The following is a 265,456-nucleotide window of genomic DNA, read 5'->3' as shown; positions in this document are numbered from 1 at the left end:
GGTAGAAGTCGCTTTTTGACCTCTCCTTTTACCAGAATAAACAACAAACAAGGAAGATGTTTGTCTGAAATCTTTAGTAGCCTCTAAATAGAACTTTAGAGCACGGACAACGTCCAAATTGTGTAACAAACGTTCCTTCTTTGAAACTGGATTCGGACACAAAGAAGGTACAACTATCTCCTGGTTAATATTCTTGTTAGAAACAACTTTAGGAAGAAAACCAGGCTTAGTACGCAAAACCACCTTATCTGCATGGAACACCAGATAGGGAGGAGAACACTGCAGAGCAGATAACTCTGAAACTCTTCTAGCAGAAGAAATTGCAACCAAAAACAAAACTTTCCAAGATAGTAACTTAATATCTACGGAATGTAAGGGTTCAAACGGAACCCCTTGAAGAACTGAAAGAACTAGATTTAGACTCCAGGGAGGAGTCAAAGGTCTGTAAACAGGCTTGATCCTAACCAGAGCCTGAACAAATGCTTGAACATCTGGCACAGCTGCCAGTCTTTTGTGTAGTAAGACAGATAAAGCAGAGATCTGTCCCTTTAGAGAACTTGCAGATAAACCTTTCTCCAAACCTTCTTGAAGAAAGGAGAGAATCTTAGGAATTTTTATCTTATTCCATGGGAATCCTTTGGATTCACACCAACAGATATATTTTTTCCATATTTTATGGTAAATTTTTCTAGTTACAGGTTTTCTGGCCTGAACCAGAGTATCTATCACCGAATCTGAAAACCCACGCTTTGATAGAATCAAGCGTTCAATCTCCAAGCCGTCAGTTGGAGGGAGACCAGATTTGGGTGTTCGAATGGACCTTGAACAAGAAGGTCCTGTCTCAAAGGTAGCTTCCATGGTGGAGCCGATGACATATTCACCAGGTCTGCATACCAAGTCCTGCGTGGCCACGCAGGAGCTATCAAGATCACCGAGGCCCTCTCCTGATTGATCCTGGCTACCAGCCTGGGAATGAGAGGAAACGGTGGGAATACGTAAGCTAGGTTGAAAGTCCAAGGTGCTACTAGTGCATCTACTAGAGTCGCCTTGGGATCCCTGGATCTGGACCCGTAGCAAGGAACCTTGAAGTTCTGACGAGACGCCATCAGATCCATGTCTGGAATGCCCCATAATTGAGTTATTTGGGCAAAGATTTCCGGATGGAGTTCCCACTCCCCCGGATGAAATGTCTGACGACTCAGAAAATCCGCTTCCCAATTTTCCACTCCTGGGATGTGGATCGCAGACAAGTGGCAGGAATGATCCTCCGCCCATTGAATTATTTTGGTCACTTCTTTCATCGCCAGGGAACTCTTTGTTCCCCTTGATGATTGATATAAGCAACAGTCGTCATGTTGTCTGATTGGAACCTTATGAATTTGGCCTTTGCTAGTTGAGGCCAAGCTCTGAGAGCATTGAATATCGCTCTCAGTTCCAGAATGTTTATCGGGAGAAGAGACTCTTCCCGAGACCATAGACCCTGAGCTTTCAGGGATTCCCAGACCGCACCCCAGCCCACTAGACTGGCGTCGGTCGTGACAATGACCCACTCTGGCCTGCGGAAGCTCATTCCCTGGGACAAATGGTCCAGGGTCAGCCACCAACGGAGTGAATCTCTGGTCTTTTGATCTACTTGAATCATTGGAGACAAGTCTGTATAATCCCCATTCCACTGTTTGAGCATGCACAGTTGTAATGGTCTTAGATGAATTCGTGCAAAAGGAACTATGTCCATTGTTGCAACCATCAATCCTATTACTTCCATGCACTGCGCTATGGAAGGACGAGGAACAGAATGAAGTACTTGACAAGAGCTTAGAAGTTTTGATTTTCTGACCTCTGTCAGAAAAATCCTCATTTCTAAGGAATCTATTATTGTTCCCAAGAAGGGAACTCTTGTTGAAGGGGACAGAGAACTCTTTTCTTTGTTCACCTTCCATCCGTGAGATGTGAGAAAGGCTAGAACGATGTCCGTATGAGCCTTTGCCTTTGACAGGGACGACGCTTGTATTAGAATGTCGTCCAAGTAAGGTACTACTGCAATGCCCCTTGGTCTTAGAACCGCTAGAAGGGACCCTAGCACCTTTGTGAAAATCCTTGGAGCAGTGGCTAATCCGAATGGAAGAGCCACAAAATGGTAATGTTTGTCCAGAAAAGCGAATCTTAGGAACTGATGATGTTCCTTGTGGATAGGGATATGTAGGTACGCATCCTTTAGATTCACGGTAGTCAAAAATTGACCTTCCTGGATGGTGGGTAGAATCGTTCGAATAGTTTCCATTTTGAACGATGGTACCCTGAGAAATTTGTTTAGGATCTTCAAATCCAGAATTGGTCTGAACGTTCCCTCTTTTTTGGGAACTACGAACAGATTGGAATAAAATCCCATTCCTTGTTCCTTTATTGGAACTGGGTGTATCACTCCCATCTTTAACAGGTCTTCTACACAATGTAAGAATGCCTGTCTCTTTATTTGGTTTGAGGATAAGTGAGACTTGTGGAACCTTGCCCTTGGGGGTAGTTCCTTGAATTCCAGGAGATAACCTTGAGAAACTATTTCTAGCGCCCAAGGATCCTGAACATCTCTTGCCCAAGCCTGAGCAAAGAGAGAGAGTCTGCCCCCCACCAGATCCGGTACCGGATCGGGGGCTACTCCTTCATGCTGTTTTGTTAGCAGTGGCAGGCTTCTTGGCCTGCTTACCCTTGTTCCAGCCTTGCATTGGTTTCCAGGCTGGCTTGGGTTGTGAGACATTACCCTCTTGCTTAGAGGATGCAGAATTAGAGGCTGGTCCATTTCTGCGAAAGGGACGAAAATTAGGCTTATTTTTAGCCTTAAAAGACCTATCCTGTGGAAGGGCGTGGCCCTTTCCCCCAGTGATGTCTGAAATAATCTCTTTCAAATCAGCTCCAAATAAAGTTTTACCTTTGAAAGGAATGTTAAGCAATTTTGTCTTGGATGACACATCCGCTGACCAAGACTTTAGCCAAAGTGCTCTGCACGCCACAATAGCAAACCCTGAATTTTTCGCCGCTAATTTTGCTAATTGCAAAGCGGCATCTAAAATAAAAGAGTTAGCCAATTTAAGTGTGTGAACTCTGTCCATAACCTCCTCATATGGAGTTTCTCTGCTGAGCGACTTTTCTAGTTCCTCGAACCAGAACCACGCTGCCGTAGTGACAGGAACAATGCATGAAATTGGTTGTAGAAGGTAGCCTTGCTGTACAAAAATCTTTTTAAGCAAACCCTCCAATTTTTTATCCATAGGATCTTTGAAAGCACAACTATCTTCGATAGGAATAGTAGTGCGTTTGTTTAGAGTAGAAACTGCCCCCTCGACCTTGGGGACTGTCTGCCATAAGTCCTTTCTGGGGTCGACCATAGGAAATAATTTCTTAAATATAGGGGGAGGAACAAAAGGTATGCCAGGCTTTTCCCACTCTTTATTTACTATGTCCGCCACCCGCTTGGGTATAGGAAAAGCGTCGGGGGGCACCGGAACCTCTAGGAACCTGTCCATCTTGCATAATTTCTCTGGAATGACCAAATTGTCACAATCATCCAGAGTAGATAATACCTCCTTAAGCAGTGCGCGGAGATGTTCTAATTTAAATTTAAATGTCACAACATCAGGTTCAGCTTGATGAGAAATTTTTCCTGAATCTGAAATTTCTCCTTCAGACAAAACCTCCCTCATGGCCCCTTCAGATTGGTGTGAGGGTATGACAGAACAATTATCATCAGCGTCCTCTTTCTCTTCAGTGTTTAAAACAGAGCAATTGCGCTTTCTCTGATAAGTAGGCATTTTGGATAAAAGATTTGCTATGGAGTTATCCATTACAGCCGTTAATTGTTGCATGGTAATAAGTATTGGCGCACTAGATGTACTAGGGGCCTCCTGCATGGGCAAAACTGGTGTAGACACAGTAGGAGATGATGTAGTATCATGTTTACTCCCCTCATTTGAGGAATCATCTTGGGCAATATCATTATTTGTGGCAGTACTGTCCTTACTTTGTTTGGACGCTATGGCACAATTATCACATAAATTTAAATGGGGAGACACATTGGCTTTCATACATATAGAAAATAGCTTATCTGAAGGTACAGACATGTTAAACAGGCTTAAACTTGTCAACAAAGCACAAAAAACGTTTTAAAATAAAACCGTTACTGTCACTTTAAATTTCAAACAGAAAACACTTTATTACTGAATATGTGAAAAAGTATGAAGGAATTGTTCAAAAATTACCAAATTTTCACCACAGTGTCTTAAAGCCTTAAAAGTATTGCACACCAAATTTCAGAGCTTTAACCCTTAAAATAACGGAACCGGAGCCGTTTTTCAATTTAACCCCTATACAGTCCCATATACAGTCTTTGCTAAGACCCAACAAGCCCAGAGGGGAAGACGATACCAAATGACGCCTTCTAAAAGCTTTTTCAGAGATTCTTAGATCCTCACACATGCATCTGCATGCCCTGCTCTCAAAAAACAACTGCGCATTAATGGCGCGAAAATGAGGCTCAGTCTATGACTAGAAAGGCCCCCTGACTGAAAAAGGTGTCCAATACAGTGCCTGCCGTTTTATAAACGTTCCCCAAGATTATAAATGTCAATTGTTAGCCTAAATTTGAATAATATGCACAAATAAAGCAATCGATTTAGCCCATAAAAATGTCTACCAGTTTTTTAGCCCATAATAAGCCCTTTATTCTGTTTGTTTTTGACTAAGAAAATGGCTTACCGGTCCCCATGAGGGGAAATGACAGCCTTCCAGCATTACACAGTCTTGTTAGAAATATGGCTAGTCATACCTTAAGCAGAAAAGTCTGCTAACTGTTTCCCCCAACTGAAGTTACTTCATCTCAACAGTCCTATGTGGAAACGGCAATCGATTTTAGTTACTGTCTGCTAAAATCATCTTCCTCTTAGAAACAGAAATCTTCATCCTTTTCTGTTTCAGAGTAAATAGTACATACCAGCACTATTTTAAAATAACAAACACTTGATAGAAGAATAAAAACTACATTTAAACACCAAAAAACTCTTAACCATCTCCGTAGAGATGTTGCCTGTGCAACGGCAAAGAGAATGACTGGGGTGGGCGGAGCCTAGGAGGGATCATGTGACCAGCTTTGCTGGGACTCTTTGCCATTTCCTGTTGGGGAAGAGAATATCCCACAAGTAAGGATGACGCCGTGGACCGGACACACCAATGTTGGAGAAATTGGATTATTTCTCTACAAGCAAGATTTTTTGGGTCTAGCCGTAGTCCATGTTACTCTCTTCAGTAGGGTAGTGGTGGCTTTAAAGCAGCTAGGAACTTGTGAGGTGGGCCTTGCTGCGTTTTCCTAACATTTTTCTGCCCTAGTATAGTATAATCTGTTCTGTCTTTTTTTTACAGGTCTCTGTAAGGAGGTGCATCCTTTCACACCTTGTAAGCTGTCCTCCTGCCAGATGGCTAGATTGCAGGTAAGTGCCTTAGTCTTCTGTGGCTGGGAGACTGGCACTAAAGGGGTTAAGCTGAAATCTCTCTGCATTCATGTTTGGGACTAGAATCCTGGGTGCAGGATTAATTACAGGCAGTGGGCAGGCATATTTTGTATGTGAGATTGAGACTGGGGTTAATCTCCTTATTATTGGGAATGAAGGAGTTAATCCTATATTGGTGGCTCATGGATTTATTTATTTATTGTATCTGCAGACGTGGTACTTAGTTCACTATCTGATCTGTGAGCAAGGTGTTTTTGGCCTAGTTTGGGTTATCCCTAATAATGGCGATCCTTTTAACCTGCTCTGACGCGGCAGTTAGTCAGGAAGTAGCTTTCTTTTCTCTGCAGCAGTTTCTTCTGGCTTAAAGCGAGTGCTGTACATTTGTGGCACAGCTTCACTTGCCGGTCATGTGACTTCCTTGTCTGCTCCATTGGAGTCTTATTGGAGCGGCTGCGGCATTGAGTAGAGACTGACTAACCTTACACATGATAAATCAAAGGGGCAGGTAGGCACCTCAGTCACAGGCTGAGGTGTAGAGGTGTAGTTAGATAGTGAATCCATACTTTTTCCTTATTTCTGCCCAATTTTATTTTGCATACTTGGGTTAACTTCAGCAAGCAGTGAGGGTGTGGAATGCCTTATTAGCAAAAGTCTATCGCTTTTTTGTGTTTTAAGTGACAGTACTTCTATAAAGTATATTTTATTTTTGACAAAAAATTTAATCATGGAACAGGATTCTGTTCCTATGGACAGGTGTCTGCTTTGTTTGGAGAATCAAATTGTGTTGCCCATGCAATTAATTTTGTTCCTCATGTCTAGATAGGACTTTAAAACATAAAGATAATCTCTGTTTCTGAGCCAACCGTCTCTCAGGATGATGCTGTTCATGCTATGCCACAGCTTTCTCCTCAAACATCCCAGGCCTTAGTGGCATCACATATAGTGCCCTGCGGTTCCTCTCAGTCTCCTGGAGGAGTTTATTTGCCAGCAGACTTTGCTGCTCAGGTATCTTCTGCTGTATTTGCGGCTTTATCTGTCTTTCCTTTGCTAAAGGGAAGACGAAAGTGGAAGATTAGAGATTCAGAAGGTAAGGTTTCTGTTCCAATCTATGCTACTCAGCTTGCCCTCTCTCATAAGTCTGATGAGGTGGATACGTTGGTAGCTTCAGATGGTGAAATCTCAGATTCGGACAGTATAAATCCTTCATCTGATGCTGAAGTAGTAACCTTCAGATTTAAGCTTGAACACCTTTGTGTATTGTTAAAGGAGGTTTTGGCTACTTTGGACAGCTCTGATACTCCTGTCATTGTCAACCCTAAGAAATCTACGCCTAGATTTAGAGTTCTGCGGCCAAAGGGGTGCGTTAGCTATGCATGCTTTTTTCCCCCCGCACCTTTTAAATACCGCTGGTATTTAGAGTTCACAGAAGGGCTGCGTTAGGCTCCAAAAAGGGAGCGTACAGGCATATTTACCGCCACTGCAACTCTAAATACCAGCGGTGCTTACGGACGTGGCCAGCTTAAAAAACGTGCTCGTGCACGATTCCCCCATAGGAAACAATGGGGCCGTTTGAGCTGAAAAAAAACCTAACACCTGCAAAAAAGCAGCGTTCAGCTCCTAACGCAGCCCCATTGTTTCCTATCGGGAAACACTTCCTAAGTCTGCACCTAACACCCTAACATGTACCCCGAGTCTAAACACTCCTAGCCTTACACTTATTAACCCCTAATCTGCCGACCCCGCTATCGCTGACCCCTGCATATTATTTAAACCCCTAATCTGCCGCTCCGTACACCTCCGCAACCTACGTTATCCCTATGTACCCCTAATCTGCTGCCCCTAACACCACCGACCCCAATATTATATTTATTAACCCCTAATCTGCCGCCCCCAACGTCGCCGCCACCTACCTACAATTATTAACCCCTAATCTGCCAACCGGACCTCACCGCTACTATAATAAATGTATTAATCCCTAATCCGCCTCACTCCTCCCTCAAAACCCTATAATAAATAGTATTACCCCTAATCTACCCTCCCTAACATCGCCGACACCTAGCTTCAAGTATTAACCCCTAATCTGCCGACCGGACCTCGCCGCTACTCTAATAAATGTATTAACCCCTAAAGCTAAGTCTAACCCTAACACTAACACCCCCCTAAGTTAAATATAATTTTTATCTAACGAAATAAAATAAATCTTATTAAATAAAATTATTCCTATTTAAAGCTAAATACTTACCTGTAAAATAAACCCTAATATAGCTACAATATAACTAATAATTATATTGTAGCTATTTTAGGATTAATATTTATTTTACAGGCAACTTTGTATTTATTTTAACCAGGTACAATTGCTATTAAAAAGTTAATAACTATTTAATAGCTACCTAGTTAAAATAATTACAAAATTACCTGTAAAATAAATCCTAACCTAAGTTACAATTAAACCTAACACTACACTATCAATAAATACATTTAATAAACTACCTACAATTATCTACAATTAAACCTAACACTACACTATCAATAAATTAATTACATACAAATACCTACAAATAAATACAATTAAATAAACTAACTAAAGTGCAAAAAATAAAAAAAGAACTAAGTTACAAAAAATAAAAAATAATTTACAAACATTATAAAAATATTAAAATGTTAAGCTAATTACACCTACTCTAAGCACCCTAATAAAATAACAAAGCCTCCCAAAATAAAAAAATGCCCTACCCTATTCTAAAATAAAAATTGAAAAGCTCTTTTACCTTACCAGCCCTTAAAAAGGCCTTTTGCGGGGCATGCCCCAAAGAATTCTGCTCTTTTGCCTGTAAAAAAAAAAACATACAATACCCCCCCCCCAACATTACAACCCACCACCCACATACCCCTAATCTAACCCAAACCCCCCTTAAATAAACCTAACACTAAGCTTTCTCGCATTCTATTGGCTGTTCCGATCAGCCAATAGAATGCAAGCTCAATCTGATTGGCTGATTGGATCAGCCAATTGGATTGAACTTGAATCTGATTGGCTGATTCAATCAGCCAATCAGAATTTTCCTACCTTAATTCCGATTGGCTGATAGAATCCTATCAGCCAATCGGAATTCGAGGGACGCCATCTTGGATGACGTCCCTTAAAGGAACCGTCATTCGTCGGGAAGTCGACGGCCAGGATGGATGTTCCGTGTCGGCGGGATGAAGATGGAGCCGGAAGAAAGAAGATTGAAGATGCCGCTTGATAGAAGACTTCAGCCGGATGATGGACCTCTTCAGCCCCCGCTTGGATGAAGACTTCAGCCGGATGATGGACCTCTTCAGCCCCCGCTTGGGCTTGGATGAAGACATCGCCCGGATTGGAGGAAGACTTCGGACCCTCTTCTGGACGGATCGGTGATACCCGGTGTGGTGAAGACAAGGTAGGGAGATCTTCAGGGGCTTAGTGTTAGGTTTATTTAAGGGGGGGTTGGGTTAGATTAGGGGTATGTGGGTGGTGGGTTGTAATGTTGGGAGGGATATTGTATGGGGGTTTTTTTTTACAGACAAAAGAGCAGAATTCTTTGGGGCATGCCCCGCAAAAAGCCCTTTTAAGGGCTGGTAAGGTAAAAGAGCTTTTCAATTTTTATTTTAGAATAGGGTAGGGCATTTTTTTATTTTGGGGGGCTTTGTTATTTTATTAGGGGGCTTAGAGTAGGTGTAATTAGCTTAAAATTGTTGTAATATTTTTATAATGTTTGTAAATTATTTTTTTATTTTTTGTAACAGTTCTTTTTTTATTTTTTGTACTTTAGTTAGTTTATTTAATTGTATTTATTTGTAGGTATTTGTATGTAATTAATTTATTGATAGTGTAGTGTTAGGTTTAATTGTAGATAATTGTAGGTAGTTTATTTAATTAATTTATTGATAGTGTAGTGTTAGGTTTAATTGTAACTTAGGTTAGGATTTATTTTACTGGTAATTGTGTAATTATTTTAACTAGGTAACTATTAAATAGTTATTAACTATTTAATAGCTATTGTACCTGGTTAAAATAAATACAAAGTTGCCTGTAAAATAAATATTAATCCTAAAATAGCTACAATATAATTATTATTTATATTGTAGCTATATTAGGGTTTATTTTACAGGTAAGTATTTAGCTTTAAATAGGAATAATTTATTTAATAAGATTTATTTTATTTTGTTAGATAAAAATTATATTTAACTTAGGGGGTGTTAGTGTTAGGGTTAGACTTAGCTTTAGGGGTTAAAACATTTATTAGAGTAGCGGCGATGTCCGGTCGGAAGATTAGGGGTTAATACTTGAAGTTAGGTGTCAGTGATGTTAGGGAGGGCAGATTAAGGGTTAATACTATTTATTATAGGGTTTTTGAGGTGGGAGTGAGGCGGATTAGGGGTTAATACCTTTATTATAGTATCGGTGAGGTCCGGTCGGCAGATTAGGGGTTAATAATTGTAGGTAGGTGGCGGCGACGTTGGGGGCGGCAGATTAGGGGTTAATAAATATAATATAGGTGTCGGCGGTGTTAGGGGCAGCAGATTAGGTGTACATAGGGATAATGTAGGTTGCGGCGGTGTGCGGTCGGCAGATTAGGGGTTTAAAAAATGTATTAGAGTGGCAGCGATGTGGGGGGACCTCGGTTTAGGGGTGCATAGGTAGTTTATGGGTGTTAGTGTACTTTAGAGCACAGTAGTTAAGAGCTTTATGAACCAGCGTTAGCCCAGAAAGCTCTTAACTCCTGGCTTTTCTCTGCGGCTGGAGTCTTGTCGTTAGATTTCTAACGGTCACTTCAGCCAAGACTCTAAATAACGGCATTAGAAAGATCCCATTGAAAAGATAGGATACGCAAATGGCGTAGGGGGATCTGCGGTATGGAAAAGTCGCGGCTGCAAAGTGAGCGTTAGACCCTTACCTACAAGACTCTAAATACCAGCGGTAGCCCAAAACCAGCGTTAGTAGCCCCTAACGCTGGTTTCGACGGCTAACGCAGAACTCTAAATATAGGCGCTAGTAAACTCAATAAATGCTTTGATGTCCCTTCCTCTGTGGAAGTGTTTCCTGTTCCAGACCATGCAACGGAGATTATTGCAAAGGAATGGGAGAAGCCAGGGATTCCTTTTTCCCCGTCTCCTGTTTTTAAAAAGATGTTTCCTGTTGCTGACTCCATTAAAGATTCATGGTGCACGGTGCTGAAAGTAGAAGGAGCCATTTCTACTCTGGTTAAGAGAACTACTATTCCTATAGAGGATAGCTGCTCTTTCAAGGATCCTATGGCCAAAAAGCTGGAAGCTTATTTGAAGAAGATGTATGTTCATCAAGGTTTTCAATGGCAACCTGCAGTTTGTATTTCCACTGTATCTTATTGGTTCTATGCCTTGTCTGATTCTCTTCAGGTAGAGACTACCCTGGAGGAGATCCAAGACAGAATTAAGGCTCTCAATCTAGCCAATTCTTTTATTTCTGATGCTACCATGCAAGTTATTAAACTGGGAGCAAAGATATCTGGCTTCACTGTGCTAGCCCGCAGGGCGTTGTGGCTAAAATCTTGGTCTGCTGATGTTACTTCCAAGTCCAAGCTTCTGGCGCTTCCTTACAAGGGTAAGACCTTGTTTGGACCTGGTCTTGCAGAAATAATTTCTGATATCACGGGTGGAAAAGGGTCTTTCGTAACTTTAAAGGAAAGTCTTCCTCTTCCAAGCAGGAACTCTCTAAGTCTTCCTGAAAACCCAATCAGTCTTGGAATAAGGGGAAACAATTCAGGAAACTTGCAGCTGAGTCTAAATCAGCATGAAGGGTTTGCCCCGATCCGGGATCGGATCAAGTCGGGGGCAGACTATCTCTGTTTTGTCAAGCTTGGACACGGGATGTCCCAGATCCTTGGGCTGTGGGCATAGTATCTCAGGGTTACAATATAGAATTAAAAACTGTTCCTCCCAGGGGCAGGTTCATCCTCTCAAGATTATCTGCAGACAAGATAAAAAGAGAGGCATTCTTGAAATGTGTTCAGGATCTTTCCTCCCTGGGAGTGATTGTTCCAAAAATGGAAATGGGCCTAGGATTCTATTCAAATCTGTTCGTGGTTCCCAAAAAAAGAGGAAACTTTTCGACCTATTCTAGACTTGAAGTGCCTCAACAAGTTTCTTAGGGTACCGTCCTTCAAAATGTAAACCATTCTTTCCATTCTTCCCTTGGTCCAAGAGGGTCAGTTCATGACGACCATAGACTTGAAGGATGCGTATCTTCATGTTCCCATCCACAAGGATCATCACAAGTTCCTGAGATTCGCCTTTCTAGACAAACACTTTCAGTTTGTGGCTCTTATGTTTGGCCTTGCCATAGCCCCCAGAATTTTTTCAGAGGTTCTGGGGGCTCTCTTGGCAGTGGTCAGGTCTCAGGGAATCGCAGTGGCACCTTACCTGGACGACATATTGGTTGAGGTGCCATCTTTTCAACAAGCAAACTCTCATACAGAGATCTTGTTTTTTCTGCGTTCCCATGGATGGAAAGTGAATCTGGAAAAGAGTTCCCTTGTTCCAGCTACAAGGCTAGTTGTCTTAGGGACCATAATAAATTCCCTATCTTTGAAAAAATTTCTGACAGAGATCAGAAAATCCAAAATTCTTTCATCTTGCACCTCTCTGCAGTCTACTGTTCGGCCACTAGTGGCTCAATGTATGGAGGTAATTGGTCTGATGGTCTCTTCCATGGACATTTTTGCTCGATTCTATTTGAGAGCTTTGCAGATATGCATGCTCAGACAATGGAACGGAGGCCATTCAGATCTGTCGCAGAGGATAGATCTCGATCAGTCGACAAGAGACTCTCTCCCGTGGTGGCTTTCTCAGGAGCATCTGTCTCAGGGCATGTGCTTCTGGAGACCTTCCTGGGTGGTTGTAACCACGGACGCCAGCCTGCTGGGCTGGGGAGCAGTATGGGATTCGTTAACGGCGCAAGGACTATGGACTCAGGAGAAGTCTGCTCTCCCCATAAATATCTTGGAGTTGAGAGCGATTTACAATGCTCTGATGGCTTGGCCTTAGTTGTCCTTAGCCCGGTTTATCAGGTTGCAGTCGGACAATATGACCTCAGTGATTTACATCAAACACCAGGGAGGAACTCGTAGTTCCTTAGCCATGAAGGAGGTGGCTCGGATTGTTCAGTGGGCGGAAACTCACAATTATTGTCTTTCTGCCATCCACATTCCAGGTGTGGACAACTGGGAAGCGGACTTCCTGAGCAGACAGGCATTTCATCCCGGAGAGTGGGCACTCCATCCGGAGGGGTTTTCCAGGTTAACCCTCAGTTGGGGGATGCCGGAGTTGGATCCGATGGCGTCTTGGCAGAACGCCAAGCTTCCAAGGTACGGTTCAAGGTCGAGAGATCCGCAGGCCACCATGATAGATGCTCTGGCGGTTCCTTGGGATTACAGTCTGGCATATCTGTTTCCTCTGTTTGCTTTCCTTCCACGAGTCATTGCTTGTATCAAACAGGGGAGAGCATCAGTAATTCTAATAGCTCCTGCGTGGCCTAGCAGGATCTGGTATGCAGACCTAGTGAAGATGTCATCTATTCCACATTGGAGGCTGCCTCTGAGGAAGGACCTTCTAACTCAGGGTCCATTCCTTCATCCAAATCTCGTTTCTCTGAAGCTGACTGCTTGGAGAGTGAATGCTTAGTTCTGTTTAAGTGTGGTCGGTCGTTGAGACCATGATTCAGGCTCGCAAGCCTGTTACTAGAATGATTTACCATAAGATATGGCGTAAATACCTTTATTGGTGTGAATCTAAGGGCTACCCTTAGAGTATGGTCAGGATTCCTAGGATTTTGTCTTTTCTCCAGGAAGGTCTGGAGAAGGGATTGTCAGTCAGTTCTCTGAAGGGTCAGATTTCTGCATTGTCTATTTTGCTACAAAAGCGTCTGGCAGATGTGCCAGATGTTCAATCTTTTTGTCAGGCCCTGGTCAGAATCAGTCCTGTGTTCAAGTTTGTTGCTCCTCCTTGGAGCCTTAACCTTGTTCTTAAAGTTTTGCAGCAGGCTCCATTTGAGACATTGCATTCCATAGATATTAAGTTGTTACTTGGAAGGTTTTGTTTCTTATAGCTATCTCTTCTGCTCTTCTCTCGGCTTTGCAGTGTGATTTGCCTTATCTTTCATGCTGATAAGGCGGTTCTTCATACTAAGTTGGGTTTTCTTCCTAAAGTGGTTTCAGATAGAAATATTAATCAGGAAATTGTTGTTCCTTCTCTATGTCCTAATCCTTCTTCTCATAAGGAACGTTTGTTGCACATCTTGAAAGTTGTGCATGCTCTAAAATTCTATCTTTAAGCGATGAAGGATTTTCACCAGTCCTCTGCCCTGTTTGTTTGTTTCTTTGGAAAGCGTAAAGGTCAGAAGGCTACTGCTTCTTCTCTTTCCCTCTGGTTGAGAAGTATAATCCGTTTTGCTTATGAGACTGCTGGTCAGCAGCGTCCTGAGAGAATTACAGCTAATTCCATGAGGGCTGTCTCCTCTTCTTGGGCTTTCAAAAATGAAGCTTCTGTGGAATAGATTTGCAAGGCTGTAACTTGGTCTTCCCTGCATACTTTTTACAAATTTGATACTTTTGCCTCGGCCGAGGCTTCTTTTGGGAGCAAGGTTCTTCAAGCGGTGGTGCTTTCTGTTAAGGTCTGTTTGTCTCGCTCTCCCTCCCTAGTCATCTGTGTCCTCTAGCTTGGGTATTGGTTCCCACTAGTAATTGAGGACGTTGTGGACTCCCCATATCTTAGTAAGGAAAAACAGAATTTATGTTTACCTGATAAATTACTTTCTCCAACGGTGTGTCCGGTCCACGGCGTCATCCTTACTTGTGGGATATTCTCTTCCCCAACAGGAAATGGCAAAGAGCCCAGCAAAGCTGGTCACATGATCCCTCCTAGGCTCCGCCTTCCCCAGTCATTCGACCGACGTAAAGGAGGAATATTTGCATAGGAGAAATCATATGATACCGTGGTGACTGTAGTTAAAGAAAATAAATTATCAGACCTGATTAAAAAACCAGGGCGGGCCGTGGACCGGACACACCGTTGGAGAAAGTAATTTATCAGGTAAACATAAATTCTGTTTTCTCCAACATAGGTGTGTCCGGTCCACGGCGTCATCCTTACTTGTGGGAACCAATACCAAAGCTTTAGGACACGGATGAAGGGAGGGAGCAAATCAGGTCACCTAGATGGAAGGCACCACGGCTTGCAAAACCTTTCTCCCAAAAATAGCCTCAGAAGAAGCAAAAGTATCAAATTTGTAAAATTTAGTAAAAGTGTGCAGTGAAGACCAAGTCGCTGCCTTACATATCTGATCAACAGAAGCCTTGTTCTTGAAGGCCCATGTGGAAGCCACAGCCCTAGTGGAATGAGCTGTGATTCTTTCAGGAGGCTGCCGTCCGGCAGTCTCGTAAGCCAATCTGATGATGCTTTTAAGCCAAAAAGAGAGAGAGGTAGAAGTTGCTTTTTGACCTCTCCTTTTACCAGAATAAACAACAAACAAGGAAGATGTTTGTCTAAAATCCTTTGTAGCATCTAAATAGAATTTTAGAGCACGAACTACATCCAAATTGTGCAACAAACGTTCCTTCTTTGAAACTGGATTCGGACACAAAGAAGGCACGACTATCTCCTGGTTAATGTTTTTGTTAGAAACAACTTTCGGAAGAAAACCAGGTTTAGTACGCAAAACCACCTTATCTGCATGGAACACCAGATAAGGAGGAGAACACTGCAGAGCAGATAATTCTGAAACTCTTCTAGCAGAAGAAATTGCAACCAAAAACAAAACTTTCCAAGATAATAACTTAATATCAACGGAATGTAAGGGTTCAAACGGAACCCCCTGAAGAACTGAAAGAACTAAATTGAGACTCCAAGGAGGAGTCAAAGGTTTGTAAACAGGCTTGATTCTAACCAGAGCCTGAACAAAGGCTTGAACATCTGGCACAGCTGCCAGCTTTTTGTGAAGTAACACAGACAAGGCAGAAATCTGTCCCTTCAGAGAACTTGCAGATAATCCTTTCTCCAAACCTTCTTGAAGAAAGGATAGAATCTTAGGAATTTTTATCTTGTCCCAAGGGAATCCTTTAGATTCACACCAACAGATATATTTTTTCCATATTTTGTGGTAGATTTTTCTAGTTACAGGCTTTCTGGCCTGAACAAGAGTATCAATGACAGAATCTGAGAACCCTCGCTTTGATAAGATCAAGCGTTCAATCTCCAAGCAGTCAGTTGGAGTGAGACCAGATTCGGATGTTCGAACGGACCTTGAACAAGAAGGTCTCGTCTCAAAGGTAGCTTCCATGGTGGAGCCGATGACATATTCACCAGGTCTGCATACCAAGTCCTGCGTGGCCACGCAGGAGCTATCAAGATCACCGATGCCCTCTCCTGATTGATCCTGGCTACCAGCCTGGGAATGAGAGGAAACGGCGGGAATACATAAGCTAGTTTGAAGGTCCAAGGTGCTACTAGTGCATCTACTAGAGTCGCCTTGGGATCCCTGGATCTGGACCCGTAGCAAGGAACCTTGAAGTTCTGACGAGAGGCCATCAGATCCATGTCTGGAATGCCCCACAATTGAGTAATTTGGGCAAAGATTTCCGGATGGAGTTCCCACTCCCCCGGATGAAATGTCTGACGACTCAGAAAATCCGCTTCCCAATTTTCCACTCCTGGGATGTGGATTGCAGACAAGTGGCAGGAGTGAGCCTCCGCCCATTGAATGATTTTGGTCACTTCTTCCATAGCCAGGGAACTCCTTGTTCCCCCCTGATGGTTGATGTACGCAACAGTCGTCATGTTGTCTGATTGAAACCGTATGAATTTGGCCTTTGCTAGCTGAGGCCAAGCCTTGAGAGCATTGAATATCGCTCTCAGTTCCAGAATATTTATCGGGAGAAGAGATTCTTCCCGAGACCAAAGACCCTGAGCTTTCAGGGGTCCCCAGACCGCGCCCCAGCCCACCAGACTGGCGTCGGTCGTGACAATGACCCACTCTGGTCTGCGGAAGCTCATCCCCTGTGACAGGTTGTCCAGGGACAGCCACCAACGGAGTGAATCTCTGGTCCTCTGATCTACTTGTATCGTCGGAGACAAGTCTGTATAATCCCCATTCCACTGACTGAGCATGCACAGTTGTAATGGTCTTAGATGAATTCGCGCAAAAGGAACTATGTCCATTGCCGCTACCATCAAACCTATTACTTCCATGCACTGCGCTATGGAAGGAAGAGGAACAGAATGAAGTATTTGACAAGAGTTTAGAAGTTTTGATTTTCTGGCCTCTGTCAGAAAGATCCTCATTTCTAAGGAGTCTATTACTGTTCCCAAGAAGGGAACCCTTGTTGATGGAGATAGAGAACTTTTTTCTACGTTCACTTTCCACCCGTGAGATCTGAGAAAGGCCAGGACAATGTCCGTGTGAGCCTTTGCTTGTGGAAGGGACGACGCTTGAATCAGTATGTCGTCCAAGTAAGGTACTACTGCAATGCCCCTTGGTCTTAGCACCGCTAGAAGGGACCCTAGTACCTTTGTGAAAATTCTTGGAGCAGTGGCTAATCCGAACGGAAGTGCCACAAACTGGTAATTCTTGTCCAGAAATGCGAACCTTAGGAACCGATGATGTTCCTTGTGGATAGGAATATGTAGATACGCATCCTTTAAATCCACCGTGGTCATGAATTGACCTTCCTGGATGGAAGGAAGAATTGTTCGAATGGTTTCCATTTTGAACGATGGAACCTTGAGAAACTTGTTTAGGATCTTGAGATCTAAGATTGGTCTGAATGTTCCCTCTTTTTTGGGAACTACGAACAGATTGGAGTAGAACCCCATCCCTTGTTCTCCTAATGGAACAGGATGAATCACTCCCATTTTTAACAGGTCTTCTACACAATGTAAGAATGCCTGTTTTTTTATGTGGTCTGAAGACAATTGAGACCTGTGGAACCTCCCCCTTGGGGGAAGCCCCTTGAATTCCAGAAGATAACCTTGGGAGACTATTTCTAGCGCCCAAGGATCCAGAACATCTCTTGCCCAAGCCTGAGCGAAGAGAGAGAGTCTGCCCCCCACCAGATCTGGTCCCGGATCGGGGGCCAACATCTCATGCTGTCTTGGTAGCAGTGGCAGGTTTCTTGGCCTGCTTACCTTTGTTCCAGCCTTGCATCGGCCTCCAGGCTGGCTTGGCTTGAGAAGTATTACCCTCTTGCTTAGAGGACGTAGCACTTGGGGCTGGTCCGTTTCTGCGAAAGGGACGAAAATTAGGTTTATTTTTGGCCTTGAAAGACCTATCCTGAGGAAGGGCGTGGCCCTTGCCCCCAGTGATATCAGAAATAATCTCTTTCAAGTCAGGGCCAAACAGCGTTTTCCCCTTGAAAGGAATGTTAAGCAATTTGTTCTTGGAAGACGCATCCGCTGACCAAGATTTTAGCCAAAGCGCTCTGCGCGCCACAATAGCAAACCCAGAATTTTTCGCCGCTAATCTAGCCAATTGCAAAGTGGCGTCTAGGGTGAAAGAGTTAGCCAATTTGAGAGCATGAATTCTGTCCAAAATCTCCTCATAAGAAGAATCTTTATTGAGCGCCTTTTCTAGTTCATCGAACCAGAAACACGCTGCTGTAGTGACAGGAACAATGCATGAAATTGGTTGTAGAAGGTAACCTTGCTGAACAAACATCTTTTTAAGCAAACCCTCTAATTTTTTATCCATAGGATCTTTGAAAGCACAACTATCTTCTATGGGTATAGTGGTGCGTTTGTTTAGAGGAGAAACCGCCCCCTCGACCTTGGGGACTGTCTGCCATAAGTCCTTTCTGGGGTCGACCATAGGAAACAATTTCTTAAATATAGGGGGAGGGACGAAAGGTATGCCGGGCCTTTCCCATTCTTTATTTACAATGTCCGCCACCCGCTTGGGTATAGGAAAAGCTTCGGGGGGCCCCGGGACCTCTAGGAACTTGTCCATTTTACATAATTTCTCTGGAATGACCAAATTCTCACAATCATCCAGAGTAGATAACACCTCCTTAAGCAGGGCGCGGAGATGTTCCAATTTAAATTTAAATGTAATCACATCAGGTTCAGCTTGTTGAGAAATTTTCCCTGAATCTGAAATTTCTCCCTCAGACAAAACCTCCCTGGCCCCCTCAGACTGGTGTAGGGGCACTTCAGAACCAATATCATCAGCGTCCTCATGCTCTTCAGTATTTTCTAAAACAGAGCAGTCGCGCTTTCGCTGATAAGTGGGCATTTTGGCTAAAATGTTTTTGATAGAATTATCCATTACAGCCGTTAATTGTTGCATAGTAAGGAGTATTGGCGCACTAGATGTACTAGGGGCCTCCTGTGTGGGCAAGACTGGTGTAGACGAAGGAGGGGATGATGCAGTACCATGCTTACTCCCCTCACTTGAGGAATCATCTTGGGCATCATTTTCTCTAAATTTTGTGTCACATAAATCACATCTATTTAAATGAGAAGGAACCTTGGCTTCCCCACATACAGAACACAGTCTATCTGGTAGTTCAGACATGTTAAACAGGCATAAACTTGATAACAAAGTACAAAAAACGTTTTAAAATAAAACCGTTACTGTCACTTTAAATTTTAAACTGAACACACTTTATTACTGCAAATGTGAAAAAGTATGAAGGAATTGTTCAAAATTCACCAAAATTTCACCACAGTGTCTTAAAGCCTTAAAAGTATTGCACACCAAATTTGAAAGCTTTAACTCTTAAAATAACGGAACCGGAGCCGTTTTTATATTTAACCCCTTTACAGTCCCTGGTATCTGCTTTGCTGAGACCCAACCAAGCCCAAAGGGGAATACGATACCAAATGACGCCTTCAGAAAGTCTTTTCTATGTATCAGAGCTCCTCACACATGCATCTGCATGTCATGCTTCCCAAAAACAAGTGCGCAATAGAGGCGCGAAAATGAGGCTCTGCCTATGATTAGGGAAAGCCCCTAGAGAATAAGGTGTCCAATACAGTGCCTGCCGGTTATTTTACATAATTCCCAAGAATAAAATAATTCCTCAAAGCTATGAAGTATAAAATATGCTTATATATCAATCGTTTCAGCCCAGAAAATGTCTACAGTCTTAAAAGCCCTTGTGAAGCCCTTTTTTTCTTATGTAATAAAAATGGCTTACCGGATCCCATAGGGAAAATGACAGCTTCCAGCATTACATCGTCTTGTTAGAAATGTGTCATACCTCAAGCAGCAAAAGTCTGCTCACTGTTTCCCCCAACTGAAGTTAATTCCTCTCAACAGTCCTGTGTGGAAACAGCCATCGATTTTAGTAACGGTTGCTAAAATCATTTTCCTCTTACAAACAGAAATCTTCATCTCTTTTCTGTTTCAGAGTAAATAGTACATACCAGCACTATTTTAAAATAACAAACTCTTGATTGAATAATAAAAACTACAGTTAAACACCAAAAAACTCTAAGCCATCTCCGTGGAGATGTTGCCTGTACAACGGCAAAGAGAATGACTGGGGAAGGCGGAGCCTAGGAGGGATCATGTGACCAGCTTTGCTGGGCTCTTTGCCATTTCCTGTTGGGGAAGAGAATATCCCACAAGTAAGGATGACGCCGTGGACCGGACACACCTATGTTGGAGAAACAAAATGTATGCTTTCCTGATAAATTTCTTTCTTTCCGGATATGGAGAGTCCACGACCCCACCCTTAAATTTAAGACAGTTATTTTTTACTAAACCTCAGGCACCTCTACACCTTTGTGTTATTCCTTTTTTCATTTTCCTTCGGTCGAATGACTGGGGATTATGGGTAAGGGAAGTGACACTTAACAGCTTTGCTGTGGTGCTCTTTGCCTCCTCCTGCTGGCCAGGAGTGATATTCCCACTAGTAATTGATGACGTCGTGGATTCTCCAAATCATTTATCAGGTAAGCATAAATTTATTTTTTGCTTAATATTTAAGTAGTTTATTTGTATTTTATGAAGTGTAGGGTTCCTTCCTCACCTACCCCCACAAACAGCTCTTTAATGCTTCCACTGTTTTCCACCTTCTTTGTTACTGTAAGCGATAATTTGTTTTCTTTAGTTTAGGGACCCACCGCTCCCTCTAACCTATATTTTTCTGTGGCATAGGGCCCCATTTCTCCTTTCCAAAATCTTTTTTGCAATAGTGTAGGGAACACTAGCCCTCCCTTCCCCCACTGTGCCTCCAGTCGGCACCAGCAGATGATCTTTACAGACAGTAATACAAACAATGTCACTGTCTGTAATGATCAGGAAATCTGGCTTCATATGGTAAGGGAGCACACAAACAACAAGTCTCGGTTTTCACTTGAGAACCAAGACTGCAAGGGCTTCAAACAGGTCAGACATAGATATACATTATATTGCATCACATGACATAGATATACGTTGGATTGCACAAAGGGGTTAATGAGTATGTCCCTGAACTGCAAAATGTGCATGTTTTGCTGTTCAGGGACATACTAGCTGACTAGATCAGATTCCAAAAAAAATGTATCTAAAGATTAATATGATTAAAGAACCCATTAGCAAAACAATATGTTGCTGCAATATTTGACAACAATTATGTAATATGTTACTTTCTCTTTTGTATTTTCAAACTGTGGAGAACCCACCCTTTTACGTGGGCAGCAGTATACAATTTATTTGTGTTAAAAATTTACCCTTACGTCATATATTTAGACATGCACAAATGTACTGCAGTTACTAGGTAATCATGCGATGTAGCCAGGTGTTAGTACGTGCAGGTGGACTCACCTTGGTGACATGAATCTGCAGCAGACTTGGAGGCACCCTGTGGTAGAGAATACTAGGAAAGGATTTACCTTTTAGGGACAGGGTGTGCTGAAGTCCTGGATCTGTGTATCTTTGCATGCTGGTATCTCAATTTGTTGTGTGTCTGACCTGTGGCAGCTGTAATCATTCATTCAGGTCTAATGTCTGTTTTGTGCTCTGTATCTGTGTCATAAAGAAAAAATTAACATGGTGACTCCAGCCTGCATCATTTTCTGTGAAACAAATATTGTAAATAAGAATTACTAGATCAGGAAGGGTGTTGGATATCTATATATGTAATTGGCATTACTGAAATAAAGAAGGAACTTTTTCTAAAGAATAAATTGCCAAGTTTAGTTTTTTTTTGCATTTTTAAAATACATGAACTAAGATCATATACAATACATCAAAGCTAATCAATGACTGGGAATCTGTACACATTACATTATATACAATTAAGCAGAATACCAAAAGAAGTAAATTTTAGATAACCATATTTAAAGGGACATGGAAACTACTTGATTTGGATTTAAAAGGACATAAGGGATTAAATACCATACACTCCTCTGTGGGAAACTTAACCAGCAACTTTAACTATATACATAATTGAACGTTTAATGTAAACCTTATCATTTCTAATGTAGAAATAAACACACTACAACTTCTTGTGGTTATAAAACCCCAGGTCATGTTTATTGTGGCAACAAAAGAAACCCAACGAAACAGCACAAATAACATGGACCTGTGGGGAGGGAATCAGGTACTATCTAATATGTAGTAACCCATGCTAGAAAGCTGGGCAGTACCAGGGAAGCAGGAGAATAAGCAGAGTGTAGCTCAATAATAAGATGGCTAAGGGAGTTCTCGGCTTCGGATCGCACAGACGGGGAACCCCCCAGACGCGTATATCAGAAGACTTCACCCCTACCTGGAATAGCCGTCACTCTACCTCGATCACACCCTGTACCCCTGACAATGCCCAACTGCCAGCGGTAGGGTGCAAACCCACCACTCCAAACCATTAGGATCAGGGTCAACTAGGTGTAAACCACATTGAACACCTGGGGAGCTGAAACCCAACGTTCTTGGTCTTGTAGAAATAGGCTGGCTAGCCTTCATCATGCCTCGGACACCCCTAACACTAAAGGAATCACCCTAGTAATGGATCCCATTAATGATTGCCGCCTAGAACTTGCAAAAGGGAGGGATAGGGTGGGGAAACTTCAAAAGAACAAGCAGAAAGAGGATTTGGACTTCCTGTACAGGTCTTAAAAAGGTAAGCCAACCCTCTCCTCTCCTAACTGCAACAATTGTTTCACACATACAGAAACACACTCCCAATCCTCCGTCCTGGCCTTAACCCTTATGTGCATTCCAGGCAATTTTCCTTACATTTCCTTAAGAGATTAAATGCCATACACTCCTCTGTGGGAAACTTAAACAGTAACTTTAACTATATACATAATTCAATGTTTAATGTAAACCTTATAATTTCTAATGTAGAAATAAACATACTACAACTTCTTGTGGTTATAAATCCTGCAGGTTATGTTTATTGTTGCAACACAAGAAACCCAACGAAACAGCACATGGATCCCGGGGGGGGGGGGGGCAATCAGGTACTAGCTAATACGTAGTAACCCATGCTAGCAAGCTGGGCAGCACCAGGGAAGCAGGAGAATAAGCAGATTGTAGCTCAATACTAAGATGGCTTAGGGAGTTCATCTAGGCATATGTCATCCACCCCCTGGGGGGCGTCAGTAGCTTTGGGAAGCTCCGACATTGGAAGACTTTCAGAGTCCTCCACTGCCGGCGCACAGATAGCGGCCACATCCCTGGGTATTTCTATGTATGTCTTTAACATGTTCACATGAAAGGTCCGACGGATCCTTTCATCTGAACACTTCGCTACCAGGTATGTAGTGTTGTTCAGCTGTTCCACAACCCGGTAAGGTCCTGCCAAGAGGCCTGTAGCTTGTCTGTTTTGACAGGCTTCAGGACGAGGACCTTCTGTCCCACTATCAGGGTTCGGGTACGGGCATTGCAATCGTACCATCGCTGCTGTTTGTGTTGAGAGGCTTGAAGGTTCTCGCGGACCTGGGCAGCCAGGTCCTGTAGCCAGTCCCTGAGCTGGAGTACGTACCCTACGACAGAGTGCTCTTCCTGAGGCTCCCTCCCAGTGGGCTCGTACCAAATCTAGCGGGCCCCTAACCTTTCGACCACGACCATACAGTAGTTCAAAGGGGGGAAAGCCTGTGGATTCGGGAGGCACCTCTCGATATGCAAAGAGGAGGTGCTGCAGGAATCTTTCCCAGTCCTTGTGAGTGGCCAAGAACGTCCGAAGCAGTTGCTTTAGGGTCCCATTAAACCTCTCACACAGCCCATTCATCTGGGGATGGTGAGGGGCGCTGTGCAGGAGTTTAATCCCACACAACTTCCAGAATTGTTGAGTGATTTCCGCAGTGAACTGTGTTCCCTGATCGGAAACTACTTCCTGAGGGAAGCCTACACTGGTGAATATCCAGAGCATCGCATCTGCTATGGTCTCCGCCTCGATATTGGCCAAGGGGATTGCCTCTGGGTATTGGGTTGCATAGTCTACTACTGTAAGGATGTATTTCTTCCATGAGGTGCTGGGCCAAGCTAATGGCCTCACGATGTCTACTGCCACTCGGCTAAAGGATTCATCAATAATGGGCAGAGGATGGAGGGGGGCTTTCGTATGGTCTTCGGTCTTTCCTACCTTCTGGAAAACCTCACAGGATTTACAGTATTCCTTAATATCGGCTGTAATGCCTGGCCAGAAGAAGGTTTGAGTCAAGCGGTGGTGGGTCCTTTGCTTTCCTAAGTGGCCGGCTAAGGGAATGTCATGCCCTATTTTCAGCAGGTTGGACCGAAACTTCTTCGGTACGACCAGCTGGCGTTTGGGCACCGGTCCTTTTCTCCTCTTGGAGATCCGGTACAGGAGCTCTCCCTCCCAATGGAACCGTTCGGCTCCGGGGCCCTGGGCGTCAGCACCTACTCAGTCTCGGTAAGGGGCCAGGGTCGGGTCACTCAAGGTCTCTTTGGCGAAGTCAGAAGGGTTTGCCCAGGAGGGGGTGTTGGCAAGTTTGGGGTTAGTAGGGATGGGCAGTCAGGGTAAGGTAGGAGTCGGGGCAGTGGGTCTTACCTGGGTCCCCAGAGTTGGTGAGGTGGCTTAGCATCTGGCCTGCTGGCGGGTAGTCACTGGGCAGGTGTCCGGAAAGGTATCCCCCACAAAAGGAGGAGACAAGGTGGCCGAGGTCGTTTCCTCGGCAGGTATGTGTTGCATAACCCCCACTTCTACATTGCAGGAGTCAGTTTTCCAGTCCAAATGGACCCAGGCTGTAGGGACCCTCAGAACAGCACCTCCCGCTACCCCTACAGCAAGGGTCCGCCCAGTGCGACCAGAGAGGGAACAAGGTGAGGCTGAATCAAAGAAATGGTGGTCCCAGTATCCCTCATTCCTTGAGCCGCCTGCCCGTTGACCCATACATCTTGCCGATGTTGTTGTCGGTTGTCTTGGTCCACTCAGCTGACATGGTGCAAGACACCCACTTCTTCTTCTGGCCACTCAGCATAAGGGTCGGAGCTCGCTGTATGGGTACAATGGGCAGCGGCCTGGTAGGTGCGGGCTTGCCGAGTTCCCCACGGAGTTGGGGCGGGGTTCCTTGGCGGATGGGCTGGGAGGTTTCTTTGTCTTGTGGGGCGGTTCCATACAATATGGCCGGGGTGTCCACACCCATAACACGACAATCCAAAAGAAGGAACAGCACCACAATAATAATGCTTATGAAATATTTATTGGGACATCAAACAAACACACCACCCAAAAGAAGGAACAGCACCACAATAATAATGCTTATGAAATATTTATTGGGACATCAAACAAACACACCACTGGTGTGTTTGTTTGATGTCCCAATAAATATTTCATAAGCATTATTATTGTGGTGCTGTTCCTTCTTTTGGATTGTCGTTGGATTCAAGGTTTTGGCAGAACCTGGGAACGTGCACACTGATTATTGCAGTACCTATGCTGTGCCCTTTCTATTTCTACTGCACACCCATAACACCCCCGGGGATTGCTGCCTCCGGCTGGGTAGACAGAGAGCGACCCAGTCGGGTGCTGCCGAAAAGTTGTTGGGGGTCGAGCTGGGGCTGGAGCGGGTTGCTGGCTGGAGGTCTGTGGCCACCTGGCGCCGGGCATCCACATACTGATCTGACAGGGCGGCAGCTTGGTCAGCTGTTCTGGGTCCCTTGTCCTTTACCCAGTCCCTTATCTCCGCTGGAGTGCGGATGTAGAACTGCTCCAGGAGGATGAGTTGAACAGCTTCGTCTAGAGTGGTGATGTTTCACCCAGTAACCCAGGAGTTCAAGGACCGAGCTAAGCGGTGGGCAAACTCGGTATAAGGTTGTTCCTTTTGCCTTTGTAGCCCCCTGAATGTTAGCCGGTGAGCCTCCGGTGTGAGTCCATACCGGGCAAGGATGCGCTCCTTCACCCGGTCATAGTTGTCTTGATCTCCAGAGGGTATAGTGTGGAAAGCCTCCAGGGCTAGGAGCACTGCCTTTGTCTTGTTGCCAGTTGGTGGTTTGGACGTTCCAGGTAGACGGAAGCATCCCACCGCTGCCAACCAATGAGATGGATACCCCGGCTACCCCGACTGGGTAGCTCCGCCAAACAGGTCCTGCTTCCTCCCTGCCGACTGCAGCTATGTAGCTGGCAAGTGACCATGGCCTGTAGCCATCCCTGATGCCCAACAGCACCAGTATTCAGAGTCCCACCCTGTGGCAGACTCCAGCTGCCCTGACTGGGTAGCTCTACTTGAGGGTCCTTCCTCTGCCTGGGACAGGCTGCTATGTAGCCCAGGAAAGTGATTTTAGCTGGAGCCCACCCAAATAACTAGACAGACTAGCATTCAGGTGAAACAAGAACTGATTTTATTGAAAACACACACTCCTTTTATACACACAGCTCATCTTGATAAGACCCTGGACAATCCCACAATTTTTCCACCATTACCGCCCTCCAGATGGACCGGCACCTCCATAGCAGCGACAGTCCCAGGACACGGGTGGCGGTTTTGGGGTGATCCTGGTGGAGCGGCGGCACTTCCAGGGTGTCATTTTAAAGCTCTCCATTGAAGTTATGGGGTTAGGGGTGTCCAAAACCCCCGGTTCCCAAAGGAGCTCCCCTCCGATAATTCCCCCAGCTCTTGTCGTCCCTAGGGGCTGCCAATCCCCAAAAGAGCGGTGCTCTGGGGCAAAGGGCTGCTGGAGCGACCAGGGGTAAAGTTAGCGGGTGTCCTGCTGTCCTGTGGCCGACCGGGAGTTCCAGGAGCCCGGCCAGCCTGAGAGGGGTTAGGCGGGTGTCTGCTCTTCTCAACACAAAACAAGCCAACAAAAAGCAAACAAAAAGCTTTTAGAGATTGTGGTTGCCCAAAACCACTGAGAAACAACAGGGGTGAGGTTGTAGGGTGTAGGGGTTTAACCCTTGCAGCATAGTATCCGTGACAATATTAGACCACCTGAATCTCACACCAGGCATCAAAACCATAAAATGTACGCAGGTCTGACTGGATCACTGCACTCAAATCCCATCCAGGAATTGATTCTAGATAATTTTCCCCCAAATGTTGGATGTGGGGTTTCTCCCAGTGCCTCATGGCTTCCTGCAGTAATCCAGGCAGACCCACCCAGCACAGGCCTCTTCTCCCTATCCACCTAATCACCACCCTAAAGGAAGAAAAGCCCAGCTGCTGTCCTCCTGGGTCTTGTTGACGCCCGGATGGCTGCCCAGTGTACGAACGTAAGCCCAACAATACAAACACGTAGCGGACCTCTGGTATGCCCTGCAAAAGAAATAACTGTTAAAACCACACAAAAACAGTGAAATATCACAACATTAATACCATACTAACTTAGCGGTGGGAAAAAAAGTGTCTCACATATATTTGATATCTTTTCGACTTCCACCTCCCCATTGCTTTTATGCGATCAACAGACCAGCCTAAGGCTGCCATCGTCATCATACCCTAAAGGAATGGGGTGCAATAGTACTTGGATTCAAACCTTCCTTTTCAGCAGCCCATCCCAAGACCCTACGGAATTTAAATCTCGTAAGAGGGGTACCATCCTGGTGAATGAGAAACTTGTGAAAACTCACTGGACGCACGTCCGAGAAGGCCTTCAACAAAGTATAAGGGCAACTAGGTGATCCCTGACGGGTGGGAAGCGACAACCACGCGCCCCTACCTTCCTGGTCAACTTTGGATGGAGGAATAAATAACAAAACACCCCTTTCGGCAAACCTCACATGATCATACGAAACACCCCAACCTTGGCATTTTTTTTATCGTGGCACAAGCTCACCTACGCTAAGGGCTCCATGAAAGGCAATAGCAAAAGCCACAGAAAAAAACTCAGAGGAGCAGACCTCGGGCAGAACTCTGAGTAATGCTACTAACCTATCATCAGTTATTGGTTCACATATATCTGGCCATCGCACCTCCGACCTCCACAGCCCCGTAGTATTTGGCAAACCAAAAATTTCTTGGAAGAGACTGTCAGGGTAAACTTGCTGAAAAACAAAACCGCCATTACTGCCCCTTTTTTAGCCTGCCCCATAGCTCTGCAAGCCATGTCAACAGCTAATCTTGCTCACCTGCGCAGGATGGGAAAGCTTGCACTTCACTAAAGAAAACCCATTCCTCCCAGTACCTTACAAATGACTTCCAGGTGGGAGGTGCCAAGGATGCCTTCAGTAGCGTTATCAGTGACTGCCATCCAGAGCTACCTGCCAAAGAGAAGGAGGACATGGAACACCGTGAGTCGCAGCAGCCCTGAAAGTGTCCCATTAAAAGCAGGAGAGTTCATTGGCTATTACATTATTAACCCCAGGGACATGCCTTGCCGGAAACTCAATGTTCAGCCAAAGAAATCTAAAGACCAGAAGCCTTAAATACCTTATCACTGATGGTGACGATAAAGATAGCCTATTGATGGCGAAAACAACGCTCATGTTGTTTGTCCAGAAGACCACTGATCAGTCCCTCTGCCCATCTCCCCATATATCTAAGGCAACCAATATGGGGAAGAGCTCCAGGAGGCAAAGGTTCCTGATGAGCCCTCTTTTTTTTCATTCATCGGGCCAAGGCTCTGCGCTCCACTTCCCGTTCAGGTATGCCCCGTACCTGAAGGTGCAGGGACCCTCAGTTTTTTCTTCGGCCAGTGGAATCCCACATGTTTTCATCTAGAGCCTTATGGTGTGTAATAGCAGCTCGCATTCCATGGAACTCGGTCTTCCTACTAGTAACAAATTGTCCAGGTAATGAGCCCAATGTAAAAATGTTGTCCAGGTAATGAGCCCAATGTAAAAATGTGCTAAAGGCCTCAAAATAAGCGCAGGAGATCGAACATCCCATCTGGAGACAACAATCAACATAGTCGGATCTGTTGAAAAAACAACCCATGAGGTAAAAGGAAGTTGGGTGAATCAGCAACAGTCGGAAAGTCGATTCCACGTCCAGCTTTGCCAGTAGAGCGCCTCGTCCTGCCCTCCACACCACCATGAGTGCGTCGTCAAAGGATTGGTAATGCACTGTGCTCAGCTCTGCCTGAATGGCATCATTAACTGACTTACCCTTGGGGAAGGAGAGGTATTGTATCATCTGGAATTTCTCTGGATCCTTTAAGGGCACCACCCCCAATGGGGAAATAACCAACCCCGGAATTGGTTTCTCCCTAAAGGGGCCTGTCATGCGACCCAGCAGAACTTCCTTAACCAACTTCTCTTTTAATGCATCAGGGAACTGATACACAGGTTGTAAATTCCTGCCTGTTCTGGAGCTTGTAACCTTACCTTTTACAGGAGTGATAAAACCCCCATGAAGGCCTTCCCGCAGCAAAACCGTCGCCTCCCTGTGTGGGTACAAGGCAAGCCATGGTTTAATTGCGGCCACCTTCAGTGATGTGTCCGCCCTTACCTGGAGCAGTGCCTCTAGGTCCTGTGCTGTCTTTCGGTCTTCATAGCGCAGTCAGCGGCTGGGTGAGGCCCTTCACAGCTGCAGCATGCGTGCCGAAAGGAACAAGACGTTCTCAAGGTGCATTGCCTGTCCTTGAATTTCCAGCACACTCCAGTTGCGCGCCTCAGGAACCTGGGCGATGGACTACCTGTGTGTTACCAACGGGAAGTGCCGGAGTCCCGGGGACCCATTCTGGACTCAACCGGGCCCAGAGCTGCATCTCTAGGGTGGTGGATTCATGGAATGAACTTCCATTTGAGGTGGTAAACACAAAGACTGTAAAGGAATATAAAAATGCCTGGGACATGCATAAGGCTATCCTAAGGAAAAAGTAACATGGGTAGACTTGATGGGCCTTTTTGGTTCTTATCTACCTTTTTTTTTTTTGGTCGGATCTCTTTTGCAGATAGCAAGATGAGAATACCCGAAAGCATTTCCTCCACTCACGGAACGAATCCGGGCGTTGAAATTTCTTGGCCCCTGCACGCTTATTATCCCTCTTGCAAATGCTAGCCGCTGAAGGCCCAGGCCTACTTTCCCCCATATCATGGCCAATGACCCCTTGCCCTGATTTGCTTGCTTTTGTAGCCCCCGCTGATGCCTGAGACCCTTGAGCCCTAACCCCTGGAGTCAAAGTTCCCTGATGCGCTCATCTTCGTGGTCGGGTGTTGAATGGCGGTTCCGGAAGTGACGTCACCGGAAGTGACACTGCTGGAGAACCCCAGACCGGAAGTGACTGCAGAGAAAGCCGACACCACTGGAGGAGCACGTGGACTGACCGACGATGGACCAGTAAAGACCAACTCGGAGCCACGGATAGAATTGCCGCCAACGACTGAAGGACCGCAGCTGCTATAGATTCGCGGGAAAGGACTACTGGAGATCCAGGTAAGGACACTGCGCTCCCACTAACTAGGCCGACGACGGATGCCGATTAGGGAAAGGGGAGCCTGCTGGAAAGATCCTCCGACCACCGTCGCCTGATTATCCCCAGTAGAGGGACCAGAGAAAGCCTTATGGCCCAAAGAACCCACATGCGGGCCCAATCTGCCCTCAACCCCCCATACTTTCTCCGAATTCACGGCGTCCAATAAGGCCTGATTGGATAAATCCCCAGACAGGGGACACCAGACCCAGGGGAAGGGGCAAGGGTTAAGTGAAATTATGGGGTATGACCCACCGCATCAGGAGAAGGTACAATCCATTCTTCTGCTTCACTTTCCTCCACTCTCTTTCTGTAGATTTCTCTGGGGACTCCATTAATCATTTTGGAGGTACACTGACTCAATTGGCACGCTTCATGTGGAAACTTCAAAGGAACAAGCAGAAAGAGGATTTGGACTTCCTGGACAGGTCTTAAAAAGGTAAGCTAAACCCCTCCTCTCCTAATTGCAACAATTGTTTCACACAAACACACTCCCACTCCTCCGTCCGGGCCTTAACCCTTATGTGCATTCCAGGCATTTTGCCTTACATTTCCTGTAAAGTCAAAATTAAACTATCATGATTCATATAGAGCAGTGTTTCTCAACTGCGGTCCTCAAGTACCCCCAACAGGCCAGGTTTTCATTATAGCTGAACCAGTACACAGGTGAAGTAATCAGCTGATCAGTAACCATTATTACTAACCCACTCTCACCCATCAGCTGATTATGTCACCTGTGCACTGGTTCAGCTATAATGAAAACCTGGCCTGTTAGGGGTACTTGAGGACTGAGGTTGAGAAACAATGAGATAGAGTAAACAATTTTAAGCAACTTTCCAGTTTATTTTATTATCAAATTTGCTTTGTTCCCTCTATATCCTTAATTGAAAAAGCATACTTATGCAGGCTCAGGAACAGCAGTGCATTACTGGAGCTAGTTTGTGATTGATGGCTGTACATATGTGCCTCTTATCATTGGCTTACCATATGTATTCAGTAAGCTGCCAGTAGTGAGTTGCTGCTCCTGAGCCTACTCTTCAGCAAAGTATACCAAGAGAACAAAACAAATTTAATGATAAAAGTAAATTGGAAATGTGTTAAAAAAATTAACTGCCCTGTCCAAATCATTAAAGGGACACTAAACCCATTTTTTTTCTTTAATGATTCAGATAGATCATGCAATTTTAAGCAACTTTCTTATTTACTCCTATTAGTAATTTTTCTTTGTTCTCTTGCTATCTTTATTTAAAAAGCAGGAATGCAAAGCTTAAGAACCGGATCATTGTTGGTTGAGAACCTGGGTTATGCTTGCTTATTAGTTTGCTTAATGTAGCCACGAATAAGCTTTGCTATCCAGGGTGCTAAACATAAAATGGGCTGGCTCCTAAGCTTAAAATTCCTGCTTTTTAAATAAAGATAGCAAGAGAACGAAGAAAAATTGATAGTAGGAGTAAATTAGAAAGTTGCTTAAAATTGCATGCTCTATCTGAATTATTAAAGAAAAATTTGGGTTTAGTCTCCCTTTAACCCCTTGAGTGCTAACAGCGGCTCTGAGCCGTCGCAGAGTTTCCCACTCTGGTGCTAAGCCATCGCTAGCACTCTCCCACCTTGAGTGAGATCTGGGGGCTCCCACCCGCTCCTACCCCAGCGATCGGGCCTGCATAGTGACAGGCATCACCAGGGTTTCACGTTATGCACGGTGACGTCACACGCAATGATGTCACAGCGCAACTTTATTTTAAATTCACAATGTTAAGTATATGAGCAGGGGGCATGCTGCTTAGAAGCCTGTAATTGCCTAACCTTTCCAACAGTGTAAGTCTTGGGGATCTGGGGGGAGGGAAAGTTGGAAAAAAAATTATTTAAAAAAAAAAACAACTAAAACAGCTTAGCACCCAGGTGGGAAAGTGCTTAGCACTCTTAAAGTATACCTTTTACTTTAATGTCCCTTTAAATGGATAGAAACCTGTCACGCATATGATAGAGCTACGGTTAAATATGTGAATATATATTTTTTTGCAAATTAAACACTTTGCGATTGCAATTTAGAAATATTTAATTATGTGTAGAAAAAAAACAAGACCTTTCCAATTTATTTTGCCCCATTGTCTTGTAATTTAATTCTGAAAAATTGTGGGCTTAGCCATCCCTGTTAGAACTGCTATATTTCACTCAGTCATTTTTAATGGTCCTTAATTGGCCTCAGCGGAGAAGTAAACCTAGGTTACAACATGGTTAAATCCATTGCCTTATTGACACTAAAACTTCACACTTATGTTTTCAATATTTAAACAACTATATAAGCATTATGGAAAAAGTTTATCAGCATATTATTCTCAGGGTAAACTTTGATAGCTTGAAGTGATTTATATATAACTATATGTAGTAAAAAAATGCAATAGACTTAGCATTACTATATTCTGCACACTCAATTAACCCATTTATTAGTTTACCTTATTGACATCAGCAGAGAAGTAAACCTAGCTTACAACATGGGGTTACCCATTGCTTTACGGAACTAAAACTTCCTACTTATTTCTTCAATATTTGTGCTCTGTATATGCCACTCCCCTTATAGAGAGAGTTGAGTGTGTGCAGAGTCTTCCATTCTAACTAGATCATTTTATTGGTTTTATTTCTCACTATGCTGCTTAGTTCTGTAAAGCTCTCTGATCTAGCAAAATTATCTATGAATTATCTAAGAAGCACAAGGTCCCTCTAAGAATTTAAGTAAGTCACATTTTAGCTTAGGAGTGGTTTATCTTGCTATGCAGGGTTCTGTGTGTAAAGGAGACGCCTACAATACAATATAATGCTTAAAATAACAATATAATCACATGCCAGAAGGTTTTTGATAATCAGGACCTATGTGTTTAACCATCAAACACAATCAAAATTGTACTCAGCTTGTTGACTCAACTGGAAGCTACATACTGTATTTATGTCCAGTTATCTGGAGCAGCAATGGTTTACACATAGGGTCCGATTCTCAAATACTAGCCGGCACGCAGAGAAATCATCAGCTGATTTTACTGAGCATTATATTGTAAAGTAAGTCTCTCCACATACATAATATTAGTGAACTCCCCTTAAAGAGATATGAATATATATATATATACTGTATATATATATATATATATATAATTATATAATTAAGATAGAGCATGTATTTCTAAACACACAATTTCACAATTACTTTTATTATCTAATTTGCCTAGGTAGCTGCAAATATATTCATCTTGTAATTTGCTTACCCGATGTGTTTACCTAGCTCCCAACAGTGCATTGCTGCTTCCTCAACAAAGAATGACCAGAGAATTAAGCAAATTTGATAGAAGAAAATAGGAAAATTGATTAAGAATGCATCCTCTATCTAAATCATGAAAGAAAAATGCTGGAATTCATGTCCTTTTAATGAGACACTCAGTTCCCAAGATAAGACATGTAATAGAATCTCACCAGACCAGAGAGCTTTAAAGAATCTGGTCTATACTGATAAGAGGGAATTCTTTTAAAACAAAATAAAGCATTTAATTTTTTATGGTTTTATGTCACTTTAAGTCCCGCAGTTTGCCCACCCCAGCTATATCTTGGACAGTGATTGCTTAGATCTGCACACAAGCTCCTTTACATCTGGCATCTGACTGGTCACAGCCGAAAATACAGGTAAACATACACTCTATGCAAACCCCTTTAATTGTAGCTAACATGCTAAAATTACAGTTTCAGTTTTTTTTTTAACCATTTATTTTGTAAGCAGATGTAAAGAGTTAAAGGGACATGAAACCCAAAATTTTTCTTTCATGATTTAGAAAGAGCATACAATTTTAAACAACTTTCTCATTTACTTCAATTATCTAATTTGCTTCATTTTCTTTATATTATTTGCTGAAAAGCATATCCAGATATGCTCAGTAGATGCTGATTGGTGGCTACACATAGATGTCTCGTGTGATTGGCTCACCCATGTGCATTGCTATTTCTTAAACAAAGTATATCTAAAGAATGTTACAAATTAGATAATAGAAGTAAATTGGAATGTTATTTAAAATTGTATTCTCTACCTGATTCATGAAAGAAAATTTTGGGGTTTAGTGTCCCTTTAAGGAAAAACTACATTACTTACATTTATAGTCTATATGTGAAAGTGCAGAAGCCCCCACATGGTAGATTCAAGCTCTCATGCAGCTAGAAGTGGTTTTACTTTGCATGGAGCTGTGTGCCGACTAAAACCCACAGGATGTACTAGTGAATCTCTGCTGCAGTTCTAGATAATCAGTTTCTGTGCGGTTTGATTGGTGCACATGTGCAAAAGCAAAGAAATCCTTAAATCCAGACCAGTTGAAGTATCCAGAGGTCTGGAGTGGAAAATCTCTGGGACAGAATATCAAACCAAGCTGCAATTTGAGAACATGTAAGTTTTCTGCATGACTTTAAACAGCACAAGTTTGCACTGAAAAAAAAAAAATAATAATAAATAATTCAGCCATTCATATGAATATTTTTTATGAGCATATTTATTAAAAGTGCAAGTAAATGCTTTAATGTCAATGTTTAAAGTAACAGTGAAGACAAACTTAATTTCTTAATTCAGAGCATAACGTTTTATACACTTTACCAATGTATTTCTTCTATCAATTTTAGCTCTATCACTTACTTTCTATAAGAGCAATCTGAGGTAGGCTGAGGACTGTGCATGTGTCTTCAGCACTTATATATATATATATATATATAAGTGTGTGTGTGTGTACATTATTGCCATATAGTTCACATTCTTATTAACTATGCTTTCTAGGAAAGCAGCCGAGTTGTGACAAAAGTAAATGTATTTATTTTTTAAATGACATACTCTAAATCATGATTAAAAGAGAAATTCTGACTTACAGGTCTGTTTTAAAATAAAGTAGTCAGAGACAAAGATTTATATTCTAAAAATTATTTTAAACGTATTTGCTTTGGGAATCCCTTAGTATATGTCTGTAATTGTTCGAACCCCTTGTTTATTTGTTGTTAAAAAGCAACACACGATACATAATATTAAAAAGAAAAATTGAGCGAAGTATATTTAGGCAAGGTAAAAAAAAAAAAAGCCATCGATCTAAACTGTTTCTGCTTAAAGGAAGATACCATGAGTGACATGATCTACCCTTTTAGGGTTAATTCTATAGCACCCAGTTTGATAGTTATTATACTAAATACAGCTTCTATATCAAAGACTGGTCATTATTTGAATGCTATCCTAGAAGGCAACACAATACCATGCACCTTATGTAGAAAGAATCCCCAGGAATACAGATTCTATGAAATCTCCAGATCAAATACATCAAACAAGGTGATGTTTTCTCAATAGAACCTATTGTATACTACAAAAAAACACCTGCACAATTTAACCTCCCATACAAAAGCAGTACCTCTTGTTCATACAATATATAAGCATCATGCTAATTGTACCTTATTGATTTCACCTGCCTCGTTAGGAGCAGTTTTCTGACAGGTGTGTGCAAACAGTCAGCAATGGACTTACTTAATCTTCATACTTTTTAAGGATATTAGTGCTATAATTGCATGCTAGGCTTTACTACTGTCCCATGTGGCAGTGAAAGAGTGAAATAAATCTCTGTAGTAGAATTGTATTAAGGTATGGTCTAGTAATGCAAATCAGGTTAGGCGCAGGCACAGAATCCTTGGTGTGAGTGTCATGATTCAATCAGGTAAATGTGTCTTTGGACTGTGGTGTTTTATTTCAGACAGAAGTACGTGCATATAGTTTGTAATGATAATATACAAGGTTAAAGACAAATATATTGTAGGGCTGTAAGCGCTAATGCATTTATACTTTTGCTACTTAGAATATGCATTAAGAGAAGTGATATTCATATAGAAACTCACCATCTAAACTAAACCCGGATAATCTTGAGGTTCCCTTTGATTTAAAGGGATATTGTACTGTTAAACTTTCTCCTTTTTTAATGTGTTCCAAGCCAATCACACATTTCTTGCTGGAGTGTATAAAATTGTTTGGCAAATAGCCTATTTACCATTATTATTATTATTATTATTATTATTTATTATTATTATTATTATTATTATTACACCACAACTTTTTTTTTTTTTTCTTTTGTATTCCCACCTATACCGAAAATATGCATACGTTTGTATTGTCTAAAGAAAAACTATGTAAACAATAACTAGCAGGTGTGGAATAGACATACTAAAAAGGTTCATTTTCAATTGCCCTCTCTAAGGATCTACCTTTGTGTACAAAATAGATCAGGAATAGAGAAATTAGGATGTCTGCTTTTTCTGCAAGCTCAGCAAGTTTGTCTATTGCATATTCAAAAATAAACCTAAATGAGTAATTTCCAAACATTTTGTACTCTGCATCATATTTTACATGCCATTGGAAATAGATTAAGGGGAAACCAGTGTTACAGTACAGTGTCCCTTTTAAAGACCTAGCACTGCCTGAGCCTATTCTGATACTCCACAGTTAGAAGCTTATTTTATGTCAGTGATGTCAAAATTTGTTATGAGGACATTAAACACCTCCTTGTTTTTATATAAAAATGTATTTGTTCCATACTCCCTAAAAGGCCAGAAAACTAATTCTGTAACTAGCAAATCAAATAACTGGTTTAGGCATTTTGAAAAACTTTACCCTGAGAATTATTATTATTATTATCATTTATTTGTATAGCGCCGCCAAATTCCGTAGCGCTGAGAATAGTTGGTTTTAAATGCTAAGTAAAAAAAAAAAAAAAAAATTGTGTCCATAAAACAATGAATACCACAGTCTCGTAACCTAGGTTTCCTTCTCTGCTGAGGCCAATGAGGATCAGTTATAAATAGGTTACTAGAGCGTGCAACTAATAACTGTGTGCAATATAACCGTTCTAAAAGGAATTGGAAAGCCCACAATATTTAGCGTTAAATTACAGGACAATGGGATAAAATAAAGTATATTAAGATATTTTTTTTTCTTTTATTTAACTACCCATAATTTTATATATAATAGTGTTTAGTGTATTTTATTTTTAAAGATTGGGAAGGAAGATCAATTAAAGCACTTGAGGGCCACAGGTTAGAAAATCATGATCTATATTAACAATGGTTTTCTGGGATCAGAGAATCCTAACCAGGCAACATTTAAAGCTATTGCTAACTGAGCACCGTTCTATGACTGGGCCACTGGAAAATAACTCTTTGAAGGACCTGTTTTTTCAGAACACAAGTTTATTGCAAATGCTTTCAAAAGAATGTAGAAGGTTCTTATGTTGGGGTCTTCAAATGTGTTTTTTTTATTTTATAAAAAGGATCAATTCCATAAATGTTTAATTGTATTCATATAAAGTAATGCAGCTGAATGTTATGTCCTGACTCATGACACAAGTCATGGGGTTAAACTGCTGATTTCAGAATGTCTGCATACTAAGACGTATAATGTAAAAGGAGCAGTTTTAAAGGGACCTGAAACCCAAAATGTTTCTTCCATGGTTCTGATAGAGCATACCATTTTAAACCACTTTCTAACTTCTATTATCAAATTTTCTTCAATATCTTTTGTTGAAATACATGGAAGTCTGGAGCGCACTATATGGCATCAGTTTTGCAAGACTGTTATCCATTAGAAAGAACACTAGATGGCAGCACTATTTCCTGTCATGTAGTGCTGCAGACAACTACCTAAGTATTCTTAACAAAGAATACCATGGGACCAAAGCAAATTTTAATAAAAGTTTTATTTTTTTATTTTTAAATTCCATGCTCTATCTGGATCACAAAGAAAGAAAGTTTGGATGTCATGTCCCGAAGTACTATATATTACACAGAAACACATCTCTGTATGTTCACATTATCAAATCGGCAATTTAGCCACTATGATACTTGTCTAAAAAAACTTAACAAAATGACCGTGGTAGACCTTGTCTGCTTAAAGGGACAGTCAACACCAGAATTTTTGTTGTTTAAAAAGGTAGATAATCCCTTTATTACCCATTCCCCAATTTTGCATAACCAACACAGTTATAATAATATATTTTTTACCTCTGTGATTACCTTGTATCTAAGCCTCTGCAAACTGCCCCCTTATTTCCGTTCTTTTGACAGACTTGCATTTTTAGCCAATCAATGCTTGCTCCTAGGAGCTTCACGTGCCTGAGCTCAATGTTATCTATATGAGACACATGAACTAATGCAGAGAACACAAGCATGTCTAAACTAGTCCTAATAAACAGCTTCCAGTGTAGAAAATTGCATGTCAAGCAGCTGAATGAATGCCCCTATTATATCGGGAACCTTTTACGTAAAATCTAATACAGAAACCGATGATTTAAACAGAGGTAGTAACACTGGAATGATCAAAGTTTGTCACTTATCCAACATTTTGTAATACACTAAATGTTAAAAATGTATTTGTTTGTAAGCATACTATGTTTTACATTAGTCCTGTCTTCTGCAAGTTCTTGTACGTTACTCAAACATAAGTGCTTACACCAGAAACCCATATACACATTGACCTGTCAGACTACACCACTTAGTTTAAATTATTTCCTGGCAAAAGATTGTGGACAGAGGCAAGGTCGCCACTAGAAATTTTGGGGCCCCTGACCATTGATCAGAACCCTCCCCCCCCCCTTTGACATGTGCAATTTTTGACCAAGTGACTAAAACGTATATGCACTTTATTCTTAAAGGGATACTGAACCCACATTTTTTCTTTCATGATTCAGATAGAGCATGTAATTTTAAGCAACTGTCTAATGTACTCCTATTATCAATTTTTCTTCGTTCACTTGCTATCTTTATTTGAAAAAGTCCAGGACCCTGGACAGCACTTGTTTATTGGTGGATTAATGTATCCACCAATCGGCAAGAACAACCCAGGTTGTTCACCACTAATGGGCTGGAATCTAAACTTACATTCTATCTTTTCAAATAAAGATACCAAGAGAATGAATAACATTTGCTAATAGGAGTAAATTAGGAAGTTGTTTAAAATTGCATGCTCTATCTCAGTGTTTTTCAACCAGTGTGCCGTGGCACACTAGTGTGCCGTGAGAGATCCTCAGGTGTGCCGCGGCAGACTGACAACAGTGCGGGGGTGTCCCTCTTTCAAATTTTGAAATATTGGGAGGTATGTGACGGGCTCATCAGGCATCATTTACAACCATGACATTGACATTCATTCACAGACAATCATTATGATTGTTTGTGAATGAATGTCAATATGTCATATATAGTTTTTAGGAGGCATGACAGCACAGTACAGTGTGTGTATGTGTGTGTGTGTATGTGTGTGTATAGATATCTATCTCCTGTATTAGGCTACGTGTGATTTTTGTAAAATTTTGGGATGGTGGTGTGTCGCAGGATTTTTTAATGTAAAAAAGGTGTGCAAAGGCAAAAAAAAGGTTGCAAATCACTGCTCTATCTGAATCACAAAAGAGAAAATTTGGGTTCAGTGTCCCTTTAAGTCAAACTTGGAAATGTTGTAAAGGTAGTAACACACATATACAGAAACACAGACACACTCATACACTGAAACACACACTCACACATAAGGATTCACATATAGACACTCTAGCAGACACGCAAAGAAACACACAGCACTTGTTTACATAGACCTGACAAGTAATGAGGTAGACTAGTGTTGTCAAAAAAGGAGATTTACAAAATATGGAGTTCTGATTTATCTTTTTATCATGGAAGATGACAACTAAATAACAGCATGCAGTGGCTGAAAGGAAGGCCCTGGACTGCCTAAACAATAATTGAAAGGTTAAATGGTGGATTGGTGACTTCTGGAAAGGTCTCATTAGTCTCAGTCTGTAGAAAGATGTGAATAATCGGTAGTAAGGTCACTACTACTCAGAGACCCGTAGAAAAAAAAAATACATACACACTCATAGAGACACAAACAAAAGCACAAAGACATAAACACAGACACCCACAGAAACACAGGAGGTAACATTTCTGCACATTGCATCCCCTAAATAAAGTGTGTGACATTCATGATAAAAAAAAAATGGAGAAATTAAGAGATCACTTTTTAAAGAATCATATTTGTAAATGTGCAAATTGTACATTAATGATTGAGTAGATGGCTAGATGAAGAAAAGTACTTTTGAAAGGTTGACATATGTTTGTTTTTTCCCCATTTTCCACAATCAAGAGCTCCACTTCAAATATGGTGTACAAATGTTCCCATTTGTTCGCTGTACTTATGGATTTTGAAAATGCTGTACTCTATATGGTCTTGGTGGAACCATACGCTGTGGTACTCAGTCTGATATCATTTAGATCTGGTTAAAAGCAGGATTTAGGCGTGTGTGTGTATTTCAAAATTAATACAGCTGTAGTGTAAACTGAACAGTGTTAACCTGTCTCATTTTCAAACACTAAGCAATCTTAGTTTGAGAGAGTAACATATTTTATGCAGATGTAAAAATCTTCGATAAAATGCCTCCTTACATCTGGTAAGTCCTTACATAAAGGGGCAGTAAACTGGCATGTAATATATGTGTGTGTGTATATAAATATAAATGACGCTAATATCAAAGGTGGCACCTACCATTTTTGTATTGAGGAAACATTTCTGCATGACTTTAAATATAGAATTTCTACAGCATTGTCAAATAATCATAAATACACTGCTGCATATTGCTAAAAAAAAATGTGTTTTTATGGGCCCCTGGCCCCACCATACAACTACTACCACACTGAAGTTACAATCCAAAATTGCACAAAGAAATTAATTTTTTTTTTTACTAAGTATGTTCTACCTCCTCTGCAAATGAAAGTGATCTGCCGTCTGACTTAGGCACACACTGTACAAACTTAAGTGCCAAGTCTGTCTCACACTGTGCATAGTAGTTTAGTGCACACTCAGAAATCCTCTCAAATGCTAATGCTTTACTCCTTGTAATAACATTCCCCACGCTCAATAGCACTCTGCTGTAGTGTGTGTATGTGTTTTATATGTGTTTATATGTGTATGTATGTAGATATATAGATATATAGAGAGAGTGTTATTATGAGTAACTGTACTTTGTAATGTATTTTTTATGTTTCAAAACGGTTAACCAGAGCTCTGAGAATGCAGTAATCATTCTAGCCTTAATAACAATTGTGCTTAAGCAATCATGTTTATTTTCAACTTGTAATACAAGCAGTAAAGCTGACACGTATACACCGGCGATAAGTTACGTACAAGCGAAAGGGTTTACAGCACCACTTGTAATCTGACCCTATCTTGCAAACTTTAAAGAGGTGAAGACATTTACTGGTAAGACTGCAGATTTTGCAATTCATAAATAGATGAACTAATTGCTTTAACACAACAAGAGACATCTATGAATTCAGAACAAAACCGTAAGAAGCATGTTCCTTTCCTAATAAGCTAACGGCTTTGTATGATGATGCAGATTTACTCAAGCCTGTACTGTATAAATATATATCTTAAAGTGCAGCACTGAGATTGTGTGGCCCTAATTTGATGCTCTGGCTGACTGCATGCATGTGAATGTGACATCCAGCAGCAAAGCCAGGAGGTTGGGATGATGAGTAAAGGAGGAGGCTGGTGAATGAGAGCAAGGGTCTGTCGGCTCAATACTGCTCCCTCTGTGTGTGTCATTTTATAGTATAACTAATATCTCAGCGCTCTGATACTAGCCAGTCCCTCCCCAGCCACTGACCTCACGTCCTTGCATCATACGGAAAATAACACCTCATAAATTCATAATACATCTAGGGATGGGCGAATGTTTCTAAAAATGTGAAATTTAAAACGAATTTTGATAGTCGTTCGAATCGAATGTTTATATAGCATTCTATTTTCGGGGTTTTTTTTTTTTTTTAAATTTAAATAAAATTTGTTCGAATAATAGAATGTTTAGCTATGTATTCATTCAATTTCAAAATGTAATATTAGAATGTGAAATTCGAATGTCACATTTGAATTCAAAATAGTATTTCTAGTCTACAACTGTTTAATAAATGTAATATTTGAATGCTACATTCAAATTTGAAATAGTATTTCTAGTCTAATACTGTTTTTTAAATGTAATATTCTAATGCTACGTTCGAAGTCGAATGCAACATTCGAAATAGTATTTCTATTCTACAACTGTTTAATACAGTAAATGTAATATTCGAATGTGACATTCGAAAACTAAATAACAATCAATAATAGAATTTTTAAGAATATTCGTTCTTATCAACATTCTATTATTTAAATCGAATTTTTACAATAACATTCGAATATAAACACATTTGCCCATCCCTAAATACAACATAGGAAATCAGTTATTAAAGTGACATTGTACTGTAAACTTGTCGGTCCTTTAATGTTTTGCCAATAAGTCAGTTTACCTGTTGGCGTGTATAAAATAGTTTGCAAAAGAGCTCCTTTACCTTTATTTTGTCATTTGAAGTAGAGGCATTTGCCTGTCTGCCACCTATGATGACATTATACAGGTTTCAGTAGTCTCTTTAGAAAACCTTCATAAATAAGAAGCAATTATAAATTTTTGCATCTGAAATAGCTAGTTTGGCTCATTTAACCCCCTCCCCCCATAATTAATATTTTAATGTATAACTATTGTCGGTGTACATAGAGAAATAACATAACTAGGTTTTTTGTTTTGTTTTGTTTTTTTTTACAGACTCAGCCCATTTAAAAATGGTATATCCGAGACAGATGAGTGAGAACATCAATGAGCACAATCGGCTATTTCGAATACAAAAAATAAACCTAAATATGCAATTTCCCATACATGTAATACTCTGCTGTTGGTATAACATGCAACTGGGAACACACAAAAAATGTTTTTTGGTTTTTTTTTTGGGGGGGGGGGGGGGGGGGGTTAAGGCTAATTTGTCACCTAAAACTATACTTGCCTCTCTAGGAGAAAGCTGGCTTCTGTTTATTTCATTTATTTTTTTATAGCGCATCAAGGCTCACTGTCTAATCATAGAAAGCCAGATTGTGCAATTGGACTACATGTAGCACACTCTTATGCTAGGTTAAAGGGACACTGAACCCAAATTTTTTCTTTCGTGATTCAGATAGAGCATGCGATTTTAATCAACTTTCTAATATTCTCCAATTATCAATTTTTATTCATTCTCTTGCTATCTTTATTTGAAAAAGAAGGCATCTAAACTTTTTGTTTGGTTCAGACCTCTGGACAGCATTTTTTTTTTGGTGGATGAATTTATCCACCAATCAGCAAGAACAACCCAGGTTGTTCACCAAAAATGGGCCGGCATCTAAACTTAAATTCTTGCATTTCAAATAAAGATACCAAGAGAATGAAGAAAATTTGATAATAGGAGTAAATGAGAAAGTTGCTTAAAATGTCATGCTCTATCTGAATCATGAAAGAAAAAAATTGGGTTCAGTGTCCCTTTAAGCCGCAAACAGCATTTACTTAGCGTGGGAGCACACTACATATAGTTCAATTGCACGATCGGGCTTGCTGTGATTAGACGGTGAGCCGTGATGCGCTATAAAAAAAAATTAAATGTTGCGCAGAAGAGGAAAGCTTTCTTCTAGAGAAAAGGTAAGTATATTTTTAGGTGACAAATTAGCCTTTTTAAAAAATAAAAAAAAAAAATAAAAAAAAACATATCCTCCTTGTTACATAATTCTGTACAGTCTCTCTTGCTGCACATGTTGCCACTGATAATGCTGTACAGGGAATTTTACCACCCCCCCCATCACCAAATCTTTCTATTTGTACTGGTTCCTCTGTGCAGGGCCGCCATCAGGGGTGACTCCAGTCAGGGGCCCAATGAGGCAAGAATATATATATATATATATATATGTGTCTGTGTCTCTGTCTCTCTATCTTAACAACCAAGGATGTACAGGGTACGTCCTACAAAAACTGTCACTTAATGACCTGTACGTCCTCAGGGGTTTCAAGAGGTGGAAGTAATTGCCTCTAGACGCTTTCAAGGTATTGCAGTGACTGGGGGAGGTTGGGGGCTAAGGGGGGATCAAACACTGCAGAGTAATTTTTTTTTTTTTTTTTTTTTTTTTTTAAATCTATCTTTTATTTTAGAACTGGCAGACTTTCTGCCAGTACTTACAATGGAGGTGACAATTGTGGGGAGGAAAGAGTTGTTTGAGGGGGGTCAAGGAGGGATCAGGGGGGTGGGATATGTCAGGTGGGAGGCTGATCTCTACTCTAAAGTTAAAATTAACCCTACAAGCTACCTAAACAACCACTTAACTGCTGGGCATAATACAAGGGTGGTGTGCAGCGGCATTTAGCGGCCTAATTACCAAAAAGCAATGCCAAAGCCATGTCTATTTCTGAACAAAGGGGATCCTAGAGAAACATTTACAACCATTTGTGCCACAATTGCAGAAGCTGTTTGTAAATAATTCCAGTGAGAAACCTAAAGTTTGTGAAAAAGTGAACGTGTTTTTTATTTTTTATTTTATTTAATCGCATTTGGAGGTGAAATGGTGGCATGAAATGTACCAAAATGGGCCTAGATCAATACTTTGGGTTGTCTACTAAAAATATATACACGTCAAGGGATATTCAGGGATTCCTGACGGATATCAGTGTTCCAATGTAACTAGCGCTAATTTTGGGGGGGAAAAAATGGTCTGGAAATATCAAAAGTGCTACTTATATATATTGCCCTATAACTTGCAAAGAACGTGCAAACATTGGGTATTTCTAAACTCAGGACAAAATTTAGAAACTATTTAGCATGGTTGTTTTTTTGGTGGTTGTAGATGTGTAACAGATTTTAGGGGTCAAAGTTAGAAAGGGGTGTGGTTTTTTTTTTTTTTTTTTTTTTTTTTTTGTTCCCCATCACATTTTATAAAAATGTTTATAGTAAATTGTGATATGATGAAAATAATGGTATCTTTAAAAAGTGGCGAGAAAAACGATATATAATATGTGTGGGTACAGTAAATGAGTAAGAGGCAAATTACAGCTAAACAGAAATGTAAAAATAGCCCTGGTCCCAAACGGTAATGGAAAAGTGCTGTGGTCACTAAGGGGTTAAAGTAATTCACTTAAACTGGAGTGCAGTTATGTGAAGTGTTGTACAGGGGCAAGCAACATTTTCTATGGGTCGGAAGCTATGGCAGTCGGGATGGACAGGACATTACACAGGTAAAGCTGCCATGAATGAGACAGGCTAGGTTCTCTGTGGGTAGATTTGGGGCTTCCATATCAAGAGTTCAGTGGAAAGGAGAGGGAGTTGAGTGTTTTTTAGAGAGAACACCTAAGCTATTTGTATTCAATCAGTAACACTGTAATATTATTTTCTCAAGATCGGAAGCCTTTGTCACCTACCTGTAGCTCTCTGGGGCCTGTTCTTTCCCACTGTAGGCCTAGCTGCCTGTATTTATAATTCTGTAACCTGATTGGGGTTGAAAAGACAATATTATATGAAATAATAAAAAGCTCAATGCTGTAATTTTTTAGTATTTTTTTTCAATTAATAAGCTCTCCTTTTTCCTGTATAGCATTTAGGAAGTTGTAGTACTGGCTTGCTGTGGTCACAGACCAAATAAAGATTATTTTAAAAAAAAAAAAGTTACCCAGCATGCTTCGAATTGCTGACATTAGTGTGGCCAGCCAATCAGATGCCAGAAAGAAATGAACTGTCCCATCATAATTTTGAGTGAGGTTAAAACTGCCTGCTCAGTTGTACATGTATGAGGAGTGGTACTAACTGCACTAACTGAAGATTAAATCCTTATGAGGTATTTACAAGCTAGTGGCTGTCAGTTAAACCCTTTTTATTTTTATGTATTAAGAATTGTTATTTAATTTTAATAATGTGTAGCTCTTACTGTTCTGAAAAACAGTAACTTTCTGCAGTTTATTTATAGCATTGATTCTCAAATGTTAAGTTGCACAAGAACTGCTCCACTTCTTAGTTTAAAATAAAATAAAATAGAGAAGCATAACAATATCAATATAGCACTATATGGTCTACAGTAGCAATCATACCTCCACTTGGGTTGCTATCTTTTCTGGGGGGGGAGCAAAAACCAGCCATGCTCATTAGCATACATTTGCATAAATAATTATACAATTAGATACTAAAGTTGCCAGGACTGATTTTTATACCATCATTGCTTTCATAATTAGTTTCTAACACACCTAGAAGAAGTTTGACCATGATAGCATCTATATTTTAATTACTATTTTCAAAAATGTCATCCATGTTGGTAAAATACCGGCTGGGTTGCAACCCTAACTACCACAAGTAATGCAGGCACAAATAATTTATTTTATTGGGTACTATAAACTAGAAGGCACTCTCCTAAAAAGCAAGATTACATAACCAGTATTTCAATGCAGTTGTAGAAGAATAATTATAACCTCCATAAAGTGACTGTTCATTCCTTATTAAACCTATATATAGGTGGGCAGGAGTGCAGTGCTGGGATTGGTGGCTACGCACATATGCCTTTTTGTTATTGGCTCACCAGATGTCCTTCTCTAGCTCTCAGTATTGCATGCCTTACTGTCCTGGAGCTGACTTTAGCTATGTGTTAAACCCATACACCTCACTTTCAGTTCTTTTCTATTAGGTACCCACTCAAAATATATACATTTTTCAAGCAGACCAAGCACTTAGTCTGTAAATATGCCCAAACATGGGTAGAAGGACTACAAGGAATACAAAAAAAAGTTAGCTTTGTGTCCATTTTTCATTTTTTATAGCTTATATGGTAAACGGTGTAGGATTCTCTATTTCCTAAAATTAACATTTAAGATTCTATACTGATGATTATTATTTTACCCCCCCCCCCCCCAATAAAAATTACTAATTGAAAATTAAGAGATTAAGTTCATCACATTGCACCATCGTCCAGTTTATGTAGGAATGAGATCTAACAACATATTAACACTTCAGAGGTGTGGTTAAATCATTGTGACAATGTATGTACAGTCCCACCTTGTACAAAAAAAATTAATGTAGCAAAAATGATTAGGATTATTTTTTTTGCTTTTGTCTCTGGAAAAACAAGGATCTAGGAGCCTTGCACTATTGCTTTGAGGTATGTCATTGCTATGACAGTTACCCCGCAGCTGGATAAATGCAGGATCACTCATTCATTTGGTAGGCAACTATCTCTTATTTATGGCGAAAACCTACTAACAGAAATGAGACCCCACATTTAAAAAGTGAGAATTCTCATTGTTCCAAAATGAGCTCTCATGTTCTCTTTGTGGTTTGTGGGTCTTTAAAAGTCCACCTCCCCACTTAAAATATAAAAATAAATTTTAAAAAGCATTTAGCCAACAATCGGCAAGCACTACCCAGGGTTCTGAACCATAATTGGGCAGTCTCCTAAGATTACATTCCTGCTGCTTTTTGAATAAAGATACCAAGAGAATGAAGAAAAATTTATAGGAGTAAACTTGAAAGTTGCTCTAAATTGCATGCTCTATCTGAATCATGAAAGAATGTGGTCTAGATTAAGCAAGACCAAAGGTGATCTGTTGCGCTGAAAGGTCAGACTCCCCCCCCCCCCATCAAATGAGGGGCGCAAGCCTTTTTGTCTTGTGCAAGGGCTGAGCTATGGGTTTTTGTAATAACCTCCCTCCAATAAGACTACTGATCCTTGCCACTCTATATCCAACTTCATTGCAATCTTTCTGTCTGCAGAGAGTCTTGCTCCTTTTAAATAGATAAACGCAAGAAAATAGAGAGACGCACTTAACTGAGGCAGAACAAAAGCTAGAAAAACTTCCATTCTTGTCCACAAGGCCAGTGCCTCTCAGGGTGCAGTCTCTTAGCACATTATGCCTTTCACAGAGAAAAAATATCCTGTAGCATATTAGTCTGACCCTGCCCAATGACAGTCCAGCGCAGAAATACCAGGCAATTCCTCTCTGAACAAGAGAGAACCACAAACCGCAGACATACGTTTTGGCCTCTCTTGGGCCTCGTCAGTGAGGTGCAGTTGCATCCCTCTAGGGTAGGGTTCTTCAAACTTTTTTCCCCAAGACCCAGTGCCATGATACCACAAACCTTCGCCAACCTAATTTTATGCTTGGTTTGAAAATATTAGTAAGTAATATACAACTTGATAGCTGCAATTTTGGCATAGTGACTAAAATATGTGTGTTCTTTATTCCTGATTGTAGTCAAACTTTAAAAAGTTGTAAAACGTAATAACACGCCCACACTCTCATACACACCCCCCACCCACACACACACACACCACTCAAACTCTCTCATACAACAAAAACACCACACACACTCCACACACACTCATGCAACACACACACAAGCGGCGACCCGGTAATGGGTCCCGACCCGTAGTTTGAAAAACCCTGCTCTACGGCATATGTGCAAGGAGTCAACGTTGGCGCTGGACTGTCATTGGGCAGGGTCAGACTGATATGCTACCGGATATTTTTTCTCTGTGAAAAGGCATAGTGTGCTAAGAGTGCACCCTGAGTTGCAATGGAAATGAACAGGCATGGAAGTTATTCTAGATTTTGTTCTATCTCAGGAGTGCTGCTCTCTTTTCTGATATTGGTCCTTTAAACAGATGTAATCACTTTTATTTTTACCATGCCTATTGTTGAAAATCTCACATTAGACACACAGTAATTCCTCTCTTCTTTTGGGCTGCAGTGATAGGAATAAAATGTGTACCACATAACAAATGGCTAAGATTTGGGCCTTTACTGATAATTTATTTTTGGATAACCTTCTACTTTATCCTTGGCCTGTGTTTTTATAAATATTTTTATGATGTATAATCTGTGATTTATGAAGATCATTTACCAGCTTTTATTTCCCAAAGTACCCTATTTCACTAAACCTTTAAACAATTTCACATACCTAGTTTATCAAATTTTGACTTCAGCTATTTTCTTCAATATTTCAGAAAATGTCCTCCATAAATAGGCTGACCATACTGCCACTTTAAAAAGGGACACATATGAAAAATACATATGTCAGGGCTGTTTTGAACTGCGTAGTTCTGAACTTGTTGCTTAAAGTGAATGTAAAGTTTAACTAATTAAAGCCCGGTATCTAAAAATACTCTTAAACAGGGGTGCTTTCATTCATTAAACTCTACTTTACAATGAAGCTTCTTTTCTTTTTCTTAAACCTGTCAACGACCAAGGACGTGCCTGGCACGTCCTCGGGAAATATGAGTGCTGGAAGTAATTGCTTCCAGCCGCTCTCAGGGTATTGCTGCGATGCCTCGATATTGAGGCATCATGCAATACCCTCCAGTCAGTAACCGATGTAGAGAGGGCCACAGAGGGCATCTGCCAGCGATGCTGCTGATCGTTGGTGGCGTGGGAGCGCAACTCTACTGGAAAAAAAGCGTTAGTGAGGGGGATCCGAGATGGGAAAGGGATCTGAGAGTGGGGGTAGGTTGAGGGCAGCTACACTACAGAAAATGTGTGCTTTGTTAACTTTTTTTTTTTATTATTTAAAAAACAAAAAAACATAATTTGAAGCACAGTGGGTACTGACAGACAGCTGCCAGTACCTAAGATGGCGGCAAATAGGTAGAAGGGTTAGAGAGCTGTTTGGGGGGGATCATGGAGGTTGGGGGTAAGAGGGGTGGATCCTAAACTGCAGCAGTGTGTGTGAATGTATATCATTATTTTTTTTTTATTTTTTATTTTTTTTAATTTATATCTAACATTGTATACAAGTTCATAGAACGTTACATGCAGTTGCACCACGCAGGGTTGTTACCGGTTCAGAGAGCATTACATGTAATTGCCCACGCAGGGCTGAGTAACATACATTGAGTGAAGAGAGGGAAATCGGGCACCTTGTAGTAGGTATAGACCAAGAGGATAAATCCTGTTAGTATATTTTTTTTATGTTACTAAGAGATCAACAACTTTCCCTCAAGAAATATTTATACACACTGTTGGTTTTTTTGTGTTTTTTTTTTTTTTTGTTTTTTTTAACATAACTAAACAACAACAAACAAAAAACAACTAAGAAAGACAAAAAAAAAAGGAAGGGGGGGGGGGGTTCTAGCCCTATTAACTGAGCAGGTGATGTCCGAATTTAAATGTAGGGATTATATACTATGCCTGGTCATTGTAGGAGTTTAACTATATGGTTGAGTATAATCCAGCAGGTGAAGTATTTGGGCATATGTTATGTAAAGACGTCAGAGGAATTGGCATAGTAGTGAGTTTGAAAGTGGCATCACCCACAGAATTGAACACACCTAAGTGCAAAGCATAAACAAATACATGCAGGCTCCAGGAGATACTAATTAGTTAAGTGAACCATACCCATGACTATAACCATGACCAGCGTTGTACTGGGGATATATAATTAAGTTAGCAAATACCTTATAAGTCACTCAGGATGATGCCTGAAATAATGTAGGGAGCCCTTGTTATACCATTGCGTAACGTGGTGATAATCAAAAGCCTAGTTGAACATCTGAACTTATGATAGGTTTGTGTGGGTTAAGCTATAGGTTACTTAGAAGGTTTAAATGGGATAGATTGACTCCCCTAAAAGTATGTTGGTAACCTGTATGCCCCAGGCTACTATGGGAGCAGTTACTATAGTTTTACAAACGGTGCCAACCCCTCAAACAGTTAAGTTATGCGGACATAATCAAAGAAATTGACCAGTGCAGGTATAGTGGTAGGATGGTGGCGTGACTTGAAAGCTATCTCAGCAAGGGCAAAACAAAAACAAAACAGAACAACAAAGACAAACATAACAAATGATCAAACAACCATAACACATAACCAAATAGTAAAACAGAGCATCATTGTCCTCATAACCCTCCCCACCCTTGTTGCTAGTCAGGGAGAAAACTAAATGTTTTGTGGTTGGGTCGTTAGAGTTTCATTAAAGGAGTCTACAGCCGCTCTAGTCTCGTTAACTGAGTGGGTGATGCCATGTCCGAGATGTAGGGTTTATTTACTATGCCTGGTCATTGTATGCAGTTAAATATATGATTGTATACAATCAAACAGGTTAAATATACAGGCATGTGTAATGTAAAGATATCACAAGGGTAAGCACAGTGCTGTAATTAAAAGTGGTACCCAAACAGATTTGAACCCCCATAAATACAAAGCATAAACAAACACATGCAGGCTCCAGGAAGTCTGTGTGCCTCCTGAGGGACAACGGTCAGGTAGCCAGTGCACTTGGTGTATAAAACAGCATGGGAGAGGTGATTCACTCGACGACAACAACTGCAAGCGCTGCGGGGAGACAATAGCTGCGTCTCCTGTATTTGCAGTGAGACCAAGTGATATTTCAGGAAGAGGCCATCACGGGCCAAAACTGGAGTATTGCGGGGTAACAGAAAAGTCGCCATCAATTATAAGTGCCAAGTTCACAGCTTGTGCAGCGGGTAAGTCCTGCAGCGGCTCAGGGATAAATGGTGATTCCATGCTCTGCCTCTCAGTAACCAGTGTTAGATCCTTCACCGGGGCGCTTATTGTACAGGCTCCACATAGCCTCTCCAGTCTCGCAGTAGCTGCAGCAGGCGGATGGTGAGCCTGTTCCATGCGGCATGACAGGGATCCCTCGGGTAAGTCTGAGAAAAGGCTTGCTGAGTCTTCAGATGCAGCAGACCCTTGTAGAGTTGCAGTAGATGAGTGCTGCGGGTCTTGTACCGAGAGGCAAGTTCGCTCATGCACAGGTTCCGGTGCCTGAGGTAGGGCCCCCGCCCATTGCTTGAATCACCCCCAGCAAAGTTGTAAGGTTACAGGATAAACGTTCAAATCTAGGCAGGAAAATATCAAGTAACTGTGCAGTAACATAATTTTCTGCCTCCATCGGAAAAAGAAACCAGTAAAAACTGAAAGGATTATTATGTACAGCGTGGCGCTTAAGAGCTCGCCACTATGCTTAATATGACTTCCGTGGGAGAGAAGGTGGTATGTTCTCTAGCTGCCTTGTTTCTCGGACACGTAGCTGTCGAGAGGTGCAGATGGCAAGGGTTTCAGGCTGTATAAGGATTCTCTTTCTCGAGGTATCACAGAGCTTCAGAGGAATGCAGCCATCTTGGAACGCCACCCACCGGAAATCTTCTTTTTTTTTTTTTTTTTTTAAACTTTCTGCCAGTACTTAAGATGGGGGTGACCATTGGTGGGGGGGGAGGGTAGAGAGCTGTTTGAGAGGGAGCAGGGGGTTGGATGTGTCAGGGTAATCTATACACTAAAGCCAAATGAACCCCTTCACTGCTGGGCATAAGTGTGGTGCGCAACTGCATTTAGCAGCCTTCTAATTACCAAAAAGCAATGCCAAAGCCATATGTCTATTTCTGAACAAAGGGGATCCCAGAGAAGCATTTACAACCATGTGTGCCATGATTGCACAAGCTGTTGGTAAATTTCAGTGAGAAACCTAACGTTTGTGAGAAAGTGACCCCCTTTTTTTTTCTTTTTTTTTTTTTTTTTTTTTTTAAACTTGATCTCAATTGGCGGTGAAATGGTGGCATGGGTTGTCCCCTAAAAAAAACTATATAGTTTTGATAGGTAAATATATAGAAAAAAGGCTCTATTTCTGTTTATTTGAATGATGGCAAAAATGCTAAAAATACTCTGGTCTTTTGGGGAAGGATTAGTCTAAAATTCCAGGTCCTTTAAGGGGGTAAACATTGGGTATTTCTACACTCAGGACAACATTTATTAACTATTTAGCATGGGCGTTTTTGGTGATTGTAGATGTGTAACAGATTTTGGGGGTCAAAGTTAGAAAAAATGTGTGTGTGCTGTGTGGTTTTTTTTTTTTTTTTTTGTTTTTTTTCTTTGATTTTTTTTTATCATATTTTAAAAAATATATTTTTTATAGTACGTTATGATGAAAATAATATAAAAAAAAATAGAATCTTTAGAAAGTCAATTTAATTGTAAGAAAAATGGTATATAATGTGTGGGTACTGTAAATGGGTAAGAGAATAATTACAGCTAAACACAAACAAAAATGTTAAAACAGCCCTGGTCCTTAACGGTAAAAAAATTGTTTGGTTACTAAGGGGTAAAAATACTTGCCTTTCTTTATGGAAAACAGACTGGTGATCCTTCTCCCGCATCTGCTGCTGTAGTTATCACAATGACGACGAATACAGCTTCCTCCCATCGTTGTGTGGTCACATGAGCTGGACGTCTTAGGGTGCCTGACAATTGGAATAAGCTGGACTTGTCATCACTGTGCTAACTACAGCAGGAGATGCGGACAAGGGGATCGCCGGTCTGTTTTACATAAAGGTAAGTATTTTAAAAAAGCTTAATTGTAAAGTTTAATGAATGAAAGTGCCCGTGTTTTTAAGAGTATTTTTAGATACCGGGCACTTATTCATTAAACTTTACAATCACTTTAATTATTGTTCATTTATAAATCTTTCCTGAATCGCATCTGTCTTATCAAAAGTTGATTTTTCTATAAAAGACTAAGCCTCTAACTTCTCACTTAGGACTGAGTTATAACACGTTGTGGGCTAACCACGATCGGTTGCCCATATTCTGGGATGAAACTTGGGGAATGACGGAGAGACACACAGGAGAACTGGAGCTGGGGGAAGGGGACCAAACTGAAACAAGTGATATAGATGAACTCGTAAGCCTGTTTAATTTTTTTTCACAAATATTGAAAATCTCTAAAGCTCTGCTATCTTTGCATTTAGCAATATATGGACTGTCCTGTATCTGCAGAACTTATCTGCAGAACCTCCTACTAATCTCTCTGGTCTCTGTAGGAGTTGAATGCTATCAAGATGCGTGTACGAGAGATGGAGGAAGAGGCAGAGCGTTTAAAGGGGCTATCTGGCAAGGAGAGGACCCTGGTTGTTAGCCCTATGGCTGGTATGACACACATACATACATACATACATACATACCTTTTTCCAAACTGCTTGGGACTGGAAAAGGTTTGGGTTTTAGAATGTTTCAAGAGGGTAATTATATCAATTGTTAAACTTTATATATAGTACCCTCAGAGAAATAGTACAGTACTGTAATCGGGTAATATTTTCTGTTTTAAATAAATATAGACTATATAGTATGGTTGTGTGTTTTTCGATTTAAAAAAAAAAAAAAGTTAGTATTTTAGAATGCAGGATTTGGTGATGAATGGATGTCCTGCACTAAGTATCCAAAAATGTAAACTTTAATAATGGGGGGGGGGACCCATAAATGAAAAAATAAGTCTGCAATTCTCTAGACTCAAATTAAAACCCACTCAGACTGGGCATCCCCAGTCTTATTTAAAAAAAACAAAACAAAAAAAAAAACAGAACTAGCCAATAAGACTTCACAGATAAATATCAAACCTAAAGTGCATGCATGAAACCGCAAAAAGTGTGGGGCACATAAATGTCTTGCGTGAACAGCAAAAATTGCTAGGAATATGATTGTGTCTGCGCCAATTTGTCAAGTTGTTACTGGTACTCAGGCATATGATGAATTAGAAGTCCCATAATGGAGATCAACGTATGACTAGCACAAGCTGGTTTTAATCAGTGTGCTGTATCTATGTGTACACACAGGCAGAGTAAAGTTCTGTAGACACTTATGCCACGGCTCTTAAAGGACTTATCCTGCCGTTCTTTACACTGTTCAGTGAAGCAACACCGTTAGTATGATAAGAGTAGTTGCAAATGACCTTTCGTATGCGGTATGAAATATAGTTCCTCCCGGCAATCAAGGGATGAATCCCGACGGTTCAATAGTGTAGAAGTTATTGCAAACAACGTGTATGTAAAAGTACAAAATCTCTGCACTCAGCTGAGATGTCGTCTAAAGGCAGTCAGGTGTCATATCTGAGACACCTCTTGGGATGAATCCTTAAAGGGATATGAAACCCACATTTTTTTTTCTTTCATGATTCAGATAGAGCATGCAATTGTAAGCAACTTTATTTACTCCTTTTATCAATTTTTCGTCTTCTCTCTTGGTATCTTTATTTGAAAAAGCAGGAATGTAAGCTTAGGAGACAGACAATTTTTGGTTCAGACCCTGGGTAGCACTTGCTGATTGGTGACTATATTTAGCCACCTATCAGCAAGCGCTACCCACGTACAGAACCAAAAACGGACCGGCTCCTAAGCTTACATTCCTGCTTTTTAAAGAAAAAAATGTGGGTTTCATATCCCTTTTAATACCACAATTGAAAGTAGTATTTTGTTAGATGCACAATATATTCCTGAGTTATTAAACTGTATTTGAGTCCAGTGAGTTCTCTTTATGGAAAGTTTTCTGCATCGCCAGGAATAATTTCAAGGTTTGGTGTGATTTTTGGATTTTATTTGTATGTGTGCATGTTTATAATATTGATAAAAATTTACTATACTACATGCTATTTCTATAATGTTCTGTGGAACATTTAATGTAAATTTATGAAATGCTAACAGTAGGATTTTTCTGGGGAAAGAAAGTTAATTGTAAAATATTTTTGGCATGCATGGGGGGGAAAAAAGGGTCAAGTAAAATCTGTTTAAATTTAATGTGAAACAAACCGGAAATGCCTGTTTGTTTACAACTGGTACTTCATTTTCTGTTGCTCACTGGATCCGATAACCACACAGGCATATTTTTAATTTCTCACATTGCACTCTTAATTATTATTGTCCATCCTTTAATTTCCCTTTTATATATCTTATCAATCTTCCGCATAAATTGTTATGTTGGTACATAAAAAAACTGGATAAGCAATATATCAGACTCGGTATATAATGTGTCAAGATTTAGTTCACCACCATTAATATTAATGCTACATTTTCTCTTGGGTCCCCTTCTCTGTGCCATCTCCAGGTCCTCCTCGGCCATTGAGTGTGGAAGAAAAGAAAGAAGCTGACAGACGTTCAGTCTATGTGGGAAATGTAAGTACAGCTTGTCTGGGCTCACTCCACTTCCTAAATCGGGATATCTCTTCAATGAGTCTTCCTGTTTTGTGGGATTTTAATTGATCAACCAGGAAACAGAACATCCAGTTTGTATATCATTAATGATAAGAGATACACTAATGCGGCCTGATGCAGAATAATTGTTTATTCTTTGTTAGTCTAAAATACAACAACTTTTTGACCTACAAATAGTGTTGATGGTGTAGCTGAGATTAAATCATTTAAAATGTGTATAGTATGTTGTACTTGGTCATAGACCACAGTATAATTCTTCATCTGTGCACCCTTTTAATTCCCATGACTTTTCTATTTGTATTATTGTACTCTCAGTGTCCTCTTACAATTGTATTTATTTTATACCTATAGGTAGACTATGGAGGCACCGCCCAAGATCTGGAATCCCACTTTAGTGGCTGTGGATCTATCAATAGAATTACCATCCTATGTGACAAATTCTCTGGGCATCCAAAAGGGTAGGGTTGCTAGTGTCTTTGTAAACTTACTCTGTCAAGCAGCAGCAAAAGACTGTAAATAATGAATGTCTCATGTGAGCTCATTAATAACGGTTGTATATATTATGTTATGTGTGTGCAATGTCCTGTGACTTTCGCTTGGGCTTTTATTCCAGATATGCATACATTGAGTTTGCAGAGAGGAACTCTGTGGAAGCTGCCATTGCCATGGATGAAACAGTCTTTCGTGGTCGAATAATTAAGGCAAGTGCCCTGGGTTATCAGAATCAATAACAATGTTGTAAAAAAGGGATTATGCACATACTTGTTTCATGGATGATCCACGTTTGTATCTTAGGAACATTTAAATGTTTATGGGTAGTAATGTTGTTGGTGTTTGTGTGTGTGCCCCCTCCCTATAATTTACTAGTCAGGGAGGAAAAGTGGAGCTTAGAAAATATACTAGTGTCCTCTTCTTGCCTATAGCAATAAAGACCTATTTTCAAGAGTGGAATAAATAAATTTTGATACCTTCACATATGCTTAGGAGTTAAGGTTGAACCAACTGATATAGTTAAACAATAGTTTCAGGACACCAATAAGGTTTCATAAAGGAGCAATAAGAGAAAGTTCTGTGTTTAACGCCCCACAAAAGGATTAAACCCTTAGATAATGTCCACTGTGGAGCACCAATGCATTGTAAATACACACAGAGAGAAACGCACTCACAGGAACGAACAACCAGCGCAATACCATTGTTGGCATGTTCTATGGCGATTTACCACCTGGGTGCATCTTCTTTTTAGCTCAGTAATGCTTTTCACAAAGTAGAACTTTCCTGTAGTTTATCAGTCTGATCCCGCCTATTACGGGAACAACCAGACATGGACTCCTTGCTCAGAGGAATATGGCTACACCTCACTGACGAGGCCCAATGAAGGCCGAACCGATTGTCTGGGGTTGCTGTGTTCCTTGCTCAGCGAGGAATTGCCTGGTATTTCGGCGCTGGACTGACCATAATAGGCGGGATCAGACTGATATACTACAGGAAAGTTCTACTCTGTGGAAAGCATTACTGGGCTAAAAAGAAGCTGAGCCCAGGTGGTAAATGCCATAGAACAGGCTAACAATGGTATTGAGCTGGTTGTTCTCGTGTGTTTTTTTTTTGTTTGTTTGTTTTTTTTTTTAAATGGGAAGTGATTCATGATTTAGAAAAAACAGGCAACTTTCAAATTTACTTTAATTACATAATTTGCATAATTCTCTTGATATCCTTTGTTGAAAAGCATATTTTAAATAGGCTCAGTAGCTGCTGATTGGTGGCTGCACATAGATGTCTTGTGTGATTGGCTCACCCAGTTTCTTCAACAAAGGATATCTAAAGATTGAAGGAAATTAAATAGATGTAAATTTGAATGTTTAGAATCTTATCTGAATCATGAAAGAAAATGTTTGGGTTTCATGTCCCTTTTAACTGTACTTTAAATGAAAATGTACACCCAATGCTAAACTAGAAAAATAACTGCACGACCATACTCAATATCCCTTTAATAGACAGCTCAATTTTTTTTTTTTTTATTTTTTTTTTTTTTTTAAATCCTGGCATTTTTTTCCCTCTTCAAAAACGTAGCAACTGGTATAAATGCCATAATTTGTGGTTTTACGTTTCCACTTTTAAACTTAATGCATAAATAAAAGGTGTCTGAGTAGGCATAGTTGCCATCATTTTTCTCACTACTATTTATTCTGGAAAGTAGATCCCTAAAATCTAGAGTTGATCTCCCCATAAATTATGTCTCCTTGTTTTTTGTAAATGTCTATTTTTTTTTTTTATACAGCAAAACATTCCTAAAAAGCTGACATTTTTTTTTATCACCTGAACATCTCTCTGTAATAAAGATATTTTTACCTTAAAATGTAGTCAGCTCACTAGATTAAGTGCTCCTTGATTCACAGCTTCACTTTATTTAAATCTCGTGAACTTCCTTTTAAGTGACTGCCAGCAGCAAAGGCCAGATGCATGCTCCCTTGTAAGTCCTGGAACTAGCATCCTGATCAGCTGCTTAACTCTTTAACGCCGTTGGGATGTTCCTTGCCGTCCTAACAGCGCTGGGGTTTAACGCCTTTACAACGGCATGGAACACCCTACCATATATAGCGTCCTCCAGCTTTCCCCTCTGACAAAGGCAATGTTTGGCCTGGGAGGCATGCCTAGCAGCATAGGCAGTCCCCCATGATCCGATCCCACCTTGAAATCACGCAAACGCATAGACTATTGCGTGATTTCATTTTAACTGTGTTTACATTGGAACTTCTATTGTACCACCACAAAGGGTTAAAGTCCCTTTTACAGTTGCATGTTGCTATCGAGGATTATTATTATTTATATAGAATTGTTCATATATTTTCTAGTCAGGTTTTTTTCTGTTATGATGCATTACTTTCAAGTAATTGAATATTTGGGAATTGTACACCTTCCTTTTTTTTTTTTTTTTTTTTTTTTTTTTTTTTTTTATAGCATCAATGGAGTGATTCAAACATTTTTCTTAGTTTAACCCCTTAACGACCGAGGACGTGCAGGGTACATCCTCCAAAAAAATACCCTTAACGACCGAGGACGTACCCTGCACGTCCTCAGTCTCTGGAAGCAATCCTGATCGCTTCCAGACGCTTTCCGGTTATTGTAGTGATCCTGCAATAACATTTTTTTAGCAGTCCAATGCAGAGAGAGCCACTCAGGTGGGAGGCTGATCTCTACATTAAAGCTAAAATTAACCCTACAGACTACCTAATTAACCCCTTCACTGTTAGCCATAATACACGTGTAATGCGCAGCGGCATTAAGCAGCCTTCTAATTTCCAAAAAGCAACGCCATATGTCTGCTATTTCTGAACAAAGGGGATCCCAGAGAAGCATTTACAACCATTTATGCCATAATTGCACAAGCTGTTTGTAAATAATTTCAGTGAGAAACCTAAAGTTTGTGAAAAAGTGAACAATTTTTTTTTTTTTTTATTTGATTGCATTTGGGGTGAAATGGTGGCATGAAATATATACAAAAATGGGACTAGATCAATACTGGGATGTCTTCTAAAAAAAAATATATATCCATGTCAAGGGATATTCAGGGATTCCTGAAAGATATCCGTTATCCAATGTATCTAGCGCTAATTTTGAAAAAAAAGTGGTTTGGAAATAGCAAAGTGCTACTTGTATGTATTGCCCTATAACTTGCAATGAACATGTAAACATTGGGTATTTCTAAACTCGGGACAACATGTGAAAACTATTTAGCATGGGTGTTTTTTGGTGGTTGTAGATGTGTACAGATTTTGGGGGTCAAAGTTAGAAAAAGTGGGGTTTTTTTTTTGTAAATTTAAAAGATATGAAAATAATGGTATCTTTAGAAAGTCCATTTAATGGCGAGAAAAACGGTATATAATGTGTGGGTAGAGTAAATGAGTACGAGGAAAATTACAGCTAAACGCAAACACCGCAAAAATGTAAAAATAGCCTTGGTCCCAAACGGACAGAAAATGGGAAAGTGCTGTGGTCATTAAGGGGTTAAAGAGCCAATGCACCAAATCTGTAATAATAAAAAAAAAAAAAAAAAAAAAAATTTAAAATAGCAAAGGAAAAAGAGAAAAAAAAACAATGTATAAAACTATAACCCTGGTTCTTTTACCGTAGGTTTTACCCAAGAGGACAAACATGCCAGGAATCAGCACCACGGACAGGGGAGGATTTCGTGGCAGATCTAGAGGGCCACGAGGCAATTTTGTAAGGGGCCCAAGAGTTAGAGGAAGAGGAGGGTTCAGGTCAGCACCAGGAATAGTTTTGTCTGTACGTAGTACTGCACTATTATAACTTAGCTAGCTACACTTTTACAGTCAGAAGCAGTGTCACAGTTTTTGATATGCATTCTTTCCTCCTCCCCATCAGTCTGGAATGGATGTCTTACTACTTTGGTCAGATGTACTGAAAAGCCCTGGTTTTGACCCATATTCTGTCTCCTCCAGAGGTCGTGGACGACCGGGAACATGGACTTTCCCATTGTGACAGACATCCAGCAAAACACCGTAGCAAATGTAGAATATGTCCAGCAAGTGAATATGAAGAACTGGGGTAGTCCTGGCATTCGAACACCTGGAATACAGTCAACACCACCTGTGCAAGATGCCATGGCTTTATTTTGCAATGTAATGTATTGGCCTGCCTCAGATGGAACTACTTAAATAATGGTAACCATTAATCCATCAGTAGTTAAGCATAAATCTGCTGCAATTTGTAAATAGTACCAAGTATTAATATCCTATTTAATGCTAACATATGTTGTATTTCTAAATAAAGACTGTTTGGTTGCTTTAGTTTGGCTTGGTGATGGTTTGTTTCCTAGGAATCTACTGGGTTTGTTTTAATCCAAGACAAGCCAGTATAAACATTATATCCATGAAGGAAAGCCAATTTTTTTTTTTTTTTTTTTTTTTACAAATTGAATGTTACCTAAACCATTGTTTTTTTTTTTTACTTCATCAGAACAACCAAGATTTCTCTTGCAAGGTGTATCCAGTCCACGGATTCATCCTTAATTGTGGGATATTCTCATTCCCTGCAGGAAGTGGCAAAAAGAGCACACAGCAAAGCTGTCCATATAGCTCCCCCTCTGGCTCCGCCCCCCAGTCATTCTCTTTGCCGCTCTAACAAGTAGCATCTCCATGGGAGGGTAAAGTGAATGTGGTGTTAGATTTGTAGTTTTTATATCTTCAATCAAAAGTTTGTTATTTTTAAATAGTACCGGTTTGTGCTATTTACTCTCTGGCAGAAATATGATGAAGAATTCTGCTGAGAGGAAAATGATTTTAGCATGTTGTAACTAAAATCCATTGCTGTTCCCACACAGGACTGAGGAGTACCAGAAAACTTCAGTTGGGGGGAACAGTTTGCAGGCTTAACTGCTTTTGATGTATGTTTCAGTCATCTCTTTTCTAGTCAAGACCAGATTCCCCATGTGGGAAGGGTAAGCCATGTTCTGAAACTTAGTATAGAACTAGAGACTTATTTAAGTGGGCTCAATAGACTGGTTATCACTTTAACAAGGCAATCGATTATTTTGTTTCGAAAAATACTCTTTATTGACACTCTTAAGCACTTTTGATGTGTTTATTGGGGTTTTATTCCACATGTCATTATTTTTAGACACCTAAATTGGGTTCTGAAGGCCCCACAGCTCCGTAGTGGGAGGGGCCTAATTTCGTGCCTCAGTTGCACAGTTTATTCTGACAAGATTTCCCTGCATGCTGCTCCACATGGGTCCAGAGACTGCTTGATGATTTCAGGAGGCTTGATTTTGTCAAATTCAATCCTTAAGGGAAGGTAGGGCCACAGCAGGCTGCTGTGGCAAGGTGCTGTAGTTTATTAACCGGTCGTTAGCTTTAGGCGGCTCCGGTTTGGGCATTAAAGGGTTAATCAGGCTGAAACTTGCTGTGCAATCATATCGAAGCATTAGGCACATACTGTAAAAATTTCAAGAGATTTGGTTCTTTTTTCACTGTTTTGTAAAATTGTGTGCGCTTTTATTATCTTAAAGGCACAGTACCATTTATTGCAAATTGTGTTTTTCCAAGCCTGCTTGTGTATAATACCAATCTGTTAAACATGTCTGACACTAAGGAAAAGCCTTGCTCTAGGTGTTCAGAAGCCATGGTGGAACCCCCACTCAAAATGTGTCCCAAGTGCACTAATGTGTCTATACACTTTAAAGATCATATTGTGTCACTTAAAAATATAGCCCTAGATGATTCTTTGACTGAAGGTAATGAGGACAGTCCGCCGTCCTCTCCCCATGTGTCATCACCAGTTACGCCCGCTCAAGCGATACCTAGTACATCTAGTGCATTAGCACCTATTACATTGCAACAACTGGCGGCAGTCATGGATAATTCCCTTGCGGCCTTTCTATCCAAACTGCCAGTTTTCCCTAAAAAGCGCGATAGCTCTGTTTTGAGAACAGATGAGGAGCAGTCGGAAGCTTTGGGAGGTTTATCTGATGTACCCTCACAACACTCTGAAGTAGGGGCGAGGGATGTAATGTCTGAGGGAGAAATTTCTGATTCAGGAAAAGTTTCTCAGCGGGCAGAATCAGATTCACTAGCATTTAAATTGGAACACCTCCGCGTACTGCTTAGGGAGGTCTTATCAACTCTGGATGATTGTGACCCTATGGTGGTCCCAGAGAAATTGTGTAAAATGGACAAATATCTAGAAGTCCCTGTATACACTGATGAGTTTCCGATCCCTAAGAGGGTGGCGGATATTGTTGCTAGGGAGTGGGAAAGACCAGGTATACCTTTTTTGTTCCCCCACCTATCTTTAAGAAAATGTTCCCCATAACTGATCCCAGGCGGGACGCGGGGGCAGTTTCAACACTAGCCAAGCGCACAACAATACCAATTGAAAACAGTTGTGCTTTCAAAGATCCTATGGATAAAAAATTAGAAGGTTAACTAAAGAAAATATTTGTTCAACAAGGTTTCCTTCTCCAACCTATTGCCTGCATTATTCCTGTAACTACTGCAGCGGCTTTCTGGTTTGAGGCACTGGAGGAGTCGCTCCAGACGGAGACCTCATATGACGAAATTATGGATAGAATTAAGGCTCTAAAGCTGGCTAATTCTTTTATCACAGATGCCGCTTTGCAATTAGCTAAGTTAGCGGCGAAAAATTCTGGTTTTGCCATCATGGCGTGCAGAGCGCTTTGGCTTAAATCATGGTCGGCTGACGTGTCGTCTAAAACAAAATTACTGAATATTCCTTTCAAGGGAAAGACCCTTTTCGGGCCCGAGTTGAAAGATTATTTCGGATATCACTGGGCGAAAGGGCCATGCCCTCCCGTAAGATAGGCCTTTTAAGGCTAAAAACAAGGCTAATTTTCATTCCTTTCGCAACTTCAGGAGCGGTCCTGCTTCAGCCTCTGCTACCGCAAAGCAAGAGGGTAACACTTTACAGCCCAAGGCAACCTGGAAGCCTTTGCAGGGCTGGAACAAGGGTAAACAGGCCAAGAAGCCTGCAGCTGCTACTAAGACAGCATGAAGGGGTAGCTCCCGATCCGGGACCGGATCTGGTAGGGGGCAGACTCTCTCTTTGCTCAGGCTTTGGCAAGAGATGTTCCTGATCCCTGGGCATTAGAGATAGTTGCTCAGGGATATCTTCTAGAATTCAAGGACTCTCCTCCAAGGGGAAGGTTCCACATTTCTCGTCTGTCTACAGACCAGACAAAGAAAGAGGCGTTCTTACGCTGTGTAGAAGATCTACTCAAGATGGGAGTGATATACCCAGTTCCAATTACAGAACAAGGACTGGGGTTTTACTCAAACCTGTTTATGGTTCCCAAAAAGGAAGTAACTTTCAGACCAATCCTGGATCTAAAAATTCTAAACAAATTCCTCAGAGTTCCATCTTTCAAGATGGAAACCATTCGGACAATCTTACCGATGATCCAGGAAGGTCAATATGACTACCGTGGATCTAAAGGATGCGTACCTTCATATTCCTATCCACAAAGATCACCATCAGTTCCTAAGGTTCGCTTTTCTGGACAAGCATTACCAGTTCGTGGCCCTTCCCTTCGGGTTGGCCACCGCTCCCAGAATTTTCACAAAGGTGCTAGGGTCCCTTCTAGCGGTACTGAGACCGCGGGGCATTGCAGTAGCACCCTATCTGGACGACATCTTAATACAGGCGTCGTCTTTTCCCAGAGCCAAGGCTCATACGGATGTTGTTCTGGCCTTTCTAAGGTCTCACGGGTGGAAGGTGAACACCGAAAAAAGTTCTGTCCCCGCTCAAGGGTTCCCTTCCTGGGAACATTAATAGACTCGGTAGAAATGAAAATATTTCTGACGGAGGTCAGAAGGTTAAAGCTTCTAAGTACTTGCCGAGTTCTTCATTCCATTCCTCGGCCATCTGTAGCTCAGTGCATGGAGGTAATCGGATTAATGGTAGCAGCAATGGACGTAGTCCCTTTTTGCTTGAATTCATCTCAGGCCTCTGCAATTGTGCATGCTCAAACAGTGGAATGGAGATTATGCAGATTTGTATCCTCAAATCCAACTAGACCAGAAAACCAGAGTTTCTCTTCTCTGGTGGTTGTCTCAGGATCACCTGTCGCAGGGAATGTGCTTCCGCAGACTGGAGTGGATCATTGTAACGACCTACGCCTGTCTGTTAGGCTGGGGCACGGTCTGGGGCTCCCTGAAAGCTCAGGGCCTATGGTCTCGGGAAGTGTCTCTTCTCCCGATAAACATTTTGGAACTGAGAGCGATATTCAACACGCTCCAGGCATGGCCTCAGCTAGCGGCGGCCAAGTTCATCCGATTTCAGTCGGACAACATCACGACTGTAGCACACATAAATCATCAGGGAGGAACAAAGAGTTCCTTAGCGATGAAGGAAGTAACCAAGATAATCAGGTGGGCGGAGGATCACTCTTGCCATCTATCTGCAATTCATATCCCAGGAGTAGACAACTGGGAAGCGGATTTCCTAAGTCGTCAGACTTTTCACCCGGGGAGTGGGAACTCCACCCGGAGGTATTTGCTCAGCTGACTTAGCTATGGGGCATTCCAGAGTTGGGTCTGATGGCGTCCCGTCAGAACACCAAACTTCCTCTTTACGGATCCAGGTCCAGGGACCCCAAGGCGGCATGATAGATGCTCTAGTAGCGCCTTGGTCCTTCAATCTGGCCTATGTCTTTCCACCGTTTCCTCTTCTCCCTCGGCTGGTAGCCAGAATCAAACAGGAGAAGGCCTCGGTAATTCTGATAGCGCCTGCGTGGCCACGCAGGACTTGGTATGCAGACCTAGTGGACATGTCATCTGTACCACCATGGACACTGCCAATGAGGCAGGATCTTCTAATACAGGGTCCATTCAAGCATCCAAATCTAGCTGACTGCTTGGAGATTGAACGCTTAATTCTATCCAAGCGTGGGTTCTCTGAATCAGTCATAGATACTCTGATCCAAGCTACAAAACCTGTCACCAGGAAAATTTACCATAAGATATGGCGGAAATATCTTTGTTGGTGTGAATCCAAGGGTTACTCGTGGAGTAAGATTAGGATTCCAAGGATATTGTCTTTTCTCTTGTTAAGTGTATCCAGTCCACGGATCATCCATTACTTATGGGATATTAACTCCTCCCCAACAGGAAGTGCAAGAGGATTCACCTAGCAGAGCTGCTATATAGATCCTCCCCTAACTGCCATTACCAGTCATTCTCTTGCACCCAACGAATAGATAGGATGTGTGAGAGGACTGTGGTGATTATACGCATCTAAAAATTCAGTCAGAAGTTTGTCTTCCCTGCATGATCCGGTTCATCTCTACAGAACTCAGGGGTCTTCAAAACTTGTTTTGAGGGAGGTAATCACTCACAGCAGAGCTGTGAGATTGTAGTTGACTGTGATAAAAAAACGTTTATTTCTGTATTTTTTTTTTTTTTTTTTTTTCTGCTATCGGGGTTAGTTATCCTTTGCTAATGGGAGCAATCCTTTGCTAAAATTGTGTTGTTTTTTTTACAAAGATTTGATGCTATAACTTTTCAACTGTCATAACTTTTTCTGTGCTTCTTATAGGCACAGTACGTTTTCATATTATAGTAAATTACTTGAAAAGTATTTCCAAGTTGCTAGTTTATTTGCTAGTGTGTTAAACATGTCTGATTCAGAGGAAGATATCTGTGCTATATGTGCTAAAGCCAAAGTGGAGCCCAATAGAAATTTATGTACTAACTGTATTGATGCTACTTTAAATAAAAGTCAATCTGTACAAATTGAACATATTTCACCAAACAACGAGGGGAGAGTTATGCCGACTAACTCGCCTCACGTGTCAGTACCTGCATCTCCCGCTCGGGAGGTGCGTGATATTGTAGCGCCGAGTACATCTGGGCGGCCATTACAAATCACATTACAGGATATGGCTACTGTTATGACTGAAGTTTTGGCTAAATTACCAGAACTAAGAGGTAAGCGTGATCACTCTGGGGTGAGAACAGAGTGCGCTGATAATATTAGGGCCATGTCAGACACTGCGTCACAATTTGCAGAACATGAGGACGGAGAGCTTCATTCTGCGGGTGACGGTTCTGATCCAAACAAACTGGATTCAGATATTTCAAATTTTAAATTTAAGCTGGAAAACCTCCGTGTATTACTAGGGGAGGTGTTAGCGGCTCTGAATGATTGTAACACAGTTGCAATACCAGAGAAAATGTGTAGGTTGGATAAATATTTTGCGGTACCGGCGAGTACTGACGTTTTTCCTATACCTAAGAGACTTACTGAAATTGTTACTAAGGAGTGGGATAGACCCGGTGTGCCGTTCTCACCCCCTCCGATATTTAGAAAGATGTTTCCAATAGACGCCACCACACGGGACTTATGGCAAACGGTCCCTAAGGTGGAGGGAGCAGTTTCTACTTTAGCTAAGCGTACCACTATCCCGGTGGAGGATAGCTGTGCCTTTTCAGATCCAATGGATAAAAAGTTAGAGGGTTACCTTAAGAAAATGTTTGTTCAACAAGGTTTTATATTGCAACCTCTTGCATGCATTGCGCCTGTCACGGCTGCAGCAGCATTTTGGTTTGAGTCTCTGGAAGAGACACTTGAATCAGCTCCATTAGATGAGATTACACACAAGCTTAAAGCCCTTAAGTTAGCTAACTCATTTATTTCAGATGCCGTAGTACATTTAACTAAACTTACGGCTAAGAATTCCGGATTCGCCATTCAGGCACGCAGAGCACTGTGGCTAAAATCCTGGTCAGCTGACGTTACTTCTAAATCTAAATTGCTTAATATACCTTTCAAAGGGCAGACCTTATTCGGGCCCGGGTTGAAAGAAATTATCGCTGACATTACAGGAGGTAAAGGCCATGAAACAAGGGGTGTGTATCAAACTGTTTTGTGAGACAGACTGGCCTACCTCTAGGTTTGCAAAAAATCTCACAAATTTGCAAACTTGGATGCTAGACAGGACAACAGAAAGAGTTAGAGGTGGCGCCTACGGCTAGCTGTCTTAAAATAAATTGGAAAGTGATAATTTATAAGATCAAATAATGTGAATAAACATAATATAAAAAGGAGTTTTGTGGAAATAATTTTACCAAACAAAAGTATTGGAAGAGTGAATAGATAAAATATTTTATTGAAAATAGATATCAATCTAAATGTATTACAACACAATAATGAAAGTATAGTATAATAAAAAATTATTGGATACGTAACTTGGTGGCTGGATTCTATAGTATGGATATATATTTACTAGATGCTGGTTAGATATCCAGTGAATGAAATATACTCCAAAACAAAAATATATAATAATAATATCAATAGACACTTAAAAAGGCTCAAAAAAAGAAAAAAATCAAAATAGTTCAAAAAGAACAAAAACAATAAGAAAATTTTGAAAAAATAAGAAGAAATAGGAAAAAATGTTTGAAAAATGTAAAAAATATTTGAAAAATGTAAAAAATCTATAAAAAATATATGAAAAAAATAAAGAATATATGCAAAAAACAATGTTTCTGTTTAAAATTCACGTTTTAAAATTGCTGCAGCGAAAAAAAGGGTAATAAAAACTAGCACTTGAAGCTTTATGTGCAATCAACTTCTTTGGGTATGATTGTGTTACTAGATGTATATGTAAAGTCTCTAGGTTCCCACGTGGATCTTTTAATCTTCACAACAATCCTAGGAGTTATGTATCATTTCCTGGAAAAGTTTATAATGTTGCTAATCTTGCACTAAAGCCATAAAAACTTGTAATCCGAAAATTTTGAAGCGCTTCAAAAGGAATTGCACCTTAATAAGAATTTACAATATTGTGACAGAAGAAGACTCATATATACCTTACTTTCAATACTAATATTGAAATTGATACATATTATCAAAATTTTCGGATTACAAGTTTTTATGGCTTTAGTGCAAGATTAGTAACATTATAAACTTTTCCAGGAAATGATACATAACTCCTAGGATTGTTGTGAAGATTAAAAGATCCACGTGGGAACCTAGAGACTTTACATATACATCTAGTAACACAATCATACCCAAAGAAGTTGATTGCACATAAAGCTTCAAGTGCTAGTTTTTATTACCCTTTTTTTCGCTGCAGCAATTTTAAAACGTGAATTTTAAACAGAAACATTGTTTTTTGCATATATTCTTTATTTTTTTCATATATTTTTTTATAGATTTTTTACATTTTTCAAATATTTTTTACATTTTTCAAACATTTTTTCCTATTTCTTATTTTTTCAAAATTTTCTTATTGTTTTTGTTCTTTTTGAACTATTTTGATTTTTTTCTTTTTTTGAGCCTTTTTAAGTGTCTATTGATATTATTATTATATATTTTTGTTTTGGAGTATATTTCATTCACTGGATATCTAACCAGCATCTAGTAAATATATATCCATACTATAGAATCCAGCCACCAAGTTACGTATCCAATAATTTTTTATTATACTATACTTTCATTATTGTGTTGTAATACATTTAGATTGATATCTATTTTCAATAAAATATTTTATCTATTCACTCTTCCAATACTTTTGTTTGGTAAAATTATTTCCACAAAACTCCTTTTTATATTATAACGTTTATTCACATTATTTGATCTTATAAATTATCACTTTCCAATTTATTTTAAGACAGCTAGCCGTAGGAGGTAAAGGCCATGCCCTGCCTCAAGACAGAGCCAAACCTAAGGCTAGACAGTCTAATTTTCGTTCCTTTCGTAATTTCAAAGCAGGAGCAGCATCAACTTCCTCTGCACCAAAACAGGAAGGAGCTGTTGCTCGCTACAGACAAGGCTGGAGACCTAACCAGTCCTGGAACAAGGGCAAGCAGGCCAGGAAACCTGCTGCTGCCCCTAAGACAGCATGAATCGAGGGCCCCCGATCCGGGAACTGATCTAGTGGGGGGCAGACTTTCTCTCTTCGCCCAGGCTTGGGCAAGAGATGTCCAGGATCCCTGGGCATTAGAGATCATATCTCAGGGATACCTTCTAGACTTCAAATTCTCTCCCCTAAGAGGGAGATTTCATCTGTCAAGGTTGTCAACAAACCAAATAAAGAAAGAGGCGTTTCTACGCTGCGTACAAGATCTTTTATTAATGGGAGTGATCCATCCGGTTCCGCGGTCGGAACAAGGACAAGGGTTTTACTCAAATCTGTTTGTGGTTCCCAAAAAAGAGGGAACTTTCAGGCCAATCTTGGATTTAAAGATCCTAAATAAATTCCTAAGAGTTCCATCGTTCAAAATGGAAACTATTCGGACAATTTTACCCATGATCCAAAAGGGTCAGTACATGACCACAGTGGATTTAAAGGATGCTTACCTTCACATACCGATTCACAAAGATCATTACCGGTATCTAAGGTTTGCCTTTCTAGACAGGCATTACCAGTTTGTAGCTCTTCCATTCGGATTGGCTACGGCTCCGAGAATCTTCACAAAGGTTCTGGGTGCTCTTCTGGCGGTACTAAGACCGCGAGGAATTGCGGTAGCTCCGTACCTAGACGACATTCTGATACAAGCTTCAAGCTTTCAAACTGCCAAGTCTCATACAGAGTTAGTACTGGCATTTCTAAGGTCGCATGGATGGAAGGTGAACGAAAAGAGTTCTCTCTTTCCACTCACAAGAGTTCCCTTCTTGGGGACTCTTATAGATTCTGTAGAAATGAAGATTTACCTGACAGAAGACAGGTTAACAAAGCTTCAAAATGCATGCCGTGTCCTTCATTCCATTCAACACCCGTCAGTAGCTCAATGCATGGAGGTGATCGGCTTAATGGTAGCAGCAATGGACATAGTACCCTTTGCACGCCTACATCTCAGACCGCTGCAATTGTGCATGCTAAGTCAGTGGAATGGGGATTACTCAGACTTGTCCCCTACTCTGAATCTGGATCAAGAGACCAGAAATTCTCTTCTATGGTGGCTTTCTCGGCCACATCTGTCCAGGGGGATGCCATTCAGCAGGCCGGACTGGACAATTGTAACAACAGACGCCAGCCTACTAGGTTGGGGCGCTGTCTGGAATTCTCTGAAGGCTCAGGGACAATGGAATCAGGAGGAGAGTCTCCTACCAATAAACATTCTGGAATTGAGAGCAGTTCTCAATGCCCTTCTGGCTTGGCCCCAGTTAACAACTCGGGGGTTCATCAGGTTTCAGTCGGACAACATCACGGCTGTAGCTTACATCAACCATCAGGGAGGGACAAGAAGCTCCCTAGCAATGATGGAAGTATCAAAGATAATTCGCTGGGCAGAGTCTCACTCTTGCCACCTGTCAGCAATCCACATCCCGGGAGTGGAGAACTGGGAGGCGGATTTCTTAAGTCGTCAGACTTTTCATCCGGGGGAGTGGGAACTTCATCCGGAGGTCTTTGCCCAAATACTTCGACGTTGGGGCAAACCAGAGATAGATCTCATGGCGTCTCGACAGAACGCCAAGCTTCCTCGTTACGGGTCCAGATCCAGGGATCCGGGAGCGGTTCTGATAGATGCTTTGACAGCACCTTGGACCTTCGGGATGGCTTATGTGTTTCCACCCTTCCCGATGCTTCCTCGATTGATTGCCAGAATCAAACAGGAGAGAGCATCAGTGATTCTAATAGCGCCTGCATGGCCACGCAGGACTTGGTATGCAGATCTAGTGGACATGTCATCCTGTCCACCTTGGTCGCTACCTCTGAAACAGGACCTTCTGATCCAGGGTCCCTTCAAACATCAAAATCTAATTTCTCTGAAGCTGACTGCTTGGAAATTGAACGCTTGATTTTATCAAAACGTGGTTTTTCTGAGTCAGTTATTGATACCTTAATACAGGCTAGGAAGCCTGTTACCAGAAAGATTTACCATAAGATATGGCGTAAATACTTATATTGGTGCGAATCCAAGAGTTACTCATGGAGTAAGGTTAGGATTCCGAGGATATTGTCTTTTCTACAAGAAGGTTTAGAAAAGGGTTTATCCGCTAGTTCCTTAAAGGGACAGATTTCAGCTCTGTCCATTCTTTTACACAAACGTCTGTCAGAAGTTCCGGACGTTCAAGCTTTTTGTCAGGCTTTAGCTAGGATCAAGCCTGTGTTTAAAACTGTTGCTCCACCATGGAGTTTGAACTTAGTTCTTAATGTTTTACAGGGGGTTCCGTTTGAACCCCTTCATTCCATTGATATCAAGTTGTTATCTTGGAAAGTTCTGTTTTTAATGGCGATTTCCTCGGCTCGAAGAGTCTCTGAGTTATCTGCCTTACATTGTGATTCTCCTTATCTGATTTTTCATTCAGACAAGGTAGTTCTGCGTACTAAACCTGGGTTCCTACCTAAGGTGGTCACTAACAGGAATATCAATCAAGAGATTGTGGTTCCATCTTTGTGTCCTAATCCTTCTTCGAAAAAGGAACGTCTGCTACACAATCTAGATGTAGTCCGTGCCCTGAAATTTTATCTACAGGCAACTAAGGATTTTCTACAAACGTCTTCCCTGTTTGTCGTTTATTCTGGTCAGAGGAGAGGTCAAAAAGCTTTGGCTACCTCTCTCTCCTTTTGGCTTCGTAGCATAATACGGTTAGCCTATGAGACTGCTGGACAGCAGCCTCCTGAAAGAATTACAGCACATTCTACTAGAGCTGTGGCTTCCACTTGGACCTTTAAGAATGAGGCTTCTGTTGAACAGATTTGCAAGGCTGCAACTTGGTCTTCTCTTCATACTTTTTCCAAATTTTACACTTTTGCTTCTTCGGAGGCTGTTTTTGGGAGAAAGGTTCTTCAGGCAGTGGTTCCTTCCGTATAAAGAGCCTGCTTGTCCCTCCCGTCATCCGTGTACTTTAGCTTTGGTATTGGTATCCCATAAGTAATGGATGATCCGTGGACTGGATACACTTAACAAGAGAAAACATAATTTATGCTTACCTGATAAATTTATTTCTCTTGTGGTGTATCCAGTCCACGGCCCGCCCTGTCACTTTAAGGCAGGTAATCTTTCCATTAAACTACAGTCACCACTGCACCCTATGGTTTTCCTTTCTCTGCATGTTTTCGGTCGAATGACTGGTAATGGCAGTTAGGGGAGGAGCTATATAGCAGCTCTGCTGGGTGAATCCTCTTGCACTTCCTGTTGGGGAGGAGTTAATATCCCATAAGTAATGGATGATCCGTGGACTGGATACACCACAAGAGAAATAAATTTATCAGGTAAGCATAAATTATGTTTTCTCCAAGAAGGATTGGAGAAAGGTTTATCAGCTAGTTCCTTAAAGGGGCAGATATCCGCTCTGTCTATCCTTTTACACAAGCGTCTGGCAGAAGTGCCAGATGTTCAAGCGTTTGCACAGGCGTTAGTCAGAATCAAGCCTGTCTATAAACCTGTGGCTCCTCCATGGAGTCTAAATTTTGTTCTTTCAGTTCTTCAAGGGGTTCCGTTTGAACCTTTACATTCCATAGATATTACGTTATTATCTTGGAAAGTTTTTGTTTTTGGTAGCTTTATCTTCTGCTCGAAGAGTTTCTGAATTGTCTGCTTTGCAGTGTAATTCACCCTATCTGGTGTTCCATGCAGCTAAGGTAGTTTTGCGTACCAAACCTGGTTTTATTCCTAAAGTTGTTTCTAATAAGAACATTAACCAGGAAATCATTGTTCCTTCTCTGTGTCCTAATCCACTTTCTAAGAAGGAATGGCTTTTACACAATCTTGATGTGGTTCGTGCTTTGAAATTCTATTTACAAGCAACTAAGGATTTCAGACAAACCTCATCTTTGTTTGTTTGTCTACTCTGGTAAGAGGAGAGGTCAAAAAGCGACGGCTACCTCTTTCCTTCTGGTTGAAAAGCATCATCCGATTGGCTTATGAGACTGCTGGGCAGCAGCCTCCTGAACGAATTACAGCTCATTCCACCAGAGCTGTGGCTTCCACTTGGGCCTTCAAGAATGAGGCTTCTGTTGAACAGATTTGTAAGGCAGCGACTTGGTCTTCACTGCATACTTTTGCCAAATTTTACAAATTCGATACTTTTGCTTCTTCGGAGGCTATTTTTGGGAGACAGGTTTTGCAAGCAGTGGTGCCTTCCGTTTAGGTTACCTGTCTTGTTCCCTCCCTTCATCCGTGTCCTAAAGCTTTGGTATTGGTATCCCACAAGTAAGGATGAATCCGTGGACTGGATACACCTTGCAAGAGAAAACAGAATTTATGCTTACCTGATTAATTACTTTCTCTTGCGGTGTATCCAGTCCACGGCCCGCCCTGGCAATTAAGTCAGGTAAAAGTTTTTGTTTAAACTACAGTCACCACTGCACCCTATGGTTTCTCCTTTTTCTCCTAACCGTCGGTCGAATGACTGGGGGCAGAGCCAGAGGGGGAGCTATATGGACGGCTTTGCTGTGTGCTCTCTTTGCCACTTCCTGTAGGGAATGAGAATATCCCACAAGTAAGGATGAATCCGTGGACTGGATACACCGCAAGAGAAAGTAATTTATCAGGTAAGCATAAATTCTGTTTTTAGAATGTTTAAAGGACAGTAATACATTTCTTTCTTAAGACACGGTGAGTCCACGGAATCAGCATTTACTGTTGGGAATATCACTCCTGGCCAGCAGGAGGAGGCAAAGAGCACAGCAGCAAAGCTGTTAAGTATCACTTCCCTTCCCACAACCCCCAGTCGTTCTCTTTGCCTTCAGTGCAAGGAGGAGGTGAAACATAAGAGTCTGGTGGACGTGCTAGATGTGCAATCTCTTTGTCAGGCCCTGGTCAGATTCAGGCCTGTGTTTGTCGGTTGCTCCTCTTTAGAGCCGTAACCTTGTTCTTAAAGTTTTGCAGCAGGCTCCGTTTTGAGTCTTTGCATTCCATGGATATTAAGTTGTTATCCTGGAAGGTTTTGTTACTTATTGCTATCTTTTCTGCTCGGCGAGTTTCAGGAACTCTCAGCACTGCAGTGTGATTAGCCTCATCTTATCTTTTATGTTGATAAGGTGGTTCTTCGTACTAAGTTTTTTTTTTTTTTTTTTTTTCTTCCAAGTTATCGGATGAAAACTTTAATCAGGAGATTGTTATTCCTCCTTTGTCCTAATCCTCCTCCTCATAAGGAACGTTTGTTGCACAACTTAGATGTTGTGCAGGGCCTTAAATCCTTAGTCGCCTGCAAATAGAATTTTCGTCAGCCTTCTGCATTGTTTGCTTTCTGGGAAGAGTAAGGGACAGAAAGCTTCTGCTGGTTCTTTCTCTCTGGTTGAGAGGTATTATTCGTTTGGGGTATAGGACTGCTGGATAGCAGCCTCCGGAGAGTATTACAGCTCATTCCACTAGGGCTGTTTCTTCTTCTTCTTGGTCCTTCAAGAATGAGGCATCTGTGGAACAGATTTGCAAGGCTGAGACTTGGTCTTTTTTGCACTTTTTTTTTTTTTCTTTCTAAATTCTATAAATTTTATATTCTTGCCTCGGCTGAGGTTTCATTTGGGAGAAAAAGCACCACTGCTTGAAGAACCTATGTTAAGGTTACCTGTCTTGTTCCTCCCTAATCATCGGTGTCCTCTAGATGAGTAATTGCTGATTCCGTGGACGTACCGTGTCTTAGAAAAGAAAACAAAATTTATGCTTTTACCTGATAAATTGAATTTATTTCTTGACACGGTGAGTCCATGACATTCTTTTTTTTTTTTTTTTTTTTTTTTTAATAAACCTCTGCATCTTGTGTTATTTCCTTTCTCTCCTTTTCCTTCGGTTGAATGACTGGGGGTTGTGGGAAGGGAAGTGATACTTAGAGGGACATTCCAGTCCACATTTAAATTTGAGCCATTATCAGATGGTATAAGCACCTTAGGCTCTCTGAGCAAGTGCTGTGTTTAAAATGCTGGTGTACAGTGCTTACTTAAATACACTTTTGAAACAGCTATAGCTTTTATTTGAAGCATTTTTGCTAATACATGTATATTACGAAATTGCTTCTGTTCAATGCCAAAATGCAACCATGTGGTTTTGGCTGGAATATCCCTTTAACAGCTTTGCTGTGGTGCTTTTTGCTGCCTCCAGCTGGCCAGGAGTGATATTCCCAACAGTAATTGCTGATTCTGTTGACCGTGTCAAAGAAATACATTTATCGGGTAAGCATACATTTTGTTTTTGTTGTCTTGCTATAGAATAAAGTATCAGCTGAAGTCTAAACATATTAGTTTGAGCCAGCAGACAACAAGGCTTGCACATGGCTGTTAAATTAAGATAACTGCAAAACTATGCACTTTAAGACTAAAGGGACAGTCAACACCATAATCATTTTTGTTTAAAAACATAGGCAATCCCTTTATTACCCATTCCCCAGTTTTGTATGACCAACAGTTATAATATACTTGAGTAAATACCAAGTTAATAAATCCTTTGGTGAAAAATGCAGTTAGGCATGTTAGCTATCTATATATAAAGTATTTTGTAGACACATTTTAACAGCATGCTAAAAGTAAATAAGTGCAGACCCACAATAACATAGTAACAGGAAATAAACCTACCAGGCAAACTTGTTTAAGTAAATATAATCAGTGATTATGACAATGCATGTGTTATTGAAACCTCGTTTTTGTTTGTAGCTATAGTAAAAGATCCTCTTGGGACACTAAAGGCCACACATGGGCCTTATGCCATATATGATATACAATAGAGGAATATTAGTTTATGTAGTGGCCTCTTTTAGACCAAAGAACAGAAAGGTAAAATGTTGTATCAATGCTAAACAGTCTTGCTAAGCTAGGAAGAGAAAATAAGTCAATATTAAACTGTACTGCAAGATTTACTTATGAAGAAAGTAGTTAGGGTGCGGTCTAGACGAGATGGTAATTTGAGTATGATAAACAGCATATATCAAAGAATCGTGCCTCCCTAAAAAAGGCAAGGCATCAGAACAAGCTTCAATAAAACAAATCGCTATATCTATGTGGAAAGTCTCATCTGAACTGGAGCACAGGTGAAATAATCAGATGATTAGTAAACGTGGTTATTTTACCTACTCTCATCCAAGGTAATCCAGAAAACCTGGCATGTTGGGGAGGCCTGAGAACAGGTTTTAAAACCAGTGCCTTAGATTAAGCTGCAAATAGTCTCCTGCACCCCTTTCTAATGCAGCTGGAACGGTAAAGTTATTTTAAAATTAATATGGTTTCTGGCCAGTTTGAAATGGCTGCCAAGCTCCACCCACCAATGACATCACAATCTGGGCTGCATCTATGTACTCTGCTGAATAGCATTGACAGTCTGTTGAATCCAACTAACTAGTGAGCCTTTTGTGATTGAAAGCAATATGCAGCCCAGATCGTGATGTCATCAGTGGGTGGAGTTTGGCAGACATTTTAAACTGTCCAGAAACAATATTCATTTTAAAATAACTTTTATGGTTTCTGCTGCATGATATAGATAGGGGTGCAGGAGGCTATTTGAAGCTTAATCTAAGGTAAGACTTTAAGATGACTAGGATGTAGACTGTCCCTTAACTTTTTAAGTTTTTCTTTATTTTAGTGTATGAGAATCTTTCCATTTTTCTCTTAGGAAATATATAAATATTGTGTGTGTTTTTATTCAGCAGAATTAACCTCTTAAGGACATATGACAGAATTTTTCCGTCATAAAACAATTGAGCAAACAGAAAGCTGTGTCCTTAAAGGGTTAACTAGAACTTAATTTTATGTATATATTATGTGACATAAAATCTACAACAAAAAGTGTGAAAAATGTGTTTGGGGTGTGTGTGTTCTTTCATGTAATTGGCAAGAGTCCATGAGCTAGTGACATATGGGATATACAATCCAACCAGGAGGGGCAAAGTTTCCCAAACCTCAAAATGCTTATAAATACACCCTTCAACACACCCACAATTCAGTTTTACAAACTTTGCCTCCTATGGAGGTGGTGAATTAAGTTTGTGCTTGATTTTCTTCTGCGATATGCGCTTCTCAGCATTTTGAAGCCCTATTCCTCTCAAGTACAGTGTTTGTCAGAGGGATGTGAAGGGAGTATCATCTATTGATTTCTATGGTTTTCCTCATGGGAAATCTTTTCAAAGGTTCTCTGTCGGTCGTAGAGATTCATCTCCTACCTCCCTTTTCAGATCGACAATATACTCTCATATTCCATTACCTCTACTGATAGCCAAACCAGTACTGAAACCGTTATCTGCAATATGTGGATGGGTGTCTTTCGGTAAGTATGTTTTTATTACTTAAGACACTCTCAGCTATGGTTTTGCACTTTATGTATTAATATAATGTTTTAAATTAATGTATTGTACTTATATTTGCCATAAGTCAGGTTTATGTACATTTCCTTTTGCAGACAATCAGTTTCAAAATTGGGAAACCTATTTAGGAAGTTGTTTTTGTTTGTTTTGTTTTTTTTATTTTACCTGGGGTATAGTCTTTTCTTCAAATTGACTGCTTTTTCATAAATTTTTGCGGGCAAAATTAGGCTCGCAAGGTCGCAAAATGCTATTTATTGCGTCATTCTTGGCGCGAGAATTTTCTTTGGCGCAAAGGTACATTCGGTGACGCAAATTTGTCATTTCCGGCGTCTTAGTTAACGCCAGGTTTCCTTGCACAAGTTTGCGTCTGCCGTGACGCAAATTGCGTCATTTCCGGATGTTGTTAGCACCAAAAAATGCCATTTCTTTCTAATGACACGATGAGTCCACGGATCATCTAATTACTAATGGGAATATCACTCCTGCCCAGCAGGAGGCGGCAAAGAGCACCACAGCATAGACTGTTAAATATCACCTCCCTTCCCTCCCACCCCAGTCATTCTCTTTGCCTACGTTAGAGCAAGGAAGTGGTAAAGTCCGGTGTTGGTAAAAGATTCTTCAATCAAGAGTTTATTTTTTAAGTGGTACAAGATTGTGCTGCTCTGTCCTAGGGTGTAGCTGTAGTCCATATCAGTCTCTTCAGTAGAGCAGTGGTGGCTTTAGAGCAATGGGAACTTGTGGGACATAATTCTCACTGCACCTCCCATATAGTTTATGCTGCCCTAACTCCTAAAGCCTGAGTAATATTACTCAGTCTTTATTCTTTTCCACAGGTCCAATGTGAGGGAGAGGACCTCTCAAACCTGGTGAGCTGCCTTGCTGTCGGGCAGATTTATGAGGTAAGTGCTAACCTAATATTCTGGGGAAGTAAGAAGACTCAGAGAAAATTAAGGCACTTTATTAAGAATGGGACACATAAACTCTTCTATAGATAGAGGGGCCTTATGTTGACAACTTCTTATGCTGGCACTGGGGCGGAGAGAAATTGGGCTCAGCTTTCTCGGTTTTCACTGCTCCCGGCGGTTTAATTTTAAAACAAAGATAGTAAGAAGTGAATACAGCGCCAACAAGAGGCCAAGGGATAAATATACTCACAGAGAGATAAAAGAAGATTATTTAATGAACCATGTTAAAAAGCATCAGTAATAAAAGACTATATATAAAAAATGTAAAAAGCACATTTAAACAAAATTACAAATACAGGAATATCTTACAGAAGCGGCTCAAAGGGCCAAAGCTGATAATTACAATAAAAACAGAGGTAATAACAGGTGATCAGTGTGAGTGGTACACCAGAATAAGAGTGTATACTAATAAAACAGAATTAGCCTAATTACAACTATAACAAGTGCATCAAGCAAAAAACTAATAAACAATAATACAAACAATAGTGTTCAAAATTAGTGTTTCAAAAATAGTGTTCCAAAAAATAGAAAAATGCACTGCAGTGCAAAAAAAGGGGGGTAGCAAAATAATTGTATAGATATGATCAAATAGTGAGTGAGTGCAAATGGATATAAAAATGCTAGCTACTTAATCCAGTGAGGTTAAGATATAATTAAATAAAATACACAATAGGCAATAACATAAAAAATAATAAAATACACAATATGCAATAACATAAAAAATAAAATATAATCCAAAAAAGTGTTCAAAAAGTTGATCAACAAATGTTAGTGAAGAACAAAAATAAGTCAATCAAAACTAAAAAATGGGTGATGAAAAGCAAGGTGAAAGTGAGGGAGTTGATTCCTTCCAATGTAAGTTACTTTAACAGATCCAAATTCCTGAGTGTGGTAGCTGAAGTAGCTGATTGGATCCTAGCACCTGTCAGCTGCTCCTATGGTATCCTAAAAAGTGTCCCTGTAAAAAAAGAAATTCACAACATAGTGTATCCAATATGAGAATGAAGTAAAGATTAAAGTAATGCTTACCAATATGTCAACGCGTTTCTGCCCTCAAAAAGGGCCTTTCTCAAGACTAGAATATTGGTAATGGCAGCTAGCCTTATATACAGTTTAGAAGTAGCCTATATGGTAGTTTAATTGATTAATTGTATTGTTTGGGCGCCAAATCCCTCCACTTCCTGTGTAACATCTAAAAGATTCCCCCATAAAGTGTAGCATCACTTCCTGTATAACATCTAAAAGATTCCCCTCCACTTCCTGTGTAACATCTAAAAGATTCCCCTCCACTTCCTGTGTAACATCTAAAAGATTCCCCCATAAAGTGTAGTATCACTTCCTGTGTCTTTTAGATGTTACACAGGAAGTGGAGGGGAATCTTTTAGATGTTATACAGGAAGTGATGCTACACTTTATGGGGGAATCTTTTAGATGTTACACAGGAAGTGGAGGGATTTGGCGCCCAAACAATACAATTAATCAATTAAACTACCATATAGGCTACTTCTAAACTGTATATAAGGCTAGCTTCCATTACCAATATTCTAGTCTTGAGAAAGGCCCTTTTTGAGGGCAGAAACGCGTTGACATATTGGTAAGCATTACTTTAATCTTTACTTCATTCTCATATTGGATACATTATGTTGTGAATTTCTTTTTTTACAGGGACACTTTTTAGGATACCATAGGAGCAGCTGACAGGTGCTAGGATCCAATCAGCTACTTCAGCTACCACACTCAGGAATTTGGATCTGTTAAAGTAACTTACATTGGAAGGAATCAACTCCCTCACTTTCACCTTGCTTTTCATCACCCATTTTTTAGTTTTGATTGACTTATTTTTGTTCTTCACTAACATTTGTTGATCAACTTTTTGAACACTTTTTTGGATTATATTTTATTTTTTATGTTATTACATATTGTGTATTTTATTATTTTTTATGTTATTGCCTATTGTGTATTTTATTTAATTATATCTTAACCTCACTGGATTAAGTAGCTAGCATTTTTATATCCATTTGCACTCACTCACTATTTGATCATATCTATACAATTATTTTGCTACCCCCCTTTTTTTGCACTGCAGTGCATTTTTCTAATTTTTGGAACACTATTTTTGAAACACTAATTTTGAACACTATTGTTTGTATTATTGTTTATTAGTTTTTTGCTTGATGCACTTGTTATAGTTGTACTTAGGCTAATTCTGTTTTATTAGTATACACTCTTATTCTGGTGTACCACTCACACTGATCACCTGTTATTACCTCTGTTTTTATTGTAATTATCAGCTTTGGCCCTTTGAGCCGCTTCTGTAAGATATTCCTGTATTTGTAATTTTATTTAAATGTGCTTTTTTACATTTTTTATATATAGTCTTTTATTACTGATGCTTTTTAACATGGTTCATTAAATAATCTTCTTTTATCTCTCTGTGAGTATATTTATCCCTTGGCCTCTTGTTGGCGCTGTATTCACTTCTTACTACTTGTGCATATTTTTTGGAGGTTGGTTAGGATCTCTTTTTGGATACAGCTTGGGGATTACCTTAGCGCTTGTACACTACCCCTTTTTCACTTTTAAAACAAAGATGCCAACCGGGAGATTTCCTTTTTGACACGCCCACGAGGGTCGGAGCTTTGAGAGGCGGCAATTGGTGTTGCGTGCCACTTTTCCTTTCTTCCTGGGACCGGGGGGAAAGCGATAACAGTCTCAGCTAGATTACGCATGTTTGTCTAAGGACTTGCGTTTCTAGAACCAGAGAGCAGGTCAATACATCTGTTGCCGAGTTCCGAATCTTCTACTAAGGGGATTATCAAAGTTACGGTGTCAGCAGGGCAGGTAGGCACTTCAGCAAATAAGCTGAGGTGTTTTGAATTACTTTTAGCTTCTTTTTTTGCTTAGAAAAATAAAAAGAGTAAAAAAGTTACGGTTTAAAAATTAAAGTGACAGTAACGTTTTTTCTGTTTAAATTTTAATAAAAGATTTAGACCTTTTTACTTGATTTTTTGATCCTTTGTGAGTCAGAATGGACCAAGAGGCCCTGCAAAATGTCAATTGTTCTATGTTTTGATGCCAATGTGGAACCACCAATCCCCTTTCTGTTCATGTATTAAAAGAACTTTTTAATTATATGGATAGACTTTTTTTCTCAGACAACATTTTCTAAGGCGGATGCTATTCAGGAGTCTAATGACAATGTTCAATATATGCCGCAGCTTTCTCCTCAAGCGTCCCAAATTTTACAGCCCACACATGCAGTGCCCTGCGTTTCCTCTCTAACTGCTCCTGGAGTTACGTTGCAAGACATTGTTTCCCTTATGTCTTCTGCAGTCTCTGATGCATTGTCGTGCTTTCCCTGCAACATGGGAAAAGCAAAGAGGAAGAATAAACATTCAGCAAGCGAGGTTACTGACAGTCGTTGCTATTTCGAATCCCCCCTCTCATAAGCCTGAGAAGGATACTTCGACAGCATCTGAGGGTGAAATCTCAGATTCTGACAGTGTAATTCCTCCTGCTGATACTGAAGTTGTATCTTTCAGGTTTAAGCTAGAACACCTCCGTCTGTTACTCAAGGAGGTTTTAGCTACATTGGACGACAGGGACACCATGGTCGTAGTTAATCCTAAAAAGTCCAGTAAGCTAAACAAATATTTTGATGTACCTTCCTCTGTGGAGGTTTTTCCTGTACCAGATAGAGCTACTGAGATAATTGCTAAGGAATGGGATAGACTGGGTATCCCTTTTTCTCCTTCTCCTATATTTAAAAAGATGTTTCCCATAGCGGACTCTATCAAGGAGGCTTGGCAAACAGTACCCAAGGTGGAAGGAGCGATTTCCACTCTGGCCAAGAGAATCACTATGCCCATAGAGGATAGTTGTGCCTTTAAAGAGCCTATGGACAAAAAGTTAGAGGGGTTACTCAAGAAGATGTATGTACACCAGGGTTTACAATGGCAACCTGTTGTGTGCATTGCTATCATCACTAGGGCGGCGGCATATTGGTTTGATGTGTTGTCTGATGCTATTAGGACAGACACTCCCCTTGATGAGATCCAGGATAGGATAAAAGCCCTTAAGTTGGCTAATTCCTTTATTACTGATGCTTCCCTACAGGTTATCAAACTGGGAGCAAAGATTTCAGTTTTTGCTGTACTAGCCCGCAGAGCTTTATGGTTAAAACCTTGGTCTGCGAATGTGTCATCTGTCTAAACTTTTAGCGATTCCTTACAAGGGAAAGACCTTGTTTGGACCAGGTTTGACGGAAATTATCTCTGATATTACGGGAGGAAAGGGTCATTGTCTCCATCAGGATAAGAGAAACAAACAAAAGGGACGTCAGAGTAATTTTCGTTCCTTTCGAAATTTCAAGGGAAATTCTTCCTCTTCCAAGCAAGAACAGTCCAAACCTTCCTGGAGACCTAATCAGTCTTGAAACAAAGGAAAGCAATCTAAAAAGCCTGCTATTGAATCAAAGACAGCATTAAGGGCCTGCCCCCGATCCGGGACCGGATCTTGTAGGGGGCAGGCTTTCCTTCTTCGCTCAGGCTTGGGTTTGAGGTGTTCAGGATCCCTGGGCAGTGGACATAGTGTCCCAGGGATACAAACTAGAGTTCAAGAATTTTCCTCCCAGAGGCAGGTTTCTTCTTTCAAGATTATCTGTAGACCAGACAAAAAGAGAGGCGTTCTTACACTGTGTATGGGACCTCTCCGACCTGGGAGTGATAGTTCCTGTTCCAATGCAGGAACGGGGTCTGGGGTTTTATTCCAATCTGTTTGTTTAGACTCTTGAGATCTAAAATTGGTCTGAAAGTTCCCTCCTTTTTGGGAACTACAAATTCCTCAGAGTACCGTCCTTCAAGATGGAAACTATTCGTTCCATTCTTTCTTTGCCCCAAGAGGGTCACTTTATGACAACAGTGGATTTAAAGGACGTGTACCTGCATGTTCCCATTCACAGGGATTATCACAAGTTTCTAAGGTTTGCATTTGTAGACAAACAATTCCATTTCTCTTCCTTTCGGCCTTGCCACAGCTCCCAGAATTTTCTCAAAGGTTCTGGGATCCCTGTTGGCAGTGCTTCGATTACGGGGCATTGCAGTGGCGCCTTATCTGGACGACATCCTGGTCCAGGTGCCATCCTTTCAACAAACAAGGTCCCACACAGAAATGTTATCTTTCCTGCAATCTCACGGATGGAAGGTAAATTTGGAAAAGATCTCCTTAGTTTTAAATACAAGGGTAACTTTCTTGGGAACCATAATAGATTCCCTATCAATGAAAAATTTTCTGACAGAAGTCACGAAATCAAAGATTTTCGATGCTTGCCTAGCGCTTCAGTCCGCTCCTCGGCCATCAGTGGATCAGTGCATGGAGGTAATCGGGCTGATGGTGGCGGCAATGGACATCATCCAGTTCGCTCATTTCCACCTCAGACCTCTCCAGCTAAACATGCTTAGTCAATGGAACGGAGATTATGCGTATTTGTCTCCACAAATACAGCTGGAGCAGGAGACAAGGGATTCTCTTCTTTGGTGGTTGTCTCAGGATCATCTCTCCAAGGGAACCTGCTTTCGCAGAGCCTCCTGGGTGATTGTGACAACAGGCGCCAGCCTTCTCGGATGGGGAGCAATCTGGGGCTCTCTAAAGGCTCAGGGAACTTGGACTCAGTCAGAGTCTGTTCTGCCCATAAACAATCTGGAGCTGAGAGCAATCTTCAATGCTCTTCTGGCCTGGCCCCAGTTAGCCTTGGCCCGGTTCATCAGGTTCCAGTCGGACAACATAACTTCAGTGGCTTACATCAATCATCAGGGAGGAACATGGAGTTCCTTAGCCATGACAGAGGTAGCCAAGATAATTCGGTGGACGGAGACCCACAATTGCTTTCTGTTGGCGATCCACATCCCAGGGGTGGACAACTGGAAAGCGGACTTCCTGAGCAGACAGACCTTTTACCCGGGGAGTGGGAACTCCATCCGGAAATGTTTTCCAGCCTGATTCTCAAATGGGGTCAGCCGGAATTGGATATCTTGGCAGAATGCCAAGCTTCCGAGGTACGGATCGAGGTCAAGGGACCCTCAGGCAGTACTGATAAACGCCCTGGCGGTACCTTGGAATTTCAGTCTTGCATACCTATTTCCTCTGTTCGCTCTTCCTCGGGTCATTGCTCGAATCAAGCAGAAGAGGGTGTCAGTGATCCTCATTGCACCGGCTTGGCCTTGCAGGATTTGGTATGCAGACCTGGTGGACATGTAATTTCTTCCACCTTGGAGACTTCTGTTGAGGAAGGACCTTCTACTTCAAGGGCCCTTCCTTCATCCAAATCTAGTTTCTCTGAAGCTGACTGCTTGGAGATTGAACGCTTAATCTTATCCAAGCGGGGATTTTCGGAACCGGTCATTGAGACCATGATTCAGGCTCGTAAACCTGTGACTAGAAAGATTTACCACAAGATATGGCATAAATATCTATATTGGTGTGATTCCAAGGGCTACTCTTGGAGTAGATTTAGGATTCCTAGAATTCTGTCCTTTCTCCAAGAAGGTTTGGAGAAGGGATTATCGGCAAGTTCCCTAAAGGGTCAAATATCTGCCTTGTTTATTTTGTTACATAAACATCTGGCGGACGTACCAGACGTGCAATTTTTTTGTCAGGCCTTGGTCAGGATCAGGCATGTGTTCAAACCAAACCAGTTACTCATCCCTAGAGTCTTTATTTAGTTCTTAAAGGTTCTTCAAGAGTCTTTGTTTGAGGCTATGCATTCCTTAGATATTAAGTTGTTATCTTGGAAAGTTTTGTTTCTTGTCGATATTTCTTCTGCTCGTAGAGTGTCAGAGCTCTCGGCATTGCAGCGTGAGTCTCCTTACCTTAATTTTCATTCGGATAAGGTAGTTTTGCGTACAAAATTAGGTTTTCCACCTAAAGTAGTTTCCGACCGGAACATTAATCAGGAGATTGTTGTTCTTTTCTTGTGCCCTAATCCTTCTACTAAGTGGTTCGTGCACTAAAATTCTATTTACAGGCGACTAAGGATTTTCGTCAGTCTTCTGCCTTATTTGTGGTTTTCTCTGGAAAACGTAAGGGTCAGAGAAAGCTACGGCTACTTCCCTTTCTTTGTGGCTGAAGAGTATCATACGTTTTGCCTATGAAACTGCTGGACAGCAACCTCCAGAGTTACGTCTCATTCCATGAGGGCTGTTTCTACCTCATGGGCATTCAAAAATGAAGCTTCGGTAGAACAGATTTGCAAGGCTGCAACTTGGTCCTCTCTTCACACTTTTTTTTCAAAATTCTATACATTTGACACTTTTGGGAGAGAGGTTATTCAAGAAGTGGTGCCTTCCATTTAGGTTCCCTGTCTTGTCCTTCCCTTATCTGTGTAATCTAGCTTGGGTATTGATTCCCATGAGTAATTAGATGATCCGTGGACTCATCGTGTTATTAGAAAGAAAACAAAATTTATGCTTACCGGATAAATTTCTTTCTTTCTTGACACGAAGAGTCCACGGCCCGCCCTGTTCTTTAGACAGGTTGTTGGTATGTTATAAACTTCAGACACCTTTGCACCTTGTTGCTTCCTTTCTCTCCTTTACTTCAGTCGAATGACTGGGGTGGGAGGGAAGGGAGGTGATAATTAAGTTTATGCTGTGGTGCTCTTTGCCGCCTCCTGCTGGGCAGGAGTGATATTTCCATTAGTAATTAGATGATTCGTGGACTCATCGTGTCAAGAAAGAAATACATTTATCAGGTAAGCATAAATTTTGTTTTTGCGTTGCGCGTCATACTTTGCGCCAAATAATTTAATTAATTAAACCCCACTTCCTATATGCCTTTTTTTGTGCTCAGAGGGCTGTTTGCATTCTTTTCCCATTCCTGAAACTGCCATATAAGGAAATGGATAATTTTGTTTTATATGTTGTTTTTTTCTCTTACATTTGCAAGATGTCTCAATCTGATCCTGTGTCAGAAACCACTGTTGGAACCCTGCTGCATGATAACAGTTCTACCAAAGCTAAGTCTATCTGTTGTAAGTTAGCAGAGATTATATCTCCAGCTGTAGTATGTAACAGTTGTCATGATAAGCTTTTACATGCAGAGAATGTATCCATCAGTACTAGTACAATGCCTGTTGTTCCTTCAACATCTAATGTACATGATATCCCTGTGAATATAAAAGATTTTATTGCTGATGCGATTCAGAAGGCTTTGTCTGCTATTCCGCCTTCTAATAAACGTAAAAGGTCTTTGAAATTTCATCAACTTTATGAGAAGTTTTAAAATGACCGACAACATACTGAATTATCCTCCTCTGATGGATCTATCTGGTTCAGAAGATCCTACCTCAGATATTGACACTGACAAATCTACTTATCTCTTTAAGATGGAGTATATTCGTCCCTTGTTAAAAGAGGTGTTGATTACTTTGGATATTGAGGAAACTAGTCCTCTTGATACTAAAACTAGTAAACGTTTAAATTCTGTTTATAAACCTCCTGTAGTTACTCCAGAGGTTTTTCCAGTTCCTGATGCTATTTCTGATATGATTTCAAAGGAATGGAATAGGCCTGGTACGTCTTTTATTCCTTCTTCTAGGTTTAAAAAGTTGTATCCTTTGCCAGCAGTTAGATTGGAGTTTTGGGAAAAAATCCCTAAGGTTGATGGCTCTATTTCTACTCTTGCCAAACGTACTACTATTCCTATGGAAGATAGTACTTCTTTTAAGGACCCTTTAGATAGGAAACTTGAATCTTATCTAAGGAAAGCTTATTTATTTTCTGGCTACATTCTTAGGCCTGGTATATCCATGGCTGATGTTGCAGCTGCATCAACTTTTTGGTTGGAAAGCTTAGCGCAACAGGAAACAGATCCTGATTTGTCTAGCATTGTTTGCTTGCTTCAACATGCTAATCATTTTATCTGTGATACTATTTTTGATATCAATATTTTATTTTAAAGAATTTTTATTGAGATTCACTTTAAGGCATACAGTAAAGAAATGTCAATCCAAACTATACAAATAAGTAATTTCAAGACATCAACTCAGAGAGCAAACTTAAGAAGAAAATCAAAGTTGTAAGACATTTGCGAGATCAAGATATGTAAATTACGCCTATCAGACTATTTATCCTCTAAAGAGCTATAAGGTCACTCTTGGACCTTTTATAAAACATAAAGAGTATATTAAATCAAAGAAGGTAATTGGAACCAGTATAAGACCACTAATGGGTCTCAAGCGGTGAATCTTGATTTTCCTATTTTAAGGGAAGGGGTTATCAAGTAACGTTTATGTATTTCAATCATCAGTGATTTATCACAGTCTAGGTGTATTTAGGTGATCCACTAAATGTAGGCATTTTTAACGAAAATAGCAATATTAGTATAAGAAATCCTTTGTCAATCTATCTATTGACTTTCAAGAGAAACAATGTGTTAGCCCTACTGCAAAGGCTATCCAAACTTGTAAATTGGTAGGATCACCGAGTAAACAAGATGGTTGAAAAATAAATTAGGGAATTGAAGGGTTTCTATAGGATTAAGTTTCCTTTGCTTACGAGGTAAGCTCAATGGTATGAGGACATATAGGGGAAGGAGGGGTACTCTCAGTAGGGATATTGAAGGTGTCAGGTGGAGGGGGAAGGGGGGCGGAGCCGAAAAATAGAATTTTAAAACTGTGTTGGCAAAAAGTAGATAAATTATTCAAAAGATAACTAGGAACTGTGCATGAAGTTGTAACTCCATAATAAACCACTATGTGTAAGGGATGTGGGTTGTATCTCCCCTCAGGGATTGCTGTCCTCACTGGACGAAGCCGGAAAAGGGATATTGGGTATGACCCACTCAGATTCACAAAGTGGGAAAGGGTGAGGGGAGATACCTTTCCTTTCTATTCTATTGTAGTGAAGTCTTTAGTCATACATAACATAGAAAAGGACATTGTATACCAAATATCAGCATGTAGTTGCATATATATGGTCAGGCTTTTAAGAAAGCATAATTTAAAACAATCTGAGACATAACATGAAATTTTATATGAAACCTCAGATAATAACCTTTTTAGCTATATCTTCTATTTGCTACAGATGGGGCCACTCTAGGACCCCTGACAACTAGTAGAATAGTGGTTAGAAGATAGTAAGCATATATATGAAGGGATCAGGGTGAGGCAATTATTTATATGGATAGGTGCAAAGTTTCATTCTTATGAGACTTAACGTAATATGATACTTGAAGTGAGACATTAAAAAGACTATATATCAGAATACCACTATGATCTCAGCAGTATGGTTGAATGCTGTCACTTACAGTTACTGCAAATCAGCCAAGTATTAACATCCATTTCAGTAAAAAATCATATTATTTGGGTATGGGCCCTATACCCAAAAAGCGTGTCGTTTACAGTATATAGAAAGCGACAAATAGAAGGTTTCTATTGTCCTGGTAATGGCTAAAGCGATGTATCCTAAGGGCTGGGTTACTGACAACAAACTGTTTATATTAACAGAACAATAAAGGGCAGTAACTAAAACAGAATAGCCGTAGTATAAATTTTAGGCTTTGCATGAGGCATGTATAGATATATGTAAATGCTCATGTCTCAACATGGTAGCATGTTAGTTTGGTATGTTCACTAAGTTGAAGAGTATAAGTGGTCACTAGGATCTAGTTAAAGGGACATGAAAGCCAATTTTTTTTCTTTTGTGATTTAGAAAGAGCATGTCATTTTAAACAACTTTCTAATTTACTTCTATTATCTAATTTGCTTCATTCTCTTTATCACTTGCTGAAAAGCATATCTAGATATGCTCAGTAGCTGCTGATTGGTTGCGGCACCTAGAGGCCTTGTGTGATTGGCTCACACATGTGCATTACTATTTCTTCAACAAAGGATATCTAAAGAATTGAGCAAATTAGATAATAGAAGTAAATTGGAAAGTTGTTTAAAATTGCATACCCTATCTGAATCATGAAAGTTTAATTTTGACTAGACTGTCCCTTTTAAGATTAAAACCACAATCTAGTTGTTAACTCTGGGTTTTATACCGTCCTAAATTATTAGCATACCCATTGCTTAGTAGGTACTAGTAAGAAAATAAATAAAAATAAACCTAAATCAGATGCCTGTCATTATATTGTTAATTTGTATAGCAGACTTAACACTACTGGGGATAAATTTAAAGTTTAATTTCAAGTTGGGTAGCCTGTTTATATATAACATTGCAAGATACAGTTTTAGATAAACCCTATGAACGCCAAGTAAAAGTAACTGTGTATGTCTAGCTGTAACAGTAAGCAGAGGGAGACTGGTTCCTAATATCATTAACTCTCCTTAACACATATTGAAACCATGGATAAAAAATTAAAATTAAACAGGAGCGCTATAGCTAAAGGTGCGGATGTAGGTGAAATAAATATACAAACTTACGAGTGTCAGAACTACACAATTTACGTGTTCAACTTCAATATTAGATTAAAATAATAAGAAAGTGTCAGGTGCTTAATGATGAAGTGATTTGTGCATACTGTGGTTACAAAAAGTTATTTAAAAAGCAAAATAAGCTAAAGTAAAACAGTGACAAGTCTTGAGAGAGCCCTGCAGAGGGAGAAACGCGTTGATGTTTGTTGCTAACTTTTAAACTTCAAGGAGTATACCACAGCCATTAGTTGCTGTTACAAATTGATGCTGCTTGTCGTTTGTGGAACTTTTAACTTTGCATCTTCCTGGTACTTGTCTATGTACCGACATTACAAGCCTTATTGAAGGTTATAAATGGAACTTTGCCTCTACTCCAACAGCTGCATTTAACACACAACAGCCGTTAACAGTATCCTGCGTGCATTTGGGCACATAAAGAGCGGATACCTTACTACTGTGGAACTAAGAAGCCGATACCTGAAAGCGATCGCAACAGGAACCAATCGGAGTGCTCAATCAGGCCAGCGCCCCTATAAGTGACGTCACTTCTGCTACGGCAGTAATTTTCTTTCTTTCTTCATCGAAAGCTGCAATTGTTTGGGGGGTAAGACTGTATCACCAATCCACTTAATAACCTTAACTGGGACTGTTGTATCCCTTCTCTGAATATAAGGAGATACATTCTGACAGTATTGGTGTATTGGCATATTTAGCTATATACGGAGACGTCCGTTTTTTAATATATTGTGTTTTTACTTTGTTATTTGTGTATGTTGCATTAAATAAGAATTTTCAGACAGAGCCCTGCTAAATAACACTTAACTTGTCACTGTTTTACTTTAGCTTATTTTGCTTTTTAAATAACTTTTTGTAACCACAGTATGCACGAATCACTTTATCATTAAGCACCTGACACTTTGTTATTATTTTAATCTAATATTGAAGTTGAACACGTAAATTGTGTAGTTCTGACACTCATAAGTTTGTATATTTATTTCACCTACATCCGCACCTTTAGCTATAGCGCTCCTGTTTAATTTTAATTTTTTATCCATTCTTATACACCTATATTAGGGGACATTTTAGGTATATCAGGAGTTTGGTGTTACCCTGCACTTTTCAATCTACATTTTTTACATATTGAAACCAACTTGGAAAGTTATCCTATATAGTGCAAAACCAAAAACTACACACAACATATGGGAAGTATTTTAAGGGTGCGAAAGGTATCAGCTCATCTAGGTGGTATAACAGTGCATAAGAATATATTGTCCAGTTTTAAATACCATATACGTCAACTTAGTAGGAAATGTATAACTGCTGCTGGCTATGATATCCCTAAAAAGCTATAAATACAGTTGAAAATGAGTGAGCCACATAAGTAACATATGGCAAAGGCAAAAGACCAAACATTTTTGAGAACCTGACTAAGCCTTATAACTGGAGCTAAACATATCATTGGATGATATCCAAATTGAGACAAACTGTTTTTAGCAGTACTGGCAGGTACAAAAAGGCTTTCACAACTGTTGGATATGTGGTCCAAACAGAGAAAAAATAACATCTTTCAAGTAGTCCATCCCTCCCATAATAAACCTAAAAAGCTACTTCCAGAATATGACCACTGGGACTAATAAAATCTGTGTGTCCGCATCTCTGGGGCATAGTTAGATTTATCGACATCCCTTCAGGGAAACTGATCAGACCATACTGTGGCAATACAAATTAGTTGGAACATAAGCCTCCCACTTTCTCACTAACAGAGTGCAGGTACTGCGCACCCCAAGCACTGACCACCACTAAGCCTATGAATACAATACCCACCACAGCAAATATACCAAGCAACAGTAGGGAGGGACATACTCTCCCCGAAGATGCCACTTCAAAGTCAACCAAACTGAAACATTATTAATTGCAAACATTAAATAGGCTTAAAGCGATACACAAAAATATAATAGGCAAAAAGAATTGACATAAAACACAGTTTGCCAGCTTTCATGAGGGCTGCAGAAGTTCATTATGTCCCAATACCGTGTAGCCTAATCTAACCATATTCGCAGTAGGGCCAGACCAGGTCAATGAAACTTTATCCTATTCCGACTCTCTGGTGATCTCTGAAAGTGGAATAACGATCCCCTAGATAAGTGTTCAGACCATGTATGCACTCATGTAAGTTATAGGGCGTATGTCACACAAATTACTGAAAAAAGCTGCAGAGCCTGCTACCTCCCGACGTTTATACAGATGGTCTAGGAGCTGTAAAAGATTTATACCGCCTGAGAAACTAGCCACTTCTGTAACAAGCACTGTATCTCCTCTTGAAGTGCCTCTGCTTGTGTGCCAGGAGCGTGGTCGCTCTCCATCTCGGTCGCGTACAGTTCCCCTTTCAGGCCAGCAGCACCCGGAGTCACCACAGTGTCATCTTCGGTATCGCAGCTCTTTGCTGACTCACCATGGCCATGAGGAAGTCAAGTGTCTCCATTAAGTATTGTAGGGCTGATTATACAGTCCGGAGATTGGGTAAGTAGGTCTGGGATGTTTTCTTTCATCTGATGCTGGAGACCACCATAGTAGTCATCAAGAGTAGTGAACTGTGGTACATCGCCATCTTGGGAAGTGTGACGCACGTCTATTTTCTCATACCACTTCATGAGTATTGAGCGTAGATCAAGCATATGATCTCTTTGCAAATTTTGTCTTTAGGTGCCTCCAGCAACATTGTCCCGGGATAGAGACCCCACAGATCTCTGTAATGAAGGTATCACCTTCTATATCAGCTACCGCTGTCTCCTGTTCAGTGCAAGTAGCGTCCTGGCTTAAACATGTAAATTATCTTCTCAGCCTGTTTGAAGACTGTAATATGTGGTCTCGATTAGGGATCTGAATTTGAGTTAGCAAATAATTTAAGGATTATCCCCAGAAAAACTCAATATTTAATTTCAAAGCCAGGAGCTCCTGAAATGTGCTGCTAGTTGCTTCGGTAGTTGGCTCCGCCCCCCTTGATATCAATATTTATGTTAAATCTGTCTTTAGCTATTTTAGCTAGAAGAGCTTTGTGGCTCAAATATTGGAATGCTGACATGGTATCTAAGTCTAGATTACTATCTCTTTGTTTCCAAGGTAATAATTTATTTGGTTCCCAGTTGGATTTAATTATTTCAACTGTCACTGGTGGGAAGGGAGTTTTTTTACCTCAGGATAAAAGATCTAAGGGTAAATCTAAAGCTTCTAATAGTTTTTGTTCTTTTCGACAGAATAAGGAACAGAAAGCCAATCCTTCCCCCAAAGAATCTGGTTCCAATTGGAAACCTTCTACAAGTTGGAATAAATCCAAGCCTTTTAAGAAACCAAAGCCAGCCCCCAAGTCCGCATGAAGGTGCGTCCCTCATTCCAGCTCAGCTGATGGGGGGGGGCAGATAAAAAAAATTCCATAACATTTGGGCAGATTCTGTCCAAAATCAATGGATTCAGAGTATTGTCTCTCAAGGGTATCAAATAGGATTCAGAATAAGACCTCCTGTGAAGATTTTTTTCTCTCACATGTTCCAGCAAATCCAGTCAAGGCTCAGGTTTTTCTGAAGTGTTTCAGATCTAGAGTTTTCAGGGGTAATCATACCAGTTCTGTTTTAGGAACAGGGTCTGGGGTTTTATTCAAATCTATTCATTGTCCCAAAGAAGAAAATTAATTCAGCCAACTTTCAAAATGGTCACTATAAGGACTATTCTGCTTTCTGTTCAGCAAGGTCATTATATGTCCACGATAGACTTACAGGATGCATAACTTCATATTCAGATTCATCCAGACCACTATCAGTTTCTGAGATTCTCTTTTCTAGACAAGCATTACTAATTTGTTGCTCTTCCATTTGGCCTAGCGACAGCTCCAAGAATTTTTTCAAAGGTTCTCGGTGCCCTACTCTCTGTAGAGAACAGGGTATTGTGTTGTTTCCTTATTTGGACGATATCTTGGTACTAGCTCAGTCTTTACATTCTGCCGAATCTTTCCCAAATCAACTAGTGTTGTTTCTTCAAAAACATGGTTGGAGGATCAATTTACCAAAAAGTTCCTTGATTCCTCAGACAAGGGTCACCTTTTTAGATTTCCAGATAGATTCAGTGTCCATGACTCTGTCTCTAACAGATAAGAGACAAATAAAATTGGTTTCAGCTTGTCGAAACCTTCAGTCTTAGTCATTCCCTTCAGTGGCTATGTGCATGGAAGTTTTAGGTCTCATGACTGCAGCATCGGACGCGATCCCCTTTTGCTCATTTTCATATGAGATCTTTTCAGCTTTGTATGCTGAATCAATGGTGCAGGGATTTTACAAGGATATCACAATTAATATCCTTAAAACCCAATGTTCGACTCTCTCTGACTTGGTGGTTAGATCACCGTCTTATAGTTCAAGGGGCCTCTTTTGTTTGTCCAACCTGGACTGTAATCACAAAAGATTCAAGTCTTTCAGGTTGGGGAGCTGTCTGGGGATCTCTGACAGCACAAGGGGTTTGGAAATCTCAAGAGACGAGGTTACCAATCAAAATTTTAGAACTCTGTGCTATTTTCAGGGCTCTTCGGGTTTGGCCTCTGTTGAAGAGAGAACTCTTCATTTGTTTTCAGACAGACAATATCACAACTGTGGCATATGTCAATCATCAGGGTGGGACTCACAGTCCCCTAGCTATGAAATAAGTATTTCGGATACTTTCTTGGGTGGAATCCAGCTCTTGTCTAATTTCTGCGCCCAGTTTCTTTCATCTGACATTCCTGAGTTCCAGATCTGTTAACTAGAAAATCGGCTCCTGATCAGAAAAGACCGGTGTCATCAGGCAGGTAGGCACCTCAGCTAAGCTGCTGAGGTGTAGAGGTGATCTGCAATATTGTTTAGGTTTACTGTCATTTCTGCAGATAAAAAAGTTACAGTTTAAAATTTAAAGTGACAGTAAAGTTTTTTAGGATTTAAATTTTGTTTTTTGATTTTTTTTGTTTTATTTGATTTTTGGATCCATTGTCAGTCAGAATGGACCAGGAAACTTTGCAAAATGTTACTTGTTCTTTGTGTTTTGATGCCAATGTGGAACCACCAATCCCTTTCTGTTCCTCATGCATTGAAAGAACTTTAAATTACAGGGATAGACTTTTTTCTGAGCCAACATTCTCCAAGGAGGATACTGGTCAGGAGTCTAAAGACAATGTTCAATATATGCCGCAGCTTTCTCCTCAAGCGTCCCAACTGATCTCGCCCACACATGCAGTGCCCTGCGCTTCCTCTCTAACTCCCCCTGGAGTTACGTTGCAAGACATCGCTTCTCTCGTCCTCTGCGGTTTCTGATGCATTATCTGCCTTTCCCATGTTGCAGGGGAAGCGCAAGAGGAAAAGTAGACATTCAGTAGGTGAGGTTACTGACGCAGTTGTTGCTATTTCGGATGTCCCCTCCCAGAAGCCTGAGGAGGAGAATGCTTTGATAGCATCTGAGGGTGAAATCTCAAACTCTGACAGTTTAATTCCTACTGCTGATACTGAAATTGTAACCTTCAGGTTTAAACTTGAGCACCTCTGTCTGTTACTTAAGGAGGTTTTAGCTACATTAGATAACAGCAACACTATGGTCGTAGTTAATCCGAAGAAATCCAGTAAATGAAACAAATATTTTGAGGTACCTTCCTCGATAGAGGTTTTTCCGGTACCAGACCGAGCTTCTGAGATCATTGCTAAGGAGTGGGAGAGACCGGGTATCCCTTTTTCTCCATCTCCTATATTTAAAAAGATGTTTCCCATAGCCGACTCAGTCCCCAAGGTGGAAGGAGCTGTTTCCATCCTGGCCAAGAGAACTACTATTCCCATAGAGGATAGCTATGCTTTTAACGATCCTATGGACAAAAAATGAGAGGAATTAATCATAAAGATGTATGTACACCAAGGTTTACAATGGTAACCAGCTGTGTGCATTGCTACAGTCACTATTGCGGCGGAATATTGGCTTGATGCGTTGTCTGATGCTATTAGGACAGACACTCCCCTGGACGAGATCCAGGATAGGATAAAGGCTCTTAAGTTGGCTAATTCCTTTAATACGGATGCTTCCCTACAGGTTATCAAACTGGGAGCAAAGATTTCAGGTTTCTCTGTTCTAGCCTGGTGAGCCTTATGGTTAAAACCTTGGTCTGCGGATGTATCATCTAAGTCTAAACTTTTAGCGATTCCTTACAAAGGGAAGACCTTGTTTGGACCGGGCTTGCCGGAGATAATCTCTGATATTACGGGAGGAAAGGGTCATCTTCTCCCTCAAGATAATAGAAACAAGCAAAAGAGACGTCAGAGTAATTTTCGTTCCTTTCGAAATTTCAAGGGAAATTCTTCCGCCTCCAAGCAGGAACAGTCTAAACCTTCCTGGAGACCCAATCAGTCCTGGAATAAGCGAAACAGTCCAAGAAGCCTGCTATTGAGTCAAAGACAGCATGAAGGGCATGCCCCCGATCCAGGAACGAATCTTGTAGGGGGCAGACTTTCCTTCTTCGCTCAGGCTTGGGTTCGAGATGTTCAGGATCCCTGGGCAGTAGAAATAGTGTCCCAGGGATAAAAATTAGAGTTCAAAAGTTTTCCTCCCAGAGGCAGGTTTCTGCTTTCAAGATTATCTGTAGACCAGACAAAAGAGAGGCGTTCTTACATTGTGTACGGGACCTCTCCAATCTGGGAGTGATAGTTCCTGTTCCAATGCAGGAACGGGGTCTGGGATTTTATTCCAATCTGTTCGTGGTTCCCAAAAAAGAGGGGATCTTCAGACCAATTTTAGATCTCAAGAGTCTAAACAAATTCCTCAGAGTACCATCCTTCAAGATGGAAACTATTCGTCCCTATCTCCCTTTGGTCCAAGAGGGTCAATTTATAACAACAGTGGATTTAAAGGACGCGTACCTGCATGTTCCCATTCACAGGGATCATCACAAGTTTCTAAGGTTTGCTTTTCTAGACAAATGCTTCCAATTCGTGGCTCTTCCTTTCGGTCTTGCCACAGCTCCCAGAATTTTCTCAAAGGTTCTGGGATCTCTGTTGGCGGTGCTTCAATTACGGGGCATTGCATTGGTGCCCTATCTGGACGACATCTTGGTCCAGGCGCCATCCTTTCAACAAGTAAAGGTCCCACACGGAAATGTTGTTATCCTTCCTGTGATCTCACGGGTGGAAGGTAAATTTGGAAAAGAGCGCCTTTGTTCTGAATACAAGGGTAACTTTCTTGGGAACCCATAATAGATTCCCTATCAATGAAGATTTTTCTGACAGAAGTCAGGAAATCAAAGATTTTTGATTCTTGCCTAGCGCTTCAGTCCGCTCCTTGGCCATCAGTGGCTCAGTGCATGGAGGTAATTGGGCTGATGGTGGTGGCAATAGACATCATCCCATTTGCTCGTTTCCACCTCAGACCTCTGCAGCTAAACATGCTCTGTCAATGGAACGGAGATTATGCGGATTTGTCTCCACGAATACTACTGGAGCAGGAGACAAGGAATTCACTTCAATGGTGGTTGTCTCAGGATCATCTCTCTCAGGGAACCTACTTTCGCAGACCCTCTTGGGTAATTGTGACAAGACGCCAGCCTTCTAGTATAGGGAGCAGTCTGGGGCTCCCTAAAGGCTCAGGGAGTTTGGACTCAGTCAGTGTTCTTCCTATAAACATTCTGGAGCTGAGAGCGATCTTCAATGCTCTTCTGGCCTGGTCCCAGTTAGCCTCGGCCCGGTTTATCAGGTTCCAGTTGGACAACATAACTTCAGTGGCTTACATCAATCATCAGGGAGGAATGAGGAGTTCCTTAGCACTGACAGAGGTAGCCAAAATAATTTGGTGGGCGGAGACCCACAATTGCTGTCTGTCGGAGATCCACATCCCAGGGGTGGAAAACTGGGAGGCGGACTTCCTAAGCAGACAGACCTTTCACCCGGGGGAGTGGGAACTCCATCTGGAAGTGTTTTCCAGCCTGATTCTCAAATGGGGTCAGCCGGAATTGGATCTCATGGCATCGCGACAGAATGCCAAGCTTCCGAGGTACGGATCGAGGTCAAGGGACCCTCAGGCGGTACTGATAGACTCCCTGGTGGTACCTTGGAATTTCAGTTTTGCATACCTATTTCCTCCCGTTTGCTCTTCTTCCTCGAGTCATTGCTCGAATCAAGCAGGAGAGGGCGTCGATTCTCATTGCACCGGCATGGCCCCGCAGGATTTGGTATGCAGACCTGGTGGAAATGTCAAATGTGTTTAGATTAATTTTATTCAAGCAGGGTTTTTCAGAGTCGGTCATTGAGACTATGATTCAGGCTCGTAAATCTGTGACTAGAAAGATTTACCACAAGATATGGCGTAAATATCTATATTGGTGTGAATCCAAGGGCTTCTCTTGGAGCAGAGTTAGGATTCCTAGAATTCTGTCATTTCTCCAAGAAGGTCTGGAGAAAGGATTATCAGCTAGTTCCCTGAAGGGTCAAATTTCTGCCTTGTCTATTTTGTTACATAAACGTCTGGCAGACGTTCCTGACGTGCAATCATTTTGTCAGGCCTTGGTCAGGATCAGGCCGGTGTTCAAACCAGTTACTCCTCCCTGGAGTCTTAATTTAGTTCTTAAAGGGGCTCCGTTTGAGCCTATGCATTCCTTAGATATTAAATTGTTATCTTGGAAAGTTTTGTTTCTGGTTGCTATTTCATCTGCTCGTAGAGTGTCAGAGCTCTCAGCAGTATGAGTCACCGTACCTTATTTTTAATTCGGATAAGGTAGTTTTACGTACAAAGTTAGGGTTTCTCCCTAAAGTAGTTTCTGACCGGAACATTAATCAGGAGATTGTGGTTCCTTCATTGTGTCCTAATCCTCCTCCTCAGAAAGAAAGGCTTCTGCACAATTTAGATGTGGTACGTGCTCTAAAATTTACCTACAGGCGACAGGATTTTCGTCAGTCTTCTGCCTTGTTTGTGGTTTTCTTGGGAAAACGAAAGGGACAAAAAGCTACGGCTACTTCTTTCTTTTTGGCTGAAGAGTATCATAAGTTTTATCTATGAAACTGCTGGGCAGCATCCTCCAGAGAGAATTACAGCTCATTCCAGGAGGGCTGTGTCTTCCTCATGGGCATTAAAAAAATATAGCTTCTGTGGAACAGATTTGCAAGGCTTCAACTTGGTCCTCTCTTCCCACTTTTTCAAAATTCTACAAATTTGACACTTTTGCCTCGGCTGAGGCCGCTTTTGGGAGAAAGGTTCTTCAAGCAGTGGTGCCTTCTATTTAGGTTCCCTTTCTTGTCCCTCCCTTATCTGTGTACTCTAGCTTGGGTATTGATTCCCAATAGTAATTAGATGATTCGTGGACTCATCGTGTCATTAAAAAGAAAATTTATGCTTACCTGATAAATTTATTTATTTTTTGACACGGCCCGCCCTGTTCTTTAGACAGGTTGTTGGTTTGTTATAAACTTCAGACACCTCTGCACGAATGACTGGGGTGGGAGGGAAGGGAGGTGATATTTAACAGCTTTGCTGTGGTGCACTTTGCTGCCTCCTGCTATTAATTAGATGATCCGTGGACTCATCGTGTCAAAAAAGAAATAAATTTATCAGGTAAGCATACATTTTCTTTTTCAGATTGTTCAGATGTGGGGTCTTCCAGAAATAGATCTGATGGCTTCCCAACTAAACAAGAAACTTCCCAGGTACTCGTCCAGGTCCAGGGATCCTCGGGCAGAGTCGGTGGATGCGTTAGCAGTTCCTTGGTTTTACCAACCTGCTTATATCTTCCCGCCTCTAGTTTTTCTTCCAAGAGTGATCTCCAAGATCATTATATTTGTGTTTCTGGTAGCTCCAGCATGGCCTCACAGTTTCTGGTATGCGGATCTTGTCCGGATGTCCAGTTGCCAACCTTGGCCACTTCCTTTAAGACAAGTGCTTCTGTTTCAAGGACCGTTTTTCCATCAGGATCTCAAATCGTTAAATTTGAAGGTATGGAAATTGAATGCTTAGTGCTTAGTCATAGAGGTTTCTCTGACTCAGTGATTGATACTATGTTGCAGACTCGTAAATCTGTTTCTAGGAAGATTTATTATCGAGTTTGGAAGACTTATATTTCATCATGTTCTTCTCATAAATTCTCCGGGCATTCTTTTAGAATTCCTAGAATTTTACAGTTTCTTCAGAATGGTTTGGATAAAGGTTTGTCTGCAAGTTCCTTGAAGGGACAAATCTCTGCTCTTTCTGTTTTATTTCACAGAAAGATTGCTAAGCTTCCTGATATTCACTGTTTTGTGCGGGCTTTGGTCCGTATCAAGCCTGTCATTAAATCAATCTCTCCTCTTTGGAGTCTTAATTTGGTTTTAAAGGCTTTACAGGCTCCTCCTTTTGAGCGGCTCCTCCTTTTGAGCCTATGCATTCTTTGGATATTAAACTACTTTCTTGGAAAGTGTTGTTCCTTTTGGCTATCTCTTCTGCTAGAAGAGTTTGTGAATTATCTGCTCTTTCTTGTGAGTCTCCTTTTCTGATTTTCCATCAGGATAAGGCAGTTTTGCAGACTTAATTTAAATGTTTACCTAAAGTTGTGAATTCTAACAACATTAATAGGGAAATTGTTGTTCCCTCTTTGTGTCCTAATCCTAAGAATTCTTTAGAGAGATCCTTACATTGATGTTGTAAGAGCTTTGAAATATTATGTTGAAGCTACTAAAGATTTCAGGAAGACTTCTAGTCTATTTGTTGTCTTTTCTGGTTCTAGGAAAGGTCAGAAAGCTTCTGCCATTTCCTTGACATCCTGGTTAAAGCTTTTGATTCATCAGGCTTATTTGGAGTCGGGTTAGGCCCCGCCTCAGAGAATCACAGCTCATTCTACTAGATCAGTTTCCACTTTGTGGGCTTTTAAGAATGAAGCTTCAGTTGATCAGATATGCAAAGCAGCAGCTTGGTCTTCTTTGCACACATTTACTAAATTCTACCGTTTTGATGTATTTGCCTCTTCAGAAGCAGTTTTTGGTAGAAACGTCCTTCAGGCAGCTGTTTGTTTGATTCCTTTGCTTATGTTTTAAGTTTTTTCTTTTCAATTATGAGAAAAACTTTTTTTTTTTTTTTTTTTTTGGATGTGGATTTAATTTTTTCAGCAGAAAATGGCTGTTTTTATTTTTATCCCTCCCTCTCTAGTGACTCTTCTGTAGAGTACCACATCTTGGGTATTACTATCCCATATGTCACTAGCTCATGGACTCTTGCCAATTACATGAAAGAAAACATACTTTATGTAAAAACGTACCTGATAATTTAATTTCTTTCATATTGGCAAGAGTCCATGAGACCCACCCTTTTTATGGTGGTTATGTTTTTTTGTATAAAGCACAATTATATTTCCAGTTCCTTTTTTTTTTTTTAATGCTTTTTACTCCTTTTTCTATCACCCCACTACTTGGCTATTCGTTAAACTGAATTGTGGGTGTGGTGAGGGGTGTATTTATAGGCATTTTGAGGTTTGTGAAACTTTGCCCCTCCTGGTAGGATTGTATATCCCATATGTCACTAGCTCATGGACTCTTGCCAATATGAAAGAAATGAATTTATCAGGTAAGTTCTTACATAAATTATGTTGTTTTTTCTTTCATGTAATTAGCAAGAGTCCATGAGCTAGTGACGTATGGGATATACATTCCTACCAGGAGGGGCAAAGTTTCCCAAACCTCAAAATGCCTATAAATACACCCCTCACCACACCCACAATTCAGTTTTACAAACTTTGCCTCCTATGGAGGTGGTGAAGTAAGTTTGTGCTAGATTCTACGTTGATATGCGCTCCGCAGCAGGTTGGAGCCCGGTTTTCCTCTCAGCGTGCAGTGAATGTCAGAGGGATGTGAGGAGAGTATTGCCTATTTGAATGCAATGATCTCCTTCTACGGGGTCTATTTCATAGGTTCTCTGTTATCGGTCGTAGAGATTCATCTCTTACCTCCCTTTTCAGATCGACGATATACTCTTATATATATACCATTACCTCTACTGATTCTCGTTTCAGTACTGGTTTGGCTTTCTACAAACATGTAGATGAGTGTCCTGGGGTAAGTAAGTCTTATTTTCTGTGACACTCTAAGCTATGGTTGGGCACTTTTTTATAAAGTTCTAAATATATGTATTCAAACATTTATTTGCCTTGACTCAGGATGTTCAACATTCCTTATTTTCAGACAGTCAGTTTCATATTTGGGATTATGCATTTGAATCAATCATTTTTTCTTACCTTAAAAATTTGACTTTTTCCCTGTGGGCTGTTAGGCTCGCGGGGGCTGAAAATGCTTCATTTTATTGCGTCATTCTTGGCGCTGACTTTTTTGGCGCAAAAAAATCTTTTCTGTTTCCGGCGTCATACGTGTCGCCGGAAGTTGCGTCATTTTTTGACGTTCTTTTGCGCCAAAAATGTCGGCGTTCCGGATGTGGCGTCATTTTTGGCGCCAAAAGCATTTAGGCGCCAAATAATGTGGGCGTCTTATTTGGCGCTAAAAAAATATGGGCGTCGCTTTTGTCTCCACATTATTTAAGTCTCATTTTTCATTGCTTCTGGTTGCTAGAAGCTTGTTCCTTGGCATTTTTTCCCATTCCTGAAACTGTCATTTAAGGAATTTGATCAATTTTGCTTTATATGTTGTTTTTTTCTCTTACATATTGCAAGATGTCTCACGTTGCATCCGAGTCAGAAGATACTTCAGGAAAATCGCTGTCTGGTGCTGGAACTACCAAAGCTAAGTGTATCTGCTGTAAACTTTTGGTAGCTGTTCCTCCAGCTGTTGTTTGTACTAATTGTCATGACAAACTTGTTAATGCAGATAATATTTCCTTTAGTAATATACCATTACCTGTTGCAGTTCCATCAACATCTAATGTTCAGAGTGTTCCTGATAACATAAGAGATTTTGTTTCTGAATCCATTAAGAAGGCTATGTCTGTTATTCCTCCTTCTAGTAAACATAAACAATCTTTTAAAACTTCTCTTTATACAGATTAATTTTTAAATGAACATCATCATTCTGATTCTAATGACTCTTCTGGTTCAGAGGATTCTGTCTCAGAGGTTGATGCTGATAAATCTTCATATTTATTTAAAATGGAATTTATTCGTTCTTTGCTTAAAGAAGTACTAATTGCTTTAGAAATTGAGGATTCTGGTCCTCTTGATACTAAATCTAAACATTTAGATAAGGTCTTTAAATCTCCTGTGGTTATTCCAGAAGTTTTTCCTGTTCCTGGTGCTATTTCTGAAGTAATTTCCAGAGAATGGAATAATTTGGGTAATTCATTTACTCCTTCTAAACGTTTTAAGCAATTATATCCTGTGCCATCTGATAGATTAGAATTTTGGGACAAAATCCCTAAAGTTGATGGGGCTATTTCTACCCTTGCTAAACGTACTACTATTCCTACGTCAGATGGTACTTCGTTTAAGGATCCTTTAGATAGGAAAATTGAATCCTTTCTAAGAAAAGCTTATCTGTGTTCAGGTAATCTTCTTAGACCTGCTATATCATTGGCTGATGTTGCTGCAGCTTCAACTTTTTGGTTGGAAACTTTAGCGCAACAAGTAACAGATCATGATTCTCATAATATTATTATTCTTCTGCAACATGCTAATAATTTTATCTGTGATGCCATTTTTGATATTATCAGAGTTGATGTCAGGTTTATGTCTCTAGCTATTTTAGCTAGAAGAGCTTTATGGCTTAAAACTTGGAATGCTGATATGTCTTCTAAATCGACTCTACTTTCCATTTCTTTCCAGGGTAACAAATTATTTGGTTCTCAGTTGGATTCTATTATCTCAACTGTTACTGGTGGGAAAGGAACTTTTTTACCACAGGATAAAAAATCTAAGGGTAAAAACAGGGCTAATAATCGTTTTCGTTCCTTTCGTTTCAACAAAGAACAAAAGCCTGATCCTTCTTCCTCAGGAGCAGTTTCAGTTTGGAAACCATCTCCAGTCTGGAATAAATCCAAGCCTTCTAGAAAAGCAAAGCCAGCTTCTAAGTCCACATGAAGGTGCGGCCCTCATTCCAGCTCAGCTGGTAGGGGGCAGGTTATGTTTTTTCAAAGAAATTTGGATCAATTCTGTTCACAATCTTTGGATTCAGAACATTGTTTCAGAAGGGTACAGAATTGGTTTCAAGATAAGACCTCCTGCAAAGAGATTTTTTCTTTCCCGTGTCCCAGTAAATCCAGTGAAAGCTCAAGCATTTCTGAAATGTGTTTCAGATCTAGAGTTGGTTGGAGTAATTATACCAGTTCCAGTTCTGGAACAGGGGCTGGGGTTTTATTCGAATCTCTTCATTGTACCAAAGAAGGAGAATTCCTTCAGACCAGTTCTGGATCTAAAAATATTGAATCGTTATGTAAGGATACCAACATTCAAAATGGTAACTGTAAGGACTATCTTGCCTTTTGTTCAGCAAGGGCATTATATGTCCACGATAGATTTACAGGATGCATATCTACATATTCCGATTCATCCAGATCACTATCAGTTCCTGAGATTCTATTTCCTGGACAAGCATTACCAGTTTGTGGCTCTGCCGTTTGGCCTAGCTACAGCCCCAAGAATTTTTACAAAGGTTCTCGGTGCCCTTCTGTCTGTAATCAGAGAACAGGGTATTGTGGTATTTCCTTATTTGGACGATATCTTGGTACTTGCTCAGTCTTTACATTTAGCAGAATCTCATACGAATCGACTTGTGTTGTTTCTTCAAGATCATGGTTGGAGGATCAATTCACTAAAAAGTTCATTGATTCCTCAGACAAGGGTAACCTTTCTGGGTTTCCAGATAGATTCAGTGTCCATGACTCTGTCTTTGACAGACAAGAGACGTCTAAAATTGATTTCAGCTTGTCGAAACCTTCAGTCACAATCATTCCCTTCGGTAGCCTTATGCATGGAAATTCTAGGTCTTATGACTGCTGCATCGGACGCGATCCCCTTTGCTCGTTTTCACATGCGACCTCTTCAGCTCTGTATGCTGAATCAATGGTGCAGGGATTACACAAAGATATCTCAATTAATATCTTTAAAACCGATTATACGACACTCTCTGACGTGGTGGACAGATCACCATTGTTTAATTCAGGGGGCTTCTTTTGTTCTTCCGACCTGGACTGTAATTTCAACAGATGCAAGTCTTACAGGTTGGGGAGCTGTGTGGGGATCTCTGACGGCACAAGGAGTTTGGGAATCTCAGGAGGTGAGATTACCGATCAATATTTTGGAACTCCGTGCAATTTTCAGAGCTCTTCAGTCTTGGCCTCTTCTGAAGAGAGAATCGTTCATTTGTTTTCAGACAGACAATGTCACAACTGTGGCATACATCAATCATCAAGGAGGGACTCACAGTCCTCTGGCTATGAAAGAAGTATCTCGAATTCTGGTTTGGGCGGAATCCAGCTCCTGTCTAATCTCTGCGGTTCATATCCCAGGTATAGACAATTGGGAAGCGGATTATCTCAGTCGCCAAACGTTGCATCCGGGCGAATGGTCTCTTCACCCAGAGGTATTTCTTCAGATTGTTCAAATGTGGGAACTTCCAGAAATAGATCTGATGGCATCTCATCTAAACAAGAAACTTCCCAGGTATCTGTCCAGATCCCGGGATCCTCAGGCGGAGGCAGTGGATGCATTATCACTTCCTTGGAAGTATCATCCTGCCTATATCTTTCCGCCTCTAGTTCTTCTTCCAAGAGTAATCTCCAAGATTCTGAAGGAATGCTCGTTTGTTCTGCTGGTAGCTCCGGCATGGCCTCACAGGTTTTGGTATGCGGATCTTGTCCGGATGGCCTCTTGCCAACCGTGGACTCTTCCGTTAAGACCAGACCTTCTGTCGCAAGGTCCTTTTTTCCATCAGGATCTCAAATCCTTAAATTTAAAGGTATGGAGATTGAACGCTTGATTCTTGGTCAAAGAGGTTTCTCTGACTCTGTGATTAATACTATGTTACAGGCTCGTAAATCTGTATCTAGAGAGATATATTATAGAGTCTGGAAGACTTATATTTCTTGGTGTCTTTCTCATCATTTTTCTTGGCATTCTTTTAGAATACCGAGAATTTTACAGTTTCTTCAGGATGGTTTAGATAAAGGTTTGTCTGCAAGTTCCTTGAAAGGACAAATCTCTGCTCTTTCTGTTCTTTTTCACAGAAAGATTGCTAATCTTCCTGATATTCATTGTTTTGTACAAGCTTTGGTTCGTATAAAACCTGTCATTAAGTCAATTTCTCCTCCTTGGAGTTTGAATTTGGTTCTGGGGGCTCTTCAAGCTCCTCCTTTTGAACCCATGCATTCATTGGACATTAAATTACTTTCTTGGAAAGTTTTGTTCCTTTTGGCGATCTCTTCTGCCAGAAGAGTCTCTGAATTATCTGCTCTTTCTTGTGAGTCTCCTTTTCTGATTTTTCATCAGGATAAGGCGGTGTTGCGAACTTCTTTTCAATTTTTACCTAAGGTTGTGAATTCCAACAACATTAGTAGAGAAATTGTGGTTCCTTCATTATGTCCTAATCCTAAGAATTCTAAGGAGAAATCGTTGCATTCTTTGGATGTTGTTAGAGCTTTGAAATATTATGTTGAAGCTACGAAGTCTTTTCGAAAGACTTCTAGTCTATTTGTTATCTTTTCCGGTTCTAGAAAAGGCCAGAAAGCTTCTGCCATTTCTTTGGCATCTTGGTTGAAATCTTTAATTCATCATGCCTATGTTGAGTCGGGTAAAACTCCGCCTCAAAGGATTACAGCTCATTCTACTAGGTCAGTTTCTACTTCCTGGGCGTTTAGGAATGAAGCTTCGGTTGATCAGATTTGCAAAGCAGCAACTTGGTCCTCTTTGCATACTTTTACTAAATTCTACCATTTTGATGTGTTTTCTTCTTCTGAAGCAGTTTTTGGTAGAAAAGTACTTCAGGCAGCGGTTTCAGTTTGAATCTTCTGCTTATGTTTTTCATTAAACTTTATTTTGGGTGTGGATTATTTTCAGCAGGAATTGGCTGTCTTTATTTTATCCCTCCCTCTCTAGTGACTCTTGCGTGGAAAGATCCACATCTTGGGTAGTCATTATCCCATACGTCACTAGCTCACGGACTCTTGCTAATTACATGAAAGAAAACATAATTTATGTAAGAACTTGTCTGATAAATTCATTTCTTTCATATTAGCAAGAGTCCATGAGGCCCACCCTTTTTGTGGTGGTTATGATTTTTTTGTATAAAGCACAATTATTCCAATTCCTTATTTTATGCTTTCGCACTTTTTTCTTATCACCCCACTTCTTGGCTATTCGTTAAACTGAATTGTGGGTGTGGTGAGGGGTGTATTTATAGGCATTTTGAGGTTTGGGAAACTTTGCCCCTCCTGGTAGGAATGTATATCCCATACGTCACTAGCTCATGGACTCTTGCTAATATGAAAGAAATGAATTTATCAGGCAAGTTCTTACATAAATTATGTTTTTTTAGTATTTTACTAAAATAAATTCAGCGAGGAACACTCCTTTTTTTAAAACTGTTATCTAGGAATCTTACCTTTTATATTCCCTTTGAAACTCATTAGCAGATTGAAACTTTTCAAACCTGATATACACACTTGCTTTACAAATATTGTTTTTATTAAAACTAACTTTCATTGATTTGAGAGACTGCACAATACAGGAGGTTGATGACCTTTTTACAAAGTCAATTTCTGAAAATGCTTTTATTAATACCTCTATTTTTTTTTTGTTTCCATCCAGTGATTTATGCTATTATAGGGTGAAGCTATTTGTGTTCAATAAAACTATACTATATTTTACTTTCCTTTCTCTGCAGATCAGGATGAGTAGGCAAACTCAAAGCACACAGAAAATAGGCAGTGAGGGGAGAACTTTCAACAGATAGTGTTGTGAAAACCATGGATTGAGATATAATTTTATTATCCCCCCCCTCCCCCTCAAAATGTTAATTTACCTCCTAAAGAGAAGAATCTGTTTTGAGATGCCCTCTAACTCTACCACAAACCCCTGTGGCCGAATTGCTGTTGGGCAGGTCTTGATTCTTTTTCTTTTCTTTTTTTTTCCCCCTCAGCTGTTTTTTTTTACAGCTGAACACTCAAATAAGGCACATCTAAACTTTTATCTAAGCAACTCAAACAGGATATTCTCAGCCACATTAAAGGGACAGTCTACTCCAGAATTTTACATTGTTTAAAAAGATAGCTAATCCCTTTATTACCCATACTTTTTACCTCTGTGATTATCTTGTATCTAAGCCTCTGCAAACCGCACCCTTATTTCAGTTGTTTTGACACTTGCATTTTAGTCAATCAGTGCACTCTCATAAGTAACTCCACGGGTGTAAGCACAATATTATCTATATGGCATACATGAACTAATACCCTCTAGCTGTAAAAAAACTGTCCAAATTCACTGAGAAAAGAGGTGGTCTTCAGGGGCTTAGAAATTAGCATATAAGCCTACCTAGGTTTAGCTTTAAACTAAAAATACCAAGAGAACGAAGCAAATGTGGTGATTAAAAGTGAATTGGAAAGTTGTTTAAAATTGCATGCCCTATCTGAATCATGAAAGTTTAGTTTTGACTTGACTGTCCCTTTTAAAGTGTGGACCCTATTTTAGCAAGGTTGGTCCTTGTAAGTAAATGCACAGAATAAGAAAAAGTTGTGTTGGACTAGGAGAACTACATGATTGTACTTCACATAATATGAGACACCTCTAAGGATGATCACATGGAGGATTACTTATGTTGTGAAAATAAGTTTTTATGTGCAAAGGTATTGTCAAACACTGCCAAAAATATTTTTAGACAAGTGTGTCTTTCATATTGATGAACCTAGTCCAAAAGAAGCTGGTACCTGGAGCTTGTATTGTGTGGGATAGAGAATATAACATTTATAATTAGTAGTTTAGATTATGTACGTAATATTTTTCTTGAATACATTCCTTGGTGGAAAAATAATAAGATGAGGGCCAAAAATAGACCAGTTTAGCATGGAACAATTACCTTTGCCATTGAAAACATCGTTATTTCTAATGGCCTGACTGTATTTTGGAAAGATTACAAAAGCTAACTTGGATACATGGAGCTGATAAGGTGTCAGGAAGATTTGTGATATTGACCACCCTTTTGATACATCTAAACTTGCAATGGCAACTCACCAGAAAAAAAAAGAACAAGAGCTGTTTGTTGTACACGATACTCCTAATAAGGACTTGATTCCAAGTGAAAAGAATAATCTGGCAAGTCCTACAATTACAAAGAGTGTCCTAATGGACATCCAATCAGTGAGCAAGACTGTTTTTAAAACGTGGGCCATATGATCCTGTTTAAGTTTGTCTAAATTTATAAATAAATATATTTATGTAAACCAAATGGGTAGATTGTCTTTCTGCTCCTAACTGGTTCAACTAATCAGTTCCCTATCCCTTTCAATTGAAAAGAGTATATATATATATATAGTGACTTGCAGGTAAGTAGCTTTGGCACTTCCTGAATGTAGGTCATAGTCACATGAGGTTTGCAGTTCAGATAGGTGATAAACTTTACAAGGATAAGTGGTATGTTTCTCTGAAGAGAAGTTCTGAAATGGGAATGCATACTGGTGAAAACAGAGACTGCGAGACATATGAAGCAGAGTGATGGAGTTGGTTTATATATGGAGATCAGATGAGTGATCTAGGATATGTAGGCAATAGTAACAATTTAGAATTTGATCCTAAAACAAAGTTAAAGCCAGTGTAGGTACTGGCAAAAAGGAGCAGCCAAAGTGGATGAGGTGGATAAGCCTGGCAACAAGCACTCAGAATAGATTGAAGTGAAGAGAGTCTGTTGAATGGTTTTGGAGGGGAGGCAACTTAAAAAAGTTATACATCTTGTAGGGAGATATATGCTCATGTCGTAGCCATGTTTTTGCTGGGTCTTTAGTAGCTAAGCGAGTGAAAATACTGTTATCCCCATTGCAATATTATCTGGGGCTCGGTTGTTGGTATTATATGCAATGTCTGGTTTACCCACAAGCATTGGTATGTTGTCATCTGGGTAAGAAACTGAAGCTAAGTTATCTTTGTGAGTAGTGTTCACAGCGTGTTCTTGGATCTGTTCTTGTGGCAGATTCTCTTTAAAGCCTCTTTCTAGTATGGATTCCATCTTTAGCTCAAACATTTAAATATATTTAGTCTAAACAACGTATCAGATATTTCTTTCCTAAGAGTCCACGGCTTGATTAATTACTGTTGGGAATATCACCCCTGGCCAGCAGGAGGAGGCAATGAGCACCACAGTTAAACTGCCAAGTATCACTCCCCTACCCACAACCCCAAGTCATTCTCTTTGCCTTCGGTGCATGGAGGAGGTGAAGTTTAGGTGTCTGAAGAAAAATTTTGGTTTCATCTACAAACAAAGTTTTGGGGTATAGCCATATTCCACGTCATTCCTTGCAGTCGGGTAGTGGTGGCTTTAAAGCAGTTAGGAACTTGTAAAGAGGTACTTTTTGTGTTTTCCTAACAATTGCTGCCCTAGTTTAGAAAGCCAAAGTTGGCTACTCTGTTCTTTCTTTTTCAAAGGTCTCTATGAGGAACTGTGTCCTCTCATACCTTGTAACTGTCTACATGCCGGAGAACGGAGCAAGTAAGTGCTTTTTCTTCCAGTTGGGGAGACTATGCACTTAAATTAAAAGACACTGCTTTTTTATTTAACTATAGATAATCATGTTGTATGGGTTACACTGGGGCATGAAGCAGGCACTGTAGCATGTGTGAGACTAACATTTAAACTCTTTTAAAAAGAAAGGGTAAAATGTTTTTATTAGGCTTTATTTTCTGACACATATTTACTTGATAAAACAATACAAGTTTAAACTGAAAGTAAGGCTGAATTTTCTATTTCAGCAGCTTATTCATTTCCCCATTGCTTTAAAATAAAACAATGCAACATTTTAAACTGTCAGGTTTGAAAAAATGGTTATTTCTGGTACTTTGTGTACCAGGAAGTAGTGCCTCTCTGTGTCACAGCAGTAATTTGAGCTCGGCAGTTGTGGTCACATGACCGGCTTTACTTCATAACGTTTCTGAGAAAAAGTTGTTTTTCTCCATTCCGGTCCTTATTGGTAGCAGTAACGCACCTCAGTAATTGAGGTGTATGGTTGCCTGAGGGGTATTTTAGAAGTTTATTTTAAAAGTTTATTTGATGTTTATTAAATGTTTTTTCTCAACTTTTCTCACATAATTTTAGCCTGGGATCGATCCTAATTTCGGATAAAATTTAAAGTGTATTTTTTTCCTTGTCTTATTTTAATTGCATATTAAAATCTTTGAAACGTATCTGTACACGTTTATTTACTGTTTCTCTCATGAATTCATGCTTATTATGTTTAGATGCACAAATTGCAGCTCCTATGCAATTTTGTTCGTCATGTGTCAAGAAAACCTTGCAAAATAAAGGTAACATTTTTGAGTCTAATGTCTCTCAGGATGATGCTGTTAAAATAATACCTCCGCTTTCTCCTGCTACGTCCTAAGCCTCAATGGCGTCACATGCAGTGCCCTGCGGTTTCTCTATAACTCCTAGTGGAGTTTATTTAAAAGCAGAAATTGCTGCCCAGGTATCTTCAGGGGTATCTGCAGCATTAGCTGCCATTCCCAGATTACAGGGAAAATGCAAGAGGAAATCTAGAAATTCAGAAAGTAAGGTGCCTGTCCTCAGTTCTGCTTCCCAAGTTGCCCTTTCTCATAAGTCTGATGAGGAAGATACATCAGGACTTTCTGAGGGTGAAATCTCAGATTCAGACAAAATAATTCCTTCTTCTGAGACTGAGGTGGTATCCTTCAGATTTAAGCTTGAACACCTTTGTGTATTGTTAAAGGAGGTTTTAGCAACTTTAGATGACTCCGATACCCCTGTCACTGTCACTCCTAAGAAATCTAGTAAACTTAGTAGTTTCTTTGATGAACCTTCCTGTGCCGGACCGTGCTAGGGAGATTATCTCACAGGAATGGGAGAAACCAAGGGTGTTTTTTTTCCCCGTCTCCCATTTTTAAGAAATGTTTTCCTGTCGAGGACTCCATTAAAGACCCTTGGTATACTGTACCCAAAGTTGAAGGGGCCATTTTCACTCTGGGTAAGAGAACCAAAATTCCTATGGAGGATAGCTGCTCTTTAAAGGATCCGATGGTCAAGAAGCTGGAGGCTTATTTGAAAAAGATTTATGTTCATCAATGTCTCCAATGACAACCTGCGGTGTGTATTGCCACCGTGACTAGTGCAGGCATCTTATTGGCTCAACACCTTGTCTGATTTTCTTCAAGTAGAGAATTCCTTGGATGAAATTCAAGATAGGATTAAAGTTCTTAAGTTGGCCAATTCCTTTATTGCAGATGTAATTTTACAGGTTGTTAAACCAGGAGCTAAATCTTCTAGTTTCGCTGTCCTAGCCCACAGGGCATTTTAATTGAAATCCTGGTCTGCGGACGTTTCCTCTAAAGTCAAGGGCGATTTCTTACAAGGGCAAAACCTTGTTTGGACCCGGTTTGGCAGAAATTATCTCTGATATTACGGGTGGAAAGAGTCTTTTCTACCTCAAGATGGAAGAATAGGTCTAAAGGACGTCAGAATAATTTTCGTTCCTTTCGTAACTTCAGAGGAAAGCCTTCCCTTTCTTCCAAGCAGGAACAATCCAAGTCTTCTTGGAAACCTAATCAGTCTTGGAACAAGGGGAAACAACCCAAAGAAACCCGCAGCTGATTCCAAATCAGCATGAAGGGTTTGCCCCTGATCCGGTATCTGATCAGGTGGAGGGCAGACTTTCTCAGTTCTCTCAAGCCTGGATATGATATGTCCCAGATCCCTGGACTGTGGACATAGTATCCCAGGGTTACAAATTGGAATTCAAGACTTTTCCTCCCAGAGGCAGATTCCATCTCTCAACTCTCAAGATTATCTGCAGACCAGATGAAGAGAGAGGCGTTCTTGAAATGTATACATCTTTCCTACCTGGGAGTGATAGTTCCAATTCCAGTGCAGGAACAGGGTCTCAGGTTCTACTCCAACCTATTTGTGGTTCCCAAAAAAAGAGGGAACTTTCCGTCCCATTCTAGACTTGAAGTTTCTAAACAAGTTTCTCAAAGTTCCATCCCTCAAGATGGAGACTATACGCTCCATTCTTCCTTTAGTACAAGAGGATCAGTTCATGACAACCATAGACCTAAAGGATGCATATCTTCATGTTCCTATTCAAAGGGACCCTCACAGATTCCTGAGATTTGCCTTTCTGGACAAACATTTCCAGTTTGTGGCCCTTCAATTTAGTCTAGTCACAGCTCCCAGAATTTTTTTCTGGGGGCTCTTTTTTGGCAGTGATCCATTCTAGTGGAATTTCTATGGCACCCTACCTGGACGACATATTGGTTCAGGCGCCATCTTTTCAACAAGCAAAATCTCACACAGAGATAGTGTTGTCTTTTCTTCGTTCCAACGGATGGAATGTGAATCTGGAAAAAGCTCCCTTTTCCCCTGCTACAAGAGTAGTGCTCTTAGGGACCATAATAGATTCTCTATTGATGAAGATTTTTCTGACAGAGGTCAGGAAAAACAAAATCATTTCCTCTTGCCTCTCTCTTCAGGCTACTGCTTATCCTTCAGTGGCTCAATGTATGGAGGTAATCGGTCTGATGGTGGTTTCTATTGACATCATTCCTTTTGCTCAAATTCCATTTGAGAGCTCTACAGTTGTGCATGCTCAGACAATGGAATGGCGACCATGCAGATCTATCACAGAGAACAGAGTTAGATCAGTCGTCAAGGGACTCTCTCCTGTGATGGATTTCTCAGGAACATCTGTCTTAGGGCACATGTTTTTGGAGACCTTCCTGGGTGATCGTGACCTCGGACGCCAGCCTGCTAGGGAGCAGTCTGAAACTCATTAAAAGCTCTCAGGGCCTTTGGACTCAGGAATAGTCTGCTCTTCCCATCAACATCTTGGAGTTGAGGGCAATTTACAATGCTCTATTGGCTTGGCCTCAGTTGTCCTCAACCCAGTTTTCTGCTCGAAGAGTCTCGGAACTCTCAGCTCTGCAGTGTGATTCCCCTTATCTTATTTTTCATGCCGAAAAGGCGGTTCTTCGTACTAAGTTAGGTTTCCTTCTTAAGGTTGTTTCTACAAGAACTATCATTTAGGAAATTGTTGTTCCCTCTCTGTGTCCTAATCCTCCTCCTTCCAAAGAACGTTTGTTACAAAATGGATGTTGTAAGTGCTCTTAAATTCTACTTACAGGTGACTAAGGATTTTCGCCTGTCCTCTGCCCTTGTCTCTTTCTCTGGCAAACGTAAAGGTCAGAAAGCTACTGTTACTACTCTTTCTTTTTGGTTACAAATTATAATTTGTTTGGCTTATGAGACTGCTGGACAGCAGCCTCCTGAGAGAATTACGGCTCATTCCACAAGAGCAGTTTCCTCTTCTTGGGCTTTCAAAAATGAAGCTTCTGTGGAACAAATTTGCAAGGCTGCAACTTGGTCTTCTCTACATACTTTTTCCAAATTTTCCATACTTTTGCCTCGGCTGAGGCTTCTTTTGGGAGAAAGGTTCTTCAAGCGGTGGTGTCTTCTCTTTAGGACTGCCTGTCTTGTCCCTCCCTATTTATCCGTGTCCTCTAGCTTGGGTATTGGTTCCCAACAATAATTACTCAAGCCGTGGACTCACCATATCTTAGGAAAGAAAAACAAAATGTATGCTTACCTGATACATTTATTTATTTCCAGATATAGTGAGTCCACAGCCCCACCCATTTTAACACAATTGTTCTTTTAACTATAACCTCAGGCAACTCTACACCTTGTGTTACTCCTTTTTCTCCATTTCCCTTCGGTCGAATGACTGGGGGTTGTGGGTAGGGGAGTGATACATGGCAGTTTAACTGTGGTGCTCTTTGCCTCCTCTTGCTGGCCAGAAATGATATTCCCAACAGTAATTACTCAAGCGGTGGACTCACTATATCTTAGGAAAGAAAAACAAAATTTATGCTTACCTGATAAATTTATTTATTTCCGGATATGGTGAGACCATGGCCCCACCCTTTATTTTAAGACAGTTGTTCTTTTGACTATAACCTCAGGCAACTCTACACCTTGTGGTACTCCTTTTTCTCCATTTCCCTTCGGTCGAATGACTGGGGGTTGTGGGTAGGGGAGTGATACTTGGCAGTTTAACTGTGGTGCTTTTTGCCTCCTCCTGCTGGACAGGAGTGATATTCCCAACAGTAATTACTCAAGCCGTGGACTCACCATATCCGGAAAGAAAGAAATTTTATCAGGTAAGCATACATTTTGTTTTTCCCCCACATGATAGTGTTGTGGTTGTCTGCTCTATATACTGTCAAAACTGTGCTGTAATATAGATGATAAATATGAAGAATAATACTGGTATATTCTGTAATCCAGTTGTGGCTGATGAGGTTCTTGGCCTAGTGATAAGCCGCCTCTTTTGACCTCTTGAGTCTGTTCAGCTGCTCCAAAGTCATAAATAAAGCTAAATATAGATATTTAGGGGCCAACAATATTTTGCGATCCTGCTATAGATATTTATTTAAGTGGATGCTGTAGAAAGGCTGTGTTAATAAGTGGATTAAACTAATATCTTCAGGAGCTCCTGAAAGTGCGACTTCTCAGAGTTGCTGTGTGGACACAACCCCCCCACCTGAGCCTAATCCTGACATTTTTGTTGAACCCATCTCCATCTGACAGAAGCAGAGAAAGAGAAGTCGCTCCCTAAGCCTATGTCTATACTGCGGACAGAAAGGACATATGTTATCCTCTTGCTTTTCCCATCCAGTAAAAGGGAGGGTCTAACCTGTGTTTGAGGAGTCGGGTTAGACTTTGCAATACATTCCTCCAAGACTAAGGTTATGGTACCTGCGCTTATCCATCTTGAGTTGCACTCTGTATACTGTGAGGCTTTTGTGGATTCCAGAGCTGCAGGTATGTTCCAAAACTACACTTTTGCCCAATTTGTGCTGCTAATAAAGTACCACGCAGATTACCTACCAGATTGCTCCAACCACTAAGTACGCCCTGTTTTCCTTGGATCCATCTGACCTTCCTAAATCTGATGGTATGATCGTCATAGTGGATAGTTTTTCTAAAGTTGTCTCACTTCATACCATTTCCAGGGCTACCTACAGTTAAAGCACAGTCTTCTTTCTTCCTTTCCCATATTGTAAGACATCATGGGAAACCTACCAGTATTGTGTCAGACCATGGTTCCCAGTTCATATCTTGATTTTGGAGAGCTTTTTGCAAGAAGATGGGGATCACTGTGTCTCTCTCTACTTCACATCACCCACAGACCGATGGGCAAAAAAACATATGAACCAGACTATTGAGACCTATATTCACCATTATGCCAACTCATATTTTATGATAAATAAATTTTTATTATTTTGTTTTGAAAGCATAGAAACAGAAAAAAGAAAACAAGACATTCTGTGTTAACATGAGACGTAATAACAAAAGGACATGAAAAAAGGAAAAAAAAAAAGAAGAGTACAATGTCTGAGGTCAATATAAACCAATAATTATAAAACTCTTCATCAAAAAGAACAGGCTTACATTAGATTTTATATTGGTGGAATTATTGAAGAGTTAAATATACTTTGTCTCAATTATCCACCTATGAACATTTCAAAGCAACATTTTGCCAAATATGAGTAGACATAGTGAGAGAAAAAAAGAAAAAAGATAATAAAGAAAAAGAGGTAAAGAATAGGAGGGAAAGGACTTTTGTAGTCATGCTATTGTACCTGTAGCTCCTATACCCATCCTCCATCCCATCGGAACTGTCCAACTCATATTTTAATTGATCAGATCTTTTACCTTTAGCAGAATTTGACATCAACTCCTTTGGCACAGTGCCCTTAATACTACACCATTCTATGCAGCTCTTGGCTACCACCGACGTTCTTTTTTCCTTACCGCAATCTTCATCTAGTGTACCAGCAGCAGATCAACACGTGAAAGACTTACTGTTGCATTGGAGGTAGATTTGTCTCCTTTAAAGATAGGCTGCAGGCTGTCAGGATGCGGCGGGGATGATGCTGGTGACTTCCTTGCTGGAACCTGCCTGGGATTGAACCAGGGACTCCAGCTTGCTCCGTCTGCGTCACTAGAGGATGTTTACTTACAGGGGTTTTTAGAATAATTTTATCATCAGTATGTGTGTCTCTGAGCTCCATGGATGCTAGCCATTTAGGGAAGTGCTCTCTGACTACATATTGAGCAACCTATGCATTTACTCCTTTCTTTGGCATTGGAATATTTTTTTTCCTGTTTGTTGCTGGACTTCCTGCTAGGGACATTGCCTATGTTTGGATTCTTGCTGCCTGTCTTTGAACCTTGGACTATCCTGACCTTGTCTCTGCATATGAGTTAGTTCTATTGGTTGGACTTTCCCGGCTGCAGTTTTCCAGCTTCGTACTTTACTATCTGCTGTGCCTATTTGTTGTCATGTCTTCAACACTATCTTTGCTGCTGCTTGCAGCTTGTATTAGGCACCTTGTATTCCATTGCTTGGTCAAGAAACCGGCATTCCCTTTGTATTCTAAATGCTTCTAACATAACATAACATTAGACATGGCATATCGAGTTTTGTTTATGTAAGCCACTATTTTGTAAGTAGCTTTTCAAATATGCTAATCTAATAACTTTATATTTAAGAAAGCACTATAATTATATAGAAGCATTAGCTAAAATGGAGGGGTGTCTCATTAATTCAGATAATGCAAGCCTATAATTTCATTATTTTCAATCTCCATTAGGTCACATATTATATAGTTTTTCTCGCCATTAAATGGACATTCTAAAGATACCATTATTTTCATTAAATCTTATCATTTACTATAAAAAAAATTATGAAACATGATGAAAAAATGGAAAAAAACACTTTGACCCCCAAAATCTGTTACATATCTACAACTACCAAAAAACACACATGCCAAATAGTTTCTAAATTTTGTCCTGAGTTTATAAATACCCAATGTTTACATGTTCTTTGCTTTTTTTTTTGCAAGTTATAGGGCAATAAATACAAGTAGTTCTTTGCTATTTCCAAACCGTTTTTATTTTCAAAATTAGCAAGTTACATTGGAACCCTGATATCTGTCAGGAATCCCTGAATATCCCTTGACATGTATATATTTGTTTTTAGAAGACATCCCAAAGTATTGATTTAGGCCCATTTTGGTATAGTTCATGCCACCATTCCACTGCCAAATATGATCAAATAAAAAAAATTGTTCACTTTTTCACAAACTTTAGGTTTCTCACTGAAATTATTTACAAACAGCTTGTCCAATTATGGCACAAATGGTTGTAAATACTTCTCTGGGATCCCCTTTGTTCAGAAATAGCAGACATATATGGCTTTGGCGTTGTTTTTTGGTAATTAGAAGGCCGCTAAATGCCACTGCGCACCACACTTGTATTATGCCCAGCAGTGACGGGGTTAATTAGCTAGCTAGTAGGGAGCTTGTAGGGTTAATTTTAGCTTTAGTGTAGTAGACAACCCAAAGTATTGATCTAGGCCCATTTTGGTATAGTTCATGCCACCATTTCACTGCCAAATGCCATCAAATAAAAAAAATGTTCACTTTTTCACAAACTTTAGGATTCACACTGAAATTGTTTACAAACAGCTTGTGCAATCATGGTACAAATGGTTGTAAATGCTTCTCTGGGATCCCCTTTGTTCAGAAATCGCAGACATATATGGCTTTAGCATTGTATTTTGGTAATTAGAAGGCCGCTAAATGCCGCTGCGCACCACACTTGTATTATGCCCAGCAGTGACAGGGTTAATTAGGTAGCTTGAAGGGTTAATTTTAGCTTTAGTGTAGACACCCCACCCCCAATCCCTCACAAACAGCTCTCTTTCCTCCCCCACAGAGTGGCCCTCTCTTCATCGGTGTGCCATAAAAGGTATTGCAGTGATGCCTAAATATCGAGGCATCACGGCAATACCTTGAAAGCGGCTGGAAGTGATCAGGAACGCTTCCAGCCGCTTGAAACCCCTGAGGACGTGCCAGGAACGTCCGTGGTAGTTTAGGGTATTTTTTGTAGGACGTTCCTAGCACGTCCTCGTTCGCGAAGGGGTTAAACATAAGGCCAGTCTGCAATTTCACTCAAATGAAATAAAAAAGGTTAAAGGAAAAATGTACAAGTGTAAAGTATGATGCAAATTTTAAAAGGAAAGTCAAAATGAAACATTTAGAATTCACATAGATCATGCATTTTTAACCCCTTGTCCATATGGACGTAGGTACTATGTCACACAATACTTTGCCCAGCATACTTTGTTCATTGTCGTACTTTTGTCCAACACTTTGGCACATGCTGCGATCCCGCTGTCAGCTTAGAAAGTGGAGACTGCAGTTGGGGGCAGAAGGCACCTGCCTTCATGCCCTTACTATATGAAGCCAGATTGCTGATACAGACAGCGTCATTGTCTGTATCGGATCAGGGATGCCATGGGAGGTGTGGGAAGGAGGCGGTGGGCTGTCCATCACTGGAGGGGGAGGGAGGATTCCCTACACTACGGAAATATTTTTGGAAGGGGTGGGACCCTTCATTGAGATCAACTGGAGGGGAAGGTGGGTAGGGGAGGGGGTTTCACTACACTACAGAAAAAAAAACCTCCCCCCCAAACGGCACACTGGCAATAAAAGTAAAAAACAAATATGGAGGTGCTGTGAGGGGTGGGGGAGAGCTATTTCTGAGGGATCAGGGAGGGAATCCCTACACTACAAAAAATACATAAAAAAAATGGGGGAACTTCCGGGCAACTCCAGCTTTTCAATAATACTTTCAAGATATTGTCCGCTAAAAGAATCATCTGCTACACATATGTATAAAGTTGAAACTAATATGTGCCCGGTATTATATTAATCACTGTTGGCATCAGCACTTGGAGCCTTCGCTAAACCACCCAGTAGGGCATCTTTGGCCCTGTTGTTACGCAACACTTAATGTGCCTTAACCCTTTTCTGTTCTTATGCTTGCCTAACACCTACTGCAGAAGCTTATTATGGAGACTGCTACATTTATTCTAGAAGAGCTGTGCTGCCTACTTGATGGCTACCTAACTGCATTTGAGAAGACACTGTCTAGGGAACTTTCTTACAGAGGTGGTCGTACCTCAGAGCAACTTATTCTACCGAAAACCTGCTCCAATAAAGAAAGGGAGTGGTGGCGCTTTGGGGCCTCAGTGCTTGCCACTTAACTCTATTGAACATTTGAAAGATCTAGAGTCTGGTCCCGTGAAACCTGCAGTGTGGTGTGATGGGGCTGCGGCCGGGAACAGGAAAATACCACAGGGAACCTTGTATAACCGATGGCTATAGAAGGTATTATTACTGTGAGCCATTCATCTCACACCTACAGAGACCTCTGCCGGAGTCCTTACTGAGAACATTGAAAGTGTACTGCTGCAGGCCTTAATCCCACTAAGACCCAAATCTGCGCAGCTTGGGTATCATTTTGTTATAATTTAATTACCAGTCCTACTGCAAACTATTATTATGCTCTACACTGTTATGTTACAACAGAACTGGGACCCTGGTGGTTTATTTTTGCTGGACATGGCAGGGAGCAGGAGTAGGGTAATTGTATATCCGTGGCAATCAAGATGAGAGCTATGGCCCCGAGTGTCCCTTGATGATTATTATGCGGTACAATATTGCATGTGTTGTTTATGCTCCCACATGTGTTTGTCTAACTCGGCATGGGCTTGGTGAGACTGTTGAGAAACCTTATGTATGGGGAGCCCAGTCGTCTTGTTTTGCATAGCTGTATAACTCTTTAATATAGGGCTGCTTTTCTAAACTGTCACTATGTATTAGTAAGCCGTTTTTGTGCATTAACAACTGTAAAATTGTTATCCTTTATATATAAATTGTGAGGCTCTGTCTGATTTAACTTGCTAAACTCTGTTGTTTATTTTTATATTTATAAATTTGTATTCAGTTTTGAAGAAACAATAATAACAGCTCATTCAGAAAAACAAAGAATCAAAAGAAAAAAAAGACATACAAGTAACGACCTTCTCAACCCCCAGTCTTCTGGAGTCTCTAAACTGCTGGACACTGCAGTTACAATAATTAAGTTACATAGAACCTATGCATCTTTTGTAAGTGGCCTTAGGCATAATATATGATAATTTGAGAATTAAGAGGTGAGTTAGAAAAAGAATAGTAGCAAAAGCAGTATCATTCCTGGTATTTAGCACCCAGCTAAAAGCATTAGGAAGGCTTGAATGATATAAAAAGAAAAGGGGAGGGGGGGGAGTGTCTGCATGCGAAACGTCTTTCCCGAGAGCTTAACCTCTCAACCAGTTGTCACTACATCTTGTGTAGTAATAGTGTCCCAATATAACAATGTTCTGTATCATGTCTATTCTATTTGTTTTGAGATGAGTATTCTTCTAGCAGAATCAGTTCTTGAGTCCGAGTTTTCCCACTCAGCTACTGTAGGGATTACTATGGATTTCCACCTTCTTGCAATGAGGGATTTTGCTCCATTCAAGCAAATTTGAAAAAGAAGCAGTCTAATTTTACACCCACATTTAGGTCTATCATTGAACAACACAAATGAGGGGGAAAGTTCCATTAATTTAGCTAGTATTCCCTCAACTGATGTCCTAAAGCCTACAAAAAGGGGGCAAGACCACCAAATGTGCAAAAGTGTTCCAGCCTCCCCACACCCCCTCCAGCAAAGGCAGGATGCAGAACTATACATTCATTGTAACCTTACAGGAGTGAGGTACCACCTTGACAAAATTTGTAGTTTCATTTCTAGTATTTGTGTAGATGTAGATTTTTATGTTTGTTCAAAAAATTTGGCCCACTTGTTTGGGTGTAACTCCACTGATAGCTCCTTATGCCAACCCCTAATGTAGTTAGGCAATGATTTATATATTAGGCCATCAATTGTCCTCCTGGCTATGGATAGAGAACTTCTTAGGGCTGTGTGCTGCTTACAACTCTGTTTTATTTTTATGTGCTTGAGGGTTACCCTATACGATTGCACTAGAGTGGGTTAAAAGATCTAAGTACTATATTTTTTTCATTAATATCACTGTTTTATGTTGAAATATTTTTATTTATTGAAGTTTTCCATTACTTAGTTTACAGAATGTGAAAAGCAATAAAACATTGTGTTTCTTGAGAGTACAGTTATACATATTTTGCATACAGTCACATTTAGATGAGTATAGATATATCTCTTGTAGAGGTTCCTCTCCTCCTCACCAGGTACCTTGTCCTTCAGTAGTATAACAGCAAAACTAGTCATGTCTGGGGAAAACTCCAGTTAACGTCCAAAATTTTAGATACATTTTAAATAGAGAGTTACAGGGGAAAAAAAAGAGAAGACAAAGATCAGAATAGGACAGAGTTATTGGTCTTAATCAGCTTTTAACTAATGAGCTAGTTTGTGGTTCACTTGTGGTCAAGAGCTTTGCTCTCCGAATGTGTCATATTATTGTCAGCCTCTGTTCGTAGACTCTTTCTATTTTGCATCCTTTGTTTGTCTAGCCATATTATCCAGTCCTCCCAAACCTGCATAAATTCTGTTTTGGTATTAAGCAAGGTAGAAGAAATATCCGCCATTTGATAGTAGTATTTAACTTTATTTAGAATCAGATTGTAATGTGGAACTATTGTTTTCCAGTATCTTGCAATAGTGGTTTTAACAGCTGTGCAAATAATTCCCACAAATTTCAACCTGGCTGTTGAAAGTGTAATAAGGCTTGTTCCTTACTCAACGTAAATTGCCTATTTAAAATTTCACCCAACAATTTGTTGGTTTGTGACCAAATGTTTTCAGCTTTTGGACAGGTCCACCACATAGGTGTATAGGATCCAGTTTCCTCACAGCCTCTATAGCAATTCTTACATATTATATCCCCAATTTCACTCTACTAGGGTGTAGATACCATCTATATTCTACCATAATATAATTTTCTTTTAAGTTTGCACTAATAGTACATGCCTGTCCTTTCTTCAGAATACAGGACCAATCCGAGAGGTCTCTAGAGAATTGAACCTCTTCTTCCCATTTCTCAATAAAGTGTAGTTTAGTATTTGAACTAAGTACATTTAAATAATTATACAAGATTGTGATAGTTCCTTTAGTTCTAGTTGCTGCAAGGCTAAGTTTTTCAAAGGGAGTATGATCCGAATATTTAGGCGGTATTCCCAATTCCTTAGCTCGAGAGATCAGCAGCAGGTAGTGAATAATATCACTGTTTTAAACAGTTTGTTTGTGTTTGTACTTTAACATATAGCTTAACTACATCAGTTATTTTACACACAATGTGAGAAGAAATAGATAAGCTATCTATATTTACCTTATTATAGAAATATTTTATTTAATCTTTGTTCTTTTATATTTTTTTATTATTGTGTTTGCTTATTTTATGTCACTTACAGCACTTTTAGGTCACTAAGGAGCTACTGTAAAACACCATACTCTCTAGCTTATAGCTTAAAGGAACAGTATATACCAATTTTTATATAATGGCATGTAATAGACACTAATATAAAGAAGAATATTCACAGATACTGATCTAAAACTCAAGTATAAAACTTTTTAAAAACTTACTTAGAAGCTCCCAATTTAGCACTGTTGATGAGGTAGTCTGGGAGACCCAGTAAAAGGGGCTGCAGACACTTCCCAGCATATGAAAAGACAACATAAACAGGAGCCAGGAGTCTGTAAACACACGTATACATCTGTGGGGCTTGGTTAGGAGGCCTGAAAATCAGCACAATGTTCTTAAAAATAAGCAGAACTATACATTGTTACACAAACACTACAAGATGAGTTATATAAATAGATCAGCTACAAAACATTTATGCAAAGAAAAAACTAGTGTACAATGTCCCTTTAAGTTTTGATGATTTAGAGTTGCAATTAGCTTGGCCCTGCTCCCTTGATCCTTATAACAGGTTTTTTAAAGCTTATATTTTACCATTTTTAGTTATCTTCGCTTTTTATAGGTCTGTGATATGATACATATTACATGTTTAATGTAGTGTATTTATGGAATATAATTCTTTTCCTACAGTGTTCTATGTGCTAATCATAGGAGACCTTATCTTTTTGACATAGCTGGGCTTATCTTTGATATTTGTACTTTACAAGATAGCAGAGCTGTTATCTCATTTTGTAGATTGCGCATTGATTACTACAGGTTCATTTATTACCACCATTTACTTCCCCAGCTCTCTTTATGCTCCTATATATTTTGCTTACTTAAGAGACAGATTTCTTTGTTGTTATACGTTTAGCATGAGGTATTATGCTGTAGTTCTCCCATAGTTTATAAGGCAGGTGTCTTTCACTTACATTTTAGGTTACAAACTACTGTTCATACCTTCTTTTCACTTAATCTAAATAGTAGCTCTCCTACCATTCCCCTTTTCTAGAATGTAAGCTTTTTTTTGTTTTAGAGCTAGATGAGCTTTCTCTTATAATTTATAAAAAAAAAAAAAAAAAAAAAAAAAAGAGGTTTTACCACAAATTTGGATCCAAGAGTGGTCCCCTTTATATCATATAGCCTATTTAGATGTTTAGTTTTCCTGCGGTTTGAAGGGTCCAAAGAGTAGATTTATTAATAGTCGAGGAGACATGATTCGCTGTAGCTGCTGAACCCCGCGTCACCCGTAAATTCTCCTTGCACATTGGGGAATCCAATAAACCCCGCCTGCAGTTCATAAACTGCCGTAAGTCTGAGAAATTAGCGATGTCTAGAAATCTGCGGAAATAAACATTTCTGGAGTCGCCAGTGACTTACGGCATTTTAGAAACTGCCAGCGCCTAAGAAAATTAAAAAAAAAAAAAAGCTAAAAATCACCCGTAAAAGTCTAACCCGCCTCCCAAAAATAAACCCGACACGTCCAAACCCCTATATCCGCAATCCCCCCACATCGCAACTAATAATAAAAGTATTTACCCCTAAACCGCCAACCCCGCACAACGCAATATGTCTAATTAAACTATTAATCCCCCATTCACCCACAACGCAATCTACCTAATAAAAGTATTAACCCCTAATCCGCCATTCACCCACATTGCAAAGTAACCTATTAACCCCTAAACCGCCAACCCCCCACATCGCAATAAACCAAAATTAATCTATTAACTCCTAAACTGCAAACCCCCCACAACGCAAAAAACTAATTTAATTACTAAGCCCCCTAACCTAACACTCTCTACATTAACCCCAATTACATTAAATAAAAAAATACAGTTACAATAAAATAAAAAACTAACATTACTTAAAAAAAACAACTAAGATTAAATTAAATTAATATAAAATTACAAAAAATAAAAAGTATAACATTACAGAAAATAAACCAAATTATCAAAAATAAAAAAATAAACCTAATCCCTATGAAAATAAAAAAGCCCCCCCCAAAATAAAAACACCCCATAATCTAAACTACCAATAGCCCTTAAAAGGGCCTTCTGTAGCGCATTGCCCGTCCCTAAGTTAAATAGCTGTATTACTTTTAAAAAATACTAAGTCCCCTCCTAACAGTAAACCCCCCCCACCAAAAAAACCCACAAACTAACACTTAAAAAACATAAACTACCCATTGCCCCTAAAGGGGCATTCAACTATTTTTTCGGCCCATTAAAAGCCCTAATCTTAAAAACAAACAAAAAATACAAAACCTAAGTCTTACCCCCAAATAGGTACTCACCGTTCCTGAAGTCTGGCGAAGGTGGTCTTTCAGGCCCCAAAATTGAATTCCAAAACCTCAAATAGGTACTCACCGTTCCTGAAGTTCGGCGGTGAAGGTCTTATTCCAGGCGGCGGTGAAGTCTTCATGGAATCGGCGACCTCTTCTTTCAGCACGGCGACCTCTTCTATCTTCATCCAGGTCCAAGCCGGCGCAGAGCGTAGGTCACCACGGAACAGGACCGGCGACCGTGGAGCCATCCTGCGTGGAGATCCTCTTCGTACGATCGTCGCCGCACACTGAGGATTGAATGTAAGGTGCCCGTTTAAATATGGGGTACCTTGCATTCCTGTTGGCTGAAAAAATAAAATCAGACAATAGAATGAGAGCTACTGAAATCCTATTGGCTGATTTGAATTAGCCAATAGGATGAGAGCTACTGAAATTTCAGGTTAGGGTAGTTCAGGTTTTTTAGTGTTAGTTTTTCTTTTGGGGGGGGGGGGGGGACTTAGTATTTTTTAAATGTAAAAGAGTTGTTTAACCCCTTGAGTGCTAATGACGGCTCTGAGCAGTCACAGAGTTTCCCACTCAGGTGCTAATGACGGCTCAGAGCCGTCACTAGCACTCTCCCAACTTCAGGGAGATCTCGGGGCTCCCACCCGCTCCTACCTAGGCATATTGAAAGGCATCGCCGGGGCTTCCGTTCTGCGTGGTGACGTCACGCACAATAAACATGATGACGTCACAGCGCAACTTTATTTAACATTAACAATGTTAAATATAGGAGCAGGGGGCATGCTGCTTAGAAACCTGTATCTCAGGCATCTAAGCAGCTACAGATCCCCAAGACCCACCGTTGGAAAGGTAATCACCTAACCTTTTCAAGGCTGTAAGTCTTGGGGATCTGAAATAAATAAATAAAAAAAAAAAAAAAAAAAAACTAAATTTTTTTAAAAAAAAAATATTAAATAAAAAACCCTTTAAGAAAACCTTAGCACCCAGGTGGGAAAGTGCTTAGCACTCAAAGGGTTAAATGACCATGAAACACAAAATTTTTCTTCCATGATTTATATAGAGAATACAATTTTAAACAACTTTCTAATTTACTTCTATTATCTAATCTGTTTCATTCTCTTGGTATCATTTGTTGAAGGAGCAGCAATGCACTACTAGTTTCTAAATATACACATGGGTGAGCCAATCACATTCAATTATATATATATATATATATATATATATATATATATATATATATATATATATATATATATATATATACAGCCATCAATCAACAGCTTGACCCCAGGTTCTCTGCTGCTCATGAACTTGCCTAGATAAAAGATAAACCTTTCAGCAAATGATAACAAGAGAAGGAAGCAAATTAAATAATAGAAGTAAATTGGAAAGCTGTTTAAAATTGTATTCTCTATCTCAATCATGAAAGAAAATTTTTGGGTTTCATGTCCCTTTAACTTAGTGCAATGCCCTACAAAAGGACCCTTTAATGGCTATTGGTAGTTTAGTTTAGATTAGGGGGTGTTTTTATTTTGGGGGGACTTTTTTATTTTCATAGGGATTAGGTTTAATTTTTTTTATTTTTGATAATTTGGTTTATTATTTTCTGTAATGTTAGACTTTATTTTTTGTAATTTTAGATCAATTTAAGCTTTTTTTTTTTAAGTAATGTTAGGTATTTTATTTTAACTTAGTATTTTTTGATTTTAAGTAATTGGAGTTAATTTAGGGGGTGTTAGGTTAGGGGGCTTAGTAATTAAAATTAGTTATTTGCGTTGGCGGTTTAGGAGTTTATAGATTCATTTGGTTTATTGCGATGTGAGGGGTTGGCGGTTTAGGGGTTAATGTTATTTAGGTTTAATGCGTTGTGGGGGAATGGCGGTTTAGGAGTTAATAGGTTAAATAGTTACTTTGCGATGTGGGTAAATGGCGGATTAGGGGTCAATAGTTTTATTAGGTAGTTTGCGATGGGGGGGGATGGCGGATTAGGGGTTAATAGTTTTATTAGTTATTGCGGTGGGCGATGACAGTTGACAGGTAGATAGATACTGCGCATACTGTTAACATATTCAGCGTAAGGCTTGCTGCGCTTGCCTAAGTGTGGTGAGGTAAAAATGGAGTAAGATTTCTCAATTTTCGCCGCGTAAAACCTTACGCTGAATATGTGATACTGATTTGCGACGCGGTTCTATATTAGTTTATGGGAGTAAAATTAGTGGGTGACGGGTGAAATATATGCGGCGCCGTATATGTGATAGCAATACCGGACTAAAAACCGATATCGGCCGCAAAAGCATATGTAATCGCGCCCTTGTATGTTGGTTATATTGAATGCTTTTTCTGGATCATGAAAGACAAATTTGGGGTTTCATGTCCCTTTAGGTGGAAAAGGTGGATGAGATTTTGTCTGGTCATAAACATAAACGAGTTGTAAAAGAAGATTAAATTTTTGCTACCCAAGGCCAGTGTCATATTTTAATTTGTGTTCCTTGATTATTGTAATCCCTAGAGGTTACAACAGTGTCTGAAACACTAACAAGGACATATGACAGTAACATGATTACAGGAAAAATGAAACAAAACATTTAAGCTTGAATAAAAAGAATGAAACAACTTCACACACTTTATTTCATACAGCTTATGTACATTCCCTGACAAGGCTTGCACAAATATAAATATATATATATACACAGGGTAGCACAGACCAGCTTAGCATGCAGACATCATCATCGAGCCAACTGTGCTATCAAATGCCCTGTGGGAAGACAAATTGTGACAATCAATTAGACAGGAAATGGCAATATATATCAGTGCACACAGATTCAGCCATTTGTGTCTGGGATGAAATGACTGGCAGACAATAATTGTGTAATTATAAAAAGTCTGCAAAGTAACTTGCATTTAAAGGGACAGTAAACACCTTGAGACTGTAACAATGTTATTTAGGTATAATAAAACAATTTTGCAATTTACCTACCTTAATTATTGTGCCCCCTTTTCCTGTATGCTAACTCTTGTGTGTGACTTTTCTAATGTTAAAACTGGAAATGCACAATCCGGACTAATCAGGACACATAACATAAATTGTTATGTATTTAAAAAGATGGATAATACTTTATTACATATTCCCCAGTTCTGTATAACCAACAATGTTATATAAATATATGTTTTACCTCTACGATTACCTGTAGCCAAGTCTCTGAAGATGGCCCCCAGTGCTCATTACAATCTTGCATTTTAGCCAATCAGTGCTGGTGCTTAACCATCATCATTCGCCATGGTAAAGACCACAATGCTATAGGGCAAACATGAACTAGCACTGTCTAGCTATTGTGCAAGATTTAAAAAGCACTGAGATAAGGGACGGCCTGCTGGGGTTTAGAAACAGGCAATCTTAGAGATTATAAAGTATATTACTAAAACAATGTTTTTAATGCAAAGCTGGGGAATGGGTAGTAAAGGCCTTATCTATCTTTTTAAACAATACAAAAAATATCAGGAAGACTGTCCCTTTAATTGGCTTCAGCTGAGAGACTACAAAACAATGTCTAACATAATGAGTCAAGTGTACAAGCAAGTCTGGATTGGCACCTCCAAATGATGTAGTTTGGCTTGTGAAAAAACAATTGCTGCAAATAAGCTGTTATTTTGTTTATAAAATGTTTAAATTGGCTGGTTTGTAGTCTATAGCAAGACAAGAGAAAACAATCACACGTTTTTTAGTGTCCCTTTAATGTTAAACAGTTATATTGTGATAGAAGTGAAGTGTCCATTTCCCTGCATGATCTCCGGTTATTAGATGCCCTCTAAATGTGAATTGCAATCTCTATTTGTTTGCATTTCTTAATTAAAACCTCTGAATCTGGCTCCAGGCCAGCCTCCCTGCTGAAATATATCATTAATATACAAATGCTCACTCCCTGCCTGCTTATTGACAGAGGCAGAGCATGGGCAGAGTGCTACAGCTCATCTCTAGCACTTAGCAAATGGGAACTCACATGAGTGAGTGTAGCTCTGTGTTTTGCTGCATCCCTCAGTAGCATAAGCTCTTAAAGTGATTGTAAACGTTAATGAATTAAATCCCAGTATCAAAAAATCTTAAAAACAGGGGCACTTTAATTCATTAAAGTTTACAAAGACGCTTATTTTTAAAAATACTTACTATTACGCTATGATAAACATAACGCCGATCCTCTGCCCGCATCTCCTGCTTTCTTTAGCAGATCGAATACTAATCCGGCTTCCTCTAATCGTTGCGTGTCCCCTTTGGCATACAGCTCATTGGGTACAATTGGAGGAAGTAGCATTCGTCATTCATATGCTAAAAAAAGCAGGAGATGCAGGTGGAAGATTGGCGTTATGTTTACCATAAGGCAAAGGTAAGTATTTTAAAAAATAAGTGTCTTTGTAAACTTTAATGAATTAAAGTGCCCCTGTTTTTAAGAGTATTTTTTTGATCCTGGGCTTTAAAATCATTAAAGTTTACAATCACTTTAATGATGTAAGAGTTGCTTGCCCAAACCAGGTTACAGAAGTAAAATACTGTTAATGATGCATGATTATCACAACAGACATATTATATTTAAAGGGAAAATAAAGTAAATAAACTTGCAGTATGTTATGTTCCTTGATAATGGCCAGTTAGTGCTAGCTGTAAATTAATGTGCACAGATCCAAGCAATCACTGCATAGTATGTAGACAGGTCAGAACTTGACTTTAATCCTCTAAGGACAAGCACAATTTGTAGAATTATTTTATTGCAAAACTAAGCAAAAATCTATAATTTATGTATATTCCAATGTTGTTTAATTTTCACAAATCAAATTTATTGGACATTAAATTTTGAGGTATGTGTCCCTTTATGTAGATTCTTTATAAATTTACTTTTGGGTAATGGAATGCAAAGGATGTTTGATTTGCCACAAACAAAGCAGACACACACACACAGGGGAAAATTGCTTGCATTGCACAAGAGAGCTCTTGTGCAATATTAAATGTTGCCAAGTGATATTACATTGCAAATGGCGATTGCTTGTGGACAGGTTATCTACTTGAGAATTTATTTGCCTGCAATATTGACAATTTTTACCCATAACTTCTTCAGTCCTTCATGCAAATATCAAAATAAAATATTCCATTTTGCATTATAATATAAATAATTACTGGGATTACTTTAAAAAAGTTATTACAATGCACCTTTAAACATTTTCTTCTGCTCTTTAAGATACAATCTATATTTGAAGTCACAATTTTGTGCAGGAAAAATTATGAAAACAGAAATGCAATAACAATTTTGCTTAACTATATTGCACTTGATTAGATAAGATAAGGCTCTGCTTGTTAAAAAAACAAGCACCTTATAGAAATTGCTTGACAATATGATTTTTAATGTAGTGGGTACACAACATGTTCTACAATAACCAAAGGTAAAAATTTAATATAGTTAAGTCCTGCTGTATAGTTGGGTGGAAGGAGAGTCCTGAGCAAAATAAAGTAATCAGGATATGCATAATTGTGTGCTATAGACCAGCATTATAAGCTTCAAATGACACAGGAATTCCATCTGGAATTTTGATCCTGCTCATTTTGTGTTTCAAACGATGGTGATATCACGGGGGGGGGGGGGCATTTGAATCTGCCATAGATAATTTTCAATTTCAACTCAAGCGACTTCCCCATTAATTTTTTATGGCATTACAGTCCAGTAGAAAAGCTGCCGATTTACTAGTTAAGCAGCCTGATTTACAAGAGAGAATCTATCAGAAGCAGGCTTTTTTTTTGCAAGGTCTTCCACAAATGTTCCCGAATCACAATATGCGGACAATACTAAATTAAAATGCTGTCTAAACTACACATTACTCATGATGCTTGTATGCAGTTTTTACCACTTAAAAACAAAGCTTCAATAACAAAATGTTTGAATACACCAGAGGATTTTCTTATTACACTATTCCTTGTCTTGTATTTAACTTGTTGCAAAGGCATTAAATATGTAGATAAAGTGAACTGATTGGAAACGCACTGGTCCACAGCTAAACACAGCCTCTGAGCCAATCAGGGAAGCATATGTGCATAGTCACCAATCACCGGCTGTGCTCAGATCAGGATCAGCAGAATATTGCCACTCCAGAGCTGACAAACTATGTAATGGGCTAGACACAAAGGTATTGACAAGCAATAGTGCAATAAGGAAACACAATCATTAAAGCATGTTCTTATTGCAGCTTAAAAAGGACATGAAACCCAAAAATGTTTCACGATTCAGATAGAGCATGTGATATTAAACATTTTTCCAATCCACTTCTATTATATAATTTGTTTGGTTCGCTTGGTATCCTTTGTTAAAAAACATACCTAGCTAGGCTCAGCAGCTGCCGATTAGTGGCTGCACATTTATGCCTCTTGTGATTGCCATTCAGCTAGCTCCCAGTAGTGTATTGCTGCTTGTTCAATAAAGGGTTCCAAGAGAATGAAGCAAATTGGAAAGTTTTTTTTTAATCTTATTTTCTACCTGAATCATTAAAGAAAATTTTGGGGTTTCATGCCCCTTTAATATCACTTAAAGGGACACTCAATCAAACTAAAACTTTCATGATTCAGATAGCGCATGCAATTTTGAACAACTTTCTAATTTACTTCCATTAACAAAATGTGCAGTCTTTTTATATTTAAACTTTTTAAGTCACCAGCTCCTACTGAGCATGTGCAAGAATAAGTGTGTATGCATTTGTGATTGGCTGATGGCTGTCACATGGTACAGGGGGAGTGGAAAAAGATATAACTTTTAAAATTGTCAGAAAAAAAATCTTCTACTCATTTGAAGTTCAGACTAAGTGCTATTGCATTGTCTTGTTATCTTGCATTTGTTGATTATGCAAATCTACCGTGTTGACTGGTCCTTTAAATCCATATGAGTTTATGGTGTGTGCAATTAACTATTCATACAATTTTCATATTATAACTATTTGTATATGTCCAAGAACTTAATAATATATGAACATTCTGATGTTCATACTTTAGTTGTGTACAAATTTCACTGCTTACATTTAAAACTGAGTTTTGAGCTATAGTTTAAAAAAAAAATTAATAAAAAAAAAACAAAAAAAACCATGGAACAATTGTTTTTAACCCCTTAATGACCGAGGACGTGCAGGGTACGTCCTCAAAAAAAAAAAAAAGGCAGTTAACGCCTGAGGACGTACCCTGCACGTCCTCTGTGTGGAAAGCAGCTGGAAGCGATCCTGCTCGCTTCCAGCTGCTTTCCGGTTATTGCAGTGATGCCTCGATATGGAGGCATCCTGGAATAACCTTACATGGCCATCCGATGCAGAGAGAGCCACTCTATGGCCCTCTCTGCACCGGACATCGATGGCCGGTATCGTTGGTGGGTGGGAGCCGATTTGGGAGGCGGGCGGCCATCGGTGTGCCGTGTGACTTCAAGGGGGGCGGCACCGTCAGGGGCGCGCACGCTTGCACGGAGGGTGGTGGGTGGGAACCGCTACACTATGGAAAATGATTAAAAAGTTAAAAGTGGCTTAAACACACAAAAAAACACACAAAAAGAGATTGTGGAGGGGTGGGGGGTTGGTGAGGGGTGGGGGGAAGCTACACTACAGAAAAGATTAAAAAATGTAAAAGAAAAACATTTTTTCTTCTAAACTGGGTACTGGCAGACAGCTGCCAGTACCCAAGATGGCGCCCATTAAGTTAGAGTGGGAGGGTTATAGAGCTGTTTGGGGGGGGGATCAGTGAGGTTGGGGGCTAAGGGGGGATAGTACACAGCAGCATATGTAAATATGCTTTAAAAAAAAACAAAAAAAACAAATATAGCTTTTATTTTAGTACTGGCAGACTTTCTGCCAGTACTTAAGATGGCGGGGACACTTGTGGGGTGGGGGAGGGAAGAGAGCTGTTTGGGAGGGATCAGGGGGTCTGATGTTTCAGGTGGGAGGCTGAGCTCTACACTAAATCTAATATTAACCCTGCAAGCTCCCTACAAGCTACCTAATTAACCCCTTCATTGCTAGCCATAATACACGTGTGATGCGCAGCGGCATTTAGCGGCCTTCAAAATACCAAAAAGCAACGCCAAAGCCATATATGTCTGCTATTTCTGAACAAAGGGGATCCCAGAGAAGCATTTACAACCATTTGTGCCATAACTGCACAAGCTGTTTGTAAATGATTTCAGTGAGAAACCTAAAATTCTGAAAAATTTAACGTTTTTTTAATTTGATTGTATTTGGCGGTGAAATGGTGGCATGAAATATACCAAAATGGGCCTAGATCAATACTTGGGGTTGTCTACTACACTACAGCTAAAATTACCCCAAAAAGCTCCCTACATGCTCCCTAATTAACCCCTTCACTGCTGGGCATAATACACGTGTGGTGCGCAGTGGCATTTAGTGGCATTCTAATTACCAAAAAGCAACACCAAAGCCATATATGTCTGCTATTTCTGAACAAAGGGGATCCCAGAGAAGAATTTACAACCATTTGTGCCATAATTGCACAAGCTGTTTGTAAATAATTTCAGTGAGAAACCTAAAGTTTGTGAAAAAGTGAACGATTTTTTTTATTTGATCGCTTTTGGCGGTGAAATGGTGGCATGAAATATACCAAAATGGGCCTAGATCAATACTTTGGGTTGTCTACTAAAAAAAAAATATATACATGTCAATGGATATTCAGAGATTCCTAAAAGATATCAGTGTTCTAATGTAACTAGCGCTAATTTTGAAAAAAAAAAATGGTTTGGAAATAGCAAAGTGCTACTTGTATTTATTGCCCTATAACTTGCAAAAAAAGCAAAGAACATGTAAACATTGGGTATTTCTAAACTCAGGACAAAATTTAGAAACTATTTAGCATAGGTGTTTTTTGGTGGTTGTAGATATGTAACAGATTTTGGGGGTCAAAGTTAGAAAAGGTGGGGGTTTTTTCAATTTTTCCTCATATTTTATAAATTTTTTTATAGTAAATTATAAGATATGATGAAAATAATGGTATCCTTAGAAAGTCCATTTAGTGGCGAGAAAAACGGTATATAATATGTGTGGGTACAGTAAATGAGTAAGAGGAAAATTACAGCTAAACACAAACACCGCAAAAATGTAAAAATAGCCTTGGTCCCAAACGGACAGAAAATGGAAAAGTGCTGTGGTCATTAAGGGGTTAAACATATGAACTCATGATTAAACATTGTAAAAGGCAATCAGAACAGCCAGGGTATGTTGAAAAAACCCATCATGACCTGATTCAAAGGGGACGAGATTGTTAAAATAGAAAAGAACAAAATCATAAACTCAAAACCCATCTTCTGAAAGAAGGAAATAATGTTACTAGGGTCAAAGCAAAGTATTAATGGAATTTACCAGGCAACAAACTTGCAAAAAAAATTGGGATAATCTTGAATTTGAAAACACTACAAAAACCGATACAAAGTGCTTTGCATGGCTCTTCTGAAAGACTGGAATTGAGCCCAATAGATTGTTGGAATGTGTATTTATGGAGGGGGATGTATAAGCACTAATTTGTGACTGGACATCACTAAAAATAAAGACGACTTTCATCAGTTTAAAAAAACCTGATGAATAGGTACCTTTATTTTGCAGCAGCTTCATTGATAACCTAAGTGCCTCTGGCCTCCCATGCCATGGCCGATCGGCTAGCCAATCTAGCCGATCAGTATTATGCCGTAGGCTAGCACGGCTATTGGCTAAGAAGTTGAAACGTCACCTCATTGAAAAACGTAGCCGATAAATGAAGGTCACCTTTATTTTTAGTGATGGTAAATCCTAGCGTTTTTTAAACCCTAACATTAACCATCACTTTAAAGTTCACAAAGAGATATCCAGCTGTTCCAGCTTCTTCAAAATTTAACAAAGTTCTTCAGGTATTTGGAGAGAAGGTGAAATGCAATTGTGGCAAATACATTAACACTTTTAACCATAGTAAATGTATGGAATGCATTTGCTTTCTTTGCTAATAATAGTGTGTTAGCAAAATTGTTAGATTTTTTTTTTTTCTTTTATTGATTTCTCACCGTGACTGAATAGGGTCTCCAGGGTTGTAAAAGGGATTGCACATCACATCTGTGTAGGAATTATGAAGTTTACGGAACATCTGATGGAAAAATACAAAAATAAATATTGATGGAAACAGTCACACCCTCTTCAAATTTGCAGAAGTTTAACAAGGTTATGACTGAAGGTAGAAGAAAAAAATCTAATAATAGATCTAAGTTCAAATTTAATTTAGCTGATAAAAAGGCATTGTGTACAGGTAAATAAATACTTAATGCACATAAAAAAAAACTTTTATAAAGGGCAGAAGTAAATCTTTAGAAACTTTGTCTTCCAAGCTCATGTGATTTTCTATTCATGGTTAGGAGTATAAATAGACTTATAAGGAATCTGAATGCTACGATATATCTTTTAAAAGAAGTACAATTATTTTATTAGTATACATTTAAAAAAAAAAACATATCCTTGCAATACTTGAGCCCATTCACTAAAAAATGACCCCATAATCTTCTCTATGTCCCTCCCCACCAACACATCCCTTTCCAGACCACTATAACCTCTTAAGGTAAGACTCTGTGACTCACACTGCGGATCTCGTTATCTCGGAGAGCAGTGTTTGAAGAATCTACCACCATAACAAATTTCACTTTTGAGTTTGTAACGTAGCCATATCTGGGGGTAAGTGAAGGAATAAGAAGCTCACTTAAAGAGATCTTGGCTAAACAAAATTAGTTTATCTTCTACATTCAAACAAGACACATATATATATATATATATATATATATATATATATATATATATATATATATATATATATATATATATATATATATATATATATATATATATATATATATATATATATATATATATATATATATATATATATGGGCTGTGCGATATGGGGGAAAAAAATTTATCGCGATTTTGGACATGAAATATCACGATTGCGATTTTAATCACAATTTTTTTTTTAAAATAACTGTTAAACATACATTTCTCAATATAAAATGAATTAAACTGTAAAGTACAAACAACAAAACTAGCAGTCACAGAGCAGTCAATTTTTAAAATTACAATAATTAGTTAAGGTTTTGTCAATGTTTATTGTGGCAGCAAGACAAAAAAAAAATCACGATTAATCTCACCATGCAATTAAATCGCACAGCCCTAACTGCAACGTTTAACAATGCAGGATTTTTTTTTTCTTAAATCGCACACTCTAGCGATTTGAAAATCGTAAGACAAAAAAAAAAAAAAAAAATCGCAATTATATATATATATATATATCTCTTTTAGTAAGAAAGTACTTGCTGGGTTTATAATGAAACTTAGCTTTATTGTAGAATATCAGTGGTTAAAAAGTTCCCATGACGTTTCGGTGCCCGACTGGCACCTTTATCAAATGGATCAACAGTTCATCAAGCACATGGCATGGCCTGACATCCGGAAGACAAGTTAAAAACCTGAGGAGGCTGCAGCCTTATATACCTTCCACAAAGCTTAATTGACTGTTAGGAGCAATGCTTGTCTGCACGTCCGTGCACACGTCACTTAGGCCCCGCCTCTTCCGGTGTGTAGCGAATTATGATTGGTGCAACCAGCACCGTTCTTCAGTGTAGGCACATGACTAATTAGCATATCTGATGCTATGTGTGACATAGGAGGTCTGGAAAGCGTCTCTGTGTGAGGCTGCAGCGATCCTAAACAATGTTTAAAAATGCACTGTGTGCAAAGGACAAACTAGAAGTGGATCAAAAGGTTACTGATGTGTGTTTCAAAAATGTTAATACAGTTTACGTTTAGAGGGTAGAATAATAGTTGTACAAATCCGGTGTGGACCTGCAGTAGTTGAATTTTATAGCAGAGAGGTCGAATCAAAGCAGGAATGTAGGGTCCATCTGCATACCATTGCAGGTCCACCAATTACAGTGGTCCTCCACTAGAGTTTATAATAGAACTCATGGAACTTTATTTGAAGAAGAATTATTTTAAATTCAAACGAATCACGAGATCAGGGAGGCCATTAAGAAGGGAGGCTCCGATCAGCCAGTGGCACGTCACTTCGCCCAGCAGAAACACAGTGTCTCCAGCCTAGGAACTATGATCATTGATCACGTACCACTGTTGGCTAGGGGAGGGGACCGTGGCAGAGCTTTACTCCAACGTGAGACAAAATGGATTTATACTTTGGATACAGTGGAACCTAAGAGTCTCAATATACAACTCAACTATGGCCCTTTCATAGGATGAACACTGATATCAGATTTTTATAGTCCTACTCTCGTTGTTCACATGTCTGGCTCTAATATGCTGCCCCTCTGGCAATTATACCCTGTTGTGCCCCCCACTTAACCTGATTGTTCTACCTGATCAACCTGCTTTGATTCAACCTATCTGCTATAAAATTCAACTACTGCAGGTCCACACCGGATTTGTACAACTATTATTCTACCCTCTAAACCTAAACTGTATTAACATTTTTGAAACGCACATCAGTAACCTTTTGATCCACATCTAGTTTGTCCTTTGCACACAGTACATTTTTAAACATTGTTTAGGATTGCTGCAGCCTCACACAGAGACGCATTCCAGACCTCCTACGTCACACATAGCATCAGATATGCTAATTAGCCATGTGCTAAGCTTGAGTCCGGACTGTGATGCCTACACTGAAGACGGTGCTGGTTGAACCAATCATAAGTTGCTACACATCGGAAGGGGCGGGGCCTAAGTGACGTGCAGACAAGCATTGCTCCTAACAGTCAATTAAGCTTTGTGGAGGGTATATAAGGCTGCAGCCTCCTCAGGTTTTTAACTTGTCTTCTGGATGTCAGGCCATGCCATCTGCCTGATGAACTGTTGATCCATTTGATAAAGGTGCCAGTCGGGCACCGAAATGTCATGGGAACTTTGTAACCACTGAAATTCTACAGTAAAAGCTAAGTCTTATTATAAACCCAGTGAGTGCTATCTTACTAAAAGACTGTGTTTACTTCTGATTCAGCACCCTGGTGGATATTTCTCAACACTTGAGATTTGGAGTGCAGGCCCTTTTCTACTATACTATACTAATATATATATATATATATATATATATATATATATATATTCAATAGACAAATAAGCTTCTCATAGATTGAAGCTGTACATGCTGTATTTAAACACAAATAAAGATCATTAAGCTTTGTTCGTTAATGTATACAAGCACCACAAATGAAGAAACCCCAATATAGACAGTCCATCGTGCAATTCATTTAAAACACTATTACTCCAGTACTTGCTTACAAACATATCCATATGTGTGCAACAGGTGTTATGCTGTATTAATTTGTATCTCAAACGGCACACTCATGAGATGTTTCACTTTCAGTATAAAGAAATAAGGATACACTTTGTAGTCTTCAGTAGGATATAGCAAACCCAGGTACAGCTCTCTCTGATCCACCAATGCTTTTCCCATAGCTGAAATCTTTTCATCCACTACATCCAGGGAGGTGTGGACTGTGTAATGAAACTTTAGCTGGTTTTCAGCTGGGATACTACGGATGTATAGGGGATAATTCTACAAAGAAGAAAATGAAATAAATATATAGGTAAAACTGTGTTTCTTAATTCCAGCCCCCAACATTTCTAACAGGCCAGAATTTAAGTAGTTTCCTTCTTAGGCTGTTCAGTAGCTAAATTATGATTGTTTCACCTGTGCTTGGATAAGTAAGTGTGAGAAACACTGATTTATGTATCTCTATATCCACACGTTCCAATCCAAAGGGGGAAATTACACATTCATGTAGTAGTTATAGCACAAAAAACGACAAAAAAATGCACTCTCTGGTCTTTCATATGTAAACGACCAGATGAGGTAGCATAGATGCTGTGTTACCGCCATAAGCAGAGTATTTGAGACACCGCTAATGTGAGTAATTTTTTTTTCGGATCGACTATTGAACCATTTGACAAAGTTGCTATAATAGCATTGAAACGTTATGCTCTTTTAATAATGTGCAATAAACGCTACGTTTTACATATGAAAGACCAGAGAGTGCCTTTTTTCTTGTGGGATAATAAATCAGGCCTGCCACTTCTTATTTATTTTTTTAAGCTCACAAGCTAAGAATGTTTTTTTACACTTTTATATGATTGGAAAAAATCCAAAAGAAAAATATTTTTTTGACACATATATAAAAATGAGTCCACGACCAAGGTAGGTTTCTGAGTGGCTCATTTGCTTGTCCTATATTTGGAGTTACGTCAAATTTGTGGAAAAGCGTTTTCTCTCTTTTTATAAAAGTACCTACACTACATAACTGATTTTGCTTATTGGCCCACAAAGTCAAAATAAATATTACCTGACCCTTTACAGAAAAATTATGCTGACCCTTGGTTTAACCAGACTGTCTCTGGCCCTTAGTATTGGTCCTCTATGCAATTGTTGTGCTTTACCAAGGTGACTTGTGCACTTTAATGTAAATGTGAAGTGTAGAGTGCATGTCCCATTAACATAAACAAAGCAGACTAGAGACAGTAGCTTTGAATATCATAGCATGGTTATTCCTTCTAGAATTATGCAATTTTTCCTTAAAGGGACACTAAACCCAAAAAATGTATTTCATGATTCAGAAAGAATACCAATTTAAACAACAATTCAATTTACTTCTATTATTTATTTTGCTTCATTTTATTAGATTTTCTTAGTTGAAGAAAAAGCAATGCACATGGGTGAGCCAATCACATGAGGCTTCTAAGTGCAGCAACCAATCAGCAGCTTCTAAGCCTATCTAGATATGCTTTTCAGCAAAGAATATCAAGAGAATAAAACAAATTAGATAATAGAAGTAAATTAGAAAGTCGTTTAAAATTGCATGCTCTTTCTATATCATGAAAGAAAAAAAAAAATGGGTTTCATGTCCCTTTAAAAATATTTTTGAAGGTCCCCACAAAATATGTTAACTTATTTTATGTCACATCACTCTCAAACTTCAATCTGTTTTGCTTGATCAAAGTTCTTGAAAAATCTTTTTCTCTTTGGATATTAGTTTAGTGGGAGCAAGGTAGTCTCTGTATTGGCATTACTCTGCTCACAAGTTTTAAGTTTTTGAGATCATGAGAGTAAAATACGGCGTTATGGCTTTATTAGTAGTAGTAGATGTTTAGGGGTTATTTTAATCTTTCTAAAACTTGTTAAACCCCCAAAACATACCAATGCCGAATTGTTTTGTAAATTGAATTTTGAGTAACAACACTGCACTTGAATAGCAATTAGGAGTTAGAATTGTTAGGCAATTATTTTTGCATAAGAAAAAATCTATATGCCCAGCGAGTATTAGATGAGGTGTCATTCATAACTGAAAAGCAAAAGAGAAATATATTGCCATTCTTATCTCACATCTTTTAGTTTAACACATTTCCGTTCACCTCACATGGTACGATAATCATGTAAACACACCGCTGAAAGGTAAAACCTTATAGCTTACCTCTTTCGCTATTACAGCCACACACACAGCCATCTTGGTCCTCTTCCTGAAATCCCTACATCTCCTGTCACGTGAATGATGACGCGATGCGTGCCAAGCCTCGTTTTAGGTTCTGTATATTTTTTTATTGGTCAGCTGGTGACAGTTGTTTTGAGGCTTGCGATCTCCCTTGTCATGTGATATTCATTGAATGTCATGGCGGCAGGTTTGGTCTTAGCTGTTCTGTGGTTCCTGAACCCGGTGCTGGGGAGCAATGACACACGGCCCAACATCCTTCTGCTGCTGATGGACGATGTGAGAGAACCTGCGGGGACAAAGCTATATGGCTAGTGCAGTGTTTTACTGTAATGTGCTGCTTATTACACTGATTCATTATGCTGGTGGTGACTTGTCTACAGGGCTTGCACTCTAATACATATGTCATGAGATTAGTGCATTTTGTTGTGCTTTGTGCATATTTTGAGGTTCAGAATTTAGGGATATATATCACTATATTGAAGTACTAATATAATTAATAACATATTATTATAGATTATTTTAAGGTTTAAACATTGTTTATAAGTATTAGTTTGGTAAGCTAAAGATTATGTTACATACATTCTTCTTTTAGCTGTTTGTATCTGTAGAACTACATATCTTATTTGTCATCTATATTATTTGTTACCTACAGTACATATAGATTGACAAACATCTGCATTATTTAATCTGATTCTAGAGATCATGTTACAAGTACCATATTAATCCGTTAGCCTGGTGCAATTTTTATTTAAGGCAGTAATAAAGGGAATCACATTTTTAGTCTCCTGGGATTACTAAATTTACAGTTCAGTTTCATATAGCTGATGCTGTTTTCTTTGTTAGTATGTTAGTATGTTTTATTTTATTGACAATTGAATGGCAGATATGTGGCTAAATGTCATAATTTGATTGCTTTTGGTTAAATTAAAATATAATATTGCTATAGTATAAACTTATTATAATTTCAAAAGCTCATTTTGCAAGTTGTGTGCTTTAGCCAACATATTTTTCTAGCCCTCTTATATTAACACATGCAAGTGTACTTTGGTAAAGCTTGGGGAATGGGTTTACCCAGTAGAAATCAATGTTATGGTAAAAATTATTAAAATTGTATATACATGCCTATATAACTGAGTGTTAAACAGTTGGGAAGGAAGGATTACACAAGCAGTATAAAGATACAGATCTTTAAACAGTAACAGTAATAAGGTATCTGCACTAGATACATTGACTTTCAGTATGGAAAAAAAAGCTTAATAAAACCTTTTACCTTATTCACACCTTGTTACTTTATTAGTTAAAAGAGGTTTAATACCCATGTTGACTAAATAATTGCAACCACATTATAGTAGCTAAGATTTAGGGAAAAATAATTAGCACTGTTAGCCCAGACTCCTAAAACGTTACTCCTTCAGGTTGTCATTTAAACTGATGTAATAATAAATAAAAAGTGCAATTGGTATGGATGCTAATTGGCTGCTAATATTCTAAATCAGGGTTCTTCCAACTTTTTTCCCATGACCCAGTGCCATGATACCACATACCTTCGCGACCCTATTTTTATGCTTGGTCTGAAAATTTCTGAAGTAACCTACAACAAGAGCTGCAATTTTTGGCAAAGTGATTAAAATGTGTGCATACTTTATTCCTGATTGTAGTCAAACTTAAAAGTTTTGTAAAAGGTAATAATACACACCCTACACGCTCTCATATAACACACTGTACACACTCTTATATAGCACTCACACTCTCATAACACACACACACACACTCTCATACAATACACACTCTCTCTCTTACAACAAACACACACACTTATACAACACTCTCTCTGTCTCATACAACACAGACACACACTTATACAACATACACACATACACTCTGCTGCTGGTATAACAAGTCATTGCAAACACATTATGAGGAAACAACTTTTACAGTACAATGTACCTTATAACGCATGTTTTCCATGTCCCTGTATTGTGCCTTTATGAACATAATTTCTCTCTATCTCCTAACAATTAAGACAAAAATACTTTCCATGTATAGAAAAATCCATGGAACCCAGACTTTTTTCTTCTTCTTCTTCTTAAAGGGACAAGGAACCCAATTTTTTTTTTTGTGATTCAGATAGAGCATGCAATTTTAAGCAACTTTCTAATTTACTCCTATTATCAAATTTTCTTAATTCTCTTAGTAACTTTATTTGAAATGCAAGAATGTAAGTTTAGATGCCGGCCCATTTTTGGTGAACAACCTGGGTCGTTCTTGCTGATTGGTGGATAAATTCATCCACCAATAAAAAAAGTGCTGTCCAAAGTTCTGAACCCAAAAAAGCTTAGATGCATTCTTTTTCAAATAAAGATAGCAAGAGAACGAATAAAAATTGATAATAGGAGTCAACTAGAAAGTTGCTTAAAATTGCATGCTCTATCTGAATCACGAAAGAAGAAATTTGGGTTCAGTGTCCCTTTAAGCTTTATTAGTTTTATCTATCAATTATTACTTTTAGTTTGCTAAGCATTCTGCTTGGCACAAACTGCCTTGTATGAATTATATCATTGTGTTCACCTTTTTGTATAGATTTTATTTTTCAGTGAGTTTCAAACTATTTTTTTCTTTACTTTTTCCCACCCTACCCTTCCAAGATGGGATGGGGAGATCTAGGAATATTTGGTGAACCCTCTAAGGAGACTCCTAATTTGGATCAGATGGCAGCAGAAGGGATGATTTTTCCAGATTTCTACACAGCTAACCCTCTGTGCTCCCCATGTGAGTGACTGTTCTAAAAATAAATTATAGTTTCCTACAGAGCCAATGCTCTTAGTAATTCTGAATTTAATTTTAAAGGATATTAAGCACCTCTTACTTTTTGGGAAAAAATAGTATTTGTTCCACACTCCCTAGAGAGGCCAAAAAGCAAAATCTGTAATCTGAAAATCAAATAGCTGGTTTAGGTAAATTGTAGCATTGTGAAACCTAGCTTAGAGGTTTTGCTTTTTGGCTTCTTTGGTGTGCTTGAGACAAAGCACAATTTTTTACACAAAAACAAGAAGCGTTTAAAGGGACATGAAACCCAACATTTTTTCTTTTTCTTATTTTTCATGATTCAAATAGAGCATGTGATTTTAAACAACTTTCCAATTTACTTCTTTTATCCAATTTGCTTCATTTTCTTTGTATTCTTTTTTTGAAGGAGCAGCTATGCACTAACTGGGAGCTAACTGAAGACATCTGGTGAACTAATGAAAAGAGGCATTTTTGTGCAGCCACCAATCAGCAGCTAGCTCCCAGTAATGCATTGCTGCGCTTGAGCCTACCTAGATAAGCTTTTCAACTAAGGATACCTTATGGCTACTATATTTTATTAATGGTGGGGTGTGTGTGTGTATATGTATGTATGTGTGTGTGTGTATGTATGTATGTATGTATGTGTGTGTGTGTGTGTATATATATATATATATATATATATATATATATATATATATATATATATATATATATATATATATATATATATATATATATACTCCTAATTTGCTCAAGTGTTTTAAACTCTCTGTGACAGCAGTGTTTGCATTAATGTATAACATTGCTACAAACGTTGACGCAAACACTGCTTCCATAGTGTGTTAAAGGGACAGTAAAGTCAAAATTAAAAATTCATGACTCAGATAGAACGTGCAATTTTGCAACTTTCCATTTTATTTGTATTATCCAATTTGCTTCATTCTCTCTCTGTATCCTTTATTGAAAAGCATTCCAAGGTTGGCTCAGTAGCAGCATTGCAGTGCTGGGAGCTACATACTGTTTGGTGGGTGCACATATATGCCTGTTGTCATTGGCTGGCCAGTGTGTTTAGCTAGCTCCCAGTAGTGCATTGCTGCTCCTTCAACAAAGGATTCCAAGTATGTAAGTTGGACTGGCACAGCGCCTCACCACGCAGTCACACTCGATCCACTATGACCTGCAGGTGAAAGAACACTGTTGGTAAGTGGTTTCAAATACAATCATATATCGTACCCTCATTAATTGATTATACTGAGCCTGTTTAACTCTTGCCTAACCACCTAAAAAGATTATTAAGGAAACTTTATCGACAAGACTTTAAAAAAACAGTCAGTTCGTTCTTCCAACCTACAGAACTACAAACCTTTCCTTCTCATCCAGAATCACCCCTTAAACACAAACCCTTTCAACCATCTACTGCTATTCAAATACCTCAAGATTTATTGGCATCTTTAGCTTCCAAACAAAATGTATCAGACATAGTACGAGTATGCTTGAGAGAGGAACTTTCTGACTTCAGACATGACATGCAGACCCCAGCATTCCGAATAGAGGCTTTAGAAGATGGAAATACTTCTGAGAGAGGACATTGAACAGATGACCCAACGCTTGCAATACCAAGAAATTATCTCAGATCTTCCAAGACAAATTAGAAGATATTAAAAATAGAAGCCGAAGGAAGAATCTAAGACTTTAAGAGGTGAATTCCTGAGTATTTTTCAACAAAATCCTTCCTTCTTATCTACAATCTTTGTTTGCTAATTTAAAAGGCCACCAGGAATATCCACAAATATTATGGGACAGGGCGCATACATCTCTTCACCCTAAACCTGCTACGTCTGATTCTCCAAGAGACCTCATCATCAAGTTTGTTAACCTTTCAGATAAATAGGAAATAATGAATCTTGCCAGAAAACAGCCAGTTAAATTCAAAGGTAACACAATCCAGTTTTTCCTGCTTTGTATCATGTATGCTAACCTGAAACACGATACAGTTGTCAAACAATAGGCAATATTACTGATCCGTGAGTGTGCACTGCTTCTGTCACAGACTGTGAGAACCTGAGCTCCAAGATGGCAGCCCTCAGCACAAAGGGGCTGAGCCTCAGTATCTGGCACGTTTAAGATATTAAAATAGAACGGATTTGAAAAGAGCTGAAAAATGCAATAACATAGTGTGTAGTTACTATTCTTTTGTAGTTGTGCACAGCAGTTTGATGTCCCTTTAATAAGATATTATGATATGAATATGCAAGCCAACTCACTACCTCCCACTCTTAATGTGGAGTCCCTAGAAGGCTTATCCAATAACATTGGAGGCCATTAAATCTATGTTAACTGCTCATGATTCTCTGACTAAGAGATATGACAGGTCTACTACAGAGTTGAAGAGCAACATAGCCTCCATAGGGGAAATGCACGATGCTTTAGAATGAAAACAGGAGTATCTGATTGTGGACCACACTATCTTATTCACAAACCTGGGCTGAACAAATATCCCTACTGGAAACAAAACTGGCCTGGAGGACAGACCCAGACAGAATGTCAGATTAAGGAGAAAACCTGAGACAGGTTTAACCACAAGACCTCCACAACTATTTAAAAGGACTGTTTATTGAAGCTTTAGGCCAAGTACCAGATACAGAGTGCCTTACAATAGAGCCCACAGTAGACAGTCCAAGAGACATCATAGTGAGAGAAACATCCTTGAGAGCTGTGAAAACAGGGGAGCTGTACATTCCACTAAATGATAATTGTTTTTTGTATATTAATCACCAGCTTTCTAGCTCTGTATATTGGTGGACAGTGCTGGAATCACCCCTAAAAATCCCCTGTTACGTATCCATGTCAGCATCAAGGATTACGAGTCCGGAAAACACAGTTGGAAACCACGTCATAGACGGGCAACGAGCAAAGGTCAGTAATCGGCTAGTAGGTGAAAGAAGTAGTTTGGCGTATCCTGTGCTTGGTGAATAACGAAGCATCAGTGGTTACTGGGACACATCCTGCGCCAATGCCGAGGTAACGAGCCCGTGTGAAGCTCCTGGTTAAACGGTAGAAATAAGCTGTTCTTGCATATTATTGGAATACTGCTGTGGTTAAGCAGTTTGTAACAGAGGGTGAGGGTTGATGATCCCTTGAATTAGACGCACATTACATTAATGTAACTCTGGATATAATTTCTTCTATCTTTGTAATCGTTACTTTAGGCAATGAAGAACTATTGTTCCTGAGGTGACAAAACACAGTTCCTTAAAGTTAAAGGGATAGTAAACACCAAAAATGGTATTGTTTAAAAAGATAGATAATCCCTTTATTTACTATTCCCCAGTTTTGCATAACCAAAACTTTTTACCTCTGTAATTACCTTGTATCTAAGCTTCTGCTGACTGCCTCCTTATCTCAGATCTTTTGACAGACTTGCATTTCAGGCAATTAGTGCTTACTCCTCAATAACTTCACGTTCCTGAGCACAGTGTTATCTATATGAAACACATGAACTAACGCCCTCTAGCAGTGAAAAGCTGTCAACTGTATTCAGATTAGAGGTGGCCTTCAAGGACTTAAAAATTAGCATATGAGCCTACCTAGGTTTAGCTTTCAACTAAGAATTACAAGAACAAAGCAAATTTGATGATGATAAAAGTAAATTTAGAAAATTGTTTAAAATGGCATGCCCTATCTGAATCATGAAAGTTTAATTTGGACTTTACTGAGATACACTTTCTACTGTAATGTGGTGTTCTATATCCTTTTTAAGTTATTTATTACTTTACATTAAACTGTTAATCTGCTGTTTACTGATATTGCTTTGACCAAGTTATACTTGGGTTGGAATTCCTGGATTTTCTATGATTAATACCAATATGTATTGAAGATAAGTATATTTACAAAAAGCTATTCTGTTTAATATTGTAAAGCTTGAGGAGTACTAGATAGAAAAAGATAATAATAGTAAAAATGGGAGGAGTCAAGGAGGAAGGAAAAAATGTGTTCCCCCTATGTTTAGGTAGAAATTATGGTTCTTACTAAAATTGCTTATCTTTTTAGATGCCTTCCAATTAAGATTCCTCTATCTATCCCTCTCAAGTTCCAAGCTCTAATTAATAAGTATTTAGGGGGGTGGTAACAAAACCTAGAATTAGTAGGGGTGGTAACAAAACCTAGAATTGGATCAGGGATTTTACATTCTACCATTGAGACAAGGGCAATTGATCTCCCAAATATTTAATACTATTAGGAAGACACTCTTCTTTCTTATGTGTTTTTACAAGTTATTGACTATATGGCACCGAATACCTTTGAAATTGCATAAAATGTTCCCGACATGATTTGTTGTGGAGGGGATGCAACAACATTTTGGTGATCATATTTATATATATATATATTTAGAGCTGCACTCAGCTGAGACAGAACAAAAGCTAGAATAACTTGAACTTCCATGCCCGTTCATTTTCAGTGCCACTCGGGGTACATACTCTGTTAGCACATTTTGCCTTTTCACAGAAAAAAAATATCCTATAGCATATCAGTCTGGCCCTGCCCAATGACAGTCCAGAACCGAAATACAAGGAAATTCTTCTCTGAACAAGAGAAACTACAAACCCCGGGCGTATGTTTCGGCCTTCTGTGGACCTCATCAGTGAGGTGCAGTTGCATTCATTAATAAATAAATAAATATATATATATATATATATATATATATATATATATATATATATATATATATATATATATATATATATATATATATATATATATATATATATATATATTTTGCCACTAAGCTCACTATGGCTAGATGCTGGAAACAGACGCCCCCCATCTTGGCAGAGTATACTAGACCTCCTCAAGCTTCTAAAGACAATGAAACAATATGTATATAAATCTTGTCTCCAATCAGACTTATATTATTATATTTGGGAACCCTGTGATAATATAGGAGGTGAAAAATATGATGTGTACTAGGTTGCCAAAAGAGTCATGGGAGGAGAGAAAAGCCCTCCCATCCCCTTATTTTATTGTCTCTCTTGTGTTTTGTATATCCTCTCTCTTGTACCCCTATATATATATATATATATATATATATATAACAATAGTAAAGTCCAGCACCAATTTTCCTTTTCTGTTAATGGGTGCAAGCTGCCTCTGTCTCACCCTGACAGATAATAATATAGAAATGGCTGCAGCACTCCAAATTTCTTTTTATAATTTTTATTACAAGCAGTGAAATACAGGCGACGTTTCGGGCCTCTGCCCTTTCTCAAGCCAAGTGATTAATACATAATTCAAACCCACCTTTTATAGGCTGTGCATGTGACAAAAAACAGGTGTAGTGTGTTTCAAAATTTTTTGAATGTTTAAATTTTAAAGGAACGGTATCTGTTGCAACATTTACCATGTTTTCTTCATTTTTTTCAATAACATAGATAGAATTGTGTAACTTTTGTGTTCAGTTCTAGATTGAAAAAATACACTATACAGGGAGTGCAGAATTATTAGGCAAATGAGTATTTTGACCACATCATCCTCTTTATGCATGTTGTCTTACTCCAAGCTGTATAGGCTCGAAAGCCTACTACCAATTAAGCATATTAGGTGATGTGCATCTCTGTAATGAGAAGGGGTGTGGTCTAATGACATCAACACCCTATATCAGGTGTGCATAATTATTAGGCAACTTCCTTTCCTTTGGCAAAATGGGTCAAAAGAAGGACTTGACAGGCTCAGAAAAGTCAAAAATAGTGAGATATCTTGCAGAGGGATGCAGCACTCTTAAAATTGCAAAGCTTCTGAAGCGTGATCATCGAACAATCAAGCGTTTCATTCAAAATAGTCAACAGGGTCACAAGAAGCGTGTGGAAAAACCAAGGCGCAAAATAACTGCCCATGAACTGAGAAAAGTCAAGCGTGCAGCTGCCAAGATGCCACTTGCCACCAGTTTGGCAATATTTCAGAGCTGCAACATCACTGGAGTGCCCAAAAGCACAAGGTGTGCAATACTCAGAGACATGGCCAAGGTAAGAAAGGCTGAAAGACGACCACCACTGAACAAGACACACAAGCTGAAACGTCAAGACTGGGCCAAGAAATATCTCAAGACTGATTTTTCTAAGGTTTTATGGACTGATGAAATGAGAGTGAGTCTTGATGGGCCAGATGGATGGGCCCGTGGCTGGTTTGGTAAAGGGCAGAGAGCTCCAGTCCGACTCAGACGCCAGCAAGGTGGAGGTGGAGTACTGGTTTGGGCTGGTATCATCAAAGATGAGCTTGTGGGGCCTTTTCGGGTTGAGGATGGAGTCAAGCTCAACTCCCAGTCCTACTGCCAGTTTCTGGAAGACACCTTCAAGCAGTGGTACAGGAAGAAGTCTGCATCCTTCAAGAAAAACATGATTTTCATGCAGGACAATGCTCCATCACACGCGTCCAAGTTCACCACAGCGTGGCTGGCAAGAAAGTTGTTACGGTTGCCTCCAGGCTGGCTGGAAGTTGGACCGTAGAAAAGGATGCTCCTAGCGCTCACCAAAGAATCATCAGCACCATAGTCAGCAATCCCTGTAGTGATATTAGCTGAATCCTACAAACATGAGTCAAAGCTTCAAGTTAGAGGGTCAACATAGGTCTGATGTGCTGGAGCACACAGCCTGCTTTTTATTGAGGTTACATGCAAACAGGACACTCTCAGGGGGAGGCATAAAATCCCCCATCACACATTTGATATTAGATAGAGACACTCCCTTTGACAGGCCACAACAGCAGATAACATTACACACAAGAAAACAATGCAGTCCACCTTATCAATACTAGTCTGATTAGACAATGGGAAAGTCACTAAACCTAATTAGAGCTGATCCCAGCAGACTTGTATTTAGAATAGGTTTCTTGAAGCTGAACAAAATTTAACTCTTAATGGCACACAATGAAACTGAACCAAGTGGGAGAAAGCCAGGGACAAGTCATTTCACAGGTCTGGGGACATAGTCTTAAAGGGGCATTGTTCATCAAAGTCACAATATGTCCCCAGATGGTTCTTAAAGGGCCACACACACCCAACAAAAGTCAATATGTCCTCAGGGGCACAATCTTCCAGGGGCCATAGTCATGTGGAAGGAGGCTGGCAAATAGGCTTCTCCAAAATCCAGGGAAGCAGGGCAATTTTTCATTTAAAGGGCCAGTTACAAACAGCAGTTTGTAACATATCTCCCCTTTTGGAGGGAGACTAACCAGGCACCTGACCTTCTGCCGGTCAGTGCCCAAGTTAGTCTCGCAACCCACCCACAAATAATCGCTAGCAGCAAAGTAGCCCCCCCACAATACGTAGTACTGGCCTGTAAGTTCCAGGTTGTAGGATGAAAGTGTAGCATCCTCGGCCTTCCTGGCGCAGCTGGGCAAATAGCTGAAGGTACTTGGGGGGCAGAGGCCAGCGGCACTCTGCCCTGGTGCCAGCACTTCTGCTGGGGGAATTGGGGCATAGTCCTGCCCGGTGGCAAAGGGAACGTGGGGGTCAGTGGGGGTTAACATCTCCACTGTTAACCCTGGGCCCAAGTTAGGAGTTAGCTGGGGAGGGGGAGATTGGCTTACCTCCTCCTCCTGATACTCCGGCGGCCGTTGGGAAGGGAGGTCGATGCTCTCCTCTTCCTGTGGAACATGCTGCGGCTGGGGAGAGAGACCGGTTGTCTCCTCTCCCTGGAAGGCACACTCCGGCTGGGGAGGGAGGTCGATGCTCTCCCCTCCCTGTAGCTGGGTCTGTCGCTGGGGATCTGGGCCGCCTGCCCAGCATCCCTGTAGGGCCGGTAGAGAGACTGCGGTCCCATCTCCACCTGCCTGCTGGGGGTCCTCCCAGGACCAGTCTATGAGGCCTGCTGCCTCTGGTATCTCTGGTTGGGGTTGGGGAAGGAGACCGGTTGTCTCTTCCCTCTGCACAGTATACTGCCACTGGGGAGGGAGGTCGCTGCTCTCCTCTCCCTGTGGAACATGCTGCGGCTGGGGAGAGAGACCAGGTGTCCATACCCTCAAACTCCACAGTTGGCGCTCAAAGGCTCGTGCCGCTTTGTTCTCCGTATCCAATTCCCGGATGATGCGACTGACTACCTCCTGCGCAGGGTCTGGACCATATCGGACTAGCCGCCTCTTTACCTCTGGAACGAAATCCGCGCCCTCATAGCGACGGATCAGGTTGAGGTGCTCTTCACAGGGTTCTGAATAGTGTCTTGTCAGCTCCATGCTGCTGTAGGTAGGGACGCTGCGCAGTGGCTAGCGTTGCCCTCAATTACTCTCCTACGATACCAGTGCTGTTGTGGTGCTGCTCCTTGCGCTAGGACGCCAATCCCACCGCTGCCGCCAAATGTTACGGTTGCCTCCAGGCTGGCTGGAAGTTGGACCGTAGAAAAGGATGCTCCTAGCGCTCACCAAAGAATCATCAGCACCATAGTCAGCAATCCCTGTAGTGATATTAGCTGAATCCTACAAACATGAGTCAAAGCTTCAAGTTAGAGGGTCAACATAGGTCTGATGTGCTGGAGCACACAGCCTGCTTTTTATTGAGGTTACATGCAAACAGGACACTCTCAGGGGGAGGCATAAAATCCCCCATCACACATTTGATATTAGATAGAGACACTCCCTTTGACAGGCCACAACAGCAGATAACATTACACACAAGAAAACAATGCAGTCCACCTTATCAATACTAGTCTGATTAGACAATGGGAAAGTCACTAAACCTAATTAGAGCTGATCCCAGCAGACTTGTATTTAGAATAGGTTTCTTGAAGCTGAACAAAATTTAACTCTTAATGGCACACAATGAAACTGAACCAAGTGGGAGAAAGCCAGGGACAAGTCATTTCACAGGTCTGGGGACATAGTCTTAAAGGGGCATTGTTCATCAAAGTCACAATATGTCCCCAGATGGTTCTTAAAGGGCCACACACACCCAACAAAAGTCAATATGTCCTCAGGGGCACAATCTTCCAGGGGCCATAGTCATGTGGAAGGAGGCTGGCAAATAGGCTTCTCCAAAATCCAGGGAAGCAGGGCAATTTTTCATTTAAAGGGCCAGTTACAAACAGCAGTTTGTAACAAAAGTGTATAAAAGAAGAAAATCTAATGACATGGCCTCCTTGTTCACCTGATCTGAACCCCATTGAGAACCTGCGGTCCATCATCAAATGTGAGATTTACAAGGAGGGAAAACAGTACACCTCTCTGAACAGTGTCTGGGAGGCTGTGGTTGCTGCTGCACGCAATGTTGATGGTGAACAGATCAAAACACTGACAGAATCCATGGATGGCAGGCTTTTGAGTGTCCTTGCAAAGAAAGGTGGCTATATTGGTCACTGATTTGTTTTTGAATGTCAGAAATGTATATTTGTGAATGTTGAGATGTTATATTGGTTTCACTGGTAAAAATAAATAATTGAAATGGGTATATATTTGTTTTTTGTTAAGTTGCCTAATAATTATGCACAGTAATAGTCACCTGCACACACAGATATCCCCCTAAAATAGCTATAACTAAAAACAAACTAAAAACTACTTCCAAAACTATTCAACTTTGATATTAATGAGTTTTTTGGGTTCATTGAGAACATGGTTGTTGTTCAATAATAAAATTAATCCTCAAAAATACAACTTGCCTAATAATTCTGCACTCCCTGTATAAATAAACAATATAAACCATTAATAGTGAATTACGTGTAATTATTTGTTAGTGCATATATTGAATTACTAAAATAATAATTATTTTTGTTGTGACATTAATAAAAAAAAAATTAAACTAACAAATAAATTCTAATCTTGCAAGACATGTTAGTTTCATGATGGATGTTAAGGAGGACAATAATGCAAACAACTATAGCTACCCTTGGATAAATATGGATATAATATCATAATACATTCACAAGAGATCAGAAATAAATTCCATATGAACTACATTACTATTTTGTTCCAATCTTGATTTCATAATCTGATCATATTTTGTTGATTAAATATTCATTTCCTGTAATCCTTATTTCTTATGTAAATCTTGATCTAGATTATAAGGAAAAGAGTATACAATTATTAGTCACAATTTACAAGTTAAAGGAACAAGAACACATTATAATCTTTATTTAGTCTCTTAGGATACATACTTTCTAATCTATTGATCCATATTACTTCTCTCTGTTGTAATTTTCTTATCCTATCCTGACCTCTTCTCTGTATTGGGACTTGTTATATATTTTTTCACCAGTCTGAAGCACAATTCCTATCTATTCAACAAAACAACAAGCTATGGTAATCCAACAAGATGTGTTTACTTTCTCTGATGTGGAGGCTGCCGCTATAGCCACCTTGGTGAGAGGCCCCAGGGATTTTTTGGCTGTTCCTGATATGGAAATAAGTTCCAAACAGTGGGAAAGAGAAAAGAAAAAAGAAGTAAATTAGGAGTTACACTCCTCGACACAGAGTATTATAAATTACGCCGAATCCCAAGGGGACTGAGAGTGTCATTAAGACCGACACTATTTATGGAGGATAAAGAATATTGTTCAACCTTTGAAAAAATCCTAAATAAATGTTCCTTTTGATCTGATGATATTAACGATACAACGCATACAAAAGGAGATGCAGAGGATACAAACATTGGAAACAAGTTTACAAGAGAAATTATCTCTCTCTCTGACTTTACCAATTTGAAAACAGACATTGATACAAAATTGAAGGAATTTTTCGGAAAAGTAATGAAGAGAAAAAACAAAATAAATTCTCCAGAGATACGGACGATTACCTGAACGGTCACGTGTACAGATGGGAGTCTTGCGAGACGAGAGGGTACAGAGGTGGCGTCAGACGCCAAAGCCGTCGAGGAAGAGAACGCTCCACACGATCAGATGCCAGTGATACATCTCGGAGTAATTCAGCAGGGGACAACACCACAGTCCCAATCTTCTTTTTCCCAACAGGTGGCGAGACAAGACGGAGGAGGAGGGGCGGTCAAAAGTACCAGCGGAGTCGCAAGTTGGCCGCCGAGAGGACGTCGGATGAAACGGTAAACGATTTAGTGATAAATATATCACAAGTACCGTTTACTGAAAGGGAGATGAACTTGCTAAACAGAGGTCTGGGCTTTTGCCCAAGTAATACTATTAACCTTTTTGGACTTGGACATTGAATTGTATAGATTCTTTAGAAATTTACGTCTTAAAGCACATTTTTCAAGAGTGTCTGAAAATATTCCTCTTGGTAATGTTACTAATGTTGATTGTTTGAAATTATGTAATTATAACTTGACTGCTAAATCTGACTTTATACCACCAACAAATTATCATCCAGTGGAAACATACATTACACTTGTTAATCGGGACATGGAGAATCTTAAACATGATATTAGAACACATAAAGGTGTATCAATCAAATATAATTTGTCGGTAGAGGATAAGAAATCGTTAAGGGATATTTTAAATGATCCAGATATTATCATCAAACAAGCCGATAAGGGCGGAGCAATCGTAATAATGGATAAAGTTAAATATGTAGAAGAGATCAACAATCAATTAAGGGATATAGAGGTATATGAAAAATTAGAAAACAATCCTTTAAAATCTATACAAAAGGAACTTATGACGATTGTTAAGAAAGCTTTTGAAAACCAAATTATTGATCACAAGTTAAGAGTATTTGATTAAGAAAGAATGCATTACTCCTTTAATATATATACTCCCTAAAATTCACAAAAGCATTGTTAACCCTCCAGGCCGCCCCATAGTCGCCAGCATTGACTCCGTCCTATCTAATGTAGCCACCTTCCTGGATAGAATTTTTAAACCTATAGTATACAAATTAGTGTCATACATAGATGATTCTACTGAATTCTTGAACAAGTTAAACAAGATTACATACCATGCTCATCAACGTCCTATATTAGTTACACTAGATGTAAAAAATCTTTACACTAGTATCCCCCATTTGGGAGGCATAAAATCGGCTAGACAAAATCTCATAGCGGAGAAAATATATACTGACTTACAGATTGATTTTATAATTGAATTGCTTACATTGGTGCTAAATAACAATTACTTTCTATTTGGTGATGTCTATTATAGACAAAAGAAGGGCACCGCTATGGGTGCTAATATGGCGCCACCATACGCAGGCTTATATATGGGAACATATGAACAAGAATATGTATATTCAAATGAATTGTTCAGAAAATTTGCTAGCGTATGGTGGCGCTTTATAGACGATGTCTTCATGATATGGCTGGTGGACACAAATACCCTGAATTTATTTCTTACACAAATTAATGCCAACTCTGCCGACATTGAATTTACTATACAATATGATGAGAAATGTATTAGTTTTCTTGATGTGACAATATATATAGAAAATGATATCTTTAAAACAGACATTTTTGTCAAAAAAACAGATAGAAACACGTTTCTGTCTTATGACAGTTGTCACCCAGAGAATACCATAAAATCTTTACCCAAGTCTCAATACACAAGAGTATTGTCAGTGACGAAAAATCTTGTAAAAATAGGTTACAGGAAATGAGTAAAAGATTTGTACCAAAAAAAGTATTAGAGAATGAATTAAATAAGGTTTACTTAATTACATGAAATGAATTATTAATTAAGAAAACAAAAACTACACAGATGGATAGAATTTCTTTTATTAGTACATATAATAGTAACAGTAAACAAATAACTGGAGTAGTCAAAAAACATTGGCACATCTTAAGAAATAGTTATAAAGATGTAAAAGAGTTCCAAAATTTACACTATCGTATAAAAGACCTAGAAATTTCCAAGATTGTTTAGTTAAAACAGACATAGGAAGCAGTAAAATTAAAATGTTAACTTCAAGTAAGAAAGGTACTTTCCCATGTTATAACTGTTCACACTGCAGTAGTGTCATAAGAGGAGACAGAGTTGTATACCCCTATACAGGAAAACGGTATAATATCAATGGCTTATATACTTGCCAAACAGACTATGTGGTATATTTTATTAAAATGCCCTTGTGGTCTTATTTATATAGGGGAGACCAGCCAAAAAATTAAGGACAGACTTACTCAACATAAATATACCATACGTAAGGGAATTGTAGATATTCCAGTCTCAGCACATTTTAAAGAAAAAAATCATAATGTGAATCAATTAAGATTTCAAGTATTGAAACAAGTCCCAATACAGAGAAGAGGTCAGGATAGGATAAGAAAATTACAACAGAGAGAAGTAATATGGATCAATAGATTAGAAAGTATGTATCCTAAGGGACTAAATAAAGATTATAATTTGTTCTTGTTCCTTTAACTTGTAAATTGTAACTAATAATTGTATACTCTTTTCCTTATAATCAAGATTTACATAAGAAATAAGGATTACAGGAAATGAGTATTTAATCAACAAAATATGATCAGATTATGAAATCAAGATTGGAACAAAATAGTAATGTAGTTCATATGGAATTTATTTCTGATCTCTTGTGAATGTATTATGATATTATATCCATATTTATCCAAGGGTAGCTATAGTTGTTTGCATTATTGTCCTCCTTAACATCCATCATGAAACTAACATGTCTTGCAAGATTAGAATTTATTTGTTAGTTTATTTTTTTTTATTAATGTCACAACAAAAATAATTATTATTTTAGTAATTCAATATATGCACTAACAAATAATTACACGTAATTCACTATTAATGGTTTATATTGTTTATTTATATAGTGTATTTTTTTCAATCTAGAAATGAACACAAAAGTTACACAATTCTATTTATGTTATTGAAAAAAATGAAGAAAACATGGTAAATGTTGCAACAGATACTGTTCCTTTAAAATTTAAACATTCAAAATTTTTTGAAACACACTACACCTGTTTTTTGTCACATGCACAGCCTATAAAAGGTGGGTTTGAATTATGTATTAATCACTTGGCTTGAGAAAGGGCAGAGGCCCGAAACGTCGCCTGTATTTCACTGCTTGTAATAAAATTATAAAAAGAAATTTGGAGTGCTGCAGCTATATATATATATATATATATATATATATCAAAAAGTGAGCAACATGCGTTGACAAACGTAGCAAAGTTCAGGATTATTCAGTGTGCTAAGGGAGGCTGTCACCTTCGCGACATGCAGTGTTGTAGAAAGAAGATATATATATATATATATATATATATATATATATTTTAAATACAGTCCCCAAGAAACAAAACAGCGTATTTCTCCTTAGTTGCAGCACTGGTCTTAACATGCAGGCATCGTAGCGTATCCAAGAAAGACAGTTGCGACAATGGTAAGGCTTTAAATCCAACTGGATACTCAGAACCAGAAAGTGTTAACCGCATACACATTGAAATGGCCCAACTGTTTAGAAATATTCTCCCAGTCCCAACCTGACAGCTACTGTATCAGCAACAGCAATATAGCTCAGAGCCAAGTAAAAAGTACCTTATTTCCGGAGAAAAATATATAAAGTCAGGCCAAACAAACAGTTATGTAGACACGTTGCCATGCATGTATATGTACTCACAGTGCCAAGAATCCACAGTTTGCTAGGAAATGCTGTATTCAGAAAAGCCGGGTACAATCCCTGTAGTTTGATTCCGGGAAACACTGCTCAGCCTCTCACTACTGCACACGCCTCCTCCAACGCAGCGTAGTCATCAGGGTCAGCTGGAGCCCATGTCGGCCAGGACGTGCTTACGGAAGTGGAATCCCAGTATTCCACAGTAAAATGTGTAAAAAAATATTATCCAATGCTCGTCCACGGTAAGAGATAGAGTCACTCAGAATCCAGAGGTAAAAATGATAAAAAATAATCTTTATTGTGAATACTCCAAGGGATAAAACATGTACAAAAACGATCTCAGCTTAGAGACCGGTTTCGGCTCCACATGGCCGTAGTCATAGACACATAACAGGTGTTCAGAGAGAGCACCTGATATACCTGTTAACCACTCCCCAAATGGGAGTGGTATAAAAAAACATGATTAAAAACAAACTGATTACTCAAAGCTGTTGAGAAGAGGGATACAGAATGTATATATATACAAAAACTTACAATGGGTATTAGAAATATAGAACTAAGAACTTTAACAATAATGTAAATATAGCAGATAAGCTAAATAGTCATAAGGTGATAATGCAAAAACACCATTTACACTTTTGTGCATATATGTTTAAATATACATATAAGTTAGATTACATTGAATAGGCAAGAGACCAAACAAGGTGGAAAATGGACCTACTGCAAACACTGGGAAAATAATGATAATTTTACTATTAATATAGGGGAATAAAGTGAAATGTTGATATTGACATGAATATAAGCTAAACCATATCCCTGTATTAACCAATAATTCAGGGACCTGTACCTCAAACCCAGATTACCACAGGTGAGCTGCCAGTTATCTATATTTATGTTCTCATTCTAATAGAGGCATGTAAGACTCCATGAACTCACATTTTAAATAAGTAAAGACATAGAGTAAAGCACTATCTATGCCAATAGTTTATGATGTCAAATTCGGAGTTAAAACCCCCAGGTACCAGGCTACCGAGCCTGTGTATCCAATAAATCTCCTGTCTGGAGAGGATATGGAATTTATCACCACCCCTTGGTGGTGTAGACACTAACTCAATAGCCTGCCACCTGAGGTTTCCAACATCTCCCAAATGAACATCCAAGAAGTGTCTGGACAAAGCTGAAACAGCCCTCTCCTGAGAAACATAGGAAAGGTGTTCCCTGATTCGTTTGCCCACAGGCCTAGTGGTTCTGCCCACATATTGTTTGTTACACTGGGTGCACTCAATTAAATATATGACATATTTACTGCCACATTTAATGCAACCCCTAGTGTCAAAAACTTCTGATGTTCGTGCTGAGGTGAAGGTTTTGGAAACAAACATGTGGTCACATGACTTGCATGTCTTTTTGCCACACTTATATGTTCCTTTGACCTTCAACCATGAACTACCACTATCTTGTTGGGGCAACATACTAGGAGACAGAATGTTTCCCAGGGTCAAATTACGTTTATAAATGAAATTACAGCCATCATCCATAATTTCACGTAGTACTGTGTCTCCACGAAGGATAGGCAAATTTTTCTCTATCACCTTACAGACCTTGTCAAACTGGTTAGAAAAGGCAGTCACTAGAGTGGGTTTAATCTTAGTAGAAAGGTGATTCATCAGTTTATTATCTCTTTGCCGTCCATGGACACTTTTCCTGTCCATCACTGAGACTTCCGAAAAAGTCTTGTTAACCAATCTTTTGGGGTAACCCCTGGCCATCAGCCTGGATTTCAAATCCTCACTCTCCTCAAGAAAATCCTCTCTCCGGGAACAATTTCTTTTTAACCGCATGAACTGGCCTTTAGCAATGCCTTTAAAAACATGCCTGGGATGACTGCTTTTCGCATGCAGCAGCGTGTTACATCCAAATAATTGATACTAGTCTGATCCCACTCAAAGGTGAATCTCAGACCTACACTGTTGGCATTAAACATATCAACTAGTTTGTTTGCTTGATCTTGATTGCCTGACCAGATGACCAGCAGGTCATCAACAAAACTTAGGTATTTGACAATATACTATGTGTTATCTCTATTACCCCCAAAGACATGGAACCGCTCCCACCAACCCATAAACAGGTTAGCGTAGGAGGGGGCAAACTTAGCCCCCATAGCGGTTCCACGCCTCTGGAGGTAATACTTACTCTCAAACATAAAAAAGTTATGCTGGAGTAGAAAGTTAACCGCTCTCAGTACAAAATCCCTATGTTTAAGGGATAGATCAGTCTCCTTTCTCAGGAAATATGATACTGCTTGTAGACCATACTCATGGGGTATGGAGGAGTACAGGGACACCACATCTATGGTGATCCAACTATATCCCTCCTCCCAAGAGACATCCTCTAGCCTAGAGAGCACATGGGTCGTATCCTTTACAAAGCTTGGCAATTTCTGGACCAACGGTTGAAGGAATTGGTCCACCCACTTGGACAACGGCTCCAATAGGGAGCCAATTCCTGCCACTATGGGCCTACCCTGTACATCCACCAGGCTTTTATGGACTTTTGGCAGGTGGTGGAAGATGGGCATTACAGGACTGTCTACCAATAGACAATCATATGTCTGTTCATCAATAATGCCCATCTCCACCCCATCATCCAACAGGTCCCTCAGAATAGCCTTATACTGTGTTGTAGGATCCCTAGATAGTCCCATGTAGGCTTCAGGATCCTCTAGTTGTCTTAATGCCTCTTTAATGTAGATATCTTTGTCTAGCAAAACGACACTACCTCCCTTATCTGACTGGCGAATAACCACATCCTTGTTATTCTGTAATGTAGCTACTGCTTCCCTTTCCAGTCTAGATAAGTTAGATTGATGGTCATGTTTCCTAGATTTATCTAACAAAGTAAGATCTTCAATGACCCTCTTGTGAAAAACTTCCAGGCCTTTGCCCCTAGTATGTAAGGGATAAAAATTGGACCTGGATTTTAGTTTATGTTGTTTCTTGCCTGTTTGTGTGATAGATGGTCCATCCTCCTGTGTACCACCCAAGTCTTCCAGATCTATTAACGCGCAGGCATTACCAAACGATAAGTCAATATTGCTCATCTCCTGGTATTGTGTATTTACTTCTTCAGAGGTACTATTTGCAGATGTGGAGAAAAACTTCCTCAGGGTAAGATCCCTCACCATTTTGTTAACATCCAGTATAGTCTGGAATAAATCAAAGTCCCTAGATGGAACAAAATTCAGACCATACCCAAGACTTTTCTCTCAACATCTGTTATCTGATAGGTGGATAAATTTATTACAGAAAAATCATTCATTGATATCTGTGCCCCCTGGTGCTCCTGTTTTCTCTCACTGGGTACCTCTGAAACTGGGCATCTACTTCCTCTATCCTTCGAGGATGACCCCTCCCTCCCCCTCTGGGTTGTTTCGGGGCCCACTGAAAAACCTGTGTGTTAGGTCCTATGTCACTAGTCATGGACTCCCTAGTAGTACTAGATTGGGAATAGTGGGACCGTCCCCTTCTCTGGCGACCTCTCCCACCCCTCTTAGGGATAGCTCCCATTCCAGCTCCCTTAGGATCCTTTAAAATACTTTTAGGCATAGAATTAAGCTCTGTATTCTCCAAGAGTTCAGATATCTCTCCCTCAGAGCCCGAGCAGCCCTCCTCCTCAAAGCTGGATGCAAATCTGTCCTCATCGGTCTGCTCAGGCTCTGAGTCAGAGAAAGCAACCTGTTTGGATTCGGCCACTTTGCTAGATTTTTTATTTACCTTACTAAGTTTGTTTGATGTTATATCCTGACCTGAATTTTGAGCCATAGATCTTTTGCTAGGTGTTTGTGACCATGCCCTACCTCTCTGTCTTTTACGCCAAATATAAACTGTACCATTGCTGTAATCTTTTTGGTCTCGTATATATTTAGAATGTTTAATTTGGATAATTAATTTCTTAGATTCTTCCATAACATTCCTAAGTATAGCATCATATTCAGGGTAAACATTACACAACTTATACTTGTTCATTTCACCCTGCAAGGTGATTATCCTGTTCTTAACTTCTGCCAATAGTGTGTCCTTTATATTCTATCAATAAAGCTATAAGCTTAAGTGAACAATCCGTTAAAGCCTGATTCCATCGTTCAATGAATCCAGGGTCCTTTACATCGTAGGTAGGAAATTTATTAATCCTTAAACCTCTGGGAATCATTTTCATGTTAATATATTTAGATAAAATCCACTTATCCAATTTAAGCTTTTGTTCTTTTTTCTTCAAATTCTCCAAATCAAAAAAGAAATCTCCAAGTATTGTGTTAGGTGTATCACTTTCAAACACATCTGGTTTAGCTTATATTCATGTCAATATCAACATTTCACTTTATTCCCCTATATTAATAGTAAGATTATCATTATTTTCCCAGTGTTTGCAGTAGGTCCTTTTTCCACCTTGTTTGGTCTCTTGCCTATTCAATGTAATCTAACTTATATGTATATTTAAACATATATGCACAAAAGTGTAAATGGTGTTTTTGCATTATCACCTTATGACTATTTAGCTTATCTGCTATAGTTACATTATTGTTAAAGTTCTTAGTTCTATATTTCTAATACCCATTGTAAGTTTTTGTATATATATACATTCTGTATCCCTCTTCTCAACAGCTTTGAGTAATCAGTTTGTTTTTAATCATGTTTTTTTTTATACCACTCCCATTTGGGGAGTGGTTAACAGGTATATCAGGTGCTCTCTCTGAACACCTGTTATGTGTCTATGACTACGGCCATGTTGAGCCGAAACCGGTCAGACTTCACTAACTGTTCTCTTAGCTGAGATCGTTTTTGTACATGTTTTAACCCTTGGAGTATTCACAATAAAGATTATTTTTTATCATTTTTACCTCTGGATTCTGAGTGACTCTATCTCTTACCGTGGACGAGCATTGGATAATATTTTTATATATATATATATATATCCTCCAAAAAGAGATAAGCACAGTCTTACAATACCACATCAGCCAGGGTGCACTCCAAATAAAACATATATGTTCCTCGTTTGAAAGAAGGCACTCACTGGTCTTTGACAAAACAATTTTTTAATTCATCCAATAAATATCAAAAGCAAGTTCATCCATAACGTTTCGGTGTCATTATGACACCTTTGTCAAATGATCTTCCAATATCAATATCACAGAATCATCATGTCCCCAAAGTAGAAAAAAATCGATTTTTTTCTACTTTGGGGACATGATGATTCTGTGATATTGATATTGGAAGATCATTTGACAAAGGTGTCATAATGACACCGAAACGTTATGGATGAACTTGCTTTTGATATTTATTGGATGAATTAAAAAATTGTTTTGTCAAAGACCAGTGAGGACCTTCTTTCAAACGAGGAATATATATATAAATATATATAAAAAGAAAGAGAGGGTAATAGAATCTCAAGGGCGCATTAAACTGTCTACAATTAAAAATTATAGGGCATCTATTTACGGATCCCTTTAGGGTTGTACCCCCGCTGTTTCTTTTTTATTTACTTTATATCATTGCTGGAGTATATTGGGTTACTCCGGCTCTGATAGATAGATTAGGGCAGCACACCAGTTAACTGTAGTCTTTTGGGTTCTATACTGCGCCAAACTTACAACTCTTTGGTTTTATATATATATATATATATATATATATAACACACAGAGAAAACCCAGCACTCACTTACAAGCTCTCAGCTAAGATTTAAAAGCAAAAATGGAAAGGTTAGTCACCGCATCTGGCCAAATGGGACAAGCTCAGGTACCACGTCAAGGTCCTCTCCAATACCTGAGACCCTAAAACAGCCACACAATGCAAGCTTTCAAATCCAAACAAACTGAAAACAAGGGAAGGGTGTGTACCCGGTCCGGTATGAGAGTGCAGTTCCCTTCCGTGTTTTGTATATTTCTAGGGTGGTTACATATTCCTGTGCACCCTTCCCTTGTTTTCAGTTTGTTTGGATTTGAAAGCTTGCATTGTGTGGCTGTTTTAGGGTCTCAGGTATTGGAGAGGACCTTGACGTGGTACCTGAGCTTGTCCCATTTGGCCAGATGCGGTGACTAACCTTTCCATTTTTGCTTTTAAATCTTAGCTGAGAGCTTGTAAGTGAGTGCTGGGTTTTCTCTGTGTGTTGTATTAATTTGTTTTGTAATTTTCCCTATGGTTCTTGCACCCAGACCTGTCTGGGGTTAACTGCTTGTAGCTCTGGGGACAGCACAGCTTCCTGTGAGTGCCAGTGGCACCCAGGGCTGAGCATGTTGCAGGGTCATGGGATGTGTACCCGGTCCGGTATGAGAGTGCAGTTCCCTTCCGTGTTTTGTATATTTCTAGGGTGGTTACATATTCCTGTGCACCCTTCCCTTGTTTTCAGTTTGTTTGGATTTGAAAGCTTGCATTGTGTGGCTGTTTTAGGGTCTCAGGTATTGGAGAGGACCTTGACGTGGTACCTGAGCTTGTCCCATTTGGCCAGATGCGGTGACTAACCTTTCCATTTTTGCTTTTAAATCTTAGCTGAGAGCTTGTAAGTGAGTGCTGGGTTTTCTCTGTGTGTTGTATTAATTTGTTTTGTAATTTTCCCTATGGTTCTTGCACCCAGACCTGTCTGGTTTTAACTGCTTGTAGCTCTGGGGACAGCACAGCTTCCTGTGAGTGCCAGTGGCACCCAGGGCTGAGCATGTTGCAGGGTCATGGGATGTGTACCCGGTCCGGTATGAGAGTGCAGTTCCCTTCCGTGTTTTTTATATATATATATATATATATATATATATATATATATATATATATATATATATATATATATATATATATATATATATATATATATATATATATATATATATATATATATATATATGAGAGAGAGATGTCAAATTAGCTTGATGTCTTGAATTGATGCAATATTTATTAATATTTAACTATCTATGGTTAATTGAAGACTTATAGATAGACTTATGATAGAGATATGACTTATGCCTCTGATAAAATATGTATGTGTATTATATTTAATGTAATACTGAGATCAAAACCTGTATGTTATTTCTGAGTTTTTAATAAAGCTTTTGAAAATAAAAAAATGTAATATTTTCATCAGAATGTGAAATAGAAACTTTTAAATAAACATGAAATTAAAAATATTTTTTGGTATGTGAGATTTGTAGATTGCGAAGAATCAGAATTATAATACTTGAGCATATTGGTTTTTGTTTCATTAGCATAACAGAATATATGATTGTGGTTCAGACAGATATTTATTTAAAAATGCTTTACTGGATATTGACTGTAACATGTTAAGCAGAATATTGTTTCTGCATTTAAAGGGGCAGTCAAGTCCAAAAAGAAACTTTCATAAGTCAAATAGGGCATATAATTCTAAACAACTTTCCAATTTACTTTTATCACCAATTTTGCATATTCTCTTGGTATTCTTAGTTAAAAGCTAAACCTAGGCGGTTCATATGCTAATTTCTTAGACCTTGAAGGCCGCCTCTGCATTTGACAGTTTTTAACCACTAGAGGGCGTTAGTTCATTTGTTTCATATAGATAACATTGAGCTCATGCACGTAAATTTACCAAGGAGTGAGCACTGATTGGCTAAAATGCAAGTCTGTTAAAAGAACTGAAATAAGGGGGCAGTCTGCAGAGGCTTAGTAACAAGATAATCACAGAGGTAAAACATGTATTATTATAACTATGTTGGTTATGTAAAACTAAGGAATGGGTAAGGGATTATCTATCTTTTAACACAACAGAAATTCTAGTGTTGACTGTCCCTTTTTAAGTTCCCTATTTTTTCTCAAAAAGTACAAGTAATAAAAATGTCTTTACTTCTTTGTTTTGGCTATGGAAGTCCTAGCCACTGAAATGAGGGCAGACAAGAAGATCCAAGGTGTTAAAGGGACAGGAAACCCCAAAAATGTATTTCATGATTTGGATGAAACATGCAATTTTAAGCAACTTTCAAAATTTGCTTCATTCTTTTGTTATCCTTTGCTGAAGGAACTGCATTGCACCACTGACAGCTAGATAAACACATCTAGTTAGCCAATCACAAGAGACAAATGTGTGCAGGCATCAATTAGCAGCAGTTCCCACCTAGTGTAGGATATGTGTGTATTCTTTTTCAATGGTTACAAAGAGAACGAAGCACATTTGAAGATAGAAGTGAATTTAAAAGTGTCTTAAAATGGCATGCTGTATCAGAATCATGCAAGTTTTAATTTTGACTTTACTATCCCTTTTAAGGTATAATAGTTGATGTATACATTTTTATTATATGTGGATGACATCCTCCTCTCCCATGCATCACCACATTAATTGCTAGAAGCTCTTTTTCCAGAGCTAAACACTTATGGCTTTTACTTTAATTTTAAAATTAATGTCACTAAGATGGAAGTTTTGGGGATAGCTTTGTTAGAAAATCTGATTGATCGAACAAATCTATAATCTTAAATTTCTAAAAAGTTTTCTAAAATATTTAGGGATGCACATTTTAGCTGATCCCACATTATTACATTTCTTGAACAATGACGTTTTCTTGAGGTCCTGCCAAAGTGAATTGAACTAATGGCATCAAAAACATTTGTCATGGGTTGGCAGAGTAGCAGCAGTCAAAATGACAATAATACCTTGTTTCCCCTATATCTGACATATATTTAACCGCTATGCAAAACACTCTTAATAATTGTATTTGGATAGGACGCCACCCTAGAATAGCAAAGCATATTCTATATAGACCCAGCGATCAAGGAGGTCTTGGAGTCCCTAATTTATCATTTTATCATTAAGCAATCACCCTGGAAAGAATTATAGATTGCTGTAAGCATGTAGATTGTAAAGAGTGGGTGACACTTGAACACTTATTGTCCCATTGCAAATTATTATGGATGTATTACATGCTCTAATAGGCATATACACGACTGTACCCCACCCATTATATTAGAAACCTTTAAGCCAGGGGTGCCCAATAGGTTGATCACGATCTACCAGTAGATTGTGAAGGCGCTGCTGGTAGATTGTGGCCGATGTGATTAAAATGGTGTGGTCAAGTTACGCAATCTCAACACTGGGGCGTGAGTAGAGTATGGTTGCTAGGGATACCAATTTATCTACTGTATTGTGTGAAGGGCGGGTCATTAAACAGTCTAATGGTCGGACACAAAAAGTGCTACAGGATTGGATCCTGAGGGACATCGATTTCAACCAATCAATGTAGATGATTTTTGAACGACAACACAATTGACCTATCAAAAGCATGGTTAAGTGAGTACTCTCCCAATGGATATGGCAGTATAGTTAGGAGGGTAAGCGTCAATAGATAGAAAAAGTAAAGGTGGAGGCTGCTGTGCTATGCTAAAGGAAGAAATCTGATTGACGTCTGGCAAATGAAGGTGTTGATCCGGTAAGAAATGGTCTGCATGGCGTGCTATTGAAATTTTATTTATGTAAGCCTTATTGGGTCAATGTAAGCCTTATTGGGTCATATCAGGCCAAGCCCACGACACAAAGTAAAGGGGGTCAGTGGCAATAATTTGAATGCAGTGTTTTGTAACATGGTACAAGGAATTGCTCCTGTTAACCCTAATTAAAGTCAGTGCTACTTTTGTCGTCAGGATTAATCTGTTGTATTTTTATGCTTTTGCACATCCATGTGTTGCTAAATCATGCAACCTTAAATGGATATAAAACAAACATTTTATTTTCATGATTCAGAAAGAGCATGCAATTTTAAACAACTTTCTAATTTACTCCTATTATCAATTTTTATTCATTCTCTTGGCATCTTTTTTTGGAAAAGCAGGAATGTAAGCTTAGGAGCCGGACAATTTTTAGTGGGTAGATCTCGTTGAGCTGGTCATTTGAAAAGTATATTCCAACACAAAAAAAAGTGTGGGCACCCCTGCTTTAAGCAATAGGATAAAATAATTCAGCAAGTTCACTATCCTCTTCCACCTTCACGCCATTGTTTAGGAACCAGTGTTTTCCCAGTGAGCTTGGCTATAATTTTCAAGATATATGTATTTTACACAGATTAGCACCATGTTATTTAGTATTGATAAGTTGCAAACTTAAATTGCAATCACAACTTGGCACTATGGGAGACCGCTTCCTTGGAAAATTGGTTAATCTATTTCCAATTTTTCAATTTCTTCCATTTATTTCCTAACAGATCATCTCTAAAGTGACCTTGAACCGCTCTGCTATACTGCTATCCCTCTAAATGAGTGTTATCACAAACCTATAGAATACTGATAGCCCATAGTTCTCAAACACTCCCTAAATAATATACAATAACCTGGTCTAGAGAGTTAAAAGGATAGTAAACCCCAATTTTTTTTTATGATTCAGCTAGAACATACAATTTTAATCAACTTTCCAATGTACTTCTATTATCAAATTTGCTTCATTATCTTGTTATCCATTGTCGAAGGAACAGCATTGCACTACTGGAAGCTAGCTGAACACATCTAGTTAGCCAATCAAAAGAGACAAATGTGTGCAGGCACCAATCGGCAGCAGCTCCCACTGATGTATGATATGTGCATATTCTTATTCAACAAGGGGTACTAAGAGAACGAAGCACATTTGAAAATAGAAGTGAATTTAAAAGTGTCTTAAAATAGCATGCTCTATATGAATCAGGAAAGTTTAATTTTGCCTTTCCTATCCCTTTTTAAGATTGGAATAATATTTTTTCTAATTCAGCTACGTTCTCCTCTTTGGTTGGAATTAAATGTGAAAATATTAATGTGATGGTATCTTACACCACACAGACTAGTACAAATATTTTCCCAGACAGATAATGTATTCTGGAGGGGCTGTAGCAAAATAGGTAATATGACTGGCATTTTGTGGTCATGCCCCATGATAAATAGTTATTGGAAAGAAGTCCTATCTAAAATGGAAAATGGCCTTTCAATAACCCTGCCTCAAGACCCACTCATTTTTCTACTTAATAAATATCTGCACATGCCTTGTAAACTGCCTTACACCTTGCTACAAATCTTGATCAATAGTGCTAAAGCTCTTTTACCAATTTACTTAAAACGGCCTTATATACCTACAATAGCTGAATGACGTGGCCTTTATTAATTTAGAGAGGTGCAATTTTTTCTGACTATTTTTCTGTGGGAAGAATATATGAACTCCAGGTGACAATTTGTTATTAAAGGGACAGCCAAGTTAAAATTAAACTTACATAATTAAGATAGGGCATACAATTTTAAACAACTTCCAATTTACTTTTATCAAATTAGCTTTGCTTTGAAAGCTAAACCTAGGTAGGCTCATATTCTAATATCTAAGCCCTTGAAGGCTGCCACTTATCTCATTGTATATTGACAGTTTTTCAATAGGGAATTCCCCTCTTTTAAAAGAGGAGTATCACCCCCCCTGTAACTGAAACCGAGGGATGTTAGCAACTGCATATTTTGACCTTTTGCAGTCTGCAGGGAATGCTGAGGATGACAATGTTCTATCTTTCACTTTTACTACCCATTAGGTTTATGTGTACAACTACAAACAATACATATTCTAGTGAGATTATTGATTAAAAGCTTTCACCTACATTAGAATCCAGTTTACAATTAGCTAAATTGTGCTATTTTAGAAAAAAAACCTCTATGCTTGTGTTTGTTTTTGGTTTCACTGCCTTTTTAATTTCTGTCACAATCTCTGTGATTCAGTAATTCTGCAGTTTATGTAAACAAATATTGTCTCTTTCACTAGCTACCCACTAGCTTAAAGGGACATGAAACCCAAATTTTTTCTTTCATGATTTAGAAAGAGCATGTCATTTTAAACAACTTTCTAATTTACTTCTATTATCTAATTTGCTTAATTTTCTTGATAACCTTTGCTGAAAAGCATATCTAGATAGGCTCAGTAGCTGCTGATTAGTAGCTGCACATAGGTGCCTCTTGTGATTGGCTCACCCATGTTCATTGCTATTTCTTCAACACAGGATATCTAAAGACTGAAGCAAATTAGATAATAGAAGTAAATTGGAATGTTGTTTAAAATTGTATTTCTTTCATGTAATTAACAAGAGTCCATGAGCTAGTGACGTATGGGATATACATTCCTACCAGGAGGGGCAAAGTTTCCCAAACCTTAAAATGCCTATAAATACACCCCTCACCACACCCACAAATCAGTTTTACAAACTTTGCCTCCAAGGGAGGTGGTGAAGTAAGTTTGTGCTAGATTCTACGTTGATATGCGCTCCGCAGCAAGTTGGAGCCCGGTTTTCCTCTCAGCGTGCAGTGAATGTCAGAGGGATGTGAGGAGAGTATTGCCTATTGAATGCAGTGATCTCCTTCTACGGGGTCTATTTCATAAGGTTCTCTGTTATCGGTCGTAGAGATTCATCTCTTACCTCCCTTTTCAGATCGACGATATACTCTTATATTTACCATTTCCTCTACTGATTCTCGTTTCAGTACTGGTTTGGCTTTCTACAAACATGTAGATGAGTGTCCTGGGGTAAGTAAGTCTTATTTTCTGTGACACTCTAAGCTATGGTTGGGCACTTTATTTATAAAGTTCTAAATATATGTATTCAAACATTTATTTGCCTTGACTCAGAATGTTCAACTTTCCTTATTTCCAGACAGTCAGTTTCATATTTGGGATTATGCTTTAAATTATCATATTTTGTCTTACCTCAAAAATTTGACTTTTTTCCCTGTGGGCTGTTAGGCTCGCGGGGGCTGAAAATGCTTCATTTTATTGCGTCATTTTTGGCGCGGATTTTTTTGGCGCAAAAATTCATTTCCGTTTCCGGCGTCATACGTGTCGCCGGAAGTTGCGTCATTTTTTGACGTTATTTTGCGCCAAAAATGTCGGCGTTCCGGATGTGGCGTCATTTTTGGCGCCAAAAGCATTTAGGCGCCAAATAATGTGGGCGTCTTATTTGGCGCCAAAAAATATGGGCGTCGCTTTTGTCTCCACATTATTTCAGTCTCATTTTCATTTGCTTCTGGTTGCTAGAAGCTTGATGTTTGGCATTTTTTTCCCATTCCTGAAACTGTCTTATAAGGAATTTGATTTATTTTGCTTTATATGTTGTTTTTTCTCTTACATATTGCAAGATGTCTCACGTTGCATCTGAGCCAGAAGATACTACAGGAAAACCACTGCCTGCTGGATCTACCAAAGCTAAGTGTATCTGCTGTAAACTTTTGGTAGCTATTTCTCCAGCTGTTGTTTGTATTAATTGTCATGACAAACTTGTTAAAGCAGATAATATTTCCTTTAGTGATGTACCATTGCCTGTTGCAGTTCCCTCAACATCTAAGGTGCAGAATGTTCCTGATAACATAAGAGATTTTGTTTCTGAATCCATAAAGAAGGCTTTGTCTGTTATTTCTCCTTCTAGTAAACGTAAAAAGTCTTTTAAATCTTCTCTCTCTACAGATGAATTTTTAAATGAACACCATCATTCTGATTCTTTGGACTCTTCTAGTTCAGAGGATTCTGTCTCAGAGATTGATGCTGATAAATCTTCATATTTATTTAAGATGGAATTTATTCGCTCTTTACTTAAAGAAGTACTAATTGCTTTAGAAATAGAGGATTCTAGTCCTCTTGATACTAATTCTATACGTTTGGATAAGGTTTTTAAAGCTCCTGCGGTTATTCCAGAAGTCTTTCCTGTTCCTAATGCTATTTCTGCAGTAATTGCTAAGGAATGGGATAAATTGGGTAATTCATTTACTCCTTCTAAACGTTTTAAGCAATTATATCCTGTTCCGCCTGACAGGTTAGAATTTTGGGACAAAATCCCTAAAGTTGATGGGGCTATTTCTACCCTTGCTAAACGTACTACCATTCCTACGTCAGATGGTACCTCGTTTAAGGATCCTTTAGATAGAAAAATTGAATCTTTTCTAAGAAAAGCTTATCTATGTTCAGGTAATCTTCTTAGACCTGCTATATCATTGGCTGATGTTGCTGCAGCTTCAACTTTTTGGTTGGAAACTCTAGCGCAACAAGTAACAAATCGTGATTCTCATGATATTATTATTCTTCTCCAGCATACTAATAATTTCATCTGTGATGCCATTTTTGATATTATTAGAGTTGATGTTAGATTTATGTCTCTGGCTATCTTAGCCAGAAGAGCTTTATGGCTTAAGACTTGGAATGCTGATATGGCTTCTAAATCAACTCTACTTTCCATTTCTTTCCAGGGAAACAAATTATTTGGTTCTCAGTTGGATTCTATTATTTCAACTGTTACTGGTGGGAAAGGAACTTTTTTACCACAGGATAAAAAATCTAAAGGTAAAAACAGGGCTAACAATCGTTTTCGTTCCTTTCGTTTCAACAAAGAACAAAAGCCTGATCCTTCGTCCTCAGGAGCAGTTTCAGTTTGGAAACCATCTCCAGTCTGGAATAAATCCAAGCCTGCTAGAAAGGCAAAGCCTGCTTCTAAGTTCACATGAAGGTACGGCCCTCATTCCAGTTCAGCTGGTAGGGGGCAGGTTACGTTTTTTCAAAGAAATTTGGATCAAATCTGTTCACAATCTTTGGATTCAGAACATTGTTTCAGAAGGGTACAGAATTGGTTTCAAGATGAGACCTCCTGCAAAGAGATTTTTTCTTTCCCATGTCCCAGTAAATCCAGTGAAAGCTCAAGCATTTCTGAATTGTGTTTCAGATCTAGAGTTGGCTGGAGTAATTATGCCAGTTCCAGTTCCGGAACAGGGGATGGGGTTTTATTCAAATCTCTTCATTGTACCAAAGAAGGAGAATTCCTTCAGACCAGTTCTGGATCTAAAATTATTGAATCGTTATGTAAGGATACCAACGTTCAAGATGGTAACTGTAAGGACTATATTGCCTTTTGTTCAGCAAGGGAATTATATGTCCACAATAGATTTACAGGATGCATATCTGCATATTCCGATTCATCCAGATCATTATCAGTTCCTGAGATTCTCTTTTCTAGACAAGCATTACCAATTTGTGGCTCTACCGTTTGGCCTTGCTACAGCTCCAAGAATTTTCACAAAGATTCTCGGTGCCCTTCTGTCTGTAATCAGAGAACAGGGTATTGTGGTATTTCCTTATTTGGACGATATCTTGGTACTTGCTCCGTCTTTACATTTAGCAGAGTCTCATACGAATCGACTTGTGTTGTTTCTTCAAGATCATGGTTGGAGGATCAATTTACCAAAAAGTTCTTTGATTCCTCAAACAAGGGTAACCTTTCTGGGTTTCCAGATAGATTCAGTGTCCATGACTCTGTCTTTAACAGACAAGAGACGTCTAAAATTGATTACAGCTTGTCGAAACCTTCAGTCACAATCATTCCCTTCGGTAGCCTTATGCATGGAAATTCTAGGTCTTATGACTGCTGCATCGGACGCGATCCCCTTTGCTCGTTTTCACATGCGACCTCTTCAGCTCTGTATGCTGAACCAATGGTGCAGGGATTACACGAAGATATCTCAATTAATATCTTTAAAACCGATTGTTCGACACTCTCTAACGTGGTGGACAAATCACCATCGTTTAATTCAGGGGGCTTCTTTTGTTCTTCCGACCTGGACTGTAATTTCAACAGATGCAAGTCTCACAGGTTGGGGAGCTGTGTGGGGATCTCTGACGGCACAAGGAGTTTGGGAATCTCAGGAGGTGAGATTACCGATCAATATTTTGGAACTCCGTGCAATTTTCAGAGCTCTTCAGTTTTGGCCTCTTCTGAAGAGAGAATCGTTCATTTGTTTTCAGACAGACAATGTCACAACTGTGGCATACATCAATCATCAAGGAGGGACTCACAGTCCTCTGGCTATGAAAGAAGTATCTCGAATTTTGGTTTGGGCGGAATCCAGCTCCTGTCTAATCTCTGCGGTTCATATCCCAGGTGTAGACAATTGGGAAGCGGATTATCTCAGTCGCCAAACGTTGCATCCGGGCGAATGGTCTCTTCACCCAGAGGTATTTCTTCAGATTGTTCAATTGTGGGGGCTCCCAGAGATAGATCTGATGGCCTCTCATCTAAACAAGAAACTTTCCAGGTATCTGTCCAGATCCCGGGATCCTCAGGCGGAGGCAGTGGATGCATTATCACTTCCTTGGAAGTATCATCCTGCCTATATCTTTCCGCCTCTAGTTCTTCTTCCAAGAGTAATCTCCAAGATTCTGAGGGAATGCTCGTTTGTTCTGCTAATAGCTCCGGCATGGCCTCACAGGTTTTGGTATGCGGATCTTGTCCGGATGGCATCTTGCCAGCCATGGACTCTTCCGTTAAGACCAGACCTTCTGTCACAAGGTCCTTTTTTCCATCCGGATCTGAAATCCTTAAATTTAAAGGTATGGAGATTGAACGCTTGATTCTTGGTCATAGAGGTTTCTCTGACTCCGTGATTAATACTATGTTACAGGCTCGTAAATCTGTATCTCGAGAGATATATTATAGAGTCTGGAAGACTTATATTTCATGGTGTCTTTCTCATCATTTTTCTTGGCATTCTTTTAGAATACCGAGAATTTTACAATTTCTTCAGGATGGTTTGGATAAGGGTTTGTCCGCAAGTTCTTTGAAAGGACAAATCTCTGCTCTTTCTGTTCTTTTTCACAGAAAGATTGCTATTCTTCCTGATATTCATTGTTTTGTACAAGCTTTGGTTCGTATAAAACCTGTCATTAAGTCAATTTCTCCTCCTTGGAGTTTGAATTTGGTTCTGGGAGCTCTTCAAGCTCCTCCGTTTGAACCTATGCATTCATTGGACATTAAATTACTTTCTTGGAAAGTTTTGTTCCTTTTGGCCATCTCTTCTGCTAGAAGAGTTTCTGAATTATCTGCTCTTTCGTGTGAGTCTCCTTTTCTGATTTTTCATCAGGATAAGGCGGTGTTGCGAACTTCTTTTGAATTTTTACCTAAAGTTGTGAATTCCAACAACATTAGTAGAGAAATTGTGGTTCCTTCATTATGTCCTAATCCTAAGAATTCTAAGGAGAAATCATTGCATTCTTTGGATGTTGTTAGAGCTTTGAAATATTATGTTGAAGCTACGAAATCTTTCCGTAAGACTTCTAGTCTATTTGTTATCTTTTCCGGTTCTAGGAAAGGCCAGAAAGCTTCTGCCATTTCTTTGGCATCTTGGTTGAAATCTTTAATTCATCTTGCCTATGTTGAGTCGGGTAAATCTCCGCCTCAAAGAATTACAGCTCATTCTACTAGGTCAGTATCTACTTCCTGGGCGTTTAGGAATGAAGCTTCGGTTGACCAGATCTACAAAGCAGCAACTTGGTCTTCTTTGCATACTTTTACTAAATTCTACCATTTTGATGTATTTTCTTCTTCTGAAGCAGTTTTTGGTAGAAAAGTTCTTCAGGCAGCGGTTTCAGTTTGAATCTTCTGCTTATGTTTTTTGTTAAACTTTATTTTGGGTGTGGATTATTTTCAGCAGGAATTGGCTGTCTTTATTTTATCCCTCCCTCTCTAGTGACTCTTGTGTGGAAAGATCCACATCTTGGGTAGTCATTATCCCATACGTCACTAGCTCATGGACTCTTGTTAATTACATGAAAGAAAACATAATTTATGTAAGAACTTACCTGATAAATTCATTTCTTTCATATTAACAAGAGTCCATGAGGCCCACCCTTTTTTGTGGTGGTTATGATTTTTTTGTATAAAGCACAATTATTCCAATTCCTTATTTTATATGCTTCGCACTTTTTCTTATCACCCCACTTCTTGGCTATTCGTTAAACTGATTTGTGGGTGTGGTGAGGGGTGTATTTATAGGCATTTTAAGGTTTGGGAAACTTTGCCCCTCCTGGTAGGAATGTATATCCCATACGTCACTAGCTCATGGACTCTTGTTAATATGAAAGAAATGAATTTATCAGGTAAGTTCTTACATAAATTATGTTTTTCTATCCGAATCATGAAATAAATATTTTGGGTTTAGTATCCCTTTAATAATATAAATCTACTTTCTTTAAACATCCCTCTCCAAATGTCTTAACTCCATAAATTAAGCACCTTAAACTCTTTTATAATAATACATTTCTTACATAATGTTTCTATTTTCAGCAAGAGCAGCTTTGCTAACTGGACGTCTTCCAATACGGAACGGTTTCTACACAACCAATAATCATGCCAGGAATGGTAAGAGATCTTCTCGGATTCAAAAATATAATGTTCCTGCCTCGCTGATATAACCATTCCTGTGAAGCTATCCATCTATCTAGTTTAAATAGCAAATCGTCTTCTGCACGTAACACTGGCTAGTGTGATGTTTATTATGCCGGCTTGTGAAGTTCATATCGTTCCGGCAAACTTTCCAGATCTTTATATGCTTCCCTTTTTTAACACTGTGGGTGGATAAAAATCATGAGGTTCTTTTTTTTTATTTTTTTTTTTATAAATTTTAAATAGAATTTTATAAAATATATTATTATTTTTTTTTAGGAAAAATCTGTTTTAAGATAGATTTCTGTTTAAGATAAATTATAATCCAAAAGTTATTAATCCTGAAATAATTATGTAGCATTAGGCTGTATATACATGTGGTAAATTAATTCTATTAATTCAATCACAATTTCATGCTCTCCCAGAAGGTTCTGTAAGATTATTTTGGTCATTTTTTCTATCTTGAAGATATCACATATTCTTGGTTTTGTAGTTCTCACAATTGTGAATTTGTGTCTGCAGAAATAACTATATATCACTCAGAGCATACATTTTTAAAATAACTTTCCAGTGTATGATCAAATTTGTTAATTCTCTCTCCTTTGTTGAAGGAGCAGCAATGCACTACTGGAAGGTAGTTGAACACATTGGGTGAGCCAATGACAATAGTCATATAGGTGCATACACCAATCAGCAGCTAGATCCCATGATAAGAGAATTAAGCAAATGAGATAAAAGAAGTGCATTGGAAAGTTGTTTAAAGGGGCAGAATACTTGAAAATGTTTGTTTAAAAATATAGATAATCCCTTTTATTACCCATTTCTTAGTTTTTCATAACCAACACTGTTATATTAATATACTTTTTACCTCTATGATTACCTGTATGTATGCCTCTGCAGACTGCCCCCTTATCTCAGTGCTTTTTAAAAACTTGCATTTTAGCCAATTAATGCTGACTTCTGCATAACTCCACAATGTTATCTATTTGGCACACACAAACTAGCACTGTCTGGCTGTGAAAAACTAATACAATGCACTAAGATAAGAGGCGACCTGCAAGGGCTTAGAAACAGGCAGAGGTTTAGAGGTTATACAGTATAATTTAACAATGTTGGTTGTGCAAAAGCTGGAGACTGGGTAATAAAGGTTTTATCTATCTTTTTTAAACAATAAAAAAAAATCTCAAGTAGACTGCCCTTTTAAAACTGCATGTTCTATCTTTAATCAAGAAAGTTACATTTTTACTGTCCCTTTAAATCAAACTGTTCTAGAATTCTATGTATACAGAATCTACCCCTTACTAAGTTTCAAGAGGTTCAATGAATATAAGATTGAAGTGAAATAGATCTGCACAAGGACCTTAGTGTGAGGGGCAAGCAGTAAAAATGAAAGTGAAACATAGAATGGTATTGTTTTGGTTTAAATAAACAATTGAATTGTTATTAAGGTAATGATTATTTTTCTCTATCCAATAAAGTACAGCTGAAAAGTTGATAAAATATGAATGATTAAACTAATAAACCGGCAATAGTTCACCTCCCAATTATATCATAATTATCTATGTTTTTCTAATGGTATAACTAAATCAGTCATTTTCTGATATAACTATAAAATAATTTAAAATGTGATTGTTCTAAAAATGAAACCTTTATGTAGAAAACCCTAATTTAAATCAAGGCTTAATGACTAGTGATTTAAATCGTGATTAAAATCTATTTGATTAGAATCAAATCCACCCTGTGTGAAAATGTTACTTTTGCCTTTTATGAATTTACTGTACATCAGAACATAATACAGACATAATTAAAGTTATTTTGGATTTTTTTTTATTTACATTTTATTTATCTACAAAGAGACACAAGCAGAGATGAGCTATTTTGCAACCTAGGACAACTTCAATACATCATAGTGGCCCCGTTAACTATAATGAAAGTCCAATTTAAAACTACATTTACATATTATTCATTCATTCATTATGGTAGGGCTGGGCTAGCAACATTGCAGGACAGAACTGAGCGGCATTTCTCTAAAATATGTATGTTTTACATTACAAAAGATTGATTTAGAAAACTATCTGCACCACCCTGATACAGATTTTAATTTAGCTAGATGACGAATTAACCCTGACTCTTGAAAGCAAACAGTAGCAGCACATATAACTTAGTACTTTGGTTGTCATATGCAGATAAAATATTAAACCCAAATTTTTTCTTTCTTGATTCAGAAAGAGAATGCAACTTTCTTTCCAATGGCATGGAGAGTACACAAATTCATTCTAATTACTAGTGGGAATTAAACTCCTGGCCACCAGGAGGAGGCTAAGAACACCCCAGCAAAGCTTTAAGTATCCCTCCCACTTCCCATAATCCCCAGTCATTCTTTGCCTTGTACATCTAGGAGGATGTGCGAAGATGGTGTCTGAAGTAAATTAATACTTTTAATGGATATTTTCCCTTCAAGCAAGGATTGGGGCAATGCTGTGTCCATGTAATCCTCTTTAGTAAGAGTAATGGTGGCTTTTAGCTGTTGGAGGTTGGTGAGGTAGTACTTAATTTCCCTCCAAGAAGTTATGCTAATCCCTATATAGAAAACCAGGGTTGGTTACTCTGCTTTTCTTGTATCTTCAGGTCCCTGTCAGCGGTCGGATGAGGCTAACAGACCTGGAGCTCGTGTGACTGCTCCACAGCAGAAGACTCTGGAGGGTAAGTCCTTTTTATATATATTTCTTAGGACAATAAAAAATCATGGAGGAAGGAGATAATCAGGAACCTAGTGGGACCTGCTACCTTCATGAAGGGTCACTATATTTCATGTATATCTACAAGTTGAGATATGTTGCGTCTGAGCAGCTAATTGGTTTACAGCCAGTGTCAGGGATATTATGCCACTTCTTTTGCCTTATGAAGGGTCAATATACAAAGTAAGACCCAAGCTTTATGGGGTGTGGGGACTGTGTAACTAAGGGGCACAATGTTTATTCGGGACAGACCAGATACCTTTACCGCACGCAAATATAACTATGCTGGCATAAGGGTTATTTGCAACTTTGACTCCCGTTGCCCTTCCAGTGCAATCCTCTTAGATTTTTAGGAGGGATGAGTGACTTGCGACACAAACGGGGTATGTAAAGTGGTCTGAGCTAATTCCACATGCTATTTGTTAGTCCCTTATTATAAGATAATGTCTAGTACAGGTTTTTTTATGCGTTTGCCCTGCTGTATGTTTTTAGACATTGAGGGTATTGAGAAGATGAGTTTTCCCGAGATCTATGACGACATCTCTATAAATGTTGGTATCTTCTTGCCTTGTCCTACGCCAAGGCCTCTAATGGGCTTATAATATGTAGCCTGTATGGCAATGGTAGATCATGGGTCTCTGTATGCTTAATTCCTGACCCATGATCTACCATTGCCATACAGGCTACATATTGCTTTGTTTCACAAGAAATTGGATTCTATCTGGATCTACAGCTTCCACATCAGTGACCCGTATCCTGACCTGCAAACCGGAAATGGTAGTAGGACCTAGAGGTACCGCTAAATTAACTTCCAAGGTTGCAAACAAACGCCTCGGTCCCAGTATCTACTTTTGAATATGTCACACATATTTGAAAACATCGAGGGAACTCCGTTTTATTCAAATGTAAAGGTCGACCTGGAGCCACTTATAAAAATTGTGTGTATATTTACTATCTGTATACAAGTGAACCAGTAAAATCTATCCCATACGGACCAACAGTAACAGTGTGAGCTTTCATTGAGTCACATCCGTTATAGGAGTACTTTTCATTGGTATACACTAACCAAACATCTTTAGTGTAGTGACTATTCCCATTTTTAGCTCTTTTATATTTGCTGTATATTAGTGTCAACATTTTTATATTATCAGTTACGTTGTTAGCACTGTATACAATGTTTCTGGTATTGTTATATATTGCTACTTATATTGTATATTAACAATCTGATGCCGGCATCTTGCACATAACTTGTATTTCTTTTTTGTATAAATATATAATTTTATTTTAGACACGGTATCATCCTTTTTATTATACATATTACACATATATATTTTAATCAAGTGATAAGTATTAGACTTATACGTTACACATCTTATAACCGCATCTCATTTTGCACGTTAATCTCTTTGCTTTTTTAGCGCTTTTCCCACATTCCCCTTTGTTTTTTCTAATTTCGTTTTGATGCATATTGCACATTTTCTGTTAATCCAATAAACCTCCTTTCACTACTGAAATATTACTGTGTCCTTCAGTTATTTGATAGATCAAAATGAAATTGCTGATCCAAACACCCAATTATTTATAAATGAAAATCATGGAAATTGTCTGGGGTGCCTAAACTTTTGCATACGACCTGTATATTAAAGTTTTTATCTCCTTGTCAGTTTGGTTCTATCTATATATTTTTTTTTATGTCCAAAAGGACCAAGTTTTTGGACATGTTTTAGCCAGTTTTCTAATGATTTCTGTCTCAAACCCATATCAATGCGGGTTTGTTACTCTATGTAATCCAGTTTACCTCTTATGGAGGGTTGTTTTTATCTGGATTTTTTACCTACCTTAACAGGTTCTCTCCGTTACCTAACTCTAAGTGGGTCCTAGGATTTTGTTCAAGCCAGCTTCCTTATCTTAGCGACCTAGCAAGTGGATGATTTGCAGTTTGATTCCAGCTATAGTTTTTTCTCACTTCGAATGTGTGTGCTCAAGCTGTTTTAAGCCTTTGGTGTCTGCTTATCTGGTTCAACTAGCCTTTTATAGGAGTTGGTACCTTTTTTTTAAAAAAAAATTTTTTTTTTCGTCTTGGGTAATATTTGGTCTCATGGTGGCTTCCATGGACATTATTTATTTGGCTTGTTTCCATCTGAGACTTCTACATCCTCAGACAATGGAATGGAGACCTTTTGGACCTCTTTCTCTCAGTTAGTCCTTGACTCCCTGGAGAGAAATTCTCTGTCTTGGTGGCTCTGTCCGCATAATTCGTCCCAAGGCATTTTTTATATGTCCCTATATCTTTAGGAGCATCTGCCTTTTAATCAGGGAAGGGTTCAGCACCCTGTTCGGGCGCTCGCTTCCTTTCTGATAGATCTCACTGGTGGCTTTTATTTCTATCAGAGAGGAACAAGGAGCTCCTTAGTTTATGAAGGAAGTGTCTCGCATCCTTCGTTGGGCGGAGGCTCACAACTGCCACATTTCTGCTATTCTCATCCCAGGTGTGTGCATATGGGAAGCAAAGGGGAGGGGGTACTTCCTCTGGAAGTATGTTCCGGAGTGAGACTGGATGGCGTCTTGGTTGTTCTTCGAACTTTCTATACAGGTCCTGATCTAGGGACTCGCTTGCTTGAGATTCTTGGGATCGCTCAGTTTTTCTTCCGTTTGACCTTCTTCTCGGAGGATAGCCTGGATCTCTATGGAAGCTGGCTTCAGAGTTTATATTGTTCCAGCTTGATTGATTGCAAAGGATTGCCTCTTGGCCTTTTGGCTAAGATCAAGTGTAGTATCTGTTCTTATCAGTTTAATATCTGATACGTCCCGTATCTGGGGACCATATATTATATTTTTTGGTGTGTGGACCTGATGAGGAGTCCTCTTCTCCATGGAGATTTCTGCAGAGGAAGGATTTTTTCCTTCTGGGTTCTTCTCTTCTTCTAAAGATGGCTTTTTGTTTTTCTAAACTTCAGGCACCTCTATACCCTTGGTGTTTTTCTTCTCTTTTCATATTCCCTCGGCTGAATGATTTGGGATTATGGGAAATGGGATACTTAAAGCTTTGCTGGGGTGTTCTTTGCCGCCTCCTGGGGGCCAGGAGTTGAATTCCCACTAGTAGGATTTGTGGACTCTCCATGCCAGGAAAAAAAAAATTCAGGTACGCATACATTTTGTTTTCTAATTTACTCTTTTTATTAATTTTTCTTCTTTCTGCTGGTATCTATATCAAGTTGGAATATAAGCTTAGGAGGTGGCCCATTTTTTATTCAGCACCCTGGCTGATTGGTGGCTAGATTTAGCCACCAATAAGCAAGCGCTACCCAGGATCTGAACCAAAAATGGGCCGACTTCTAAACATACAATCCTGTTTTTCAAATAAAGATACCAAGAGAAGAAGAATATTGACAATAGGAGTAAATTAGAATGTTGCTTAAAATTGCATACTCTTTCTGAATCATGAAAGTTTTTAATTTTGACTTTAGTGTCCCTTTAATCTTCTTAGCCAGGCAGAGATCATTCATGTTGTAATATCCCAGACTTTGTAATATGCAATTTTCCAGTAAAACATAATTGTTACAGTCTGTCAAAAAGTGTTCAGTATAATTGCCAGGAGTTCTATTGTAACCATAGGCTATTAGAGCAGCCGGCTCACTTGTTGCTTTAGTATGACGGTATGTTGGCATTTTGGGCTATCATTGTGAATGAAAAGAGCTGGCTTAATTTCAAACAAAACTGACACGTGATAACAATACATTTTGTAATTCATGCTGTAAGTTGTCTTTTGGTTAGATGATAACCCAAATAGGATCCAGAGTAAACCTTCCTTCTATAAAATTATTTAAAGTTTAGATTAATAAATCCATAGTTTCAGTCAACTGAATATTATTGTGAATATAATGAAATAGGTGTCTCTGCAATATCATACAATAAGTCACAAATTCTGCATAACTATGAGATGCAAAGAATAGTTTCTCCTGGCAATAACTGATAGCAGCTCAGTCCCCATGAAAACAAATTAGAAGAGAGGTTATCTCAGCAACATAGAGCATCAAAACATATTTATTTTTTTCTCGTATGAGATGTTGAGATTCTGTAAACTTTCTCTGGCTATTACAAGATCATCTCCAAGAAACTCTTCTCTACAAGTAGCAGTAAGAAACGATTGCGACATATGTGAAGTTATCCACTGCCATACACATTTAATAAATTCTCCTTGATTCTCAAAGACCTAAAGGAGGCAGGGTATGACAAGGTAGAAGTGGTTGCGGTTGCATTAGCCAAAAGGACCCTTATCTCATCTTCTTAAATACTATATTTATACTATAATTCATTTATAGTGACATTAATGGACTTTTCCTTTCAGAATCCCCATACTTTTTAATTTATTTGTATAGCACCGTAAAATTCTGTAGTGCTGGATATTGGTGCGTACTTTCTGTTGACAAAAGGATACACATAGAAGCTGGTGTGAGACTTTTAAAACTTGACTGGGTCCGATTGTGTCTGTCATAGCTGGAGCCGATTCATTTGGTAAAGCAGAGAAAACAACCTGCTGTTTATTTAGGTAAATTAAATTGTAAACCAACCTGGGTCTTTGGAAATTGTGTTGTAGTTAACGCCATTATAATTCCCCCACACAGCTTATACACCACAAGTGATAGTGGGTGGAATTCCTGACTCTGAAATCCTTTTGCCTGAGCAGTTGAAGGAAGCTGGATATGCAAATAAGATCATCGGAAAATGGTAAATCGGTGTAAGAATAATACAGTGCCAGTTTCATTCTGTCACAGGAGAATCCTTAACGTTGGGAAGCAAATCTCTAGTTCTCTACTGCAACAGTAAAATCTGAGTTATTACAATGTATGTGTGTTTATGGCCTATTTAAAGGGATACTAAACCCAAATATTTTCTTTCATTATTCATATAGAGCATGTAATTTTAAGCAGCTTTCTAATATAATCCTTTTATCAATGTTTGTTATTTTGTTATCTTTATTTGGGGGAAAAAAAGCAGGAATCCAAGCTTAGGTTCAGAACCCTGGGTAGCGCTTGCTGATTGGTAGCTACATTTAGACATCAATCAGCAAGCGCTACCCAGGTGCTGAACCAAAAATGGGCCTGCTCCTAAGCTTACATTCCTGCTTTTTTAAAATAACGATAGCAAGAGAACTAAGAAACATTGATAATAGGAATAAATTAGACATTTGCTTAAAACAGCATGTTCTATGTGAATCATGAAAAAAACATGTGGGTTAAGTATCCCTTTAAAGCAGCATTAGACTTTCACAGGAAACTCTTAGAACCTTTCAGTTACTCAAGAGAAGCACTGACCATTAATAGACCACACAGGTAGTTTCAAAAAGCAAGACTATATCCCTTGAATGCTAGAGAAGTAGATGCATGGTTACTAGACCATATAAGGCAATATTGATATTAATAGAATATAGCTATACCCTTTACATCTATCATCTTCATGGCAATGGCTATACCGCTCGGCTACTAGGGGGCTCTTAGAAGATGGCTAGAGCTTTTGTTTTCACTATGCCCTTCTTTTACTATGATACAGCATTACTAGGTGTCTTTGCTTCTGGGGAGACATGCAGAATATCACTACAGCTTCCTGCCACTAGGGACATCGGCATTAAATCTAACACCTCTCTGCTGCTGGGGAGAACTGCTAAGGTTTCACTAGTCTTTTTTTTTATGTATAAACCAAAAACCAACAGACTATAAACTCAAGTCCCTACTGCTTTAGGCCACTTCAAAGCTTCTTTTATTCTAGTTAAGGGAATATTGAAGTGAAACACAACATTTCTCTACCTCCTCTGCAATAGTAGGGAGAAGAGCTAAGCAGGCATTTTTACTATTATAAAAAGATCAATAATATACCCTGTTCTGTTAGGAAGAGCTCTCTTGCAGTGGTGAACTTGTCTAAGAAGTTAAAGGGATATGAACCCCAAAATTTTTACTTCAAGATCCAGATAGAACATACAGTTTTAAACAACTTTCCAATTTACGTCTATTATCTAATTTTCTTTGTCTTCTTAGTATCCTTTGTTGAAAAACATATCACGATAGGTTCAGGAGCTGGGAGGAAGTTGCTGGTTGGTGTCTTCACATATATACCTGTTATCATTGGCTTACAGATGGTTTCATCTAGCTCCGAGTAGTACATTGCTGCTCCTTCAATAAAGTATAAAAACAAAATGAAGAAACCTCATAATATAATTAAACTAGATAGTTGTTTAAAGTTGTATGCTCTATCTGACTCATGAAAATACATTTTTGGGTTTCATGTCCCTTTAAGAAGTCTTGTCGTTGGTTTAAGGTCTCTTGTATAATTTTCAAAAGGCAAATTTTAGCTTGATAACTGTTGATCTAGTGATGCAGAGTTCTGGGTGTGAAGGAGAGAAACCTACACTACCATGTAATGCTCAAAATAAGCCCCTAAATACTTTGTGTTATTTCTCTCCATCCCGGCAAGTTTTGATCATCAGGTCCTTAGAGAGCTATTAGGAGCACAAGTCTAATTCTGTACTTAAGAACCCTCTCTCTGCTTTTAAATAGACCAGTTGTAAAGCATTGCATCTCATGCCCCAAACCCTTCAGACTCTATCTATACACTACAAATGATAGTATTATCAGACTCGTAACACATAAGCAGAGCTTTGCAAGACTTCTGCTTTGCTAACTGCTACTCTACTCTGTGGGATATGAATTCATTATAAAGCACAATATTCATAGATAACGTGGCCTTTGCTACTATGTGTAGAACTTCTTTTCTTCTACTAGATACGAGTCCACGGATTCATCCTTACTTGTGGGATATTATCCTCCTGCTAACAGGAAGTGGCAAAGAGCACCACAGCAGAGCTGTATATATAGCTCCTCCCTTCTCTCCACCCCCAGTCATTCTCTTTGCCTATACTAGTAATAGGAAGAGGTCAAGTGAAAGAGGTGTTAAAATTATAGTTTTTATTTTCTTCAAGCAAGACTTTTTTATTTTTAAATGGTACCGGTGAGTGCAATTTTTCCTCAGGCAGCAGATGGAAGAAGATTTCTGCCTGGAGGTTGATGATCTTAGCAGTTGTCACTAAGATCCAGAGGAGTTCCCACAGAATGGCTGAGGAGTACTTGAGAAGCTTCAGTGTGGGAAACGTTTTTCATGCTACAAGCATTGAGGTATGTTCAGTCATTTATTTCTGGAGAGACTGTGGTATTTCAGAACAGGCTGACATAGTTCCAATGAGGGAAGGGGTAAGCAGTAATCCTACATATATGAAGGGATATTACTGGAACCTGTATATTATTGTGTATGGGCTAAAATGCAGCAAAGGAATGGCAGCATGGTTGACACTGGCAACATAACGTTTTTATGATGAAACGTTTTTTATGTTCAATGGTACTGGACGGTTTCACATGGCTTATATGTTTATTTGGGGATACAAAAAACCCACATGGCTAGTTCCTATACCGCTTTACAGTGGTTTTGTTAGGCAGAGAGACATCGCATATGATGGGCGGGCCTAATTTTCGCTCCTCAGATGCGCAGTTGATTTTCATATGAAGGCAGCAAACTTCAACTCTGGTGGGCCCAAACTGAAGACATAGCCTAACGAAGTTATAGTGAGATTTCTCAGACCCCTGAGGGCAGGTAGGCGCCACAGCAGAGCTGTGGCGAGGTGCAGGAGGTTGCTAATCTATTTTTTTATAACGTTTTTGGGTAACATTTTTCTCATAGAGGGTTAATTTGTCCCTTACTTGTGGTGCAATCTTAGTTTACAAGATAAGACACATATATGCTAAAATTGTGAGAGTTATAACATTTTAAAGCAGATTTGGAAAAATTGTGCGCTTTTTTACTACTTAAAGGCGCAGTACCGTTTTTCAAATTGTTGTTTTTTCCATTAAATACAGTGTTTTCAAGACTTTTTGTGGTTATAACTAGCCTGTTCAACATGTCTGATATTGAGGAAAGTCAATCATCTATGTGTTTAGAAGCCATTGTGGAACCCCCACTTACATTGTGTCCCTAATGTACTGAAAGGGCCTTACATTGCAAAGAACATATTTTAGGTGATACAAGTATGTCTAAGGATGATTCTCAGTCTGAAGAGAATCAGGTTATGCCATCCAATTCTCCCCAAGTGTCACAACCTTTAGCGCAAACTCAAGAAACGCCAAGTACTTCTAGTGCGTCTAATTCTTTTACTCTGCAAGATATGGCTGCAGTTATGTCTACTACCCTTACAGAGGTATTATCTAAACTGCCAGGTTTACAGGGTAAGCGCAGTAGGTCCGGTATTGGGGTAAATGCTGAGCCCTCTGATGCTTTATCGGCCATTTCCGATGTACCCTCACAGCATTCTGAATTGGGGGTAGGGGAATTGCTGTCTGAGGGAGAGCTTTCAGATTCAGGAAATGTGTTCCCTCAGACAGACTCGGACGTGACGGCCTTTAAATTTAAGCTTGAACACCTCTGTCTGTTACTCCGGGAGGTTTTAGTGACTCTGGATGATTGTGACCCTATTGTAATACCACCAGATAAATTGTGTAAGATGGATAAATATCTAGAGGTACCTACTTACACTGATGTTTCTCCAGTCCCTAAAAGAATTTTGGATATTGTTACTAAGGAATGGGATAGACCAGGCATTCCGTTCTCTCCCCCTCCTACTTTTAAGAAAATGTTTCCCATATCTGACACCATTCGGGATTCCTGGCAAACGGTCCCTAAGGTGGAGGGAGCTATTTCTACTCTGGCTAAGCGTACAACTATACCTATTGAGGACAGTTGTGCTTTCAAAGATCCTATGGATAAAAAATTAGAGGGTCTTCTAAAGAAATTGTTTATTCATCAGGGTTTTCTTCTACAACTGATAGCGTGCATTGTTCCAGTTACTACTACAGCAGCTTTTTGGTTCGAGGCTCTAGAGGAGTCTCTTAAGGTTGAGACCCCATTAGATGATATTTTGGATAGAATTAAGGCTCTCAAGCTAGCTAATTCTTTTATTACCGATGCCGCTTTTCAAATAGCTAAATTAGCAGCAACAAATGCAGGTTTTGCCATTTTAGCGCATAGAGCGTTATGACTTAAGTCTTGGTCTGCTGATGTGTCATCAAAATCTAAGCTTTTAGCTATTCCTTTTAAAGGTAAGACCCTATTCGGGCCTGAACTAAAGGAAATAATTTCCGACATTACTGGAGGTAAAGGTCATGCCCTTCCTCAGGACAAGACTGTTAAGATGAGGGCTAAACAAAATAATTTTCATTCCTTTCAAACTTTAAGGGTGGACCCTCTACTTCCTCCTCCGCCACAAAGCAGGAGGGGAATTTTGCACAATCCAAATCAGTCTGGAGACCTAACCAGACCTGGAATAAAGGTAAACAAGTTAAGAAGCCTGCTGCTGCTACCAAGACAGCATGAAGGGGCAGCCCCCGATCCGGGACCAGATCTAGTAGGGGCAGACTTTCTCTCTTCGCTCAGGCTTGGGCAAGGGATGTTCAGGATCCCTAGGAATTAGAAATTGTGACCCAGGGGTATCGACTAGAATTCAAGGATTTTCTCCCAAGAGGGAGATTTCATCTCTCACGTTTGTCTGTAGACCAGACAAAAAGAGAGGCGTTCTTACGCTGTGTAAAAGACCTCTATACCATGGGTGTAATTTGTTCAGTTCCAAAACTAGAACAGGGAGAGGGGTTTTACTCAAATCTGTTCGTGGTTCCCAAAAAAGAGGGAACCTTCAGACCGATTTTAGATCTCAAAATGTCTAAACAAATTTCTCAGAGTCCCATCATTCAAGATGGCGACCATACAAACAATTTTGCCAATGATCCAGGAGGGTCAATATATGACCACTGTGGACTTGAAGGATGCGTAGCTTCACATTCCCATCCACAAGGATCATCATCAGTTTCTCAGATTTGCCTTTCTGGACAAACACTATCAGTTTGTGGCCCTTCCTTTTGGGTTGGCCACAGCTCCCAGAATCTTCACAAAGGTACTAGGGTCCCTTCTGGCGGTTCTAAGGCCGCGGGGCATAGCAGTGGCGCCCTATCTGGACGATATTTTGATTCAGGCGTCAATTTATCATCTAACCAAATCTCACACGGACATCGTGTTGGCTTTTCTAAGAACTCACGGTTGGAAAGTGAATATAAAAATGAGTTCACTAGTTCCACTAACAAGAGTTCCATTCTTGGGAACTCTGATAGACTCGGTAGACATGAAAATATTTCTGACGGAGGTCAGAAAGTCAAAGATTTTAAATACTTGTCGAGCGCTTCAGTCCCTTCCTCAGCCATCAGTGGCTCAGTGTATGGAGGTCATTGGATTAATGGTAGCAGCAATGGACATCGTTCCGTTTGCACGCTTTCATCTCAGGCCACTGCAGCTGTGCATGCTCAGACAGGGGAATGGGGATTATGCGAATTTATCTCCTCAGAGAAATCTGGATCAAGAGACCAGAGACTGTCTTCTTTGGTGGTTGTCACAGGATCATCTGTCCCAGGGTCTGTGCTTCCGCAGACCAGCATGGGTTATAGTGACGACGGACGCCAGCCTCTTGGGCTGGGGTACAATCTGGAATTCCCTGAAGGCTCAGGGTGTTTGGACTCAGGAGGAGTCTCTTCTACCAATCAATATTCTGGAACTGAGAGCAATATTCAACGCGCTTCAGGCGTGGCCTCAGTTGGCTTTGGCCAAATTCATAAGATTCCAGTCAGACAATATCACGACTGTAACATATATCAATCATCAAGGGGGAACAAAGAGTTCTCTAGCGATGATAGAGGTTTCAAAGATAATCCGATGGGCGGAGACTCACTCTTGCCACCTATCGGCAATCTATATCCCAGGAGTAGAGAAATGGGAAGCGGATTTTCTAATTCATCAGACTTTTCATCCGGGGGGGGGTGGGAGCTCCATCCGGAGGTGTTTGCGTCATTGATTCATCAATGGGGCACACCGGAATTGGATCTGATGGCATCTCGTCAGAATGCCAAACTTCCTCGTTATGGGTCCAGGTCAAGGGATACCCAAGCTGTACTGATAGATGCTCTAGCAGTACCTTGGTCATTCAACCTGGCTTATGGGTTTCCTCCATTTCCTCTCTTGTCTCGTCTGATTGCAAGAATCAAACAGGAGAAAGCTTCAGTAATCCTGATAGCGCCTGCGTGGCCACGCAGGACTTGGTATGCAGATCTAGTGGACATGTCATCTCTGCCACCGTGGAAACTGCCATTGAGACAGGACTTTCTCATCCAAGGTCCGTTCCAACATCCAAATCTAAATTCTCTGCAGCTGACTGCCTGGAGATTGAACACTTGATTTTATCTAAGCGGGGATTCTTTGAGTCAGTCATTGATACTTTGATTCAGGCTCGAAAGCCTGTCACTAGAAAAATTTACCATAAGATATGGCGTAAATATCTTTATTGGTGCGAATCCAAGAGATACTCATGGAGTAGGGTTAAGATTCTTAGGATTTTGTCCTTTCTCCAAGAAGGATTGGAGTAGGGATTATCAGCTAGTTCCTTAAAGGGACACATTTCTGCTTTGTCAATTTTACTACACAAGCGTCTGGCGGATGTCCCAGACGTTCAGTCTTTTTGTCAGGCTTTAATCAGAATCAAGCCTGTGTTTAAACCTATTGCTCCGCCATGGAGTTTGAATTTAGTTCTCAATGTTCTTCAAGGGGTTCCGTTTGAACCCATGCATTCCATGGATATTAAGCTTTTATCTTGGAAAGTTTTGTTCTTAGTTGCTATCTCTTCTGCTCGAAGGGTTTCTGAGCTTTCTGCGTTACAATGTGATTCGCCTTATCTTATATTCCATTCTGATAAGGTGGTTTTGCGTACTAAACCTGGATTCCTTTGTAAGGTTGTTTCAAATAAGAATATTAATCAGGAAATTGTTGTTCCTTCCTTGTGTCCTAATCCTTTGTCTAATAAGGATCGTCTGTTACATAACTTGGACGTGGTTCGTGCCTTGAAGTTTTACTTACAAGCGACCAAGGATTTCCGTCAAACATCTTCTCTATTCATTGTTTATTCTGGAAAGCGTAGGGGTCAAAAAGCTATGGCTACCTCTTTCTTTTTGGCTGAAAAGCATCATCCGCCTGGCATACGAGACTGCTGGACAGCAGCCTCCTGAAAAAATTACGGCTCATTCAACTAGAGCGGTGGCTTCCACATGGGCTTTTAAAAACCATGCTTTTGTTGAACAGATTTGTAAGGCTGCGACTTGGTCCTCCCTTCATACTTTTTCCAAATTTTACAACTTTGATACTTTTGCTTCTTTGGAGGCTATTTTTGGGAGAAAAGTTCTTCAAGCAGTGGTGCCTTCCGTTTAGGTATCTGTCTTGTCCCTCCCGTTCATCCGTGTCCTGTTGCTTTGGTATTGTATCCCACAAGTAAGGATGAATCCGTGGACTCGTCATATCTAGTAGAAGAAAAGGAAATTTATGCTTACCTGATAAATTGATTTCTTCTACGATACGGCGAGTCCACGGCCCTCCGTGTCATTTTAGACAGATTATATTTTTGTTTTCAAAACTTCCGTCACCTCTGCACCTTTTAGCTTTTCTTTTCTCTTCCTATACCTTTGGTCAAATGACTGGGGGTGGAGAGAAGGGAGGAGCTATATATACAGCTCTGCTGTGGTGCTCTTTGCCACTTCCTGTTAGCAGGAGGATAATATCCCACAAGTAAGGATGAATCCGTGGACTTGTTGTATCGTAGAAGAAATCAATTTATCAGGTAAGCATAAATTTCCTTTTCTGTACATCTGAAGCGTCTAGTTAGATCGGCATGTGATAAGCTATTCTATTTTTTCACTATGTGCAGTCTTATCTGAGTGGCAAGTTAATGTTATGTACTAGACGGGCAGTTATTGTTCCTATATTGACTGAGCAGATATTGAGTATGTGCATGTTCCAAATGCTGTAAGTTGTTTAGAATTCTTCAGCATGAAAGATGCAATGTGAGAACTCAAATGTATTAAAGGATAAATACTATACAAATGGTTATTTAGCAAGTACTATGGCAGAAAGGGTGGGATATACATGGAATAGCCTATTACTGCTTGCAGATGTATTATTTTATGGATTTCTATAGTGGTTGTTGATATTATTCTGAAAGCTTTGGCTGCTGTGAATAGAAGAGAGATGTTTAATTTCTTGTCTGCTGCCCCCATTGATGATGCTTCTTTTGTTTACAGGCACTTAGGGCACAGACCACAATTCCACCCTCTCAAGAAGGGGTTTGATGAATGGTTTGGTTCTCCCAACTGTCATTTTGGACCATATAACAATAAGGACATTCCAAATATTCCTGTGTACAGGAACTGGGACATGGTTGGCAGGTATGGTTTCCTATTTGCCTTATGCTCATTCTCACAGGCCCAGGGACAAGATATATAGTACTACTGCCTGGATTCTAAAGGTTTCATCTTCTCAATCATCATTATTGTATACATTATCTGCCTTATTTAAAGCGACATTAAACACTTTGAGATTGTAATATAAAATATTTCATTCCGTATGGTAAAAGAGCTTTGCATAATTTATTTTGTCCCCATTTCCTTTCATTTAATTTGGGGCTTTTAAATTCATGTTAAACGTAGTACAGACTCTAGACTTACACAACTATATTCACACTGTCATTGGTTGAACACTTCAGTGACCCATTTATAACTGTCTGTAATTGCCCTCAGCAGATTAGGAGATCTAGCTCATAACATGGCTGCATCTATTGCTTTATGGAGACAAAATATTGAAAAAATAAGTGTAAAGTTTTCAATAACATTTTTTAAAAAAACTGTATATTCTTCTCAACACAATCATTGATTTGAATACATCATTCTGTCTAGCATTTATTAACAGTTTAATGTTCTTTTAAAGGGACGGTAAACACCTTGAGATTTTTATATAAAATGTTTAGCTATGCGTAATAAAACAGCTTTGCAATATATTTTCATAATTTATTTTGTCCCCTTTTCATGTAATTTAACTCTGTGGGGAAAATGAACAATTTCAAATTCCCAGAACTTGTAAATGCACCCAGGTGAATTATCAGTGCCAACCCTGCTACATATCAGTCCCTTATTGGCTTTACCAGATAACAACTGAAAAACAATGTACTTACTTTTTGACCCTGACTAGCTGACTCTCACCATACACTGCTTGGATACACGTCACTTTTTATGTTATACAGTTCCAGAATGATCACTTCACTTGGCACTCACAGATAAATATTACCAACTGTGTAGTATGTCTATTGTGGCTACAACTCACACCATACACTACTACTTGGGTACATGTAAATTCCAGTTCTTAGTTTATCCAGTTCTAGAGCACTTACTCAGTTCAAGCGGCCCCCATGGGAGAAGAAAACTTGGCCAGTGGCCCCCATATACATTGAGCTTGAGACCCCTGTTCTATAAAACATAAATGTCTTGTAATTACACAGTGTTTACTGTCTCTTTATCTGCCCATTATCTTTGTGTGTCCACTGTCACTTGGTTTATAGTGCTTTACAAAGAAGCGTATGTCTGTCTGAAAATGATTAATGTAAGAAATTACTATAAGAAGGGTGCCCAGCTGGTCATCTGCTTTGTATGCCGACTGTCACTTGTTTTAACCTATTACTGGAACAACAAGGGGTCAGTAGTGCAATCTCTGGTAATGCTCCTAGAGCTTGCTGTAAATAAAACTGTGCATGTTGTTAATGAGACAGTCTACACTGCAACTGTATTTACATTATTGTAATGCTCGCCCAGTGATCACACAGTATAATATTATCCCCAGGAACATTTTTATTCCCATTTTAAGTAAAAAGATTTCTTTCCTAAGATATGTTGAATCCATGGCGTCCTCAATTACTGTTGGGAATATCACTCCTGGCCAGTAGGAGGAGGCAAAGAGCACCACAGCTAAGCTGTTAAGTATTCCTTCCCACAACCCCTAGTCATTCTCTTTGCCTTTGGTGCAAGGAGGAGGTAAAGTTTTGGTGTCTGAAGAAGATTTCTCTTCAATCAAGATTTTATTATTTTGAAAGCCAGACTAGGTTTGCTCTGATCTTTCCTCTCCAGATTAGGCCTAGCTGTACTGCAGGTTAGTCTCTTCAGTAGGGCAGTAGTGGCTTTCAAGCTGTTTTCCTAACAGATTGCTGACCTTGTATAGAAAGCCAGAGTAGGTTTACTCTGTCCTTTCTTGTTTTCACAGGTCTCTGTGGGGAGTGGCTTCCTCTCATGCCGGGTGAGCTGTCCTCCTGCCGGACAGCTAGAGGCGCAGGTAAGTGCCATTTTTGTCTTCTGGGAAAGAACTCTGGCACTAAAGCAGATTTAAGCTGCACTTAAACTGGGGCTACATTCCTAAGTTCAGGACTCATAATGGCAGGGAGCAGGCACTGTGGGTTGTGACTCTACTGAAAAGTATTCAGCATAAGTGTGTTGAATCATTGGTGGCTCAGTAATTTAAAATGTATTCACTGTGAATCCGGTTTAACGGATGGGTGCTTTGTGTAACTACAAGGGGTAAATGTGCATGGTACGCTAATTTTGCTCTTATGGCCACCGGAACTGTCCCTGACATAGAACAGGGGAGGTAGATCCTTTTCTGTGGCGGTAGTTGCTGCTAAAAGTGTGCAGTTTCTCTTTGGTGGCGCAGCTTATAGCAGGTTATGTGACATAATCTTCTCTGCATCGATCGGAGTCCGGAGCTGCTGCAATACAGAAAACAGAGTCGCAATTCTGTTCCGTGGTGCAGAGGGGGAAGGTAGGCGTTTTAATTCTCATTAAAAAGGAGGTTTTTGGAATTTAAATTCTGAGCATTAAAATTAAATTTTGCAATTAAAACTTATATTGTTTTTCAGAATCTCTGACATATCCCTGTTGAGGGACTCCACTTACTTTTGGAAGCTAATATCCTTAAAGGGACAGTCAATACCAGAATATTTGTTGTTTTAAAAGATACATAATCCCTTAATTACCAATTCCCCAGTTTTGCATAACCAACACAGTTATAATTATACACGTTTTACCCCTGTAATTACCTTGTATCTAAGCCTCAGCAGACTGCCCCCTTATTTCAGTTCTTTTGACAGACTTGCATTTTAGCCAATCAGAGCTGTCTCCATGGTAAATTCAAGAGCATGAGCTTAATGTTATCTATATGAAACACATGAACTAATGCCCTCTAGTGTGGAAAACTATCAAAATGCATTTAGATTAGAGGCGGCCTTCAAGGTCTAAGAAATTAGCATATGAACCTCCTAATTTTAGCTTACAACTAAGAATACCAAGAGAACAAAGCAAAATTGGTAATAAAAGTAATTTGAAAGTTGTTTAAAATGACATGCCCTATCTAAATCATGAAAGTTTTTTTTTTGGACTTGACTGTCCCTTTAAAGACATTTACATTTTTTTTATTTTTTTTTGGTTCTGGTTCTGTTAATTTTAATTGCAGTATGGACCAAGAGTCTGTGCCTTCTGTTGAATGTAAGCTTTGTTTAGGTAACCAAGTTGAACCTCCTTTGCCCCTTTTGTTCATGTATTGAGAGGACTCTAATGTATAGACTTTTTGATTCTAAACCACCATTCTCTCAGGTTGATGCTGTTCAGGCAATGCCGCAGCTTTCTCCTCAAACGTCCCAAGCTTTAACGGAGTCACATGCAGTGCCCTGCAGTTCTTCTCAATCTCCTGGAGGAGTCTATTTGCAAGCAGAAATTGCTGGCCAGGTATCCTCTGCGGTATCTGTGGCATTAGCTCCCATTCCCATGCTACAGGGAAGACACAAGAGGAAATTTAGAGATTCAGATACTAAGGTTTCTGATCCAGTCCCGACTAACCAGGTTGCTCTTTCTCATAAGTCTGAAGAGGAAGATACGTTGGTAGCCTCTGAGGGTGAAATCTCAGATTCGGATAGTATAATTCCTTCTTCTGATACTGAAGTTGTATCCTTTTAGATTTAAGCTTGAACACCTTCGTGTTTTGTTAAAGGAGGTTTTGGCTACCCTGGACGACTCGGATATCCAGGTCGACGTCAACCCTAAGAAATCTAGTAAATTAAATAAATACTTTGATGTTCCCTCCTCTGTGGAGGTGTTTTCTGTGCCAGACTGTGCTACGGAGATTATTGGACGGGAATAGGACAGACCTGGGATCCCTTTTTCCCTGTCTCTAGTTTTTAAAAAGATGTTTCCGGTGGCTGACTCCATTAAGGAGTCGTGGCAGATGGTGCCCAAGGTGGAAGGGGCGATTTCTACTATGGCTAAGAGAACTACTATTCCTATTGAGGATAGCTGCTCTTTCAAGGATCCAATGGACAAGAAGCTGGAGGCTTACTTGAAAAAGATGTATGTTCATCAAGGTCTCCAATGGCAACCTGCAGTGTGTATTGCTACTGTGACAAGTGCGGAAGCTTATTGGTTCAACGCATTGTCTGAGTCTCTTCAGGCAGAGACTCCCTTGGAGGAGATCCAAGATAGGATTAAGACCCTTAAGTTAGCCAATTCCTTTATTACTGACGCTTTATTGCAGGTCATTAAGTTGGGAGCCAAAATATCTGGTTTCGCTGTATTGGCGCGTAGAGCATTATGGCTGAAATCTTGGTCAGCGGATGTTTTATCTAAGTCCAAGCTTTTGGCGATTCCTTACAAGGGTAAGACTTTGTTTGGACCTGGTTTGGCAGAAATGATTTCCGATATCGCGGGTGGTAAAGGGTCTTTTCTGCCACAAGATAAGAATAGGCCGAAAAGACGTCAGAGTAATTTTCCTTCCTTTCGTAACTTCAGAGGTAAGTTTTCCCCCTCCTCTTCCAAGCAGGAACAGTCCAAACCTTCTTGGTAACCCAGTCAGTCTTGGAACAAGGGGATAGCAATCTAAGAAACCCTCGGCTGAATCCAAATCAGCATGAAGGGTTTGCTCCCAATCCAGGATCAAGTTGGGGGCAGACTTTCTCAGATCAGATGTTCCTGATCCTTGGGCTGTGGACATAGTATCCCAGGGTTACAAATTAGAATTCAAGACCTTTCCTCACAGGGGCAGGTTTTACCTGTCAAGATTATCTGCAGACCAGATAAAAAGAGAGGCGTTCTTGAAATGTGTACAGGATGTTTCCTACCTGGGAGTGATAGTTCCATTACAGGACCAGGGTCTAGGGTTCTATTCCAATCTGTGGTTCCCAAAAAAAAGTGGGAACTTTCCCACCGATTCTAGACCTAAAGTGTCTAAACAAGTTTTTCAGAGTACCGTCCTTCAAGATGGAGACCGATCCATTCTTCCTTTAGTGCATGACGGCCATAGACCTGAAGGAAGCGTACCTTCATGTTCCCATTCACAGGGAATCTCACAATTGCTGTCTATCTGCCATCCACATTCCAGGAGTGGACAACTGGGAAGCGGATTTCCTGAACAGACAGACTTTTCATCCCGGGGAGTGGGAACGCCATCCAGAGGTGTTCTCCAGGTTAACCATCAAATGGGGGGTACCGGAGTTGGATCTGATGGCGTCTCAACAGAACGCCAAGCTTCCAAAGTACGGTTCAAGGTCAAGGGAACCTCAGGCCTTCCTGATGGATGCTCTGGCGGTTCCTTGGAACTTCAGGTTGGCATACCCGTTTCCTCTGTTTGCTCTCCTTCCACGAGTCATTGCTCGTATCAAGCAGGAGCAAGCGTCAGTGATTCTAATAGCTCCTGCATGGCCTCGCAGGATCTGGTATGCAGACTTAGTGGAGATGTCGTCTCTCCCTCCTTGGAGACTTCCTCTGAGGAAGGACCTACTACTTCAGGGTCCCTTCTTTCACCCAAATCTCGTTTCTCTGAAGCTGACTGCTTGGAGATTGAACGCTTAGTTCTGTCTAAGCGTGGACTTTCTGAGTCGGTCGTTGAGACCATGATTCAGGCTTGCAAGCCTGTTACTAGAAATATTCACCATAAGATATAACATAAATATCTTTATTGGTGTGAATCCAAGGGCTACTCTTGGAGTAGGGTCAAGATTCCTAGGATTTTGTCCTTTCTGCAGGAAGGTCTGGAGAACAGTTTGTCTGCCAGTACTCTAAAGGGTCAGATTTCTGCTCTATCTATTTTGCTGCATAAGCGTCTGGCGGACGTGCCAGATGTGCAATCTTTTTGTCAGGCCTTGGTCAGAATCAGGCCTGTGTTTAAGTTTGTTGCTCCTACTCAGAGCCTTAACCTTGTTCTTAAAGTTTTGCAGCAGGCTCCGTTTGAGCCCCTGCATTCCATAGATATTAAGTTGTTATCTTGGAAGGTTTTGTTTCTTACTGCTATCTCATCTGCTCGGAGAGTCTCGGAAATCTTAGTTTTGCAGTGTGATTCTCATTTTTCATGCCGATAAGACAGTTCTTCATACTAAGTTTGGTTTCTTTCCTAAGGTTGTTTCGGATAGAAATATTAATCAGGAAATTGTTGTTACTTCTCTCTGTCCTAATCCTTCTTCTTATAAGGAACGTTAGTTGCACAATCTTGGTTGTTGTGCATGCTCTTAAATTCTATTTGCAGGCAACTAAGGATTTTCGCCAGTCTTCCTTCCTTGTTTGTTTCTCTGGGAAGCGTAAAGGTCAGAAAGCTACTGCTACTTCTCTTTCTGTCTGGTTGAGAAGTATAATTTGTTTGGCTTATGAAACTGCTGGACAGCAGCTTCCTGAGAGAATCACAACTTATTTCACTAGGGCTGTCTCCTCTTCTTGGGCTTTCAAAAATGAAGCTTCTGTGGAACAGATTTGCAAGGCTGCAACTTGGTCCTCTCTGCATACTTTTTCCAAATTTTATAAATTTGATACTTTTGCCTCGGCTGAGGCTTCTTTTTGGAGAAAGGTTCTTCAAGCAGTGGTGCCTTCTGCTTAGGTCTACCTGTCTTGACCCTCCCTAGTCCTCTAGCTTGGGTATTGGTTCCCAACAGTAATTGAGGACGCTGTGGACTCACCATATCTTAGGAAAGAAAACTAAATGTATGCTTACCTGATAAATTTCTTACTTTCCGAATATGGTGAGTCCAAGGTCCCGCCCTTTATTTTAAGACAGTTTTTTTGTTTTGTTTTTACTGAACCTCAGGCACCTCTACACCTTGTGTTACTCCTTTTCTCCATTTCCCTTTGGTCGAATGACTGGGGTTTGTGGGAAGGGGGGTGATACTCAACAGCTTTGCTGTAGGTGCTCTTTGCATCCTCCTGCTGGCCAGGAGGGATATTCCCAACAGTAATTGAGGACGCAGTGGACTCACCATATCCGGAAATAAATACATTTATCAGATAAGCATACATTTTGTCAAATGGCCTCCTGATCGCTCCTACATGTGAAATCACTATGCCCATGGGGTTGTGTATGTGGACAGGGGCTATGTATTGTGTAGAACGAGTTATGCTCGTGCACAGTGATTCACGCATGTGCATTTCTCACTAAGTGACGCTGCAGACCTTTCTGAACACGGAACCCAACTTTTGTAGTTGTGCTCATTTTATAGCAAAAATTGTTAGAACATGCATGTTTGGCATTACTAACTATATGCTTAACTCCCACACATAATAACAATTTGCTTGGGAGCATTGCAGTTCTAGAAAACAAAACAGCTGGCGATTGGTGTGGGCAAGTGACTGCCGCTCCTGATTGGTTGACTGGCAATGTTTCTGTTCAGGAGCTGCAATTCTTATGACTCTCAAGCTGGACTGTTCTGATTAACAGCTTTGTGGGGTTAAACACATAGGTGTGCTGTTTATCGTGGCTCTTTGCGCACGGCAGAAGTAGTACATGTTACAGGTTGAAAGTAAACACGTTCGATTGAGTGCCATTGAATTTAATGCACATAGGGTTAGCTCAACTTCAGAGCTCTGGTTAGCTGTTACGCTTGGCTAAAAAAGCACATCAAAATTATATTGAAAAGTACAGTTTCACTCATAATAACATTCGGCTAGATTACAAGTTTTGTGATACGAGGGGTGCGGTAATAACTAGTACGTTATTGTCACCGCTCACTTACCTACAGCGCTGGTATTACAGGTTTTCACAAGAAGTGAGCATAGAGCAAAATTGAGCTCCATACAGCACTCCAATACCAGCGCTTCTGAAAGCCGCGGTGAACTGGTTTTACGTGCTCGTACACGATTTCCCCATAGACATCAATGGGGAGAGCCGGCTGAAAAAAAGTCTAACGCCTGCAAAAAAGCAGCGTAAAGCTCAGTAACGCAGCCCCATTGATTCCTATGGGGAAACAAATTTTATGTTTACACCTAACACCCTAACATGAACCCCGAGTCTAAATACCCCTAATCTTACACTTATTTACCCCTAATCTGCCGCTCCCGACATCGCCGACACCTACATTATACTTATTAACCCCTAATCTGCCGCTCCGGACATCGCTGCCACTATAATAAACATATTAACCCCTAAACCGCTGCACTCCCGCCTTGCAAACACTAGTTAAATATTATTAACCCCTAATCTGCAGCCCCTAACATTGCCGCCACTATACTAAATTTATTAACCCCTAAACCTAAGTCTAACCCTAACACCCTCTAACTTTAATATAATTAAAATAAATCTAAATAAAACCTACTATCATTACCTAAATTATTCCTATTTAAAATGAAATACCTGTAAAATAAAGCCTAAAATAGCTACAATATAACTAATAGTTACATTGTAGCTAGCTTAGGGTTTATTTTTATTTTACAGGCAAGTTTGTATTTATTTTAACTAGGTAGAATAGTTACTAAATAGTTATTAACTATTTAATAACTACCTAGTTAAAATAAATACAAATTTACCTGTAAAATAAAACCTAACCTGTTTTACACTAACACCTAACATTACACTACAATTAAATAAATTAAATTAATTAAATACAATTACCTAAATTACACAAAATAAAAAAAAGAAATGATCAGATATTTAAACTAATTACACCTAATCTAATAGCCATATCAAAATAAAAAAAGCCCCGAAATAAAAAAAACCCTAGCCTAAACTAAACTACCAATAGCCCTTAAAAGGTCCTTTTGCAGGGCATTGCCCCAAAGAAATCAGCCCTTTTACCTGTAAAAATAAATAAATACAAACAACCCCCAAATAAAATCCTAACTAAAAAAACCTAAGCTCCCCATTGCCCTGAAAAGGGCATTTGGATGGGCATTGCCCTTAAAAGGGCATTTAGCTCTTTTTCAGCCCAAAAGCCCTAATCTAAAAATAAAACCCACCCAAAAAAACCTTAAAAAAACCTAACACTAACCCCGGAAGATCCACTTACAGTTTTGAAGACCGGACATCAATCCTCAACGAAGCCGGGAGAAGTCTACCATCCAAGCGGCAAGAAGTCCTCAACGAAGCCGGGAGAAGTCTTCATCCAAGCCGGCAGAAGTGGTCCTCCAGACGGGCAGAAATCTTCATCCATCCGGTGCGGAGCGGCTCCATCTTCAATACATCCGGCGCGGAGCATCCTCCTCTTCCGACGACTAACGACGAATGATGGTTCCTTTAAATGACGTCATCCAAGATTGCGTCCCTTGAATTCCGATTGGCTGGTAGAATTCTATCAGCCAATAGGAATTAAAGGTGAAAAACTCCTATTGGCTGATTGTAATTGGCTGAAGATTTTTTCACCTTTAATTCCGATTGGCTGATAGAATTCTACCAGCCAATCGGAATTCAAGGGACGCCATCTTGGATGACGTCATTTAAAGGAACCTTCATTCATCGGAAGAAGAGGATGCTCCGCGCCGGATGTCTTGAAGATGGAGCCGCTCCGCGCCGGATGGATGAAGATAGAAGATGCCGCCTGGATGAAGACTTCTGCCCGTCTGGAGGACCACTTCTGCCAGTTTGGATGAAGACTTCTCCCGGCTTCATTGAGGATGGATGTCCGGTCTTCAAAACTGTAAGTGGATCTTTGGGGTTAGTATTAGTTTTTTTTAAAAGGTTTTTTGGGTGGGTTTTATTTTTAGATTAGGGCTTTTGGGCTGAAAAAGAGATAAATGCCCTTTTAAGGGCAATGCCCATCCAAATGCCCTTTTCAGGGCAATAGGGAGCTTAGGTTTTTTTAGTTAGGATTTTATTTGGAGGGTTGGTTGTGTGGGTGGTGGGTTTTACTGTTGGGGGGTTGTTTGTATTTTTTTTTTACAGGTAAAAGAGCTGATTTCTTTGGGGCAATGCCCTGCAAAAGGTCCTTTTAAGGGCTATTGGTAGTTTAGTTTAGGCTAGGGGGGGTTATTTTGGGGGGGCTTTTTTTATTTTGATAGTGCTATTAGATTAGGTGTAATTAGTTTAAAGATCTGATAATTTATTTTTTTATTTTGTGTAATTTAGTGTTTTTTTTGTAATTGTATTTAATTAATTTAATTTATTTAATTGTAATGTTAGGTGTTAGTGTAAGACAGGTTAGGTTTTATTTTACAGGTAAATTTGTATTTATTTTAACTAGGTAGTTAGTAAATAGTTAACTATTTAGTAACTATTCTACCTAGTTAAAATAAATACAAACTTGCCTGTAAAATAAAAATAAACCCTAAGCTAGCTACAATGTAACTATTTTACAGGTAAGTATTTAGTTTTAAATAGGAATAATTTAGGTAATGATAGTAGGTTTTATTTAGATGTATTTAATTATATTAAAGTTAGGGGGTGTTAGACTTAGGTTTAGGGGTTAATAAATTTAGTATAGTGGCGGTGACGTTCGGGGCGGCAGATTAGGGGCTAATAAATGTAGGTAGGTGGCGACGATGTTTGGGGACAGCAGATTAGGGGTTAATAATATTTAACTAGTGTTTGCAATGTGGGAGTGCGGTTGTTTAGGGGTTAATATGTTTATTATAGTGGAGGTGATGTCCGGAGCGGCAGATTAGGGGTTAATAATTTTATTTTAGTGTTTGTGATGCGGAAGGGGCTCGGTTTAGGGGTTAATAGGTAGTTTATGGGTGTTAGTGTACTTTTTAGCACTTTAGTTATGAGTTTTATGCTACAGCTTAAAAAAATATATATATATATATATATATATATATATATATATATATATATATATATATATATATATATATATATATACAGTATATATATATATATATGTGTGTGTGTATATATATATATATATATATATATATGTATATATATATATGTGTATGTATATAATATATATATTTCTTTCATGTAATTGGCAAGAGTCCATGAGCTGGTGACGTATGGGATATACAATCCTACCAGGAGGGGCAAAGTTTCCCAAACCTCAAAATGCCTATAAATACACCCCTCACCACACCCACAATTAAGTTTTACAAACTTTGCCTCCTATGGAGGTGGTGAAGTAAGTTTGTGCTAAGATTTCTACGTTGACATGCGCTTCTCAGCATTTTGAAGCCCGATTCCTCTCAGAGTACAGTGAATGTCAGAGGGATGTGAAGGGAGTATCACCTATTGAATGCAATGATTTTCCTAACGGGGGGTCTATTTCATAGGTTCTCTATTATCGGTCGTAGAGATTCATCTCCTACCTCCCTTTTTCAGATCGACGATATACTCTCATATACCATTACCTCTACTGATAACTGTTTCAGTACTGGTTTGGCTATCTGCTATATGTGGATGGGCGTCTTTCGGTAAGTATGTTTTTTATTACTTAAGACACCTCAGCTATGGTTTGGCACTTTATGCATTTATATAAAGTTCTAAATATATGTATTGTACTTATATTTGCCATGAGTCAGGTTCATGTATTTCCTTGTGCAGACTGTCAGTTTCATATTCGGGGAAAATAAACATATTAAGAAATATTTTTTCTTACCTGGTGTTTAGTCTTTTTTCTGATTGACTACATTTTTCTTGCAATTTGCGGGCAGTACTAGGCCCGCGGGTGCGCCAAATGTTTGATTTTATTGCGTCATTTTTGCCGTGAGAATTTTTTTGGCGCAAAAGCACGTCCGGTGATGCAAGTGTGTCAGATATTGACATTGACAAATCTACTTATTTATTTAAAATAGAGTATATTCGTTCTTTATTAAAAGAAGTGTTAATTACTTTGGATGTTGAGGAAGCCAGTCCTCTTGACGTTAAGACTAGTAAACGTTTAAATGCTGTTTTTAGACCTCCTGTGGTTACTTTCCTATTCCTGAAGCTATTTCTGATATGATTTCTAAGTAATGGAATAAGCCAGGTACTTCTTTCAAGGTTTAAAAATTGTATCCTTTACCAGCAATTTGGGAAAAAGTCCCCAAAGTTGATGGGGCTATTTCTACTCTTGCTAAACGTACCACTATTCCTATGGAAGATAGTACTTCCTTTAAGGATCCTTTAGATAGGAAGCTTGAATCTTATCTAAGGAAAGCCTATTTATATTCAGGTCATCTTCTCAGGCCTGCTATTTCTTTGGCTGATGTTGCAGCTGCATCAACTTTTTGGTTGGAAAATTTAGCGCAACAAGAATTGGATTCTGACACATCTAGCATTGTTCGCTTACTGCAATATGCTAATCATTTTTTTTTTTTTTTTTTTTTTTTTTTAAAGAATAGTTTTTTATTAATTTTAACATCAAACAAACAATTCAACAGAAGAAATCACAAGACTGTAATCTGAGCAAACAATTTCATGGAGGTCTACTTGTATAGGCTACGGTACACTTCAATAACTATTAGTTTCGTATTTCTAGCTTGTAGGTTTCTGGGTATTATAGCTTTTTGTAGCTGTAGACCTTAGCATAGTCCTTTATTGTCCATGTTCGTTTTATGCAGAGTTTGGTCTTCGTCCTGCCATTATATTATAGTTGATGTGCGGCTACTACAATAGACCAACACTTCACATCTCCAAGCCTGAGATATTCTCCAGCTAAACCATAGAGCAATATAAAAAAAAGGAAAAGGAAATAACAAACACAACAGAAGAGAGAAGGGAGGTGGACGGGAGGGGGGGGGGGGTAACAGGGAAGGTAACTGGCAGACACGTCCTCGAATAAGAATTATATGCAGCTCTTTTATGACAACGTTTATAACCCTTAGTTTTTTTAAATTTGTTAGGGCAAAGGAAGTTCAATGATGTATTTATGTCCCATCTAGTCTGTTAATGTACTTATGATGTGGGGGTCCTTTTGCGTGATAGAATCCCAATAAAATCTGACATCCGCATAGAATGCAGATTTGCCTCTTCTAAAGTAGCCATATTCCTCACATGAGAGCATTTTATCAGTCCTTTGTAACCAGCTATCTAGTGTTGGTATTGAGGGGGACTTCCAATGCAGGGCAATCAGTGTTTTAGCGCAATTGAGTCCTATACGTATTAGTGTATTTCTAATTTTGCATTGGAGCGGGGGTGTCTCATTTAGCAGGATTAATCTTGGGTTTAAAGAGAAGTCTATTTCCGCCAGTTTCCCCAATGTGGTCTCAATTCCCCTCCAGTATGAGTGCAGTTTGGGGCACGACCACCACATATGTATTGTGGTGCCTCGTTCGTTGCAACCTCTCCAACACGACGGGGAAGAGGCAGGGTAAATGTTGTTTAATCTCGCTGGTGTCAAATACCAGCGCATAAGGACTTTATAATTGAGTTCAATTACTTTTGGTGAGGTAGAGGAGGTGCGTGTGTTCTGATAAATTTGTATCCATTGTTTAGTGTCCATTGTTGTACCCAATTCTCTATGCCATTTAGCTACATATGGGGGAAGTATGGATGTTTGTGCATTTTGGAGCATACCTTTAGCTAATGACAAAGTACCTCTCGCAGTTTTCCCTGCTAAGCAAGTCTGCTCAAATGGTGTTGGCAATCTAAGAAGGTCTTCTTTATTGGGAGTTGTCTGGATAAAGTGTCGTAATTGAGCGTATTTTAGCCAGGGGGCAAAGGAGCCAAATAAAATTGGTGCAAGTTTATGCTAATCATTTTATTTGTGATGCCATTTTTGATATTATCAAAATTGATGTTAGATCCGTGTCTTTAGCTATTTTAGCTAGAAGAGCTTTGTGGCTTAAATCTTGGAATGCTGATATGACATCTAAGTCTAGATTACTATCTCTTTCTTTCCAAGGTAATAATTTATTTGGTTCTTAGTTGGATTCTATTATTTCAACTGTTACTGGGGGAAAGGGAGTTTTTTTGCCTCAGGATAAAAAAAACCTAAGGGTAAATCTAAGGCTTCTAACCGTTTTTGTTCCTTTCGTCAGAATAATAATCCTTCCCCCAAGGAATCTGTTTCCAATTGGAAACCTTCCTCAAATTGGAATAAATCCAAGTCATTTAAGAAACCAAAGTCAGCCCCTAAATCCGCATAAAGGTGCGGCCCTCATTCCAGCTCAGCTGGTAGGGGGCAGATTAAGGTTTTTCAAGGATGTTTGGATTTAGAGCATTGTCTCTCAAGGGTATCAAATAGGATTCAGAGTAAGACCTCCTGTGAGAAGATTTTTTTCTCTCACACATCCTAGCAAATCCAGTAAAAGCTCAGGTTTTCCTGAAGTATGTTTCAGACCTGGAGTTTTCAGGGGTAATCATGCCGGTTCCTGGTTTGGGGTTTTATTCAAATCTATTCATTGTCCCAAAGAAGGAAAATTCATTCAGACCAGTTCTGGATCTTAAAATTTTGAATCGTAAGAGTACCAACTTTCAAGTTGGTGACTATAAGGACTATTCTGCCTTTTGTTCAGCAAGAACATTATATGTCTACAATAGACTTGCAGGATGCATACCTTCATATTCCGATTCATCCAGATCATTATCAGTTCCTGAAATTCTCTTTTCTAGACAAGCATTACCAATTTGTTGCTCTTCCATTTGGCCTAGCAACAGCTCCAAGAATCTTTTCAAAGGTTCTAGGTGCCCTACTCTCTGTAATCAGAGAACAGGGTATTGCGGTGTTACCTTATTTGGACGATATCTTGGTACTAGCTCAGTCTTTACGTTCTGCAGAATCTCACACAAATAAACTAGTGTTGTTTCTTCGAAAACATGGTTGGAGGATCAATTTACCAAAAAGTTCCTCGATTCCTCAGACAAGGGTCACCTTTTTAGGTTTCCAGATAGATTCAGTGTCCATGACTCTGTCTCTAACAGACAAGAGACGTTTGAAATTGGTTGCAGCCTGTCGGCACCTTCAGTCTGTCATTCCCTTCAGTGGCTATGTGCATGGAAGTTTTAGGTCTCATGACTGCAGCATCGGACGCGATTCCTTTTGCTCGTTTTCACATGAGACCTCTCCAGCTTTGTATGCTAAATCAATGGTGCAGGGATTATACAAATATATCACAATTAATATCCTTAAATCCCAATGTACAATGCTCTCTGACGTGGTGGTTAAATCACCAACGTTTAGTTCAAGGGGCTTCTTTTGTTCGGCCAACCTGGACTGTGATAACTACAGATGCAAGTCTTTCAGGTTGGGGAGCTGTTTGGGGATCTCTGACTGCTCAAGGGGTTTGAAAATCTCAAGAGGCGAGATTACCAATCAATATTTTAGAACTCCGTGCAATTTTCAGAGCTCTTCAGTTTTGGCCTCTGTTGAAGAGAGAACCGTTCATTTGCTTCCAGACAGACAATATCACAACTGTGGCATATGTCAATCATCAGGGTGGGACTAGCAGTCCTCAAGCTATAAAAGAAGTAGCACGGATACTTGCTTGGGCGGAATCCAGCTCCTGTCTAATCTCTGCGTTGCATATCCCAGATGTAGACAATTGGGAGGCGGATTATCTCAGTCGTCAGACTTTACATCCAGGAGAGTGGTCTCTCCATCCAGATGTGTTTTCTCAGATTGTTCAGATGTGGGGTCTTCCAGAGATAGATCTGATGGCCTCTCATCTAAACAAGAAACTTCCCAGATACCTGTCCAGGTCCAGGGATGTTCAGGCGGAAGCAGTGGATGCGCTGACTATTCCATGGTGTTATCATCCTGCTTACATCTTCCCGTCTCTAGTTCTTCTTCCAAGAGTGATTTCCAAAATCATTCAGGAGCAATCGTTTGTGTTGCTGGTGGCTCCAGCATGGCCACACAGGTTTTGGTATGCGGATCTTGTTCGAATGTCCAGTTGACAACCTTGGCCACTTCTGTTAAGGCCGGACCTACTGTCTCAAGGTCCATTTTTCCATCAGTATCTCAAATCATTAAATTTGAAGGTATGGAAATTGAATGCTTAGTACTAAGTCATAGAGGTTTCTCTGACTCAGTAATTAATACTATGTTACAAGCTCGTAAATCTGTTTCCAGAAAGATTTGCTATCGAGTTTGGAAGACTTACATTTCATGGTGTTCTTCTCATAAATTCTCTTGGCATTCTTTTAGAATTCCTAGAATTTTACAGTTTCTTCAGGATGGTTTGGATAAACGTTTGTCTGCATGTTCCTTGAAGGGACAAATCTCTGCTCTTTCAGTTTTATTTCACAGAAAGATTGCTAAACTTCCTGATATTCACTGGTTTGTACAGGCTTTAGTTCATATTAAGCCTGTCATTAAATCAATTTCTCTTCCTTGGAGTCTCAATTTGGTTTTGAAGCTGTTACAGGCTCCTCCATTTGAGCCTATGCATTCTTTGGACATTAAACTACTTTGTTGGAAAGTGTTGTTCATTTTGGCTATCTATTCTGCTAGAAGAGTTTCTGAGCTATCTGCTCTTTCTTGTGAATCTCCTTTTCTGATTTTTCATCAGGATAAGGCGGTTTTGCAGACTTCATTTCAATTTTTGCCTAAGGTTGTGAATTCAAACAACATTAGTAGAGAAATTGTTGTCCCTTCCTTGTGTCCTAATCCTAAGAATTCTTTGGAAAGATCCTTACATTCTTTGGATGTGGTAAGAGCTTTGAAATATTATGTTGAAGCTACTAAAGATTTCAGAAAGACTTCTAGTCTATTTGTTTTATTTTCTGGTCCTAGGAAAGGTCAGAAGGCTTCTGCTATTTCATTGGCTTCTTGGTTTAAAGCTTTTGATTCGTCAAGCTTATTTGGAGTCGGGTAAGACTCCGCCTCAGAGAATTACAGCTCATTCTACTAGATCAGTCTCCGCTTCGTGGGCTTTTAAGAATGAAGCTTCAGTTGATCAGATTTGCAAAGCAGCAACTTGGTCTTCTTTGCATACATTTACTAAATTCTACCGTTTTGATGTATTTGCTTCTTCAGAAGCAGTTTTTGGTAGAAAAGTTCTTCAGGCAGCTGTTTCAGTTTGATTCTTCTGCTGATGTTTTAAGTTTTTCTTGTCATTAAAGAATAAACTTATAATTTGGGTTGTGGATTATCTTTTCAGTGGAAAATGGCTGTATTTTATTATTTATCCCTCCCTCTCTAGTGAGTGGAGTTTCACATCTTGGGTATTGATATCCCATATGTCACTAGCTCATGGACCCTTGCCAATTACATGAAAGAAAACATAATTTATATAAGAATTTACCTGATAAATTCATTTCTTTCTTATTGGCAAGAGTCCATGAGGCACGCCCTTTTTTATGGTGGTTATGATTTTTTGTATAAAGCACAATTATTTCCAAATTCCTTTGTTGATGCTTTTTACTCCTTTCTTTATCACCCCACTACTTGGCTATTCATTAAACTGAATTGTGGGTGTGGTGAGGGGTGTATTTATAGGCATTTTGAGGTTTGGGAAACTTTGCCCCTCCTGGTAGGATTGTATATCCCATACGTCACTAGCTCATGGACTCTTGCCAATATGAAAGAAATGAATTTATCAGGTAAATTCTTACATAAATTATGTTATATTGCGTGTGTGTATTGTGTGTGTGTGTGTGTGTGTGTGTGTATGTATATATATATATATATATATATATATATATATATATATATATATATATATATATATATATATATATATATATATATATATATATAGTGTGCGTGTGTATATAAAGTATAGATATATATTTGATCAAAAACCAAAAGACATATGCTTTTAAGAATAAATAGAACATATTCTTCTATATAGAGAACATTGGAAATTGAAATATTAATGTTTCATGTTGGGTAAGCGCACTTGGGAAAACACGATTGGGTTTGTGATACTTGTTGGATTTTATTTTTTGCGCTCCATTAAAGTCTATGGGGGAATACATTAACGTGTTTGCTTTATTCAAAGTTCGGCTTATTGTGCGTGTTTTTACTTTCAACTTGTAATATGTGCACAAAAAACTTACTTCTAGCGGAGTTAATGAGCGAGCGGGAGGGATAATTAGTGCTCCACTAGTAATCTAACCCATAGTAAGCTTCAGCCACTAATAAAAAAATAAACTAAAAAAAATGCAGCCACCAATGACCAGCTACCTCTGCATTCTTTTCAACAAAGGATACCAAGAGAACAAAGTAAATTTAATAATGGGAGCCCATTGACAAATCTCCTAAAATGACATGCTTGTGTATCTGAACCATGCCAGTTTCATTTTGACTTCATGTCACTATAAGTACAATTGAGGCACTTCGGCCTGTCTGCAGTAAGTGGAACAAGCACTATTTTCAGAATGTTTTCCAGCAAGAGCAGGCTGCTCGCATGTAGGATCAGATATGCAGTTGCAGTCATATTCCAACCTATATGATAGCAACAGCACTTTCTTATGCTGCTTTATAAATGTGTGGTGCCTTTTTTATTGGCTGCACCACACATTTGTCAAACTGTGGGGGAAAAAAGAACTTACGGAGAGGCAGCCAGAGGAAGGATTGAAAAGGAAAAAATGTAGGTATTAAATAATATTGCTTAAAGGGACAGTCTACTCCAGAATTGTTATTGTTTAAAAAGATAGATAATCCCTTTATTACCAATTTCCTAGTTTTGCATGGTTATATTAATATACGTTTAACCTCTGTAATTACCAGACTGCCCCCTTATTTCAGGTCTTTTGACAGACTTGTATTTTAGCCAATGAGTGCTCATAAATAACTCCATGGGAGTGAGCACAATATTATCAATATGACACACATGAACTAGGGCTGTCTAGCTGTGAAAAACTGTCAAAATGCACTGAGATTAGAGGCGGCCTTCAAGGACTTAGAAATTAGCATGAGCCTACCTAGGTTAAGCTTTCAACAAAGGATACCAAGAGAATAAACCAAGTTTATAGATAAAAGTAAATTGGAAAGTTGTTTAAATTACATGCCCTATCTGAATCATGAAAGTTTAGTTTTGACTGGATTGTCCCTTTTTAAATTTACCATCATTTTAAACTTTTTCTTTTGCCATATAACATATACATTTCTTTACACTCAAAGCTGAAAGCATGCAGCTAAAACAATGTACATCTTCATTTTGTATTTGTAAATATGGGTTCTTTTGTTAGCATGGCTACAGCTTTAGCCAGGACAACTCCCTATCTTACAACTCAGTAACCTCCAAGCTCTTCATACTTGTCTATTACAAGGTAATATTATGATTCATGTTATCTTGCCTTGCAGACCATTAACTTCAACTTTGTCTTTTTCTCCTAAAGATATTACGATGACTTTAAAATTGACCACAAGACAGGAGAGGGAAATCTGACTCAAATCTACCTGCAGGTACTAGTCAAATAAGTATATTTACACTTTTTCAAACTCCTTTTGCTTTAGTGGATTTGCACAGATCTTTGTCTGTTGCAAATTCACACAAATCCAGCGACAAAATAACCGAATGCCACTGCCCGTGACCATATATGGCATTTGTTTCATAAATGAATGGACTAAGGCACCTGTCTAGCTAATACAGGCATTCCTTGTTTTATTGCGCTTCACAGATATTGCTCTTTAAACACATTAAAGGTTTGTGCCATTTTGATAAAATTAAAAAACATCATTAATACGCAAGTAAATACATTTATTTATTTATTTATTTATACACCACCAGAAAAAGTTTATGACTCACTGAAGGCAAAGATGATGTTGTTTAGATTTTTTTTTTTTTTTTTTTTTTTAGTAATAAAGTATTTTTTAATTTAGGTATTTACATTGTTGTTGGTTTTTTTTACTATTGCACACTTAATAGACTACAGTATAGTGTAAATATAACTTCCAGCAGTTAAGCATATTAACCTTTTTTTGTTCAAGAAAAATATTTTTAAGAGGCATTAAGCACCTCATGCTTTTGTGTCAAAAGAGAGGCCAAAAATCAAATTTTGTAACCTAGGTTTGAAAATGCTACCAAATGATGAACCAGCTATTGTCTTGCAGCTTTTCATTTTAATATGGGAAAAGGTTATTTTTTTGTGTACCATATCCCTTTAAATTAGCGGACCCATTTCACTGGGAAAAAACAAAAAACAAACCTTTTTCTCTTTAGGCCTTGCTTATATCATCTTATCGCTTTCTGTTTACAGGAAGCCCTGGATTTCATTACCAAGCGAGCAGCTACACAACAGCCATTTTTCCTGTACTGGGCAATTGACGCCACACATGCCCCTGTATATGCATCTCGGCCCTTCCTGGGTACCAGTCGCAGGGGCCTGTAAGATCTGTGCTTCTGTTTTGTTTACTGGAAAATGCCGCACATACAGGCCTTATCCAACAGTTCACTTCAATTGTCCTACAGATTTTAGCCCAGAAATGAACAGTATGAAACATCAAGAAAACATTTCCTTTTTCTCCTACATTGGTGTATCCGGTCCACGGCTTCATCCTTACTTGTTTGATATTCTCTTCCCCTACAGGAAGTGGCAAAGAGAGCACACAGCAGAGCTGTCCATATAGCTCCCCTCAGGCTCCGCCCCCCCAGTCATTCTCTTTGCCGCGCTGAACAAGTAGCATCTCCACGGGGCATACGTTTGCCAAATTTTACAAATTCATTACTTTTGCTTCTTTGGAGGCTATTTTTGGGAGAAAGGTTTTGCAAGCAGTGGTGCCTTCCGTTTAGGTTACCTGACTTCTTCCCTCCCTTCATCCGTGTCCTAAAGCTTTATGTTTACCTGATAAATTTCTTTCTCCTACGGTGTATCCGGTCCACGGCCCGCCCTGGCATTTTGGTCAGGTTTAAATTTATTTTTTGTAAACTACAGTCACCACTGCACCTTATGGTTCTCCTTTTTCTCCTAACCGTCGGTCGAATGACTGGGGGGGCGGAGCCTGAGGGGAGCTATATGGACAGCTCTTGCTGTGTGCTCTCTTTGCCACTTCCTGTAGGGGAAGAGAATATCCCACAAGTAAGGATGAAGCCGTGGACCGGATACACCGTAGGAGAAAGAAATTTATCAGGTAAACATAAATTCTGTTTTTATCATAATATGAAAATGCTATACAGCCTTGAAAATGGTGTTAAAATTAACATTTTAAGAACCCAAGCTATATGTTTTTGGGAGTTTCCCACATTTTAAGCACTAAAACAGCCTTAGGTAGCAATACAACTCTGTGAAAACACAGCGCAAATGGAGCTACATAAAGTATTGAACCTGATTAATCTAATTATATTACTAGAATTATTCACAATCTAATGCACTATAAATAGAGAAAACATAGGCACCGTAGGAATCATAGCAACTTGCACACTACTTTTTATTGATACATAAACTTCCAGTAACAAGTTTCTACCGCTCTTAAAATCATTAGCTGTTTTATCAGCCAATACTTGGTCTGAACTTGCATATCATAATATACCAGGTCACATAATCCTGTATTGATGCCTTCCCCAACTCACTTAATCTATACCAGTTGCAAAATATTCAATGCATATGGTGTTATCTGGTTTATCTTTTTGATATTCTCTTTATATGTCACTTTCCACAAAGACTTTCCTAATCCTTATTAAGTGATCTCTATGCTTTCTGTTCCTCAGGTATGGAGATGCAGTGAGGGAAATTGATTTCAGCATCGGAAAGATCCTTGGACTGCTGAAGGACAGCGGTGTGGCAAAAAACACATTTGTATTCTTTACGTCTGACAATGGGGCAGCCCTGATCTCTGCTCCACATCAAGGTATGCACAAAAGCAAGTGCATTGTGGGAAAATATTCTGGTATCCTTTGCAGAAATCTCATTGCTTCTCTGGGTTTTTTTTTATTGATCATTATAGTCATAAATGGTAAAGGTACTAACTGGCGGCTGAAACTGTTACCAGTATTGCTTCATTTGCTCATACCAGTTTTATTTTGCAGGTGGCAGCAATGCCCCTTTCCTATGTGGAAAGCAAACCACATTTGAGGGTGGCATGAGGGTGCCAGCGATCGCATGGTGGCCAGGACGTGTGGATGCTGGTCAGGTGAGGAGAATATTCTTGCTTTCATACTAATACTTTTTATGGATCATGTTCCCAAAATGAAAGCATAGCTCAATTCAAAGCGCAGACCACTTAAAGGAACAGGAAACATATGGAGATTGTAATATCAAATATTTGATTTTTTATAGTTTATTTATTTTGCCTAATTTTTGTGCAGTTTAACTCTGAAAATTGTTGATTTTCCAATTCTGAGATCTGGAAGTTCACACTGCAGACTTTCAAGCCTAACCATCTGCAACATATCTCTAAGTTGCCTCAGCAGCAGGGATCAGATAAAGAAATGTAAATCAATATAAATTATGCTAACCTAATGACAGGTGCTAGTTATGTTTGTTTGACTGGTGGTTGAATTCCAGCAATTAAGGTGTTCATTTTTTTTAATATATGTTTACACTTGGCTGGTATTATATTCCACAGCAAGATGACACAAATATTTTGTAATTACAAGGTGTTCAGTGTCCCTTTAAATGTTACCTTTGAGAATGTCTGATAAAGGAGCACGCACAGGTAAATGGTTTATGTTTATTATTTATTCAGATTAATTATCCACATAGAAACCTTTACATTATAGTAAGTATTCAAACAGTTAGTAAATATGCACTTAGAAACCTGCATAGTTACATTAATAATGCTTGAAATAATATGTAGATATTTTTCATCAATATTTAGGTTCTAATACATTGAAAACTTTGCTTTTTTATATTTAAGATTCTGAAGTTAACTCTGCAGCTGCATTTCAATATCTTCAGAGCAGGGCTATGTGTAGAAGGCTGTGGCAGTGATGGGGTTAATAAATAGAAGTTTGTTCACTGCCCTTGTCTCTGAGGAAGTAAAAAAGCAGAAGGATATTCTGGTGTAGATGTGTAAGTCTGTGTCTTACTGATAGGACCCATATCTGATCTGCTGGTTTAATGTATTCCTTGCAATACTGGCAGCTCCTTACAAAATGTTCTTTGTCTTCAGAAAATGGAAGCAGAAGGTGTCTCAGAAAAATGTCATCTGCCTCCATCTGTCTGCACGGATTGTAGGAAATGCTGTGTATGACAGCGCATGTAGCGCAGAGATACTGAGCGTGAAGAACAGGGTGCCCAGCTTTCATTAACTTTGTCATTCTTTAAACTGTTGGAGCACAAACTAGATTCACCCTTTTATGTAAAGGGATATGACATAGTTTGAGATGTAATTATAAAATGTTTAGTTATGTGTAGTCAAAAAAATCTTTGCTATTTACTTATTTATTTTGTCAGTTTTCCTATAAACTGACTTTGAAAATGGTTCGTTTTCTCAATTTCTCTGAGTCATGGGTACTGCCATGTTGGAAACTAGATTTGCCCCTTATCTATCTCTTCTGTCAATGACAGAGATAGAGATTAAAAAAGGCAATAAAAAGAGTGTGCAAGTAAGGCTGTGTGGAAACCCTGTTACTTAAAGGGACATGAAACCCAAATTATATATTTCATGATTCAGATAGAGAATACAATTTTAACCAACTTTCTAATTTATTTCTATTATCTAATTTGTTTAATTCTCTTAGTATCATTTGTTAAAGGAACAGCAATGCACTAATGGTTTCTAACTGAACTCATGGGTGAGCCAATCACAATCGATATATAAATATATGCAGCTACCAATCAACAGCTAGAACCTAGGTTCTCTACTGCTCCTAAACTTTCCTAGATAAAGCTTTCAGCAAAGGATAACAAGAGAAGGGAGTGAATTAAATAATAGAAGTAAATTAGAAAGCTGTTTAAAAATGTATTATCTATCTGAATTATGAAAGAAAAATTTGGGGTTTCATGTCCCTTTAAGTTAACAATTTTATATTCCACAAACCTTGTTTGCACACTTTTTTTTAAAATGTTTTTTTTATTGCTTTGTATAATATCTGCCTCTAATTGTCCTCAGCAGAAGAGATAAAGTGGTAAACATAGGTTCCAACATGGCAGCGTCCAATACTTTATAGAAACTAAACCTTACACTTATATTGTCAATATTTAAACAGTTTATATAACTTAGGCTAATCTTTGCTTTGAATACATCATTATATCTAGCATTTATTTACTGATTAATATCCCTTTAAGAAATAGAGTATGTATTTTATAATACCAATAGTCTAGCTTCACCTGATGGTTCTTTTTTGATATCAAAATCTTTCTGTAGTATTTATATTTACTGAGTGACCTTCTTTTTAGGGGCAGGAGTTAAAGAGACACTAAACCCAAATGTCTTTCTTTCATGATTAAGATAGAGCATGGAATTTTATGCAACTTTCTAATTTACTTCTATTATCGATTTTTCTTCGTTCTTTTGCTATCTTTATTTGAAAAAGCAGGAATCTAAGCTTCAGCACCCTGGATAGAGCTTGCTGATTGGTGGCTACATTTAGCCACCAATCAGCAAGCGGAACGCAGGATGTGAACCAAAAATGGTCCGGCTCCTAAGCTTACATTACATAGAAACATAGAAACATAGATATTGACGGCAGATAAGAGCCATAGGCCCAGCAAGTCTGCCCGACCTTACCTAACAGTATAAACTTATCTAGTTCGTAGGATAGCCTTATGCTTGTCCCATGCATTTTTAAAGTCCCCAACAGTGTTTGTTGCTACTACCTCTTGAGGAAGTTTATTCCATACATCAATCACTCTTTCTGTAAAGAAGTGCTTCCTCAAATTACTCCTGAATCTACTACCCTTTAGCTTGAGCTCATGACCCCTTGTTCTTGAATTTTCCATTTTATGTAAAATACCCACAGCCTCAGTTTTACTAAACCCTTTAATGTACTTGAAAGTTGCTATCATATACATTAAAGGGTTTAGTAAAACTGAGGCTGTGGGTATTTTACATAAAATGGAAAATTCAAGAACAAGGGGTCATGAGCTCAAGCTAAAGGGTAGTAGATTCAGGAGTAATTTGAGGAAGCACTTCTTTACAGAAAGAGCGATTGATTTATGGAATAAACTTCCTCAAGAGGTAGTAGCAACAAACACTGTGGGGGACTTTAAAAATGCATGGGACAAGCATAAGGCTATCCTATGAACTAGATACGTTTATACATTCTTGATTTTCAAATAAAGATAGCAAGAGACCGAAGAAAACTTAATGGAGTAAATTGGAAAGTTGATTAAAATTGCATGCTCTATCTGAATCATGAAAGAAAACATGTGGGTTTAGTGTCCCTTTAAACAAAATATTTTTTTTACTTTATTAGTCTTAAGATTTGTTTGCAGTTACCTACACTATTGGTGCTATTAGTTATGTGATTAAGAGACTGTATAAGTTTTTGACCCTTCATTTTGTTTATAGCAATCCTCTGGGACATCTTTGACATTTATTAGGCCACGATTCACAGATGTTAATTTAAACAGCTGCTCGGAATACATTAGCAGCTCCTCTGTAAATTTTCTGTTCTGCTTACAGCAGCACCCCCTCTGTGAGTTGTACGGTGCTACTGAGAATGTTTGTAGTAGAACATTCTGTGCTAGTGTTTGGCCAGGCTGCCACACTGCCCGCCAGCCAGGCATAAATGTGACTAACATGTCACCAAAAGTTGTCGCCCCTTGCTTTAGCCAATACCAATCACTCCAAGTGCCACATATGACACGTGTGCCTTAGGTTGCATACGCCTGATATATGCAAGTAGACGTGACTGGTTCCTTGACAATTGTGTTGGTTTTTAAATTTGAAACAATTGTTTGAACCTATTTTCTTTTTAATCTCCCTCAGGTGAGCTATCAACTGGGTACCATTATGGATCTTTTCACAACCTGCTTGTCCGTGGCAGGGCAAGCTATCCCAGATGACAGATATCTTGATGGCATTGACCTATCATCTGTCATCCTCTCAGGAAAAGTGTTGGAAAGGTGAGGAATGATTTTTATATGTGAATGTTATCAATGAAATTTATCATACATAGAAAACCAGTCACACACAGATCTAATTCCCTGGTACATTGCATGTTTTAATACAGAGATTTAGTGAACTATGATTATGCTAGAATATCTAAATGAAGCACTGGATTACAAACTCTATTTAGGAAACCTGGCAGACTAGAATTTGAAGGATATCTACACATTTTACAGAATCCATAAATCCAACCCTGTAGTATAGATCTGAAGGCCGCAGATGTGAATCATTAGCTGTACAGTGGCACTTTTGTGATCTAAAAGTACTGAATACATTTTTTTTATAACAATTACAGTGATTTATTGTACATTTCATGGGTTAATTCTGCCTTTCCCATTACTATCAATCTCTCAGGCCAATATTCTATTATCGTGGTAATGAACTGATGGCAGTTAGGCTAGGGATGTACAAGGCCCATTACTGGACTTGGAGCAACTCATGGGAAGAATTGTCTGAGGTAAGCATTAAAGCTAATTACTGAGAGCCAATGTGTGCATTTGGAGCCTGCCTTTAATTACTGCTGTGTATTTCAATAACCAAATCAAGGAACTGGTGCTTACTGGATACAGCATATACAGGCTGGGGCCTAGTATGTGTATAGGAGTGGATTAGCAAAATATATGTAGACCAAAGTTTAAGTCTTTGTGTATTATTGTGATATTTACTATTTGCTTTAATTAATATAAATAAGCTATTGGGTAACCTTTTATTTTTTTCTCTGGGTGTCCCTCACTATATTGATTGTCTTTAGTATTGAATACCATTATGTTAAAATGTGTGTAGAGCTGTCAAGAAAAAAAATAATAATAGAGTAGAGATTTGGACTTTTTCTTTAGACTACAGCCAAATGAATTATTGAGGTCCATCTCTGGTCCTTTTAGCAGATTCATGCTTGGCTGAAGACGGAGGTCACACTGTCTGAGGACAGGGGATTCCATAGTGCGATGTGAATGAATGTCCATCATTCCACCTAGTGATTAGAGCCATTGTATAAATCCTAAAATGCTGCAGGGGATAATCTGAGATCTGTCTGGATAACTCTTTGTGCTGACACAGAATCAATGGAGCAATTTATCTCCAGGGGCCATGATGTGATTCTCATTGAGACCTCATCTGCTCTTTCCTTTATGGTTGAGGCAGTGAGGGAAGATAATTAGTATTCCTCACTGTCGCCTGGCTCTCCGTTATGGAATGTGACGCAGTCACCAGGCCTGATGTGATTTTTACAGGCTACTTTATTGAAATTCCTGCTTCCCACTACATTGCCCAGCTGTGCATTAAAAGCCCTCCCTTGAGTCACTTTGCTGCAGCAGTGAAGATCTCTATGAGCAAACTGCTGCCACTGTGTGCCACTCTTTATCACTTTCTAGTCACAATGAGACCTGCTGCATCCCCAAGGGAATTCACTCTATAGTGTGCGTAAGTGTGCGCACAGAGTTCAGACATCAATCAGAACATTTAGAACAGATGAATCTATCTATAATTAGGCAATCTTCTAAATAAGCAAACTCCTAACACATGTGCCTCTGGTTGCAGGGTATTGATTTCTGTCCAGGACAAAATATTAGTGGAGTGACAACACACACGCAAACAGAACATAGCATAAATCCCCTTCTGTTCCACTTGGGAAGAGACCCTGGGGAAAAGTACCCCATCAGGTGAGGATGACACGGTAACGAATGACTGTATGTTGGTAGAAGATTCTTTATGTCATAATCTCCTTTTGTTTTATGTTGTTCACCAGATAACGTGATTGGACGTTACTCACCCTAGGGGACCCTATGGAATTTAGAGGGGTAACACATACTACATTGTGTGTGTGTGTGTGTATATATATAGTTTCTCACAAAAAGCAGGCAGCCCACTGGTCTTTGCAATAAAAAATAGAATTTATTTCATCAGTTTAAAAAAACAAACGTTTCGGCACTGCATTGTGCCTTTGTCAATGTTACACCACAAAAAGAGTACAAGGACAGAGTGCAACTAAGCACCCAGAATCAGATAACAATACATTTAAAACAAACCCCCTTAAATAGAGGAAATACCCGCTTAACCTTTACCGCCATTCCTGTTTGCACGCTCATTCAATCTCCTAATTCTGACGTCACGCTGACACGTTAGCCGTGCCTAGCGTGATGACGCATAGCACGGCGTTGTCTTGACAACGTCAGAAGCATCACGTTGGCGTGTAAGCCGAATACCAAGAGATCACCAAGGGATAAACTGCGCATGTTCAGAAAATCATAATTTCATGAAGCGCAGCGGTTGCTATAGGCAACCAACGTAAACAAGCAACCTGTTGAGACAAGAGCCGCTCCGGGTGTATCTTAGTATGTGGCTTAGATGGAGGCAATTACAATGTGTTAATTGTCAGATTTCAAACCCAAATGTACAAATCAATTGACAGGTTGCTTGTTTACGTTGGTTGCCTATAGCAACCGCTGCGCTTCATGAAATTATGATTTTCTGAACATGCGCAGTTTATCCCTTGGTGATCTCTTGGTATTCGGCTTACACGCCGACGTGATGCTTCTGACGTTGTCAAGACAACGCCGTGCTATGCGTCATCACGCTAGGCACGGCTAACGTGTCAGCGTGACGTCAGAATTAGGAGATTGAATGAGCGTGCAAACAGGAATGGCGGTAAAGGTTAAGCGGGTATTTCCTCTATTTAAGGGGGTTTGTTTTAAATGTATTGTTATCTGATTCTGGGTGCTTAGTTGCACTCTGTCCTTGTACTCTTTTTGTGGTGTAACATTGACAAAGGCACAATGCAGTGCCGAAACGTTTGTTTTTTTAAACTGATGAAATAAATTCTATTTTTTATTGCAAAGACCAGTGGGCTGCCTGCTTTTTGTGAGAAACTAGTTATGATGCTAGCAGTGCATCGTGGCATTACTTATGGTATGATTGTGCAATCCTATCCATGACTTTATATATATATATATATATATATATATATATATATATATATATATATATATATATATATTGTAAATTATGCCTATTCTTCATCATCTTCCTGATGACATATATACTATTCAGATATAAGCTACTATAATTTTAAACCAGTCATTTTCAACATCGCTGACCTCAGTACACAGCATTTTTTTTTGAGAATGAACATTTTTTAATTGTTTGTATCTTTTTTTAAAGAGGAAGTTTTTTTTTGTTTTGTTTCTTTTTTTCTTTGTTACATCTAACAGACAATATTTTTAAAATGTATTACTATTTTTATGTTTTGTTTTTTAATGCTTGTGATTTGTGCTTCTGCCCACCAATAAACAGCATGAGTCTGGCTAGTGAGCGATTGGTCCTTAAAGGGACACTGAACCCAATTTTTTTCTTTTATGATTCAGATAGAGCATCCAATTTTAAGCAACTTTCTAATTTACTCCTATTATCAATTTTTCTTAATTCTTTGCTATCTGTATTTAAAAAGCAAGAATGTGAGTTTAGAAGCCGGCCCATTTTTGGTTCACAACCTGGGTTATGCGTGCTGATTGGTGGCTAAATGCACCCACCATTAAACAAGTACTGTCCAGGGCCTGAACCAAAAATTAGCTGGCTCCTTAGCTTAGATGCCTTCTTTTTCAAATAAAGATAGTAAGAGAATGAAGAAAAATTGATAATAGGAGTAAATTAGAAAGTTGCTTAAAATTGCATGCTCTATCTGAATCATGAAAGAAAAGAAAAAATTGGTTTAGTATCCCTTTAAGGCACAATTGTACACAGATATGCACTTTGGGGCCTATTTATCAAATGTCTGTCCGACATGATCCAATTAGTGGATCATGTCTGACAGACATCGCTGAATGCGGACAGCATTACGCTCTCCGCATTGCACCAGCAGTTCTTGTGAACTGCTGGTGCAATACCGCCCCCTGCAGATTCGCAGCCAATCGGCCGCTAGCGGTGGGTGTAAATCAACCCGATCGTATTCGATCTGGTTGATTTCTGGCGATCGCTGTCCGCCTCCTCAGAGCAGGCGCACAGGTTATGGAGCAGCAGTATTTAGACCGCTGCGTCATAACTTGTGTTTCTGGCGAGCCTGAAGGCTCAGCAGAAACACGGGGCTTCAAGCTTCATACGGAGCTTGTTAAATATGCCCCTTTATGTCAACTTCAAAATAAATAGCTTTAAGGTTTTTTCGTGCAAAAAAAGAAAAATAGTTTTAACAAGTTAAAATAGTGCTCTTTCCTTTGTATGATACAATTGTTTAGAGTTTAGTGCCCCTTTAAGCAGTTCATTTATTGAATGATTATAACCATACATTACCTCTGTTTACTTTCAAGTTTACGGTAATTTCCTGATTGTGTCATTAATTACACGAATGGAGCCAGTAGAAAATCAAAAGGACTGAAAGTGTCAAAGAAGCAAAGTCCATTGCTTTAAAGGGACATTCCACCCCAAATTTTAATATACATAGAGGCATTTCAGTTTTGAATAGAAGCATATTTGTAATATACATGTATTAGCAAAAATGCTTCTAGTAAAAGTTATAGCTGTTTCAAAAGTGTATTTAAGTATGCACCGTGCACCAGCATTTTAAACACAGCACTTGAGAACCTAATGTGCTCGTACCATCTGGTAATTACTCAATTTGTTAATAGCTGACATGATACAAGCCCTACTGGTGCCCTGAGCTGCTGCAGTATTTAAAATACTGGTGCACTGAGAATATCTACTATGCTTCACATGCACATGTAGAGAAAAATCTTAGCACTAAAACCGTGATGACTTTTACTAGAAGCTTTTTTTGCCAATACATGTATATTGCAAATAGGTTTCTATTCAAATATGTAATTTATCTATGTGCATTTCAATTTTGACCGGAATATCCCTTTAAATAAGCCATAAAATACTGTTGTATGAATGCTTCCTCTTGTTTTAGCTAGAACAACCAAAAAATCTGAGTCACGAAAAACTAACTTTTTACGGAAAAAAATGTGATCATTCATATAATTTGTCCTTTATTGCTTAGATAAATAATGTTTATTGAAAATGAATGATATCCCTTTGTACAGTTAATGTTTTATAAGGAATTGGATATGGAACCGGCAGTCATTTTTATGCATCAACTGCACTTTAGAGTTTTAGACTTTTTCACATTCTAGTTTAGTATAGTTAAGTTTTTTGTTTTTTATTTTGCAAAGTTCCTACCTTTGTGAATCTTACTAGATCAGCCCATTTGGTTTTTATGGGGAGACTGTATTAGTTTGGGGTATTTTTTACCCAGTCTACAGTTTATAGAGCAAGGAGGGTGCATTCAGGTTCATATTCCTCACCAGGTCAACATTAAGGTAAAATGAATTAGTAGTGAGGCTTCCCAATCTCACACCTGGTTTGCCTGTGTGTGCGCTGCTATACCACAGAGATCTATTTTCTGCTGTGCACAGGAGAGTGATATTAGGCAGGTGAGAGAGGGAGAATTTCTGCACGGTCCCCAGCACAGATGACACATAGCCTGGCCCCAGGTCCCACAGGTCTCATCGGCATCAGGAATGTGACCTTGTTGTCTTGAAACACAGCTGCTCCCCACACCGGAAGATCTAGCAAATCACCAAAGGGGCAATTAGAGTAAATGAAGCGAGTGCACGACACACCTGTGCTCGAGACCCAGGGGACATTGTAGGCAGGTCTGACAGTGGGGGAAGTAGCAGCCAGCATCAACTATACACTCGGCCACCTTGTTTCCCTTCTACCCTACACTGCGTTCCTCCTCCCCCGCCTTCATTATCACATCTCATTTCCTTTTTTGTGTGTGAGTCCCCTAAGCAATCAAGGGGTTAATACTTGCACCTGCTTCAGATACCCAAGCAGCATCAGTGGGGACCAGCCCTGATGTATTATTAGACAGGATATGGTTTAACTCGCCACATCCTGGGCTACAAAAATCTCTGCTAGAAAGAAAATCCAATTTAACCCTCTCATTTTAGCGTCTATCCTTTCCTGTTGCAGTGTACTGAAAACTGAGTACCAGGAAGCAATGAACAGAATTTCCTATGTTGTCCGACAGCACCAGCAAACAATGGTTCCAGGGGAACCTCAACTCAACATTTGTGACTTGGCTGTTATGGTGAGTACATTGGTAAAACAACTCGAAGAAACCACTTGCAGGTAAGATTACAGGGATAGAAAGGTCACAAATGAAACGTGCATTATATTATATACTTTCATTAGCAAAAATGCTTCTAGTATTACGGTTTGCTGCAGCATACACAGATATTCTGTGAGGGCCGTGCACAAGCATTCAAACATCATGTCTGCTCAGAGAGCTGTCGTTGGTGTCTATTGCTTCTAAAGAATATATTTACATCATACAAGCTGGTGTTTGAATGCAGGTGCACGGGTTTCACAGGATATGTGCGTATGCCGCAGGTAACCAGTTATAACTTTTATTAGAATCATTTTTGCTAATTAAAGTCAATTGCAAAAATGCTTCTATTTCAAATTGAAATGCACCAATGCACATTTCATTTTTGACCTTTCTATCCCTTTAAAAAGATTCATTGTACATCACTAAACATAGCTATTATAGGGGTAAAATAGTACAATTAATTTAAAGGGACATAAAATACTGTAATATGTAAGAGCATTTTATTATTGCTCTGTTGCTATCATATAACTGTGTTTAATGCTATCAAAGGGGTTACATGCATGGAGTTGGCTCTAGAACAGCAATGCATTAATGGGAACTTGCTGAATTAATCTGCTGAGCCAATGACAAGAGGCATATGTGCATAACCACCAGCTAGCTCCCAGTAGTATATTGCGTCTCCTGAGCCTATCTAGGTATTTCTACAAAGGCTACCAAGAGAGCAAAGCAAAATGTAATACTAGAAGTAAACTGGAGTGTCAATTTAAATTGCATGCTGTTTGAACTATAAGCATTTAATTTTGACTTTCATGTCATTAGAGAGACACTAAACCCACATTTTATTCAGATGATTCAGATAGAGCATGCAATTTTAAACAACTTTCTAATTTACTCCTATTAGCAATTTTTCTTCGTTCTTTTGATATCTTTATTTGAAAAGCAGGATTGCAAAGCTTAGAAGCTGGCCCATTTTTTTTGTTCATCACCTGGGTAATGCTTGCTGATAATTAAGTTACTTCATGTTGGATTAAATTCCTATTCACTAAACCCCTGTGAGTGTATCCACTTCTTTTGGAAACTTCTGCATACTCATTAGGATTGCGCCCAGGATTTATTACAGTGACGTGAGTGCTTGACCCTACCTAGCCTGTGTATATGTGTGTGTATGTATGTATGTGTGTATGTATATATATATATATATATATATATATATATATATATATATAAAGTAAAGAAAGTGGTTTTCAATCCTTCATTAATAATATGTATATGTCCAAAGATAGCCTTATAAGAGTCACTATGTATCTCCTGACACACAATTACTTCAAGTTTGAAGGACTATTCTATCTCCAGAGGTGTGGGACAGCAATGGGTGCCAAGTTTGCACCATCTTTCGCCAACCTATATATGGGTTGGTGGGAGCTGTCCCACATCTTTGGGGATAAGAATGCATTTAAAGATCAGATTGTGTTTTACAGGAGATACATAGATGACCTGCTTCTTATATGGAAGGGTACGGAAGATGAGTTGAACAATTTCATTTCCGTGATCAATAATAATGATGTGGGTTTGAATTTTACCTTCGAACATCACAAAGAGAGCATTTGCTTCTTAGACTTGACTTTGACTGGTACTGGAACTGGGCGCATAGTATGTGACACATATCGCAAGCCAATAACACGCAACACACTTTTGCATGCTAGGAGTTGCCATCCTCCACATGTACCCTTTTCAGTGGCTAAGGGTCAATTTATAAGGTTAAGGAGAAATTGTACGGAGGATGGAGCTTTTAGCATGCAAAGTGAGGAGTTGAGAAAAAGACTCAAAGAGAGAGGCTATGCAGATACTATCCTGGATAAAGCACAGGGGCAGGTAGCCAGGATAGATAGGAAGAAATTGCTCAATACAAGAAAGAGAACAGATAACATCAACCCAGTGAAAAAGAGAGAGTCTTATTTTGTCACTGAGTACAGCGCCCAATACAGAGATATCTGTAAAATAGTGAAAAAACACTTTAAAATGTTGGCAGCAGACGATGGTCTAGTAGAGTGTGTGGACAGAGGCCTAAAATGTTCATATAGGAAATGTAGAACTTTGGGTAACATTCTGTCCCCTTCTTGTTTACCAAAATCTAATAGAAAGTCTGAGAGCTCTTGGATACAACACAAAGGGCTATATAAGTGTGGTAAACGTAAATGCAGACCTTGTGAATACGCAATATTTTCTGACAGCTTCCATTCGACTAGTACAGGAGAAACATTTAAGATTGATACATGCCTCAACTGTACCACTACTTATGTTATTTATCTAATAACATGTATAGAGTGTTCTGTACAGTATGTAGGATTAACCTCAAATGATGCCAACACGAGAATTAGGAACCATTTATCCACGATCAGTTCAGGCACAGCAACAACCCCTCTTGTCCAGCACTTTGCTAAAAGGCACAATAAGACTTTGACCACTTTTCGCTGGCAGGCTATTGAAAGGGTGGCTACCCCCCTAGGGGAGGGGACAGAGATAAATTACTGGGCAAGAGGGAGATGTTCTGGATATTTAGACTGGGCACCAGAGTCCCCTCAGGTTTGAACTCTGAGTTCGACTTAATTAACTATTGGAAATAGATTATTTCCAATCTTGCTTAATTTGTGTTACTGTAATGAATATGGATTTGGTGTGGTATACACTTAAATAAAGACAGGATGATCCTGAATGAATACATTTGATTTCATTTGTTGATTCATTAGCTATATACCAAGTCCGGATTCATTGCTGTATTTGGTGTTTTTTAAATAAACACTTTATACTTTTTTCATGGAACTTTCATACATTCTTTATCTACACTTTTGGATGCAATAAGTTTTTCAATATATCTTTAATGAAGGAATTGTATGGTTACAACTTTTTCTACTATCTACTAAGGTTTTTTATTATTAATACATAAGATATTAGAACTGCTGCTATCCATCTAGTTATCATTCATTTCAATTGTAACGTTAGTCTGGCTAAGTGTTTAAGTTTGAATTTATATCAAATATAATAGACGTAATTTTGTTAGAATTATGTTCCTCCAGTTAAGAGTTCGATCCTATTATATTCAATCAAGATTGTATTGTAAGTTATAAATAAATAATAGGGAGGAGTGACAATTTCAACATGATTTTATTGTAACCAATGAGAATTTAGAGAAGGGTACTAAAGGTCTAACACAGGTGTGCCCATTAGCTATGATTACGGCTGTGTGCCGAAACATGTCAGCTATTTGTTCTCATGTTTGATTTTTTGTTCTTTGTTCTATTTTTACGCTGATACCCCCATGTTTTAATGAGTGTGACTACACTTGAATAAAGTTTATGTTTTTACCGCTATTTTGCTCTTTTTGCTGAAAACTTTGGGCTTGTGTGTATATATATATATATATATCAATAGCATAGATGTGCACTCTCACTTAGTAACAACTGCCAGGGTGCTAGTGAACATCAATATAGAAAAAAGAAACAAACTTGCACTCGCTGGTCTTTTTTAGTGAAATAATTTACTGCAAAATAGTGACGTTTCGAGGACAAAAATCCCCTTCCTCAGACAATGTGTTTAACAAACAATAGTGATTTTATACATTGTGTAGACCCAAACCCCTCCCCTCAATTAGACAAAAAAAACGCCAAATTGGTAACCATAGTGACCACTGAGTCACATTATACACAAACAAGTGCTATCATACAAAATATGTTTCATCGTATAAAAGTATAAGTATAAAAATATGTATAGATGAGCCATCCTGGCTCAGACATGTTAGTGATAGCCCAAGTGCGGAGTACAGAAACTGTGATACAATGGAAACAAGCGTGAAAAACAAACAGATCACGTACTAGGTAAAATGTGTTTGATTGAGTGCCAATCAAACACTATGTTTGATTGGCACTGTTTTCTATAGACTGTAGTTTTCTGCCTTGTGCCATAATTAGAATGTCTTGGAACCCTCTTAAACGGATCGGGAGAGTCCACTTATTATTCAATTATTCAATTCAATTCACCCTAGTTTCTTTGACACTCTCTACACCCTGTATTGGTGATTTGGGCTTTTAACTATGCTTATCTCCCCTTCTTTCTTTGTATTCTGTATGTGTTTCTTTTAGGGTATGTGGTGAGCTTGGATGATGTTATATGTAGTTTTCGCTATTACATTTACCATTTCCTCTTTTCGGGGGTGACACTTCATCACTTTGCAGCTGTCTGGTAACATACTTTTGTTAGTCTTAACCCTGTCTTGGTCCCAAACCCTTGTGACATCTATAGTTTTATATATCCAGATGTATGGGGGTTATCACTTTGGCAATGATTAAGGCAGAATATGGCCAATATGGTCAATGTGATAACTACAGTTTTACCTTTCAAATATGGAATCCCTTGTCTGACTGAGTATGTGTAGGTTCTCTGACTGTGGCGGTATTTATTTACTGATGTGTGGTGTTCGATTGTACATCATTGACCCTTATATTAGTTGTACTTTAATTACATCAAGTGCTGCGCTTAGCTAACTTCATGCGCGCATGTGTATTCTAGTGCTGCAGATTGTGTATGCGACTCCATACTAATGGTCACTGTGGCAACGGTAAACAATCCCGGTGATTGGCCGATTGCCCCCCACGTGAGAGTCCTGTGCAGTTCCGGGTTCTCTACCCGGCGTTGTGTACCGATGCGGCAGTGAATGGCTCCTGAGTCTCAGCTTTATGTCTCCAATCTGGTGAGTTATTAACCAGTAGTTTGATTCTGGCCTTTAGCACCTTTGTTTTTTCTATATGGAGTATCAAATGGCAGTATGATTGATCTGTAAACCCTCATTTTACCTAGTACGTGATCTGTTTGTTTTTCACGCTTGTTTCCATTGTATCACAGTTTCTGTACTCCGCACTTGGGCTATCACTAACATGTCTGAGCCAGGATGGCTCATCTATACATATTTTTCTACTTATACTTTTATACGATGAAACATATTTTGTATGATAGCACTTGTTTGTGTATAATGTGACTCAGTGGTCACTATGGTTACCAATTTGGCGTTTTTGTTGTCTAATTGAGGGGAGGGGTTTGGGTCTACACAATGTATAAAATCACTATTGTTTGTTAAACACATTGTCTGAGGAAGGGGATTTTTGTCCTCGAAACGTCAATATTTTGCAGTAAATTATTTCACTAAAAAAGACCAGCGAGTGCAAGTTTGTTTCTTTTTTATTATATTATATATAATATGTGTGTGTATATACAGTATGTGTGTGTGTGTGTGTGTATGTATGTATATATATATATATATATATATATATATATATATATATTCAGGTGCACAACTCGCCCTGGATGCAAACTTGCTAATATGATCTCTAGACTATCCTTATATTTCTGTAGGGCTAGGACAGTGTATTTCAGAGTGAATATTTCTACAATATAGGGTGTAGATGTATGTAGCTGCCAAGCCGGTAGCTACAAAAATAACATTTTGACCTGTCAAAAAACTGAAATTGATACGACAGCTACACATATAAGGCAGAAAATTCACAAACTTGTGTTGTAAAAAACTGAGGGACACCCTCTACAGCACAAAATGTCCAACAGTCGTGTTTCTGAATCCAGTCCAAAAAAAAGTGCACATATTTTTTCATTAGAGTTAAATAGTTCTGAACGAGCTTCTGCAAATGAGCGGGTAGAAAGTTTTCACAGACCACATCTCGTACTGGGTGATGTTAATGACTATCGATAGGGATTGGTAGTGAGTGGTTGGGTGGGGGGGTAGGGGTACATTTCAGTGGGGTAATCAAGGTGATGGGACTTGTGTTTGAGGGAAAGGACCATTAAACTCGATATTTCAACAACACGTAAAGGGCCAGATTACGAGTGGAGCGCAAAATATCGCTTACGTAAGCGCGATATTTGCACTCTACTCAGAAATACCAGCACACGCAAATTTGTGCTGGTATTACAAGCTAGGTGCAATGTGAACGCAACCTCACGAGAGCGCACTTCCATATGCTCCAATGGGAGCCTCGTTCTCATGCCGTGTCTCACCTAGCGCAGCAAATTTATTTATATATATATATATATATATACACACATATGTATTTGTGTTTATATGTGTATATATATATATACACATTTTAGTAGATGAATATATATGTATATAAGCATGTACATATATATTTATAGAGAACACACAGTTCCCCATAGACCGCAGTGTAAAGGCACTTTAACCCCTCATAACTGCTTCGTGCAGTTACTTTTTTATTTTATTTTAGCAAACTACACTCTACTGTATTTTGGGGGCAATTGTGGGTACATTTAGAAAATGAACCAGAGATCTGATCTCTGGTTAATTTTCGAAGTGCTAATTGACACCGCAATCTCGCGGTAGCAATAACCAGCCACTTGTAATGGCTTGTTATTTATTGCGCACCCGTAAATGTGTGAATTTGCCTGTTTACGGACTCTCAATAAATTAGCGCTCCACTTGTAATGTAGCTCAAAATGTTTCATTACGGAAAGTGAATTGCAATATACATTCATTATTTCTTTTGCTGTAAACTAAATCTGAATTGCAGTTTGCGTTTGCTTTGTGACTGTGCAAGGAAGGGGTTAATTCTAGTATATTGCAGTCGATTGTGGTTCCATTAAAATAGCACTCGAAAGAAAAAAGCAATTATTGTAGGCTGTTGATTTAGCATGTGTACCCATGGATGACATGCGGAACAATTTTGCTACTATCTGGATTAATAAGCCCTACACTGCAAGGCTAAAAATGCAGGCAAATGCGTTGCAGGATTTTTTATTTATATTTTTTATTTTTTATTTATATATATATATACATACACGCATACACGTGCACGTGCACACACACACACACACACACACACGTGCTCTACCAGGAATGAACAACAGCTCAGTAGCTTGTTCTATAGCAAGTTACCACCTAGGAGCAGCCTCTTTTAGTCCAATTGTGCTTTTCTAGAGGAGAACTTTCCTGTCTGATTCCGCCTAACAAGGTCAGTCCAGCCCCAAAATACCAGGCAATCCTCCTCTGAATAAGGAACATGGCAACCCCAGACGATCGTTTCGCCTTCTGTGAGCTTCATCAGTGAGATGCAATTATATTCCCCCTAAGCATATGGAGGGCCTGATTTTCAAAACCTTGTCGACATGGAGAGAAATCACGCCAAATCTTTGGGATTTATTTTAGACCTTGTATTGTAAATGCAGGAGTCTCTGTTTCACATAAAGATCACTACATAGCAACAGAAATATGTCTCAAGATAAAATTTATGTTTCTAAATTATTATTTTTTCAAACGGCCTCGCCACACCAACGAGAATTTTTAGATCATCTCACTTGAGTGGCGAGGTTTTGAATATCAGGCTCTGGGCAAGGAGTCCACGTCTAAATACATAGTACATATACACACATGCATTTAAGCACCGTACCATAGGTATAATTTATAAGAAGAGTGCCAGCCCGATACAAAGGATTGGTTAAAGGGATAGTCTAGTCAAAATTAAACTTTCATGATTCAGATAGAGCAGGCAATTTTAAGCAACTTTCTAATTTACTCCTATTATCAAATTTTCTTTGTTCTATTGGTATCTTTATTTGAAAAAGAAAGAATGTAAGCATAGGAGCCTGCCCATTTTTGGTTCAGCACCTGGGTAGCACTTTTTGATTGGTGTCTAAATGTAGCCACCAATCAGCAAGCACTACCCTGGTGCTGAACCAAAAATGGGCCGGATCGCAAGCTTACATTCAAATAAAGATACCAAGAGAACAAAGAAAAATTGATAGTAGGAGGAAATTAGAAATTTGCTTAAAATTGTATGCTCTATTTGGATCATTAAAGTCCATCATTTTATTCACGCAAAAGCAGTAATGTTACGGACAAAGATCAAAAGGATCTATCCCTTTAATGTTGCTTTTCCTACCCTTTTCTCCCCATTTCCCTGTCTGTGTGTCCTGCAGCTAGAGCCAATGACGTAGAGAAAAAAAGTACCAGAGGAATATGGATAGCAATGTATGTTTGTCACTTTTCAGTTCAAAATCTTCCTTTGGATGTAATTGTCATCATGTTATCTGTCACTGTATTGGATGTATTATTGCGTTATTCTGAAAACCTAAAAAAAAAGCAATAAAATAAATTTTAAAAAAGTGCCTTGCATTTTTTTTTGGCTATTAACACCTTTGAAAAATGGGGCTGTGCTGTTACAGTAACTGTCTAAAGAACCCCCCTGGAACTGCCAATAACTCAGACACTTTTCACGATGAAAAGGACTTAAATGTTTTTTCCTCGTAAGTTTGTGTTTAGCAATATGAAGTGCAGTACAGTCACACAGAGCATTATGTTGTGCTGCCATCTTGTGGCAACTAAAGAGATTAAATGAGTAATAATACAGAAAAAAGATGAACTTAAAGGGACAGTTTATTAAAAAAAAATTCTCCCTTTTAATTTGTTCCTAATTATCCACTTTACCTGCTGGAGTGTGTTAAATTGTTTACAAGTATTTCCTTTGCTCTTATATTGGCATTTGAAATAGTTGATTTACCCTGTGTTATCCCCACCTACTCTGAAAGTTTTTGGCCTTAGGTCCAAGCTATAGATAAGCTGTGTAAACACAGCCAGCAGAATAAATTACACTCCCAGTGGGGTATAAAAGAGATAAGGTAATAACATTTTCATTTTCCATTGTTCTCTCAAAGTATTGGTCTTTTGGTTTAAAGGAACAGTCAAGTCCAAAAAAACTTTAATGATTCAGATAGGAGATTTAATTTTAAACAACTTTCCAATTTACTTTCATCACCAATTTCTCTTGTAAGGTGTATCCAGTCCACGGATCATCCATTACTTGTGGGATATTCTCATTCCCAACAGGAAGTTGCAAGAGGACACCCACAGCAGAGCTGTTATATAGCTCCTCCCCTAACTGCCATATCCAGTCATTCTCTTACAACTCTCAACACGCATGGAGGTAGTAAGAGAGAGTGGTGAAATATAGTTAGTTTTTTTATCTTCAATCAAAAGTTTGTTATTTTAAATGGTACCGGAGTTGTACTATTTTATCCCAGGCAGTAAATAGAAGAAGAATCTGCCTGAGTTTTCTATGATCTTAGCAGGTTGTAACTAAGATCCATTGCTGTTCTCACATATGTCTGAGGAGAGAGGTAACTTCAGCGGGAGAATGGCGTGCAGGTTACTCTGCTATGAGGTATGTGCAGTTACAATTTTTTCTAGAAATGGAAAATGCTAGAAAATGCTGCTGATACCGGATTAATGTAAGTTAAGCCTGAATACAGTGATTTAATAGCGACTGGTATCATGCTTACTCTCAGGGGTAATACCCTTATAAAATTGCAATATAAAACGTTTGCTGGCATGTTTAATCGTTTTTATATATGCTTTGGTGATAAAACTTTATTGGGGCCTAGTTTTTTCCACATGGCTGGCTTAAATTTTGCCTAGAAACAGTTTCCTGAGGCTTTCCACTGTTGTAGTATAAAAGTTACAGTTGTTGCAGTTAAAATTACAAACTGTGACATCCAGCTTCCCTCAGGAGTCCCCTGTATGCTATAGGACATCTCTAAAGGGCTCAAAGGCTTTCCAAAGTCGTTTATTGGGGAAGGTAGGGCCACAGCAGGCTGTGGCAGTTTGTTGTGTCTGTTAAAAAACGTCTATACCGTTTTTTTGATCCGTTTTTTGAATTAAGGGGTTAATCATCCATTTGCAAGTGTGTGCAATGCTCTGTTAACTTATTACATACACTGTAAAAATTTCGTTTGATTTACTGCCTTTTTTCACTGTTTTTCAAATTTTGACAAAATTTGTTTCTCTTAAAGGCACAGTACCGTTTTTTATATTTGCTTGTTAACTTGATTTAAAGTGTTTTCCAAGCTTGCTAGTCTCATTGCTAGTCTGTACAAACATGTCTGCCATAGAGGAAACTCCTTGTTCATTATTAGGGGAACCCCCTCTTAGAATGTGTACCAAATGTACTGATTTCACTTTAAGCAATAAAGATCATATTCTGTCTTTAAAAAATTTATCACCAGAGGAATCTGACGAGGGGGAAGTTATGCCGACTAACTCTCCCCACGTGTCAGATCCTTTGACTCCCGCTAAAATGGCGCCAAGTACATCTAGGGCGCCCATAGCGATTACTTTACAAGACATGGCGGCAGTCATGGATAATACACTGTCAGCGGTATTAGCCAGACTACCTGAATTTAGAGGTAAGCGAGATAGCTCTGGGGTTAGACGAAATGCAGAGCATACTGACGCTTTAAGAACCATGTCTGATACTGCCTCACAATATGCAGAAGCTGAGGAAGGAGAGTTTCAGTCTGTGGGTGATGTTTTCTGACTCAGGAAAGATGATGCAACCTGATTCTGATATTTCTACATTTAAATTTAAGCTTGAACACCTCCACGTGTTTCTCAGGGAGGTTTTAGCTGCTCTGAATGACTGTGATACAATTGCAGTGCCAGAGAAATTGTGTAGACTGGATAAATACTATGCAGTGCCGGTGTGTACTGATGTTTTTCCAATACCTAAAAGGTTTACAGAAATTATTAATAAGGAATGGGATAGACCAGGTGTGACGTTCTCTTCCCCTCCTATTTTTAGAAAAATGTTTCCAATAGACGCCACCACACGGGACTTATGACAGACAGTTCCTAAGGTGGAGGGAGCAGTTTCTACTTTAGCAAAGCGTACTACTATCCCTGTCGAGGACAGTTGTGCTTTTTTAGATCCAATGGATAAAAAATTAGAAGGTTACCTTAAGAAAATGTTTATTCAATAAGGTTTTATCCTACAGCCCCTTGCATGCATTGCTCCTGTCACTGCTGCTGCAGCGTTCTGGTTTGAGTCTCTGGAAAAGGCTTTACAGGTAGCGACTCCATTGGATGACATACTTGGCAAGCTTAGAGCACTTAAGCTAGCCAATTCCTTTGTTTTCTGATGCCATTGTTCATTTGACTAAACTAACGGCTAAGAATTCTGGTTTTGCTATGCAGGCGCGCAGGGCGCTATGGCTTAAATCATGGCCAGCTGACGTGACTTCAAAATCTAAGCTGCTTAACATTCCCTTCAAGGGGCAGACCCTATTCGGGCCTGGTTTGAAGGAGATTATTGCTGATATCACTGGAGGAAAAGGTCATGCCCTTCCTCAGGACAGGTCCAAATCAAGGGCCAACTTCAAGGGCATCAACTTCCTCTAATGCAAACAAGAGGGAACTTTTGCTCAGTCCAAGACGGTCTGGAGACCAAACCAGACCTGGGACAAAGGTAAGCAGGCCAAAAAGCCTGCTGCTGCCTCTAAGACAGCATGAAGGAACGGCCCCCTATCCGGTAACGGATCTAGTAGGGGGCAGACTTTCGTTCTTCGCCCAGGCGTGTGCAAGAGATGTCCAGGATCCCTGGGTGTTGGAAATTATATCCCAGGGATATCTTCTGGACTTCAAAGCTTCCCCCCCAAAAGGGAGATTTCACCTTTCACAATTCTCTGCAAACCAGATAAAGAGAGAGGCATTCTTACACTGTGTACAAGACCTCCTAGTTATGGGAGTGATCTATCCAGTTCCAAAGGAGGAACAGGGACAGGGTTTTTACTCAAATCTGTTTGTGGTTCCCAAAAATGAGGGAACCTTCAGACCAATTTTGGATCTAAAGATCTTAAACAAATTCCTCAGAGTTCCATCATTCAAGATGGAAACTATTCGTACCATCCTACCTATGATCCAGGAGGGTCAATATATGACTACATTGGATTTAAAGGATGCTTATCTTCACATTCCGATAACAAAGATCATCATCGGTTTCTCAGGTTTGCCTTTCTAGACAGGCATTACCAGTTTGTAGTTCTTCCCTTTGGATTAGCTACAGCCCCAAGAATCTTTACAAAGGTTCTAGGGTCGCTTCTGGCGGTCCTAAGGCCGCGGGGCATAGCAGTGGCCCCTTATTTAGACGACATCCTGATACAGGCGTCAAACTTCCAAATTGCCAAGTCTCATACGGACGTAGTACTGGCATTTCTGAGATCGCATGGGTGGAAAGTGAACGAGGAAAAGAGTTCTCTATCCCCACTCACAAGAGTTTCCTTCCTAGGGACTCTGATAGATTCTGTAGAAATGAAAATTTACCTGACGGAGTCCAGGTTATCAAAGCTTCTAAATTCCTGCCGTGTTCTTCATTCCATTCCGCGCCCTTCGGTGGCTCAGTGCATGGAAGTAATCGGCTTAATTGTAGCGGCAATGGACATAGTGCCGTTTGCACGCCTACATCTCAGACCGCTGCAACTATGCATGCTCAGTCAGTGGAACGGGGATTACACAGATTTGTCCCCTCTACTAAATCTGGATCAAGAGACCAGGGATTCTCTTCTCTGGTGGCTATCTCGGGTCCATCTGTCCAAAGGTATGACCTTTCGCAGGCCAGATTGGACAATTGTAACAACAGGTGCCAGCCTTCTAGGTTGGGGTGCAGTCTGGAACTCCCTGAAGGCTCAGGGATCGTGGACTCAGGAGGAGACACTCCTTCCAATAAATATTCTGGAAGAGCGATATTCAATGCTCTTCAGGCTTGGCCTCAGTTAGCAACTCTGAGGTACATCAGATTTCAGTCGGACAACATCACGACTGTGGCTTACATCAACCATCAAGGGGGAACAAGAAGTTCCCTAGCGATGTTAGAAGTCTCAAAGATAATTCGCTGGGCAGAGACTCACTCTTGCCACCTATCAGCTATCCATATCCCAGGTGTAGAGAACTGGGAGGCGGATTTTTTAAGTCGTCAGACTTTTCATCCGGGAGAGTGGGAACTCCATCCGGAGGTGTTGGCACAATTGATTCATCGTTGGGGCAAACCAGAACTGGATCTCATGGCGTCTCGCTAGAACGCCAAGCTTCCTTGTTACGGATCCAGGTCCAGGGATCCCAAGGTGACGCTAATAGATGCTCTAGCAGCGCCCTGGTCTTTCAACCTGGCTTATGTGTTTCCACCGTTTCCTCTGCTCCCTCGACTGATTGCCAAGGTCAAGCAGGAGAGAGCATCAGTGATTTTGATATCACCTGCGTGGCCACGCAGGACCTGGTATGCAGATCTGGTGGACATGTCATCCTTTTCACCATGGACTCTGCCTCTGAGACAGGACCTTCTACTTTAGGGTCCTTTCAACCATCCAAATCTAATTTCTCTGAGACTGACTGCCTGGAGATTGAACACTTGATTTTATCAAAGCGTGGCTTCTCCAAGTCAGTCATTGATACCTTAATACAGGCACGAAAGCCTGTCACCAGGAAAATTTACCATAAAATATGGCTTACATATCTTTATTGGTGTGAATCCAAGGGTTAAGATTCCCAGGATATTATCTTTTCTCCAAGATGGTTTGGAAAAAGGATTGTCAGCTAGTTCCTTAAAAGGACAGATTTCTGCTCTGTCTATTCTTTTGCACAAGCGTCTGGCAGATGTTCCAGATGTTCAGGCATTTTGTCAGGCTTTAGTTAGAATCAAGCCTGTGTTTAAACCTGTTGCTCCCCCATGGAGCTTAAATTTGGTTCTTAAGGTTCTTCAAGGAGTTCCGTTTGAACCTCTTCATTCCATAGATATCAAACTTTTATCTTGGAAAGTTCTGTTTTTGGTAGCTATTTCCTCGGCTCGTAGAGTCTCTGAGTTATCTGCTTTACAATGTGATTCTCCTTATCTGATCTTCCATACGGATAAGGTAGTCCTGCATACCAAACCTGGGTTTTTACCTAAGGTGGTATCTAACAAGAATATCAATCAAGAGATTGTTGTTCCATCCTTGTGTCCTAATCCTTCTTCAAAGAAGGAACGTCTTTTACACAATCTGGACGTGGTTCGTGCTTTAAAGTTTTACTTACAAGCTACTAAAGATTTTTGTCAAACATCCGCTTTGTTTGTTGTCTACACTGGACAGAGGAGAGGTCAAAAGGCTTCGGCAACCTCTCTTTCTTTTTGGCTAAGAAGCATAATCCGCTTAGCCTATGAGACTGCTGGCCAGCAGCCTCCTGAAAGGATTACAGCTCATTCTACTTGGGCCTTTAAAAATGAGGCTTCTGTTGAACAGATTTGCAAGGCGGCGACTTGGTCTTCGCTTCATACTTTTTCAAAATTCTACAAATTTGATACTTTTGCTTCTTCGGAGGCTATTTTTGGGAGATAGGTTTTACAGGCAGTGGTACCTTCCGTTTAAGTACCTGCCTTGTCCCTCCCTTCATCCGTGTACTTTAGCTTTGGTATTGGTATCCCACAATTAATGGATGATCCGTGGACTGGATACACCTTACAAGAGAAAACACAATTTATGCTTACCTGATAAATTTATTTCTCTTGTGGTGTATCCAGTCCACGGCCCGCCCTGTCATTTTAAGGCAGGTAATTTTTTCATTTAAACTACAGTCACCACTGCACCCTATGGTTTCTCCTTTCTCTGCGTGTTTTCTTTCAAATGACTGGATATGGCAGTTAGGGGAGGAGCTATATAACAGCTCTGCTGTGGGTGTCCTCTTGCAACTTCCTGTTGGGAATGAGAATATCCCACAAGTAATGGATGATCCGTGGACTGGATACACCACAAGAGAAATAAATTTATCAGGTAAGCATAAATTGTGTTTTTGCTTTGTTCTCTTGGTATTCTTAGTTGAAAGCTAAAGCTAGGAGGTTCATATGCTAATTTCTTAGACCTTGAAGGCCGCTCCTAATCTGAAAGCATTTTGACAGTTTTTCACCACTAGAGGGCATTAGTTCATGTGTTTCATATAGATAACATTGAGCTCACGTATGTGAAGTTACCGTGGAGTGAGCACTGATTGGCTAAAATGCAAGTCTGTCAAAAGAACTGAAATAAGGGGGCAGTCTGCTGAGGCTTAGATACAAGGTAATTGCAGAGGTAAAACATGTATTATTATAACTGTTGGTTATGCAAAACTGGGGAATTGGTAATAGAGGGAGTATCTATCTTTTTAAACAACAAAAATTCTGGTGTATATATACATAAGGTGATAAAAGTAATGAGATCTGATTATATCTACAAGCTCAACCCATTTTATTAGTTTGTGGCTTCAAAACACAAAACCAGCTAATTCATATACACAAATAAACCTTAAAAAGCAAATTCTCGTACATTTTATACTCTGCAACTGGTAAAAAAAAGTAATTGGAAACACATTAAGGGAAAAACAATCTTTTACAGTATACTGTCCCTTTAAGCCACTGGTTTTCAAACCTGTTCTCAGTCCTCCCTAACAGGCCACATTTTGAGGATATCTGAACAGAAGCACAGGTGAAATAATTAGCTGATTAGTAACCATGGTTATTTTACCTTCTCTCATCATCTATATTTTTTATACTTCCCTTCATTAATCAACTTTTATTTTCAGATGCTCTAAAGCAATACTTAAGCTCCGTTATCATATTTCTATCCTTCCAACTGCCCACATTAAAACTATGTTTTTTATTTAGGTGACATTTTCACCTCTAAGCCAATAGGCAATCAAGCCATATTGGTTAAGAGGTGAAAATGTCACCTCAATAAAAAACATAGTTTTAATGTGGGCAGTTGGAAGGTTTGAAATATGATAACGGAGTATTGCTTTAGAGCATCTGATAATAAAAATGAATGAAGGGAAGTATAAAAAATAATGGGCCAGTTTACGAGTAGAGCGGTATTTAACTCCACTAGAAGTAAGATTTTTGCGTGCGTCGGGTAGCGCTAGTTCGTATTTAGCACTTATCCCATCTGTATAAATATGTATTACAAATCATTTAAAATGACAGTAAAGTAAAAAAAAAACTTTTATTATTCAGAATTTCCGATAGAGCATCTTGTCATTTGGATAGAACATACAATTTTAATCAACTTTCCAATTTTACTTAAATTTGCTTTATTATCTTGTTATCCTTTGCTGAAGGAACATTGGCAGCTAGCTGAACACATCTAGTTAGCCAATCACAAGAGACAAATGTGTGCAGGCACCAATCTAGTGTAGGATATGTACATATTCTTTTTCAACAAGAAAACCAAGAGAACAAAGCACATTTGAAAATAGAAGTGAATTTAAAAGTGTCTTAAAATTAAATGTTCTGTCTGAAGCCTGCAAGTTTCATTGTTGACTTTCCTATCCCTTTAATATGTTTTATACTGATAATTACAGTATAAAATAAAGTCAATACTGTGTTGACAGACAGCATCCTGTAAGATTACTGTCCTATATGCAGCTGATATGAATAACTGGTTATAAACAAGTTATGGGTCAGTATCTGTGATTTACATTACAATTTTTCTTTTATTCTTACAGAATTGGTCTCCCCCTGGGTGTGAAAAGCTTGGGAAGTGCCTGACGCCACCAGAATCCAATCCTTGGAAATGTGATTGGCCTCATTAATGGAAAAGAGTGGCTGAGACGATACATTTCTACTATTGGCTGCCCAACAAGACATTTAATGGTTGTCATTACAGTCTTTAGCACAGAAAATGCACTTACTGACAACCAAAAAAGGCTTCCATGCTGCCCGGTGTAAAATGTTGTACTAACCAGCTCTATTCCCATGATGTTGTTTCTAACAAAATCCTGCAGACTGGAAGAAGTGGTTGGGTTTGTATTAAGGGAATGAGACGTTTTTAGAATAACCCCAAAGCACCAGCTTGCAATCAACCTCCTAAAATGTATGTAGCTTTAGTTTGGAAATAAGACGAAAAAAGCTTTAAAGGATTTGTATCTTGCTTGGCCCATGGCAGAAAAGAGGCAGCTTATTACTGGGCGTCCATATCTGTATCAATTTGCATTCAGATATTATTTGCAGTGAGCACTTTAGTACCTATACTGTGATGTAGTATTTATCTGGCTATTGATATATAGATTTGTTATAAGAGCCAACTATTTACAAGGCCTTGCAAATCCCTGGTACATATACAGGCAGTCCTCGGGTTACAGACATCCGACTTAAGTACAACTCGTACTTACATACAGAGAAAATAGAGCTTTATCGACAATCCTTCTTTCCAGGATAATCCAAAATACTGAAAATCCAATTGTCACAAGGACAGAAAGTGATGTGAAATTTTCTGAACAGGGGCACAGATAGCAAAACAAACTTTATCCTATGCTATCCAAAACAAAAACAAAAATGTTTGGCTAGAGTTTCACCTAAAAAAAGTGCCTGTTCCAACTTACATACAAATTCAACTTAAGAACAAACCTAAAGTCCCTATCTTGTACGTAACCCGGGGACTGCCTGTATATACAAACTATACTGCTTGCAATATATGTTATATAATGGCAATCGGTGAGTAATTGTAATTTTAAAAATGTTTTAGGTCTCAGGATAATAGTTTGTTGCTGCTTCTTAATAAAAGGTTTGGAATGTTTTTGAGTACAAGACCAGAATAATTGTTTTGTAATTTTATACCAACTGCTGCTTTAATAAGGAATGCAGATAATTGCCAAAATAAAACAATGTGCCTTGAATACAAACCAGTGATGTGTGTTATATATGGGGTTGATGACATTGCGACCTTAATAACAACTGCAAAAGTTGTTTACAACAGAATATTTCACTTTTACTGATGCTGTAGTTTGCAGAAGAAAGACATATATTTATTTATTTTTAATGACACAATGAGTCCACGGATCATCTTAATTACTAATGGGATATTCACCTCCTGGTCAGCAGATGGTGGCAAAGAGCACCACAGCAGAGCTGTTAAATATCACCTCCCCTCACTCCCAACCCAGTCATTCTCTTTGCCTGCGTTAGTGATAGGTGTTAGAAAAGATTCTTCAATCAACAGTTTATTATTTTTAAAGTGGTGCAAAATTGTGCTGCTTTGTTCTAGGGTGTAGCCGTAGTCCACATCAGTCTCTTCAGTAGGGCAGTGGTGGCTTTAGAGCCATGAGAACTGGTGGGACATAATTCTCACTGTGCCTCTCATAATGTTTATGCTGCCCTAATTGTAAAGACCTGAGGGGAAATACTCAGTCTCTTTTATTCCACAGACCTATGTGAGGGAGAGGACCTCTCAAGCCAGGTGAGATGTCTTGCTGTCGGGCATTAGTCAGGTAAGTGCTTACTTTAAGTAAAATAGTGCCCACTTTCTCAAAATAAATAAAGAAAAAGGCTCTTAAGCTTTATTTAAGTTATTGGGACATTATCCTTTCTAAAGAAGGGGGATTCCGTGACTAGACAGTATAGCAGGCACTGGGGCTTAGACTACTGAGTAATATAAACTTTTCTTCTATAAGATACGACGAGTCCACGGATTCATTCTTTACTTGTGGGATATTATCCTCCTGCTAACAGGAAGTGGCAAAGAGCACCACAGCAGAGCTGTCTATATAGCTCCTCCCTTGACTCCACCCCCAGTCATACTCTTTGCCTACTCTAAGTAATAGAAAGAGGTGATAAAATGTTAGTTTTTATTTTCTTCAAGCAAGAGTTTTTTATTTTAAATGGTACCGGTGTGTACTATTTTCCCTCAGGCAGCAGATGGATGAAGACTTCTGCCTGGAGGCTGATGATCTTAGCAGTTGTTACTGAGATCCAGAGCAGTTCCCACAGAATGGCTGAGGAGTACTTAAACTTCAGTGTGAGTAACGTTTTTCATGCTGTAAGCAGTGAGGTATGTTCAGTAATTTTTTTCTGGAGAGACTGTGTTATTTCAAAATTGGCTGACAGTGTCCCCATGAGGGAGAGGGTAAGCAGTAATCCTAAAGTATATAAAGAGGGGTATTACTGGACTTGCATTTATGGGCTATACAAAAATGGTTGACACTGATGTTTGAATGTTTGTGGGCAAACGTTTATATGTTGGGAGTGCAGTTAACGTTTTTAAAGGAGACGTTTTCATGCTTTATTCACAGGGTACACATGGCTTTATTTCTGGGTTTCTGAACCCACATGTCTAGGTTTTAGACCGCTCTGGTGCGGTCAATTTGGGCTGTAAGACATTGAGTGAGATGGGCGGGGCCTATTTTCGCGCCTCAGTTGCGCAGTTATTTTTATCAAGCAAGCAGCAAGCTCCTGATCCGGTGGGCCTTTGTGAGCTGTATTGGGCCAAAACGAAGGTTGATCTCGGTTTTACAGACCCCTGAGGGCAGGTAGGCGCCACAGCAGGGCTGTAGCGAGGTGCAGGGGGTGCTTTTTGTTGAAATAAACGTGTTTGTAATTTTCATTTTTTTCCTGTAAGGGTTAAGTATTCCTTTCCTTGTGGGGCAAACTTAGCTGCAGTATTGGGATGCTTTTACCATAAAATTGGGACAATTTTATTGTTTTTAAGCAGTTTTGGAAAAATTGTATGCTTTTTTTTCTCTTAAAGGCGCAGTACCGTTTTTTAAGATTGTTATTTTTTCACTAAATAAAGTGTTTTCAAGCCTGTTTGTGGTCATTACTAGCCTGTTGAACATGTCTGACATTGAGGAAAGCCAATGTTCCATGTGTTTAGAAGCCATTGTGGAACCCCCACTTAAAATCTGTCCCTCATGTACTGAAAGGGCCTTACATTGCAAAGAACATATTTTAGCTGATAAAAGTATGGCGCCGGATGATTCTCAGTCAGAAGAGAATCAGGTTTTGCCATCTACTTCTCCCCAAGTGTCACAACCTTTAACGCCCGCACAAGCGACGCCAAGTACCTCTAGTGCGTCTAATTATTTCACCCTGCAAGATATGGCCACAGTTATGTCTACTACCCTCACAGAGGTATTATCTAAACTGCCTGGTTTGCAGGGGAAGCGCAGTAGGTCTGGTATGAGAGTAAATGCTGAGCCCTCTGACGCTTTATTAGCCATCTCCGATGTACCCTCACAATGCTCTGAATTGGGGGTAAGGGAATTGCTGTCTGAGGGAGAGCTTTCCGATTCAGGAAAGATGTTCCCTCAAACAGACTCAGATATGACGGCTTTTAAGTTTAAGCTTGAACACCTCCGCTTGTTGCTCAGGGAGGTTTTAGCGACTCTGGATGACTGTGACCCTATTGAGATTCCTATTGTGTAAAATGGATAGATATCTAGAGGTTCCTTCTTACACTAATGTTTTTCCGGTCCCTAAGAGGATTTTGAACATTGTTACTAAGGAGTGGGATAGACCAGGTATTCCATTCTCCCCCTTCCCCTACTTTTAAGAAAATGTTTCCCATATCTGACACCATTCGGGATTCGTGGCAGACGGTCCCTAAGGTGGAGGGAGCTATTTCCACCCTGGCTAAGCGTACAACTATACCTATTATACCTATTGTGCTTTCAAAGATCCTATGAATAAAAAATTAGAGGGTCTTCTAAAGAAAATATTTATGCATCAGGGTTTTCGTCTGCAACCTATAGCGTGCATTGTTCCTGTAACTACTGCAGCTGCTTTTTGGTTCAAGGCTCTAGAGGAGGCTCTTAAGGTCGAGACCCCATTAGAGGATATTTTGGATAGAATTAGGGCTCTCAAGCTAGCTAATTCTTTTATTACAGATGCCGCTTTTCAACTGGCTAAATTAGCGGCAAAAAATTCAGGTTTTGCCATTTTAGCGGTTAGAGCGTTATGGCTTAAGTCCTGGTCTGCTGATGTGTCATCAAAATCTTAGCTTTTAGCTATTCCTTTCAAGGGTAAGACCCTATTCGGGCCTGAACTGAAAGAGATCATTTCCGACATCACTGGAGGAAAAGGCCATGCCCTTCCTCAGGATAAGACAAATAAGATGAGGACCAAACAAAATAATTTTCGTTCCTTTCGAAACTTCAAAGGTGGTCCTCCTACCTCCTCCCCTGCCACAAAGCAGGAGGGGAATTTTGCTCAATCCAAGTCTGTCTGGAGACCTAACCAGACCTGGAATAAAGTTAAACAGGACAAGAAGCCCGCTACTGCTACCAACACAGCATGAAGGGGCAGCCCCCGATCCGGGACCGGATCTGGTAGGGGGCAAACTTTCTCTCATTGCTCAGGCTTGGGCAAGAGACATTCGAGATTCCTGGGCATTAGAAATTGTGACCCGGGGTATCTTCTAGAATTCAAAGATTCTCCTCCAAGGGGGAGATTTCATCTTTCACGATTGTCTGTAAACCAGACAAAAAGAGAGGCGTTCTTACGCTGTGTAGAAGACCTATATACTATGGATGTAACCCGCCCAGTTCCAAAAGCAGAACAGGGGCAGGGGTTTTACTCCAATCTGTTCGTGGTTCCCAAAAAAGAGGGAACCTTCAGACAGATTTTAGATCTCAAGATCCTAAACAAATTTCTCAGAGTCCCATCCTTCAAGATGGAGACCATTCAGACTATTTTACCAATGATCCAGGAGGGTCAATATATGACCACCGTGGATTTGAAAGATGCTTATCTTCACATTCCTATCCACAAAGATCATCACCAGTTCCTCAGGTTCGCCTTCCTGGACAAACATTACCAGTTTGCGGCTCTTCCCTTTGGGTTGGCCACAGCTCCCAGAATTTTCACAAAAGTGCTAGGGTCCCTTCTGGTGGTTCTAAGGCCAGAATCAAACAGGAGAGGGCTTCGGTGATTTTGATTCCTATTGCTGATACTGAAGTGGTTTCTTTCAGGTTCAAGCTAGAGCACTTCCGTCTACTACTTTAAGGAGGTTTTAGCTACATTAGACAACAGCGATTCCACAGTCGCTATTATTCCCAAGAAATCCAGTAAGCTAAACAAATAAATATTTTGAGGTACCTTCCTCAATAGAGGTGTTTACGGTTCCAGACTGAGCTTCTGAGATCATTACTAAGGAGTGGGAGAGACCGGGTATCCCCTTTTCTCCATCTCCCATATTTAAGAAAATGTTTCCCATAGCCGAGGGAGGCTTGGCAAACAGTCCCCAAGGTGGAATGAGCGGTTTCCACTTTGGCTAAGAGAACTACTATACCCATAGAGGATAGTTGTGCCTTTAAAGATCCTATGGACAAGAAATTGGAGGGGTTACTCAAAAAGATGTATGTACACCAGGGCTTACAATGGCAGCCAGCGGTGTGCATTGCTACCGTCACTAGCGCGGCAGCATATTGGTTTGATGCTTTGTCTGATGCTATTAGGACAGAGACTCCTCTGGATGAAATCCAGGATAGGATTAAGGCCCTTAAATTGGCTAATTTCTTTATTACAGATGCTTCCCTTCAAATTATCAAACTGGGAGCAAAGATTTCAGGTTTCTCTATTCTAGCTCTCAGAGCCTTATGGTTAAAACCTTGGTCGGCGGATGTCTCTTCCAAGTCTAAGCTTTTAGCGATTCCTTACAAGGGGAAGACCTTGTTTGGACCTGGCTTGGCAGAAATCATTTCTGACATTACAGGAGGTAAGGGTCACCTTCTCCCTCAGGACAGGAGAAACAAGCAAAAGGGAAGACAGAGCAATTTTCGCTCCTTTCGAAATTTCAAGGGAAATTCTTCCTCTTCCGCCCCCAAGCAGGAACGGTCTAAACCTTCCTGGAGACCCAATCAGTCTTGGAATAAGGGAAAAGAATCCAAGAAGCCCGTCATTGAACCAAAATCAGCATGAAGGGTCGGCCCCCAATCCGGGACCGGATCATGTAGGGGGCAGACTTTCCTTCTTCACTCAGGCTTGGGTTTTAGATGTTCAGGATCCCTGGGCAATAGACATAGTGACCCAGGGATACAAACTAGAGTTCAAAAGTTTTCCACCCAGAGGCAGGTTTCTGCTTTCAAGATCATCTGTAGACCAGACAAAAAAAGAGGCGTTCTTACGCTTTGTAAGAGACCTCTCCGACCTGGGAGTGATAGTTCCTGTTCCAATACTGTCAGGGTGCCAGGAATCAGACTAAGACGAGAAGTCCAAAAATAATCACACCTTTATTAATAGCAAAAAATAATAAAAAGTCCACAAGTCAAATAACAAGCCAGGAGTCAAAACCAGAGCTGGTAGTCAGACGAGCCGAGTCAGGAGCCAAAGCGAATAGTCAGACGAGCCGGAATCCGGAACAAGGAAAACAGCAGAGTCAGGAACAAGCCAGGGATCAGGAACCAGGAAGGACGTTAGGCAGCCAGGTAATACACAGGAGCTCTCACAAACAGGTCTGATACAACGCAAAGGCAAAGCATACTGAACAGAGGCCCTTTAAATAATAAGTGATGAAAGCATTGAGGGCCATCTATTCCACGCCGGGAGCTCAGGTCTCATCAGCGGGATATAAATCTCAACCCTTTCCAATTCGTAACGGAACTAGACAGGGGTGCCCTCTGTCTCCATTGCTTTTTGCTCTATGTATAGAGCCTCTAGCTGCTAAAATACGCTCGCAGACAGATATAACAGGACTTAAGACAAATAAGACGGAATAAAAAATGGCCTTATTTGCGGACGACATACTTTTGACTCTGACGAACCCCCTGATATCATTGCCCATTCTCCACCAAACACTGGACACATTTTCATCTATTTCGGGATTTAAGATAAATGCAGAGAAATGTGAGGCTCTCCCCATAGCGATCCCTCGACAGACACAGGAGTTACTAGAAACAAATTTTCACTTTAAATGGATGAAGCATACTCTAAAATACCTAGGAATCTATCTCCCCTCTTCCCCTTCACTACTGTACAAAGTTAACTACCCTCCGTTGTTCAGGCAGATTAGGAAAGACATATCAAAATGGAAAAACTACAAGTTCTCGTGGCTGGGTAGAGTGGCCTCGGTTAAGATGAACATCTTGCCGAGGATACTATATCTATTTAGAACCCTACCTGTTAAAATGGTAAAAACAGATCTAGAGACAATACAAAAGGACATACTAGGCTATATCAGGGGAGACAAAACAAATAGAATAGCGAGGTCAGTTTTATACAGACATAAAAACCTAGGAGGCATCGGGGTCCCTAACCTATTAGAATATTATAATGCTGCCAGATTGGCACAAGATAGCCTCTTATTGAAGAGGAACACAGAGGTCATATGGCCTACTCTAGAGGCGACTTTGGGAGGATGGGACGAGACTGACGCTATACTTTGGGATCCGGAGAAAACACAATCCCCTAGAGAGACGGATAAACCTTATACCACAACTCTCACAGTAACCACTTGGAAAAAAGCAAGTAATAAATTTAAGCTTTTGCCACAATACTCCTTATACATCCCGATAAGATATATCTTGCCTGATGAACTCAGGGCTCAAGTACAGAAGTGGGAAAATAAGGGATTATACAGAGTAGCAGACTTTATGGAAGGCGGAGCTATGCTCTCATTCAATCAATTGCAGACAAAATTGAGCCCCCTTAAACTTCACTGGTATTTATATTTACAGATACAATCCGCAATGCACTCATATATAAGAAAACCTAGAGATGGCCACACAACACCATTAGAAGACATGAGTAAATCAAAGGACCGTACTAGACGCACCATATCCATTCTATATATAGCCATACAGGATTCACAGATCACGACCAAAACCTCTACTATGTTGGCATGGGAGAGGGAATTACTTATTAGTAAAGACAATAAAGAATGGGAATCAATATTTCAAAATGCAGACAAAGGACTTCTAAGTGTGGACCTAAAGGAAAATATCACTAAGACTACAGGGAGTGCAGAATTATTAGGCAAGTTGTATTTTTGAGGATTAATTTTATTATTGAACAACAACCATGTTCTCAATGAACCCAAAAAACTCATTAATATCAAAGCTGAATAGTTTTGGAAGTAGTTTTTAGTTTGTTTTTAGTTATAGCTATTTTAGGGGGATATCTGTGTGTGCAGGTGACTATTACTGTGCATAATTATTAGGCAACTTAACAAAAAACAAATATATACCCATTTCAATTATTTATTTTTACCAGTGAAACCAATATAACATCTCAACATTCACAAATATACATTTCTGACATTCAAAAACAAAACAAAAACAAATCAGTGACCAATATAGCCACCTTTCTTTGCAAGGACACTCAAAAGCCTGCCATCCATGGATTCTGTCAGTGTTTTGATCTGTTCACCATCAACATTGCGTGCAGCAGCAACCACAGCCTCCCAGACACTGTTCAGAGAGGTGTACTGTTTTCCCTCCTTGTAAATCTCACATTTGATGATGGACCACAGGTTCTCAATGGGGTTCAGATCAGGTGAACAAGGAGGCCATGTCATTAGATTTTCTTCTTTTATACCCTTTCTTGCCAGCCACGCTGTGGAGTACTTGGACGCGTGTGATGGAGCATTGTCCTGCATGAAAATCATGTTTTTCTTGAAGGATGCAGACTTCTTCCTGTACCACTGCTTGAAGAAGGTGTCTTCCAGAAACTGGCAGTAGGACTGGGAGTTGAGCTTGACTCCATCCTCAACCCGAAAAGGCCCCACAAGCTCATCTTTGATGATACCAGCCCAAACCAGTACTCCACCTCCACCTTGCTGGCGTCTGAGTCGGACTGGAGCTCTCTGCCCTTTACCAATCCAGCCACGGGCCCATCAAGACTCACTCTCATTTCATCAGTCCATAAAACCTTAGAAAAATCAGTCTTGAGATATTTCTTGGCCCAGTCTTGACGTTTCAGCTTGTGTGTCTTGTTCAGTGGTGGTCGTCTTTCAGCCTTTCTTACCTTGGCCATGTCTCTGAGTATTGCACACCTTGTGCTTTTGGGCACTCCAGTGATGTTGCAGCTCTGAAATATGGCCAAACTGGTGGCAAGTGGCATCTTGGCAGCTGCACGCTTGACTTTTCTCAGTTCATGGGCAGTTATTTTGCGCCTTGGTTTTTCCACACGCTTCTTGCGACCCTGTTGACTATTTTGAATGAAACGCTTGATTGTTCAATGATCACGCTTCAGAAGCTTTGCAATTTTAAGAGTGCTGCATCCCTCTGCAAGATATCTCACTATTTTTGACTTTTCTGAGCCTGTCAAGTCCTTCTTTTGACCCATTTTGCCAAAGGAAAGGAAGTTGCCTAATAATTATGCACACCTGATATAGGGTGTTGATGTCATTAGACCACACCCCTTCTCATTACAGAGATGCACATCACCTAATATGCTTAATTGGTAGTAGGCTTTCGAGCCTATACAGCTTGGAGTAAGACAACATGCATAAAGAGGATGATGTGGTCAAAATTCTCATTTGCCTAATAATTCTGCACTCCCTGTATACACTGATGGTATCTGACACCAACTAGAACGGCCCATATGCATGCACAGGGAAACCCACTATGTTATAGAGGGTGCGGAGAAAGAGGAACATATAGGCATATGTGGTGGGACTGTGGAGTAATCTCAGGTCTATGGAAACATTTGTCTTTCTTCCTTAGCCAAATCTTGAACGAAAACGTGGATCTTACAATTCAACAGGCTTTATTGCTCATTCCTATCAATAGACTTAATAAACACATAAATACATTTATTAGGATATTATGTACAGTCACCCGGACATGCATAGCCAGGTACTGGAAGACAGGCAGTCCCACCTGGACAGAGATTTACAATAAAATTCAGTACACATATAACATGTACGACTTAGCATCCAACACCTTAGATAATAAGGAAATAGTCCAGGCGATATGGTACTATTGGATAGCGAAATGAACGGTAGACACATGAAGCTAACGGAAAAGTTAATCTTAGGTGACCAATCTGAACACCAATACCTATATCTATAGCAGTACGCACAACAAACACTGAGATAGGATGTGTCGTCCCTTCCCCGTCCCCTCCCCTTCTGACCTTTGATAACCTATTTTACCTAACCTTACCTTCCTTTTGGGTTGTATTCTCTAAAAGTTCAACAGTATGTAGATTGAGTGGTTTGGCTCAGATCTATCTAAAAGTTTTGGTAGGGTTCAGCAGAGAGCAAGCTTTCTATCAGACACAAGAACTGTACTATCTCTTGCCAAGGATTGCACAACAGTATGAAGAAAAGGTATTTAATCTTTAACTGCTGACCCTCCATAGATATGTAAATTTCAGTAGAAACGACTGAGATGTCATAAAAATTATTAACTGTATCATTTGTTGTTTAGAAATGTTTAAGTACAAACCTACACTCTGGATCCCATAATCATTGAGATCGCTGCAGAGGAGGGTATTTCTGTTTCTGTAAATGTTTATTATTTCTGATAAATAAAAAATATTCAAACATAAATAATAAGTGATGACATCACAATTCTGAGACTGCATCCTGTCTCACATGGATGATGCACACCAGTCTGGCCATAAAAGGAAGTGCAGGAAATGAGCAGCATCCCCCACAATGCACCATAGTCAGGAAGAGAGGTGAGTAAAATGGCTGCCAGCAGCACATGGAAAACACAACAGGGAAAAAACCCTGACAAATACAGGAACAGGGTCTGGGTTTTTATTATTTTCGTGGTTCCCAAAAAAGAGGGACCCTTCAGACCAATTTTAGATCTCAAGAGTCTAAACAAATTTCTCAGGGTACCGTCCTTCAAGATGGAAACTATTCGTTCCATTCTTCCTTTGATCCAAGAGGGTCAATTTATGACAACAGTGGATTTAAAGGACGCGTACCTGCATGTTCCCATTCACAGGGATCATCACAAGTTCCTAAGGTTTCCCTTTCTGGACAAACACTTCCAGTTCGTGGCTCTTCCTTTCAGTCTTGCCACAGCTCCCAGAATTTTCACAAAGGTTCTGGGATCGCTGTTGGCGGTGCTTCGGTTACGGGGCATCGCAGTGGCGCCCAATATGGACGATATCCTAGTTCAGGCACCATCCTTACAACAAGCAAGATCCCACACGGACATGGTTTTATCCTTCCTGCGATCTCACGGGTGGAAGGTAAATTTGGAAAAGAGTTCCTTAGTACCAAATACAAGGGTATTTTTCTTGGGAACCATAATAGATTCCCTATCAATGAAGATTTTTCTGACAGAAGTCAGGAAATCAAAGATTATTGATACTTGCCTAGTCCTTCAGTCCACTCCTCGGCCATCAGTGGCTCAGTGCATGGAGGTAATCGGGCTGATGGTGGCGGCAATGGACATCATCCCGTTTGCTCGGTTCCACCTCAGACCTCTGTAGTTAAGCATGCTCAGACAATGGAACGGAGATTATGCGGATTTGTCTCCTCGAATACTACTGGAGCAGGAGACAAGGGATTCCCTTCAATGGTGGTTCATCTCTCCCAGGGAACCTGCTTTTGCAGACCATCTTGGGTGATTGTGACAACAGGCGCCAGCCTTCTAGGGTGAGGAGCAGTCTGGGGCTCCCTAAAGGCTCAGGGAGTTTGGACTCAGTCAGAGTCTGTTCTTCCTATAAACATTCTGGAGCTGAGAATGATCTTCAATGCTCTTCTGGTCTGGCCCCAGTTAGCCTCGGTCCAGTTTATCAGGTTCCAGTCGGACAATATAACTTCAGTGCCTTACATCAATCATCAGGGAGGAACGAGGAGTTCCTTAGCGATGACAGAAGTAACCAAAATAATTCAGTGGGCGGAGGCCCATTCTTGCTGCCTGTCGGCGATCCACATCCCAGGGGTGGACAACTGGGAGGCGGACTTCCTGAGCAGGCAGACCTTTCATCCGGGGGAGTGGGAACTCCATCCGGAAGTGTTCTCCAGCCTGATTCTCAAGTGGGGTCAGCCAGAATTAGATCTAATGGCATCTCAACAGAATGCCAATCTCCCAAGTTACGGATCAAGGTCCAGGGACCCCCCAGACGGAAATCATAGATGCTCTGGCGGTTCCTTGGACCTTCAGTCTAGCATACCTATTTCCTCCGTTTGCTCTTCTTCCTCTGGTCATTGCTCGAATCAAGCAGGAGAGGGCATCGGTGATCCTCATTGCACCGGCTTGGCCTTGCAGGATTTGGTATGCTGATCTGGTGGAAATGTCATCCCTGCCAACTTGGAGACTTCCATTGAGGAAAGACCTAATTCAAGGGCCCTTCCTTCATCCAAATCTAGTTTCTCTGAAGCTGACTGCTTGGAGATTGAACGCTTAATTTTATCCAAGCGGGGCTTTTCTGAATCGGTCATTGAGACCATGATTTAGGTTCGTAAGCCTGTTACTAGAAAGATTTACCATAAGATATGGCGTAAATATCTCTATTGGTGTGAGTCCAAAGGCTACTCATGCAGTACAGTTAGGATTCCTAGAATTTTATCCTTTCTCCAAGAGGGTTTGGAGAAAGGATTATCGACAAGTTCCCTAAGGGGTCAAATCTCTGCCTTATCTATTTTGTTACACAAACGTCTGTCAGATGTTCCAGATGTGCAATCTTTTTGTCAGGCCTTGGTCAGGATCAGGCCTGTGTTCAAACCAGTTACTCCTCCCTGGAGTCTTAATTTAGTTCTTAAGGTTTTTCAAGGGGCTCCGTTTGAGCCTATGCATTCTTTAGATATTAAGTTGTTATCTTGGAAAGTGTTGTCTCTTGTTGCTATTTCATCTGGTCGCAGAGTATCAGAGCTTTCGGCTTTGCAGTACGAATCCCCTTACCTTATTTTTTATTCATATAAGGTAGTTTTACGTACTAAATTGGGTTTTCTTCCTAAAGTTGTTTCTGATCGGAACATTAATCAAGAGATTGTTGTTCCTTCCTTGTGTCCTAATCCTTCTTCTCAGAAGGAAAGGCTTCTACATAATTTGGATGTGGTTCGTGCCTTAGAATTTTATCTGCAGGCGACTAAGGATTTTCGCCAGTCTTCTGCCCTGTTTGTGGGTTTTCTCAGGAAAACGTAAGGGTCAGAAAGCTACAACTACTTCTCTTTCTTTTTGGCTGAAGAGTATCATATGTTTTGCATATGAGACTGCTGGACAGCAGCCTCCAGAGAGAGTTACGGCTCATTCCACAAGGGCTGTTGCTTCCTCATGGGCATTCAAGAATGAAGCTTCAGTGGAACAGATTTGCAAGGCTGCAACTTTTTCCTCTCTTCAGACTTTTTCAAAATTCTACAAATTTGACTCTTTTGCCTCGGCTGAGGCCGCTTTTGGGAGAAAGGTTCTTCAAGCAGTGGTGCCCTCCGTTTAGGTTCCCTGTCTTATCCCTCCCGTATCATCTGTGTACTCTAGCTTGGGTATTGGTTCCCATTAGTAATTAAGATGATCCGTGGACTCATCGTGTTATTAAAAAGAAAACAAAATTTATGCATGCTGATAAATGTATTTCTTTTTTGACACGATGAGTCCACGGCCCACCCTGTTTTTTGTATGAGACAGGTTGTTAGTTATTATAAACTTCAGACACCTCTGCACCTTGTTACTTCCTTTCTCTCCTTTACTTCGGTCGAATGACTGGGTTGGGTGACTGCTGTGGTGCTCTTTGCCGCCTCCTGCTGACCAGGAGGTGAATATCCCATTAGTAATTAAGATGATCCGTGGACTCATCGTGTCAAAAAAGAAATACATTTATCAGGTAAGCATAAATTTTGTTTTTCTAGGATACTACACATTCACGGTTTACTTCACCATATATGCAGCATTCATGAGTCACTAAGTGGTTGTGAAGAAAATGTGTGTGAAAAAATAAACTAGGGATGTCTAGCAATCAGTGACGTGCAGTGACGTCAGAGGCTGGTGAGGCAGTGGCTATGATACGCCTTCATTCTTTAGATATCCTTTGTTGAAGAAATAACAATGCACATGGGTGAGCCAATCACATGAGGTATCTATGTGCAGCCACCAATCAGCAGCTACTGAGCATATTTAGATATGATTTTCAACAAAGGATATAAAAATAATGAAGACAATTAGATATTAGATGTAAATTGGAAAGTTATTTAAATTTGCATATGGGTTTCATATAGGTTTCATGTCCCTTTAAATGGTGTCTTGGAAAACTGGTCAACTTAGTAAACATCTGATTTTAGTCTTAAAGGATTGTAACAGAAACTCTTGCCAGATAACACAATGCTTGCTCTGATTATGATATCTAGAAATCCATGCCCATTAAAATATGTTTAAAACATACTTTTTACTTTAATGCTGCAAATTATGCTTATAGATTCTTTCATTATTCAGTAAATATAAAAATGTCTTGATCCAGTGGCTGCTGGTGAAATTTAAAGATGGTGGGGCGCTTGACCCCACCCCTTTAAATAAAGCCACACCATCAGATGGCACTACCAATTCATTAATTAAATGAATAAAAGGTAGACAGAAACACAGAAAAGCACTGGGGGGAAAGGGAGAGACGGGGGGAGAGAGACACAGAGGGTTAGAGAGAGAGAGACACAATCACACACAGAGGGTTAGAGAGAGAGAGAAAGAGAGAGACAATCACACACAGAGGGTTAGAGAGAAAGAGAGAGAGACACAATCACACACAGAGGGTTAGAGAGAGAGAGACACAATCACACACAGAGGGTTAGAGAGAAAGAGAGACACAATCACACACAGAGGGTTAGAGAGAGAGAGAGACACAATCATACACAGAGGGTTAGAGAGAGAGAGAGAAAGAGACACAATCACACACAGAGGGTTAGAGAGAGAGAGAGAAAGAGAGACACAATCACACACAGAGGGTTAGAGAGAGAAAGAGAGAGAGAGAGACAATCGCACACAGAGGGTTAGAGAGAAAGAGAGAGACAATCACACACAGAGGGTTAGAGAGAAAGAGAGAGACAATCACACACAGAGGGTTAGAGAGAGAGAAAGAGAGAGAGACACAATCACATACAGAGGGTTAGAGAAAGAGAGACACAATCACACACAGAGGGTTACAGAGAGAGAGAGAGAGAGAGACACACAATCACACACAGAGGGTTAGAGAGAGAGACACAATCAAACACAGAGGGTTAGAGAGAGAGAAAGAGAGACAATCATACACAGAGGGTTAGAGAGAGAGAGAGAGAGAAAGAAAGAGAGAGATACAATCACACACAGAGGGTTAGAGAGAGAGAAAGAGAGAGAGACAAAATCACACACAGAGGGTTAGAGAGAGAGACACAATCACACACAGAGGGTTAGAGAGAGACACAGAGAGAGAGACACAATCACACACAGAGGGTTAGAGAGACACATAAGGGATGAGAGAATCAGAGGGGGAGGAAGAGAGACAGAGAGAAAAAGAGACCATGGGGGAGAACAACACATAAGGAGAGAGATGGATAGATAGAGAGAGAGAGAGGCACACACAAGGGGGGGGGGGGGCCACTGCATTTTTAAGTAATAAAACAGCAGAGCTACAGAGAGTTCAATTTTATAGAAAACAAATTCCCTAAATAATCTGTAAAGTTCACAAATCCAAAATCAACAGCACTTAATCTAAAGTGAACTTGGGTCTTGAGAGAGACACATGGTTAAAATGAAATGTGTAGATATTTATTTTTTGGTGGAGAGATTCCTCCAGGACTGATCACCACTACTACCAGAACATATTACAATGTTTGTGTTTTTGATCTAGCTCGATGGCATGCACCAAATTTGATAATCTAATAGATTACATTATGAGATTAGTTTTGATTTGTTTTTTGTAGAATAAAGACTATGACTGTCTCGGCTACAAAAGACTACAGTTTTTGCTGTCCATGGTAAGTGGTCTTTAGTTCAAAATTTAGCTTGGTGATAATCGCTCCGAATGTATTATTTTTACATTAATTATTCAGGCAATATATTTGGATCTCATTTGCTATTATTTAAGATATTGTTAAAGATAGGTCTTCTTCAGAGTTGTAAGACCAAGCCTAAGTCTAGAAGCAAGTCTTCCTAGAAAGCTCTGCAAAGCAAACCCAAGGAGGCCTGATAATCAAACAAATTTTCCCCCAGTCTCTCCCTTTACGAAGAAGATTGAGACTTTCAAATCTTTCAGATTTTACCTGGCAAAGGGAGGGCCATTTGCACAGTAGATCAAGGTAGTTTACCCTGCTTCCAGTCAGGAATGTATCATATGCAGGGTTTTTAATCTAATATTCCAAATGAACATAGATATTTTAAGCCATGTGGGACTTAAAGGGTCATGAAACCTAAAATGTTTCTTTCATGATTTAGGTAGAACATACAATTATTAACAACTTTCCAGTTTACTTCTATTATCAAATTTGTTTTATTCTTTTTGGTATCATTTGTTGAAAGAGCAGCAATGCACTACTGGTTTCTAACTGAACACATGGGTGAGCCAATGACAATCGCTATATATATGCAGCCACCAATCAGCAGCTAGAACCTAGGTTATTTGCTGCTCCTGAGCTCACCTAGATAAACCTTTCAGCAAAGGATAATGAGAAGGAAGCAAGTTAATGGGACAAGAAACCCAAATTTTTTCTTTCGTGTTTCAGATAGAGAATACAATTTCAAACAACTTTCCAATTTACTTCTATTTAATTTGCTTCCTTCTCTTGTTATCCTTTGCTGAAATGTTTATCTAGGCAAGTTCAGGAGCAGCAGAGAAGCTAGGTTCTAGCTGCTGATTGGTGGCTGCATAAATATACTGATTGTCATTTGCTCACCCATGTGTTCAGTTAGAAACCAGAAGTGCATTGCTGCTCCTTCAACAAATGATACCAAGAGAATAAAACAAATTAGATAATAGAAGTAAATTAGAAAGTTGTTTAAAATTGTATTCTCTATCTGAATCATGAAAGAAAATTTTTGGGTTTCAGGTCCCTTTAAATAATAAAAGTAAATTGGAAAGTTTTTTAAAATTGTATGCTCTGTCTAATTATACATTTACTGTCCCTTCTAAGAGTTTTGTGCTCCTTATTTTTAGATTTGGATTCTTCTCCTCAGTACTCTTGAACCTGGTCAATCAGTGACTATGATAAATGTTCATCTCATCCATTTGTAGCATTATATATGTCTTCACGGATGTTGGACACTTCTACAGGGTTCTTTTCCGAGGTTATAGCAGCTACCCTGGCAAAGACCAGGTTCCTTGTCAAAGCCAATAGAGTGTACATCCTCAAGATGATTTAGATGGTTCAAACTTTTGGGTGGTAAATTTTAATCATTCCAAAAGTTTTTTTAGTAAGAGTGAATTTGTAAAAGATTTTATTGCCCTTGTAAAAATCCATCACTTCCAGTAAACATCATATAGAGCAATATACCTATACATATACAGGCAGTCCCTGTGTTATAAACATCCAACTTAAGTACAACTCGTACTTACAAACTGACGGCTAGATTTAGAGTTCGGCGGTAGCCGTGAAAACCAGCATTAGAGGCTCCTAACGCTGGTTTTAGGCTACCGCCGGTATTTGGAGTCAGTGATTAAAGGGTCTAACGCTCACTTTTCAGCCGGGACTTTTCCATACCGCAGATCCCCTTACGTCAATTGCGTATCCTATCTTTTCAATGGGATCTTTCTAACGCTGGTATTTAGAGTAGTTTCTGAAGTGAGCGTTAGAGCTCTAACGACAAAACTCCAGCCGCAGGAAAATAGCAGGAGTTAAGAGCTTTCTGGGCTAACGCCGGTTCATAAAGCTCTTAACTACTGTACCCTAAAGTACACTAACACCCATAAACTACCTATGTACCCCTAAACCGAGGTCCCCCCACATCGCCGCCACTCGATTAAATTTTTTTAACCCCTAATCTGCCGACCGCCAACTACGTTATACTTATGTACCCCTAATCTGCTGCCCCTAACACCGCCGACCCCTGTATTATATTTATTAACCCCTAACCTGCCCCCCACAACGTCGCCGCCAGCTACTTACAATAATTAACCCCTAATCTGCCGACCGCAAAGCGCCGCCACCTACGTTATCCTTATGTACCCCTAATCTGCTGCCCCTAACACCGCCGACCCCTATATTATATTTATTAACCCCTAATCTGCCCCCTCAACGTCGCCGACACCTGCCTACACTTATTAACCCCTAATCTGCCGACCGGACCTGAGCGCTACTATAATAAATGTATTAACCCCTAACCCGCCTCACTAACCCTATCATAAATAGTATTAACCCCTAATCTGCCCTCCCTAACATCGCCGACACCTACCTTCAATTATTAACCCCTAATCTGACGACCGGAGCTCATCGCTACTATAATAAATGGATTAACCCCTAAAGCTAAGTCTAACCCTAACACTAACACCCCCCTAACTTAAATATAATTTAAATCTAACAAAATTAATTAACTCTTATTAAATAAATTATTCCTATTTAAAGCTAAATACTTACCTGTAAAATAAATCCTAATATAGCTACAATATAAATTATAATTATATTGTAGCTATTTTAGGATTAATATTTATTTTACAGGTAACTTTGTAATTATTTTAACCAGGTACAATAGCTATTTAATAGTTACCTAGTTAAAATAATAACAAATTTACCTGTAAAATAAATCCTAACCTAAGTTATAATTAAACCTAACACTACCCTATCAATAAATTAGTTAAACTACCTACAATTACCTACAATTAACCTAACACTACACTATCAATAAATAAATTAAATACAATTGCTACAAATAACTACAATTACATAAACTAACTAAGTTACAAAAAATAAAAAAATATTTACCAACATTAGAAAAATATTACAACAATTTTAAACTAATTACACCTACTCTAAGCCCCCTAATAAAATAACAAAGACCCCCAAAATAAAAAATTCCCTACCCTATTCTAAATTAATAAATGTAAAAGCTCTTTTACCTTATCAGCCCTGAACAGGGCCCTTTGCGGGGCATGCCCCAAGAAAATCAGCTCTTTTGCCTGTAAAAAAAAACATACAATACCCCCCCCCAACATTACAACCCACCACCCACATACCCTTAATCTAACCCAAACCCCCCTTAAATAAACCTAACACTAAGCCCCTGAAGATCTTCCTACCTTGTCTTCACCATCCAGGTATCACCGATCCGTCCTGGCATCCGGTGCTGAAGAGGTCCAGAAGAGGCTCCAAAGTCTTCCTCCTATCCGGCAAGAAGAGGGCATCCGGACCGGCAAACATCTTCTCCAAGCGGCATCTTCGATCTTCTTCCATCCGGGGCGGAGCGGGTCCATCTTGAAGCAGCCGACGCGGATCCATCCTCTTCTTCCGTTGTCTCCCGACGAATGACGGTTCCTTTAAGGGACGTCATCCAAGATGGCGTCCCTCGAATTCCGATTGGCTGATAGGATTCTATCAGCCAATCGGAATTAAGGTAGGAATATTCTGATTGGCTGATGGAATCAGCCAATCAGAATCAAGTTCAATCTGATTGGCTGATCCAATCAGCCAATCAGATTGAGCTCGCATTCTATTGGCTGTTCCGATCAGGTGGTAACCGGGCCATAGAACAAGCTATTGATGCTGCTGTTCGTTCCTGGCAGACTGCTTCTCATTCTGTTTTGCATATGTAAATATGACCCTGGGGATAGTCTCCCTAAGGGTGATGGGGGAAACCAGACGTGGACTCCTTGCCCAATGTGCTTAGAGGGATATGGCTGCACCTCACTGACGAGGCCCAAAGGAGGCCGAAACGATCGTCTGGGGTTGTCATGTTCCTTGTTCAGAGGAGAATTGCCTGGTATTTCGGGGCTGGACTGACCATGTCGGCGGGATCAGACTGATATACTACAGGAAAGTTTTCCTCTGTGAAAGCACAATTGGGCAGAAAGAAGCTACTACCAGGTGGTAACCGGGCCATAGAACAAGCTATTGATGCTGCTGTTCGTTCCTGGCAGACTGCTTCTCATTCTGTTTTGCATATGTAAATATGACCCTGGGGATAGTCTCCCTAAGGGTGATGGGGGAAACCAGACGTGGACTCCTTGCCCAATGTGCTTAGAGGGATATGGCTGCACCTCACTGACGAGGCCCAAAGGAGGCCGAAACGATCGTCTGGGGTTGTCATGTTCCTTGTTCAGAGGAGAATTGCCTGGTATTTCGGGGCTGGACTGACCATGTCGGCGGGATCAGACTGATATACTACAGGAAAGTTTTCCTCTGTGAAAGCACAATTGGGCAGAAAGAAGCTACTACCAGGTGGTAACCGGGCCATAGAACAAGCTATTGATGCTGCTGTTCGTTCCTGGCAGACTGCTTCTCATTCTGTTTTGCATATGTAAATATGACCCTGGGGATAGTCTCCCTAAGGGTGATGGGGGAAACCAGACGTGGACTCCTTCCCCAATGTGCTTAGAGGGATATGGCTGCACCTCACTGACGAGGCCCAAAGGAGGCCGAAACGATCGTCTGGGGTTGTCATGTTCCTTGTTCAGAGGAGAATTGCCTGGTATTTCGGGGCTGGACTGACCATGTCGGCGGGATCAGACTGATATACTACAGGAAAGTTTTCCTCTGTGAAAGCACAATTGGGCAGAAAGAAGCTACTACCAGGTGGTAACCGGGCCATAGAACAAGCTATTGATGCTGCTGTTCGTTCCTGGCAGACTGCTTCTCATTCTGTTTTGCATATGTAAATATGACCCTGGGGATAGTCTCCCTAAGGGTGATGGGGGAAACCAGACATGGACTCCTTGCCCAATGTGCTTAGAGGGATATGGCTGCACCTCACTGACGAGGCCCAAAGGAGGCCGAAACGATCGTCTGGGGTTGTCATGTTCCTTGTTCAGAGGAGAATTGCCTGGTATTTCGGGGCTGGACTGACCATGTCGGCGGGATCAGACTGATATACTACAGGAAAGTTTTCCTCTGTGAAAGCACAATTGGGCAGAAAGAAGCTACTACCAGGTGGTAACCGGGCCATAGAACAAGCTATTGATGCTGCTGTTCGTTCCTGGCAGACTGCTTCTCATTCTGTTTTGCATATGTAAATATGACCCTGGGGATAGTCTCCCTAAGGGTGATGGGGGAAACCAGACGTGGACTCCTTGCCCAATGTGCTTAGAGGGATATGGCTGCACCTCACTGACGAGGCCCAAAGGAGGCCGAAACGATCGTCTGGGGTTGTCATGTTCCTTGTTCAGAGGAGAATTGCCTGGTATTTCGGGGCTGGACTGACCATGTCGGCGGGATCAGACTGATATACTACAGGAAAGTTTTCCTCTGTGAAAGCACAATTGGGCAGAAAGAAGCTACTACCAGGTGGTAACCGGGCCATAGAACAAGCTATTGATGCTGCTGTTCGTTCCTGGCAGACTGCTTCTCATTCTGTTTTGCATATGTAAATATGACCCTGGGGATAGTCTCCCTAAGGGTGATGGGGGAAACCAGACGTGGACTCCTTGCCCAATGTGCTTAGAGGGATATGGCTGCACCTCACTGACGAGGCCCAAAGGAGGCCGAAACGATCGTCTGGGGTTGTCATGTTCCTTGTTCAGAGGAGAATTGCCTGGTATTTCGGGGCTGGACTGACCATGTCGGCGGGATCAGACTGATATACTACAGGAAAGTTTTCCTCTGTGAAAGCACAATTGGGCAGAAAGAAGCTACTACCAGGTGGTAACCGGGCCATAGAACAAGCTATTGATGCTGCTGTTCGTTCCTGGCAGACTGCTTCTCATTCTGTTTTGCATATGTAAATATGACCCTGGGGATAGTCTCCCTAAGGGTGATGGGGGAAACCAGACGTGGACTCCTTCCCCAATGTGCTTAGAGGGATATGGCTGCACCTCACTGACGAGGCCCAAAGGAGGCCGAAACGATCGTCTGGGGTTGTCATGTTCCTTGTTCAGAGGAGAATTGCCTGGTATTTCGGGGCTGGACTGACCATGTCGGCGGGATCAGACTGATATACTACAGGAAAGTTTTCCTCTGTGAAAGCACAATTGGGCAGAAAGAAGCTACTACCAGGTGGTAACCGGGCCATAGAACAAGCTATTGATGCTGCTGTTCGTTCCTGGCAGACTGCTTCTCATTCTGTTTTGCATATGTAAATATGACCCTGGGGATAGTCTCCCTAAGGGTGATGGGGGAAACCAGACATGGACTCCTTGCCCAATGTGCTTAGAGGGATATGGCTGCACCTCACTGACGAGGCCCAAAGGAGGCCGAAACGATCGTCTGGGGTTGTCATGTTCCTTGTTCAGAGGAGAATTGCCTGGTATTTCGGGGCTGGACTGACCATGTCGGCGGGATCAGACTGATATACTACAGGAAAGTTTTCCTCTGTGAAAGCACAATTGGGCAGAAAGAAGCTACTACCAGGTGGTAACCGGGCCATAGAACAAGCTATTGATGCTGCTGTTCGTTCCTGGCAGACTGCTTCTCATTCTGTTTTGCATATGTAAATATGACCCTGGGGATAGTCTCCCTAAGGGTGATGGGGGAAACCAGACGTGGACTCCTTGCCCAATGTGCTTAGAGGGATATGGCTGCACCTCACTGACGAGGCCCAAAGGAGGCCGAAACGATCGTCTGGGGTTGTCATGTTCCTTGTTCAGAGGAGAATTGCCTGGTATTTCGGGGCTGGACTGACCATGTCGGCGGGATCAGACTGATATACTACAGGAAAGTTTTCCTCTGTGAAAGCACAATTGGGCAGAAAGAAGCTACTACCAGGTGGTAACCGGGCCATAGAACAAGCTATTGATGCTGCTGTTCGTTCCTGGCAGACTGCTTCTCATTCTGTTTTGCATATGTAAATATGACCCTGGGGATAGTCTCCCTAAGGGTGATGGGGGAAACCAGACGTGGACTCCTTGCCCAATGTGCTTAGAGGGATATGGCTGCACCTCACTGACGAGGCCCAAAGGAGGCCGAAACGATCGTCTGGGGTTGTCATGTTCCTTGTTCAGAGGAGAATTGCCTGGTATTTCGGGGCTGGACTGACCATGTCGGCGGGATCAGACTGATATACTACAGGAACGTTTTCCTCTGTGAAAGCACAATTGGGCAGAAAGAAGCTACTACCAGGTGGTAACCGGGCCATAGAACAAGCTATTGATGCTGCTGTTCGTTCCTGGCAGACTGCTTCTCATTCTGTTTTGCATATGTAAATATGACCCTGGGGATAGTCTCCCTAAGGGTGATGGGGGAAACCAGACGTGGACTCCTTGCCCAATGTGCTTAGAGGGATATGGCTGCACCTCACTGACGAGGCCCAAAGGAGGCCGAAACGATCGTCTGGGGTTGTCATGTTCCTTGTTCAGAGGAGAATTGCCTGGTATTTCGGGGCTGGACTGACCATGTCGGCGGGATCAGACTGATATACTACAGGAAAGTTTTCCTCTGTGAAAGCACAATTGGGCAGAAAGAAGCTACTACCAGGTGGTAACCGGGCCATAGAACAAGCTATTGATGCTGCTGTTCGTTCCTGGCAGACTGCTTCTCATTCTGTTTTGCATATGTAAATATGACCCTGGGGATAGTCTCCCTAAGGGTGATGGGGGAAACCAGACGTGGACTCCTTGCCCAATGTGCTTAGAGGGATATGGCTGCACCTCACTGACGAGGCCCAAAGGAGGCCGAAACGATCGTCTGGGGTTGTCATGTTCCTTGTTCAGAGGAGAATTGCCTGGTATTTCGGGGCTGGACTGACCATGTCGGCGGGATCAGACTGATATACTACAGGAAAGTTTTCCTCTGTGAAAGCACAATTGGGCAGAAAGAAGCTACTACCAGGTGGTAACCGGGCCATAGAACAAGCTATTGATGCTGCTGTTCGTTCCTGGCAGACTGCTTCTCATTCTGTTTTGCATATGTAAATATGACCCTGGGGATAGTCTCCCTAAGGGTGATGGGGGAAACCAGACGTGGACTCCTTGCCCAATGTGCTTAGAGGGATATGGCTGCACCTCACTGACGAGGCCCA

General features: G+C 39.6%; 3 protein-coding genes and 1 pseudogene across 8 annotated transcripts; 3 read left to right on the top strand and 1 right to left on the bottom strand.

The window, feature by feature from the left end:
• Positions 1 to 45,944: 45,944 nt before the first annotated feature.
• On the top strand, positions 45,945 to 60,672 carry PABPN1L (PABPN1 like, cytoplasmic). The gene is made up of 8 exons (XM_053718580.1): positions 45,945 to 46,021; positions 53,717 to 53,859; positions 53,999 to 54,152; positions 56,052 to 56,119; positions 56,510 to 56,616; positions 56,772 to 56,859; positions 60,287 to 60,414; positions 60,539 to 60,672. The coding sequence occupies exons 2-8, from the start codon at positions 53,785 to 53,787 to the stop codon at positions 60,576 to 60,578; spliced, it is 660 nt and encodes a 219-aa protein (XP_053574555.1). The 5' UTR covers positions 45,945 to 46,021; positions 53,717 to 53,784; the 3' UTR covers positions 60,579 to 60,672.
• A 61,701-nt stretch (positions 60,673 to 122,373) lies between these two features.
• Positions 122,374 to 141,553, bottom strand: TRAPPC2L (trafficking protein particle complex subunit 2L). 4 transcript variants are annotated; one of them, XM_053711675.1, is made up of 6 exons: positions 141,503 to 141,553; positions 139,421 to 139,593; positions 136,613 to 136,700; positions 136,049 to 136,128; positions 123,898 to 124,050; positions 122,374 to 122,598 (listed from the first exon to the last, which is right to left on the bottom strand). In XM_053711675.1, the coding sequence occupies exons 1-6, from the start codon at positions 141,533 to 141,535 to the stop codon at positions 122,583 to 122,585; spliced, it is 543 nt and encodes a 180-aa protein (XP_053567650.1). In that variant the 5' UTR covers positions 141,536 to 141,553; the 3' UTR covers positions 122,374 to 122,582. The 4 variants fall into 4 exon arrangements, with proteins under 4 accessions (XP_053567650.1, XP_053568140.1, XP_053568622.1 ...); XM_053712165.1 differs by having other exon boundaries at positions 122,374 to 122,588; XM_053712647.1 differs by having other exon boundaries at positions 122,374 to 124,050.
• A 99-nt stretch (positions 141,554 to 141,652) lies between these two features.
• GALNS (galactosamine (N-acetyl)-6-sulfatase) lies at positions 141,653 to 242,407 on the top strand. 3 transcript variants are annotated; one of them, XM_053709287.1, is made up of 14 exons: positions 141,653 to 141,796; positions 144,166 to 144,289; positions 176,910 to 176,984; positions 184,372 to 184,474; positions 192,949 to 193,092; positions 212,129 to 212,195; positions 212,990 to 213,117; positions 214,438 to 214,577; positions 214,756 to 214,859; positions 218,604 to 218,740; positions 219,138 to 219,240; positions 220,320 to 220,441; positions 224,745 to 224,862; positions 241,232 to 242,407. In XM_053709287.1, exons 1-14 carry the CDS (start codon positions 141,698 to 141,700, stop codon positions 241,316 to 241,318), a joined length of 1,551 nt encoding a protein of 516 aa, XP_053565262.1. In that variant the 5' UTR covers positions 141,653 to 141,697; the 3' UTR covers positions 241,319 to 242,407. The 3 variants fall into 3 exon arrangements, with proteins under 3 accessions (XP_053565262.1, XP_053565995.1, XP_053566797.1); XM_053710020.1 differs by lacking the exon at positions 141,653 to 141,796 and adding an exon at positions 142,949 to 143,202; XM_053710822.1 differs by lacking the exons at positions 141,653 to 141,796; positions 184,372 to 184,474 and having other exon boundaries at positions 144,230 to 144,289.
• On the top strand, positions 182,485 to 182,648 carry LOC128646303 (uncharacterized; annotated as a pseudogene).
• Positions 242,408 to 265,456: the final 23,049 nt, after the last annotated feature.

Source organism: Bombina bombina, chromosome 1 (genome assembly GCF_027579735.1).
Source record: "Bombina bombina isolate aBomBom1 chromosome 1, aBomBom1.pri, whole genome shotgun sequence".
NCBI classification, from domain to species: Eukaryota; Metazoa; Chordata; class Amphibia; order Anura; family Bombinatoridae; genus Bombina; species Bombina bombina.
Note: the sequence above shows the minus strand (reverse complement) of the source record. Positions and strands in the feature narration are given on the sequence as shown.

Excerpts from the sequence above, each read along its gene's own strand:
- TRAPPC2L (XM_053711675.1), bottom strand. The coding sequence starts at position 141,535 with ATGGCTGTGTGTGTGGCTGTAATAGCGAAAGAG. Across the intron at positions 139,594-141,502 it reads TGGCTGTAATAGCGAAAGAG|AATTATCCCCTATACATCCG; the intron begins GTAAGCTATAAG and ends TCTTCTTTGTAG. Across the intron at positions 136,129-136,612 it reads GAGATAACGAGATCCGCAGT|ATGTTCCGTAAACTTCATAA; the intron begins GTGAGTCACAGA and ends TTTTTCCATCAG.
- GALNS (XM_053709287.1), top strand. The coding sequence starts at position 141,698 with ATGGCGGCAGGTTTGGTCTTAGCTGTTCTGTGGTTCCTGAACCCGGTG. Across the intron at positions 184,475-192,948 it reads AATAAGATCATCGGAAAATG|GCACTTAGGGCACAGACCAC; the intron begins GTAAATCGGTGT and ends TTTTGTTTACAG. Across the intron at positions 212,196-212,989 it reads TGACTCAAATCTACCTGCAG|GAAGCCCTGGATTTCATTAC; the intron begins GTACTAGTCAAA and ends TTCTGTTTACAG.
- PABPN1L (XM_053718580.1), top strand. The coding sequence starts at position 53,785 with ATGACGGAGAGACACACAGGAGAACTGGAGCTGGGGGAAGGGGACCAA. Across the intron at positions 54,153-56,051 it reads TACATACCTTTTTCCAAACT|GTCCTCCTCGGCCATTGAGT; the intron begins GCTTGGGACTGG and ends TGCCATCTCCAG. Across the intron at positions 56,860-60,286 it reads TTCGTGGTCGAATAATTAAG|GTTTTACCCAAGAGGACAAA; the intron begins GCAAGTGCCCTG and ends CTTTTACCGTAG.